The 288,358-nt window shown below is 41.7% G+C and overlaps 5 protein-coding genes across 6 annotated transcripts; 2 read left to right on the forward strand and 3 right to left on the reverse strand.

Annotated features, from left to right (window-relative positions):
- Positions 1-20,514: 20,514 nt before the first annotated feature.
- On the forward strand, positions 20,515-28,080 carry LOC311106414 (endothelin-2-like; the record flags this gene model as incomplete). Its single annotated transcript, XM_084148742.1, has 4 exons — positions 20,515-20,670; positions 25,703-25,871; positions 27,735-27,863; positions 27,972-28,080. The coding sequence occupies exons 1-4, from the start codon at positions 20,610-20,612 to the stop codon at positions 28,078-28,080; spliced, it is 468 nt and encodes a 155-aa protein (XP_084004868.1). The 5' UTR covers positions 20,515-20,609.
- Positions 28,081-55,210: 27,130 nt separating this feature from the next.
- LOC311106700 (adhesion G-protein coupled receptor G6-like) lies at positions 55,211-110,817 on the reverse strand. The gene is made up of 28 exons (XM_084149095.1): positions 110,566-110,817; positions 106,627-106,715; positions 99,350-99,697; positions 96,537-97,139; positions 90,057-90,122; positions 88,381-88,449; positions 87,346-87,411; positions 87,176-87,244; positions 86,690-86,758; positions 80,048-80,136; positions 79,897-79,949; positions 79,725-79,772; positions 79,243-79,385; positions 78,850-78,961; positions 78,508-78,596; positions 76,425-76,626; positions 75,984-76,149; positions 75,042-75,188; positions 74,604-74,720; positions 73,587-73,632; positions 72,850-72,956; positions 72,603-72,730; positions 72,146-72,414; positions 71,064-71,166; positions 61,995-62,278; positions 61,397-61,498; positions 60,730-60,885; positions 55,211-57,574 (listed from the first exon to the last, which is right to left on the reverse strand). Coding segments are annotated over exons 1-28 (3,939 nt in total). The 5' UTR covers positions 110,568-110,817; the 3' UTR covers positions 55,211-57,377.
- Positions 110,818-115,260: 4,443 nt separating this feature from the next.
- LOC311106985 (vacuolar protein sorting-associated protein VTA1 homolog) lies at positions 115,261-177,257 on the reverse strand. 2 transcript variants are annotated; one of them, XM_084149404.1, is made up of 8 exons: positions 177,054-177,257; positions 148,409-148,503; positions 142,197-142,324; positions 128,930-129,005; positions 127,566-127,677; positions 119,619-119,870; positions 118,102-118,179; positions 115,261-116,014 (listed from the first exon to the last, which is right to left on the reverse strand). In XM_084149404.1, the coding sequence occupies exons 1-8, from the start codon at positions 177,142-177,144 to the stop codon at positions 115,869-115,871; spliced, it is 978 nt and encodes a 325-aa protein (XP_084005530.1). In that variant the 5' UTR covers positions 177,145-177,257; the 3' UTR covers positions 115,261-115,868. The 2 variants fall into 2 exon arrangements, with proteins under 2 accessions (XP_084005530.1, XP_084005529.1); XM_084149403.1 differs by having other exon boundaries at positions 118,102-118,182.
- Positions 177,258-179,350: 2,093 nt separating this feature from the next.
- Positions 179,351-181,732, reverse strand: LOC311106580 (gap junction epsilon-1 protein-like; the record flags this gene model as incomplete). The annotated part of the gene is made up of 3 exons (XM_084148962.1): positions 179,351-179,746; positions 180,166-180,348; positions 181,703-181,732. 3 exons carry the CDS (start codon positions 181,730-181,732, stop codon positions 179,351-179,353), a joined length of 609 nt encoding a protein of 202 aa, XP_084005088.1.
- Positions 181,733-184,257: 2,525 nt separating this feature from the next.
- LOC311106597 (neuromedin-B receptor-like) lies at positions 184,258-206,998 on the forward strand (the record flags this gene model as incomplete). The annotated part of the gene is made up of 3 exons (XM_084148977.1): positions 184,258-184,658; positions 187,039-187,384; positions 206,615-206,998. 3 exons carry the CDS (start codon positions 184,258-184,260, stop codon positions 206,996-206,998), a joined length of 1,131 nt encoding a protein of 376 aa, XP_084005103.1.
- Between the last annotated feature and the right edge of the window lie 81,360 nt (positions 206,999-288,358).

The following is a 288,358-nucleotide window of genomic DNA, read 5'->3' on the forward strand; positions in this document are numbered from 1 at the left end:
GCAATTAGGGTTAAGTGCCTTGCTCAGCTGCACATTTACATATTTTTTTTACCTAGATGGCTTGGGGAATTGAACCAGCGACCTTTCAGTTACTGGCCCAATGCTCTTAACCGTCTTTCCAAGGCCTTGTCTTCTACTCTGTTGTTTGTTACAGTATTACGGGGTGGGATTCCTGGAGCTCTGTCAGTTGGGTCAGAAGGAAGGGAGGGGAGAGCAGACCAGCGGTTTACCTCAAGAGAGTTGGCCAGAACACCCCACAACTCTGGAGATAGACATTACACACAGGAAACAACAGTGCCAACACAGAGATGGGCACATAATATGAGCTGACCAAAGTGGGATGAAGAGAAAGGAGATGAGAGGGAGAGGTGGGAGGAATGGAGGGATAGATGGAGGAGGAGGGGGGGGGGGGGTGCAGGCAAGAGATGAAGCAGCGGGAAAGATGGAGCTCAGTGAGACAGCGAGGACATATGGTTGAAAAATCTGTTCCTCAGGCCACATTTGGCCGAGGTATTTCCAGCAAGCGAAGGAGGAGGGAGGGGGTGTCAGAGAGAAAGGGAAGAAGAGATAGCAGGTCTCATGTCATTGACGTGTGTTTGGGCTGGGGTACAGGATGGACTTGGCCCCCGTCTGTTTGTTTGTTATTCTTAGAGCTACGTTGTCGTCATCCGCTCTACGTTTCTGGCGTTTTAAAATGTCACACTGTTGCAATATGTAGACCGTCAGCATACTGACTCAGGCCACCGCCAAACAATGATCTGAATGAGAGAACTGGATAAAACAACAATCAGAGTGTGTGATACATTGTGAATGAGGAATGAAGTTTTGATTATTAGCAATAACGCAACATTTAAAACCATTTGATCATTTTGACACATCAGTGAGACTGGGTGAAATAAAAACACAACGTTTTATGCACTTGTGGCAATATTATTTTGATGTACATTTTTACATTAACTCTATGGGTGAAGACTGCTCATGGAAATGTTAAACGACTTAATTGACATTTTGACTTGATTGATATAAGGCCAAACCAACGAGGGCAATTAGTGATTTTTTTATTGTATTCATAAAGGAAAATGATCCTAAATGATAACCAGAACGGCCAAATACGAGTATTTCTGTACATTTTTGGTGAATGATACAAGTTAGCTTCAAAGCAATCGTCCATGAACTCCCAAGTGCTCTCCATGAAACCAAACCTCTAAATATAGTCCGAAAAGTTGTAAAACATTTTAAGTAGCAATCGAGAAACGTGTGTTTTTCTGGTTGCGTAATTACATGATTCTACAAAGAAACAACATCACCGATCCTTTGCTTAACCTATGCTTAGTACTGTTATTGTACCCCATTCATAAATGGTGGATGTGGTAAATTTACTATGTTTCCAGAAAACATTTTTAAAGGTCAAAAATCTGTTGTGCAAAGGTCCAAATAGGTTAATCCCATGACACAGCAAAGCATTCTGCTGTGCTGACGCCAGGCAAACAAATCATTACAGACACTGTATTCTTTGTTTCAGCATACACACAATGTCTTTGTTGTTTTGTTGATCCTGGATAAGAAAGCGTAAATATGCCATTGCTAAACCAATTATTTTCATATCTATGAATCGTTTAAAAGTAATATAGGTTTTGTGATGTGTAGCTAACAAGCTTGATCAGGTTAGAGTTCAGTAAATCAAAAGAGAAATGTTCTAATGGTTATAACTCATTAGTAATGGCAAGCCTCTTCAGCTGATGTTTGTGTGACATCTACCTAACCTGGAACAGTAGGCAGAGTGCCCAACCAGACTAGATAAGACCATGGATATGTGCTATGGCAATGTGGAGAATGCATATGCGCCCAAGTGTCATATGTGGACACCCCTTCAAATTAGTGGATTCGGCTATTTCAGCAACACCCATTGCTGACAGGGGTATAAAATCGAGCACACAGCCATGCAATCTCCATATACAAACATTGGCAGGAGAATGGCCCATACTGAAGAGCTCAGTGACTTTCAACGTGGCACAATCATAGGATGCCACCTATCCAACAAGTCAGTTCGTAAAATATCTGCCCTGCTAGAGCTGCCCTGGTCTGTAAGTGCTGTTTGTGATGCGTGTGATAGAAGGAGTCAGGCGCAGGAGAGTAATACGCATCCAAAGAGTTTATTCCGTCGATAAACAGTTGCGCAAGCATGCGACAACAAAACTCAGGCACAGGGGAAATATCTACCTTGGCAACAACAAGGTAAGGGTAGCTCTCAAGGAAGCAGAGGGAACACTTATACAATGACTAATTGGGGATAAGGACCAGGTGTGTGTGATTAATTAGACAAGACAAGTGGAGTGATGATAAATGGATCGGTAGCAGCTAGTAAGCCGGTGACGACGACCGCCGAAACCTGCCCGAACAAGGAGGGGAGGCAGCCTCGGCGGAAGTCGTGACACTGTTATTATGAAGTGGAAACGTCTAGAGGTAGGCCACACAAGCTCACAAAACGGAACCGCCGAGTGCTGAAGCATGTAGCGCGTAAAAATTGCCTGTCCTCGGTTGCAACACTCATTACAAAGATCCAAACTGCCTCTGGAAGCAACGTCAGCACAATAACTGTTTGTCGGGAGCTTCATGAAATGGGTTTCCATAGCCGAGCAGCCACACACAAACCTAAGATAACCATGCGCAATGCCAAGCGTCGGCTGGAGTAGTGTAAAGCTCGCCGCCATTGGACTCTGGCGCAGTGGAAACGCATTCTCTGGAGTGATGAATCACGCTTCACCATTTGGCAGTCCTACGGATGAATTTGGGTTTGGCGGATGCCAGGAGAATGCTACCTGCCCCAATGCATAGTGCCAACTCTAAAGTTTGGTGGAGGAGGAAAAATGGTCTGGGGCTGTTTTTCATGGTTCGGGCTAGACCCCTTAGTTCCAGTGAAGGGACATCTTAACGGTACAGCATACAATGATATTGTAGACGATTCTGTGCTTCCAACTTTATGGTAACAGTTTGGGGAAGGCCCTTTCCTGTTTCAGCATGACAATGCCCCCATGCACAAAGCGAGGTCCATACAGAAATGGTTTGTAGAGATCAGTGTGGAAGAACTTGACTGGCCTGCACAGAGCCCTGACCTCAACCCCATCGAACACCTTTGGGATGAATTGGAACGCCGACTGCGAGTCAGGCCTAATCGCCCAACATCAGTGACCGACCTTACTAATGCTCTTGTGGCTGAATGGAAGCAAGTCCCTGCAGCAATGTTCCAACATCTAGTGGAAAGCCTTCCCAGAAGAGTGGAGGCTGTTATTATTATTATTATTATTATTATTATTATTATTATTATTATTTATTTTTTTCACCTTTATTTAACCAGGTAAACCAGTTGAGAACAAGTTCTCATTTACAACTGCGACCTGGCCAAGATAAAGCAAAGCAGTGCGATAAAAACAACAACAACACAGAGTTACACATGGGATAAAACAAAACATACAGTCAATAAAACAATAGAAAATGTATATACAGTGTGTGCAAATGTAGTAAGTTATAGCAGCAAAGGGGGGACCAGCTCCATCGTAATTCCCATAATTTTAGAATGAGATGTTCGACGAGCAGGTGTCCACATACTCTAACTTCCTTCATACTGGATGCAGAGACATCAAAATGGTATCCATGAGTTGATCTGACACTGGGGAAGTAGATAAAAGGCCAAAATCCCAAAGTATCCCTTTAAAGAAATAAAAACATCAGATGTGAAATAAGAACAGCTAAAATGTACTTCAAAAACAAGGTTGAGGAGACATTCAGTGCTGGAAATGCAAGAGAGGGTTGGAGAGGACTGAATTCGATGATGGGCAGGCCACAGAAACCAAGCATTCAATGTGAAGACCCCCTCAATAATACATTGTTTCAAGCAGATTTGACAAACATGACTTCAGTGAGGAGTGCCACACTATCTTCCAGGCAATGTGACAATAGAGGAGAGGGATGTCGCCTCTGTGTTCCGAGGGGTCAACCCACGCAAATCTCCTGGACCAGACGGGCTAAAGGGGAAGGTCCTGAAGGAACGCGCTTCACAACTGGGAATGTTTTCACCCGACTGTTCCAGCTGTTTCTGAACACAAGCTTTGTCCCGAAGGCCTGGAAGGTGTCTACTATAATTCCTGTGCCTAAGATAACACATACCAAATCCCTCAATGATTTTAAACCCATTGCCCTGACCTCACTACTCAGCAAGTGCATGGAAAGACTGGTGGTCAAATAACTAACTGTGCAAATGGACTCTCTTCAGTTTGCTTATCGGGCAAACCCGGGTGTAGAGGGTGCCTCACTGACTCTCCTGGACAAATTCTACTCCCATCTTGACAAAACCAACACATATTTCAGGATCTTATTCATCAGCCTTTAACACAGTGCACTTGCTACTGAAATGCCTTTGTGATCTAAATGTCAACTCTGGCCTGGTGCTGTGTATCCGAGAGTTCCTGAGGGAGCGACTCTAGAGGGTCAGTGTTAAAGGCACCCTATCTGATCACCTTGTACTGAACACAGGAGTCCCACAAGGTTGTGTCATGTCACCTCACCTATTCTCAATATACACCAATGACATGGCATGCAACAACAGCGACCTCACTCTCATCAAATATGCGGATGACATGGATGAATATCACCAGATAAATCATCAGAGCGAGGGAAACAGCGCCCCTCTGTCTCAGCATGTGTAGTCCATGTATCTGATGCTGTCTGGAACAAAAGAGTATGACATGTTGCCGCCGTAGAATTTGATTGATTGATGCCAGCAAGCATTTGGACTCCCTTGATAAAAAAGTGTTAAATAATTAGCCAATCAGCATTGAGCTGAGCTCAACTGTGGGTTGTCCTGGCACAGCAAAACACCCCTCAAAGGAGGCCAGTTTGGATTTGACTTCAAACCAATCAATTCACATCCTGAGCAAAATGTCATCATTGTCAGAAAGACTTGTCTGTTTCTGTTCTGCTTGTGTTGATTTCCTGCAGCAGCTAGCTTGCTAAATTGGCCTGTTCCTAAGCCATGGATGGAGATGGGGATTTGGAGTTGTGGTTTTGACTTAATTCTCTGTACAGGCCAATGATGGCGATTCTGAACTAACCATAAATTCATATATTGTGCCACTGGCCTTAGACGATTGAAGTTCAGTATGTAACGTTAACTAGCTATCTAACTTAGATGGTTAATTGTTGCCCCTGCGAGGAAGTTATGCTAGCAAGCGTTTTAGCTAGGTAGCCTATGAAAACAAAAGCTAAAAGCGTACAGAGCCATAGACCGTTTTGCCAACATGAAAGAGAGGAGGACTGCATTGGCGTTCAACTAGTCTACAAGTAGGTCAGTCCCCAAAAAAAGTTTTACGTACGCACACACAAACACATGCACAGACAGAAATCAGTACCATGGACAGCCACATGATATTTAGCAACATTGATTGGACTAAATAGTTTTTAGTATCTTTAAGTTTGTTTTCAGTGTATTAAACTAAGCATTTTTAGCCTTGTTGATTTGATGATGTTTAAATGTTTAAGTTGAAATGGTGCTGGAATAGCAGTGCTTCCGTTGTCTTTGTGTTGACTTGCGGTAACTGTGGTTCTAAATCAGTAGTTTTTTTAGTAAACTGTCGATAACATTAACTTGCTTGACCATGCTGCATGTCATATAACTGTTTGTTACATGCAATATGCTTTGTGGACTTCACCAGACAGATGTTGCTCTCAGGTTTTGTGATGAAACAAACGTATTTGTAGATTAATTTATTCCGCCACTGTGTGACTGTTGTCTTTTTGTTGTCGCTGCCTTATTGTATATCACAATGGTGTATAAACTAATGTGTTAAAGAGCAAACAACGCAAATATCACAACATACTGTAGGTTGTAATATGGCTTTTTTATTGGCTTGGCTTGACTTCCCCAGTGATTTTACCCACACACCGCTACTGAGTCCAGCTCAAGCTACTCCCAATTCCTTGACAGCCTCATGACTTGTTTGACAATAGCTTCCTTGACCTCAATGTCACCAAGACTAAAGAACACAACTCCCAGATCTCTTCACTCAGAGCACTACAAGTAAAGCACTCCAGGTCTTCAATGACAACACCCACCCACTGCACGCATCCTTTAGTCCTATCAGAGATTACAGGTGCCACTCACACAGAACAAAAATAAAATAAATCCTTCATCCCCTTTGCAGTGACAATCCTCAATAAGACTATGGTGAACTGACATGGAAATGCTCAATGTGTATAATGTTGATGTTTTTATGTCTGTTTTTATCCTTTTAATGTATGTTTTATGTCTGTTTTAATCCTTTCAATGCCAAGAGCACCAAAAAACGATTTTCCATTTTGTGCAAATCTAATGGAAAATAAAGTTTTCTAATCTACAGTAGGAAGTATAGACCTATTAGATTACAGTATAGTCTTTAAGATGCCGTTGCAGGTCCATCAGCCTTTCCTAAGGTATTCACACTCACATATATGCTGAGCTGTCTGCTTTCAAATACATTCAACAGGACAAGTTAAAAAGTGTGTTTTTACTCAAAGATTACTTTATTCAACAAAAAACATTTACTGGCAATTCCACTCCTCTTCTCTCTCCACCCGGTGCTTTCCAGAGGGGATAATCAGTAGTAATCACATTTGATTTCTTTCCACACATGGCTTCCAAACCCCACAGTGGACCATGAGAAGCAGGATGTGGTGGGGCCCCTGTAGATATGGCCACTGAGACACATTAGAATGTGGTCTCTCTCCCAGTGCTGCGTCTAATTGTGGCAAGAAGAAGTGGCACTGGCTTTGGGAACTCCATTAGTCTGAATCCTTCAACATGAAGGGCCTGGTAGCTCCCAGTAGACAGACAGAGAGGCACATTTCAAGTCTAACTACACCACTTTTTGTTCTATAATCATCTGTTCACATTACATAGGGGACAGGATAGTGTGTGGGTGTTGGAAAGGAAGGGAGAGTATTGGATCCTTAAAAAGGTAAGGGAAATCATGTTAGTATAAACTAAATGTGAATAATTTATCATCCTGGCTGAATCGCAGTACTAATATCTATGTTGGACTAATCACTGAATATTTATTATAGATATTAAAAGGACACTGCACCCCCAAAAAACACTCAACCCCCCCAAAAAAAATTGACATAATGGTCAGAGTTGTGTCAGCTTACACCAGTCTCACCTAAAGCAGCAAATATAAATCTTTAATCCAAAACACTGGCAAACCAGAATCACAACATTTTGAACAGGTCTTTTAAAAAAATCGTATGGCATGTGAAACAGTAGCACCTGGAGAAAACAACCTCAAGGATGTACTTACAAATATTGTCAGCTAGGTGGAGTTGTCTCACTATTGGAGTTGTCTCACTACATATAGGAGCGTTGCCATTTTATTCTACTGAGATGTATTGCAGCCTGAGCACAGTCAGCACACTCTCAGCCTGGACATGGATGGCTCTTCAAATGGAGTGAGTAACAGCGCTGGGTTCTCTGTCCAAGTTTCCGCTAAAGCCAGAAAGTAAAGGTGGCAAAAATCCCTGTTGGCCATTGGTTTTCTCTGCTCTTTAACTATTTATGTGGAACTCAACCTTTTAAGCATAAATGTACAAATACATTAATTTCCATTAATAATATATGCAAATCAGATAATTGCATATGCTCTGATAATATTATTATTGCTATGATACTTTGAACTCGTCTCTATTTTGATGTGTTGTACAGTATGCCAACATTGTGGTGGTGTGGAGGTGAATATTGTTCAAACCAGAGGCAGGAGAGGAAGCAAGTCATCCCACTCCCTAATTGCTTTGTTTTAATGGAAGTCAATGAACTAAGCAGACTGCTATCGCATTGGTGTCCATGGGAGTGTCACCCCCTTAAGCAGACAATAGTAAACAGCCTGAGTGAACTATCTTCATTTATCCACCATCTTTGTTCAATCTCTCAATATTAACCTTGTGTGACATGTCCCCACTGTCTTCCTCCCAGCGCACACCAAGCTGTACACAAATAAAGAGATCTGCTAGACACAGGGAAAGACTGGGTATTTAAAAGGAAAAGCCTGCAGGTGCTACTAACAGGTTGCACCTGCAGATAATCATGACTAATTGACATATGTGAACCTTGTAAGAGTGTCAAATGCATAAGGTAATTTTTAGAAACCTATAAAATGTATGAAATATCTCCCTTTGGCTTATATTCTAGAAACAGACCCACATGTGTGCCAATGAGAGGGTGTCAAAGAAATATGTGGCAAACTATTTTTAGCCTTGAACAGTCAAGGCTATGGATTTTTATAATCTTACATTGAGACTTCCCCCATATGGCAAACAAACAAATATATGCACACACATGTACGCAGGCAGGCAGGCAGGCACACAGGCAAGAACACACACACACACACACACACACATCAAAGTTTACCATTTACCGGGCCACCAGACAACACTTATCTTTCTAATCCACTCACAAACTCTATGGTTAGCGTTTGGGTTAAGGGTTAGTAAATTGTGCCAAAGGGTTAGTTGAACCACCCCTTGTTTCTAGGAAACCATACACATGTGACCAAATATTTAGGAAGAGGTCATAATTTCATGGAGTCTGTGAAGGAGGAAGCCAGTAAAATGAATGTATTGTGTTATAGGTTTCAAGATGCTTGTATGTAAACAAAAAGTATATTGTTTTAAGAATGTTATATACATCAGTTGGGGTCTCTATAAGCTACAATATGAGGTCCTAAATGTACATGTGAATCCTTGTAGCTGTGAGGGCTAATACAATATAATCAAAATGGTTGCTTTGGGGTAAATTGTGCCATTTGGCCAGGGGCAAGTTGAGCCAATGTAATCAATATGCCCCCTACAAATGATTACATTTCGTGCGTTTTATTTTTATAGTATTTTGAATACACCTCAAATTCATGTAATTAGTAATTATGAAAAATGCCTTCTTCAGTTGGGTTTGCCCCCCACTCTAGGCCACAATTGAAGTGTTTTCTTCCAAGGCATAATGCAAGGCATTATCGCTGGGATATGAGGTTACACCTGGGTCTGAGCCTATGTTAAAATTGTTTATTTCTTTGTACAAAGTGTTAGAAATGTGTCCCTATGCTAACCCTGTCCCTATGTTCAATTTTTCCCATACCTGTGGTAAGTTGTACCAAGAGATCACTTTTTTTGGACAAGCTATGTTTTCAAAACTGAGAAAAGAGGTAGACTAATAGCCTCAATATGAGAATGTTGGTTTGGTGTCTCTAGCTTGAACAGTTTAAGAGTTACTGTTGGTGAGTTTTTTATACACATTTATGCAAATGTTGGGTACCAGTCAAAAGTTTGGACACATCTACTCATTCAAGGGTTTTTCTTTATTTTTACTATTTTCTACATTGTAGAATAATAGTGAAGACATCAAAACTGTGAAATAACACATATGGAATCATGTAGTAACCATAAAAGTGTTAAACAAATAGTAGGTAGGGAGGGGTATACAGAAGATAACCTTTTTTTGGTAAAAGACCAAGTCCATATTATGGCAAGAACAGCTCAAATAAGCAAAGAGAAATGACAGTCCATCATTACTTTAAGACACGAAGGTCAGTCAATAAGGAAAATGTCAAGAACTTTGAAAGTTTCTTCAAGTGCAGTCGCAAAAACCATCAAGCGCTATGATGAAACTGGCTCTCATGAGGACCGCCACAGGAATGGAAGACCCAGAGTTACCTCTGCTGCAGAGGATAAGTTCATTAGAGTTACCAGCCTCAGAAATTGCAGCCCAAATAAATGCTTTACAGAGTTGAAGTAACAGACACATCTCAACATCAACTGTTCAGAGACTGCCTTCATGGTCGAATTGCTGCAAAGAAACCACTACTAAAGGACACAAATAATAAGAAGAGACTTGCTTGGGCCAAGAAACACGAGCAATGGACATTAGACCAGTGAAAATGTGTCCTTTGGTCTCGAGTCCGAATTGGAGATTTTTGGTTCCAACCGCCGTGTCTTTGTGAGACGCAGTGTGGGTGAACGGATGATATCTGCATTTGTAGTTCCCACTGTAAAGCATGGAGGAGGAGCACAGAGTGAAGGAAAAGCAGCCAACAAGTGCTCAGCATATGTGGGAACTCCTTCAAGACTGTTGGAAAAGCATTCCTGGTGAAGCTGGTTGAGAGAATGTCAAGAGTGTGCAAAGCTGTCATCAAGGCAAAGGGTGGCTATTTGAAGAATCTCAAATATAATTTTTTTTTAGATTTTTTTAACACTTTTTTTTTACTACATGATTCTATATGTGTTATTTCATAGTTTTGATGTCTTCACTATTACTCTACAATGTAAAATAATTGTACAAATAAAGAAAAACCCTTGAATGAGTAGGTGTGTCCAAACTTTTGACTTGTATTGTGATACAAGTTTTTAAGAATTGGAAGTTAGGATATCCTGAATGTTTTAAAGTAGGTCTTATGGCTTAATTGGCCAAGGAGTAGGACAATTTAAATAGCTACCACTATATTACTGTGGTTCTAATTCAAACCCATGTTAAGTTATGCAAATGTTGAATGGTTATAATTGTAGAAATTATAAATATGATATAAAATCTGAAAATCAAGTTGAAGCCAACATTCAATGTTTTTAAGAAAAGAAAAAGTGTTAAGTAAAAAATTAAAAAAATAGAAACATTAAAATTATTAAAGAGCAGCAGTAAAATAAAATAACAGTAGGGAGGCTATATACAGGGTACCAGTACAGAGTCAATGTGCGGGGGCACCGGTTAGTCGAGGTAATGGAGGTAATATGTACATGTGGGTAGAGTTAAAGTGACAATGCATAAATAATAAACAGAGTAGCAGCAGCATAAAAGAAGGGGTTGGGGTGGGGGGGCAATACAAATAGTCCGGTTAGCCATGATTAGCTGTTCAGGACACTTATGGCTTGGGGGTAGAAGCTGTTAAGAAGCCTTTTGTACCTAGACTTGGCGCTCCGGTACAGCTTGCCGTGCGATAGCAGAGAGAACAGTCTGTGACTAGGGTAGCTGTCAGGGACATGTTGAAAATGTCAGTGAAGACACTTGCCAGTTGGTCAGCGCATGCTCGGAGTACACGTCCTGGTAATCCGTCTGGCCCTGCGGCCTTGTGAATGTTGACCTGCTTAAAAGTCTTATTCACATTGGCTACGGAGAGCGTGATCACATAGTCATCCGGAACAGATGATGCTCTCATGCATGCTTCAGTGATGCTTGCCTCGAAGCGAGCATAGAAGTGATTTAGCTCGTCTGGTAGGCTTGTGTCACTGGGCAGCTCACGGCTGTGCTTCCCTTTGTAGTCTGTAATCGTGTTCAAGCCCTGCCACATCCGACGAGCATCAGAGCCGGTGTAGTACGATTCAATCTTAGTCCTGTATTGACTCTTTGCCTGTTTGATGGTTCGTCTGAGGGCATAGCGGGATTTCTTATAAGCGTCTGGGTTAGAGTCCCGCTCCTTGAAAGCGGCAGCTCTACCCTTTAGCTCAGTGCGGATGTTGCCTGTAATCCATGGCTTCTGGTTGGGGTGTGTATGTACGGTCACTGTGGGGACGACGTCATCGATGCACTTATTGATGAAGCCAGTGACAGATGTGGTGTACTCCTCAATGCTATCGGAAGAATCCCGGAACATATTCCAGTTTGTGCTAGCAAAACAGTCCTGTAGCTTAGCATCTGTGTCATTTGACCACTTCCTTATTATCCAAGTCACTGGTGGTTCCTGCTTTAGTTTGTGCTTATAAGTAGGAATCAGGAGGATGGCGTTATGGTCAGATTTGCCAAATGGAGGGCGAGGGAGAGCTTTGGGCCTTGTCGGGTGTCTGTAGGATATCCTTCGCGTCCAACTCGTTGAATAAAAAATCTTCGTCCAATACGAGGTGAGTAATCGCTGTCCTGATATCCAGAAGCTCTTTTTGGTCATAAGAGACGGTGGCAGAAACATTATGTACAGAATAAATTACAAATAACGCGAAAAAATACACATAGTAGTACAATTGGTCAGGAGGGCTGTAAAACGGCAACCATCTTCTCCGGTGCCATTCCTTTACTTTGTGTTGTTCGTTCGAAGTAAACAACGCCATCATCCAAGTTTGTGGGCGCTATGAATGCCGGCGCTATGAATGTGGTTCACTATGAGCAAAGGAATACACAGGAAGTCGAAACTTCCCGATTCTACCAGTGAAATTAAAATGCACTCATTGTAGCTTGTGGTTTGGATAATTTTGATGTTTATGACAAAAACGTTATGTTGTTAATATAGTAATGACTATATGCTGTGGCAGTGCTAGGGTGAAATGTCCCTTTAAGTATGGAAAATGGTCCTAAGAGATGCTAAAGAGATACAACTTGAAGTCAAAGTTCTATTTGACATTTTACCAGATGGCCTTCGTGATTTTAAGATCAAAACTTTGTGGCAGTAAGGAGGTGAGTAGTGTTCAATCTCTCAAAATGAACCCTGCAAGTGTCAAATGCATGAGGTAAGTTTTAGAAACCTATAACATTTATGAAATATTTCCCTTTGGCTTATATTCTAGAAATAGAGCCACATGTGTGCCAAGGAGGGGTGTCAAATAAATATGTGGCAAACTATTTTTAGTAGGCACAGTCAAAGCTATGGATTGTTATAATCTTACATTGAGACTGACATTTCTGTTCGTTTGAGTGTTCGGCAGGGTTTTTTACCAGCTGTTCGAGCACACAATGTTTTTCTTGAGGCAAGCCGAAGTTCAGTAGCCGAAGTCTTCGCCCCTTCGTTGGTGATTGGTCAACAGTAGGGGTTCTTCATTGATTTGTTGTCGTTCAATGACAGACGACTAGTTTTTATGCAATTTATTTCACTTGAGAAATACTGCACCAAACATCTTAGTTAGACATAGAATTTAGTTATGAAGACCTCAGCAAAAACGTTAAAATGAATGACAGATTTCTCTATTTATCTTTGATTTTATCTTGGATTGATTCTGACTGTATGTTGTTGCTACGTTGTCTCAAGAGGGACAAACAGTAATATTGTCACTTTTTCCTAGTTTTTCAAGCAAATTTCTTTTTAAGGGAGTTTGGGAGGCACAGACATTCACTTCGCCTAGCTGAGCTCTGCTAGGCGTAAAACAAAACTAGTATGCGGAGGCCTTTACCCACAACAAGACAATCTTGTAGGAGAGAGTGGGGTTGAGCCATTTTTTATATTCAGCATCACTCCTTCAAGGGAAATATATTATTATTTCTAACAAATATATCTATATATATTTCAGAATGTGTATCCCTGGAAATGATCAGAATTCATGTAAAACATTACAGTTTTGAAAACCCAGTTTGTCCAAAAAAAGTGGTCTCTTGGCACAGCTTACGTATGAGGTAAGTGGAGCCGCGGAACAAGGTAAGTTAAGCCACCTACACATTTCTGTACTGAATTAAATATTACCACTTCCTTTTTAAAACAATGTCTATCTTTATTTCCCAAACACAATTCAATACAATCACAATCACGTTTTTGTCTTTGAATAATTTTAAGCATCTTTTAACACATATTTAACACCTAACAAACTGTACTTTTATTTTATTTTTACACTTTTAGAATAGGCCAGGCTCTGTTGTTATCTCATATTCCAGCGATATTGCCTTGCATTACGCCTGGGGAAAAAACACTTCAATTTGCTCAAATTGCCATTGGCTCAACTTACCCCATGGCCTTAGGCTTAACTTACCCCAAGGCAAACCTTTTGACTATTTTAGCCCACACAGCTACAAGGATGCACTTTCATGCTAGATTTAGGACCTCATACTGAAACTTATAGAGACCCCAATTGATTAACCCAATCTTAAAATTATCTACTTTGGTTTAGATACAAGGATCATGAAACCTCTAACACAACAAATTCATTTGAATTGTTGAGAATCGTTTTTTTGGACAAAGCTTGTCCATGTGGTTTCTTCCTTCACAGACTCAATGAAATTATGACCTCTTCCTAAATATTTGGTATAATTATACATTTTGGGTATGGTTTTGTAGAAACAAGTGTTGCTCAACTTACCCCTTTGGCTTAATTTACCCCACTCTCCCCTACTGGACAGAATGCATTATGAAGAAAATTGTCTGTCTGTCACAAATTCTATTTCACGATAATCTTTGATAGTGTGTTGCGCACACAGGAACGCACACACACGCATGCACACAGGCACACACACCCTTCCAACCTGTACTCCGGTGTAGACGTAACATAGTAAATGTAAATCAAAGACACTCCAATTAGTATGATACAGTATGTTATGTTTCATATGGTATGTATTCATTTGTGGATGTCCATCATTCATTTCGTATGATATGTTACGAATTACAATTCGTACCATATGTTACGAATTGCAATTCGTACAATATGTAACGAATTGCAATTTGTACAATATGTTACGAATTTGCAAAACATATATGTTACGAATTTCAATTTCTTGTAACTAATGTTAACTAGGTGGCTAACGCTAACGTTAGCTAGGTGGCTAACGGTATCTAGGCTAGGGTTTAGGGTTAGGGTTAAGGTTAAGGTTAGGGTTAAGGTTAGGGTTAGGAGTTAGGTTAAAGGGTTAAGGTTATGGTTATGGTTTGGAGAAGGGTTTGCTAACACGCTAAGTAGTTGCAAAGTAACTAAAAAGTAGTAAATAGTTGCAAAATTGCTAGTTAGCTAAAATGCTAAAGTCCATGATGAGATTCGGACATGCAACCTTTGGATTGCTAGAGGTTCACATTATATGCCCACCCCACTTTCATTTGTGCCTTTCTGTAAACTTCTGTATTATGTAACCATACCAAATGTAACAAATCATACTAATTTGAGTGTCTCGGATTTACATTTACTATGTTACGTCTAGTCTATGAGACCAGGATGACCCATCTAAGGTTACTTTTCACTGCAAATTAGAAAGTTTAGCAGTTTATCTGCCCCTAGAGAAGGAGGTAAGAAAGTGAAAATATGATATCATCAGCATTCATTTGCCTCAGCTGACCCTACAGTCCTAGTCACACTTCAGGAACTGGCTCCTGTTATCTAGGTATCAATGCAGAAAGCATGACGCTCCAGCTGTAGCACTGGTGCCAGGATAAATCAGTTGGAACCATCTGGGTCATTCTACAGATTCGGTGCCTTTTGTGATTGAGGAGGATGAAACAATTAACATTAAAATCTTAAGCTTTTTTTTATTTGATGTGACAAAGTAATGTGTGTACTTGATAGAAAATACCTTTTCCCATCTCAATGTAGAGTATTAAGTTATTATTCTGTATTATTTTCTCAAACAAGTCCCAATTTAATTCAACCCCGTCACAGTCATTTTGTTATTCAACTATTCATTTTTCCAATAAGCTTGAGATCAGCTTCTGGCATAATCTCACAGTTTAGATGTCCCTTGTAAATAATGGCATATTGTAATTAAAGAGAAAATCAAGAAAAACTGACCAGCACCATCCTTTCCAGTTTACGATGAAGAAATTTCTAATCTAACTCCACATTTTCGCAAGAAATGTGCAAGAATGCTGCGTAATTCCTGACAAAATTGAAATAGCCTTATTTACCCTGATTTAAAACACACAATAAAAACACTATTGATGTTATATTTTGTGTATTTAATACAAAAATGTAAAAAAATAATCTCGTAACAGGGATGAATGCACCGCAACAGGGTTGAAAATCATGTAACAGGGTTGAGTGAAAAGCATCACGTGTCATATGTTTTATCTTTTGAGATCACTAACATGTTGCCATTTTTTAAACATTTTAAACATTTTTAAACCTACTGTCAACATAGCTTTTAAAATCTAAAGAATCTAGATGAAAGCTAGACAGAGTAAAACACATTAATGAACTAATAACAGTAACAACATTTCATTGATTTCATAAAAATATCCATCTGATAATGGCAGGAGTCTGTTTGAACATTGAGCAAACATCTTAACATTGATAACCTATATAGGTCACATGTTGCCATTTTTTAACATTTTAAACTACTGTCAACATAGCTTTTAAAGTTTAAACAATCAAGATGAAATCTAGACAGATTAAAACACATTAATAAACTAACAACAGTTACAACATTTTCATTGATTTCATAGAAATATCCAGAGTAATGGCAGGAATGTCTGTGTTGTTTGAATGTTTGAACATTAAGCAAACATCTTAACATTAATAACCTATAGGTAAGCCTACAGTTTGTTCACCATTTTTACTGAGAGAGCCTAGCCCACACTTCCTTCTGTATTTCCATGTGCCTAGAAGTCACCGGTTTAGGGGGATCAATGTGTTCCAAGATGTCCTCAAATGGATACCACAGGATATCATCAAGAAGTGGCCAGAAGTACCTATTTGGTCCAGCACAGCACATGCATTTGACCTGCACATGGGATTCATCTGTGGCTAGAATTATTCCGGGATAGAAATCGTCAGCATATTTGGCCACGCACCATTTCCCGCATATGTCTGGATTTGCCCAATCAACCTCCCTCTGTGACACGACTGATGTAACTTTAGGGGTAAATGTGAAATGTTGTGTATTGAAACACTGGCATTCCAGTTTCTTGTTGTGGACTGTGCACATACAGCTTACATCACGGTAGGCAATTTGCCTTGCAGCCACACAAACAACTTGGTGGATCCGCATTGTGGATGGAACTACTGGCAAATTGGCTGGCATACCTTGGACGGCTTTCTCGATGGCCTCGTCTTCAATGAAGTAAAGCTTGATGGCAGTGTTGTTCTCCTCTAAGACCCTGTACAGAGTATGAGCATTTGGGATGTCACATCCTTGACTTATCAGCCTGTCTGCGGTTCTTTTTAGGGTTGCACCAACACCATCTGGTGCTCCCTTCCCATGTCCAGGAGAATCACCTGACCACCGGCGCGCGGATGTCCCTCACCTTCCTCTCTATGTGTGTTTCCTTTCTGCTGCTGTTTTTTCCATTGTTGAATCTGAAATTGTAGGTCAAGGTCAAGTCAATGACCTGCTTACTCTTCAAGACTAAATATTGTATCCTTTTAATCACTATGTAGTAAAATGAACATGAACTTGCAGATAATACTCCTAAATATGTCAATGTATATAGGAGAGAGAACAAATTAATTGTCACTTTTTTTAAGTTATTATTTTCAAAAATTCCTCGTACTTTTAGTTGATACTGTAAAACCGTAAACAACAAACATTCAACAAGAAAATATGATTGGTATTAAGCAATATACATTAAATATTGCTAAGATTTAACAGCTATTCAACCCTGTAACAGCCATTCAACCCCGTAACATTGAAAAATGTGATGGGGTTGAATGTGACAGGGTTGAAGATTTTGTGCTAATCTGTTGCTAATTCGGGATGCTAGCAGCTAGCAGTGTGCCACATGGCCTTATTCAACAAAAGACATTGTTATACTTCATAGCTATAAAAACAATTATTGGTAAAATCTTAACTATGAATTCCCCCCCCCCAACAGAGTTGAATACCTGAGATTGACAAAGCCCATATGTGCTTAAAAAACATGAAATATTTATAAAAAGTGAGAGAGCAGTTTACCACTTGTCACACCAGGCTTCTCTGAAGACTTGTATGATGTCACTTCCTCATAAATGATGTCCACAGGATCAAACCATTATTTAATTGTGAGTGGGGGTATTGTTGCGTTACGGGGTTGAAAGAAATACAAGGACAGGGGTAAAAGCCTAAATTTCTCAGAAAATAAAATGTCTTATGCTGAGAAAATGGATTATGCATAATAAGGGGGCATATACAATTAATTTAACAAAAAAAAAGCATTATTATTTAACACTGTGTACTCAAAATGAGTCACGCCATTTGCATGATGGTCAATAGGGACAGGCGAAATTCTTAATACTCCTAAGAAAAGCAAACATATAAGTATTGAAATTCATCTCTGTTTAAAATCATATTCTCTACTCCATATTAAAAACATGTAAAACTTTGAAATGTTGTAATTTAAGTGTAGTTTGATAAATGTTCTGACAAGTTATAACACTAGTACATCTTGGGTCACTGACAATACTGAAATGTCACCGAATCTGTAGAATGACCCATCTGCATTGGGAACACACTTACTGCAAGTGTCCTTAGAATTAGATACATGTAGTTATTGGGTTAGGGTTATGGCTAGGGTTAGGGTTGAGCCGGGGTGTGGACATGAAGCTCGGGTTAGTATTAAGGTTAGGGTTATAAACCATTGGGTTACAAACCCTAACACTATAGCCATAACCCTAACCGTTAGGGTTATGGCAAGAAATAGGGTTGAGCAGGGGTGTGGACATGAAGCTTGGGTTAGGGTTAGAGTTATGGTTAGGATTTGGGTTGAGCCTGGGGTGTGGAAATTAGGCTAGGGTTAGGGTTCATAATGCACAATGTGCAGCCCTGATAGTATAGGATATCATATACATTTTCCAAATTTGGTGTGGTTGTGTGACTGACTGTGACTGTCCTGGAGTGACTGAACATGTGGTAAGTCTAATTGTGGTTGGAGGTCAATGGAGTAATTGTACTCAGGACATTTGAGAATATCCTCCTAAGGCCAAAGCTGTCATTTACTAAATCACCCAATAATCATTCATCACAGGTGTTTGTCATGATCTGAGTGAAATGGAGGGGGGATTCATGCTGCTCTAATTTCTCTAATGATCATCCACAATATTTTCGAGTTTTTCTGCCAGTCAGTTAAGTCTGGAGTTCTATTTGACATTTTACCAGATAGCCTTTGTGATTTTAAAGATTCAGTCAAAAACATATTCCACAGAGGAGGAGAGAAAGACGAAAACATCTTACAAAAAATCTACATAGTATAAAACAAATACTGAAATGATGAGAAATGGACTGTGAAGTCATGCCTCCTGAGCCAGTAGAAGTGTAGCCAAGGGATCACACCTATGAGTCACAACACAAAATTGCCCCTCACCCACACCTCTTAAAAAATAAATTAAATGTTTCTTTCTGCCCCTTCTTTGATCAAAACATACCAGTAAGCTATGCCCTTTACTTTAGAGAGACTAGTAGGGTAAATTTAGTTTTTACATTCTGCACTGTTGAGATATCCTTGTAGCGCTAACCCTGGGAGCCTAAGTGAGTGAGTGGCCATATTTACTGACAGTTGATGACAAACTGTTCATTAAATCCCTTCCACAGACTTTGCGGAAGAAAAGTTGGGCTAAAAAGTCTCTGAAGTTTTTTGTCTCCTTCACCCCTTCATCCACTCCCACCCCATCTCACCTCAAGTATCTAATTGCTGTAGCCAGGGGCACATTGAGCAAAGATGTTGTTTTGTGTTTCGCCAAGCCTTTAATTATCTCTCCTGAATGCAAAACTAAGCCTAATCTGAACTAATGAGAAGTCTAAAATTCTGCTAAATGGGAGTGAGGGTGGGAAGAAATAGCCCCTGTGGTGGGACTCAGAATACTCCAGTATACCTACTGTGATCATGTTACAGGCCCCATTGAAGAGCGCTCAGGGAAACTTTCACGCGGAGAGTCTTTAGGAATTAGGTTACTCACTCACCTTCACAGTTTCTAGATATCACACACAACCTCCAACGACACAAACCACAACGATGATGATAGTGCATCTGGGCTTTGATAGGATCAAAATGCGATGTGCAAATGGTATAGCCAAAGGATGGAAAATAAACACTCTAACAAACAAAAAGCACAGGTTAAGTGAGGAATATGTGAGTACTGTAAACTATTTTGAAGGCAGCAAAACTTTACCCAATACAAGACCAATACAAGACCCTAGCTTAGAGCAATTAACAAAATGTCTGGCACACAGATGTGTTAATTGGGATGTTTCAATTGACTCTTTATTGTTTTAATTAAAATGTTGGTTTACCACAATGGGTTTCCCTTGGTTTGGCTAGACATCTTCCCTTTATGAATTTGAGGATTTCCTCCCCAAAACTTTTTTTCTAGCTCCATGGACTTGTTCTTTAGACCTCTCTATGCCAAACATATCCTCCAAATCCACTGCCTGCTGGGAATCTGACAACCAATTATTCCCCAATTCCCTTCACACTAAAACATCTGCTTTCCTTGTGCTCTGGCACTGGACTCACATCAGTGCTCTATTCTAATCCCAGCTGGCTTGGTCCTGTGACATCTTCAGCACACCTTTCAGTCAGTGGGAGGACACTTTACGTGTGGTCATGAACCATCCTCTCTCAATTCAGCTCTTTCCTGCTGTATGTTATCAGTAACTGGCAGGCCTGCAGCACATAGCAGAGATGTATACACTTATTGTAGTGTATCGCTGCACGCGCACACAAACACACACACACACACACACAAGTGTAGTGCTGTTGTCCATGTGTGGGACTGTGGTGGTAGCCCTGGGAGAAGAGAGGCAGAAGTAGTGACAGAGACAGAATCTGGGGAGGAGGAAAGGAGGGTGTGGTGATGCTTGAGGTGTCTGAGGTACTGCTGCTCCAGACCAGAGCCTGGGACTGACTCTAGAGCTTCTCCAGGCTTCACTTCTCACTGGTACCTGCTTCTGGAAATATTGTCACTACCTTTTTGAATTTGGAGCTGTTTGCACTCACAGCTGTTTGGAACATTGGAACAGAATAATGGATCTCACCACTTTTTACTTCCTGACCACTACTTTGGTTTTGATAGTGGAGCATGAAGGTAAAGACTTTTCTCCCATTCTGATATGGCAGCATTTAAAAAAATGATTTTGTGATTATTGAGACTGTATGAGAATCTTGCACTTTTTGTTTCAACTGGCATAAAGTGTGCTTTACTATCCTGTGGGGTATACTTCACCTAAGCTGTGGTTTAATAGAGACAACATGTAGTAAGTAGGTGATCGCGAGCCCTTATGTTAGCCGTGCCTGTGAGCAGATGCCTGGATCAACTGTCAGCTTTAACTGTGTGCTTTTATCTCTGTTTGTTTTGATATGTTATTCAAAGGAGCAGTGTGTTAAATGGATTTACTTGGGAACAAAAAAGCCTATTTTATATTATTTTTATACAGTTGTTATGAAGGAGATGTCCATATCCCCTGCTCAAGAGTCACAATATTCTGTATGAGATTAGAGAGAAACTGTTAGCATAAGAATGACCTCTGATTTAATCTTTGCTGTTGATGTTGTGAACTGATAAAATGTTTGTGCAAATGTCGAATGAGGAGAGTGTTATGTGTTACAAATTTCAAAACATGGTCCCGCGTCGTTCAGTTGGTAGAGCATGGTGCTTGCAATGCCAGGGTTGTGGGTTCGATTCCCACGGGGGACCAGTACAAAACATGTGTAAAAATGTATGCACTCACTACTGTAAGTCGCTCTGGATAAGAGCGTCTGCTAAATGACAAAAATGTAAAAACAGGAAAAAACTTAAACTGAACCCAATGGATGAAATGTACTTTAAACTACAGTATTAGCAAAGCAGCATCCCACTTTTCAACTTTAGAATGATATTATACTGTATATGTACATGTAAAGGGAAGAAGAGGGGAGAAATGTGGAGATTCTGAGGCCTCTACTCTTGAGGCCCATGTCCTGGAGCATAAGAGTTAGATGCCAGCTAATGTAAACCACAGTGTTCTGATTTATTTTCCAACCTGGCATTTTAACTTCAAAGAACACCTTAACTCCTCCACATTCCAATGGGCAACCCCTTCAATTTCCCTATAGCACTTCCCCAGGTTGTTGCTTTATCAATTTACCTGGTAAGATAAGGTAAAGTCAATTAATAAAATGGATCACAGATAAGCCATCAATCACAACTTCCACATTTCTCATTACATTAAATTTAACTTTAATCTAACATATCCTGAACAGGATTACATTTATCAACCAAACAAAATGTGATCGTGTGACCTGCTAGTATTGGTCTGCAGGAAATTCTAAATGAGTGTGTTTTTGATACATGAAGAATCCTAAACCACTCTGCCGTTGTGGTAGCCAGACATCTGATGCTTATTACAAGGGGTTGAAAAATATCCATATTCTTTTCAATCAGAGGGAAAATTCCAAAGCACCTAGCTACGTACTCCTCGATCGAAGAAGGACAAAACTGATCAATTCAGGTCAGGACACAAACAAAAGTAAGAGGTAACTATCTAGAGATAAATACTCTCTATAGATATGTACTATTTCTATAGATATCTCGAGATTGGTAATATCTCTAGATCAAAAGATACAATGCAACAGGTGTTCACAATGGGGCTGTTACATCACATCATGCAGTGCTTTTGAGGAATTTGGACTACTCATTCAGCCTAATATAAAAAATATATTGCTCTTTTGGTCTGAATATTTCTAAGCCATGTGTTGCTATCCATGTGTGCTGCACATTCCCTTAGGAACCACAGAACATAAGTCAGTTCTATAACAGTGACCCCCAGGCAACACCCCACCTCAGTGTAGAGGGCTTTAGCTGCAGGAAACAGGGATTCAGCTCTGGTGGTTGGCTGAAATGAATAAAATGGCTTACAAATAAGCCATCAATTAAAACATGTAATTTCTCATTACATGGAATTGAACTTTTTGTTTAATCTAACATATACTCAATAGGAAAACATTTATCAACCAAACAACATTTTATTGTGACTTGTTATTGGTCTGCAGGACATTCGAAATGAGTGTGTTTTTGATACACTGAGTATTTGTCATCCATGAAGAATCCTAAACCACTCTGCCGTTGTGGTAGCCAGACATCTGATGCTTATTACAAGGGGTTGACAAATAGCCATCTTTTTTTAAATCTGAGGGAAAAATACAAAACACCTAGCTATGTACTCCTTGATCAAAGAAGGACAAAATGTATACATTTAGGTCAGGACACAAACAAAACAAACAAAAGTAAGGGTTAACTATCTAGAGATAAGCACTCTTTCTATCTCGATATCTCTAAATCAGAAGATACAATGCAACAGGTGTTCACACTGGGGCTGTTTTTACATCATTTACATAAGTATTCACACCACAGAGTCAATACTTTGTAGAAGCATCTTTGGCAGCGATTACAGCCGTGAGTCTTTCTGTTCATGGCTCTAAGAGCTTTCCACACCTGGATTGTGCAACATTTGGCCATTATTATATTCAAAATTCTTCAAGCTTTGTGAAATTGGTTGTTGATCATTGCTAGACAACCATTTTCAGGTCTTGACATATATTTTCAAGTAGATTTAAGTCAAAACTGCAATTCGGCCACTCAGGAACATTCACTGTCTTCTTGGTAAGCAACTTCAGTGTATATTTGGCCTTGTGTTTTAGGTTATTGTCCTGCTTAAAGGTGAGTTCATCTCCCAGTGTCTGGTGGAAAGCAGACTAAACCAGGTTTTCCTCTAGGATTTTGCCTGTGCTTAGCTCCATTCTGTTTATTTTTAATCCTGAAAACTCCCCAGTCCTTAACGATTACAAGCATACCCATAACATGATGCGGCCACCACTATGCTTGAAAATATGGAGAATGATACTCAGTAATGTGTTGTATTGAATTTTCGCCAAAAATATAACACTTTGTATTCAGGGCAAAAAGTGAATTGCTATGCCACATTTTTTTGCAGTATTACCTTAGTGCTTTGTTGCAAACAGGACGCATGTTTTGGAATATTTTATTTTGTACAGGTTTTCTTCTTTTCACTCTGTCAGTTAGGTTAGTATTGTGGAGTAACTACAATGTTGTTGATCCATCGTCTGTTTTCTCCTATCACAGCCATTAAACTCTGTAACTGTTTTAAAGTCACTATTGGCCTCATGGTGAAATCCCTGAGTGGTTTCCTTCCTCTCAAGCAACTGAGTTAGGAAGGACGCCTGTATCTTTGTAGTGACTGGGTGTATTGATACACCATCCAAAGTGTAATGCATATCTTCACTATGCTCAAATGGATATTCAGTGTCTGCTTTTGTTTATTTTTTACCCATCTACCAATAGGTGCCCTTTTTTTCCAGGAATTGGAAAACCTCCCTGGTCTTTGTGGTTAAATCTGTGTTTGAAATTCACTGCTCGACTGAGGGACCTTACAGATAATTGTAAATGTGGGGTACAGAGACTAACGAGGTAGTTATTAAAAACTCATGTTAAATACTACTGGTGCGCAGGTCAGCTGAATTATTTTTTGACAGTGGGTGCAGGATTTTTTTTGCATGATTAAGATATGTTTCTGCTTATAATTTTGGACATTTTGGTAGGCTATTTGTTAGTCAACTTGTCTATAATTAGATACATGCAGCTTCTCTTCTGTCATTATATGCTGCCGTAGAAGACTAAATAAACCCTTGCACACCAATCCATTTTAAATTCAGGCTGCATCACAACAAAATGTGGAAAAGTCAAGGGCTGTGAATATTTTCTGAAGGCACTGCCGGGGATATAATCTGTTTATAATGTTAGATCCAGAACTAATCTTGTAAAAACAGGGCCAGGGGCTCTGACGATATTGACTCAACATTCTGCCGGAGACTGTTTCTCACTTAATGGGTGGGTATGGATTAAATAGTAATCTCATGGATGTCTTTGGCAATCAACTCCTGAATCCCTAAAGCAGTGAACTCTCACTTCTCCAAACAGGTCACTAAATAAAATTTTGTTTGGCAATCGCTTGTCATCTCAGGAGGCATGCAAGGCTTGTAGTGTAACATTTCCATACTAAATGCCAATACAGTATAATCCGTGGTCCGGGCGTCTGTATGATCCCAACCTTTAATTTCCTTGCCTAAAGCAAGAAATCCACTATTAAAACAGTTTCCTGATCAAGAGATGATTTTCCTTGAGCTATTTGTGTCAGTCAAAGCTACTTACGTAAATCACTCAACACCTGTATGATCAGACTCTCTGTTGGGGGATCTTCACTGAAACTTGTTTATAAAGAGCTAAAGAGGACCGTTTGGGTGTACAAGGACAATCTGTTTTCATTCAAGTGATAAAAAGTCAAACCCCAACCCAATTATCGGAAGCTGCGCTCCTGGCTTGCCCCAGCAGACGCCTGAATGCACTGCATGAACTTGCAGGGAATGTGCAGGGTACAATGTGGTTTGCCACTGATTCATTGGAGTGCTTTAAACCCAAATCCACATGGCATTTGGGATTCTCCACCACTTGAGTTTCATAGTACGTTTATTAAACTATTGTCCTTTACAGGGTGTAAAAGTTTGATACAATTTACAAAATAAAATATAAAGCTGGAAGAAATATATTAGGGTTAGATGTGGGAAACATAAGAATGTAGCTATGTGTAGACAGTGTCACTATCAGCAAAAAAATCCCCTGTGTCTATAGTGCACATACAGTGGCAACCTAATCTAGACTTCATCTGGGCTATCAGACTGTAATAATACGTCTGACTGACATAAAATGAATAACCAGTGATGATCAGTGTCTTTCTGAGGACTGGATAAAAGGCTGTCTGTTGCCAGGTGTAGCCCAGTAGCAGTGAGATGGACTATAGACGGTGAGATGGCTGGAGGACACTCAATAAGTGGATTGTTTTATAGACTGTTGGTCCTTGTGAGAAGCATATCATAGGATTGATGTGTCAAGATAATAACAGCATTAGCAGTGCCAAATGAGCTACAGTACATGCTGTACTTCAGAAACGAATAAAAATGGAGTGACCACAATCTCACAATTCTGTACCGTATGTCCTCATAAAAGTTTCATTAGAATGTATTATCTTGATATAATGCTTTATTCATGTTTTTTCCCTTTCTCCCAGCATACTCAGACTCCACCTCCATCCCTGGGCCTGGTCCAGAGGAGGGCCCCGTGAAGCTGCTTGACCACAGGCCCCATGGGCGGGAGAAGCGTTGTTCCTGTGAGAACCTGAAAGATAAAGAATGTGTGTACTTCTGCCACATCGGCATCGTCTGGGTCAACACTCCTGGGTGAGTCCATCAAGACGCTCACACATGAACATCACACAGCACAACTGGAATTCACCCCCTCATGAACATACCATAGCTAGAAAGATCTTGAAGAAAGAGCTCTTGGTGTTGTGAAAACAGAGAAGTTCATCTATACATAATTTTGTTGGATTGAAAAGGTGGAGATGAATAACATTTTAATGATCCATTCTCATGCTGTATCATATTTTCGTATTGAACCATGGTATGTTCTGACAGTGCAATGAGAAGCCACAGGTTTTTTTTGTGATTCATTATCACATCAGGGTGTAAGGAGTTGGATGATTTGTGGTACTCCATAAATCTCAAAACCACAAAGTGTCAAGGATTTAATTTAAAATAAGAGACAGCTACTGTTTATCATCAACTCTTTCCTGCTGAAGCTTCTTGTGTAACACAAATAAAGATAATATCTACTCACATTTTTCAAAAACAAGTAGTGTAACTCTTCAACATTTACTACAGTCGACCTACAATAAGATGGATCTGAACATACTTCCTGACCCAAATATCCCACATCCAATTAGTTGGAGGAGTGGTTAGGGCATCTGTCCTCTTGTTAATTCCTTGTTTCTTCAAAAGAGCTTTCATATGTGTTCTGGAAGTACCAGGTTTCTATAAGTTTGCCACTATGCTGTACTTCCCCATGGTTAGCCAAAGACAGCTACTAAAGGCTAAGGCGTATTCATTTTAGGTCCTGTGCTATGTTTAAACATAGAATCACAGTAGTAGTATGCAATTACGTGATCCTTTGTTGTTGCCATTATCATATCATTGGTAATACCACACGTCCTCCTACCAAACATTATATAGAAAAAAGGATGGATATCGGCAGTTAGGAACTGATATTGCATTTCATATTAATGTTCACAAATGACCATTCATTTCCAAAAATTAGCATTGGGTTTTATGAGACTCATATGTGATTTCTATTCAATTCTGTTGACTCAAGCTGTCTACTTCCAACGCCAACTCTAGCAACTACGACAGGTCACAGTTCATAAAGAGTAGAGGACACTTACTGGCAGCTAAAGAGACAGGCTTTCACCGTCCAAAAAACTGAGGTTTAACTACAACAGAGAGAAAGAGATGACGGATGAGAAATGAAAGGGTCACCTTTCAACAGCTGCCAAAAACACAGTATGAAATGCAGATGTGTTGGTGTTTAAAAAGCAGGCTGCTCCGACACACACAGACATACAGACAGACAGACAGATGGGTGCATGTGTGTGAGCGTGTGCGTCAGCGTGCGTGTGTGTGCATGTGTGTGATAGTGTGTGGAGAACACAGGGGGGAAGGTGACCCTGTTTGATGGGGATGCTTTGAGCCGTGCATGGCATCTGGAATCAGTTGACTGTGTGCATGGTCTTGTTAACATGTCCCAGGCATGACATGAGCATCGAGCCATCATGGCGGGCAGGCAGACTTGCTCTGGTTGGCGTCAGGTTTGGGTTAATTCCCAGAGCAATGAAAGAGCAGCTTTAGGAGATATAAATGTGTTATTACAGACTACAGTCCTCTCTGTGTCCTGTTAGGTTTAGTACATTATACCCTCGAGACTCACTAGACACCAGTGTTTGCCCAGCTTTTCAGGGCCATGCAGTTGTATGTATGGTATCGTCTTAATTGGTTCTGTAAAAGCATTTTGTGAGTGCCAATAGAGATAGGATATTGAGCTATTATGAGCGTTTGAAGATTAAATTCCAGACATCCTGTGCTGTGATAAAATAAAACAAAACACAAAGTTCCCTTTGTAGGTTAAGAAACACGTCCATTCAATTCAAAGATGTTGTTTATCATTCCATGTACAAAATTTGCTCATCAATCCCTTGACTCTGTCTCTAGTCAGATAGTGCCATATGGAGTGGGCTCTTTCCCTGTTCGACTGAGGAGAGAGGTGGGACGATGCTTCTGTGCGGAGAAAAATGACTTTGAGTGCCTTCACTTCTGCTCTGCCTTGCATACACTCAAAGAGTAAGTGTTCTTGAATCACACTTCAAGTGTGTTAATATCATTGCTATGCCATATCAAATGTTGGGAGGAAAGAAGTTTAAAGTGTCATTTTTTTCCTCATTTCCATAGAGGTGAAAATGTTTTGGTCAAGAGGAAGTTTGCGACAAAGTTTAAGAAGAGATATAAGGCTGGAATCTCGAATATAAGGAACCAACAAACACTAATTCAAGAAAGCTGAAAGGAGAGAATGGACACTAGTTTCATGTGTCATCCACTTTCATTGGTCTCTTTTACAATATGATGCAAAAGAACATTGTACAATGGTGGCCTGCGTCTGAAATGTATTTATGAAATTATGTCGTAACTTTGCCTTCTTTTTGTCATTGTAAATTCTTTTTTTATGATTTTATTGCTGTACGTAAATATTTTTACTTTACAACATACAGTACATACATCATTTTGAAATCAGATATTGTTACAGTAATGCAGAAATTATCAGTATTAAGAGAATAAATGTAAATGTCTTGTATCTCTGTCAAATGTATCTTTCATGTTAACATGTTTTGGCCGCTTAAATCCTTTGGACATGTTTTCTGTCATAAAGTTTGAATGTGAAAGATGCACATACCGTAGATGCAAAGCAATGCAGTTCATGGTTCTTCACAGTGAGTTATGTGCCAAACCAGACAGGAAATAAGCTGTGTGATCTAGGACAGGTGGGTGAGTTATTGTATCATATATCCAAAAGTATAAAAGTAAAATTTACATATTACAGCATTGCAGTTTTTTGCTTTGCTACCAAGACATTGATTTCAGACTAAGGCTGGTAGGATTCAAGCAAACCTGCAAGGCTACCAGAAAAACACCCATTTCATACATTACTACTATCTATTACTATCTAAGGTACAAAGCTTGTCTGTTTTGACATATTATCTCATAACTAGATATGCAGGTTGGTTTGAGCACCAGCCCTGTTTCAAAGTTTATCAAATAACTATTTATTTTGTTTCATAGATGATTTTATAACTATTACATGACAACATACACTAGATCCTTGTGGTTTTATTGCACTGTCCCTTAGTTATTACAGTGATATTCCATCAACCCCCTTGAGTTTAGATCTGCCTGTGAAATGTTCCATTTAGGCACAGACTAAGAAGTGTGTGTGTGTGTGTGGTGTGTACAGCATGTCTGCCTTACAATGGAGGAACTCATTGGCTGAACGCCCTAGCCTGTCCAGCATGTATGGAGCAGAAGAGGAGTGGCTGTCATCCAATCATCATCCCTCTCCTCTCCTCTGTTCACCTTACGGTCAGGTCGTGCATTGCTCTGGGGATCAGGGATGGACCTTGTCCTTTCTGTGCTCCCTGCAGACCGTTGCTCTGTCAGCCTGAAGAAGCCAGCAGGACCGCTGGATTCAACATGATTACACCCTCAGCCCTGTCTAATCTTCTCCCACAAGGCTGTGCTCACCGCTCACAGGAAAATAACTCTGTTCCGATGTATAATGGGCTATGTCTTAATGTATGATTTGTGGCTTTCGGTTACTGCAATTTCCTCGACTTTGCTCTCATATTGTTTACAGTGTTGTTTGCAATGTTTTCTTTTAGATTACTGTGGTACATCCAACCTTCCCAAGGGGAAAATCAAGAAGGACAAATTCTACACACAACACAATTTCCACCTGATATAAAGCAGAAGCCCCTCAATTTTCTCTGAACGCACCATGGTAATTCCTTTTCTTTTGAACAATTTCTTGGAAAAATAGAGGTATTGCGCGTACAAAATTCACACATACTGTACCTTCAGAAAATCTAACAAATGGAGAGGTGGAAACAAATGTCTTCTGTAGACAGTTCCCATCTGGGCATAAATTACAGATGGGTCTTTAGGGTCAGATCTATAGTATGCCCAGGGAGCTTAGGTGAAACTAGAACTCACATCTGCTTCTTGTAAGACCGAAATTGGCCAAAGCTTTTCCTTTACGAGATTTCTTGGATATTCCAGCGTTATAAATGCGAAGGAATTAATCATTTAAAATGCAACGATTTGAAGGTAATGTTACCTCAACAACATGCACTGCTTTATAAAATCACTTGTATATTATGTTGTCAGTGCCAGGGAGTTGTTTAGCAAGTGATGTCAATTAAATAGAGGTGCTTCAGAGATTAAGAGAAAGGTTTACTCAGCACTTTAATTGCATTAGATTTTAAAAAATACATTATAACGCAGTATTACAACCTATGCGTTGTTTGCTCTATAACCTGTCAGTTCATATGCCTTGCGACCGTGATATATTCAGTAGGCCTAAAGGCCGAGGCAATATGAAGATATAGTGGCAGAATAAATTCAACCACACATTTGTTTTATCACAAAACAGGATAGCAACCTCTGTCCAATGAAGTCCACAAAGCATATTGCATGTACAGTAACAGACAGTTACATGACCTACAGCATGGTCAAGCAAGTTAATGTTTCTGACATTTTCGGACCACTAAAAACTATTGATTTAGAACCACAGCGAGTTACCTCAAGTCGCAAACAGGAGCTGCCTCCACTATTCCATCACCATTTCAATTCCAACATTTCAACATCACCAAATCACCTCTGCTTAGTCTAATACAGTGACAACTAAAAGATACCAAAAACATTTTAGTCCAATCAACGTAAGCTAAATATGATGTGGCTGTCCGTGGTTCTGATTTCTGTGTGCATGTGTGCGTGTTTATGTGTGTGTGTGTGTACATGCGCGTTCGTGCAAGTAGAAAAACATGTTGACTCACCCTACTTGTAGAGAAATGCCAATGCCATCCTCCTCTCTTTCATGTTGATGAAACGGTCTATCACTCTGTCAGACAGTACACAGTTATATTTTTTGTTGTCCTAGGTTACCTGGCTAAAATGCTTGCTCGCTAGCCTAACTTCCATTCATGGGCAACGTTAGCTAGTTAACATTAGCCTTCTACATCTAGCTACAGTGCTATGAAAAAGTGTTTGCACCCTTTCAAATTTTCTCTACTTTTGCATATTTGTGATACTGAATGTTATCAGATCTTCAACCAAAACCTAATATTAGATAAAGGGAACATACGTGAACAAATAACACAACAATTACATATTTATTCCATTTAACACCCAATTCCCCTGTGTGAAAAAGTAATTGCCCCCTTACACTCAATAACTGGTTGTGCCACGTTTAGCTGCAATGACTCCAACCAAATGCTTCCTGTAGTTGTCGATCAGTCTCTCACGTCGCTGTGGAGGAATTTTGGCCCACTCTTCCATGCAGAACTGCTTTAACTCAGTGACGTGTGGGTTTTCAAGCATGAACTGCTCGTTTCAAGTCCTGCCACAACATCTAAATTGGGATTAGGTCTGGACTTTGACTAGGCCATTCCAAAACTTCCAATTTGTTGCTTTTTAGCAATTTTCATGTAGACTTGATTGTGTGTTTTGGATCATTGTCTTGCTGCATGACCCAGCTGCGCTTCAGCTTCAGCTCACAGACGGATGGTCTGACATTCTCCTGTAGAATTCTCTGATACAGAGCAGAATTCATGGTTCCTTCTATTAAGGCAAGTCGTCCTAGTCCTGAGGCAACAAAGCATCCCCAAACCATCAAACCACCACCACCATGCTTGACCTTTGGTATGATGTTCTTACTGTGGAATGCAGTGGAATGCAGTGTTTGGTTTTTGGCAGGCATAATGGGACCCATCTCGTCCAAAAAGTTGACTCAAGTTTGCCAAAAAGCACCTGGATGATCATCAAGACTCTTGGAAAAACGTTCTATGGACAGATGATTCAAAAGTATAACTTTTTGGACAACATGGTTCCAGTAATGCCTGGCGACGTGAGAGACTGATCAACAACTACAGGAAGCATTTGGTTGGAGTCATTGCAGCTAAAGGTGGCACAACCAGTTATGAGTGTAAGGGGGCAATTACTTTTTCACACAGGGGAATTGGGTGTTGCATAACTTTGTTTATGAAATAAATATGTAATTGTTGTGTTATTTGTTCACTTATGTTCCCTTTATCTAATATTAGGTTTTGGTTGAAGATCTGATACCATTCAGTATCACAAATATGCAAAAGTAGAGAAAATTAGAAAGGGGGCAAATACTTTTTCATAGCACTGTACATATTGAACCTCCATCCTCTGAGGCCAGGGGCACAACAATGTATGAATTAATGGTTGAATCAGAATCGCCGTTATAATCATTGGCCAGTATGGAGAATTAATTAAAACCACAAGTCCAAATCCCTATCTCCATCCATGGCTAATTTAGGAAAGGACCAACTTTAGCTGGCTAGCTAGCTAGCCACCAGAGGACAATAACATAACGAGATGCAACAATTCAAGTTTTTTTCTGTCAATGACGTTTAGCTTCTGAGCAGGGACGGCCTGTTCAATAGGGCGATATGGGCGACGCACTGCCAAACGGGAAAAGGAAGGGATTTTTTTTCTAATCAATTATATCACGGAAACAGTATTTATCAGTGTTCACGTCTGATCTGCCAGCCACTAAATGTCAAATCAGGCTAAAGTCGTGCTTCAAATGGCCCCGCCCGTTTTTGGGGCGATTTCAGTCAGGTTGAAAATCGCCCAGAAGTCTCTCATAGCCTGTCATGTAAAATCTATTTTTTTCAAATTTCAAAGCTTTCAATACATTCTCTATGTGTGTCTGTGGGCTTGCACTTACGCGCTTTCGTCATACGTGACGTAACCATGAACGTAACTAAGACAATAGCGGCTAGCAGCGTCTCTGTTGCGACCTGCAGTGTGGTGTTATTTTATGTTTTTAATTTGTAGACTTAGTTTACAAACATTCTGCCAACCATGGATTTCCAGTGGTTGGTTTTGGACTGATCTTGTTGATCGTGTACATACCCGCTACGAACGGACTAAATAATGAAAACGCTGCTGGCAGCGGAACCGGCTTCACCCTGGTCAGAGCGGACCGCGATCCTGGTAAGAGAGCGACTCTGTACCCCGACATTGAACTGCTTTTGTTGATAACAGGATATGGAGAAGGGAGAGTCGGTCAAGGATGGATTCAGACTAGGTGGTAAATTGTATGACAAGGCAGTTTATTCAGAGTAAAGATATCTGGTACAAGCGTGCACGGACTCGTTCTTTCAGCTCATATGGAACTTGCAGACGGAGCCCCGAAAACACAGTGCACATATGTTTTATACAGTTTAGTAAAGTAGGTTGAGTCTGGCAGATCTGGTCTTCTGGTTGGTCCATGCTGAGCGACGTCCTCTGTGATTAGGTCTAGGAGATCTACGCGCTGTAGCTCAGGCCCTTTGTTCCGAATGTTCAGCAAAGTAGGAGATTTGGTGTGTGTGTTTAGTTATCTTATCTTGAGTAAGTCTATGTGTGTCAGTGCATCTGTGGCAAGAGTCACGAGATGTTGTTGTCTATAATCAGCAATGACCCTAACACCCTGTGGTCAGGCGTTACCTGTTTTATCAATGTCTATGCAAGGTTGGTGTCAGCATTCTGTCTCTGAGTGTGTGTTCAGCATCATGTGCCTCTTGTGCAATGCAGAACATGTTTTCTGCAATATATGTGCCTTCGAGTTCTTGACAAAACTTGTCTTGAAAAAAGGAATTAGTTATAGCAATGTAATAGCAATAAGCTATTTATAAAAATAGCATTTCTTACACTTTCTGTGTCATTGCGACCTTACTATCTGCCCCATGAGTTCCCCCAATTGTTTGTTACCGTTGTGTACTGTTGATAATCACAAGTTTACTGGAGAACTGAGACCAAGTAGAGTCTCAGGAACAGCATTGATTGAAAACAAACGCCCAACACAAAATGGGTCATGCACAAGATTTTAGTCAGACCAAGCTATAACATTATATATTTACTACGACAGTACATTCAACCAAAAGCTAATATAACAAAGGCATCAGAGATTATTTATAATCTGTCACAGAAACTGGAATCCATCTCCCCAGATCAGTCAATAAATGCTTCTGGTATTGACTTATATGCTGCCCCTGTCTTCATGTTGTTGCTGGACATATCTTTTTTTAAATGTGTGTAGGTCACCTAAATCATCAGAAAAATTGCCCCTCCTGAGAATTTTTTCAGGAGCCGCCACTGCTTCTGAGGTCTGACAGCAAATCCAAACTGGCTTCCCTTGATACTTTTTTTAGGTGCGCCAGGATCATTCACAGCTGAGCTCACTCAGTTTAGCTCAACTGATTGGCTATTATTACTATTCTATATTTATTTAACCAAAGAGAGGCCAAATGTGACCTGTTTCAATAAGCTAGGCATATGTTGCATGTCACTACTTCACAGGAGAGGCATTTTAACATTTTATATTATTAGAAATGCCTTCTGGAACATGTAAACTTTAATGTGCCTTAATAACAAAGTTGTATGCCATCTGTAAATATGAATACAATTGTTGAATTACGAGCCTAGTTGGTTTAGCCACGGACAAAGAGGATAATTCCCGCTAGCCATGATTGGCTGAGATAAAGGATGGGCTGGACATGCTGAGAGATGAGTTCAGAATGGTCTGCCATGTAGCACGCTTATGTCTATAACATGAGCTGCTCAGTATGTGTAGATAATCCTTGCTACCGTAGCTTTTTTGAAAGATATAATGTTAACCATGGGGATCTGCAAAAGTGTCGCTACTGCTCTCAGCAACATTGCTGCCCAGAATTTAGCAGGTGCTATCGAAAAAGATCAGTGGGGGAAAGTTGTGATGGACTACTTTTCGGCACAAGGTCAGTGTGAACCGGAGTGACTTGACACAACAACTGGCCAAACAAGCTGTAGCTAGCTACAAACCAAATGGAAAAGACACACTGTCGTGAAGCATTCATCCATGTATACGGGTAACTAGCTACATTTTCAGAAATTATACATTTATAATTTTGTAAGAAAGTTGTTTTCATTGCAAGTTAATGCGTGCTGTTAGCTAGCTAGCGAACATTAGCTTGCTGGCTCGCTAGCCAATATTATGTGTATGACCTGTGTAGAAATATTATTTGTATCTCAGAAAGACATTTGCATTGCTAGCTATAGCCTAATGTTAGCTAGCTAGCTAACATTGGACCTAGTTGGTTAGCTTTAGCTACCTGTAGATTCATGCAGGGTAGAAATGTTATGAGTTGGGATTATGGATTCATTGTTTAGCTAGCTAGCTAGCTACATGTCTAAACAAAAGACTCCACTCTACAAGTTACTATTTCACTGTACTGTTTACACCTACTTGAACCTAGTTGGTTAGCTTTAGCTACCTGCAGATTCATACTCCAGCACTTCATGCATAGTGGCTAGCTATGACAATCCGTTTGTGCTGTAGCTATGGGTTGGGATTGCGTTAATTGTTTAGCTAGCTAGCTAACTAGCTACATGTTTTAACAAAAGACTCCACTTCGCAAGAAAATGATTACATGACCCATCAAGTTAGCCAGGTGTGTCTGGCGGTGATTACGGTCATCTATTGTATTTCATGAACATGTGTACATGCCTAGACAATAGTGACCCATCTACTTAGTTAGATGTGGCTGGGGGATGGTTATAGCATTACTTTCACATGACCCATACATTTAGAGAAGTGTCTGGGTAAGCATTATCTAATATTTATAACATATTTTTATCTGGACACTTTCAAAGTCAGATTAGGTTATAGGCAAAGGACTAGATAAAGTTTAATTTTACTTATTGTAGGCTACTACTTTCACCACATTTAGTCTCAAAATCTTTGGTTGTTTACTACACTACCTTAGTCACTCTATTTAGCACATGGCCTCACATGTGAATCCTTTAAGAGGTGGGTGGGGCTAAGGCTTAAGAGGGTGTGAACAATGCTGAATAGGTGCAGACAAAGAAGAGCTCTCCAATTGGTGTACCAAAACATTCAAGGACCATTTTCTCAAAAGTGAGGTTACAAGTTTATCAACTTTCAAAGCAGAACTATTTTCCCATTGATCCTCAACTGCAGTGTATGATATTCCATTTTATAGCTCTGAGTCTTTACTTTTATCCAATGTAAAAAACACAATTTCAAATGTTGCTACATAAGACCGAATTGAGGCAGTGGGTCACAAATGCTCGCTGGATTCCCCTGCATTCAATGCTAAGGGCAGGAACAATGTCATACTCTTTTTGACCAGACAGCATCAGATAAATGGGCTACACATACAGAGACAGAGGGGCACTAATTCATTCACTCGGATGCTTTCTCCGGTGAGATACATTCAGCTTCTTGTGAATTGAAGGACATTTATGAAACACAGAGAGACGAAAGATAAATGATTTTGTATATTTTTATATTTTTTTCTTGGTAAATTTTTTGGGGAAGCCTAGCTTCCTTTGGCATCTATGAATACATGCCACTGCTCAAATGCCAAATCCTAATGATCATGTTGCACAGTACTGCAGCAAGACAGCAATCTCTCACCCTTAGGAACTACGGTGATGCCCTCTCTTGAGACAGCTAAACTGATAATTGTATTTTACTGTCTGGAGATTAACACTTTCTTATTGTGATTTTACAACACCAATACAGAGCCGACATTAAGGGCTGGATTCAATCCATATTGCCCAAGTATCGCGGAAGATCCATGTTAAAATGTAAAGGTAATTTCCGATTGAGCCGGCGTACAGTATACAGCGTTGACTGGGACAGCAGGTTAGATAAACTGGGACACCATTAATATAGTCCTAATTGTACTCTAATGACAATTAAATTCACACTTTGTTGTTATATTATCATCTTGAGGATTTCAGAAATGTATCATGTGTTGGATAATATGTTGGATAAATATCGAAAGAGGTTACAGAAGACGGAAATTAAAAAAGTGGGACATCATATAAACTGGGACAGCTTAATCCTGACACGATTCTTTCTTGGTCTGACAAGTGAAAATCAAAACTATTGTTACTAAGCCCTTGCAGATGTAACAGGTAGGAAATACCTGTTTTTGTAGGGTTTTTCTCAGATCAGCCTTGGGCGGTTGAGCAACAAACAGAGCTGTGTCCCTGTTGCCCAACACATTTAACCTCACCACGGTACTTAGTAGTAGTGGCACCTTTCCTAATAGTATAGGGTGAAAAGTTAAACATAACTCACTGTATATAGCCCCTCAGATTATGTGGTTAATATCCACCTGCAATACATCCCAATACCTAAGACAGGTTAGGCCCCCTACCCTAAGGCAGTAGTAATGGAAAGACAGTTCTGCTTTAAAATAATGAAAATATATAGTCAGTTTTAGGCAACAACGCAACAGGCACAATTTCACAGTTCACAAAATAGCCTACTGTAACCTACCTCACGTGCACGTGTAACCTACAGTGAGGGAAAAAAGTATTTGATCCCATCCTGATTGGCTGCATCACTGCTTGGTATGGCAACTGCTCGGCATTCAACCGCAAGGCGCTACAGAGGGTAGTGTGTATGGTCCAGTACATCACTGGGGCCAAGATTCCTGCCTTCCATGACCTCTATAACAGGCGGTGTCAGAGGAAGGCCCTAAAAATTGTCAAAGACTCCAGTTACCCTAGTCATAGAGTGTTCTCTCTGCTACCGCACAGCAAGCGGTACCGGAGCGCCAAGTCTAGGTCCAAAAGGCTCCTTAACAGCTGCTACCCCCAAGCCATTAGACTGCTAAACAGTTAATCAAATGGCTACCCGGACTATTTGCATTGACCCCCTTTTTTTCACTGCTGCTACTTGCTGTTTATTATCTATGCATATTCACTTTACCCCTACTTGCATGTACATATTACCTCAATTACCTCAACTACCCTGTACCCCCACACATTGACTCAGTACCGGTACCCCCTGTATATAGCCTTGTTATTGTTATTTTATTGTGTTACTTTTTTCTTACTTTAATTAATACTTTTTTTGGTTCATTTTTTTAGCAAATACTTTCATACTTATTTTTTAAACAATTCTGCGTTGTTGGTTAAGGGCTTGTAAGTAAGAATTTCACGGTAAGGTCTACACCTGTTGTATTCGCCGCATGTGACAAATAACATTTTATTTGATGTGGCATTGTGGGGTATGGTGCTAAACACCTTGGCAAGTTCCTTGTCTTTTCGGAGAGTATATTCCATCAGACACGTGTAGCCCGTGCTTGAAGACAAACAATGAAAACATAGCAATAGCCCCCTCAGTTTTGGTTTTATGTCCCTATATAAAAATATCAAAAAAGTTAAAATGATTGAGTGACAGGTTGACACAAAATCTGTATCTCCGCTGCACTGTCAGCACAATGGACAGAGCGCGCCACAGTGTGTGGGGGGCTTTGGAAAGACACTGGGGTGGTTAGGTATGACTCCTTTGGGTTTCCATAAAAGGCGGGAAAAATGCTTCTCATCTGTGGTAGGCTAAGTGAATAACATAATATGCCTCCACCTGTAATATTTGATTTATAATGGCAGATTCAATCGATGGAGCAAGCTACCAGCCAGGGTGATGCCAGCTAGCTACCCACAGCAGTGACGGACATCAAATAATTATTACAGACATCAGAAGAGAGCCGTGAGTTGAAGTTATTTAGTTATAAAAGATTCCTGTGGAAGTAATTTAACTTTCTGTTTATGTCCTGAAAGAAGAGGACATCTAAAGTTATGGACTTTTCAGTTGTTTGACATTATATAGTAGCGCAAGGATAAGAAGGTAGACTGTTAATAATTAACATTTAGGCCTAATTAGCCATTCAAAGGAGAAGAATATTACCGTGACAACGTTGCAGACTATTTTTATTATTTTATTCCCTGCCAGCCCTCATACAGACTCCATGAACACAGCAACGGGTGTCATTCTTTATGTTTGTTTGTTTGTTATTGTGATATCTGAGATAAATGCTGTAAGACTGCTAGGTTTTATTGCTATGTTTTCATTGGTTGACTTCAAGCTACAGTGAGGGAAAAAAGTATTTGATCCCCTGCTGATTTTGTACGTTTGCCCACTGACAAAGACATGTCTATAATTTTAATGGTAGGTTTATTTGAAAAAAATTCAGAAAAACGCATGTCAAAAATGTTATAAATTGATTTGCATTTTAATGAGGGAAATAAGTATTTGACCCCTCTGCAAAACATTACTTAGTACTTGGTGGCAAAACCCTTGTTGGAAATAACAGAGGTCAGACGTTTCTTGTAGTTGGCCACCAGGTTTGCACACATCTCAGGAGGGATTTTGTCCCACTCCTCTTTGCAGATCTTCTCCAAGTCATTAAGGTTTCGAGGCTGACGTTTGGCAACTCGAACCTTCAGCTCCCTCAACAGATTTTCTATGGGATTAAGGTCTGGAGACTGGCTAGGCCACTCCAGGACCTTAATGTGCTTCTTCTTGAGCCACTCCTTTGTTGCCTTGGCCGTGTGTTTTGGGTCATTGTCATGCTGGAATACCCATCCACAACCCATTTTCAATGCTCTGGCTGAGGGAAGGAGGTTCTCACCCAAGATTTGACGGTACATGGCGCCGTCCATCGTCCCTTTGATGCGGTGAAGTTGTCCTGTCCTCTTAGCAGAAAAACACCCCTAAAGCATAATGTTTCCACCTCCATGTTTGACGGTGGGGATGGTGTTCTTGGGATCATAGGCAGCATTCTTCCTCCTCCAAACACGGCGAGTTGAGTTGATGCCATAGAGCTCGATTTTGGTCTCATCTGACCACAACACTTTCACCCAGTTCTCCTCTGAATCATTCAGATGTTCATTGGCAAACTTCAGACGGGCCTGTATATGTGCTTTCTTGAGCAGGGGGACCTTGCGGGCGCTGCAGGATTTCAGTCCTTCATGGCGTAGTGTGTTACCAATTGTTTTCTTGGTGACTATGGTTCCAGCTGCCATGAGATCATTGACAAGATCCTCCCGTGTAGTTCTGGGCTGATTCCTCACCGTTCTCATGATCATTGCAACTCCACGAGGTGAGATCTTGCATGGAGCCCCAGGCCGACGAAGATTGACAGTTATTTAGTGTTTCTTCCATTTGCGAATAATCACACCAACTGTTGTCACCTTCTCACCAAGCTGCTTGGCGATGGTCTTGTAGCCCATTCCAGCCTTGTCCCTGACATCCTTGGAGAGCTCTTTGGTCTTGGCCATGGTGGAGAGTTTGGAATCTGATTGATTGATTGCTTCTGTGGACAGGTGTCTTTTATACAGGTAACAAACTGAGATTAGGAGCACTCCCTTTAAGAGTGTTTTTTTTTTTTTTTTTTTTTTTTTTACCTTTATTTAACCAGGTAAGCCAGTTGAGAACAGGTTCTCATTTACAACTGCGACCTGGCCAAGATAAAGCAAAGTCAGAAACCTAATCTCAGCTCGTTACCTGTATAAAAGACACCTGGGAGCCAGAAATCTTTCTGATTGAGAGGGGGTCAAATACTTATTTCTCTCATTAAAATGCAAATCAATTTATAACATTTTTGACATGCGTTTTTCTGGATTTTTTTGCTGTTATTCTGTCTCTCACTGTTCAAATAAACATACCATTAAAATTATAGACTGATCATTTCTTTGTCAGTGGGCAAACGTACAAAATCAGCAGGGGATCAAATACTTTTTTCCCTCACTGTAGATCAATACCAGAAGCACATACACTCCCCTACATATTTATTTGGACAGTGAAGCTACAACTTTTAAAGTGATACTTCGGGATTTTGACTTTTCTACTCCCCCAGAGTCAGACTGTGTCCAGTATGAAGGAAGTTAGAGGTAGTTTTGTGAGTCTATGCTAACTAGCGTTTTCGCAATGACTGGAAGTCTATGGGTTTCTACTAGCATGCTAGCAGATACCCATAGACTTCCATTCATTAGGCTAACGCTAGTTAGCATTGGCTCGTGAAACTACCTCTAACTTTAAAACAGTTACAATGTCTGTGATTGGAGAAAACGGAGGATGGATCAACAACATTGTAGTTACTCCACAATACTAACCAGATTGAAAAGAAGGAAGCCTGTACAGAATGCAAAATATTCCAAAACATGCATCCTGTTTGCAACAAGGCACTAAAGTAATAATGCTAAAAATGTGGCAAGGCAATTAACTTTTTTTCCTGAATACAAAGTGTTATGTTTCGGGCAAATCCAATACAACACATTAGTACCACTCTCCATATTTTCAAGCATAGTGGTGGCTGCATCATGTTATGAATATGCTTGTAATCGTTAAGGACTGGGTAGTTTTTCAGGATAAAAAATAAACAAATGGAGCTAAGCACATGCAAAATCCTAGAGGAAAACCTGGTTCAAGTCTGCTTTCCACCAGATACTGGGAGATTAATTAATTAATTCACCTTTCAGCAGGACAATAACCTAAAACACAAGGCAAAATCTACATTGGAGTTGCTTATGAAGAAAACAGTGAATGTTCCTGATTGGCCGAGTTACAGTTTTGACTTAAGAAAATATATGGCAAGACCTGAAAATGGTTGTCTAGCAATGATCAACAACCAATTTCACAGAGCTTGAAGAATTTCGAAAAGAATAATGGGCAAATGTTGCACAATCTAGGTGTGGAAAGCTCTTAGAGATTTACCCAGAAAGACTCACAGCTGTAATCGCTGCCAAAGGTGCTTCTACAAGGTATTGACTCAGGGGTCTGAATACTTGTGTAAATTAGATATTTATGTATTTCATTTTCAATACATTTGCAAACATTTCTAAAAATACGTTTTCGCTTTGTCATTATGCGGTGTTGTGTATAGATGGGTGAGAAAAAAATATATTTAATCCATTTTGAATTCAGGCTGTAACACAACAAAATGTGGAATAAGTCAAGGGGTATGAATACTTTCTGAAGGCACTATAGCTAGTACACACTATCTAGTACCTAGCTTGTAATTCTAAATGTAGTTTCACAACACGTGCTCTTTGTGGCAGTAACACACAATCCTCTCTGGCACTATTAAACCTGTCTGAGCTCTTGTGTCTCACAGCGTCTGTGTCCTGAGAAAGTATCTGCTGGAGCCAGACCCTATTGCTATAGTCCAGCATTTGGGATTTGAGATCAAGGCGTAGATTCAATCAGATCAAGCGTTAACCGGTGATAGCCGACACCCGCATAGCTGATGTTTTGGCGGTGTCGGAAGTGTAACTGCGTTAGAGCTGTCAAATCAGAGTGGTTGCTTGTGTGGTCATTGTCACGAAACTGACTCATTTACAGTACCTTCGGAAAGTATTCAGACCCCTTGACTTCTCCCACATTTTGTTACGTTACAGCCTTATTCTAAAATTGATTAAATAAAACAAATCCTCATCAATCTACACACAATACCCCATAATGACAAAGCAAAAACAGTTTTTTAGAAAATTTTGCAAACTTATTACAAATAAAAAACAGAAATACCTAATTTCATAAGTATTCAGACCCTTTGCTATAAAACTCGAAATTGAGCTCAGGTGCATCCTGTTTCCATTGATCATCCTTGAGATGTTTCTACAACTTGATTGGAGTCCACCTGTGGTAAATTCAATTGATTGAACATGATTTGGAACGGCACACACCTGTCTATATAAGGTCCCACAGTTGAAAGTGCAAAAACCAAGCCATGAGGTCGAGGTAGAGATCCGAGACAGGAGAAGGTCCCCAAGAACACAGTGGCCTCTATCGTTCTTAAATAGAAGAAGTTTGGAACCACCAAGACTCTTCCTAGAGCTGGCCGCCCAGCGAAACTGAGCAATCGGGGGAGAAAGGCCTTGGTCAGAGAGGTGACCAAGAACCCGATGGTCACTCTGACAGAGCTCTAGAGTTCCTGTGTGGAGATGGGAGGACCTTCCAGAAGGACAACCATCTCTGCAGTACTCCACCAATCAGACCTTTATGGTAGTGGCCAGACGGAAGCCACTCCTCAGTAAAAGGCACATGACAGCCTGCTTGGAGTTTGCAAAATGCACCTAAAGACTCTCAGACCATGAGAAACAACATTCTTTGGTCTGATGAAACCAAGATTGAACTCTTTGGCCTGAACGCCAAGCGTCACGTCTGGAGTAAACATGGCACCATCCCTACGGTGAAGCATGGTGGTGGCAGCATCATGCTGTGGGGATGTTTTTAAATAGCAGGGACTGAGAGACTAGTCAGGATCGAGGCAAAGATGAACAGAGTAAAGTACAGAGAGATCCTTGATGAAAACCTGCTCCAGAAGACCTGTGCTCAGGACCTCAGACTGGGGCAAAGGTTCACCTTCCAACAGGACAACGACCCTAAGCACAGCCAAGACAACTTAGGAGTTGTCTCTGAATGTCCTTGAGCGGCCCAGCCAGATCCCGAACTTGAACCCGATCGAATCTCTGGAGAGACCTGAAAATAGCTGTGCAGCAACACTCCCCATCCAACCTGACAGAGCTTGAGAGGATCTGCAGAGAGGAATGAGAGAAACTCCCCAAATACAGGTATGCCAAGCTTGTAGCGTCATACCCAGGAAGACTCAATGTTATAAAGTGGGGGAAAAAAGTATTTAGTCAGCCACCAATTGTGCAAGTTCTCCCACTTAAAAAGATGAGAGAGGCCTGTAATTTTCATCATAGGTACACGTCAACTATGACAGACAAAATGAGTTTTTTTTTCTCCAGAAAATCACATTGTAGGATTTTTAATGAATTTATTTGCAAATTATGGTGGAAAATAAGTATTTGGTCACCTACAAACAAGCAAGATTTCTGGCTCTCAAAGACCTGTAACTTCTTCTTTAAGAGGCTCCTCTGTCCTCCACTCGTTACCTGTATTAATGGCACCTGTTTGAACTTGTTATCAGTATAAAAGACACCTGTCCACAACCTCAAACAGTCACACTCCAAACTCCACTATGGCCAAGACCAAAGAGCTGTCAAAGGACACCAGAAACAAAATTGTAGACCTGCACCAGGCTGGGAAGACTGAATCTGCAATAGGTAAGCAGCTTGGTTTGAAGAAATCAACTGTGGGAGCAATTATTAGGAAATTGAAGACATACAAGACCACTGATAATCTCCCTCGATCTGGGGCTCCACGCAAGATCTCACCCCGTTGGGTCAAAATGATCACAAGAACGGTGAGCAAAAATCCCAGAACCACACGGGGGGACCTAGTGAATGACCTGCAGAGAGCTGGGACCAAAGTAACAAAGCCTACCATCAGTAACACACTACGCCGCCAGGGACTCAAATCCTGCAGTGCCAGACGTGTCCCCCTGCTTAAGCCAGTACATGTCCAGGCCCGTCTGAAGTTTGCTAGAGTGCATTTGGATGATCCAGAAGAGGATTGGGAGAATTTCATATGGTCAGATGAAACCAAAATATAACTTTTTGGTAAAAACTCAACTCGTCGTGTTTGGAGGACAAAGAATGCTGAGTTGCACCCAAAGAACACCATACCTACTGTGAAGCATGGGGGTGGAAACATCATGCTTTGGGGCTGTTTTTCTGCAAAGGGACCAGGACGACTGATCCGTCTAAAGGAAAGAATGAATGGGGCCATGTATCGTGAGATTTTGAGTGAAAACCTCCTTCCATCAGCAAGGGCATTGAAGATGAAACGTGGCTGGGTCTTTCAGCATGACAAACACACCGCCCGGGCAACGAAGGAGTGGCTTCGTAAGAAGCATTTCAAGGTCCTGGAGTGGCCTAGCCAGTCTCCAGATCTCAACCCCATAGAAAATCTTTGGAGGGAGTTGAAAGTCCGTGTTGGCCAGTGACAGCCCCAAAACATCACTACTCTAGAGGAGATTTGCATGGAGGAATGGGCCAAAATATCAGCAACAGTGTGTGAAAACCTTGTGAAGACTTACAGAAAACGTTTGACCTGTGTCATTGCCAACAAAGGGTATATAACAAAGTATTGAGAAACTTTTGTTATTGACCAAATACTTATTTTCCACCATAATTTGCAAATAAATTCATAAAAAATCCTACAATATGATTTTCTGGATTTTTTTTCTCATTTTGTCTGTCATAGTTGACGTGTACCTATGATGAAAATTACAGGCCTCTCTCATCTTTTTAAGTGGGAGAACTTGCACAATTGGTGGCTGACTAAATACTTTTTTTCCCCACTGTATTTCCGTTTTCTATTTTTAATACATTTGCAAAAATCTCTAAAAACCTGTTTTTGCTTTGTCATTATGGGGTATTGTGTGTAGATTGATAAGGGAAAAAAACAATTTAATATATTTTAGAATAAGGTTGTAACATAACAAAATGTGGAAAAGGTCAAGGGTTCTGAACATTTCCGAATGCACTGTATATTGTTTTATTGTACATTTGTGTGACTGTCCTTGTCTATCAGTGTAGCAGTGTTTTGTTACTTGTCATTTTTTGTGCAAAAGCTAATGGGGATCTAAATAGACAAATAAAACTAAGCCACACCCGTCCGACTTGCGTTAGAAGTTCAGAACGAGAAAGTGTAGGCTATATAGAAATAATGACACTCAAATTTAAAATCATTAAATTCAATAATGAGGATTTTTATCAGCCTAATTGAGTTGTAGATTACATCTCACATTCCAGTGTTCAAACTTGTAAGGAAGGCCGCATGGGATTTCTTTTAATGTGACTCCGTGCAGCCAATGGCAATGTCCACTTGTGGATTTGACAGCTCTAACACAGTTCCACCTTCTCACCACGAAAACAACCACTATGCGGACGTTGGCTAAACTGGATCTGATTGAACCGAGCTACAAATGTTTGATGAGGCGACAGTACAGAATGTCACCTTTTATTTGACGGTATTTTCATACATATCTGTTTTACCGTTTAGAAATGAAAGCACTTTATGTATCTAGTCCCCCCATTTGAAGGTGCAGTAAGTATTTGGACGAATTCACTTATAGTGTATAAAATTGAGTGAAAAGTTGAGCATTTGGTCCCGTATTCCTAGTGCGCAATGACTACATCAAGCTTGTGGCTACAAACTTGTTGGATGCATTTGTGACCGACTGGCTCGATTCGGTCTTATGTAGCAAAATTTGAACTGTTGTTTTTTACATTGGATAAAAGTAGAGACTCAGAGCTACAAAATGGAATATCATACACTACAGTTGAGGAACAATGGGAAAGTAATTATGCTTTGAAAGTTGATAAACTTGTAACCCCACTTTTGAGAAAATGGCCCTTGAATGTGTTGGTTCACCTACTGGAGAGCTCTTCGTTGTCTACACCCATTGAGCAACGTTCACACCCTCTTAAGCCTTAGCCCCACCCTTCTCTTTAAGGATTCACATATGAGGCCATGTGCTAAACAGAGTGAGTATGGTAGTGTACTAAACAACCAAAGATTTCGAGACTAAAGGCTGGTTTATACTACGTCTATCGACATGTCAGTATACAGTTGTCGCAGCGACATGAACATTCTATTGTCGTCTGAAATTAAACTTGTCATTGTCGTATATCAAAAAGTATAAACACAAAAATGACAGGTTGCATGACATCAGCAGCCTGGTGATCCAAAATAGGATAACTGGGTTATTTTAACACCAATAAACCCATCCGTTTAAAACTGAATTCAGTATATGTCAATCTAGCAAACCAGGCAACTAAAAGCAACTTTCTAAACAATGTTTTGGTTCGTTTCTAGTTCGTTAGCTAGCTAGCTAATGTGAAATTAGCTGGCTAGCCAGTTCAAATAATGACCATATCCTATAGCTGACTATGTCTTAACTTTAGCTCATTTTTATTAATTATTACAGGAAAATAAACTCACAACAAGATCATTATTTACAAGTTAATGGCGAGCTAATTACAGATAATAGTTTACGGTTGTGAGTATGACGAAATAAAAGCAGGGCATTCTACCGGGGAATTTTTGAACTTGGACACTGTCTCGTTGGCCTAACGTTATATCCTAATTTGACTTTGCTGCAGGTCATTTGTTCTTCACATTACCGTCTCTGGTAAACACACACTATATCAAATAAAATCAAAGTGTATTTGTCAGAAGCACAGGATACAGAAGGTGTAAATGGTACAGTGAAATGGTTACTTGCATAGTGGTGTCTTTTGTTTACTAGCTAAAGCTAACCAACTAGGTTCTATGTTAGCTAGCTAGCTAACATTAGGCTATAACTATCAATGCAAATGGCTCTGAGATATGAATATTACTAGCTAGCGAGCCAGCCAGTCAGCTAACATTAGCTAGCTAGCAGTACGCTTTAACTTGCAATGAAAACGACTTTCTAACAGAATTAGAAATGTATAATATCTGAAAATTTAGCTAGCTAGACACTCTTACCCTTATACATGAATGAATGCTTCTTCCTCTCTGTCACGGATGCCATGGTTTGAAGATGTAGGCAGGTCTTTTATACAACAGCTTTCTGTGTGTTCTCTTTTCGACTCCCTCCGCATATTTGCAATCAAACACCAGAATTTTCTCCATCTCCTTAGCTATCATACGCTACTTCCACCGAGCATTACACTGATTTCAAAACCCGGTCCTCCAGAAAGTGGAGAGCATTAGCAACACTTTTGCAGTTCTTCGTGATATCTTTTAAAAAAGGCGCATTAGAAAGGATTACCTGCACATACTGAGCAACTCATGTTATAGACAGAAGCGTGCTACATGGCAGACCAATCTGAACTCATCTCTCGGCATGTCCAGCCCATCTATTACCTCAGCCAATCATGACTAGCGGGAAGGTTCCTGTCTTTTTCCGTGGCTAAACCAACTAGGCTCGTAATTTAACAATTGTATTCGTATTTACAGGTGGCGTACAAGTTTGTTATTAATGGCACATGAAAGTTCACATGTTCCAGAAGGCATTTCTGCCAAAACACACATTTTTATAAAAAATGTTTTATTAAGTTTAATTGCCTCTCCTGGGGCCTCCCGAGTGGCACAGCGGTCTAAGGCACTGCATCGCAGTGCTAGAGGCGTCACTACTAACCCGGGTCGATCCCGTGCTGTATCACAACTGGCCGTGATCGGGAGTCCCATAGGGCGGCGCACAATTGGCCCAGCGTCGTCCGGGCTAGGGGAGGGTTTGGCTTGGGGGGCTTTACTTGGCTCATCGCGCTCTAGCGACTCCTTGTTGCGGGCCGGGCGCCTGCAGGCTGACCTCGTCGTCAGTTGAACAGTGTTTCCTCCGACACATTGGTGCGGCTGGCGTCCGGGCGGGTGTTAAGAAGCGCGGTTTGGCGGGACATGTTTCGGAGGACGCATGACTCGACCTTCGACTCCCGAGCCCGTTGGGGAGTTGCAGCAATGAGACAAGATTGAAATTAGGGAGAAAAAGGGGGTAAACAAATATATAATAATTACATTAATGTGGACGCTAACATGATTACGGATAATGAATTGTGAGTAATTATGAAACAGATGCACAAAGATCATGCCCCCAAGACATGCTAACCTCTCACCATCACCAATAACAGGGGAGGTTAGCATTTTTTGGGGGGTATGATATTTATGCCTCTGTAACTTTCTCACTTGATGTAGTCATTGCGTGCTAGGAATATGGGACCAAATACAAAACTTTTGACTACATTTAATACACTATAAGGGTCCGATTTCAACCAGAGTTTTATTAAGTTTTCTCTCTATGCCTATTCTGACCTTGAACTTAAGCATGAGATACACCGTATTTAATAAAGGGTTGGCTTAAGATAAATGTACTGAAAACCCTATTGAATGAAAACTCCACCAGAAAATCTGTTGGCCAGCAAGTGGGAGGGTTTTCAGCGGTTAAATTACCGTATTGGTCCGAATATAAGACGACCCTGATTATAAGACGACCCCCCGTTTTTCAACACAAACATTTAGAAAAACAGATTTGCAGACTAGATTTGCCGAACAAAGAACTTCATTTTATTTTAAAATAACAATATTAAAAACACAGTGAATTAAACACAAAGGCAAACTATGTACAGTATGATTCAAAATTAATATCAAGCAATAATAAAGCAACATTTTTAAATAACAGAGAAAATACAGGCCACACATTTAACTAAACTTAACAAAAATTCGCCAAACTTCTCCTCCGATGTCTCTCTATCCCTCACACACGTCCTCTGCCCCGCTGTGTTCGCTCTCGCTGTCATCGCTCCCCAGCTGCTCCGCTTCCACCGGCTCCTCCCAAAGCACGTCGTCCTCGCTGCCGTCCAATGCATTTGAGATGCAACATTTTTTAAAGCCATCGATGATGCTCTGTGAGGGAATAGCATCCCATGCATGCAGGATCCATTCACACAGTAGACGGACTGACGGCTTCTGTATTTTCCCGGTCGGTGTGAGTGCGTGGTTGCCAGACAGGAGCCACTCTGTGTATTTTTTTCGCAGGTTATCCTTGAAAGGCTTGTTCACAACTACGTCCAACACCTGTAGCTGGCTTGTCATTCCCCCTGGTATGATCACAAGATCCCCGTTCATTGCTCGCACCTGACTTTTCACGGGCTCAGTCAGATGTCCGCGGAACGCATCCAGAACGAGCATGTTCCTCCTCTTCCTCAGTCCCCCGTAGCGTGCGCCCCACACAACCTTTAGCCAGTCCACTACAAGCCCCGACTCCATCCAGCCCTTCTCCTGGGCGCGCACAATAATGCCAGCTGGCATTGGGTCCTTTGGCACAGTCTTACGCTTAAGAATGACATACGGGGGGAGTTTGCTGCCACCAGCGAGACATGTCAACATGACAGTGACGCGGCTCTTCTCGTTGCCCGTTGATTTCACCAACACAGACTTTTCTCCCTTTCTATTGACAGTCACCGATGTTGGCATGTCGAAATAAACGGGTGTCTGATCAGCATTGCCGATCTGATCCAGCGGGTAGGAGTGCTTCTTCCTCAGGTTGATAACAAAGCGCTGAAACGAAAGCAGCTTCTCTCCGAAGTCTGACGGCAGGCGTTGGGCCAAACTCGTTCTCCGTCTAAGTGACAGTCCATTACGCCGCATCATCCTACGACACCAGCCGAGGCTGGCTTTAAATCCAGTGATGTTGAGCTCTCTGGCGATTTCCAGGGCCTTAACCTGGATGACAGCTCTGGTAATGGGCATTCCCTCACTTCTTTTTTCCCTGACATATTCAAAAACCCTCCGGTCAACCTCAATGAAACGACCACTTTGAGGACCACGGAAGGATTTTCGCTGACTGTTAGCATCTTTTAGACGTTGTTTTTCTGCTCGCCATCTTCTTACATTACACTCAGTGACCCCGAATGTCTTGGCAGCTTGGCAGTTGTTAGATGACTCTGCCTTATTGACAACCATTATTTTGAAATTGGCATCATAGCTCCTCCGCTGTTGTTTATTGACCTGGCCCACTTTTGAGCCACTTGTCTCTAAATGGTCAGCCTGTCTTTCCATCTTTAAACACCGGTAACGGGCTGGTTGTTAAGGACGCCTCTTCCCTCCGTCCGGAACGAATTTTTGGCGCCATCTGTGCCCGCGAATGTGTATTGACATTTAAAGGGAGCGCCGAAGAAGAGAAACTGCGCTCTGAATACTAGACCCCGAATATAAGACGACCCGACTTTTTTGGACCTATTTCGAGGGGAAAAAAGGCCGTCTTATATTCGGACCAATACGGTAAATGTATTCAGCACGCGCAATGGAACCACGCCTGTAAAGCCTGTTACACACCTTCATAAGGTAAGTCTGAATACCAACTACTGAGAGGTGCGTAGGAAAGGCTTGCGTAAGAAAGTCTGAATCGGTCCCTAAATGAATTTGTCCAAATTCTTATGACACCTTCAACTGGGGGGACTAGATACATAAAGTGCATTCATTTCTAAACAGTAAATCAGATATGTATGAAAATACCCAAAAATAAAAGGTGACATTCTGTACTGTCACCTCATATAAAACATTTGATCTCAAATCCAAAATGCTAGAGTATAGAGCCAAATTAAAAGTTTAACCTTCACTGTCCGAATAAATACATTTGGGAGTGTATGTATAGAATGTTACAACCGGTACATACATTTGTAGTAACCATGGTGAGTGGCACATGTGACCAGACAGAGTTTCTAAATGGCCCAATCGTCTGATTGTGTAATTACCCTTCCATTTCTCAGAAGAGTTCCTTTCTTCCATTATGTTTGTTGGCTGCTGATACTTTGTTGACTCTGACTGCACCTACCACATCAGTGCCATGTCTGGGGAAGAACAGGCACCGTCATACACCCACACTGCCACTGGAAGTTGTGGGGGAATGAATGAATTCCAGATAATTGTTGTGAGTGAACCCTGTCTCCACATTGTGGAGGAGTGGAGGGGACGGGAGAAGGGGAGGCCAATAAAAGTGGCTGTGCCAAGCAGCCCTGGCATCAAACAGGAGCAAAATTATGGTTGAGATGAATGGGGAAGGCTAAATGTTTCCATAGCTCTAGGTACCTATTTTAAAACCCAACAATGTTGACTGCCTTTTGTTGTTGTTTGTTCGCTGTGTGCCACCCTCCAGTCTCAGGTAGGCAACAGGACAGGACAGGACAGATCTGGACAACAGGCAGATAACTGGAGAGACATAGGCCACCCATACTCATCCACATATATGAAAGTTTAGTAGTGTATGTTACTAATATCTATACCTTCATTTAGACGACTGCTATGGCTTCCCCCCTTATCGTTGTGTGGCTGCCTCCTCCTTCTCTCACTCCCTCCCTCTCTCTCTTCTTCCATTTCCAGCATCCCCAGGAACATGTTTGGTTTACCTCACAGGAAGGGTTCTACAGGAAACCTCTGGGAGGAATGTGTGGGGCTTTCATTTAGAACAAACATTCTCTCTCTGCCTCTATCTTCTCCTCAGTGGTGAAGTGGGCAGCCCACAGACTTCCCCATCAGGCCTACACAGGGCCCTGTAAAGATTGTGTCTGAGGTGAGGTCTTATCAAACCAGCGCTGCGTGACACTGTGAAATGCAGAGGCATCTACAGGGAAATCTCACATTCAGTGTATAATGTCAGGAAAATGAATGCCAAGTACAGTCTATTGTGGACTAGGAGAGAGAGGGATCTGTTTTAAAATTCTTGTAGATCTCATCTCTTCTGTATATCTATGATGATTTACTTTGGATCCAATTCTATAGAGAACCGAGTTCATTCATATAATATCTCCAGAGAAAGTCCATCTTTCTCACACAGGTAATACAGGACTTTGCTGTACAGATTTTGCTTAGGATTTGCTTATTGAAACATCATATTTGACATTTATGTGCTCAGAAGATGTCATATATTGTATCATCAGATCAACAGTTAATTCCAAGCCAGATCATTCCAAAAGCAGTGTCAACGGATAATTGAGTGATATCTGTTCTTCATTTTTCATAATAGAGTCTCTTGGGAACTGGAACCAAACAAACAAAAAACATAGCAAATAACAGTGCACTGGTATTTTCAACAGCAGCAATAATAAATGCCATTTCATTGAGCAACCACTAACTGTTTCAAATGTTGCCCTTGGCATAAACTGTGATTTTATGCTACAAGATACATTTGTGTCTAAAATCTAAGAAAACTAAATTGGCGTTATTCTTTCTTTGCTCCACCTATTGTTCTGAAAGCATCTGAGCCATGTTATGGAGGATGAGTCTGTATACATCCTGTGAGATTATCACTGGGGTCACGTTACCTCACCTGACCCCTGTTACCCCGGACCAGACAAACACACATCTGCTGAGAGCAGACCTGAAGCATCAACCGCCTAACACCATAAAAAAAATACAAAAAAAACACACGACACAGGCATCATGTTGTTTGTAACCAAAACAACAGTTAGCATATAATGAGGAGTGAATTTAAAATGTATCATTTTGAAAGTTAATTATCTTATCAAATCTACCGCATTGAATGAAGTATATGGGCAAAAATTATGAAGAACGTAGTATTTATGGTATAAAACACTTGCAAAAGTGTTTATTTATCTGTACGATAGGCATTTGCAGTAATGTTTTTTCTCTAGATGCACTCAATAATATAACCATAAACATGCCACGCCAAAATGCTCAGATGGAATGATTTTAATGGATCTGTCAGTTGCAGTTCACAGCAATGAGCAAATATAAGCCATAAATCATAAGCATGGCTGGCATGGCCAAGGGGACAGAACCTTCGCTCTCCAACTATGATTGCTTTGAAAGTAAACTGGCAACTAAATCAAACTGTAGCATCTGATGAGGAATATCCTATCTAAAATGTTGGCCTGGACACGTTCCGTTATATTTGATACTTGGTTGGATTGACAATAGACAATTCAGCATCACAGCTTCCAAAGGACTGGAATAATCGGTACTGGAAATAGCACTTTTGTAGCGGGTGATTTGGACGGAGTCAGGCGCAGGAGGTGAAAATCACAGAATAAATGGTTTATTCTGCCAATACAGCGGTTCGCAGCAATGGGTAAAACAGTACAGTGCGGTATAACGGCGCACTGGAGAAAACAAAACACACGGGTGAATATCCTGGCGATACAGTACATAAAGCTCCACCGAGCTATCGACACCTCCACATGGAAACAATCACACACAAAGACATGGGGGGGGTAGAAGGAATACTTATACAGGGACTGATGAGGGGATATGAACCAGGTGTGTGTAAAAAACAAGACAAAACAAATGGAATGATGAGATGAGGAGCGGCAGTGGCTAGAAGGCCGGTGACGACGAACGCCGAAGCCTGCCCGAACAAGGAGAGGAGGAAGCTTCGGAGGAAGTCGTGACAACTTTACTTTATAAACACAGATGCACTGTACCAAGGGATGTTGGTTAGGTTGAGGTGATTGTTTTGCAGTATATGTATGTAATTTTGTTGTTGTTGTTGATCAAATGAAAATGAGTGCCACATCTATGCATTTGATGATGCTCATAGTATCATTTTCTGTGAAGTATGTCTCTACACAAAAGTCTGAGAGACAACAAGCATCAATACCACATGTGCTGTAAATAGGATACCTGTAGTATAAAATGTTACTTTAGGACACCTCTGTTTTTCTTATATAATATTATGTAAATGTTATGGTCTGTCAATCTGATGTAATACAATACGACAGAGGCATCTAAGCTTGCAAGAGACAAACGTAGCAAGAATGGTGTGAAGCCTGAAATCTTCTGGCCAAAATTGTGAGGTCAGTTTCGATTACAGTGAAGTTCCTAAACAACAGACATGTGAATGTTGGCAGGGATGAGGCATGACATCTCTCCAAGTCTGAAGCACTGTGGTTTACCAGATTATGTGGCATTAAAACAACTCCAGTCAAGAAGGGGAAACCATATAATTTCAATGTTTGAGTGTGAAAAATGATTTTAAACATTATGTTTCCCTCTTTGACTTCTGGCTTGCTTGCTGCATGACTAGAATATCATCCTCTGCTTTCCAGCACATACAGTAAACTTCAAAAGTATTGTGACAGTGACACATTTGTTGTTGTTTTGGCTCTGTACTCCAGCACTTTGGATTTGAAATGATACAATGACTATGAGGTTAAAGTGCAGACTGTCAGCTTTAATTTGAGGGTATTTTCATACATATCGGGTGAATTTACAGCACTTTTTGTACATAGTCCCCCCATTTTAGGGTACCAAAAGTATTGGGACAAATTCACTTATATGTGTGTTAAAGTTGTCAAAGTAGTCATGACTCTACACACTTGTTGGATGCATTTGCAGTTTGTTTTGGTTGTGTATTACATTAGTTTGTGCATAATAGAAATTAATGGTAAATAATGTAATAACCAACAACCGTGTAGCTCAGTTGGTAGAGCATGGCGCTTGCAACGCCAGGGTTGTGGGTTCCATTCTCACCGGGGGCAAGTACGAAAAAAATAAAGAAATGTATGCACTCACTAACTGTAAGTCGCTCTGGATAAGAGCGTCTGCTAAATGACTAAAACAATTTTTTTTTTAAATGCATCCAACAAGTTTGTAGTCACAAGCTTGATGTAGTCATTGTGTGCCAGGAATATGGGACCAAACACTAAACCTTTGACTACTTTAATACACATATAAGTGAATTTGTCCAAATACTTTTGGTTCCCTAAAATGGGGGGACTATGTAGAAAAAGTGCTGTAATTTCTAAACGGTTCACCCGATATGGATGAAAATACCCTCAAATTAAAGCTGACAGTCTGCACTTTAACCTCAGTCATTGTATCATTTAAAGTCCAAAGTGCTGGAGTACAGAGCCAAAACAACAAAAAATAAATCACTGTCCAAATACCTTTAGACCTCACTGTATGCACCAAACCACATATTGGATCTTCTGAGTAAACCACATTGTAAAGACTATTGATTGTGCAGAGAAGAGCAGACATTAAGGGTAAAGGGAGAAAGGAATTAATTAAAAAGGACAAAAAAGTACCAACAAAACGTGGGAGTTTTTTGGGGGATATTTAGTCGTTATGTCTTGCATCAAGTTAACCTGGTAACTTTGACAAATATTAGTGTTATCATTAAAACAATTAGCTAGAGTCACCTTTGGTACATTTCAGTACTTTTAATTCCCTTTATTGGTGAAACACAATTCATCAATGGTGTTGAGACATACAGAGACAGCTTCAAGAAAATATATTATTGACAAAGTTGTGGAAAAACTAATAACAGGGTTTGGAGAATGTTTCCGAACAGACCCAGACCAGCCATATTAAATCAGAGTGATACATCTTAAGTACAATATGGGTTTGGATCTAACCATCGTAATTTCCTAGCTCTGTGTCCTGGAAACATTATTCAATTAATAGGGAAATGTACAAATGAATCAGAAAAAATTATGTCTGGACTCCCTCTGCATTGATAGAACAATGTGCACCTCTAAATAATAGCCTATAACAAATAACATTACCTGATAGAGGTTGATAATTACCTTTTTGAATATTGGGAAATTTGTATTTTGGGATATCTCATTCAAATATGTATAAAGATGATGCCAGCAGTCATTTTCCAATTCATTGTAAAGATGAGAACTCCATTTTACTATCTCAAACCACTGTAATCCCTCCCCACACATTCTTGAATTGAAGACTCCAAATCTGTTAAAACACCAGATTACCTCTTGAAGCAATGTTTCTATCATTACAAATTTGGCCCCTAAGGGAATTTCTCATTGATGCTCAAATTATTTTCCTGATGTTGGAAAAGAACAGTTGAGAGCACTGACTGCTCCAAAACATAACTGGCCCTGTTCGCCTGCCAAGGTCAAGATCAATGCTTTGTTTTCCCACCAAGCTTCATCTCTCCAAAAACAGTATATTTATCTATCCAGGGGCATAGTCCTGATCAACTGGCATTGGGGATTCAAGAGGAACAACAAATGCAAAAAGCTTTATAGAAATAAATATAAAGATACTTTTAAACAACATTGTTCCATCACTTCACAAACACAAACAACAATAGCTCACACAGCAACATTTAACATAATGCAATATATTCAGTTCCCCTATTGGTGGGACAATAAGACTACCATATTAAGTGAACTAAGGCAACACTAAAGAGCAGATTAACATTTTGCCATTTAAAAATGTTGGCATTAACTTAAATGAACAAATAATGCCAGTGTTTGTCGTCCCTTTTCAATCATTACTGTATGTTGTGAGTTGCTGTATTGTGGAATAATTAAATGTGGAATGTTTATGAAACTATCTTACCAAATCTAGGTTTAATGGCTGCGGGTTTTGTAACCTCTACAGCCATTTACTTATTCCAAATACATGGCTCTGGTAACCTCTATCCATAGAAGAGTCAGATTAAATTACACTTGACATACAGATCACCCACAGAGGTTGTCCTAAATCGAAGTGACCAAAATTAAGTAGTGGTGAATGGACCAATGCCAGACACCATTTCTGCATGTGTTATTCAGTAGTAGAGCATCTGAAGGTTAAAAAAAATATACATGACAAATAAAACATTGTCTTGATGATGATGTTGATAGGCTAACCAAGAAAAAAGTAAGCACTTTATGCAAAACCTCCTCATGCAAGGCACTGTAAAGGAACATAACATTGCTTTCCAGCAAAAAAACACACACACAGGATTCACAAATAGACGACTAAAATCAGAACTACACCTCAACCTGTTCCCTTTTGAACACACATTGACAATGCTACAGCTTTTAAAAACTCCCTCATGTTTGGCAGTCTTTGGGTTTGAAATATAGGCCTATGCCTGAACATTTGGTCCAGATTTGATGATTTATATTCCCTGCTGCTCATACTGGAGTTCTACAGATTGCAAAATGACAACAGAACAGTAAAGATTGTTGATATTTCTGTACAGGAAAGGTGACCATACTGAGAACCCAAGGCATGTGCAACACCAACTGAGAATCAATTATAGGGGGCGTATTAGATATACCATCAATATTTACACAACACATAGCCAGTTAAAGATTAAAGTCACAGTATGTAAATCCCAAACTCCATTCTCTGCTTAGCCCTCCCATTTTCTACAGAACTATGCATTTCTCCATTTCCCTTTTCAGTACATCTCACTGACTGGACCAGCTGATTAAGTCAAATATTGTACAGTAAACACAGTACCGCCATGCTGCTCTGGAGGCTACAACCCTGGGGTGACACTGTGGACTGGGGGTTAGGAGCTAGCAGCAGAAGCAGGAGGAGGAAGAGAAGTGCTGGGTGGTCTAGAACTTGGTGCTGTGGCTGAAGCTGTCCGACATGATGATGTTCTTGTAGAAGTTGTCGGAGCGCACCGAGCAGTAACCTTTGACCTTGTCAATGACTTGGTGCACGGGGATGATGGAGGAGGAGGAGGAGGAGGAGGAGGCCTCGCCATCTGAGGAGACACTTTTAGGATTGGTCTGGTTGGAGTAACCTTTACCTGTCCAAAGGTGAGGAGAGATAATGTCATGGTTCAGAAACAACACAATGATCTTTGTTCTCTTTAACAATACTGCATAGTACAATGTTTCATTGTTTTCTTTCCTTAAACTCACAATGACACAAAACTAATGGCTAAAGACAATTGAAAAATAAGCAAGTAAAAAATACATCACTGAACACATACACAAAGTAGATCTTAGGCCTAGATTCAATCAGATCAAGCGTTAACTGGCGATAGCAGACACCCAAATAGCGGATGTTTTGGCTGTGTCGGAGGTGGAACCTTGTTGCAGCTGCTCTTGCAATCATTGTCACGAAGCCACACCCGCCCACTCGCGGTAGAAGTTCAGAACGAGAAAGTGTAGGCTATATAGAAATAATTTGTCTCAAATTGAAAAATCATTAAACTAATTTATAAGGATTTCTATCAGCCTAATCAAGGAGTAGATTACATCTCACATTTCAGTGTCCGAACTTGTAAACAAGGCTTCATGAGATTTCTCTTAATGTGACTCCATGTAGCCAATGGTAATGTCCGCTTTAGGTATAATGCCGGCAGCCGCTTGTGGATTTGACAGCTCTAACGCAGTTCCACCTCCGAGACTGTCAAAACATCAGCTATGCGGATGTCGGCCAAAGCAGATCTGATTGAATTGGGCCCTAAATCTATATACAATGATTGTGTATTTATGATTGTAGGTTGAATATGTGGCACTCATTTACAAAAATTCTAATGCATAGGCTTTGCGAAGATGTTTCTTTAGCTTAGAAAAGGTTTGAGGTTTAGGCTTATGTCTAGTTACTGTTTAAATTGAGTCCCAATATTTTCTGAGGAACAATTCTCATGCATCTCTGCATTCTTGTGGAATTCATTCCTATACATGCATGCACATTCAAACAACCTTGAAATTCAACCACAATGGACAACTATGCATAACTGTTTCTTTCCAACATGTCTGAACCGTTTTCATCTGTTTTTGTCTTATTCTTGTTTTGTTTGCCAAGTGATAATATATTTGGGTTGGTCTTTGCCATTTGATAATGTCAGGGCTAAAACATCCATCGCGGTTTTGAAAAGAATGACTTGAGTGGGTCAATTAAGCACAGAACACAGGCTTTGCAATGCAAAGACTTTGGCATCTTTAGTGACAGAACCGCTGGCTGCCTCCTCACCCCACTGTACACTCACCATGTATGGGAAAAAGCCTGACTTATCGAGAGTGAAGTCAGAAACATGAGACTATATGTATGTCTGTTTTCAGTTTGAGTGATTAACAGCTATAATCACGATCACACGTTAATCACTAGTTATTCACTTTGATCCTACAAAACTGTTTCTTTCACCAAACCAGTTATCAACTTATCTCATACACTCATTAGTCCTCACATTGCACATGTGTTCATGATAAAGTAATGTAAGGTCATCCTTAAATTGTGTACACAATAAAACAAAGTTTATTCTGCTAAATCCCTGAACTGCTATGTCAAGTAAGGTATTGGAGGCCACCTCTTGTTGGCAGTGTGCTTCACGCACGATCACCTTCGTTTCTCAGCCACTGCTTTATAGGCTCTGTCAGACTAGATTAGTCTATTAGCCGGGGGATGCCATTAATCGTTGGATCAGTCCAATATGACAATATCACAGAGTAAATTGCAGATTATCTCCAAGGCACACATCTGGAAGCAATAGGAGAGTGTACTGCACTGCACGCCTGACACGGATGCTCAATGATTTTCTCTTGAAGCCGTGGCCTACCTCAGAGAGGCAAAGGAATAGTGAGAGGAGGAGTATCCATGTCTGCTGACAAATTATATTTCACCTTACCTGAGATCTCCGTGAAATGAAGACCCTAATGATAAGAACATGTTGCAACACTTTGCTGCATGTCTTAATGTCTATACCTTCATCTTAACCATTTCCATACGTACTATAGTGCCTGAGTACGGTCGGTACATACCGGGTTTTTACATGCGCTAAATAATGAAGGGCGCAACCCAAATCTTCAGGGAGCCAAGGTAATTCACCATATTATTATCACAAGATCTGTGTATAAACATGTAATAAGGCACAAACATCATGCTTGAATTGTGCATTTGGTTGTAAAGTATAGGTGAGGGTGATAGCACTATCTCCATTCAGGGATGCACACACACACACGTCTACAATTTTCCATGTGACAGTTGAGTGCTGAAATGCAAGCAGTGTGTTTTACTGTGGTATCGTTGCTGCTAGCAGAAAACAGAGACATCCTAGGGGAGCAGAATTAGTGTGGTATGAGTGAGTGAGAGTGACATCCAGAACCACTGAGAAGAAGGCAAAGGAGCTCATCTGCCAAACTCTCTCATTGGTCAGATGATATTATTACAACTGTATTTATATTACTTCATGTCCATGTTTAAACCAAGTTAAACATTAATGTTATTATTTTGCTGTAAGTTGTTATAGCATGTTATCTTTGAAATGTTTTTCAATGACTTTAGAGAGAACAATGACAGAATAGAGCTCTTTGTCTTACAGGGTCTTCATGTCACCATTCAATCTGGATTCAATCTAACCATCAAAGGTAGCATTTGGCATCGAAACCAAATGCACACATGCCAATTTTTGTGTTAATTCCAAGATGTCAACACAATATTTCTGTTTTAAACGGTTACATTTTTTATTGTTCTGTTAGACACACCAGTGTTAAGGAAAAGTGCAACCAACATCTGTTAGGTTGAATCCAGGCCTTCATGTTCTAAAGGCAAAAGGCCAATAACACAACATCACGTCACACTGTAAGGAAGCATGGAGTCAGGCTAGCTTTGATGCAGTTCAGTTTACCTCAGGAGGTTCTCCTTCGTGCTATTGGTGGGCTACATCTACACACCACAAACATAAATACATACAGGAGATCAACCACCATGTAGCCCAGGAATAACTATTGTACACATAAAAGCAAGAAAATAAATGTTTCACACAGTCCTTGTAGACATATATTTTTTTGTTATTAAAAATGAAGGTGGAAAAAAGTAATGTAAACAATCCTTCTTTTCATAACTACAAAAAGTAAACTTTTGTATGAACGAAATGTGGTTCAATGAAACAGACCAACTGAAAGTAAACAAAAAGCTGTGTATGGCTCAATATTAGACCCTCCCATGGTGTCTTACCTGCATTACTGTTGCGCTTTGCAAAGGGATTTAGAGTTGCTTTGGCCTTGGAAGTCCAGTTTGCTGTACTGGAGCCAAAGGAGCTGGAGGACAGGGACTTCCCCACAGTGTCTGAGCTGACCTTCTTGGTGTTGTTAGTGGCTGTCTTGCTCCAGTCTGCCATGCAACAAGACACATTTCACACATACTTATTCAGGCAAAATTAAGAGTGAAGTGATCTTTGTTACTTCAGGGTTTTATGGAGTTTCTGTGTATCATATTTGATTGCGTATAAAGCTAAGACCTCTCAGGTTTTATACTTTAATAACACATTTTCTTTGTTACTTTGGAAGTCCGGAGTGAGTCCACAGGGCACTTTTACTGGACTCCTGTGCAGATATGTACTAGCGTATATTACAGTGACTTTCACTTCAATAGGAATTCTATTTACATTAGACAAGATTCAATATAAATGTCAACTGAAAATATTTTAATAAGATTTGTATCTTATAATCTTTATCACAATCACATAGGACTTTTATTAGCAATGTACAAGTACAGCAACTTCACCCCTCTCATCCTAAAAACGGTTATGATAGTAGTGTGATAGCTGTTCTGAATATCAGGCCAGATATTTTTCCTGAGAGGGAGAAGCCTCTTTGTTGTCTGTTTCTTGTCAGATCTTTACCTGAGTTGTCTGCCAGGCGGAATCTGCCACAACACAAGTATCTCCTCCACTGTTTCTGGACATTCTCTTTCAATGCACAGTGGAATATGAATATGAATAAACCTATTGGCCAGAAAAGAACAATGGAGGAAAAGGCTGTTTAATAACAATGAAGATGACAGAGATGACAAATAAAAGAGAGCAAGTTTGGTTCATCTTTCAGTTACCAGATGTTGTACCAAGGAGACCTCTGGTGGAACAAATAGCATATGACATGACAGTGAGGAGATAACTTATTACTGTTAACCACAGGAGGCTGCTTAGGGGAGGACAGCTCATAATAATGTCTGGAACGGAGCTAATGGAATGGCATTATGAATTCGATACCATTCCACCTATTCCGCTCCAGCCATTACCACAAGCCCGTCCTCCCCAATTAAGATGCCACCAACCTCCCGTGTTCTTAACATATAATACATTAAAGACCTGCTTCTTACAAGAGTTTAAAAATAAACACATACAAAAATACACCTTTGAGCCAAACATTCACATATTAGTAACCAATACTACTGTGTATTCTCCTTTGGGTGCACAGCGCACCATAGGGGGGGCCCTGTACCTTGCAGTGAGTTGAAGATGGAGAAGAGGTACATGAAGGCCAGGTTGACGGGTCCCCAGGCGAAGAAGGCGAAGCCCCAGGTCATGCCCAGGAGGAAGGTGAGACTGATGACGCTCCTCAGGTTCCTCAGCACCTCATCACGCAGCGTGCGGTTGCTACGCTTCCCGTTACGACCACAGATCTGGATCATAACCACGATGAACATGGCCACGTTCAGGAGGAAGACGACAGAGAAGTAGCCCACACATGTCACATAGAACACCAAATTGCTCCGGATCCAACAGCTGGGAGTAGGGGAGGAGGTGGGGAGGAGAAGGGAAATTAGTAAAATTGGTTGCCGTTGGTTAACTTACATGTTTTAGCCAGAAGGCTGGACCAATATCACATACAGTACCAGTCAAAAGTTTGGACACACCTACTCATTCAAGGGTTTTTCTTTATTTTTACTATTTTCTACATTTTAGAATAATAGTGAAGACATCAGAACTATGAAATAACACATATGGAATCATGTAGTAACCAAGAAAGTGTTAAACAAATCAAAATATATCTTATATATGAGATTCTTCAAATAGCCACCCTTTGCCTTGATGACAGCTTTGCACACTCTTGACATTCTCTCAACCAGCTTCACCTGGAATGCTTTTCCAACAGTCTTGAAAGAGTTCCCACATATGCTGAGCACTTGTTGGCTGCTTTTCCTTCACTCTGCCGTCCGACTCATCCCAAACCATCTCAATTGGGTTGAGGTTGGGGGATTGTGGAGGCCAGGTTATCTGATGCAGCACTCCATCACTCTCCTTTTTGGTAAAATATCCCTTACAAATCAAATGTTATTGGTCACATATAGGTGTTTAGCAGATGTTATTGCGGGTGTAGTGAAATGCTTGTGCTTCTAGCTCCGACAGTGCAGTAATATCTAGCGAGTAATATCTAACTATTTCAACATATACCCAATACACACAAATCTAAGAAAGGAATGAATTAAGAATATATACATATATACATATATGGACAAGCGATGTCAGAGCGACATGGACTAAGATACAGTAGAATAGTATAGAATACAGTATATACATATGAGATGAGTAATGCTGTAAGGACAGACGCTGGGAGACGGGAAGCAAGTACAGGGAGTGAACATTTATTGAAAAACCAGACAGGAACAAAACACTGACAGTGTCTGGACAACGTAAATGAAACAACATTAATGCAGACACCAATATCAGACGCATCAGGGAAGTTTTTTGTTTTTTCCTTTGGATTGGTGACGTCGGGTCTGGGTGCCGCTGCCGAAGGAACCGGGGATGCCTCAGCTGGCTCATCAGGCTTCCATGCCTTAGCTGGCTTGAGCGGTTTTCTTGCCTCGGTTGGCTCGGCAGGCTGCCATCCCACGTCATGCCTCAGCTGGCTCGTCAGGCTCCCATGCCTCAGCGGGCTCGTCAGGCTCCCATACCTCAGCGGACTCGTCAGGCTCCCATGCCTCAGCGGACTCGTCAGGCTCCCATGCCTCAGCGGGCTCGTCAGGTTCATATGCCTCAGCGGGCTCGTCAGGCTCCCATGCCTCAGAGGGGTCGGCAGGCTCCCACCCCACGTCATGCCTCAGCCGGCTCGTTAGGCATCCACGTCTTGGACGGCTCGTCAGGCTTCCACGCCTCAGCCGGCTCATCAGGCTCCCACGCCTCGGCCGGCTCAACAGGTTCCCGCTCCTCGGCCGGCTCGTGAGACTCCCATGCCTCGTCCGGTCTGTCAGGCTCGACAGGTTCCCGCTCCTTGGCCGGCTCGTGAGACTCCCATGCCTCAGCCGGCCCGTCAGGCTCGACAGGTTCCCGCGCCTCGGCAAGCTCGTTCGGCTCCCAAGCCTCGGCCGGCCCGTCAGGCTTGCCCAGGTGGGATGCCTAAGGGGGGGGGGGTACTGTCACGCCTGCTCCCGCTCCCCCTCCCTGGCGGTCGAGGGCGCCAGGCTGCCCATCATTACGGACACCTGTCACCACCTGAACATCATCACTGCTTGGTTACCGTCCCTATATCCATCTGTTCCTCAATTTGATCCCCGTGTCGGCATCAATGTTGTTTAGTTTCCGTTATACAGACGCTGTCTGTGTTTTGTTCCTGTCTGGTTTTTCATTAAATGTTCACTCCCTGTACTTGCTTCTCGTCTCCAAGCGTTTGTCCTTACTAATGCAAGATATGTAAAAATGATTAAAGTGACAAAAATACTGTAGAATAGTATAGAATACAGTAAATATATATGAGATGAGTAATGAAAGATATGTAAACATTATTAAAGTGGCTAGTGTTCCATTTCTTTAAGTGGCCAGTGATTTCTAGTATATGTCTATAGGCAGCAGCCTCTAATGTGCTAGTGATGGCTGTTTAACAGTCTGATGGCCTTGAGATAGAAGCTGTTTTTTAGTCTCACAATTGGCCCAGCGTCGTCCAGGGTAGGGGAGGGAATGGCCGGCAGGGATGTAGCTCAGTTGGTGGAGCAACGCCAGGGTTGTGGGTTCGCTTCCCACGGGGTCCAGTATGAAAAAGAAAAAAAGAATGTATGCACTCACTAACTGTAAGTCGCTCTGGATAAGAGCGTCTGCTAAATGACTAAAATGTAATGTAAAATGTGTCCTGGAGGGCGGGTAGTTTGCCCCCGGTAATGCGTTGGGCAGACCACACTACCCTCTGGAGAGCCTTGCGGTTGCAGGTGGTGCAGGTGCCGTATCAGGCGGTGATACAGGCCGACAGGATGCTCTCAATTGTGCATCTGTAAAAGTTTGTGAGGGTTTTAGGTGCCAAGCCAAATTTCTTTAGCCTCCTAAGGTTGAAGAGGCTCTGTTGCGCCTTCTTCACCACACTGTCTGTGTGGGTGGTCCATTTCAGTTTGTCAGTGTTGTGTACGCCAAGGAACTTGAAGCTTTCCACCTTCTCCACTGCGGTCCCGTCAATATGGATAGGGGGGTGCACCTTCTGCTGTTTCCTGAAGTCCACGATCATCTCCTTTGTTTTGTTGACGTTGAGTGAGAGGTTATTTTCCTGGCACCACACTCCCAGAGCCCTCACCTCCTCCCTGTAGGCTGTCTCATCATTGTTGGTAATCAAGCCTATTACTGTTGTGTCGTCTGCAAGCTTCATGATAAGAGTTGGAGGCGTGCTTGGCCACACAGTCATGGGTGAACAGGGAGTACAGGAGTGGGCTGAGCACGCACCCTTGTGGGGCCCCAGTGTTGAGGATCAGCGAAGTGGAGGTGTTGTTTCCTACCTTCACCACCTGGGGGCGGCCCATCAGGAAGTCCAGGACCCAGTTGCACAGGGCGGGGTTCAGACCCAGGGCTTCGAGCTTAATGATGAGCTTGGAGGGTACTATGGTGTTGAATGCTGAGCTATAGTCAATAAACAGCATTCCTACATAGGTATTCCTTCTTGTCCAGATAGGATAGGGCTGTGTGCAGAGTGATGGCGATTGCATCGTCTGTGAATCTTAGGGGCTGTAGGCAAACTGAAGTGGGTCTAGGGTGGCAGGTAAGGTAGAGGTGATATGATCCTTGACTAGTCTCTCAAAGCACTTCATGATGACAGAGGTGAGTGCTATGGGGTGATAGTAATTTAGTTCAGTTACCTTTGCTTTCTTGGGTACAGGAACAATGGTGGCCATCTTGAAGCATTTGGGGACAGCAGACTGGGATAGGGAGGGAGAGAATGAATATGCCAGTAAACACACCAGCCAGCTGGTCTGCGCATGCTCTGAGAAAGTGGCTAGAGATGCCGTCTGGTCCGGCAGCCTTGCGAGGGTGAAGGAGAGCCCACAGTCCTTGGTAGTGGGCCGCGTCGGTGGCACTGTGTTATCCTCAAAGCATGCGAAGAAAGTGTTTAGCTTGTCCGGAAGCAAGACGTCGGTCTTGGTGATGTGGCTGGTTTTCTTTTTGTAGTCCGGGATTGTCTGTAGACCCTGCCACATACGTCTCGTGTCTGAGCCGTTGAATTGTGACTCCACTTTGTCTCTACACTGACGTTTTGCTTGTTTGATTGCCTTGATGAATAACTACACTGTTTGTATTCTGCCATATTCCTAGTCAACTTGTCATGGTTAAATGCGGTGGCTGGTGCTTTCAGTTTCGTGCGAATGCTGCCATCTATCCACAGTTTCTGGTTATGGTAGGTTTTAATAGTCACAGTGGGTACGACATCTCCTATACACTTCCTGATAAACTCAGTTACCATATCAGTGTATTCATCAAAATTATTTTCGCAAGCTACCCAGAACATATCCCAGTCCGCGTGATCAAAACAATTCTGAAGCGTGGATTACGATTGGTCAGACCAGCGTTGGATAGTCCTTAGCACGGGTACTTCCTGTTTGAGTTTCTGCCTATAGGAAGGGAGAAGCAAAATGGAGTCGTGGTCAGATTTTCCGAAAGGAGGGCGGGGGAGGGCCTTGTAAGCATCCCGGAAGTTCTAATAACAGTGGTCTAGTGTTTTAGCAGCGCGAGTACTGCAGTCAATATGTTGATAGAACTTTGGCAGCCTAGTCCTCAAATTTGCTTTGTTAAAATCCCCAGCTACAATAAATGCTGCCTCAGGATATGTGGTTTCCAGTTTGACAGCCTGGAGGTGTGTTGGGTCATTGTCCTGTTGAAAAACAAATGATAGTCCAAACAAGATGGGTGGTGTATCGTTGCAGAATGCTGTGGTAGCAATGCTGGTTAAGTGTGCCTTGAATTCTAAATAAATCACAGACAGTGTCACCAGCAAAGCACCCCCACACCATAACATCTCCTCCTCCATGCTTTACGGTGGGAACTACACATGCGGAGATCATCCGTTCACCCACACGCGTCTCTTGGCCCAAGCAGGTCTCTTTTTATTGGTGTCCTTTAGTAGTGGTTTCTTTGCAGCAATTGGACCATGAAGGCCTGATTCACACAGTCCCCTCTGAACAGTTGATGTTGAGATGTGTCTGTGTCTTGAACTCTGTGAAGCATTTATTTGGGCTGCAATTTCAGAGGCTGGTAACTCTAATGAACTTATCCTCTGCAGCAGAGGTACAGTGGGGGAAAAAAGTATTTAGTCAGCCACCAATTGTGCAAGTTCTCCCACTTAAAAAGATGAGAGAGGCCTGTAATTTTCATCGTAGGTACACGTCAACTATGACAGACAAAATGAGAATTTATTTTCCAGAAAATCACATTGTAGGATTTTTTATGAATTTATTTGCAAATTATGGTGGAAAATAAGTATTTGGTCAATAACAAAAGTTTCTCAATACTTTGTTATATACCCTTTGTTGGCAATGACACAGGTCAAACGTTTTCTGTAAGTCTTCACAAGGTTTTCACACACTGTTGCTGGTATTTTGGCCCATTCCTCCATGCAGATCTCCTCTAGAGCAGTGATGTTTTGGGGCTGTCGCTGGGCAACACAGACTTTCAACTCACTCCAAAGATTTTCTATGGGGTTGAGATCTAGAGACTGGCTAGGCCACTCCAGGACCTTGAAATGCTTCTTACGAAGCCACTCCTTCGTTGCCCGGGCAGTGTGTTTGGGATCATTGTCATGCTGAAAGACCCAGCCACGTTTCATCTTCAATGCCCTTGCTGATGGAAGGAGATTTTCACTCAAAATCTCACGATACATGGCCCCATTCATTCTTTCCTTTCCACGGATCAGTCGTCCTGGTCCCTTTGCAGAAAAACAGCCCCAAAGCATGATGTTTCCACCCCCATGCTTCACAGTAGGTATGGTGTTCTTTGGATGCAACTCAGCATTCTTTGTCCTCCAAACACGACGAGTTGAGTTTTTACCAAAAAGTTATATTTTGGTTTCATCTGACCATATGACATTCTCCCAATCCTCTTCTGGATCATCCAAATGCACTCTAGCAAACTTCAGACGGGCCTGGACATGTACTGGCTTAAGCAGGGGGACACGTCTGGCACTGCAGGATTTGAGTCCCTGGCGGCGTAGTATGTTACTGATGGTAGGCTTTGTTACTTTGGTCCCAGCTCTCTGCAGGTCATTCACTAGGTCCCCCCGTGTGGTTCTGGGATTTTTGTTCACCGTTCTTGTGATCATTTTGACCCCACGGGGTGAGATCTTGCGTGGAGCCCCAGATCGAGGGAGATTATCAGTGGTCTTGTATGTCTTCCATTTCCTAATAATTGCTCCCACAGTTGATTTCTTCAAACCAAGCTGCTTACCTATTGCAGATTCAGTCTTCCCAGCCTGGTGCAGGTCTACAATTTTGTGTCTGGTGTACTTTGACAGCTCTTTGGTCTTGGCCATAGTGGAGCTTGGAGTGTGACTGTTTGAGGTTGTGGACAGGTGTCTTTTATACTGATAACAAGTTCAAACAGGTGCCATTAATACAGGTAACGAGTGGAGGACAGAGGAGCCTCTTAAAGAAGAAGTTACAGGTCTGTGAGAGCCAGAAATCTTGCTTGTTTGTAGGTGACCAAATACTTATTTTCCACCATAATTTGCAAATAAATTCATAAAAAATCCTACAATGTGATTTTCTGGATTTTTTTTTCTCAATTTGTCTGTCATAGTTGACGTGTACCTATGATGAAAATTACAGGCCTCTCTCATCCTAGTGGTCCTCTGTAGCTCAGCTGGTAGAGCACGGCGCTTGTAACGCCAAGGTAGTGGGTTCGATCCCCGGGACCACCCATACACAAAAAATGTATGCACGCATGACTGTAAGTCGCTTTGGATAAAAGCGTCTGCTAAATGGCATATTATTATTTATTACAGTGGGGAAAAAAAGTATTTAGTCAGCCACCAATTGTGCAAGTTCTCCCACTTAAAAAGATGAGAGAGGCCTGTAATTTTCATCATAGGTACACGTCAACTATGACAGACAAAATGAGGAAAAAAAATCCAGAAAATCACATTGTAGGATTTTTTATGAATTTATTTGCAAATTATGGTGGAAAATAAGTATTTGGTCAATAACAAAAGTTTCCCATCTCTTTGTTATAAACCCTTTGTTGGCAATGACACAGGTCAAACGTTTTCTATAAGTCTTCACAAGGTGTTCACACACTGTTGCTGGTATTTTGGCCCATTCCTCCATGCAGATCTCCTCTAGAGCAGTGATGTTTTGGGGCTGTCGCTGGACAACACAGACTTTCAACTCCCTCCAAAGATTTTCTATGGGGTTGAGATCTGGAGACTGGCTAGGCCACTGCAGGACCTTGAAATGCTTCTTACGAAGCCACTCCTTCGTTGCCCGGGCGGTGTGTTTGGGATCATTGTCATGCTGAAAGACCCAGCCACGTTTCATCTTCAATGCCCTTGCTGATGGAAGGAGGTTTTCACTCAAAATCTCACGATACATGGCCCCATTCATTCTTTCCTTTACACGGTTCAGTCGTCCTGGTCCCTTTGCAGAAAAACAGCCCCAAAGCATGGTGTTTCCACCCCCATGCTTCACAGTAGGTATGGTGTTCTTTGGATGCAACTCAGCATTCTTTGTCCTCCAAACACGACGAGTTAAGTTTTTACCAAAAAGTTATATTTTGGTTTCATCTGACCATATGACATTCTCCCAATCCTCTGCTGGATCATCCAAATGCACTCTAGCAAACTTCAGACGGGCCTGGACATGTACTGGCTTAAGCAGGGGGACACGTCTCGCACTGCAGGATTTGAGTCCCTGGCGGCGTAGTGTGTTACTGATGGTAGGCTTTGTTACTTTGGTCCCAGCTCTCTGCAGGTCATTCACTAGGTCCCCCCGTGTGGTTCTAGGATTTTTGCTCACCGTTCTTGTGATCATTTTGACCCCACAGGGTGAGATCTTGCGTGGAGCCCCAGATCGAGGGAGATTATCAGTGGTCTTGTATGTCTTCCATTTCCTAATAATTGCTCCCACAGTTGATTTCTTCAAACCAAGCTGCTTACCTATTGCAGATTCAGTCTTCCCAGCCTGGTGCAGGTCTACAATTTTGTTTCTGGTGTCCTTTGACAGCTCTTTGGTCTTGGCCATAGTGGAGTTTGGAGTGTGACTGTTTGAGGTTGTGGACAGGTGTCTTTTATACTGATAACAAGTTCAAACAGGTGCCATTAATACAGGTAACGAGTGGAGGACAGAGGAGCCTCTTAAAGAAGAAGTTACAGGTCTGTGAGAGCCAGAAATCTTGCTTGTTTGTAGGTGACCAAATACTTATTTTCCACCATAATTTGCAAATAAATTCGTTAAAAATCCTACAATGTGATTTTCTGGATTTTTTTTCCCTCATTTTGTCTGTCATAGTTGATGTGTACCTATGATGAAAATTACAGGCCTCTCTCATCTTTTTAAGTGGGAGAACTTGCACAATTGGTGGCTGACTAAATACTTTTTTCCCCCACTGTATATCTTTTTAAGTGGGAGAACTTGCACAATTGGTGGCTGACTAAATACTTTTTTCCCCCACTGTAACTCTGGGTCTTCCATTCCTGTGGTGGTTCTCATGAGAGCCAGTTTCATCGTAGCGCTTGATAGTTTTTGCGACGGCACTTGAAGAAACTTTCAAAGTTCTTGAAATTTCCGTATTGACTGACCTTCATGTCCCCCCCCCCCCCCCCCCCACACACTTTGTCACACCACAACTGATTGGCTCAAACGCATTAAGAAGGAAATAAATTCCACAGATTACCTTTTAACAAGGCACACCTGTTAATTGAAATGCATTCTAGGTGACTAACTCATGAAGCTGGTTGAGAGAATGCCAAGAGTGTGCAAAGCTGTCATAAAGGCAAAGGGTGGCTATTTGAAGAATCTCAAATATAAAATATATTTTGATTTGTTTAACACTTTTTTGGTTACTACATGATTCTATATGTGTTATTTCATAGTTTTGATCTCTTCACTGTTATTCTACAATGTAAAAAATAGTAAAAATAAAGAAAAACCCTTGAATGAGTAGAGTATAGACTGGTAGTGTATATTACATACATTATGCACTATAGTATCTAGTCCTGGTCCTATGACTGCCATATGGGAAGACATAAACTTGGATTACTCAAGTCTAAGACTCAATCTACATACAGAATGTCTTCTTTCATATCTCTTGAACTTGATGCAGGACTTACAATTCAGAAGAGCCTTGTCCAGTATCCCCCTTTCCATACTCCCTTTTCCCATAGGAGTTTTTGTCAATAGCTACCACTGTAGCAACTATCGCAGCTGGCAGACCTGGAAGTGAGACACATTCAGGTATATATAGGGTTGCAATGGGAGGGTATATTACTGGTAACTTTCAAAGTTTACCAGTAAACTACCAGAATTTTGGTAACTTTCAATTATTATTTTTTATTGTATCACATGACATCTAGCAGCCTTTTTGGGTACTTTAGATTATCACAGGTGTCTGTAATTATCTCTGGACATCTTATTTAAAATAACTGACAAAGCTGTAAAACATTATCCTAGATATAAACCATCAACTAAGTGAATACCATTGGTGTTTAATATGAGGGTTTCAGCATGAAATATCCTTTATATTATTTTTACACACGTTAACTTTTTTATAATGTCAATATGTCTTTGTTGTAAATGTTTTGGCACCAAATTGGTGGCAGTTGTGAAAAAAGTCAATAGTTGGAATACTGTAACTGGCCGTTGGGGTGGGCTTGGTGTGGGATGTCGCATTTGGAGGGTCCGTGGGTGGCTTTTGACAATTTATTTGGATTCCTCACGTCTTAATTACTGTTCAAAAGAGGTTTGGTCCAAATCGGATATTGGGTACTATATTTATAGAATTTTAGATTAATCCTATTAATTGAAATGACCAATTTGGGTTCAATTGTCTTTCAACAAAATAATGTTTCAGGAATTATAATCTTATCTGTTTCTAACTACAGAAACGGTTTAAGAACAGTCTGAGATGGTGGGTGTCGATATCCTCTTTCTTGTGCTTTTTGTGGTGGAACGACTCATTGTTGATTAGATGCTTTTTTCATTAATTCGGCTATTTTCAAGTATACATTACCAAAGTTACCATAGATTAGTAAATTACCGGTAGTTTTGCAACACTAGGTACAAATTAAGTTTAAAATTCAGTGTATACCGTGAATAATGCATCCCATGCATTTGCATTTTAATAGCAATTTGGTATTGGACACAGCCAGCATACTGCATAGTAATTAGTTTATCCAACTTTAGTGCCACTTACCCCAGCCGACGATGCAGAACTTGAGAATGTACCTCCGGATGTAGGTGTTGAAGACTTTGACCAGGGCAATGTACATGTGGATGGACTCGAGGCCCATCCAGGTAAAGGATGTGAGCAGGAAGAAGTGGAGGAAGATGGCCACAGCCACACACAGGTCTTCCATTTCGAAGGAGGCCAGCCAGCCATCCAATAGGAACACCATGTTGAGGAAGAGCAGCGACGTGCTCAGGTTCATCAGGATCTTGGACGGGTAGTCACGACGTAACTTCCTGTAGAGAGGACAGACACTGAATAACACTGTCTGACTACTACAGATCTGGTTGTCTTTGTTATAATATCATGGCCAATGACTAGGACCAATAGTCCACCTGATGTAGACAGGAAGAATTCATAAGACTAGTTATAGGAGTATTTCCTGGTCACATGTTGGAGTTGTCCAAAATGGTAATATACTCACTCAAAGGCGATATAAGTCAGAAGCGTTACAGCAGAGAAGATGGCCGATATGCCACATCCGATGTAAGTGATGAAGGTGAGAATCTTGGTGTTTTTCTCATCAATCTGTGCAGCAGATCCAGAGATATCCTTCACAGAGAATACAGAAAATAAAGGTATTCACCAAACAATCAAGTCAAGTTAGACTTGCAGAGACCCTTATAATGGGAAAGAGTCTCCAACTGGTTTAATGTGAACACAAGTCTTACCATTAGGATGCCAAAGTGTGTAAGATGGTCACAGAGGCAGATAGTCTTGTTTCCATTGGACATGGGACTAACCCTGCAGCCGTTACTGTTCCAGCCACCTGAACCATCTTGTGGAGACAAAGATGAACTCTCTAGTATATTCTACAATTGTGAGGCTTCAACTTAAATTGAGATTGACATACTCTGAGTGTACAAAACATTATGCTCTTTCCATGACATAGCCTGACCAGGTGAATCCAGGTGAAAGCTATGATCCCTTACTGATGTCACTTGTTAAATCCACTTGAATCAATGTAGATGAAGGGGAGGAGACAGGTTAAATAATGATTTTTAATTGTGACATTCATTGTGTCAGAGGGTGAATGGGCAAGACAAAATATTTAATTGCCATTCAATGAGGTAGGGTAGAAGGTGCCAGGCGCACCGGTTTGTGTCAAGAACTGCAACACTGATGGGTTTTTCATGCTCAACAGTTTCCAGTGTGTATCAAGAAAGGTCCACCACCCAAAGGACATCCAGCCAACTTGACACAACTGTTGGAAGCATTGGTGTCAACATGGGCCTGCATCCCTGTGGAACGCTTTCGACACCTTGTAGAGTCCATGCCCCGACAAATTGAGGGTGTTCTGAGGGCAAAACCGGGCGGTTGCAACTCAATATTAGGAAGGTGTTCTTAATGCTTTGTACACTCAGTGTATATTTCAACAATCAAAATATTTGTTTTTGTTCCGACTTACTTTTTATGGTAAAATCCCAGAACATGCAGGTTGGCTTTGGCATTGGCTGAAAGACACAATCACTGTCTGATTACAGGCAGACGTTCCAGGCGTTTATCTGTATTGTACTTACGACTTTAACTGTTGAACTACCATCAGGTATCAACAATCATCAACTGAGTGGTTACAGACAAAATGTTTTTACCTAAGTCGAATTAGAAAAAAAGAAGAGAGGGAGAAGAAAAAGTAGAAAACAGGGGGACTGGAGAGAAACAAACAGAGGAGAAAGGAACAGAGTATATGACATTTATTTCCGAAACGCTATATCCCCCAAAAAATCACATTTGTTTTTTTTTCATCCAAAATGCTTGCTTATGGGTACCTTCATGTGTGTGTAAAGTATTACTGTTCTCCAATTTATAATTCCTAGATTTTATGTGTATGAATTTTTTTTTTTTTTTTTCTAAACGTTATATATCCATTGTTTAGCTGGAATGGAATGTCCGTATCCTGTATATTTGACTGTGATATGTGGTTGTCTCACATAGCTATCTTAAAATGAATGCACTTACTGTAAGTCGCTCTGGATAAGAGCATCTGCTAAATGACTAAAATGTCAAATGTAAATGTTTTGCATACAGATCTCATATTACTGTATTGAAATGGTTTAAATATGGATGTCACAAATGTATCATTTGCACAGTTCTTTATTAAAAATGTAGTTATTTGTTACATTTGACTGTGCAAAGCCTAGCAGTACTACTTATTCCTCTGAGAGTGAGGCAGATATATAGCATTTTGCCCCCAAAAATATTATTTGTCTCTCTGAAATGAAACCATCAAGTGATAGGTTTTAAACAAATACATCTGTCATTAAACAACCCCATGCCATGACTAGCTAGTGAAAAAACACCAATATCTTTAATAATTTCTTTAAACAATAAAAGCTAATTTACCAACATTTCTGAAAATGGATATATAGCGTTTTGGAATGAAACTCTTCATATAGAGGTGAGAGGAGGAGGGCGGGTAGACTACCTGGTAATTCAGGTGTACAATCTCAATCTCCACGGGATCCTGCAGGTTACTGATGGAGTAATTGCCCACACTGCTGGCCACAACATAGCTGTTAAGAGACAGCCCGTCCTGTTTATCCTGAGAATGATAAAATAAAAGTTTGATTTTGAAATATAAACACATAACATTCAAAACTATAGATTCACATACCAGGCATACGAATCACCATGCATTAGTAGGAAGCAAGAAAATAAATCACAACATGCTAGCAGACACACCAGATTTGTTGAATTGCATCAAAAAGAGGTGTAAACCTGGAAATGTCACTCAAAGCTATAGATTCACATCCCAGACACATGAGTCACCATCCATGAAAAGGATGCGTGAGAAAATAAAACATACTGTTATATGCTGAAAAGACACTAAATCAGATACATTCCACCAAAAAGAGGTATAAACCTGGAATAGTCCTGTCTTGCTGAAGAACATGAAGCTGATCCTGGAGATGGCAGCGGTCTCAGCGTCGGTCAGGGTTAGGTTTTTGAGCAAAGTAGCTGGCAGTGTGACCTGAGCCAGGGGGTTCAGCTGATTAGACTCAAAGTCAATCTGGTGGGAGAGAAGTTAGTTAGACCATTGACTTTACCATTAACAATCCTATGTGACAGAATTTGATTTTCCAATGTAGACAGAGGTCTGCTGATTATTATGATGATATATAATGAGTCCCCTGCTGCACCATCTGGAGGTCATTGCCAAACCTCTGTGGTGGACAGGTGGCTTATGATTAAAGCGTGCCCTTTCTGCTGGCACAGCATTGGCACAGCATTGGCACAGCATTGACACGTATGGCAGGGGCATAGGGTAAAACACATTAAATCAAGTGAGAGGGAAAGCTGTGATGGACTCGACGTTAGTCAGCTGTATCAGGTTTGCTTAACTCTATGATGAATAACAGGACTCCCACTCAGTTCATGTGAATCACAAGGTTGTGAAGGTGTTCTGGGTACAGAAAATACTCTTAATGACTTAAACAAATATACATCCTGCCATTCATGTTAAATGGCTTCAACAGGCCTGATGGGTTGCGAGTCACCTTTAACACACAACTAGAGTTTCCACAGGAAGGCTTTCCTGGAAGCCCTGCCTGACTGGTAGGACTGGCTCACACACAGTAGGAGTGGGGCATAACATACCCTATTTACTCTCAGGGCACATTGACTGTGAATGAAACAACAACCTCAGCTCTCGTCTTGGCAAGTATGGATGTTATGAACTTTGTGCACAGCAGAGCAATGAGTCCCTGGATATATAGTACTACACTGTCCAGTACAGTACAGCAGATAATACTGATTTCTGTATAACACTTCTGTATAACACTGTCTCTAACTGTTTAGTCAGTACCTGGAGGTCTGTGGTGTTGGGCTGCATGAAGGCACTGAAGGAGGTCCCGTTGAACTCGCTATGGTTCAGTGCTGAGATGCCCAGAGCCAGATTTTTAGAGGTGATGCTCACTGAAGGCCCATCAAACTCTATCTTCTGAATCAGCTCGTCCATCGTCATCAATGTCCTACTCACAGATAGAGAGACATTTAGGAGTAATAATCACAACGGACTGGATAGTGACTTTCACTAGGGTCTCACAGTGCTTTACTTTGGTACAAAGATACCACACAAAGACAACATACAGTACATCTACCTGGGAGATATAGTCATAACTCATTTATGCTTACTCCCAGCATGCTGGACACAGTAAGAGGTGGGTTCTGAGGAGAGGAGAGACAGCGGCAGTGGGAGCAGACAGGGGGAAGAGGAGGAAAGGAAAGAAGAGGAGAAGTATCTTACCTCTTTAAGGCTACAGCCAGGGCTGACACAGAGCTGGTCATCACGTTGGAGATGATGTTCAATACAGTGGTGGCCAGAGGGGCGTTGATCTTGGCCACATTGACCAGCTCCTTCACTTTGTCCACCACCTTGGACACCTCCTCTGTGGAGAGCTCGTTGTTGGTGATGTCAGCAAGCTGGTCGGCAACTTTGGCAGCATTCTCTGTTTGGGGAAAGTTAGGGAGAGAGGTAAACAACTAGATGACGGCTGTCAATATATAATCATTATTAGTTGTCTGCTGACTGTCCACTCTCTGCCATGGTGAGGGTGTAAACACGTTTTATCTCTAAAACTGCATTTCAGTGGGCATCTCTGTCCCTCTTTCTCTCTAAGAGCAGCGTGTTGAGATCAAATACAGTGGGGAAAAAAAGTATTTAGTCAGCCACCAATTGTGCAAGTTCTCCCACTTAAAAAGATGAGAGAGGCCTGTAATTTTCATCATAGGTACACGTCAACTATGACAGACAAAATGAGAATGTATTTTCCAGAAAATCACATTGTAGGATTTTTTATGAATTTATTTGCAAATTATGGTGGAAAATAAGTATTTGGTCAATAACAAAAGTTTCTCAATACTTTGTTATATACCCTTTTTTGGCAATGCCACAGGTCAAACGTTTTCTGTAAGTCTTCACAAGGTTTTCACACACTGTTGCTGGTATTTTGGCCCATTCCTCCATGCAGATCTCCTCTAGAGCAGTGATGTTTTGGGGCTGTCGCTGGGCAACACGGACTTTCAACTCCCTCCAAAGATTTTCTATGGGGTTGAGATCTGGAGACTGGCTAGGCCACTCCAGGACCTTGAAATGCTTCTTAAGAAGCCACTCCTTCGTTGCCCGGGCGGTGTGTTTGGGATCATTGTCATGCTGAAAGACCCAGCCACGTTTCATCTTCAATGCCCTTGCTGATGGAAGGAGGTTTTCACTCATAATCTCACGCTACATGGCCCCATTCATTCTTTCCTTTACACGGATCAGTCGTCCTGGTCCCTTTGCAGAAAAACAGCCCCAAAGCATGATGTTTCCACCCCCATGCTTCACAGTAGGTATGGTGTTCTTTGGATGCAACTCAGCATTCTTTGTCCTCCAAACACGACGAGTTGAGTTTTTACCAAAAAGTAATATTTTGGTTTCATCTGACCATATGACATTCTCCCAATCCTCTTCTGGATCATCCAAATGCACTCTAGCAAACTTCAGACGGGCCTGGCTTAAGCAGGGGGACACGTCTGGCACTGCAGGATTTGAGTCCCTGGCGGTGTAGTGTGTTACTGATGGTAGGCTTTGTTACTTTGGTCACAGCTCTCTGCAGGTCATTCACTAGGTCCCCCCGTGTGGTTCTGGGATTATTGCTCACCGTTCTTGTGATCATTTTGACCCCACGGGGTGAGATCTTGCGTGGAGCCCCAGATCGAGGTAGATTATCAGTGGTCTTGTATATCTTCCATTTCCTAATAATTGCTCCCACAGTTGATTTCTTCAAACCAAGCTGCTTACCTATTGCAGATTCAGTCTTCCCAGCCTGGTGCAGGTCTACAATTTTGTTTCTGGTGTCCTTTGACAGCTCTTTGGTCTTGGCCATAGTGGAGTTTGGAGTGTGACTGTTTGAGGTTGTGGACAGGTGTCTTTTATACTGATAACAAGTTCAAACAGGTGCCATTAATACAGGTAACGAGTGGAGGACAGAGGAGCCTCTTAAAGAAGAAGTTACAGGTCTGTGAGAGCCAGAAATCTTGCTTGTTTGTAGTTGACCAAATACTTATTTTCCACCATAATTTGCAAATAAATTCATTAAAAATCCTACAATGTGATTTTCTGGATTTTCTTTTCTCAATTTGTCTGTCATAGTTGACGTGTACCTATGATGAAAATTACAGGCCTCTGAAATCTTTTTAAGTGGGAGAACTTGCACAATTGGTGGCTGACTAAATACTTTTTTTCCCCACTGTATATCTCAATTATTCATTCTTGCAGCTGTTTTGATTCTATCAGCTGTGGAATCATTCAAGTGATTTAAGAGAGTGTTAAGATGTCGGGGCCCTACCTGCTGACACATTGATGGAATCGATATCAGTGCAATTACTGAGGTCTGGGGCACCCCAAAATGCTGTGTAATTCAGGGGGCTGATCACACTGGGGACAAACAAACACAAAATCAGATCTAGTATTTTAAGATTGATCCAAGATGAATTACCTCAAACAAGTTCATGCATACAATGTCAGCCTATCAATCATGTCAAGTTCTTCGAACTTTTAAAAGCAGATTGATATCCTTTTGATATCCCTGGAAAAGAGTGTAGTAAAATTCCTGAAAATGAAAATACATTTGCTGATTGTTTGTATAAAGATAGGACATAGTTTGATATAGTGATTGTGTCAGTCTCACCATGTTCTGGATGTGTTCTGGTCTTTGTTGGGGAAACAGGGGACATACTGAGTGACCGTTGGTCTGCTCTCTGGCCAGATGTAATGGAGGGGAGTTTCCTCCGGGCAGTTCTCTGAGAGAGAGAGAGAAAACCATGCAACTTATAAATGTTAACACCGCACATCAGCAATATATTAATTTCCAATGACTACAAGAGGAAGTTGAGAAACGTTAGAGGCATTCACATTTCAAACCTAATCTAATTAGGAGGTGCTTTAGAGCCGATGTGCGACTGTGCACCATACATTTTATTTTTTTTCTCTGGGCTGTGGGAGTGTCATGTTTTTTCCCCAGTCACTTTCTGCAGTAAGAATTGAGGTGATTAAAGTGGGTCCGGGTGAGATCATGTCCTACCGACAGACTGCACGGCGACAGTGTCTAGCTCCAGTCCGTTGCCAATGATAGGGCCGCTTCCCACCATCCTGGTGGAGATGGCTACTTCTCCCAGGGTCACATTGGTGGTGGTCTGGTAGACCAGCAGGGCCTGGCAGGTGTATCTGGAGGGGGAAGAGGAGGAAGGAAGAGGAGGGGGAAGGAAGAGGAGGCAGGGTGGGGGAGAAGGAAGAAGAGGAGGAATGGGGAAGGAAGAGGAGGAGATAAGGAAGAGGAGGGGGAAGGAAGAGGAGGAGGGGTGGGGGAGAAGGAAGAAGAAGAGGAATGGGGAAGGAAGAGGAGCAGGGAAGGAAGAGGAGGAAGAGGAAGAGGAGTAGCAGGAGACTTAACACACATGGAAAGGCAGGCCTACTGAATTACTTTTATTTTTTTGTCACGTGACGGGTCAGGAAAAACTCCTGTCCCTACCTACTACAGTATACCATAGTAAATATTGGCCTTACTTTTTACTGACACTCCTCTTAAGCTGTGAGTCACTGTTAGGCTGGATACTGGGAACAAGATGAACAAATTAGGGTGGACATCATTATTGACCTGTAATACAACTCTAAAGAAAAATAAATTGAATGGACATAGAGGTGCATTTTATGATGGTACAAATATCTAATTGCTTACCTGACATTATCGACATAGACCACGTGTGTCCAGTTTTGGAATGTTTGATTGAGCTGTTAATTAATTAGTAAATCAGTCAATTCATTGAGTTCATCTAGTATTCTATTGATGCTTTGATACAAGAGGAATTTAACATGACAAGAAGCCTTACCCATTGTGCAACAGTTTTCTCAACATCAGACTCTGTTACTTGGGCCTCCTTGTCATTGACAACAAAGGAAATCCTGTAGAAAAGACCCTCTGCAATTGAAAAGCAGAAAAAAAAAACTAAATCTATATTTGACACAGGTCATTTACAACACTTAATGGAACATTTGTCTGTGCTGCATAGCAGGAGTGCAGGGGTTGAGACATAATTTAGTCATTTAAAATCCAATTTCATATGACAAATGATGATGAAAGGCTGCTACTACACAGATAAAACATGTGGGAGGGTTTCTATCAGGAAAAGGCTAAATTAAAATACTCTGTTATCATCCTAGATGACAGTAATCAAAATGGAACTAAAGGCCATAGTGCATTATATGACTGATGTGTATTCAGGGGCCAAATGGGTGATTGTAAATGAGAGCATATCAGTGGAGGCTGCTGAGGGGAGGACGGCTCATAATAATGTCTGGAACGTAACAAATGGAATGGCATCAAACACATGGAAGCCATGTGTTTGATGTATTTGATCCCATTCCACTTATTCCGCTTCAGCCATTATCACAAGCCCGTCCTCCCCAATTAAGGTGCCACCAACATCCTGTGGAGCATATACGTGTGGTACATCACTGTTTGATTGTGATGATGATCTGCTGCTATGCCTCACAGCCATCACAAGATGGCTCCCAAGCCTCTCCTGTTGTTAGTGCTGAACTAGCTACAGTACGATGCTGTTTCTACTCCATGCCAATACTGTTCTTAAGAGACTCCAGTGATTGCAGATCAGGAAGGAAGGCCACCTCAGAATGTTTTGAAGTATCCAATATATATATTGTTTATCTTTGTTGATCAAGAGTGTTATTTTTCTTTGACTTGCTATATTATAGCAATATCAGGTTACATTTAGATTAGCAGTTATTTGCTCTAAAATCAAATGATAACAGCATTAGAAGTCTCCCAAGAAACAGGAATGTTTGAAACTTAAAATCACAAGAGGAGAGCTGCGCCCCATGAGGGAAGGTAGCAGCAGCCCCATCAGCCGAGCAGAGGCCTCTATAGAGCTCAGTGATTGGTCAACTACTGTACATGCCTAAGTTAATGTTCTATGCCCCATCCAAAATCACAACACAACCTCAATCATCAACCTCCTCCAACAGGACACCCCATTTTCACCAGATTAGACTTTATCAACCTCATCCCACCACTACTACAGTAGCATTCAAAGCAGAGATTAGGTGATCGAGAGGCTTTCTCTCTTTTTGTTTCTACATCTACTTTGTTATTGCAAAACATACTGTTCCCGGTTGAAAGTCCACACAGACATGATAAATGAAAGCGAGCTTTACATTGGCATGGGGCAATAACAGGGGTGCCCGCGGTGCCCGCTGAGGTCCGTGGGGTGGACACTGTGCCACTGCCTGCATTTAACACTCTATGTGGAGTGGTAAGAGGCAAGTAGGGGCTCTTTGTGGCTACAAAAGACTGCTCATCCATGCCAATGACGGCTAGTGGATTGGGAGTTGTCTGTGTCTCGGTCTCTCGGTATATGTTGGTGTTCTGATTCACAGTCACATTGTTGCCAGGGCCCACACTGCTTACTGACGTGCTTGCAGCAGTGGAGGGTGTGTGATCAATGAGGGCCGGTCCATGTTTATCACCCTGTGTGTCCTCACTGTGGTTGGCCCTCCAGGGGACTGACACAGGGCCAGCCCCAGCAGGGTAGGCGTTTAAGGCCGTAGGAGGCTGGCTGGTGGAAGTAGAGGTGGACTGGATATTTAGGAAAACAGTTGGCTGTTTGCTGGCAGTGGTGAGTTGTATGTTTGAGGCAGAAGGGGGGAGGATATTTCTGGTAACAGCAGTGGGCTGTATACTTGCAGCACTAATGGTGAGGTTACTGGAGGCAGCAGCAGTGAGCTGTGTGTCTGGGGCAGCGGGTGATGCTGTGCTCTCTCTGCTCTCTCCGGGCCAGGCCAGTGTTCTGTCAATTCCAGCAGGCTGAGTGGGCTCTGATTGGCTGCCAATGAGTGTGGAGGATTGTTGGAATGCAGCCGTTGGACGGGTGGGCAGTGAGGCGCCAGCTCCCGAATCAACCATGTTGGCCGCTCCAGCAGACAATGTCCCCCTCAGAGGGGGGATATGGGGGGTAAGGGGGGTGGGGGTAGGGGCGGGGAGTGGTCTCTCTCCAATACGAGGAGGGTTTGTTGTCATCGGTCTATGGAATAAGAGAGATTCAGAAGAATCTGACATGAGCTGATCTGCCCTGGAGGTCACGGTGGAGAGCAGCTCAGACACTGGGGTGTGTGTGTCTGTGTGAATCACACTGCCAAGACCGCTGACCGGATGTGGCCAGCCTAATTCATGCATATAAGCCTGCCGCTGGGGTTCATGGGTAACGACACTGCCATATTCTGATGCTGTACTGCTGATGAGTGGCGTTGGCAGAGCCAGAGGAGGAGAGGGGGCTAGCAGGGAGGAGCAGAGGAGGAGGCTGGTCTGGGAGAGATATTCAGATCCATCATCATTGATGTGTGAGGTCCCATGGTGTCCAAGCTTGGCTACAGATGGCTCGCTCTGCGTGCTGGGGCGGAAGAGCGAGATCAGCGATGGAGAGGAGGACGAGCCACTTATGGATGACATGTGGACTTCCTCTCCTTTCTGTCGAGCCGAGTGTCTCGCCATCCCATCTGCACTTTCCCATTCAGTAACCGTGGTGATATGAAGCTGCTCTGGCAAGTCTGTCTCAGACAGGAGGTCAGAGCTGAGAGAGACCATGCTGAACTTGGTGGGCAATACATCCATCCACTCCTGTCTGCTTGGGGAGATTGTATTAGGAGGTGAGGACTGAGAGGAAGTCCATTCGTCTGTCATGGTGGCTGGGAGGAGGGCCTGGTGGTGTGGTTGCTCTGTGATAGGAGTGACAGATAGGTGAGATGTACATGACGAACTTCTCAGATTAGAACTGAGTGGATTAAAGCCCTCATGCCCCTCTGAGCTGCCCAACAAACTGTCTGACACATATATGTACATATATGACGATGGCTCCAGAGCCAGAGGTGAATATAACCTTATCCCCTCACTCTGGCTACCTGACTCAGAGGCAATACTCTCACTGGGAACCATAGTGGCTAGCCTACCATCCACAGGATGAGCGTTAGTCAAGAAGGAACTTAATTGATTCCTCAAAACCAGGTCACTGTGGTGTTTGTCAGAGAAAGAGAGGTGTGTTTTCTCAAGGACAGGTGTCAGAGCTGTAGCGGCATCAGTAGGGACTGACAGAGACAGTGGTCTGGGCCTTGTGCCCTCCCGCATTAATAAATGTCTTTGAACCTCCATGGAAGGCTGCAGCACATTCGCCTTTGAACTCTCCGGGAGCGATGTCTCTGTCTCAGTGGCAGCTGGCTTGACGTGTCCTGAATGACTAACATCACTTTGTTCCATACTGTGAACGGGAGAGGTGGGGAGAGGTATGGTTGGAGTGAAGGGGAGGGAGTTAGGGGCCGGTATCTCTGTGATTACATCTGTCCATAGGCTATCTGGCATAGCAGACGTGGTAGGTATGGATATGGGACTGGGTGTGGGTGTGTAGTCTTTATGTCTAGAGACCTCCACTGTGGGGTCATTGTCAGTGGTAATCCCGACCCTCTCAGAGAAACGGAGCTCTGCTGCTGTTAATAATGAGGGAGACTGTGTAGCGATGTTTGAGAGGGACTGAGTGGTTCTCTCTGCTGTTTGCTCACTGAAGCTGCTGCCGGGCCGGGCCTGATCCGTTTGCACACCTGTCCTCTCCGGAGCCGTGCTGAAAGGAGGGATTTGAGCCCAGCTGCTGTGTGCTGCCACCACCCCACCCTGCTCCCCTGTCCTAGCCTCTCCCCCAGCTTCTGCCAGCGCGCCTCCTGCCAACGCCTCCTGGGGCAAATTGGGCTCTGATTGATTGTGTAAATGTTCCCTTCCTCCCCCGGCGTTAACAGGGTCGCTCACAGTCACACGGCCTGGGCCCTCAGTACTGACTCCAGCCCCAGCTTGGGAAAGGTTCTGTGGGCCGGAGGTGGCCAGAGCCAGGCCTTCATCCAGGGAGTAGGACGAGTCATATTGGAAAAGGCTGAAGGGGTCGTCCCCTAGGTCCAGGTCGTAAATGAATGTCTCAGAGCCTGATGTGTACTCCTCCAGGGGCTCAGTCCAGTTCACAGTGCTGCTGCTGCTGTTCTCTCTGCTGGGACTCAATGGGATCCAGTGGGGGGGAGCCATGGGCTTATTCTTCTTACGGTTGCTGAGTGATGCTGATGCCGCTGCTGGGAATGACTCCACGTCCTCCTCATCGCTACTGTTCCCAACATCCACTGGTCGCCATGGGAACAATCCCTGGGGACTCGTCATGACCCTGGATACAGCATGTGTTTTCCTGGCCACGGGCGCTGTTGTTGTTATTGTTGTCACCTTGGGCCTGAGGGACATATGTGCTGCTGGTACAGGATGAGGCTTGGTCAGATAGAGGATGGGTCTGACCGGGAGGCGGGTGACAGAGGCCTCAGGTTTCTTCCTCACGGGCCAGATGAGGGGGGTGGAGATGTAGCCCAGGGAGGTTTTAGAGCTGCGGGGGCCAGGCAGGACGTGAGGCCTGGTGTGGGGGGTGGTGGTGGTGGAGGAGGTCACTGGCCAGGGGGTGAGCCGAAGCACAGACCACAGATACACCGCTCTCTCCTTCTCTGTGGCGCCCCAGTCCAGTCAATATAAAAACGGAGGGGTCAAAGCAGGTTACATATTTTAAATACAGACTGATTTTAGAAACAGCGTCTTCTAGCTTATACTGGAGCTGAATAAACAAATACAAAATAGTAGCCTATGGTCTTATTCCATAGGAATTAGGCAGAATGCATGGAAGAATACAGTATTTGGATCACCTATATTTACAGCAGTCAACTAGGCCTTCCTTTTGAGGTGACAGAATAGACACAGATCTTTCCCCGATACTGTAAACAGCATATTGGCTGAGAATAGGATAGAATGGGAGTGAGAGGCAAACAGACAGGTTGAAGCAGGCTGAGAGAGAGAACAGCTTGCCAATGGAAGCTGCATAGTCTCACTACAAACAAGACAAGGACAAGCTTAGTGAGTGTGTGTGTCTTACCCAGCGTAATGATGTTAGTGGACATGGTAGTAGGAGACATGTTAGTCGAGGACGGTGGGGTAGTAGTGGCTTCAGACACTGTTAGCAAGAGTGACAATACAACTAAGTCAGCAAGGAGACCATATCAAGATTTCCCAAGTGTATGTTTTAACCAGCTGAGCAGAATCTTTGCAATGTTAGAAGACATGCTATTAGAAGAAACCAACAATAAAGTAAAAACTACTGAAAAAGTGGAAGATAATGTGTGATTAATCACGTTTCTTTTTTTGAAGATGTGTACAGTAACTACTCATAAGCCTCTCTGAAATACTTAAAGGGAAATTTCCTAAATGTTCAACTTCATATTCTTCATCTCCAGCACCACCCCAACATCAACATACAGTATATGAAAATGGCGCGTTTCTATGTTTGGTAGTAAAAAAGATTGAGGAAGATAAGTGTTTTCAATGACATCATTGGTGTGCATCATGTGATTTTAACCAATTATGAGTAGCAATTGCGTACTAATTGCCTTTAATTGGTTGATGATGTCATTGGAAACAGTTATCTCCTCTATCTTTTTTTTACTACAAAACATTGAAACAGGCCATTTTCACATATGTTGATGTTGGGGTGGTGCTGGAGTTGATGAATATGGAGTTGAAAGTTGTGAAATGTACCTTGCCTACATTGGTTATATTAGTAATTCTATAGTTGTATCATGGATGCAAAACTTTGAAAAATGGACGCTCCATGTCCTCAGACTACACTTTGAGATCTGTTTGCCCAATGTGTTTGAAAGTTACAGTGACAAATGCAAATTGTACTGAACAAAGACTATTTTCTGCAAAGCCTTAAAACAAACACAGCCAGACAAGGAGCAGCTGGTGTGTCTTACCCAGAGTAGTAGTGATGTTAGCTGGTAAGTTAGTAGTAGGGGAAAATGGGGGAGTAGTTGTCACTGTTAGCAAGAGTAAGAGATATAACATTTTATTCAAAATGAAGAAAGACACATTTGAGAAAAAAGTGAAAAAATATTGAATTCTCCCCAGTCAGTCCTTAGTCAATAACAGGCAAAAGGGAAAAGTGGGCTTTCTTACCATGCACTGTGTTGTTAGTGGTAGGCAAGTTAGTTGTAGCTGGGTTTGAAACAATGGTTGTAGCAGAAGCTGTCAGTGCTGGTAGAACATGGGGGTGGAAAATGGTTACAAAATCAAATGGAAGGCAATAACGGCAAAACACATGATACAGGGCTACAACAGGTGGCTACTATAGGTGTTTTCAAAAATAGAAGCCATGTCAAGAACCACTTAGACAGCATTCACTGCTGAGTCCATTTTTTAAAGGGAGCTACATGGGCAAACATACCATACTCCCATTGAGAAGCCATGACAATTGCTTCCCAGCCTAATCCATCTGGAAAGTTCCAAGTTGGTCAAGGATGGAACCGCTTTCAAACCCATTCCCCACACATAAAGAAAAATGCCACAAGCAGATTTTTCCATGAGTACAAAACAAGAGAAAAACAAATACACATCTTACCATTGGTTGTGCTGTAGAATAGAGTTGTGTTAGTAGCGGCTGCTGCAGATGGGATAATGGTTTGAGTAACTGGTGACAAGGACAGCAAATGTGAACTAAATGGTTTGAAAGAGTGAAATGAACACACACAAACAATAAGCAATGCTCTAGAGTATGCATGGGGTTTATATGGGTCAACGCGTTACCATGCAATTTTCAATTATAAGACGCAAATGGAAAAAACAACAAACAACATCACTGGCAAGATCTCTCATCTCTACCTTTCTTCCTGAAGGTAAATGGCCTGCCAAATGCCATGTGTTTGCTAAATGTTCTGAGAGGGAAATCAGACTAAACTACATAGACATATTATATGAAGGTACCAAATTGAAGCATTTATAAAGGGTCTATATGTAATGCATTCAGAAAATTTATATTTGCACTATAACGATAATCAGATCAAATTTGCATAAACTGAGATCAGATCCAGTGATAGAGATACCTTACCAGTGGTTGTGCTGGGTAATGTCTGCACATTAGTTGTAGCTGCAGTAGTGGTTGTGGTAGTGGTTTGAACTGGTGACATTTACAGCACAAGTCAGCAAAAAGAGGGTAAAATAACACAGTGGTTAAATAATGAGGGAAAATAATGTTGAGAACTAAAGATGGCACCTTACCAGTTGTTGAGCTGGTAGTTAGAGGCATGCTAGTAGTGGTGGCAGATGAAGTGGTTGCAGAGAGAACTGAAGATAAGGATGGACAGCAGACACAGTATGAGATGAGATGAATAAAGGAGGGTGAAGTATTGAGAGCTAAGGTTGAGATCATGGACGTATGAATTGGCCATGAAGCATCCACATCTGATCAACTATCAGCACAGTTACACATTTGACTGTCAAATGAACAAGTGGCCTCCGTTTTGGATAGGGGCTAAGCTACAGTGAGTTAAATCAATGTTGTTCCACCATACAATTGACGTCATGTCAATAGTGGCTCCAAACTTCAAATGGAAACGCCAGGACCTTGTTTGCTTTACTTCAAGGAAGGGTCAGATATGAGAGAGATGGAGATCAAACGTCTTCTGCAGCAAAACCATTAGCTAGTACAGTATCAGAGACATGGTGTTTACCTACTGTATGGCCTGCAAACCACTAAACGGCCAATTAGCTCATCAAACACAGCTTTTTTTCACGTCTTCATCATTCATGTCTTATTAGGAGGCTTCCCTCAGTACGGAATCCTACTTGATAAAACTGGTGGCTGCTTTTCACAAATCTTAATTTTATTTGGGCTGGGAAATTAACTGTTTCAGATGTGCCACTGACAGGGTTAATCAAATCATAAATATGTTTTACTAACACATTTTCTTAGGATAGGTAGAAGTTTAAGTGAATGCACCTCAATGCCACCAACAGTGGAGTCAGTATTATGTGGGTTTAATAGACTGGAATTGGCTGTGCGTTTTTTTAAAGGGAGCCATGAGAGCAATCAAAGAGACCATTTTTGGATAAGACCAAAATCTCTCTAGTTTAATGGGCCACCTGACAATATCCCCTCAATCAGTCAGAGTTGCCATTTTCCATATTGATTAAAACACCCATCAGCTGCACTCTGTATGGAGTAGATAGTATTGGTTTACCTTCACAACAACAGACAAGCTGAAAATAACATGTGCTCATTACAAACAATGGGGTTGAGGGATGGATGCTTACCGTTGGTTGTTGAATTAGTAGCAATCATGTTAGTGGTGACAATGGATGAGCTGGTGGGAGTTAATGTTGCTGGTTGCAGGGATGGATGGAGAAAGGTTACATATGCATTAAATGGGTGTAAAGTGAGACGACACAAATGCAAGATGACTGATTGGGCAATGAATACAAGCGTAGCATGAGGAACATGAATACAAATATGCAGAGAAATCTTGTACAGTTGTGTAATGCAGTAACTTTAAAAGCTATTAAAAGCTTTAAAAGTTGTAATAATATCCAGTATAATGTGGATTCTACCAGGATAGGATCAACAGATGAAGAGATTAAATATATTTATCTGTCAAACATACTCTGGGCCATCATAAGCCACAGTGCTGGTCTTCAAGAGGTGACTCTCTTCCTTCCTAGTCTCATTTATTTTCATCCAATCACCTTGTTGATTCTACAGCAAAGTCTGTCACAGGGGTCTTTCTCATAAGCAAAGCATATAAGAGTTAACCTTCAAATAGCTGTCTAAATCCACCATACACACAGCACTTAATAGATTTGCTCGCAGCGTGAGAACTGACTTTTGGGAAATGTGGCTGATGTCTATGGGGAGGAGAGGCCATAAACCGTGCATCATCTCTGCAGCTGCGACCTCATCCAGAACAGGGGTCAAACTGGACAGGAACACTGATTTCCCCATTCCCTTCCTCCCCGCTACTCCCGCTCTCTCCCCATGGAATGGAAGGTCTACTTCTCATGGTTCTTCAGTTGAATTTGGAAGCTTTATGGCAAATGACAAGGTTTGGAGGGTCCCTTAATAAGGAGATCAGGGTACAGAGAGTGTGTTTCCAGTGTACACACTACTGGGTGAATGGGATAGGGGGTTGATACACTAGAGGTGTCGTTTTTTTATGTAATTCCACAAAGACTGCATAAAATGACATCATAGTCTTGTTATGGAATTGATACCGTGGTCAAGACTGCAAAGTGACATAGAGGAGAAAGAGTGATGTACTGTGTGCCTTTTAACATGTTGGCATACTACATTTACATTTTTACGTCATTTAGCAGACGCTCTTATCCAGAGCGACTTACAAATTGGTGCATTAAACTTATGATAGCCAGTGGGACAACCACCTTTTTATTATTTATTTAATTTAAAAAATTTAATGGGGGGGGTGGGGGAGGGGGGGCTAGAAGGATTTATTTTATACTATTGTATGTCAATATGTCTAAGAAGATATGATGAATAAAACAGAACAGGGAGATAACACAAACACACATTAGAGGTGAGATGGGTAAAATGGTATGTCTGTTGGTTGTTAATCATTATAAACTGGGTGATTCGAGCCCTGAATGCTGATTGGCTGAAAGCCGGGTATGACAAAACATTACTTTTTCCTCTTCTAATTACGTTGGTAACCAGTTTATAATAGAAATAAGGCACCCTGGGGGTTTGTGGTATATGGCCAATATACCATGGCTAAGGGCTGTATCCAGGCACTCCGCATTGTGTCTTGCTTATGAACAGCCCTTAGCCGTGGTATATTGGCCATATACCACACCCACTTATTGCTTAAATATGCAATCATATTTAATAAGTATGATAGTGTATGATTGTGTGGTGCTTGATAATCCTTGTACGATCTGTTGTAAATGATTGACATGTGTAACAGTCGTTGGTTTCCTACCTGGGCAGCCCAGTCCAGGAGAGGCACAGCTGGTGGTCTGTGATGTATAGACAGGTACAGAGGTACCTTCAAAGTGGATTGGAAATAAACATGTTAAATCACCATAATCAACAACATTTCCCATGGTGAGTGGTTAAAGAGAACACAAACAACTCTATGCAGTTTTATATTAATTTCAGTACAATCCCACACATAATAAATTCATGAAAAATAAAAATTTGGCACGACTTTGGCCCTGGGTATTAGGCACCTTCATTGTAACAGGATTGACAGTATTCCCAGCACCTGCTCAGCTCAGCTAGCTACATGCTCTCAGGCTGGTATGTGACCCAGAAATGTCAATAAATATTCAGGATGATCTGCCAAATAAATGTTGGAATTTCATAAGCCTGAATACTTGTGATTTTGTTGAAAAGGGCAGGGAGTTTGATCTTTTCCCCACTGTTCTGAAGCTGTGCCCAGTCCTACCACCAACACCTCCTCTGTCATATAAAATATGCAGCACTTTGTGATACAGGGATGAATGCTGCTTTGTTTGCCCCCCTCACATATTTGCTAATGCTGTTATACAGGAAAGTGCTCAGAGCAGAACACTCGATGGACATGGCTAATAATTATGATATTGAAAAGTAATGAGTCATAGGAGAGAAAGGACATCTTTAATATCAGTTAGTGGAGGTGAGTTGTCATTATTGTCACTGTCCTATGGTCCAGTGAACCATTGTTCTGGCGGACCGTGGATTCCAGTCTTCAGTCTTCAACTATTACCTCATGCACTGCTGAGTTCTAATCATAGAAGTGAAACGTAAGAAACTACTCTCTTTTGTCACTCCCAGGCCAGTACCCATAACCCACCCAAAAGGTATTGTGCATTTAGGTGATGTGGATGAATGGCTAGTGCTATTCCATATATCTGAACTAGTAGACCCACAAGACTAAACTACCCCATCGTGCCTGGGCCAGGACTGTGAGGAATGTGAAGACTCAGTGGGTCATGGATCTCTGACAGAGTGTAGCCATGCAGACAGTCACTCCCCCACTGACCTCACACAGAGATGAAAGGAGGCCCAAAGGGCTTCATTGGGCCAGTCCTCTTCACAAGCCTGATAATTAGCCCAGAGCTAGTTTACCCCAGGTAGACTACAGCTACAGCTTCGCGTGCCACACCACTGGCCAACCACACTACCTAAACTTAAGGTTTGGGCCCCTTAGCCTCCTGCCAACATTATAGGCCTCGGCTGTGTTTCACAGTGTACAGTCGTGGTCAAAGGTTTTGAGAATGACACAAGTATTGGTCTTCACAAAGTTCGCTGCTTCAGTGTTATGAGATAACACTGAAGCATGTTACTATGGTATACTGAAGTATAATTACAAGCATTCCATAAATGTCAAAGGTTTCTATTGACAATTATATTACGTTTATGCAAAGAGTCAATATTTGTAGTGTTGACCCTTCTTTTTCAAGACCTCTGCAATCTGCCCTGGCATGCTGTCAATTAACTTCTGGGCCACATCCTGACTGATGGCAGCCCATTCTTGCATAATCAATGCTTGGAGTTTGTCAGAATTTGTGGGGTTTTGTTTGTCCACCCGCCTCTTGAGGATCGACCACAAGTTCTCAATGGGATTAAGGTCTGGGGAGTTTCCTGGCCATGGACCCAAAACGTTGATGTTTTGTTCCCCGAGACACTTAGTTATCACTTTTGCCTTATGGCAAGGTGCTCCATCATGCTGGAAAAGGCATTGGTCGTCACCAAACTGTTCTTGGATGGTTGTGAGAAGTTGCTCTCGGAGGATGTGTTGGTACCATTCTTTATTCATGGCTGTGTTCTTAGGCAAAATTGTGAGTGAGCCCACTCCCTTGGCTGAGAAGCAACCCCACACATGAATGAATGGCATGACACAGGACTGATGGTAGCGCTCACCTTGTCTTCTCCGGACAAGGTATTTTCCGGATGCCCCAAACAATCGGAAAGGGGATTCATCAGAGAAAATGACTTTACCCCAGTCCTCAGCAGTCCAATCCCTGTACCTTTTGCAGAATATCAGTCTGTCCCTGATGTGTTTCCTGGAGAGAAGTTGCCCTTCTTGACACCAGGCCATCCTCCAAAAGTATTCGCCTGTGAGTGCAGGCAGATGCACTCACACCTGCCTGCTGCCATTCCTGAGCAAGCTCTGCACTGGTGGTGCCCCGATCCCGCAGCTGAATCAACTTTAGGAGACGGTCCTGGTGCTTGCTGGACTTTCTTGGGCGCCCTGAAGCCTTCTTCACAACAATTGAACCTCTCTCCTTGAAGTTCTTGATGATCCGATAAATGGTTGATTTAGGTGCAATCTTACTAGCAGCAATATCCTTGCCTGTGAAGCCCTTTTTGTGCAAAGCAATGATGACGGCACGTGTTTCCTTGCAGGTAACCATGGTTAACAGAGGAAGAACAATGATTTCAAGTACCACCCTCCTTTTAAAGCTTCCAGTCTGTTATTCTAACTCAATCAGCATGACAGAGTGATCTCCAGCCTTGTCCTCGTCAACACTCTCACCTGTGTTAACGAGAGAATCACTGTCATGATGGCAGCTGGTTCTTTTGTGGCAGGGCTGAAATGCAGTGGAAATGTTTTTTGGGGATTAAGTTCATTTTCATGGCAAAGAGGGACTTTGCAATTAATTGCAATTCATCTGATCACTCTTCATGACATTCTGGAGTATATGCAAATTGCCATCATCAAAACTGAGGCAGCAGACTTTGTGAAAATTAGTATTTGTTTCATTCTCAAAACTTTTGACCACGACTGTACAGGGGGGTTGTTACATGTTAGTTCCTAAGAAGTCATTGTCTGGTCTTGTAAAAAGTAAATGTTCTTCCTGCATGAGAAGCCCTGGAAAGACGAGGCAGGCAGATACAGTACATTGATGTTATTCAAAGCAAGGACGGACAGACAATTAGCAAGAGTACCACTGTTGGTCGACTTGCGTCATGCAGCGCCTCGTTATGTCACGACACAAAGTCTGCGAGCAGAAAAATAACATAACTTTACCTGGTTGGTCTTGAATGTATGACACAAGACTAATAATCTTCTATTTGTGTATAGATTTGGCATATTGACTGTAGATTAATCAAACGTATAATTTATCATTGGCATGTAACGTCCAGAGGCTTGGTAAAAAGTTAATCCATAATGCAACTCTCTGTTTCCTGGAACCATAAAGTCTACACTTTATAGTGGTTAACACTGTATTTCACATGCATCATCTTGCATGGTACTCAAGCAAGCGAATTTCACAAAGCAATCAGGTTGTTAGCAGCACACTCACCACTAGATGGAGCAGCTGTTGTTAAGTGTATGCAAAGTGGGAAACAGACTGTAAAGAGAAGACTTGACATTAGTAGGTATCATATTAATCAGGCACAGGCAATTATTAAGCAGAAGCTGCATCAGCCAGTGACATGTAAACAAACTCATGTAGGCAAAGCAAAGCATTTATTTACTAATTAATAAGTTAATACATGTTTAATAATCTAATGGACCACAATGAAACATGGAGGTGTTTATGTAAAGATAAACAAGGACACAAGGACTAAACTCCACTCCATGGTGAAGAAAGTTTCTGATGAACTCCACCAACTGCGTGGAGCAGAGACTCAGCTCCGACTACATTGATTCGCCTAAGGTCAATACTTACAATACAAAATGTAAATGATGGCATTCTTACTATGTACCTATGTTTGTCCTCTGTAGTTGCGTCCCTTTCTTTGTTTGCTGAAATCCATACCTTTTCAATAAATGTTAATCAAATACAACCACGACTGCTTCTGTAGTATTTGAGAGATAAGCAGCATGTTATTATGCACATCTGGTTAAAATGGTATGCACATGTTCAGTGCATGATATTGGAAATATGTATCTGATTGGATGCGCATAGCTTACTTGGCAGGCCCTCATTGGTTGTTGGCCAGCATATTCAAGTGTGCTACCTTAGAGCGGGTGCAGATGGACTCAGCTTGGAACAGGCTACTTAGTATGCCGTATCCGCTGTCATGTTGGAAATAAACAGTCTTTGTGATATTAATGCTTTATACTGTCGAGTTTCTCTTCGCAATAACTAAAAATAACCTGCTTCCTTTACATTTTACATTTTAGTAATTTAGCAGACGCTCTTATCCAGAGCGACTTACAGTTAGTGAGTGCATACATTTTTCATACTGGCCCCCCGTGGGAATCGAACCCACAACCCTGGCGTTGCAAGCACCATGCTCTACCAACTGAGCTACAGGAGGCCTCAACCGGGGATGCAACAGTTTCCTTGATGAGATTCAATTGGCACATGCGTTTTTGCGCTGAGTTGCCATCTTAGAGCAACAGCAATGAGCAAACAGTCGGTGGCTGTATTTGATTAATGTTTATTGAAAAATTGGGGATTTCAGCAAACAAAGAAAGGCATGCAACTACAGAGGACAAACATAGGTACAAAGTGGGCATTTCATAATTGACATCTTTTGAAGTATTGACCTTGGGCGAATTGATGTAGTTGGAGCTAGATTCCACAAAGCCTGGTCTTGCCTCCATGCCGTTGGTGGGAGTTCATCAGAAACTTTCTTCACCATGGAGTGGAGTTTAGTCCACTACTATAGAGGTGATATACTCAAACAACAGTTAGGGCTGGCACAATTACCGTATAACCGTGTAACCGACGGTTATGAATAAAGACTGCCATGAAAATAAATAACCGTCATAACTGTTTATTTTGTAATTTTTTGTGGAATGAACAGCTGACTGAAGGCAGGCGGCAGGGCAATAGTGCGGTTGAGTCCGTTTCTGCGGTAACATGGACTCTTAAGAACTTGATGAAACCAGAGAGGAAGGGGCAAAGCGAGAGGATTTACTCTGCTCAAAATCTGTCTGTGTGAGATAAGCCCTTTTTTGTATGGAGGTCTATGACTTACTTGAGGCTTATTTGATTGAATATAAGTTTCATAATGTTTAGGCTGTTAATGTACTGATATACTGTAAGTGGATGCACGTGGCATTCTGGCAACTTTGAGAAAAATGACTTAATTGTGCCTGTTGTTCACATGCGTATCTGTCCTCTCATTGGCTAGAATGGTCCCACCTGATCTCGCCTGCATTAAATCATGGAGGGCATGTATTTCCATTTTTAGAGCGGTCATTCGGCTATCTTGTCAATATAATAGATCATCTTTGATGTAACTTTGTTGCTCCTTGCTGAAATGTAGAATGTTCATTCAAATGATGTTAACTGATGTGGCTCATGCAATGGAATGTATTTTCTGTAATGTCAGTTGAGTTGAATCAACAAATCACAGCACACATGATGGGTACACTTCCTGCTTTTACTTCCTGCTTTGCTCCTATGGGTACACTCGGGATGGGCACCAGTCCACCCATTATGTCATCATTGACTCAAATGGGAATTATATTTCTATGGCGGCACATGCAGTCAAGAGCAGAGGAGAGGATTTTTTGTTTTTCTTTACAGTATTTATTATTTTGCTATTCAAACGGTTATTATGGTGACAGCAGTCATTTGGCTGGCAAATTACCATTATCCAAAATTCCATGACCGTCACAGCCCTAACAACAGTATATTGTTTACCCTACTCCTCTAAATAGTGTAGAGTATAGTAGAACTAGACTATCGGTTTTAACATCTGGTATGTATGACTTTCAACTGGAGCAGCAGCAGAGATGTAAACTCAAAGAGTACCCAAGGGGAGTTGGTTGTTCCAGATCATCCACACCCATGAGCAGTTCCAAGACTAACACAGAGCGAGCTAATGTTCAGAGAGACAGGCATCTTTCTCTGTGCACCTTTGTGAAAGGGAGAGCTTAGTGCTGGGAAGGGAACTCCTACCATTTGGTCTTAAAAGTCCTCTGAACACCCCTCTCTTTCACAGGCTCTCAGGCCCAAGCTGTGGCAGAGCAGATAGTGTTTTAGGAATAGTTTCCTCAGCCATGGGGCCTTTGTGTGTGTGTTCTGTGAGCCTCATAATGGGTTGGAGAAATGCATGATTTCCCCAGCTAAACCACACACAGCACCATTTTCTAGTGGGCACCGGGCAGTCGGGCAGACATATCCCGACACCCCTGGCTCCTTCGCTGTGGCTACGCTCCTATCGCTACAAACAGATTCCTAAAACTATCATTATTAGAGACATAGAGCATATCTTTGTCCTGCTGCTTTCATCTCCCTAAGCAGTTTGGATAACCTTGGACTGTTTGAGTTACTAAGGATTTTTATGCCATTTTCGGCTCTCTCATAACTACTATATAACTTAGAATAATATTGCATGAACTGTTACTAATAAACCATGAAATTGTCCCAATAACAATATAACGACTACTGTCAGTCAAACTCTTTTGAATAATCATTATTATTATCATAAGTTCTGCTGACTGGAAATCAGTAATCATAAATACAATAGACTAGTCTGTTGAGGATGACTATATTGGGATACTTACTGCAGCTCAGTGTGCTGTCCGTCTGTGCCAGCGAAGAGGGGATGTCCCAGAAGCTGTTGTCCCAGTCAATGACGTTGCCGACGGCGTCACACGTGAGGGCGACCAGCTGTGTCATGCCCATGGCGTAATCCCACAGGCGGAAGTTATAGATGGTCCCATCGAAGCTGCTATGGGACCCCAGCCTGAAGTGCCCCCCAGCCCCCACCGAGTGCCCAATCGTGTTGGAGCAGGTCTTTGCCCTATAGTTGCTGTTGTAGTAGATGGTAACTTTGCCTGTGGTGGAGGCCCAAGTGAGACAGAATGGCTTCATGGTGGAAGTGAAGTCCGAGGTGTTGAGGATAGAGTCTATCAGACATGTCTCGTTACTCATGACCAGCGCCATTCCATTCTGGTCATTTCCGAAGCTGAGGGCTTCTACACCGCTGATGTCCTCTTGCCGGGTGTAAGAGAAGATGGTCTCCTTGCTCTTTTGGCTGGGCCGGGCTATCTCGAAGCACACAGTGAACTGCTGAAGGGTCGGTATGGTCACAGAGTTGGAGACTTGGACCACTTTGCTTGCGCTGTTGGACACTGCGACCTTCTGGTTCCTCAGTGCCACGGCAACTACAGCACACAAGTAGAAAGAAGAGCATTAGAGGACAAAGTGTTGTTAAACTCCAGGCCTAAGAACCCACAACCACCTGATTCAACCAATCAAGTCATCAACTAATCATTAAGCCTTTGATCAGTTGAATCAGTGTTAGTGCTGGGCTGGAACAAAGACCAGCACTGTGGGTCTCCTGGATTGGAGTTGGGAACCACTGCATTAGATGACTGTCAGATGTTCAGTAGAACCAGGGGCTCTAAAAAACTACACAGAACATCGTGTCTAAAGCCCGATGCGACCAATAACATACAGTATGTCTGGGTAAACACACCACTTACTTGCCATTACTGCTATACAGTCATACTCTCATTGACTTAAAAATAAATTATCCTTTCAGCATTCAAAATGAATGCTGAAAGGCCAATTCATTTTTAAGTAAATCGATCAATTGGATCATGCTGTGTGAATCCAGGGGCTACAGGTTGAAAATTCCTCATGTGTCACTCTCCTATTGTCTGTCGTTATTCACTATTTGCATCTAATGAGACACCGTTTCCACATCATCATTATATTACTGCAGACAGTGTTCCACAGCCCAGAGGATGAACAGTGCCAGTTAGGCAGGGACCTCAGCTTCTAACATCTCAGGCCTACCTCTTATCACTAAGATTAAATGTCAACCAGCACTCCATTTCCACATTCCCACCAGTCAATGAGGCTTTTCAGCAGGAAAAGGGGTTTTCTGTTCCTTTTTAAATGTACATATGCTCATGCCATACTTTCTGACATTTCGTTTAATGAAGCTCAGATTTGGTTGGCGGGTTTGTTGCTGTTGGCCATCCCATTGCCAGAGTGACAGCCAATTTGGAATGGAAAAACACAGCTCAGCTTTGAATGTGGTATCAGGATTTGACAAAGCTGAGAGGCCCTTTTTGATAGGTCCTGCAGGGCTCTGTTTGTGTTGTTGATCTCCGATCTGCTTTGCGAGCCGTACGGAAAGACCAGGGCTTACTGTGACAACGTCATATGATTCCAGGGCTCCAGGCAGGACATTGGGCTGCCAACAGGTTGAAAGCCAAGTTCAATAGGTTTGCCTGCCGGTTGGGATACCACCACAGAGCCCAAATCCAATAGGAGCTTAGACCCCAACTGATGGGTGTGGGAGAATAAAGGCTCATGTGATGCACTGTATAAATGATTCAATCTAATTCATCTAACTCAATTTAGCTCATCTAACGTCCATGCTTTAAATTGATAGTCAACGCATAGCGACGGCAAAGGAGCCAACCAGAACCAAGCATTGTGGAAACCTCCCAAAGCCGGTTTTCCTTGGCCTCCCTGGTGTTTCACAGCAAGATTGCTTGCATAATGCAAAGCATACCATGTTCCAACATGGCTGGCTGAAGTTTTTTGTCCTGTGGTCTCTCACAGTAAAAGTTTGTGAAAATGTTATTTAATAATGTGAAGGCGTTGGAAAGCTATGGTACCATTCCCTGACACTTCATTCATACTTGGACTCATTGTGAATCAGAGGTTCTATTCATGCTGGAAGTGATTTTGGTTGATTAGGCCCTGTGAAGGGATAATGGGTGGTGGAGCTATGTGTGATTACATGTACTGTCCCTCTTTGATGTGGAGGGTTTATGGTGCCTAGATAAAGGCTGGGACTAGGATTCTATAAACTGAACAGGCTAAACACTATAAAACTCAATGTTATCGTAAATCATTCACTTACCCTGTCATTGGTTTCTCTGACTACTATTGAGAATTCAAAACGTAATTTTGTTTGAAGTCGCCTGTGCTTATTAGGGTCCTTTCTATTCGAGAAAAGGGAACTGAATATTTTTGAATGGAGAAGCACTGCATTGTGTCAAAAAATAAATAAAAAGCCTACTTTTTAAATTTAGCATAGACATGTTTGTCCTGAGCCAAGTTGTTGATTGGTTAGTATAAGGGCGGAGATGTTTGATGCTTGCGTAATGTTTCTTATGGGAAGTACTTAGAAATACCATGAAGCTTACTGTCATAAGGCATGGCTAAACATTAACATCTAAATAAGCATGTTCAAACTAAAGAAGAAAATGTAATGTAAAAACATTCAAACTACAAACATTAGAAGAATCCTAATAATCATAATAAACATAACAATCATGATAATCATAAAAATATACCTGTAAAAACAGAAGTAAGTAAACAGAAAAGAAAGCTTGCCTGCTTTAAAACATACCTTGCCTGTACATGACATTGAATCCTTTCTTTTGGACGCTAAAGTCTGAGTTAAATGATATCTCCATCACATTGCCGGTGGAGTTTAGCATCAGTCCGTTGGCTGTCAAGCCACAAAATTTCACATCTTGGTTGCCGGTGTTGACAATGACGCGGTCGTAGATGCACCCAAGGGCCTCCTCGAGCTCAAAGTCGAGGAAGGTTATTTGCACAATGAATCCAGCCGGAGCCTGCAGAGTCCACTTGCAGGACTGACTATTGGGGTAATCTTGGGGGTAGCAGGGGGAGGTGAATGTACCCTGGGAGTCCGTGAGCACCACAACGCAGTTGGAGTTACTACAGCTCAACACTGCTGAACCAAAACAGGGACATGTTGTCACTACTACACCCCAGCACCAGGGAGGACAGGAAGACACCAGGAGACACCAGGGGACACCAGGACAGGACAGGTGACAGGTAAGACAGTGGAGGAGGAGTCAGGTCAGTAGTGCAACAGTGCAAGGCCAGGTAATAAGGTCAGAGGTCAGAGAGACTGTGTTAGTGGACTAGTAGACAGAGTCAGACAACAGGGACCATCTCAGGTTTAGACTCACAGGAGATTTCGATTAGCAGTAGCAAAGAGTCAAGTCAGTGGAAAAAGGCACTCATACTACATACGCAGTTGAAAAATGTATGTTGAGATTATAAAATACCAGAGCTATGATTTAAAGGTAACCTGAAGACTATGCGCAGAGAACATTTTTAATGGGCTGGAAAGAAATCTTCACTCAGAAAACAATGACTTCTGTTTACCCAGGCCAGTCTAATATGTGAGCCAAAACCATAGCAAACATTGGAGTGGGGCAGAAACATTCAAGAGCAAAATCTCACTGTGGAGCAATTAAAGCTGGTGGCGTTCTTGATCGGCATCCAACACAAAGTACAATACCACCTATTCTATTTAGCATAAACAAACATTAAATGTGAATAAAAATTTGAGCGGTCTGCAGACATCTAAACATAAGCTCAACTAAAACAAGTAGTACAGTCAGAAAACACAAAGGCTTCATAATGACAGGATCTCTTTCAGAACTGTTAACAGTCATTTAACTCGGTTATGAAATACAGTCTTCTAGAACTGTAATAAGACAGAATTAAATTCTGCAATCTCAATATGGCCAGTAATCGTTTTTGTCTCTTCTCCATAAGCTTCTTGATCCAACTTCCGAACTTGATTGTGAGCAACAGTAAATCTTCTGTAACTGTAAGTCTTTCTCTATGAAATGTCAGTAAAATTTGGATAACACATCAAAAGCCAAACCCCGGACAAAACCTATACAATGGAAATCAGCAGTTGTTATGTTGGGTGTTCTCATTTACTCTCCTAGCTCTCTGATCCTGGTGCCTGATGGCTTACAGGCAGGAACAATGCTACCTTTGCAGTGTCATTTCTCTACAAACTGAATCAAATCAGGGATCAGGAAACCTGGACGGCAACAATCCAGAGAATTCTACCCTTGGAGAGGGTCGAGGGAATTCTCTATAACAGTAAGAGCAAAATCTCCAATTACTGGAAACAATTCCTACCAAAACCACACATTTTTGTTTATCGCCTGATTCCAGGCCAGAGTTGTCCTTGCTTCAGAAAATCGACTCATTAGAAGTGTTATGCACCCCACAATAGATGGCTGATGCTGGGTCAGATTACAGCCTGGTCCTCCTGTGGTACTGTTATACCTGCCAACATGTGCCCTCTTCTCAGCTGAGAGGGTCAAGAGGGCCCTAAAAACTAAATCCACTCACTCAGGCTGACCGAATTACAACTTAGAGTGGCTGTTCCTTTGTCTAAAAACACCTCCTAATATGTGAGGCCTAGTCAAAGAAAAAAAATATTACTGCCAGCAACGTCTCAAGCGTTCTCATACATATCACATGATAGATAATCATGGCAGACTAGCTATGGGCAACTAACAGGGGGTATCAGCATTAATACACAACACTCTTCACAGAACTGGAAAAATATATTGAACAAGATATGCATTGTAACATGTAAAATGTTTCCTTGCTTTCTTTAGAACCTTGCACCTTTAAAGGTCAACTATCCAAATATCCCACCTTTTGATATAATAAACCTATTGAAAGAGAGTGTCCAGAGTTACCTTTGGGGAATGTCCTTACTGAGGCATCTCATACTACATTAACATCACTGTCTTGTATATCCCACATCCACCTGTCATCTAAATATGAAGCTAACTGTACACATTATCCACTTGTCTTTTTTTTTAATCCATTGAAAATAAACAAATGATATTAAATAACAGCCACACATATATACAAAATAAACATAGATTGATACAATTATAGTGCTTCAAGTGAAAGCTATTATACTCTTATGGATGTGAGGGATTACCAAACAGTCCAATTAATGGCCTAGACATAATTAAGCGTGGCATACTGGCACTGTGCACTGGTTTCATTAGGAGTGTCTGAGTGGAGGATGAAACGCAGAGCGAGCGAGAGCCCCTCTCATTTGCCTCTATGATTCATCAGGGTCATAGCCCTGGGCACAGTCCCATAAAAAAACACAGGGAACATTTCTACACCCCCAGGGCAACACGTGGTCAAATCTAAGAGTAGTGGTGTAATAAAGTGGCTGGGTATCTTCTTTTAACCAGTTAGAATCGCTAGTGACTATGTCCAAACATAGAGAAATACGATGGAGGACATTGGGTGTTGTGATGTGATATGATTTTACAATGACACAAACTACTACAAAGGGACAGTGAGAGGCTCTGTACAAACACTGGTGAGGAAGTAACACCAATGCAAATGATGACTGTGATAACCATCGATAGGAGACATGTAAAAAGGGAATTAAGGTTACAATGGCGCGCATTTGTGAGCTCAGGAGTTGTGGTCGGGTTCGCAAAACGGTTTCTAGATTGATCTAAGGAGAAACAGTATTTTTTACGTACTTGCCATAACAAAAGTGTGATCCATGTTTGTAGGTAACTGTTTAGTGAACACCATTGTCATGATGACAAGTATTCATTATTTATTCAAATTTGTAAGTGCTATGAAATTGTTGGTCTTAACTAATGGAGATAAGTCCCACAGGTATTTAATCCAACAATTATTAATGATTTATCCTAGCAAATTTACTCTCAGAATGTAGGCGTTGGTATTTTCTGTGGTTCCAATTGCACAAAACAATTGGCCTCAGAATCTAGCTACACTTTAGGTTATATTTATTTGGATCCCTACATTTCTATGTAATAGGACACTGACCCCTGAGAATCATACCACTTTAATAAAACATTTGACATGCAGTATCAGTTTGATATATTTCTACGTCATGCCAGCACTTGAATACGATTAAAATACAACTGAATTAGAAAAGTAATAAGTGTCAACATTAAAATACTGATTTTGGACGGTCTTGGAACGAGCACAACTGCAAAGAATAAAGGTTATTTGTTTTTATTACCCATCGCTCCTAAATGTACCACTTAGCACGTTGGCAAGTCTGAATCTTTCCTGATTCTGCAACCAATAGCGAGTTCTAACACAGTGGTTTGCCATAAAATGAATTACCTGGATCCACTCTGCTTTGAACATGTTTTTTTCTCCCTTTTTCCATGTTATGAGAATAGACCCTGAACATGAATTATAAGGCTTTAACTGACCTAATGCAAAACAGACACGCCATGTAATTAAGTCATGTTATTGAAAATGTGAACACATGTTGGAGAGTGTGACAGGAAGTCCCGAGGAACCATCCCTGTTTTACTTCCACATTAAAAAGAAGATACATTAAACAACAACAAGGGTGATGCCTCAGAACATTATACAACAGAGACAACAAGCATACCAACAGAACTGTGGTTGTGCTGCTGTGGTTATAATTAAGTTGAGTCAACTAGAATCCCTCCCAACAAAATGGTGGCAATTTCATAACATTTGGCAGGTTCCAGAGAAAAAACAACAGCATGAACGAACTCCCTTCACGCTCAGGAGTTGAATAAACAAGTAATGAGATCAACGTTTGACAACTGGACTGGGTCTGTTTTTGGTGTGTGTGTGAGTGTGTGTGTGATGCTGTCAGCCACTGGTGTGGTGTGTGTGGTGCGCAAGAGGAAAAACTACATGCCAAATGATGTTTGCTCAGTTTGTATGTCCCTGTTCACATCCCTCTGAGACACACTGAGCCCTGACCGCTGCCGAGGGCATAACCAGACCCCTGTGTACTCACATGGCCCAGAGGACTCACACACCCACACACACACACACACACATACACATTTAGACCCACATCGAAGTATCTCTTGCTCAGTTAATGCCGTTTATGAAGCAAGTCAACAAATATAATTACTACAATTAATTGCTGCCAATGTGAGAGTCAACTATAGCTGGCTTCAGCACATCATGAGCAGCAACTCCTGGAAAGTAATTTTATGTTAAATAAAAAAGGCATCTTTGTTTTTCAATATTTCAAGCATTTCCTTTCTAACTGGCAATGTGTTCAATAATTGCGGGTTTCAAAAAGTGATTGTGTACAGTACAGAATTGAAAAATAGCATTTGTATACATTTAACTGTTAAAGAGATGGGAATCTGAATTTACCATGATTAAAAGCATTCCAATCTTAATGAGACATTAACATAAGAACACAAAACCCCATTGTTACTGTATAAACCTGAAGACGCTGACCTGTAATGAAATTCGTACGGTGTTGTTGCTGCAGCATGACTGAAATGTGAAGGGCGATGAAGGTCAGTGAAGAGAGTGCCTAAAAAACAGGGTTTGATCAGAAAGCTCCTTTGAGAGGCGGCAGGGCAGGCTGCAGTGGGATGGTGCCAAGGGATGGAATGCCAGATACGCAGAGACGGGTAGAGATGGGCTCAAACATTCACTGATACTCCCACTGCCTAAAAATAGACTCTTTCAGATAGAGGACTTCTGAGGAAAGTTTAATCCTCCAGATTACTCGGCAGCTTTCAAGCAGCCCCCTCCTGGTCCCCTGGCAGCACACCTGGGCTGCATGTATCTCAGCTGGTATCTGTCCCGCCCCTGTCTTTCACGAGAGGGCTAATTGAGTGCGTCATTCAGGGGATAGTTGAGGAGGGGAGGCAGTTTAATCGCATATGACCCAATATTCTTAACACACAGGAGTTGTGCTGCTGTAACATGGTGGAGCACGGAACAGCTCTGCCAATTTTAATTTGGTTTCAAAGGTCTGCTGAGACCATGGCTCAACACTAGGAACACACCCACGCATGTTATGACAATGTCAAAACTTTAACAAAGCGTAGATCATATTTTGTGGAATGACAATTGATGGGGGGAAACTTGACGTTGTGTTCATTTGTGGTTGTATGAAGCGTCCTATCAGAAATGGGAGTTCTCTGCCCTGTGGTGCCAGATACCCATGTGGATGTAATCATAAACTGTTGACATGTCTGTGTCAAAATTCCTCTGTTGATGTCCTACTTAATAAAGGAACTCTATTGACATTTCCCTTGTATCTTCAATCTTATATTCTTTTTTTCTGAGTATATATCTTTCTGCTCTGTTTCTTGTGATAAGATGGTATATATTTAATAGTCAAAATGGGGCAGCATTTTATGACAATAATTGTTTGCGAGAGTGAGATTACTCTGTTGATTCTCTCTCTGGCACCAAACACACTTAAAAATGCACTGTTTCCCGGCACTGAATCTCCTATGATCCAAGCCTTATCTGAACAGCAGCCAGAACTATAAATGTTTCTGCTTCAGGTCTGCCTGCCAATACCAACCAACACAGCCAGCTATGACATGTAACAATTACAAAAAAGACTATGCTTGGTTTTTTAAACCTACAGAACAAACATAACTGCATAAAATACAACAGTCAGTCAGACTTACAACGTGCAGGAAAACAATGTTTTAACTCCTAGGTGAGAGAAGTGGTGTGAGCTTTATAAAGCCTGAACTGGACCAGAGTGGAGGCCTTTTTCTGGCTTCAACAGGCCTAGCTCATGTGGCAAACACATTAGCCTAGACCTACACACATGCTGAGCCTAAAGACTCTTAGCAGATAGTCCAACGGCACCCTCGGGCGAAATTATATTTTGTCACGTGTGTTTGTTTTTGCTGTCAAACATCACATGTGACAAAATGAATACGCACTAAAGCAAAATCATAAAACATTTTTATTTGTAATTTGGGAAACATTCACCCTGTTTCAGTCTGTTAGTGTAATGAAACACATATTTAAATCCCCTTTCGGGATTACCTGGTGGTGGTAAATATAAAGTGTCTTGTCATCGCTGTGTGACACTATCCAATACTGCATACTGACTGCATTTATCCATCACTGGTACTGCCATATGTATTTATCCAAGACTTAACTGCCCATATTTGTCATGTACTGTAAGACATCATTACTTTAGATATCAAGACTGTTTGTCTTGTGCTTTCATGGAATCAACAGTACTCGTATATCAGTTATCACCAATGACCGGATTAATAAAGGTAACACCAATGTTTCTGCCCAGTGCATAGTTTGACTTGCTACTGATTTTTCAAATAGACCTACTGATAGCTACTGATACCAAACTACTGTACTGTGGATAACAATTGCCTTTCGATGTCCAGTCATTCTGAAGGTGCATATGTAAAACAAAGAGTGCTAGTGTTAACGGAAGCAATGAACATGAGAAAGCAGAAGCGCCAATTGGCCCAGCATCGTCCAGGTTAGGGGAGGGTTTGGCCGGCAGGGATATTCTTGTCCCATCGCGCACTAGCGACTCCTGTGGTGGGCCGGGCGCAGTGCACGCTGACACGGTCACCAGGTGTGCGGTGTTTCCTCCGACACATTGGTGCGGCTGGCTTCCAGGTTAAGCGGGCATTGTGTCAAGAAGCAGTGCGGCTCGGCTGGGTGGTGTTTCGGAGGACGCACGGCTCTCGACCTTCGCCTCTCCCGAGTCTGTACGGGAGTTGCAGCGATGGGACAAGACTGTAACTACCAATTGGATACCACGAAATTGGGGAGAAAAAGGAGTAAAATAATAAAACAAAAAACTAACAAAAAACTAAAAGAAAAGAAAGCAGAAGCGCAAAAAGCACAATCATTGAAACAGAAAAAAAGACATAGAATGAAAGGAGGACAATGTTGAGAGAAAGCAATGGTATACAGTATAACAATCATAATGAAACAATCATAAATCAATATCCATTTGTCTTTTTTATTTCAGGATGCATACTATTCAAAACATAAGAAAACACAAGCGATGCCAATAGTATAATCAGTGTGTACCTTGTCTTTGCAGGGACATCAACAGCAGGGCAACTGGCAGGACGTTACGGAACTTCCATCGCCACCATCCTCCACGGGTGTAAGACTCCCTGTCAATCACAAATCACAATTAGGATGGAGACATACTGGTTATCGTCTTATAGTCGTACACATGCAGTAACACAAATGACATAAATACAAACTTACAGTATCTTTATTCATACTGATGGGTCTGCAATTTGCAATTTGGGTCCACTTTGAAAGTTTGAATTATGTATTTGTGGTATGGAAACATCTTTTTCTGCACAGAGGAACCACAGTGAAGCAAATGCAGTTTATTATATAATGATAAATCATTCTCCCATGTCAGTTGTAATGACTTCCAAAGTTAGAGACCACCAGTGGTAAGTATCCGACAGACTGCATCAGTGTGGTGGTTCATACAATGCTCCTTGTTTGAATCTAACATGAAAATGGTATTATAACGAAAGGAAAATACATCCATTACTGTCATTAGCCATGCCCATAATAACCAATGTGGCTGTTTTGATCTCTGGGTACATACAATATATACAACCCTCTTGCCTGTAGACTTTACATTCCAGGAATATCATTGGATTAATGGATAAAAGCCTTGTCTACAATATTTTTAAAAAATAAATAAGAAAATGACATGAAACGTCTACATTGTCTGAGAGGAGTTCACCATAGATATATTAAAATGCATACACAAGTCAGTCAGCATAAATTCACTGTAATCTTTTCTAACATGTACGTAAGTGAATTCGATAAATCACTAACAAAACAATCAAACAGTACAAATCTAAACCAGGTTCACAGCAAGAATACAGAATGAAAAATGCAATGTGATGGGAACAGAGAAGAGAAAAATGGCAACCAGAGTCAATCCACTCTTATCAACACATTTCTATTGCTGGGTCTCTGCAGTCCAGATACATCTATCTGGGGTTATTACAGAGATACTACAAAATCAACCACTTGTCATGTGAGGATGTTTCTCTTTTGGTTTCTAGGTGTCATTTACCTCTAAATTCACATGTGATCATGACCCCATCTGAATCTGCTTCTCAATCTAAAGAGTAATTCTAACATTTTTGTATCACCTCATTTTCTAACGTTCTCCCAATCAACGCAAGGCCACACAAACAAACATCTCAGTCAGTCAGGAAATTACAGTATACTCCAAACCCAAGTCATTTCACAGAGCTGGGTTAGCTACTATTAGCTAATCATATGGTTGAGCTGCTGTGGGCCCAAACTATAATGGACGGGATGGAGCATCTGCCAAGAGGCCCTGTTCTCCTCCTCAATCTTGGAGAGGAAAGGGCCTCCTCCTCTGTTAACTTCCACTACATTGAGCGGAACTCTATCTGGACAGACTGCTTTTCCACTTCACCAAACACTTCCTTCATTAGCCAATAGTCACGTCTGGTCTGGGCCTAATTGATACCAATTACTCCAGGTGTTGCCTGAGCCCAGGGTGGTGCTGGAGGAAGATTAAAAATTTTAATTTCACAGCTTCCGGGAGTCTTCCTATGTTGCATTTTCTCTGTAGGTAGTAGGTGTCACACATTGAATGATTCCTCAAGAGATGCAATTACTGTAGTCAAGGGATAGTTATTTACCGACATCAGTGTGATCCGGGTGACTCAGAGCATCTTCGCAGCGACAACATCAGAGTATGGAAAAATACCAGACCCTCTCCCTCTCTTCCATGAAGACTTTAAATAACATAATTATACTCACAAAATTCACTAAACTTGACCCACTGTTGTTTTGTTCACTGTGTGCCCTCCCAAGTTCATTGCATCCTAACTCAAAGCCCTGCCGGAGAACTCACTTCGACAAGATGATGAGTATCGCAATTCAACTTCCTCGCAAGCAGAAGGAGCACCAAGAGAAGTGATATGGAGTATGAATAGGCCAACCACACAATGGCCATGATCCCTGGTCATATTTTATTCAGACAACAGTATTGTAACTCATCACGTTCATCATGGCTATCAGGAAACAAAGATCAAGAGAGGTGCTCTCATCAAGAGAAGGAAGGAAAATCTTATCTTATAGTCATTCAGAAAACAATACTCAGTAGTGAAGAACTAGCATGTTTACGACTCCACGACCTTATAACTCCACGACCTTATAACTCCACAACCTTATCTCAAAGGACAGTCAATATTCTTGCTAAACAGACTCAGTATAAACAGTATAAATAGAAAAAAGTAGACTATTCAAATTTCACACAAAAAAAGCCATGTATATACTTTCTCATAATTCTAAAGTCATCCATTGTTACTTTGACTATTCAAATAGTAACTAATATGGTTATTGGAAATGATTGGATATGATTGTATGTTCTACAAAGGAAGGAAACCTCAAAAATAAACTTTACATTTCTAACAATCCCTTTTTCATTTACTAGCCTAAACAGTAGAGTAGACAGTAGCCTTCCAAATGTAGAAGAAATAAATATGAATAAGGAAGTTAATTACATCTTTATACATAATTTATATCATTAGGGCTGAGAGAACAAGACTCAATTAATTGCTTGCATATTACATCAATTCATGCAATTCCTGACATTAGAGAAAAAGTGTTCTTTGTTGAGAGTTGTTTCTCTCAAAATTTGTAAATATGAATGCAACACAAGCAGAGAGAGGTCAGTACTTTGGATCCCATGGAGACCACATAAAGACTGATTCATCTGGTGGCTAGGGTGGATTTTCATTGTATGTCCATCAAACCCATTGATGCCAGGCACTCATAATAAAAAATGGGCAGTAGTAACATAGATGAAGATGGTATTATAAATATCCAAACTAGTAGGAATACATGTCTGTTTAGAGTGTACGTATGGTAGAGAAGACTGGTTGGACAAGAGTCATGAACCATCTTCAGACACATTCATTATGATATCTAATGGCCTGTCTTTCTCACTCTTCACAGAGCTCTGCTTTGATGATGCCTTATAATGGTATAGAGTCATCACTGAGCTGTGGGTCTCAGGATATGAGGGCCATCAGATTAAGACCTTGGTTTTTAATTAAATCCTCCAGTTTAGTGGAGTGACTGACATCATCCACCTGGGGCAGGTATAGGCTATTCATCTTCTTTTCAACAGATTCTCTATAACTTCATCTCACATCGCTTAATATTTTCTGTCCTGTCAGAGAAGTTCCACATTGAGGACCTGGTGGAACTGTCTGGCAGCTGTGAATTTAGTCTGTAATCTTTCAGTTTACAACAACTTTTGGAACATGTTCTAGGGTTGTGTAACACCAGTGAAGAATATAATAAGACCACTCTTTCAACAGCAATTTCTCACATGCTGATTACACTTCAGAAGACAACATGTCATTATATAGTCTTTATGAAGATACAAAATCTGGCAGAAATTATACTTTAAAAAAAAACGTGGTATAGCTAGCTACACAACACCAACACAGCAGCCAGAGAGATGATAGAATAATAAGAATTTCACTCAATTGAGTGTTCAGTAATGTCAGTAGTGTGTTCAGTAGAGCTAGGGGGAAAACCAAGTTAGTGAAAAAGCTGTTCTCTATAATGTAGGCTACTTTCACTACCTCTAAAGTAGTTACGTTTACTTTGTGTCATAATCATGCAGTTTTGCATGTAATAATTTACCATGTCTTGAGTGCTATTGAACAAGAATTTATGAAAACCCTATAGCAATATGGCCAGAAGCGTTACATTAGCAGTCAAATTGATTAACTATACAGAACAAGTTGTTGACTGTGTTTTGAAAACTTTATGACCACTCTCAAAGTCAATAGGCTAATATATACATTTAGTAAAAAACACAAAGTGTAACAATGTAACATCCATTAAATTATCCTCTGGAAAATAATCTCCAAGACAATGAAAAAGTCAAGCATTGACGATAACGTCATGAGCAATAAAAACATTTTTATAACTTACATTATCTTATTGGAGAGGGAGCTGGTCTCCTAGAATAATCATATTATCTCCTCTCCTGTCGTCCGACTGGAGTTCGCCGTTTTGGAAAACTTTTGGAACCTTCTTCAAATTCGTGACACCGCGACGTTTCAAAACTTAATTCAGGTAATCACAGTTCAGTATATAAACGCTAAACACGCACTTATCCTAAAGTCGGAAACTGAAATCGATTGTTGAACCTTTTCCCCGTCGCGCAAGATGCTTGAAACAGCAGTAAAGCGGGTTTACCGTTCAGGACCGTGTCCTTGCACACAGCTAGAGGACGTTCTCTCTCCCTCTGGCGCCCCACCCTCAACTAAAGGCAGGCAGGCAAGTCCCAGGGGTTAAGAAAATTTGCTAAAAATGCTGCAAACCCATCCAGAATTCTACAGCAGTTGCTTCTCCACCACACTGTGAAAATCGACAAATTGGACATTCACAGATTCCACATAATTAGGTCCCATGATAATTGTTTTATTCTGTGTCTGTGATGCTTACTGTTGCAGCATGGACTGACAGTAGGCCATGCCACAATGAAAGTAAACATTCCTTAAAGGGGCAATTGCGATTACTACATATATTTATTTACTTTTAAATTCATAATACACTGAGTAGTCAATATTGAGTTGCAACCCCTTTTGCCCTCAGAACTGTCTCAATTCGTCGGGGCATGGCCTCCACAAGGTGTCAAAAGCTTTCCACAGGGATGCTGGCCCATGTTGACTCCAATGCATCCCACAGTTGTGTGAAGTTGGATGGTATCAAGAATAGTGGTGGACCATTCTTGATACACACGGGAAACTGTTGAGCGTGAAAAACCAAGCAGCTTTGCTGTTCTTGACACACTCAAACCGGTGCGCCTGGCACCTACTACCATACCCCGTTCAAAGGCACTTAAATATTTTTGTCTTGCCCATTCACCCTCTGAATGGCATACATACACAATCCATGTTTCATTTGTCTCAATCCTTCGTTAACCTGTCTCCTCCCCTTCTTCTACACTGATTGAAGTGGATTAAAGGGATCATAGCTTTCACCTGGATTCACCTGGTCTGTCTATGTCTTGGAAAGAGCATGCTCCTAATGTGTACACTCAGTGTACACAGACATGAATTCTTGAAGAATATAACTTATAAATGCCTCATGAGCTTAGTTCAACTGTCTAACCCCATCAGAACCCAAAATAATAGCCTACTGTATAGCCTCAAAACATGGTTAAAACTATAATTTGATATAATGGATGGTCAGTCCTTGCATCCATAGCTCTGTCTATTAATTTAAGTGTAGTTACATTTCCCCAGTCCCATCCCTCAGCTGTTTACCGAAACAGTGGCGGGGTATCCACTTTGTAATTATTTGAACTGCAGGTTTCCCATTTAAAGCTGCAATATGTAACTTTTGGGCTACCAACCAAAAAGTTGTGTTATAGATCTGTCATTCTCATTGAAAGCAAGTCTAAGAAGTGTTAGATGTGTTCTATGTGTGCAATTTCTATGCTTCCCATTCTTAAGTTTCGTTTTTGCCTAATTTACTTTAGGTTTTGTACAACAGCTACAAACAGCTGAAAAAAAACAATATTTTTGGTTATGGAAAATATACTTCACAGCGATTTAGATGGTTATCTACACTATACTTGCTTGTTTTGCCGCATAAACTGAACTTAGGCCAACTATTAGAATTTTAGCAACCATGAAATGGTGGAGCGATTTCTGCATAGTGCATCTTTAACGGAAACTATTGTGAAATTGAAATGAGGGAGGACAGGACTGAAACAAGTTCATGCATAGTGCATAGTATGTAGGCCATGTATGATCCAAGTAATTTGCTTTCGATGGCAGTTTAGAATTATCTTATTTTGAGATAACTCTTAACAGGGTTGGATATCTGAATCAAGCCTGGTCTCATAGACTAGACGTAACATAGTAAACATACATTTGATACACTCAAATTAGTATGATATGTTATGTTTGGTTACATAAGACAGAAGGTTACTTAAGGCAAAACCAAAAGGAGGGTAGTTGGATGAGTGTTCATATAACGTGAACGTCTAGCAAACCAAATCTGATCACGGACAACTATCATTTTAGCAACTTTTCAATTTAGTTCTACTTTTTAGCTACTTTGCAACTACTTAGCATGTTAGCTAAACCTTCCCGTAACCCTAACCGTAACCCTTTTAGCTAAGCCTTGTCCTAACCCTGGCCTTAACCCTAACCCCTAGCCTAGCTAACGTTAGCCACAATGAATTAGAATTCGTACATTTCATATGATTTGCAAATTTGTAACATATAAGTTTTGCAAATTTGTAACACATCATACGAATTGTAATTTGTAACATAGCATACAAAATGGATGATGGACATCCACAAATTAATACATACCATATCAAACGTAATATATCATACTAAATGGAGTTTCTCAGATTCACGTCCATAATAATACGAAATGCTCTGAGACCAGGTTGCTGAATTTGCATGCCTTATACACTTTCTCACCTTTTCGGTCTCCAAAACCATCACTTTTAATGTCGTTGAGGTTTAACCACAGCCAAAAGAAAAAATTATATGTCTTCTATTGTTGATAGAACTACAATAAAGTCACTAGTTCTATCAGCTCCTTAATTGGGTTGGGGGGTTCTATAAAGATGAATAGACATGACAGATCTTTGAATGAAACTATGGGAAGCACTTTATCCCATCTTCCAAAATAGAATAGAACATTGACAGTTTTATGGGGTGGCAATACAGCCATATACTAACTTTCTTACATGGTTCCCTGAATGACGGACAATAGCCTGGCAAAAGTGAGTCTTCCATTTCCAGTTGTGAGTGACCTATACAGCTGGGGACACAGCTGTTTTATAATGGTGGTGAGGCTTTAAACTATTACAAAAGCCAAAGAAGTGGCTGTTCTCCGACCAGTACATAATGAATCATGACAAAGGGATGATCAAACCCAGCTAATGTTCCCACAGTACTGTCATGTGAGCTAAATAGGGCCAGTATTGATCTCATAGTGTTTACATGATTTACATACAAGTTGAAATGTTGCAAAATAACTGAGGAAAGCAATACATCTCTGCATCTTGTCTCTATCACCTCCAATACTTACCATACCTCAAGCCACTCATTGGCTGACAGGACATGGTGCACAGATTGAAGGTGCAGTTGTTCACAGTCACAGAGAGGTACTTACCTATTTCAATTGACATGTGACTTTTCTCCCCCATTAACTTTACAGCTAGAATAAATACGTGGAAGGAATCCACCTGATTTTCATTTGACACCATGCCCATCAACAAGGAAGGAATAAGGGACTCAGGCAAATACAGATGCTGGTGGTGATAGTTCAGCCAGTCGAGAGATAAAGGGCCAATGCCCTTTCTATAACTCTTAAGGCAATAGGCAGGCAATGAAGAAAAACAATGAGCGTGATGACATCAAGAAAATAGGCATAATAATCACTTTCAACAGGTTGAGCAAACCCAAACATTACCCATAATTATTTATTACCAGAATAAGTAGAAGCCTAAGGACTCTCAAAGGATTTGGTATTCATGGGCACTCTCCGGTTTCATTCATTTTTAAATGGAGTGTAACCCGATTGATTTAATAAACAAAATGTGCTGGAAGATATCAGTGTGGTATTTTGGAAATGCAGGACTCAAAAATTCATTAAAGGTTTAATTTCCAGCATTTAATTTCAATGCCCCTTGTAATACAGCAGGTGACTCCCTGGTGATATTAGAAATGTTCTAACTGTTATTGTTCACTCCTTTCATCTCATTGATTTACACATAGAAGCGTTTCTTTAATGTGATGAGCCTGCACAGTGAATATTCCACCATGAGGTCAACTCAATTATCTGCTCTTGGAGTTTCAGCACATTTTAATAATCGCCAGTGGCTGTACATTACTGTTTAATTACTGTTATCAAACAAACACTAAAAGGGAGAAGAGGAGAAGGTCATCTTCAAAGCTTGGCTACATAAACAGAGCAAATTGGTTAAATACATTTCAAGTGGAGACAGCAGTCGAGAGGGATGTTGCGTTCTGGATAAATGTATTCAAATAACCCATCAACAGACTGTTGCTGTCTCTACTGTGTGTAGCACTGGCATGCTTCAATATTTCCTAGTTCAACATCATTATGGAAAAGTATAAAATTGTGAACAATGACCTAAATACTTCAATTGATTTGTTTTAATAATGGTCAAATGAGTCCTTCATTTAAGAACACATCGATAAATGAAATGTTAGAAACAGAAAACTCACTCAGGAACTTCTGCATATTTGAGGATGGACCGATCTACTGCTCAGTCAAAGATAACAGCATATAAAAGTACACGTTTCGTGAAGGGCTTTCAACTAAAGTGACATTACTGTACCTCTGGAATTACCTCTCTATGGGTCAGTTTCCTGGACACAGATTAAGCCTAGTCCTTGACTAAAAAGAATGCACAATGGCTAATCTCCATTAAAATAGCTTTTTAGTCCAGGACTAGGCTACATCTATGTCCAGGAAACCAACCGTATATGTTACCCTCTTGTTGCTCCCTCCCCTAAGAGGTCATCATCAAACAAAGTAAACATGAACAAAAGTCCTCCTCTTGCTTGGACAGTTTTGTTTACTAAAGCAGACAGTATCAGTATATACAAACAGGTCACCAACCATCAATCAATTTACACATTTTATTTAAATTGTGTTGATGCAGAAATGACAGTCGTTTCACCCAAGAAAAGAAGACAAATAGATACTGTATTGAAAACACAGTAAAGGAAAGATCAATGTCGCCTGAAAATAGTGGATTATATCTACTTGAAGCATTGGGCTACTTAGTGTATGTAAAATTAAATGAGAAAATGTGTATTTCTTTAGGATTTTGAACAGCAAACCAAGTATGTTCCCAAAACATACATACAAAGGGGATATGTGTGTTACACAAAAGTGTTATCAAAACTACAGTCAATAAGTTGTTTGTGTAAACTAATATAAGGAGTATATTAGCAGGTGATAAATGCACTGTTTTAACATACAGGCTCAGGAAGTCTTTCGTGAGCAACTCACTAGTTATGGACAGCCAAGTTGGAAGCTCCACAACAGGAGTCCAATATGGAGACACAGATGTCCTTGTTGTTTACAGTGATGTTGAATGCTTGGGACAGAATTGCTTTCTTCAGACGGATACAGCTGGGGCTGCTGTAGATTAGAGGGTAATGGTCTCTTAATTCTTCTGGGCTAGATCAGCGATATAGTGACACAGTGACGCCGGGGGACAATGGGTCTCATTCTTTGCCAGTGGTAAGCAACTTCAGGGCCTTCTGCAGATTCTGCACCGCCGTGCCCACGTCTTCGTACTGCAGGGCGCTGCCGGCGTACTTGCAGTACTTCTGAGCCCTGGTGTAGTCCTCTGGTGTGAGGCGCACGTCACCTGCCATGACAAAGAATAAGGACTTCCTGTGAGATAAGTGTAATTATTGAAAATAAAAGTTCACACTATAGAATGTGATCTCTTAATTAAGAGAGAATGTGTGTGAGTAACACACACACCTCCCCTATTTTACTCCTTCACTGACCCGCCCTATTAGGTCATAAATCGTCTGAGTCAGACCAGTCTGAAACATCTCTCTGATTTCTCCCTTAACTCAAAACGTATTTAACAAGACCAACCACACTCTGCAATTTCACCAGAATTTGAGACACTGGCCATGAGTGTCATTACCATTTTTCAATATAAGACACTATTTATAACTCTGAAAGAACCATGTCGGTCTAGACACATATGCTAAGCATTTTCAATTTCTTCAGAATTCCAAATGGTTTAAAGCACATTTGTAGTAACATCAACATAAAACATTGAATGGTGTGTTTCAAAATGATAGGTTTCTTGTGTATATGTTAAGTAATGTTAATGCCTATTTATCAGTATGGACAATGAATAAGAACATGTCGTTTTGCAACTTGTTAAAAACTAGAGGAAGGAAAAACTGAGGTGACCGAATGTTTGAAAATAATAACATGATTCAGGATAATTGCTTACCTTTTCAATCAGCTACAGTGAGTGATACACAAATGATGATGATCATGGACAAAATTTCCCCAACCTTTCATTGTCTACCAGTGACTGTCCCATTTACCAAAAAATTTAAATAAACATTACGGGCAGAAAGTACTCACGTATTAGCCACATGGCAAGGGATTTATTTGTGGCTTGCCACAATAAGCTCATATTTACCACCAGTCATTTAAATTATAGGGTTAGGCTGAGGTTGGGTAGATTCTGAACACTTGTGTTAAATCAAGGCAGACGCTGGTGGCCATTATGGTAATTTTATAACCTTGGCCCTTCAGAATATACCACTACGAAAACGCTGTTCCATCTGAGGAAAGATTTGTACAGCTCTGAGGGTGGTTAATGTACTTAATATTTGGGGGCAGGTTAAATGGTCTGGTCAAAGCCCATCACTGTGCTCTCAACTGTTTTCAAAACATCGCTTAAAGCCTCCTCAAATAGAGAAACAGAATGTCAATATTATAACGTTTATCCGTTTCTTCTTATTTTGCTTGGCTTTGAAGGTCATAAATTAAAGTGATACTTTATTTACTTCCCTAGAGTCAGATTAACTTGAGGATACCATTTTTATGTCTCTGTGTCCAATATAAAGGAAGTTAGAGGTAGTTTCACAAGCCAATGCTATCTAGCATTAGCACAATGGCTGGAAGTCTATGGTATCTGCTAGCATGCCAGTCATTGCAATAACGCTAGTTAGCAATTGCGCTAGCGCTAGGAATAGATGAGGCCAAATCAGGTGATTTTGTAAATATTACACAGTACACTTTTATTCTATTCACTTCTAGCAGATAATTTTTCATTTGCCACAGTGTATTTGGTAATGTTCTTATATAAATAAGGTATCTGTTTTTTATTTTTAATACATTTGCAAAAATTATAAAAACGTGTTTTCGCTTTGTCATTATGGGGTATTGTGTGTAGATTGATGAGGGAAAAATTAATTTAATCAATTTTAGAATAAGGCTGTAATGTAACAAAATATGGAAAAAGTCAAGGGGTCTGAATACTCTTTAACACTATCACACTAGCTCCTGCTGAGTAAGCCATGTAATTATCACCTCTCATGCCAACCAAATGCGGTGTTTTCTGCTCTCTATTCATTAACATGTATTAAGGCTGCATTGTCATGACACTGCAATTGGTAATGCAGTCATTTTCCTTTCATCAGCCAGACTGTGATTATTTGGGTTTTGTCTGTGGTCATATTTTTCCCACCAGTGCTGGAATCCAAGAGCCCAAAGTCTGTTTTCCATAAAGCATTTTATGAGGAGACCTGCCGTGTGCCAGTCTCTCTCCACCACTCATGCCCCCCACCCCTCGTCTCCTCACAGCCAAGAGGAGAGCCATCAGCGTGGTGGTTTTGAGATGTGGGAGAGGTGAGCCCCAGGGTGCCTGGGGAAGGGAAGGGGGTACTATGCCGTCCCCGTCCTGTTCTTACTCCTTACCTTCCTGAGTGGCACTCCGCAGTGAGGGGTCGCCTGCCGGAATGCTTCGGGGAACAGGCACTGGTTTAATGGGTTCTCCTGCTAACACAGGGGAACAGGGCAGAGTTAGTCCAGTCCACCCATAACCTCTAGAGTCCAGGAAAAACAATACAGGGCACTTTCAACTTCTGCTACGCCACAACCAAGAAATGTGTTGGCTAACGCTGTTATATGATTTTATGAAGTATAAAGAGAAGTGGTTTGAATGCACTTAGAGCGCAGAGAGCTGCTCAGGCCTCAGTACATTCACTCAAGCCAAATGGATGATTTACTGCAGAGCTATAATGAAAACAAGGTCAGATTTGATGTAATCTGGAACAATGTTAATTTTGCTCCTCACAGCCAATGTATAGACTCCTGAAACAGGTTCCAGCTACATGGGTCCCAAAAAACAAGGGAGGTCCTGGGGGAAATCTGTACAGCTATATTTCATGTGTTTGTATTGCAGGCTCTGAGGTATGCAGCGTGGCGTGCCGCCCCCGATTCAATTAGTGCCAGAGCACCTCTGGGGTCACTGGGTGGAGCCGAGTCATTTCCTCTGTGCCTGGGAGCCAGTGGGCTAATCACAGAGGACACAGGCAGGCCCTGGGCCTTCGGGGGGAAAGCACACTATCAGGGCTTCAGAGTGGACCCTGCTCTCACGGACCCCCTGCCTTCACCCCTGGCTCTGCTCTTTAAAAGGTAGAGCGTGATAGCAGGGAAAACAGGAAGACACGCAGGGTAAAGTCAGGAAGGCCAAGACCTGGACAGACCTCTGCCGCCCACGGCCTGCCAAGACTGAGTCAATAAGGAAACTATGATAAATCTCAACTGTCCATATTACATCCACAACCTATGTTGATGTCATTTATCATCAACAACAACCTTAATGAGCATGTGACATATTAATAATAACCACTAGAGAATGAATAAACAAACATATCTCGTTGGTCTTTGTCTGGTGGGGGTGTTACAAATGACTAGTGTTGGCTGCTTTGTGTGAGGTAACTGTTCCCTGGGTGATATGGGACACAACACCCAAGTCAGCCGCAAAGAAAGCAGCCATTAGGGTTCATTACACAATCCTGTCTCTCCGCTCACAAAAGACCTGCCAAGGAAAAATGATTAGGCCTTTTTCCTATGCTTGTCGCCAATGCCAAAATATACAAGACGGGTATAATGGCAAAGTGTATCCCATAGGCTTGAGCTGAGCTGTACTCAAGTTATGCCAGGGGAACACCACTCTGTTATACATCAGGAGAAGAAAAATGGTCAGATGAAGAATTAGCCTAGTCAAACTAGGCAGACAAATAATTAGTCAAGTCTATGAAGTCTTCATCATGACCATTCTCTGTCTCTCTGCTAGAGCTGATCATGTTTGTAATCACAAGGTAAGACTGCACTGATACATCTAAAGACATGAACATCTCATGAGTATTCTAAAGGCTCTGATGAGTGTTGTGGATGGCAGGGTGGTGTGTAGATGTCCTATCCTTTACCTGCAGGTGGAGGGAGCTCTGCAGGTGTGTTGGCTGGGCAGTGGGCTCCAGGGGGGATGTGGATATTGTTGTAGTTGGTGGGTGGGTAGGGGGGACCCCCAATGGAGCCCGGTTCCTGGGGGTAGGGGGGACCCCCCATGGACCCAGGCACCTGGTTTGGATCCCTGAAGCCGGGCTGGGAATGGGGTGGAGACTGGGGCTGAGCAGACTGAGAGGAGGGTCCCCCTCCACCCTCAGCACCATATTCCTCATCTGGGGAGACAAGGAGAGGGGAAAAAGACAGAGGATTCTAAGATATGTAGTTTGCAGACCTCTCAGATCCCTGTCATGGAGCTCATATTGTTTGCATTTATACTCAACTTTTCAAGTTGACAATGGACAACTACCCTGCCCCCATATCACGCCAGTCATTCTGATAAGGCTGAACTTACGCAAGACTCTGAATGTTAAGTACTGATATGAGGTATGAATCTATAAACGTCTCAATAAAATATATTACTGTGGATGAAGTCAGAAGACAACATGCAGATATACAGTCGTGGTCAAAAGTTTTGAGAATTACACAAATACTAATTTTAACAAAGTCTGCTGCCTCAGTTTTAATGATGGCAATTTGCATATACTCCAGAATGTCATGAAGAGTGATCAGATGAATTGCAATTAATTGCAAAGTCTCTCTTTGCAATGAAAATGAACTTAAATCCCAAAAAAACATTTCCACAGCATTTCAGCCCTGCCACAAAAGGACCAGCTGCCATCATATCAGGGATTCTCTCGTTAACACAGGTGAGAGTGTTGACGAGGACAAGGCTGGAGATCACTATGTCATGCTGATTGAGTTAGAATAACAGACTGGAAGCTTTAAAAGGAGGGTGGTGCTTGAAATCATTGTTCTTCCTCTGTTTACCATGGTTACCTGCAAGGAAACACGTGCCGTCATCATTGCTTTGCACAAAAAGGGCTTCACAGGCAAGGATATTGCTGCTAGTAAGATTGCACCTAAATCAACAATTTTTCGGATCATCAAGAACTTCAAGGAGAGAGGTTCAATTGTTGTGAAGAAGGCGTCAGGGTGCCCAAGAAAGTCCTGCAAGCGCCAGGACCGTCTCCTAAAGTTGATTCAGCTGCGGGATCGGGGCACCACCAGTGCAGAGCTTGCTCAGGAATGGCAGCAGGCAGGTGTGAGTGCATCTGCACGCACAGTAAGGCGAAGACTTTTGGAGGATGGCCTGGTGTCAAGAAGGGCAGCAAAGAAGCCACTTCTCTCCAGGAAAAACGTCAGGGACAGACTGATATACTGCAAAAGGTACAGGTATTGGACTGCTGAGGACTGGGGTAAAGTCATTTTCTCTGATGAATCCCCTTTCCGATTGTTTGGGGCATCCATCCGGAAAATACCTTGTCCGGAGAAGACAAGGTGAGCGCTACCATCAGTCCTGTGTCATGCCAACAGTAAAGCATCCTGAGACCATTCATGTGTGGGGTTGCTTCTCAGCCAAGGGAGTGGGCTCACTCACAATTTTGCCTAAGAGCACAGCCATGAATAAAGAATGGTACCAACACATCCTCCGAGAGCAACTTCTCCCAACCATCCAAGAACAGTTTGGTGACGACCAATGCCTTTTCCAGCATGATGGAGCACCTTGCCATAAGGCAAAAGTGATAACTAAGTGGCTCGGGGAACAAAACATCAACATTTTGGGTCCATGGCCAGGAAACTCCAAGCATTGATTATGCAAGAATGGGCTGCCATCAGTCAGGATGTGGCCCAGATGTTAATTGACAGCATGCCAGGGTGGATTGCAGAGGTCTTGAAAAATAAGGGTCAACTCTGCAAATATTGACCCTTTGCATAAACGTAATGTTATTGTCAATAAAAGCCTTTGACACTTATGGAATGCTTGTAATTATACTTCAGTATACCATAGTAACATCTGACAAAAATATCTCATAACACTGAAGCAGCGAACATTGTGAAGACCTACGACTGTACTGCCCACTGAGTTACATCATTACCTTGCTGTGGCAACAATATCAGCGGCTGACTCAAGATGGTAGGGTACAATAACAAGTCTACCAAATATGTTACACTTCTATCAGGCCACAAACACTTTTTCATCAAAGCACAACAGGATGCTACACTTTATCTTGGTAATCCCTTTCAAAAACATTTCCCACATTTTCTTTTTCAATCATGTGGATTTTACTTCTGAAGCTTCAATTCGCAATATGCTTCAATCTATTCCGAAGACCATGATTGGTTCATTTTTCACAGTGCAGACCGTGGGGTGGGTATGCCTCAAGATGAAACTACCACCAGGTCCCAGACCAGCCATCCTCTCCTCACGCTGTCTTGTGCAAACAGGAGGAATGAGTCACCAAGGAGCCCCTTTTTTCCTTCATGTAAACAGTGATGCAAAGGAAGGTTACAGGAAACCTTACAGCTATGGAAGTGGATATGAGCTTCCAACACACAATGACAGCTTCTTGGCATGGATTGGCTGAGATGAATTAGAGATGGCCACTTTGGGGCAATGTGCCGAGTGCCGACATACTGCTCAAACGGAATGATGTGAACACTAAGTTGTGGAGAAACATACCAGGCATTAAGTCTAGATTTTCTTATGCAAAGACGAAGCCTAAGATTAAAACAGAAGTACTTGAGTAATGACAACGTATAAAAGACTAAACATATTTGACTTTAAAAGACTATTCAAACAAAAACAAGACTTCAAAAAGTGTCAAGTGTTTTTTGTGTGTACTGAACTTCAATGGGCTTAACAGGAAAAGGTTATCTACTCAGTCTTTGAGCTGCGATATACACCATGTTTCTAAAGCACAGTGAGCCAAATCCCAGAAGAACAAGCTTCAATCCAGTAATGGTGGAAATTCCATTTCATGGGTATGGCGCCTGTTCTTTAGACTCATTAAAAGTAATACTATGCTTAAAACATATTTTGGAGTGACCAGATTTAATTTAAAGAAAATATTAACCCCAAATATATTTTCTGAGATTAAAAATCATACACTGTATGTGCCTACATGTGCTATATTTGACACCACTTTGGACATAGATCCCTAACCTCCATAAAATTACATTATGGAGAGGAAGTGTGAGATGAATGAAAAACAGACCGTAACACATTTTCATATATGTTTCTGTGTCAGTCTTAAAACCATTTCCTCTGCCAATATTTAAGTTTCTCTAGCCTATTGTCCCGTTTTCCCCAAGACTCAAGGTGAAATAATATGGCTGGGGTAGGCTAACACAAATAAACCGTCTAGGCTTATGTGACTACATCTGCATTTGTCGTGGTGCGAAAGGCCGCTAGTCTATGGGCAGACCCAGAGGATTGAGGGGCTAATAGGAGGGAGTGGGCCAGATGAGGATGGGGAGGGCTGGTCCCAGAACATCTCTCTGAGATATGGAGAACTATGGAGCTGTGAAACAGGAACCGGGAAGTTTCCCTGCAGACACCCTCCCCTGACTCTCCCTGTTCTGCTCTAGTCACTCACAGCCCAGCCCTGCACACCCTCAGCCGCACACACTGAGCAGCATTGTATCCTACTTACTTACAGAGGGGGATCTTGATTGCTCCGAGATAAAAACCACAAAATCACCCCCCCCCCCCCCCCCCCCCCCCACACACACACACACACACCTCACTCCTCTCTTTGGATCAGATGAAACTCTCACGATTAGAGCCATGTGAGAGACAGACAGTAAAGATAAAGCTGCGGTTAATCTCACATTATGTCTGAATCAGTGAAAGGAGCAGAGACGGGAGCTGTGGTTGAGCGTTTTGCCAATGGCCCACTTAATCTTGATTTGTGCCAATAACAGTCGGGAGTGATGGGCGTTTTAAATGGGTGTTGACAGCGACTCTAGCACAAGGGCTTGGTTCAGTTTGACCCAATAACTGGCCAGCAGGGTGAAAAAATGCACAGGGATAATTAGCGACAGAGACCGTGAAGAAGGGATCGTAAACAGATGGAAAGATTTTATCGAATGCAAGTCTCAAGGCTCGGAATGCTGCCTTGTGCATAGGACAGACCATCCCAAAGTTTGAAAGGATATGCATTACTGACACCATCAAAATTCAGTCCTGTAGTCACAGACCAGTGATACACTGCATAGAAACTCTCCTCCTCATAATGACACTCTGAAATGATGTACAGTACCAGTCAAAAGTTTGGACACACCTACTCATTCAAGGGTTTTTCTTTATTTTTTACTATTTTCTACATTGTTGAATAATAGTGAAGACATCAAAACTATGAAATAACACATGGAATCATGTAGTAACCAAAAAAGTGTTAAACAAATCTAAATATATTTTATATTGGAGATTCTTCAAATAGCCACCCTTTGCCTTGACGACAGTTTTGCACACTCTTGGCATTCTCTCAACCAGCTTCATGAGGTAGTCACCTGGATTAGATTTCAATTAACAGGTGTGCCTTCTTAAAAGTTAATTTGTGGAATTAATGCGTTTGAGCCAATCAGTTGTGTTGTGACAAGGTAGGGGGGATATACAGAAGGTAGCCCTATTTGGTAAAAGACCCAAGTCCATATTATGGCAACAACAGCTCAAATAAGCAAAGAGAAATGACAGTCTTTATTACTTTAAGACATGAAGGTCAGTCAATACGGAACATTTCAAGAACTTTGAAAGTTTCTTCAAGTACAGTCGCAAAAAACATCAAGCGCTATGATGAAACTGGCTCTCATGAGGACCGCCACAGGAATGGAAGACCCAGAGTTACCTCTGCTGCAGAGGATAAGTTCATTAGAGTTACCAGCCTCAGAAATTGCAGCCCAAATAAATGCTTCACAGAGTTCAAGTAACAGACACATCTCAACATCAACTGTTCAGAGGGGACTGTGTGAATCAGGCCTTCATGGTCAAATTGCTGCAAAGAAACCACTACTAAAGGACACCAATAATAAGAAGAGACCTGCTTGGGCCAAGAAACACGAGCAATGGACATTAGACAGGTGCAAATTTGTTCTTTGGTCTAGAGTCAAAATTTGAGATTTTGGATTCCAACCGCCGTGTCTTTGTGAGACGCAGAGTAGGTGAACGGATGATATCTGCATGTATAGTTCCCTTGTAAAGCATGGAGGAGGATGTGTTATGGTGTGGGGGTGCTTTGCTGGTGACACGGTCTGTGATTTATTTAGAATTCAAGGCACACAATACCAGCATATCTACCACAGCATTCTGCAGCGATACGCCATCCCATCTGGTTTGGGCTTAGTGGGACTATCATCTGTTTTTCAACAGGACAATAACCCAACACACCTTTAGGCTGTGTAAGAGCTATTTTACCAAGACGGAGAGTGATGGAGTGCTGCATCAGATGACCTGGCCTCCACAATCCCCCGACCTCAACCCAATTGAGATGGTTTGGGATGAGTCAGACCGCAGAGTGAAGGAAAAGCAGCCAACAAGTGCTCAGCATATGTGGGAAATCCTTCAAGACTGTTGGAAAGCATTCCAGGTGAAGCTGGTTGAGAGAATGCCAAGAGTGTGCAAAGCTGTCATCACAGCAAAGGGTGGCTATTTGAAGAATCAGATATATAAAATATATTTTGATTTGTTTAACACTTTTTTTGTTTACTACATGATTCCATATGTGTTATTTCATAGTTTTGATGTCTTTACTATTATTCTACAATGTAGAAAATAGTAAAAATAAAGAAAAACCCTTGAATGAGTAGGTGTGTCCAAACTTTTGACTGGTACTGTATATTTTGCTAACCCAATTATAAGACTCAAACAAAGTAGCCACAACGCATATGTGTTGAGCTGATGACAGTCTTCTACTTGGCCAAAAGGCCAACAGACACACCTACTCACCTAATTTAATTGATTGGCAACTGCAGAGGTACTGAATGTTCTGAAAGAGCCCCTAATCCTAATGATAGACTAAAAAAGACACTTCAGTACATTATTGATGCCCTGTGAGAGAACATTGACAGAGTATTTGTAGCTTGTGAAGTTGAATTTGAGTTAAACTCCCACTTTCCATGCTTTGCCCTCACCACATTGGTTATTTGAGATGTGACCTTATTTTTCATGAAATGTTAAGGAATCAAATACATCTGTACTAGTTTCCATCATTTGGTGGCATGGCTACAAAACAAGCGTGCCTTCTCTGACTGGACAGGACTTGTGGGCAACATGGCTAGAAGCTTGCACTTGTTCTGCCTCTGGCTCTCTCTCTTCCATCAGGACAGGGTTCAGCACCACGGTTGAGGCTTGGGGAAAATGTGCTAATCAACAAAGTTGCTTCCTATTGGCTCTCCCTCATTTCAACAATGTTTTCCTCCATTTCTTTCCCCTTGCTAATCATCTCCTCCTCCTTGGAAGTGGAAAGTCAAGCAAATATGTATCTGAGACAATGCAGTCACTGTGGCCCCTAAACAAAGTAAGTTTGATTCCCACACGTAGGTTTCATTAACCTACTAAACAGGTCTAATGAACGGTGTTAATAAAAGACAGTAAAACCAATACAACGTCAAAATGGCTATAAGTCTAAAATAAAAATCTATCCCCATATGAAAATACAGTAAAACCAAGAGTAAAAACTAAAAGACGAAAATCCCAAAATGAACACCCAAAGTACAGTCTGTTCATCATTTTAACACATCCTACTTTCTTTTCATTGTCACCCTGCAGCACGTCTGCATGTTTTCATGTAATGATGAGCAACGGGTCACCCTCTTCCTGAGTTGTTTGACAGACATGTGGAAACAGTGAGATGCAGTGATAAGATCCTGATGTGTGTGGACTGAGTTAGACTCAATATGAGGGAGAGGAGAGAGTATGATATCAGCTTTCTCTTGGCAATGTTACACATCGGTGGGAATAACCATGCATGATGTCACCACTTACAGACGGAGGCCCACATTCACAACAGGCGGGAGGGAGGGGAGGGACGTTGCACTCCCCACACAAAGAGATGAACTACACCAGAAAGTAGGCTGTGTCTAAAACTAGACTTCACAGACAGTCATACTGTAACTTCTATTCATCTGTGTGGCTAAATCAAAAGAGAGATGAAATAGGGGAAAGACCAGCCACACGTTGATTTAGAGGCCCTGTCCCCATCATTTCAGTCTGCGTGTGGGTTGGGTCGCAGTAGAGTGGAGGGCTCTAGAGATGACTTCATCGCTGACATGTGGTGCTCAGGTCAAACGTACTGTATCACGCCCAACAGATGTTCAGAGAGGAGCACAGTGATCTAACTGCTCTGCCATCTGCAGCGCCATGGTCGGCTTCATATCACCCTCTAACAGGTGGTTCGGAGGGTCCCCCAGTCCCCCAGCCCTGTCCTGTCCTGTCTCATCTCAGGAAACTGCTCAACTGGGGCATCTGTACCGCCTGGCCAACCACTCAGTACTTGGTCCGAGATGTAGTTACTCTGCGAGTCTCAGTCTCTAAAGGGTGTTAAAATGTACACCGACAGACAGACAGACATGGGCCCTCGCACACAAACCAACATAAGACTGATGTATGTAACACAATCATACAAACTCATTTTAAGACTGTTCTTAACCAGTGGATGTCAGCTGCAACCTTCAATCCAAAGATTTTGCCAAAGATTTTGTAACATTACATAATTCTTACACCACAGCCACAGGGTAAAACTACCTACTCTGGGCCCTTCCTGACCCTCTAAGGATAAGGGGTTGAAAAAACCATGAAACAAATATCAGCTCTCTCACACACACAAAGCCACTGCAAGCCTCCGCTGCTGCACTCTCAGACTCGATAAGGCACACAATGACAGCCAACCTTTACTGACTGAAGCACGTCGTCACCCAGACGGAGGAAAGCAGGTCTAAAGGCTCCTGAAGGAAAGGCCAGGAGAAGAGGTATTTTCTTAACGGGTCATAGTTTGTTTGGGTGGCAGTGCTGATAGAATATCAGTCCTTACCATATGTTTCCTCTTCATAGCCAGCAGGGCCAGCCTGTGGGGTTTCACCACTTTTCAGACAGTTGTGGATGTAGGTGGCCTTCCATCTCGCATACTTCCTGTGCTGGATGTTCTGAAAAAGAGTAAGGAGGGAGGGAGGAGGTAAATAACACAGAAATAATCAAGATAAGAGAAGTGAATTAAAAGCAATTAGTTAAACAATGGCGACTGGAGGAAGAGGCTTAAAATACGACTGTTTGGATTTTCCTTTGGCTTACGGTAGAGGGAGGGATGGCGACAGGATGAAGAAATTGCTGTGGTTTCTAACACCCAGGTCACAAAATTCATTAGAAGTTCTATGGACCTCATTTAAAAAGTTCACTCCCTGGTAATCTTATCTGTGGATTAATTAACTGGAAATTCATTGGAGGATCTAGTACAAAACTTTACTAAACTACAGATTCACTTTAGTCAACAAGTAAATCCAGGTTGTTTCTGATTTAGCGCAATTAATTAGATGACTTTAGTCACATGCACAGGGTACAATGAAGACATAAAAAGTCAATTAATTTCTAAAGCAACTAACACAATCATAATTCTAATCTAATCTACCCCTGGAGATAACAATATACTAGACCTGAGGGAAAGTTTAGGACTGATGATAGCTACAATTAGAGCTCACACTCCATTTAACAGGCTCACATACAATCTGCTAAACTCTCTAGATCACCATCCACTAAAAGTTTTGGCACTCCTCTCTGGTGCTGAAATGTCCCTTTTTCTGTAAGAAATCCAATCTCCCATAATGCATTGTGACGTGCTTTGTATAAAACGTATCTCCAGTAATCAGCGAGTGGGGGACTCTGAGGCTCCTTTGTCTGGGTTAGTGTTACAGAGAGAAAGCTCCGTGTTAAAGCAGCCTGTCCAATGAGCTTTCTACAGCGGGAAAATGCCTGGCCCTTAGGGAGAGCAGCCATTCAATGAAACATTGTCTGTCATCTGCCACAGTCCACTTCCCTAAGTAGAAAAGACATCTGTGGCCATGGAGACCCATGGAGAAGCTTTAAAAAGGCCTCTGCTGCTGAGATTGTCGGTCTACTAGTGTCTAGTTGTCTACGGTCCTAGACTGGGCTGGAGAGTCTATATGTTACAGTCCGCACTATTTCCCTATTCTTTCCATGTCTTGGATTTTCTATGGTTTTGAGAGCAGCCGTGGACTGATGTAAGGATGGAAATGTGGATAGCCAGTTCATTATACTTCACACACACATTACTTCACACAGTGTAAATTTATTAATGTTCTGAAATAAAAAGGTAGATTTATTTACAATATAGTCTATAGGCCCTACAGGGTAGGATAAGGGTATTCCTAATTGATGACTTACCTCCTCCGATAACTCGCCGAAAACTGACAGGACATCTAACAAAAGGCTAGATGTGTAGAAGGACTTAATCATATTCCTACAAAGAAAGACAGAAATATATTTTAAAAATGTTAAATTCATCATACTGTTGGATTCTTAATTAAGGCATACTGAAGCCATTATACCAAAGTGTTTAAAACCTGCCAGCCAATTGTGACAAATGTCTACTACAAGAAATGCTGCTTTCCAGAACATGGATAATTCTATAATTCTCAAATATGTGGGTTTGTCTCTTATGTGGTTGCATGATAATTGGATCCAAGGATCCAAACAGGTCCAGAATGACTAAAATAACTGTCTTTGGATTCAAATAGCAAACTATTTGCCCTGATACAACATTAGTCATGACACTAAAAGAGAGGATTGTGGGTCTGGAGTCAGAGTTCAGAGACGACACCACTTGTGGGCATTCAGTGTAGATCACACAAGGGGAACAAGGGAGGGTAAACATGTCATAAAATCCCACAGCTGGTTCCAGGAAGCATAAACACAGGGACGTAAAAAAATACAGAAACATAGGGGCTTGCTTTCTGGGGGCTTCCAGTCCAGAGGTGTGTCCAGTCAATGTAAGCCTTGTAGTGGAGCCGTACAGAGCAGTGCAGAGCGGAGCGGAAAGTAGACCAATGTACTGAAAAGCTGAAGGAAGTTTCTTATTCAGGGTCAGTTCCCATAAACATTCAATGGATTGTTTATGTAGGTCCAGTTTCTTGTAAATCAAGACTTTATATTAATATAGCCTAATTCTCGTAATCCCGACTTGAAGACAATAATGTTTTATTTGTATTTTCAAAGTTTTTCCAAATGTGGTTCTACATATGTCTACATAGCACTGGGGGCACCAGTTTCACTTGTGAGAGTAAAAATTACCTGCTTTGTTTTATATAACTATAATGGCGCCAAAGGAGATGGCTGCCGTTTTACGGCCCACTAACCAATTGTGATATTATATGTGTTCTTTCGCATTATTTTTAATTTATTCTGTACATAATGTTTCTGCCACCGTCTCTTATGACCAAAAAGAGCTTCTGGATATCAGGACAACGATTACTCACCTCGTATTGGACGAAGATTTTACTTCAACGAGTCGGATGCAAAGGATATTCTACAGACACCCGACAAGGCCCAAATCCCTGTCATTCGCATGAGAAAGAGACGGAGATATCGTGAATGTAGGTCGGGGTGCCTTCTAAGGATCCGACGGCGAGTGAGTAATCTGCCTCTTCCATCAGTCCTATTAGTCAACGTACAATCATTGGAAAACAAAATGGACGACCTACGATCAAGGATATCCTACCAACGGTACATTAAAAACGAATATCTTATGTTTCACAGAGTCGTGGCTGAACGACGACATGGATAACATACAGCTGGCGGGATATACGCTACATCGGGAGAATAAAACAGCCGACTCTAGTAAGACAAGGGGTGGCGGGTCTGTGTATATTTGTAAACAACAGCTGGTGCACAAAATCTAGGTAGAGTATCTCATGATAAGCTGTAGACCACACTATTTACCAAGAGAGTTTTCTATATTTTTCGTAGCTGTCTATTTACCACCACAAACCGATGCTGGCACTAAGACTGCACTCAATGAGCTGTATAAGGCCATAAGTAAACAGGAAAACGCTCATCCAGAGGCAGCGCTCCTAGTGGCCGGGGACATTAATGTAGGGAAACTTAAATCCGTTCTACCTAATTTCTACCAGCATGTTAAAAAACAACAACTCTAGACCACCTTTACTCCACACACAAAGACGCGTACAAAGCTCTCCCTCGCCCTCCATTTGGCAAACATGACCATAACTCTATCCTCCTGATTCCTGCTTATAAGCAAAAACTAAAGCAGGAAGCACAAGTGACTCGGTTAATAAGGAAGTGGTCATATGACGCGGATGCTAAGCTACAGGACTGTTTTGCAAGCACAGACTGGAATATGTTCCGGGATTCTTCCGATGGCATTGAGGAGTACACCACATAAGTCACTGGCTTCATCAATAAGTGCATCGATGACGTCGTCCCCACAGTGACAGTACGTACACTACCAGTAAAAGTTTGGACACACCTACTCATTCAAGGGTTTCTCTTTATTTTTTACATTGTAGAATAATAGTGAAGACATCAAAAATTATGAAATAACACATATGGAACCATGTAGTAAACAAAAAAGTGTTAAACAAATCAAAATACATTTTTATATTTCAGATGCTTCAAATAGCCACCCTTTGCCTTGATGACAGCTTTGCACACTCTTGGCATTCCCTCAACCAGCTTCACCTGGAATGCTTTTCCAACAGTCTTGAAGGAGTTCCCACATGCTGAGCACTGGTTGGCTGCTTTTCCTTCACTCTGCGGTCTGACTCATCCCAAACCATCTCAATTGGGTTGAGATCGGTGGATTGTGGAGGCCAGGTCATCTGATGCAGCACTCCATCACTCTCCTCCTTGGTAAAATAGCCCTTACACAGCCTGGAGGTGTGTTGGGTCATGGTCCTGTTGGAAAAACAAACGATAGTCCCACTAAGCCTAAACCAGATGGGATGGCGTATCGATGTAGAATGCTGTGGTAGCCATGCTGGTTAAGTGTGCCTTGAATTCTAAATAAAATCGCAGACAGTGTCAGCAGCAAAGCAAACACACACCATTACACCTCCTCCTCCATGCTTTACGGTGGGAAATGCAGTGAGGGAAAAAAGTATTTGATCCCCTGCTGATTTTGTACGTTTGCCCACTGACAAAGAAATGATCAGTCCATAATTTTAAATGGTAGGTTTATTTGAACAGTGAGAGACAGAATAACAACAACAAAAAATCCAGAAAAATGCATGTCAAAGATGTTATAAATTGATTTGCATTTTAAATGAGGGAAATAAGTATTTGACCCCCTCTCAATCAGAAATAATTCTGGCTCCCAGGTGTCTTTTATACAGGTAACGAGTTGAGATTAGGAGCACACTCTTAAAGGGAGTGCTCAAATCTCAGCTTGTTACCTGTATAAAAGACACCTGTCCACAGAAGCAATCAAATCAATCAGATTCCAAACTCTCCACCATGGCCAAGACCAAAGAGCTCTCCAATGATGTCAGGGACAAGATTGTAGACCTACACAAGGCTGGAATGGGCTACAAGACCATCACCAAGCAGCTTGGTGAGAAGGTGACAACAGTTGGTGCGATTATTCGCAAATGGAAGAAACACAAAATAACTGTCAATCTCCCTCGGCCTGGGGCTCCATGCAAGATCTCACCTCGTGGAGTTGCAATGATCTTGAGAACGGTGAGGAATCAGCCCAGAACTACACGGGAGGATCTTGTCAATGATCTCAAGGCAGCTGGGACCATAGTCACCAAGAAAACAATTGGTAACACACTACGCCGTGAAGGACTGAAATCCTGCAGCGCCCGCAAGGTCCCCCTGATCAAGACAGCACATATTCAGGCCCGTCTGAAGTTTGCCAATGAACATCAGAATGATTCAGACGAGAATTGGGTGAAAGTGTTGTGGTCAGATGAGACCAAAATCGAGCTCTTTGCATCAACTCAACTCGCCCTGTTTGGAGGAGGAGGAATGCTGCCTATGACCCCAAGAAGACCATCCCCACCGTCAAACAAGGAGGTGGAAACAGTATGCTTTGGGGGTGTTTTTCTGCTAAGGGGACAGGACAACTTCACCGCATCAAAGGGACGATGGACGGGGCCATGTACCGTCAAATCTTGGGTGAGAACCTCCTTCCCTCAGCCAGGGCATTGAAAATGGGTCGTGGATGGGTATTCAAGCATGACAATGACCCAAAACACACGGCCAAGGCAACAAAGGAGTGGCTCAAGAAGAAGCACATTAAGATCCTGGAGTGGCCTAGCCAGTCTCCAGACCTTAATCCCATAGAAAATCTGTGGAGGGAGCTGAAGGTTCGAGTTGCCAAACGTCAGCCTCGAAACCTTAATGACTTCGAGAAGATCTGCAAAGAGGAGTGGGACAAAATCCCTCTTGAGATGTGTGCAAACCTGGTGGCCAACTACAAGAAACGTCTGACCTCTGTGATTGCCTACAAGGGTTTTGCCACCAAGTACTAAGTCATGTTTTGCAGAGGGGTCAAATACTTATTTCCCTCATTAAAATGCAAATCAATTTATAAAATTTTTAACATGCATTTTTCTGGATTTATTTGTTGTTATTCTGTCTCTCACTGTTCAAATAAACCTACCATTAAAATCATAGACTGATCACGTCTTTGTCAGTGGGCAAACATACAAAATCAGCAGGGGATCAAATACTTTTTTCCCTCACTGTACACATGCGGAGATCATCCGTTCACCCACACCGCATCCCACAAAGACAAAGCGGTTGGAACCAAAAATCTCCAATTTGGGACAAATTTACACCGGTCTAATGTCCATTGCTCGTGTTTCTTGGCCCAAGCAGGTCTCTTCTTCTTACTGGTGTCCTTTAGTAGTGGTTTCTTTGCAGCAATTCCACCATGAAGGCCTGATTCACACAGTCCCCTCTGAACAGTTGATGTTGAGATGTGTCTGTTACTTGAACTCTGTGAAGCATTTATTTGGGCTGCAATTTCTGAGGCTGGTAACTCTAATGAACTTATCCTCTGCAGCAGAGGTAACTCTGGGTCTTCCATTCCTGTGGCGGTCCTCATGAGAGCTAGTTTCATCATATCGCTTGAGGGTTTTTGCGACTGCACTTGAATAAACTTTCAAAGTTCTTGAAATGTTCCGTATTGACTGACCTTCATGTCTAAAAATAATGATGGACTGTCATTTCTCTTTGCTTATTTGAGTTGTTCCTGCCATAATATGGACTTGGTATTTTACCAAATAGGGCTATCTTCTGTATACCCTCCCTACCTTGTCACAACACAACTGATTGGCTCAAACGCATTAAGGAGGAAAGAAAGTCCACAAATTAACTTTTAAGGCAACCTGTTAATTGAAATGAATTCCAGGTGAATACCTCATAAAGCTGGTTGAGAGAATGCCAAACGTGTGCAAAGCTGTCATGAAGGCAAAGGGTGGCTATTTGAATATAAAATATACACTAATTTTCTTGTTTTCGAAAGAAAAGCAAAAAAAATTGTCCATTAAAATAACATCAAATTGATCAGAAATACAGTGTAGACATTGTTAATGTTGTAAATGGCTATTGTAACTGGAAACGGCTGATTTTTAATGGAATATCTACATAGGCGTACAGAGGTCCATTATCAGCAACCATCAGTCCTGTGTTCCAAAGGCACATTGTGTTTGCTAATCCAAGTTTATCATTTTAAAAGGCTAATTGATCATTAGAAAACCCTTTTGCAATTATGTTAGCACAGCTGAAAACTGTTGTGAATACTTGTCTGAAAAGTTATAAGCCATGAAAAGAATGCAGACCTTAAGAACCCAATCAAGCAAATGATCTAAACTTGTCACGTCTGCTTTACAGTATGACATTCAAAGCCTGTAATGTATGATTCAATGTCTTATCATTGAAGTCATGCAGTCACAAAACTGTCAAGTATACGACTTGAACAACTTTGAGGTGAAAAGCTAACTGCAGGCCATAAACAGAGCCTCACACTGTACAGTGTAATTGCATAGCAGCCTATGCATTTCATTTCAGTGATACTGTAGTAAAGGACAAACAGTATCTGGCTATGCACAGCATAGTAACAATACTTAAGGTAATGCAGCCTATTAGCAGACACACACTTGTAGGTAGTCCTCTGCTTTGAGAATAACCAGGCATGTGGTGTGCATGTGTCACAGCTGTCGCTGGTATAGAATGTTGTTTATGGGCCAGCAAGCTCCTCTTCTAGCCCTTTGTGACCGTTGACAGAGCTTTGTCCTCCAGGCAAAACTACCAATGAAGTGCAATTTTTTTTTATTTAACCTTTATTTAACCAGGTAAGCCAGTTGAGAACAAGTTCTCATTTACAACTGCGACCTGGCCAAGATAAAGCAAAGCAGTGCAATAAAAAACAACAACACTGAGTTACATATGGGGTAAAACAAAACATAAAGTCAAAAATACAACAGAAAATATATATACACTGTGTGCAAATGTTGCAAGTTATGGAGGCAAGGCAATAAATAGGACATAGTGCAAAATAATTACAATTAGTATGAACACTGGAATTATAGATGTGCAAGAGATGATGTGCAAATAGAGATACTGGGGTGCAAATTAGCAAAATAAATAACAATATGGGGATGAGGTAGTTGGGTGGGCTAATTTCAGGTGCAGTGATCGGTAAGGTGCTGACAACTGATGCTTAAAGTTAGTGAGGGAGATAAGAGTCTCCAGCTTCAGAGATTTTTGCAATTCGTTCCAGTCATTGGCAGCAGAGAACTGGAAGGAATGGCGGCCAAAGGAGGTGTTGGCTTTGGGGATGACCAGTGAGATATACCTGCTGGAGCACAAACTACGGGTGGGTGTTGCTATGGTGACCAATGAGCTAAGATAAGGCAGGGATTTGCCTAGCAGTGATTTATAGATGACCTGGAGCCAGTGGGTTTGGCGACGAATATGTAGTGAGGACCAGCCAACAAGAGCGTACAGGTCACAGTGGTGGGTAGTACAGTGGGGAGAACAAGTATTTGATACACTGCCGATTTTGCAGGTTTTGAAGATGAAACGTGGCTGGGTCTTTCAGCATGACAATGATCCCAAACACACCGCCCGGGCAACGAAGGAGTGGCTTCGTAAGAAGCATTTCAAGGTCCTGGAGTGGCCTAGCCAGTCTCCAGATCTCAACCCCATAGAAAATCTTTGGAGGGAGTTGAAAGTCTGTGTTGCCCAGCGACAGCCCCAAAACATCACTGCTCTAGAGGAGATCTGCATGGAGGAATGGGCCAAAATACCAGCAACAGTGTGTGAAAACCTTGTGAAGACTTACAGAAAATGTTTGACCTGTGTCATTGCCAACAAAGGGTATATAACAAAGTATTGAGAAACTTTTGTTATTGACCAAATACTTATTTTCCACCATCATATGCCAATAAATTCATAAAAAATCCTACAATGTGATTTTCTGGATTTTTTTTTCTCATTTTGTCTGTCATAGTTGACGTGTACCTATGATGAAAATTACAGGCCTCTCTCATCTTTTTAAGTGGGAGAACTTGCACAATTGGTGGCTGACTAAATACTTTTTTTCCCCACTGTAAGTGAAGGAGGCCCCGCTCTCTCGCTTCCCCAGATGTTTAGTTAATTTTATTCCAATCTCTTTTACATTATTGTAGCCTTTTCTGTAGCCTGTCAACTATGTGTCTGTCTATCCCTGTTCTCTCCTCTCTGCACAGGCCATTCAAACGCTTCACACCGCGTGGCTGCTGCCACTCTAATCTGGTGGTCCCTGCGCGCACGACCCACGTGGAGTTCCAGGTCTCCGGCAGCCTCTGGAACTGCCGTTCTGCGGCCAACAAGGCAGAGTTCATCTCAGCCTATGCTAACCTCCAGTCCCTCAACTTCTTGGCGCTGACAGAAACATGGATTACCACAGAAAACACTGCTACTCCTACTGCTCTTTCCTCGTCTGATCATGTGTTCTCGCATACCCCGAGAGCATCTGGTCAGCGCGGCGGTGGCACAGGAATCCTCATCTCTCTTAAGTGGACATTCTCTCTTTTCCCCCTGACCCATCTGTCTATCTCCTCATTTGAATTCCATGCTGTCACAGTCACTAGCCCATTCAAGCTTAACATCCTTATCATTTATCGCCCTCCAGGTTCCCTTGGAGAGTTCATCAATGAGCTTGACACTTTGATAAGTTCCTTTCCCGAGGATGGCTCACTTTAACCTCCCTACGTCTGCCTTTGACTCATTTCTCTCTGCCTCCTTCTTTCCACTCCTTTCCTCTTTTGACCTCACCCTCTCACCGTCCCCCCCCTACTCACAAGGCAGGCAATACGCTTGACCTCATCTTTACTAGATGCTGTTCTTCTACTAATCTCACTGCAACTCCCCTCCAAGTCTCCGACCACTACTTTGTATCCTTTTCTCTCTCGCTCTTCTCCAACACTACTCACTCTGCCCCTACTCAGATGGTAATGTGCCGTCGCAACCTTCGCTCTCTCTCTCCCGCTACTCTCCCCTCTTCCATCCTATCATCTCTTCCCTCTGCTAAATCCTTCTCGCTCCGATCTCCTGATTCTGCCTCCTCTCCTCCCTTTCTGCATCTTTTGACTCTCTATGTCCCCTATCCTCCCGGCCGGCTCGGTCCTCCCCTCCTGCTCCGTGGCTTGACGACTCATTGCGAGCTCACAGAACAGGGCTCCGGGCAGCCGAGCGGAAATGGAGGAAAACTAGACTCCCTGCGGACCTGTCATCTTTTCACTCCCTCCTCTCTACATTCGCTTCCTCTGTTTCTGCTGCTAAAGCCACTTTCTACCACTTTCAAGCCTCTGCCTCTAACCCTAGGAAGCTCTTTGCCACCTTCTCCTCCCTGCTGAATCCTCCTCCTCCTCCCTCTCTGTGGATGACTTCGTCAACCATTTTGAAAAGAAGGTTGACGACATCCGATCCTCATTTATTAAGTCAAATGACACCGCTGGTCCTGCTTATACTGCCCTACCCTATGCTTTGTCTTCTTTCTCCCCTCTCTCTCCAGATGAAATCTTGCGACTTGTGACGGCCAGCCACCCAACAACCTGCCCGCTTGACCCTATCCCCTCCTCTCATCTCCAGACCATTTCCGGAGACCTTCTCCCTTACCTCACTCATTACATTGACATTTACATTTTAGTCATTTAGCACTATGTCCCTTCCATCTTCAAGAGAGCGAGAGTTGCACCCCTCCTCAAAAAACCTACACTCGATGCCTCCGATGTCAACAACTACAGACCAGTGTCCCTTCTTTCTTTTCTCTCCAAAACTCTTCAGTGTGCCGTCTCTAGCCAACTCTCCTGCTATCTCTCTCAGAATGACCTTCATCCAAACCAGTCAGGTTTCAAGACTGGTCATTCAACTGAGACTGCTCTTCTCTGTGTCACGGAGGCTCTCCGCACTGCTAAAGCTAACTCTCTCTCCTCTGCTCTTATCCTTCTAGACCTATCTGCTGCCTTTGATACTGTGAACCATCAGATCCTCCTCTCCACCCTCTCCGAGTTGGGCATCTCCGGCGCTGCTCACTCTTGGATTGCGTCCTACCTGACAGGTCGCTCCTACCAGGTGGCGTGGCGAGAATCTGTCTCCGCACCATGTGCTCTCCCCACTGGTGTCCCCCTGGGCTCAGTTTAAGGCCCTCTCCTATTCTCTCTATACACCAAGTCACTTGGCTCTGTCATATCCTCACATGGTCTCTCCTATCATTGCTACGCAGACGACACACAATACATTTTCTCTTTTCCCCCTTCTGATAACCAGGTGGCGAATCGCATCTCTGCATGTCTGGCAGACATATCAGTGTGGATGTCGGATCACCACCTGTATTGGCTGACCATATGTGTGAGGAGGAGACTCCGCATAGGAAGGGTTAAATACCAGTGCTTGTGTGAATATGTTTTCTGTCTTATTCAGCTGTTTGCCCCTTTGGGTGAATAAACCTGGTTTGAGTTTTAACAAATCGTCCGTGAGTTTTACTCGGTTCGTTTAGAACCTAACAAATGTCTTCAATTTCCTATAAAAACTAATTTTGTGACCCAGAAACCGTACGGTGTCCTTTCTTCAATATACACAGTGTAGAGCAGCCACTCACTCCCTCTCTGTCTGTGGTCAGCATGAATCCAGTTTGACCACACATCATCCATTCCTACTTAATGGTCTGCTTCTCCAAAAAAACGAGTCCTGCACAGCGCCTTGAAACCATCCTGATATATCTGGGTCGATCACAGTAAATCCCTCCACACTGTCTCACCTAAACCTGAGTTTAACTAAGATCGGATTCAGTGGGAAGACGATTCATGGCCAGACCGCAACTTCTGCAGACCTAACTGAAGGTTGTGCAATGTTTTTGAGGGTTTGTTGTACATCTCACTGGGGTGTTGTGGAAACAAGATGGTGAAACGAAAATAAAAACGAAATGCATCTTGAAGAACAATTCAAGGCTGCCAGTAAGACTACTACACTAAGTTGACAAATGGAGATCCTGGCCTGCAGAAATATTCACAAGTCCAACTCCGCCCATCTTCTCAGTTGTACACATCTGATGTACGTTGTTGGCATTTGGTGTCATGGCGCAGGGGGTGGGTCGTGGGGACGGGGAGGTAAATGTGAAAACAGAAAGGGCTGAAACACCATGGAGGTTCATTTACAGCACATTCCAGCCTACATTCTCAACACAACAGTGTGCGCTTTCATGGCTTTTATCTGGCTGGCTCTGCAGAGGTCAGCACATTGGACAGGAACTGGGTCTGCCTCGGGCTATTTACATGCATTATGTCAAAGGCTCTGGACAGAGATCCTCACAAGAACTCAGTGATGGACTTCCACCCTCCAGCTATGAGATATTTTATCTCACTCACCCCACTTTCATGCACATTATCTTTTTTCAATTTAAGGAAAAAATCTTTCACTGGAACGGATGGATTTGAAAACATACTTTTTTCCCGACAACTGACCTGAGCTTAATTCTGAAAGATATGTCAACACTTTGGTAACCTCGTCCCCAGGCTCAATTGCTACCATATGTAAAGCCTGGTAACACTGTGCTTCAAAGTGGAACTTGAAAGGGGTGTGGTACAGAGTTACAATGTATTAGATGGGACTATGAAAAATTGCGAAAATCGGCAATCAAAATAAATGTATCACATTGACCATATTATTTATTAATTGATTCGGAGTTAGGGCATATAACGTTTAAATGTGAAAACTATTTCTAAGATGCTTACTTTGAGATTTTCCAAACTCACTTCTTTGTTTAAATCACTTTCGCTGCTCACTTTGAAGTCCACAATGAAGGGGGGAGGTTCTAAGGGTTATGCTAGATGGTAATAGCTGCGAGATCAGCCAATTAAAACAGCAGTTGTTTCATACACTCCTGCCATATGCTTTCATTCAAATTCCATTCTGAGGCGCTGTGAAACCAAACGGTTCAACACAGAAAGAGCCGGCTGGTGGACGAGATTAACACTGGTATTGACAAGACTTTAAACCTTTGAAATTCAAAGGCCATAACTGGACAGAAACATAATAGGATAAAAGGATTCCCTAAAATATGTGACCATGCACAGTGTTATTCCTGCAATTACCACCATTTAAGACTAGACTAAGCTATGTACACACTTAACGGCAATCAACGAAAGAAGAAAAAACAGAATTTTTATGCATTTAGGGATGCTACGTTTGCTTCATCAAAAGTTTACTTGTTGAGAACAGGATATGAATCATCAGAAGTGTAGATTTTTCTTGCAACCCAACTGACGAGTGAGTTTAAATGGGGGTTTAATAAAAACATTGCTCGTTGCTTAGAAACAAATGAGCGGATTAGTGAAAACTTGTCAGCTTAAAATATGGGTGGAATGTTTTTAAAATCTAAATTGCTACCTTGCACAGGATGAATGGGGGAGATAGACATATGCAAAACTGATTGTCTTTAATTAGACCTGCTAAACTAACATTTTAAACTTCTCTCCAGTGTTCAGGACTGTGGCTGGTACTGTATATGGGGCCTGGAATCACCACACAGGAGACTACATCCTGTACCCCAGGGTTCTCCACCCTTTTCTAGCATGAGAGCTACTTTATTTTTAAATGAAACGTGTCGCGAGCTACAATTGTTTTTCTAGCTTTCAAAATAGTAATATTCTCTTCTCCTCTCCCCTGCAACTCTTCTCCGGGTCCTTAATGTACAAGAGAAAGTAGGGCACTATGTTTATTTTTAAAAAATTCTGTCAATATACCTGGTAAAATAATGGTTAATAAACAACTAAGGGGGGCCCTTTAAAATCTGTAATTCTTTCCCCCCAAATACGTTTTTATATTTTCCAAAATCATGTTCTCAGTTACATTTTCGCTGGTTTTAGATTTTTTCGATTTTTCACTCTTAAAATTACAATTGTTCATAGATAAAACGAAATAGGATGTTCTGAGTCCATGTCAATGCTTAAATCACATCTGAAGACAATTCTTTTTTTAGGTCTGGAAGAAAACTAACATATTTACATTTTTGAGTGCAATTCCCCTTTAATTGCGCATCTGGCCCTTTAATTGTGCATCTAGCGAGTGAGGACTGTGCGTCTAATGTTTCGGTCTAGTGATGGTTCTGTACTGCTGCTCATTTCATGGCAAAGTTTGTAAATAACAAATAATACATACAAATGATATACTTCCTCATGATATACTTCTGCCAGGTAAGCCAACTTTGCAGTTAACATTTCATTGAGAAGGTTTTGGGGAATGTATTTCTGTCAACCCACAAGACGGTTATCACATCAACTGGCTACACACGGAGTGATAGACAAATGTGCGTACCACACGCAGGAAATTAATTGGCAGATATTGTGTTAGGTTTGGCTTTTTAAGCTAGTAGCGGCTAACCAGGGGTGGGATAATGTCAATGTTGCGTTGATTAGATGGTAGCTGGGAGCTTGCGGTGTCTGATACTTGTGAGATTTGTTTATGACATTTTACGGTGAAACACGTGAAAATTGCATGTACTTTCAGAATTCTTTGGCGAGCTACTCATAGGTGGGCTGCGAGCTTGGTAGCTTGCGATTGACCTGTTGGAAACTCCTCAAGTATGCATTAGTGTTGAGAGTGGTTCCTGAAGAAATGGGAGTGCTGCAGTGTAAAACAGGGCTGTTATCTCTCACAAGCAGTGGAGCTACTCCAGTCCAGACCCTGACTACATTAATGGAGACCTTGGCTGGCCTGGCACCCACAGCTCCTGGAAGACTCTCCTTTACGGTCCAGCCCTGCTGCTGTAGTCAGTGCCCACAACACACTCATAATGCCAGTCAGACCTGTAACGCTACACCTGAATGGCCAATAGGAATCATCTGGCCCCTGTGGCAATATATTCACACAGACATGGCTTTGTTGCTAATTTTAGACTCTTGACTGGACTATATGTGCAAAAGCAACAGTGTGATTATTTTGTGTCGTGGTTCAGTGAAAGGAAATGGTAATCATGAGGGCTTACGTATTGGAACCAGAAAAATAAGAAAAAACGACATTGGAAACAGTCCACTACCACGCTGAAATTCAAGAGGCAGGGAGCAGCCTGCCTCTACAGTACAGCAGGTTGTCTCCACAAGCTACGCAGGTAGTAAGACAGTGAGTGAAGACATAGCCTTACTTGTGGAATCTTCCTGAACGATCCTCGTTGTCAGCATAGAGGAACATTTTTAAGGCATAGTTTTCGATGTGTGCATTGCCGACAACTTCATGGGTGATTGAGTCATTGTCAGTCAGCTCCTTCTTCATCTGAAAAACACAGCAGCATCAATCACACAATTATGTTCTGCAGGCACATCCAAACTGGAAAAACCACCGACTGCAACGTTTTGTCCTGAATACAAAGTGTTATGTTTGGCGCAAATCCAATACAACGTATTACTGAGTACCACTCTATATATTTTCAAGCATAGTAGTGGCTGCATCATGCTTGTCATGATGCTATGGGTATGCTTGTCATCGTTAAGGACTGGGGAGTGTTTCAGGATCAAAAAGAAACAGAATGGAGCTAAGCACAGGCAAAAATCTACACTGGAGTTGCTTACCAAGACAACATTGAATGTTTTTACTTAAATCTACTTGAAAATCTGACCTGAAAACAGTTGTCTAGCAATGATCAACAACCAATTTTACAGAGCTTGAATGATTTTGAAAAGAATAATGGGCAAATGTTGCACTAACCAGGTGCGGAAAGCTCTTAGAGACTTACCCAGAAACACTCACTGCTGTAAATCACTGCCAAATGTGCTTCTACAAAATATTGACTCAGAGGTGTGAATACTTATGTAAATTAAATATTTCTGTATCCCATTTTCAATACATTTGCAAACATTTCTAAAAACATTTTCACTTTATTATGGGGTATTGTGTGTAGATGGGTGACAAAAAGCATTTTTTAATCCATTCTGAATTCAGGGTGTAACAACAAAATGTGGAATAAATCAAGGGGTATGAATACTTTCTAAAGGCACTGTAAATCTTTCAACTGACACAAAGTGCTCCTCCTAGATTCCTGGATGCTGAACAGCACACACAGACACAGTCCATACATAAAGGGAGTCTGTGTACTGTACTGTGCATGGACCGTGTGACAAATCTGCAATGGCTGTGTTTTTTCTGAGAAGTGAGGCTTTCCATGGTGTGACTCATTGATTCCTGGGATGCAGCAGAGAGCACACACTTTAATTCCACTCCAGAACACTCTTATAATTAATAGAGTATAGCATGGTGGGGTGGAGGGTCTCTGGAGACGCACCCACAGATTTGTATTTGTATTTATTATGGATCCCCATCACTCTTCCTGGGGTAGTTATACATTTTAAAAACATTACAACACATTCAAAACAGATTTCACAACATATTAAGTGTGTGCCCTCAGGCCTCTACTCTACTACCACAGATCTATAAAACAAAATCCATGTATACGTGTGTATAGTGCATATGTTATCATGTGTTTGTATGCATGTGTCTATGTTTGTGTTGCTTCACAGTCCCCGCTGTTCCATAAGGTGTATTTTTATCTGTTTTTTTTGAGCCAGGAGAGATTGACATGCATATTATTAATGTTAGCTCTCTGTGTACATCCAAGGGCCAGCCATGCTGCCCTGTTCTGAGCCAATTCCAATAATAACGTGGACATTAACCAAGGGATGGTTTTACCACTCTCATTTCAACAATACTGGACAATAAACCTTGCACAGAAGACCACTAGTAAACCACTGACCAAAAGGACGTTGGATTTCACCGGAAACATCAAAGCCAGTGGCCAAGAACTGGCACTTAACTTTATTACACCTCTCTTACATGGCAATGAGTCACATATGACAATACCAGTGACTTTAAAACTTGTCATTTTCCTCTACCCTAATTGTGATTGGGTAGTTGTCAAGATAATTTTGTCTTCATCCTTATATGTTCAACCCGTTTGCCCCTGACAAATTAAATGATTGCTGTGTCTTAATGCTATTGTGTCTTAATGGTTTGCAGCAGCCAGTGCCCAAAAATGCATCCGCAAAGCTCACTTACTGCGACAGAGGCAGCCGCTCTCTGAGATGTTGGTCTGCTAGAGAGCGTCAGGTTTCCTTGTAAAATCAGTAAAGCAAATAATACTGGTTACATTTCAACAGGTGGACTCTGCTCTTCTGAATGGACGTACTGTTCACGTTTTAATGAAATCGCAACCTATCCTTAAGGCAATACAAAGCACAGTACATCACTTGTGCTAAAGTGTAGCGGAGGACTTTAAAAACAACTTGGAAGGAAGCATGCCGACTTTATAGAAAGAAGAGTCAAGGATCAAACTCCTAATTGAATCAAAGGACTTAGTTTGGATCACACCACTCAAACTCCCCTGGGTTCTCTAGAAATCCATGTTGTACTAGAACAACTTTGCAAAACAACAGTGATTTCCAATAGTTCAGGCCAATATTACCATGAAAGGCCGCTTCTTCTTTCATGGTTTTGCTGTCATTGCATAACAGAATGAGTGACATGTCTTGCTTGTAGCCCTTTTCAAGTGTCTAAAAGCAACCCTAACAGACCAGAGCTAGACCTATTGACACTCCTGTAGAGCGACTGTAGGAGAACAAAAACAAACAGATAGTGCATTGAAGTGACTGGGCATGTAAATATTGAAGACGCCCAATGCTACGATCAGGAAAACAAAAACAACAGCAGTTTCCATGAAACAGACGCCCATTAGTGTATAGCGTAACTACTGGCAATATCTTCCACCAGACCTTCCTTGCCTAATCCACTGCTCTAAGAACGCTAATTAAACGATGAAGAGAACGAGCCAAGTTTGCTTCTACCCCAGCCCAAACAGCAATCAGCAGCCTGAGCGATGGCACTCAGCCAGCCATACTGGTCAATATGCTGAGAGCTGGGCTGCGGGCACGATTAAGCTTGTCAATGCCAAAACAAAAGACTGATTGTCATCTTAATTATCCATTCTCTGCACAAAAAAACAATAATTGGTTGTTTGTTTCCCTAGAAATGTGTGGCTTTAGTGGAGATTAAACTGTCATTTGGTGAAATTAGAAAGTTCCATATGGTGTGGTGTAAGATTTCTGTTTCTTCAGTTTCATACCCTGCTTCCACTTCTGGAATGGAATGAAAGTCTACTTACTAATTTTCCCATGATTAGGGAGGAAAAATAAAACAATGATTCCACATTCACTTCCAGAAATATCATACAAGGCGCAAGAAAATAAAACAAAGGAAGTTTAACAATCTGTACCGAGTCCATAGTGACCTAGTCTGCGATAGTGGGTTAAAAGTTAAACGTATATTTCATAGAAGGTTTCTTCACCACCTTTTTAAAAGCCCTTTAGACTGGATGCACCCACTGGGGCTGGTTAAGACATCCCGTTGCTGTGACATTTAATGAATCTTGCAACAGTAAAACCTGGCTCAGGGGACTAGAAAATCCCAGGGCTTTCTTAAATTGGTTCCAAAATGTCTATAAAAATCCCTGGGCACAGGAGCAAACAGCATCCCAAGGTTGCTTCCTGCTCCCCATTTTAGAGGAAGACCATAAACCCTGTCTTTTGAACTCTGATGAGAATACAGTGCTTTTAAAACGTTGGGGTCACTACATAAATTCTCAAAGGAAAGCATTTTAAAAGATAGAATAGAAGATCAGAAATGTCCATTTTTTCATAATTACGTACATAGATGATTTAACAGTTCATTTTTACATGAGAATGTATTGGTTATTATTGGAGCTTCCTTTACATGACATCTACAGTGGGGAAAAAAAGTATTTAGTCAGCCACCAATTATGCAAGTTCTCCCACTTAAAAAGATGAGAGAGGCCTGTAATTTTCATCATAGGTACACGTCAACTATGACAGACAAAATGAGAAACAAAATTCCAGAAAATCACATTGTAGGATTTTTACTGAATTTATTTGCAAATTATGGTGGAAAATAAGTATTTGGTCAATAACAAAAGTTTCTCAATACTTTGTTATATATCCTTTGTTGGCAATGACACCGGTCAAACGTTTTCTGTAAGTCTTCACAAGGTTTTCACACACTGTTGCTGGTATTTTGGCCGATTCCTCCATGCAGATCTCCTCTAGAGCAGTGATGTTTTGGGCAACACGGACTTTCGACTCCCTCCAAAGATTTTCTATGGGGTTGAGATCTGGAGACTGGCTAGGCCAATCCAGGACCTTGAAATGCTTCTTACGAAGCCACTCCTTCGTTGCCCGGGCGGTGTGTTTGGGATCATTGTCATGCTGAAAGACCCAGCCACGTTTAATCTTCAATGCCCTTGCTGATGGAAGGAGGTTTTCACTCAAAATCTCACGATACATGGCCCCATTCATTCTTTCCTTTACACGGATCAGTCGTCCTGGTCCCTTTGTAGAAAAACAGCCCCAAAGCATGATGTTTCCACCCCCATGCTTCACAGTAGGTATGGTGTTCTTTGGATGCAACTCAGCATTCTTTGTCCTCCAAACACGACGAGTTGAGTTTTTACCAAAAAGTTATATTTTGGTTTCATCTGACCATATGGCATTCTCCCAATCCTCTTCTGGATCATCCAAATGCACTCTAGCAAACTTCAGACGGGCCTGGACATGTACTGGCTTAAGCAGGGGGACACGTCTGGCACTGCAGGATTTGAGTCCCTGGCGGCGTAGTGTGTTACTGATGGTAGGCTTTGTTACTTTGGTCCCAGCTCTCTGCAGGTCATTCACTAGGTCCCCCCTTGTGGTTCTGGGATTTTTGCTCACCGTTCTTGTGTTCATTTTGACCCCACGGGGTGAGATCTTGCATGGAGCCCCAGATCGAGGGAGATTATCAGTGGTCTTGTATGTCTTCCATTTCCTAATAATTGCTCCCACAGTTAGTTTCTTCAAACCAAGCTGCTTACCTATTGCAGATTCAGTCTTCCCAGCCTGGTGCAGGTCTACAATTTTGTTTCTGGTGTCCTTTGACAGCTCTTTGGTCTTGGCCATAGTGGAGTTTGGAGTGTGACTGTTTGAGGTTGTGGACAGGTGTCTTTTATACTGATAACAAGTTCAAACAGGTGCCATTAATACAGGTAACGAGTGGAGGACAGAGGAGCCTCTTAAAGAAGAAGTTACAGGTCTGTGAGAGCCAGAAATCTTGCTTGTTTGTAGGTGACCAAATACTTATTTTCCACCATAATTTGCAAATAAATTCATAAAAAATCCTACAATGTGATTTTCTGGAGAAAAAAAATCTCAATTTGTCTGTCATAGTTGACGTGTACCTATGATGAAAATTACAGGCCTCTCTCATCTTTTTATGTGGGAGAACATGCACAATTGGTGGCTGACTAAATACTTTTTTCCCCCACTGTAACAAACATTCCTCACTGAAGGATGTACATATGTGACATATCAAAGTGTGAATGCCAAATCTTAGTTTTCATGCGACTCGACCATTAAAACCTTTTTAGAAAATCTCTACGAAAATATATGGTGATCTGGTCTTACATTAAAACACAGAGCTTTAAACTTAAAGTAGATATTACACTTTAATTAATTCCTTCAGAAGTACATTTCTGAAGGAATTAATTATTTCAAAACCTAAATTCCATAACTTACCTAAGCTTTGATAAATGCGTGAGCCGACTTTCTCAAAGATTCCAATTTGTCCTTGGATAACCTTATCCTTGGATAGACCTTATCAAATTGTGGGCTACATTATTTATATTAGAGAGATGGAAAGCTAAATCATAACTGCTAGACTTTTGGTATCTGAAATTAAATGTGTGTGAATCAAGGAATTCATCCTCATCCTCAAACTGGATTATACAGCAATTACTGTACATTACAGATGTTTAGTTGAATCAAAGAGTATCTCACTCCTATAATTTAAAATGATGAGGTGCAGACATCTCAATCATGTTCACAGAACTCAACCATGGGAGACTGCCACTCTGCCGTTAATGACCTTTTTGTGAGGCAGTGCCATGATCCACTTCTGAAGGCAAAACTGAATCTGCTAGGCCTGTCCCTGACGCTTTGAAAAAAGTCAAATGCCAAGACTCCTAAAGAGCTCTTAGCAGCCAGTATGGGTTTGAAGATATTCATTACTAGAGTGCCCTAACTGAGACATTAGGTGATGTGATACGTTTTATTTAGCGGATATTAGTACAGAGTTGAGGAACTAGATAGCATTATCCATCTAGCCTACCTCACATTCTAGTGTTTAGTGCATTATGATATCCAAAAATCAATCAAATCAACAAATAATAAATGTGAATACAATGGGACAATAGTAGATACAGACTTGTTATATTGTGAGCAAACCTGTTTAACATTGCAAAGTGTAGGCTAGCGGATATCTTACCGTTTCTAACTGGTCCATCAGTTTCACAAGAAACTTCCGGCATTCTGGGGTTTTGCTGTCCAGTTTCATTCCCGTCTGCATGGCATAAAGCCGACCTGACAGAGAAGGAAACAGGTATCACTATTTAATCTCAGAGCAATGCGTCAATGGTGGTGCTTCATGTTTCCCTGAAAATGTTTTTACAATTTGAAAATGTCAATAACCTCTGGTTCCCAGATCTGATCATCAGTCAAGTATTTCATTTGAGATTTTTGGTTATCGTAGACGTTTTAAGCTTAAAACACCAAGTTGATATGGTAAAATCAAAAGTGGACTGGGTACATTGTTCTGTATGTTATGTGGAGGAAATCAAAAATTTGTTTTTGCGTTCAGGGTGAGGTCTTTCAAATTAAAAGTACCCTAATTCACCAAAAGTGTTAATGTGTCCAGCATGCAGTCTGAGAACCTCTAGAAATAGGCCTTACTGGTTTCTTAAAAATTACTTGATTGTTTTCACATTCCTCTCTGTGAGTTATGACACTCACTTTAGGTGAAATTATTCATCCTCTCAACAGTGCAAGTCTGTGAAAGAGGCTGCGTAAATATTAGCATTATTGCGGTTGTCTCCTTAGCATTGTATCACTGAGCACATAACAGCCTGGATAAAGTCTTGGCTCTCATGTTTTTAACACGCTGTCCATCCACCCTCTCCTGCATGTTGCCAGATCCTTGCATGCTTTGATTGTATGCATCCAGGCTCTGGACCATTAGCACCCTTCTCTCAGTTTTCAGAGATTTAAAACATGCGCACACCCAGACATCTGGTGAAGGATGGTCCCATGAGCCTTAACGTCTTCGCTGTGTGCAACTTTTGGTCCACTGAATGTTTTAGTCGTCACTGCCAAGTCCAACAACTCTGGGCTTACAGCTGTTTCCAGTGCTGCAGTTTCCAACCAACAAAGAACTAAGTTCGGGTCCCTGTTTTTGACTTGGTGGAAGACCTGTGTGGGGGGGCTCGGATGGTTGAAGGGCAGCTCTCGGGGAACTGTGGGGTGGGGGGATCTTGTAGGGTGCCTGGCGGTTTGACTTGGTGGGAGACCTGTGGGGGGGGGGCTCGGATGGTTGAAGGGCAGCTCTCAGGGAACTGTGGGGGGCGGGGGGGGGGGGGGGGGGGGGGGGGGGGGATCTTGGAGGGTGCCTGGCGGTTTGACTTGGTGGGAGACCTGTCGACCCTGGTTGCTTCTGTGTGTCGCTCTGGATGGGAGTCTGTTAGATGACTAATGTGATGTAGATGTTGAGCGGCTTCACTGCAGGTAGATTGTATGTTTTAATATTCAATAAAAAAGCAAATAACGTACTGAAGGATAAAAAGACAGACAACATGACTGTCAAAAAGATGGAAGACACCTGGGCCGTTTTATAAGACAGATTTAATGGATCAACAGATTAAAGAGAAGTGGGACACAAATCAAATGAAGGCGTGCTGGAAAAACTTAAACGCCAAAGCCAAAAAAGGAAGCGGCAGAGGAGAGGCGGGGGTTATTTCAGACCGGAGGGAGGCCTCCATCCAAGGGAATTGATCCTCTCTCCTAGAAGATATGCGAGATGATTCCCCAGCAGTTTGCCCCTCTCCTTAACCCCTATGATGACGACGGACAACTCGACCCACCAATATTTAGTAAGCATAAATAAACTGGTAAACATCAATGACTATAATGCACATTAAAACTAACGTTAATGCTACTTCACTACAATAGTATCGTTATCAGTCCCGTTACAGCATGTTGCATAACTTCATCATTCGTACCAAGGCTGGGCATATCATAAGCCCCAATTAAATTGCTATTAAATCTACTGCAGATTGAGCTCCTGAATTTCCAAACAGAGCTACTGCAAATTCAGAAACTACCTAATTGACAGATATTCTATTCACACATGATACATGAATGAAGATGTGAGAAGTGACACCTATGACTACAGATGTTGGATCTTTTAATTTGAACACCCGGTTGTTGCAGAAACTGGTCAAATTAAGATCCTACATATATAGGCTACAGACCTATAATACAAAACACTGCCTGGAAGAAACCAGTCAGAATACGAGCAGAACCGGGAAAGGGCAGAAGAAAAAGCAGAATACTGACTGCTTTGAATGTGTAGTCTATAGCCTGAGGTGTGAGGCTCTGAGTGCCTGAAGGACTTCAGTGAGAGCCTTAATAATGAGCTGTCTCCAACCGGGACAGAACAATCAATCGCTCCAGCTGTAGTTCAAAGTCATCAGCTAGACAAAATAAGACAGGCAGGTGGAAAACTCTGCCTTCCCAGAGCCCATGTAGGTGTCCTCCTCTCTGACAAAGATAATACCTTTCACCACCCACACATTGGCTCTTTAAATTCACACAGGGTGATGGATGCTGCTGTCCCTAAGGAAATTAAAAGATGAGCCACTAGAACAGCTTGTTGCCTAGAGCCTGTCTAGCCAAGAAACATGGCATAAGGGTCTGCTATTCTTCAAAGAGTGACAATGCAATTTGCTAAACAGGGGATTAATAATCATAGAATAGGCTACACCAGACCATGATCAAGCACAATATTTCAACAAATGTTTGTTTCCAAAAAGACACTGTAAAGTACTGTATTTTATTGAGCTCTTGTAAGACCAGTGATGCACTTGTCATTCTGACCTATACGTTTTGACAACTACCTGGCCAGCTGTCTTTGCCTCAAATGCAATAGGTTTCTATTAGACCTGCCTGTGAGCTGAAGTGGACAGAGTAGGCAAGCCAACATCAGCTTCCATTTCAGCAGCACATCAATAGGCCTTTTAGTAAAGGAAAAATATCCAGTTAGACTAAATCAGCAAATGTCACATTTCCAGTCATTACACTGTAAAAGACAGTGAACTTGCAATTACTACTTCCCAGCGGAAAAGAAAACAGCAAAATGTACCCAGCTGGTAGTGCTCTAGGTATGGCAAAAATACAGCGGGTTAATTTAAATAAAGGTGCCTGTCTTTGATACAGGGCTGCTCTCAGTATGAAGCCTATGAGTGGGCAAAAGTAAATGTTTGACTGTAAATGTCAATGTTTACAGACCAAGGAATTTGGTAATCTTTCTTGTCCTGATCAACATTGATAGGCATGAGTCAGTGAGGCAGTAACAGATAGCTTACAGCGCATTCGGAAAGTATTCAGACCCCTTAACTCCTTCCACATTTTGTTACGTTACAGCCTTATTCTAAAAATGTTCCTCATCAATCTACCCACAATACCCCATAAGGACAAAGCGATAAAAAAAAAAAAAAAAACATAAATACCTTATTAACATCAATATTCAGACCCTTTTTTTATGAGACTCAAAATTGAGCTCAGGTGCACCATGTTTCCATTGATCATCCTTGAGATGTTTCTACAACTTGATTGGAGTCCACCTGTGGTAAATTCAATTGATTGGACATGATTTGGAAAGGCACACACCTGTCTATATAAGTTCCCACAGTTGACAGTGCATGTCAGAACAAAAACCAAGCCATGAGGTCGAAGGAATTGTCCGTAGAACTTCGAGACTGGATTGTGTCGAGGCACAGATCTGTGGAATTGTACCTAAAAAAATTCTGCAGCATTGAAGGTCCCAAAACAAAGTGGCCTCCATCACTCTTAAATGGAAGAAGTTTGGAACCACCAAGACTCTTCCTAGAGCTGGCCGCCTGGCCAAACTGAGCAATCGGGGGAGAAGGGCCTTGGTCAGGGAGGTGACCAAGAACCCGATGGTCACTCTGACAGAGCTCCAGAGTTCCTCTGTGGAGATGGGAGAACCTTCCAGAAGGACAACCATCTCTGCAGCACTCCACTAAAATCAGGCCTTTATGGTACAGTGGCCAGACGGAAGCCACTCCTCAGTAAAAAGGCACATGACAGCCCGCTTAGAGTTTGCCTAAAGGCACCTAAAGGACTCTCAGACCATGAGAAACAAGATTCTCTGGTCTGATGAAACCAAGATTTAACTATTTGGCCTGAATGCCAAGCGTCACATCTGGAGGAAACCTGGCCCCATCCCTACGGTGAAGCATGGTGGTGGCAGCATCATGCTGTGGGGATGTTTTTCAGCGGCAGGGACTGCGAGACCAGTCAGGATCGAGGGAAAGATGAACGGAGCAAAGTACAGAGAGATCCTTGATGAAAACCTGCTCCAGAGCGCTCAGGACCTCAGGCTGGGGCGAAGGTTCACCTTCCAACAGGACAACGACCCTAAGCACACAGCCAAGACAATGCAGGGGTGGCTTGGGGACATGTCTCTGAATGTCCTTGAGTGGCCCAGCCAGAGACCTGAAAATAGCTGTGCAGCGACGCTCTCCATCCAACCTGACAGAGCTTGAGAGGATCTGCAGAGAAGAATGGGAGAAACTCCCCAAATACAGGTGTGCCAAGCTTGTAGCGTCATACCCAAGAAGACTCGAGGCTGTAATCGCTTCCAAAGGTGCTTCAACAAAGTACTGAGTAAAGGGTCTGAATACTTACGTAAATGTGATATTTCAGTTTAATACATTTGCAAAAACCTGTTTTTGCTTAGTCATTATGGGGTGTGTAGATTGATGAGGGAAAAAAAAAACATTTCAATTTTAGATTAAGGCTGTAACGTAACAAAATGTGGAAAAAGTGAAGGGGTCTGAATACTTTCCGAATGCACTGTAATTCTGTTTCATTTATAAATTAGGCCATCTAGGCTAAATTCCGCATTCACGGCAGCAATATTATATGGCCTAAAATAGTGAGCCAAAATACATATATTTCTTTGTTTCTCAAGCTTCCAACAGCAGTAGCCCACCTGGGATGCCATCATAGTGTATGGCAGGTTGAATGCTGCTACATAAAAAATTAACAAGGAAAAGCCTGGGGCTGGAACCAAAATGCCATTCTGGGCCTGTAACATGGTTATCTCCATCTCTCCTATGATAACACTGACTCAATTCAAATGACAATTGAACATAAAACCCCGGAAGGACACGGGTTAAGGTCACCAATTTATGAGACAGAAGCAGAACATAATAATACAGTCACTACTTTAGGATTAGTGAAGGCATTCATATTTGATCATATTCAGTTCAGCTTAGACAATATTTATTATGCTCACCATTAGCGTAAGAAAATATAATTACATGGTTTTTGAATGGGCTTCACCCTTTATCATCTATCAAAACAAAGCATGCCAAAAAACAGGAGAAAATGTATAATTGAAAACACTGTTCAAAAAGTTGAGCCAAAAATCAATGTTCAGCTACGAAAGTATGCCTGTCGATATTTCCTACACAGTTAACCACAACCAAAGCCATGGGGATCAATTTGCTCATATGATGATGGTCACAGCACATCAGAGCGGGCACTCACAATCTCATCCTTTGTCAAGCCATTACGCTCATACAGCTTAACATCCAATTTTCCTCCTGTGAAACAATGCAACACTGAGACCCATTCATGATGCAAGGCCCTGAAAATAAAAACCATAATTCAACTGTACTTCAGGGGGGGAAATTATTTTGCCATGGGCAGAACTTTTTGTGTGCGAGTGTGGAAGGGGGTTGTTGAGTAAGGGAACTTCATGGATGGCCAGAGGGCTTAGTTAGCGGTCACAAAGAAGCATGATATGAAGAAAATGTAGTCTATTTCAGAAGAAAATAATGGCATACTCTGAGTTGTCCTTATGTTAGGTCCTGATGTGGCTATGCCAAATGGCTGTGGGCTACACTAGTTATTTTAGCAGACAGGATTTGCTTATAATTCCGTGGCATTATTTTATATTTTATAGTAGGAAGAATACAATTGAACAAAGCTGAATATAAATATTTTCTCCAAACGATTTGAGGGAGTGCGCATATGCGGCTATTCTGTGTTGAGCTGTTAACAAAGAACTAGGTACTCCTATATGCTTAATTTAGAGTTATTAATGTAACTTTAATTCTACAAACGTTGGGCTATATGTTTAGATTTTTAATACATTGTAAGGCTGCATGATGAGACTAATGATGATTTGAAAAAAGTCAGTTGAAAAGGCATGAGCTCTGCTTTGTTTTTTTGCGCAGGCTGTACACACTTCAATAGTCTCTCATTCACAATTTAACAAGCACTTGATAATGCCTCGAATTTCACGGTGGCATCCCCTTTGTGGCCATAATGCACCCTAAAACAATCCATGCCTTTTAAGGTCCGGAGTGCTGCGTTGTGCCCTTCTCTCTGAGTGTGCTGCGCAATCCGAAGCCCCTCTCAGTCACGTGTAGCCTTTCTCACAGGCTACAAGTGAAGACAGACACATCAGGGACACAACTGCACACGTCCTTAACCAATTCCGAGGTGCATATTGAAGATATTGGAAGAACTGTCCACATTTACTTTGTCAGCCAACAAGATGAGTAGGCCTAATGAACAGCAAAAGCACTAGCCTATGTCAATCTACATTTACATTTAAGTCATTTAGCAGACGCTCTTATCCAGAGCGACTTACATTATTTTAAATTAATAATCAATCATACCCCGTGGGAATCGAACCCACAACCCTGGCGTTGCAAACGCCATGCTCTACCAACTGAGCTACCTCCCTGCCGGCCATTCCCTCCCCTACCCTGGACGACGCTGGGCCAATTGTGCACCGCCCCATGGGTCTACTATCCCCCATAGTACAAAAGTTGACCAATTCTATTCTGAGTGAGAAAAAACTATTCCAAACAGTCTGGGACAGTTGTAGGATGCGGAAGATCCCAAATTAATACAACCACTAGCATCAAAAATAACTTTTTTTATGCAATGTGGCTGACGCAACAGATCAGAACGATTTGGTTAAAATGTTGATAAACTATTAGGCTATTTCTTCACATTATAAGCACAACAATGCGCACATGGTAGTAGGCTATAAGCGCGATTGTTCCATTAGCGGAAAACACCATTATCAAAAGTGACCGCAAATGCAATTATGCATGTAATGCTTTTATTATAAAAAGGTGCATTTTCATGGTGAAAATGATCTTCCCCAAACTTGAAACTCACGCACTGCTTATATATGCCAGTTAAGTTATTCGGCCACTTTAGTTGTGATACAAACCTTATTAAAACATATAGGCCTATGGGCTAGGCTACATGAGGTGTGTGACTGATTTGAAAAAGTCGCAAAAAAAGGCATTGTTTCTTGCCTTATGCTGGGCATTCTTCACAAGTGATAATAATATAATTCACAAGTGATAGGCTAATATTGTCACCCATCAGACTATTCTTGATTTAATCTTGTCTTCACATATACTAAATCATATATGTGTGACATTTGTTTTGATTTAGAATGGACCATTATCATGCACCTGTATCGAAACAGGGACAGCGGGAAAAAATACATAAATAGCGAATGGAGGACACTTTTCCTTGTGGTTTATTTTCATGCCAGGTAGGCTATACTCCTGTTGTAAATATAAGCAATGTGCTTAATATTAGGAAAGTTGAGACATAAATATAGTAGGCCTAGCCTATAGAAAGCTGATGGGATCCTCCTCTTTTTATTATCGGCCATCTCTGTTTTCTCCCACAATTCCATAGCCTATAGAAATGTTGCACAACGTGAGCTCATGGGCTCTCATGAAGTGCTTCATTAGATTTTCCAAAACATTTGCATTGATGTCAGAGTGATTAGAGGGACAATAGATTGCTGAGTACCAGGCAGTTAGCAAGTTTGGTAGGCAACTAATGGCCAGCAGCAGCATCAGAGCTTGGAGAAGCCTAATTACCGTGACTAAACGGTCATGTGGAATTTGACTGCCTTCATGACTCGTGACCGCCGATGTGGTGGTAATACGGTCACCGCAACAGCCCTAGTTACAGTATTCCCTCACACGTTTTTGGAAATTCTCTCTCGCCCACACTGAGATGTAAGAGAATTACAAACTACAATATCCAATGATATGTTGACTGAGAAAGTGACACAAAAAGAGACAGTCAGCAGCAGTCATTCTTCCTCTAACCTACTTTGATTCGATTTTTTTAAAATATTGAATGTAGCTTAAAAAGGAAAACACCACACAAAAACTCTATTTAGGCATTTGTTTCATTAGTCCATTGCTGACAGTCACAAAATGTTTTGCTTGTCAGCAATCAAGTTGTCAAGATATGTAACTTTCAAAATACAGAAATCATCCCCACATGATGCACTATGTAGCCGATTTACCGGGATCAGAGTCGACTACTGAAGACACTTGTCTTGGAAGAGAATGTTCAAGAATACTTCCCAATCTTACAAGCAGTCATTTAATATTTTCCCCCCTACAGCTGTTCTTTCACAGAAATAGACAGGAGGGTGGTAGTTGAAACACCACCACGTAGGCCTACACCAAGACATCCTCACTACGTAGGCCTACACAAAGACATCCTTGTCAATGTATCTTGAAGCAACAAAACCGCCCATAACATTCAGTCAATAATCTTTCGGGTTTCAGAAATTGTTGAATTTAACTAGAATCCTTGTTAAATGGTTATAAATGGGAAGAATACATGCTTGTCCTAGCATGCATCCCCTACGCAAGCTTGACGTTAGACATAAAAAATATAAAAAAGCGTGAGCCGAGTCCTCAGTTTGGACGTGACCAAGTATTTTCACTGACATCTGCAGTGAGAACAGAATTGTGTATTCTGGAATGCTAGCCCGCGTACTCCGCTCTCCTCACTACAAGGATGTTATTATGTAGCTGCAGCTCAATCCGAAGTCTGAATGAACTCCAGGAAGCAGGAGGGAAAACAATGTCAAAGAGAGCCTTTTCCATAAGTTAATATTGTAGCACAGTGCCAGGGCGCAGGGGCCTACGCAAAGAGGCAAGATACAGGCCCATGGTCAAACAGTCGAGAAAAGTCACCCTGCCTTTTTCCAACCTGAACCTGAGGACAATTCAGTTTTTACCACATTGGCCACGTTTTATACACTATAAACCAGCAGGCGAATACAATGTTCTATGTTAAATGAAAGTATCTGTGTGCTGCTGAGGCAAGATTTTAAAATCACTGTGGTATCCTGCTGCAAGCTTGGACATTCATATTAGAGAAAATGCAATCCACTAAGTAGAGGTTCATTTGTAGTCATTGTTAGGCCAGGGGGCACTTGGGTTAAATAATGGTGGTTAATTATATGGAAACAAATCATTGCTTTTTTAAACCATGAATTTGCCTTGTTCTAGAATCTATGGAACAGCTCATGTAGGCTACTATGTATAGCCTACTAAGCCTAGATGATGAACATTGCACAATAGGCTTAGCCTATGTGGAATTGGTCAATGTAATGTGTTGGCTTGATAATAAAGCTGAAAACCATGCCTACCTAGATCTTTCATAAATGACAACAAGAATGATTGCTACACCACTCTTTTGTAAAGCCTGCCATCACTGTAATCTGCTAAACTAATACATCAGCCATACGCTCCTATAGCCTTGAGTCCTCTAATCATTTGCATGTGCTGAATGCTTGACAAAAGAGGAAGCTCATTTGCTATTCAGGTGGTTTCATCCAGACCATCAACATTTCAGGCTAATAACTGTGAGAGAAAAATAATGTTACACTACTTCAAAGGTAGACTAATCAATTTGATCCTATTCAGTCTGGTTCAAATAATGGTAGATATTTTCCTCGTGAGTTTGATTTACATTGGACCTTTGAAGCTAGAATAGCCTAGTCTGGCTGACACCTAACTCGAATCCTCCTGACTTCAGAGTCTGTAAAGGCTCCTTGATGTTGTCTGCATGATGTGTTGATAATGAAGGGGGATGTGATTTTTACTGATTGGTTCTCCTCTGCGTCTTTCTCACTCAAATAACCACATGGACAGCCACACACAGACCCTGAGTGCCGCCCCCTACCAATACAACCATCAGATGTTCTAATCCAAACAATGAGAGGTCTTCACCCCTGGGGAATTTGTTGTTGAGAGAACAAATCAAAACGCTTGCACAATTTCTACACGAATACTAAATTGACAACGGGCTCCTGTCCAGAGCAGTGCATCCAAGCACTCCCTGCACTGTGAGTCACGTGGGTCGCGTCAGCCAGGCTAAGAATAGCCTGGGCTATAGGCTACTCTGCAATCAAGTGGGGGGCTACATCTGTCTTGATGCTTTGAATTATTCTGAACCAAAAATATAAACGTAACATAAAGTGTTGGTCCCATTTTTCATGAGCTGAAATAAAAGATACGCACAAAAAGCTTATTTCTCTCAAATGTTGTGCACAAATTTGTTTACATCCCTGTTAGTGAGCATTTCTCCTTTGCCAAGATAATCCATCCACCTGACAGGTGTGGCATATCAAGAAGCTGATTAAACAGCATGCTTATTACACAGGTGCATCTTGTGCTGGGGACAATAAAAGGACACTCTAAAATGTGCAGTTTTGCCCCACAACACAATGCAACAGAATGTCTCAAGTTGAGGGAGCATGCAGTTGGCATGCTGACTGCAGGAATGTCCAACAGAGCTGTTGCCAGAGAATTTAACGTTAATTTATTGACCATAAGCCAACATCGTTTTAGAGAATTTGGCAGTACATCCAACCGCCCTCACAACCGCAGACCACGCCAGCCCAGGAGCTCCACATCCGGCTTCTTCACCTGCGGGATCGTCTGAGGGTGGGGGGGGGGGGGTGCTGAGGAGTATTTCTGTCTGCAATAATGCCCCTTTTGGGAAAAACTCATTCTGATTGGCTGGACCTGTGGTTGGGCCTATGCCCTCCCAGGCTCACCCATGGCAGCGCCCCTGCCCAGTCATGTGAAATCCATAGATTAGGGCCTAATTTATTATTTTCATTGACTGATTTCCTTCTATGAACTATAACTCAGTAAAATCTTGTTGCATGTTTTGCGCTTATTTTTGTTCAGTATAGATTCATAACAATGAAGGATTGCTCAACCATAGGATTTCCAAACAAAAGGCCAAATCAGTTTGAGAGAAAAAGCCTGTGAGTGACTATAGCTCTCAGCTCTACAACCTTCTCCCAAAGACAATGGTTGAGTCATTCAGAGACATGTTGATGCTGACCTCCAGTGGCATGCTGAATTAATGGTCCACTCTGACGCACATTGGCCGTGCAACAAGGAACTCTGACGCTGAAAGACAATCAACCATCTCGGCTTCAGTCCAAACAAGCCTAAATAAATCATACAAAATTGGAAAAGTCAAGAAACACCAAAGTTACCACTACTACACTTTGTCTAAACCCCATCAACTGACAATCCCCCCTGCCATAACATTATTTTTTTGCAGATCAATATCCATAATAGTCACACACAAAAAAACAGGACAGACGTCATCCAATGGACACCAATTACTTTACTAATTTCCTTTCAATTCTACCAACACACACACCATTCCAATGTGAATAAACGACCTAGGCGGGCAATGGAATGGTGCAACAGCCCCAAACTGAAAAAACATGTTTCCAAGCATATTCGGCTAATCCACCTCACAGCATGTTCTGCACATCCCATTCAGCCAAAAGCAGCCATTGTCAGTCAACTGTATCTCTGTAATGAGCCATGTTAAAGCTTGTATTGGCAGACAGCAGCCCCTCTCAATGGGAGCCTATCAGGCGCAGGGACCAAGGCCACAGCATACTCTATCAGTGAGGGAACCGTTCTCCAACAGTCCCTTGAGCACACGGTTCCCTATATGTAACCGGTTCCCTATATGTAACCTGCTGGAAACGAACAAAGTGGATTTTTTAGGGCCGATACCGATTTTTGGGGGTCAAGGAGGGCGAGGGCTGATATTCAAAATCATTACATTTGAAAATTGATGACAACATTTCTCAGACAGACATGTATGTATTAATTCATCAATTTTAAAATCAAACAATACATTTGACTTAGTTTTTACCAAACTACATAACAGTATTTTTTTATGGTACATTTCTTGATAAACTGGGTAAATTAAGAGGGCATATGCCTACTCACAATACAGGTGAATGCATATTAATTAGGAGTGTACATGCATTGAGTTATTGAGCTTGTTTTGTCTGATCAGTGGAGTCTATGGTGCTACAGATAACAATCTGTTTGCCTTCCATTTGGGACTTATTAGTCTACTGATCAACAACATTTGCATAGAAGCATCACTCCAGCATGTCACGCCTGTATGGAAGGACATCATATAGGCACTGCTGTTAGTTTGAGAATATAAAATAACATCTATTCAATGCAAATGGGTACAACGTAACATCATGATGTGAGATGCTTATGAAACTAGTATTCTTTGTCATTTTCCGTGATCGGGAAAAAGTTGTCCGAACGCATCTCTAAACAACTCAGCTGCCAGGACGAAATTCGAAACAATTCAATTGGCTAGTTCAGCTATCTGTCAAGAAATGGATGGGTTTTAACTTGATCCTATTGCTACAATTGGATAGAGCGAGGCTGTAACTCTGCTCCCTTTCACATCTTCTCACATCTCCCTCAAATCGCTCATATCACTTGCTGCTGTTTACTGCTACTATGAGAACTAGCTCAATGGCGGTGAAATTTGCTACCAAGCCATAAAATGTGTGTAATATCTAACAAGGAGAGCAAGGGTAGTAACAATGATGAAACTACGATGCACGCTCTGTCTGAATGTCTCAAATCTGCCCATAATTTGAGATGTGAGAACACGCACACACACGCGTGGTGATCTACAGCTTTTTTGGTCCATAAACATGCAGGAAGATTCTTAGGTAGCTAAAACGATTGCCAATCTTTATTTAGGCATTTTAAAAACACTTCCTTCTTTCCCTATTACAACAATCTAATCAACTGTCAATTAGGGCTGTCCCCGACTAAAGAAAATCTTGATCGAAAGTAGTCTGTTCTTTTGACCAATGACTGGGTGACATTTTTAAATGTGTATTTTTCCATATAGACACACCCTATTTGTTTTAATAAAATCAACAATATGCATTGAGCTTGTCTGATGCTTTAATCTTACTGATTGATGAAATAAGACAAATGACAAGAGGGAGCCAGAGACCTATACTGAACAAAAATATAAACACCATGTAAAGTGTTGGACCCATATTTCATGAGCTGAAAAAAAAGATCCCAGAAATGTTCCATTCACATAAAAACCTTATTTCTCAAAAATTGTGTGCACAAATTTGTTTACATCCCTGTCAGTGAGAATTTCTCCTTCGCTAAGATAATCCATCCACCTAACAGAGTTGGCATATCAAGAAGCTGATTAAACAGCATTATCATTACACAGGTGCACCTTGTGCTGGGGACAATAAAAGGCCACCCTAAAATGTGCCGTTTTTTCACAAAATGCCTCAGACATTTCAAGTTTTGAGGGAGCATGCAATTGGCATGCTGACTGCAGGAATGTTCACCAGAGCTGTTGCCAAAGAATTTAATATAATTTCTCTTCCATAAGCTGCCTCCAATGTCATTTTAGAGAATTGGGCAGTACGTCCAACCGGCCACACAACTGCAGACCACGTGTAACCATGCAAGCCCAGGAACTCCACATCCGGCTCCTTCACCTGCGAGATCGTCTGAGACTAGCCACCCGGACAGCTGATAAAACTGGGTTTGCACAACCGAAGAATTTCTGCACAAACAGTAAGAAACCGTCTCAGGGAAGCTCATCTGTGTGCTCGTCGTCCTCACTAGGGTCATGACCTGACTGCAGTTCGGCATCGTAACCGACTTCAGTGGGCAATGCTCACCTTCGATGGTCACTGGCACGCTGGAGACATGCATACTCACCAGACATGCCACCCATTGATCATGTTTGGGATGCTCTAGATCGACGTGTTCGACAGTGTGTGTTCCAGTTCCCGCCAATATCCAGCAACTTCGCACAGCCATTGAAAAGGAGTGGGACAACCTTCCACAGGCCACAATCAACAGCCTGATCAACTCTATGCGAAGATGTCGCGCTGCATGAGGCAAATGGTGGTCACACCAGATACTGACTGGTTTTCTGATCCACGCCCCTACCTTTTTTAAAGGTATCTGTGACCAACAGATGCATATCTGTATTCCCAGTCATGTGAAATCCATAGATTAGGGCCTAATTAATTTATTTCAATTGACCGATTTACTTATATGAACTGTAACTCAGTACATTTTTTGAAATTGTTGCATATTGCGTTTACAGTTGAAGCCAAATACATTTAAACTCAGTTTTTCACAATTGCTGACATTTAATCCTAGTAAAAATTCCCTGTCTTAGGTCAGTTAGGATCACCACTTTATTTTAAGAATGTGAAATGTCAGAATAATAGTAGAGAGAATTATTTATTACAGCTTTTATTTCTTTAATCACATTCCAGTGGGTCAGAAGTTTACATACACTCAATTAGTATTTGGTAGCATTGCCTTTAAATTGTTTAAACTTGGGTCAAACGTTTCGGGTAGCCCTCCACAAGCTTCCCACAATAAGTTGGGTGAATTTTGGCCCATTCCTCCTGACAGAGCTGGTGTAACTGAGTCAGGTTTGTAGGCCTCCTTGCTCGCACACGCTTTTTCAGTTCTGCCCACAAATGTTCTACAGGATTGAGGTTAGGGCTTTGTAATGGCCACTCCAATACCTTGACTTTGTTGTCCTTAAGCCATTTTGCCACAACTTTGGAAGTATGCTTGGGGTCATTGTCCATTTGGAAGACCCATTTGCGACCAAGCTTTAACTTCCTGACTGATGTCTTGAGATGTTGCTTCAATATATCCACATAATTTTCCTTCCTCATGATGCCATCTATTTTGTGAAGTGCACCAGTCCCTCCTGCAGCAAAGCACCCCCACAGCATGATGCTGCCACCCCCGTGCTTCACGGTTGGGATGGTGTTCTTCGACTTGCAAGCTACCCACTTTTTTCCTATAAACATAACGATGGTCATTATGGCCAAACAGTTCTATTTTTCTTTCATCAGACCAGAGGACATTTCTTTTTTATGGCGGTTTTGGAGCAGTGTCTCCTTCCTTGCTGAGCGGCCTTTCAAGTTATGTCGATATAGGACTCATTTTACTGTGGATATAGATACTTTTGTACCTGTTTCCTCCAGCATCTTCACAAGGTCCTTTGCTGTTGTTCTAGGACTGATTTGCACTTTTCGCACCAAAGTACGTTCATCTCTAGGAGACAGAACACATCTCCTTTCTGAGCGGTATGATGGCTGCGTGGTCCCATGGTGTTTATACTTGCGTACTATTGTTTGTACAGATGAACGTGGTACCTTCAGGCGTTTGGAAATTGCTTCCAAGGATGAACCAGACTTGTGGAGGTCTACAATTTCTTTTCTGAGGTCTTGGCTGAATTATTTTGATTTTCCCATGATGTCAAGCAAAGAGGCACTGAGTTTGAAGGTAGGCCTTGAAATACATCCACAGGTACACCTCCAATTGACTCAAATGATGTCAATTAGCCTATCAGAAGCTTCTAAAGCCATGACATCATTTTCTGGAATTTTCCAAGCTGTTTAAAAGGCACAGTCAACTTAGTTTATGTAAACTTCTGACTCACTGGAATTGTGTTACAGTGAATTATAAGTGAAATAATCTGTCTGTAAACAATTGTTGGAAAAATTACTTGTGTCATGCACAAAGTAGATGTCCTAACCGACTTGCCAAAACTATAGTTTGTTGACAAGAAATTTGTGGAGTGGTTGAAAAACTAGTTTTAATTACTCCAACCTAAGTGTATGTAAACTTGCGACTTCAACTGTATATTTTTGTTCATTGTACACGAAGGTGTGTTATTTTGCAGTACGCTTGAGGGGACATGCACGGGACAGGATATTCAACAAACTTGATGAACAGATGCGGGATGAGGGGCTATGTTGGGAGAACTGTGTGAGGCGTGTGTACAGATGGGGCTGGTGCTATGATGGGTAAACATTAGGGTCTGAAGGCAAAGGCACAAGCCGTTGCGCCACACGTAGTATTCACTCATTGTGTTATACACAGGGAAGCGCTTGCTTCCAAGGCCCTTGATAATGAGCTTAGTAGTGTGCTTCAAATAGCAATAAAAGTAGTGAACTTCATAAAGGCACGCCCCATGAATACAAGACAGTTTTTTGTCCTGTGCGAAGAAATGGGATCTGAGCATGAATCGTTACAGTTGCATACTGAGGTCAGGTGGTTGTCGCGAGGTAAAGTGCTGCTGCGTCTATTTGAAATGAGAGATTAAGTGCGCTTATTCCTACTGGATACAGTCCCTCAATGCAGAATGCCTGACTGATACTAAATGGCTGGCAAACCTGGCCTACTTGGCAGACATTTTTGATAGGCTGAACGGACTTAACATGTCACTGCAAGGCCCCAATACCCACATTATGTAATTGGCCGACAAAGTTGAGGGGTTCGTGAAGAAGCTGGAGCGCTGGGCAGTGCGAGCGGAGGATGGGAGTGGGGAGATGTTCACTGGACTCCACAAGTTTATTGAGGAGAATGAACTACACCAGGATGATGTGACAAAAGCAAGGATCACTCATCACCTCCAAGGATTTATTGGATATTTCAGGAGGTACTTTCAATAGGAGACACATGAAAACCCCAAGTGGATCCAACAATCGTTCATTGCCACTACTGCTGGCAGCTACCTGAGCTACAGAACTCACTCCTGGACCTATCCAGTGCCAGGACAATGTGCACAGCCTTTGCCTCAGCACCGCTGGATGAATTCTGTCTGTCAATCGCAGGAGAATACCCGGGATTATCTGAAATCGCATTGGATTAAGTGATTATTTTTGCATCGACCCATCTCTATGAAACCACTTTTTCCGCACTTAGATACATTAAAAACAAATAATGGTCACGACTTACGAGAGTGGAAGATGAACCATGTTTATCCGTGTCAAGCATAAAGCCCAGAATACAAATGCTGTCTTCCCAGCATCAGGCTCAGCCATCTCATTAATTTGAGTGAGTATAGATGGATTAAGAATAGGTTTATGAATAGAGAGATTCTGGTAATGACTACATAAAGAATTCACACCCCTTGACTTTTTCCAGATTTTGTTCTGTTACAGCCTGAATTTAAAATGGGTAAAATATAGATTTTTTTTTGTCACTGGCCTACACACAATACCCCCTAAATGTCATAGTGGAATTATGTTTTTCAAAATGTTGAGTCAATAAGTATTCAACCCCTTTGTCATTGCAAGTCTAAATAAGTTCAGGAGTAGAAATATGCTTAACAAGTCACATAATAGGCTGCATGGACTCACTCTGTGTGCAATAATAGTGTTTAACATAATTTTCAAATGACTACCTCATTTCTGTACCCCACACATACAGATAATTGTAAGGTCCCTCAACCAAAGACGAGGGAGGTTCTATATCGTGGAGCTCCGCCCCATAGGGGAGCTCTGCTCCTAATGGTTTACCCTCTGCCCTAAGGCAGCAGCAGCCTGAGACAAAATTATGCACACACCTACAGCCAATAGGAGTACAGGTGTCCCTATAAGAGGGGATGCCTCCCCTCGATCAGCCTCCCTTTTTCTTCAGCGACTAGATGACTAGACTGAAGAGCCAAGAAGAGACGAAGCACAAGACTCAGGACGAAAACGCAGTTGATATTCCAGTCATCAACGTCGTCTAAATGAGCACACCGGGAGATTTCCCCCCCCCCAAAAGCTCTTTTCAGAGCTCAGTGCAGATGCACCTCCATGGCGGCCGGTGACCACCACGACTTATGTTTCGTGTGTTTGGGATCCCAGCATGCCAAGGAGGGCGTCTGCAGTCCCCCGAATTGCGCCTCCTGCGCCCTCCTTTCTTTAAAGGAGAGGAAGCAGCGTTGGGCGTTTTTCAGGGAGGACATCCCCCTTGAGGATGTGTTGTCGATACGACGGCGCAGACTCGGGGGAAGATAGGGATTTTGAGGAAGGGTCTGGCATTCCAATGGAACAGTCGGACCCAGTCCCTCATACTTTCAAGCCCCCCTTTCCTTTGGAGAGCGAGAGGGCTTGTAGTCCCTATAGCGAAGGGGATACGAGCTCTGAGAGATCAGAAGCTCTCTCTTTCGCTGCAGCCTCTCTGAGAGCGGATTTTCCGGGTCTCATTGAGAGAGCTGCTCAACGGCTGGCAATAAGCCTGCCCCCTCTTCCCTCCGCACCGGAGGTTGATATGATGGAGGGCGGTCCTTATTCCAGGCCAAGGAAGGCGGCAGAGCCAGTGGCTCCTGCCATGCCTTCTTTGGCTAGGTACGTTGGAGGCTCGTGGGAGGCACCTTTAGCGGCGCGTTCACCTGTAAAAGCGTATCTCCCATTCACGAGAGTGGAAGGAAGGCTTCAGGGTCAGGGAATCCCCAGGTTAGAGAGCGCCATGGCGGCGTATCTCGTACCGGGTTCGAGCCCTTGGCCCTCTTCCAAGAAGGCCACGTTGCCATCCCAGAAGGACCGACTCACAGCGTCGCTGTTAGAGAAGTCTTTTTGGTTGGGAGCCCAAGCTGTAGCAGCAGCTAACAACATTGCCCTCTTGGCGGCCTCTCTGTCCCGTTTAACCACGGGTAAGACAGAGATGGCACCAGAGGAGGTGGAGGAGGCGTCCAGAATTTCTGGCGCCATACTCCACCTTACACAGGCGTCCGCAGTCTGCGCGGGGAGATCCATGGCCACTTCGGTGGTCGGGGAACGACACCTCTGGTTGTCTTTGACATCCATGAAAGAGGCAGACAGGACGTCTCTCTTGAACGCCCCCCTCTCTGACGACGGCCTCTTTGGGGTCGCAGTCAAAGAGGCGACGGAGCGTTTTTCGAAGTTGGAGGAGGAGAAGAAGCAGTTGGCCAAGCACCTGCCGCTGGCAGAACGACTCGGCCCCCCTCCTCCCCAAAGGCCATCTACCTCCGCCCCTCCAAGTAGACCGGGGTCTACGACGAGGCGGCGTAATCGGCGTCATCCGGCGGCCACGAGCAGCAAGGGAGCGGGCTCGGCCCTCCCAGCAGCTACGGTAGCCCCACTACAGCCGGCGAGGGAGGTGACAAGGACGCCGACCTGGCCCTCCAAGGGAGGCAAGAGGAGGCGTACGTGACGGGACGCGGGGGAGAGGATGGAGGACGCATCGATGGTGTCGAACGCGCCCACTGTTCCCCCCCACCCTTCGGTTGAAGGGACGGGTGCTGATGTTAATGCTTGTGTTGATGTGTTTAATAAAGAGTTGGCTCCACCTGACTTTGTCAAAAAAGAGCCTCTTTTCCATAATACGTCCGAGAGCGTTCAAATCTCACCCTCTCTTCCTTACCACTCTAAGAGCCGTTCAGCCCACCGAGGGTGCGTTGCTGAACAGGCACTAAGAGTAGGTATCCAGAAGACCTCAATCAGGTCGTCACATCACACTTCACGTATAAGAAGTGCTTTACATAGAAGGCAGCAGTCCCGGTCAGATTCTGACATGAGGACGCAGCCGCTATTTGGGGATGGCGCACTAGTACAGACTAAGGTCTCCACTAGTACGAGCCAGACCCATGCTGCGTTCACGGAGGGCCCGATTACCGCGGTCACCAAGGTGCCCAGAGTATCGGCGCCCCCAGGCATTGTAACACAGCAGCTATCTGGGGACGGCGCATTATCGCAGACCAAGGTCTCGGTTAATGCGATTCAGACACATGCTACGTTCACGGAGAGCAGGATTACTAGCGTTATGGGTATAACCAAAGTATCAGCTCCCCTGACAGAACGAGCCAGTACTCACCACACTGAGCGTGAATCAACCCACCAGGGGTGCAGAGTTGAACACACACAGAAGGTGAAAGTTAAGAAGGTATCAAGGCGCCGCCTTGTCTTACCTCAGAGACCTCATACTACAGACTTCTAGGAGTACTGTAGTGAAGGGCTCTGATAGCGAATTGCAGTCACCTAAGATGACGCAATCGCTCGCTGGGGATGGTGTCCTGCCGCAGGCTGTGGCCTCGGTCAGCGTATTTCAGACCCGCGACGCGTTCAAGGAAGACAGGAATACGACGGTTACGGGTTTAACCGACGTCCCTACTCCTCTTTCTTTCTCAGAACGCATTTCCTCTCCCTTTCACGGGAGGCCCACCTTGGGCTGTTCCACCACTTCAATGTTGGGGAACAGTGGCGGTAAGGGCCATAGAGGAATACAGGTCCTTCCTACTGGATGCACCACAGCTTCGCGCCCAGCCACTTTCTCTGCATTGCTGGCAGTGGCGAAGAAGCTGCACCCTCTCACGCTGGCTAGAACAGACGTTGCAGAAGGGTTATGCTCTCCAATTCCACCGGACCCCACCCCCGTTCAGGGGAGTGGTGGAGACGGTGATGAAAACGCCAGACAAAGTGGCCGCTCTGATGACAGAGATTACGGAACTTTTGGCGAAGGAGGCGGTGACAGTAGTTCCCCGGGAGCAAAGGAACAAAGGGCTATATTCGCCTTATTTCCTAGTGCCCAAAAAGACGGGGGGAGTGAGGCCGATTTTGGATTCACGCATTCTCAACGAGAGCATAACCAAACGGCCCTTCCGAATGCTAACGACAAAACGTCTGCTGGAATGTGTCCAGAGAGGGGACTTTTGTACGAGCATAGACCTAAAGGACGCGTACTTTCATGTGCCGGTTCAGCCGCGTCACAGGAAGTTTCTGCGGTTCGCCTTTCAAGGGGTGGCGTACGAATACACGAGGATGCCATTTGGGTACGCCCTGGCACCTCGCACATTTTCCAAGTGTGTGGAGGCGGCATTGGAACCGTTGCGTCGTCAGGGAATACGGCTACTAGCCTACCTGGACGACCTACTGGTTCTCGCCCCGTCAGCAGAGCTGGCGATCACTCACACAACACAGACAGTGATGCATCTCACAAGTCTGGGGTTTGCTGTGAATTGGAAAAAGAGCGCGCCCTGGCCCACTCATCAGATTGTCTACCTGGGGATACAGCTAGACACTGTGAGGATGAGGGCTCGAATTTCGGACCCCCGAAGGGTAGCCTTGTTGCTAGCCCTAAGGAAGTGTCGTCCGAATCACACGGTGACGGCGCTGTCGATCATGTCACTTTTGGGTCTCATGTCGTCAGCCCACTCTGTGGTTCCGCTTGGACTCCTGCACATGCGCAGGACGCAGCGATGGTTCGCCCAACTAAGACTAGACCCATTGCGTCAACGTCATCGGTTGGTGGTGGTTCCCCTCTCGCTCAGTGCAGACCTAAACTATTGGAGAAACTCGCGCGTTCTCACGCACGGAGTCCCGATAGGAAAGGTGTCCTCTCACATCCCAGTATTCACGGATGCGTCCCTGACGGGATGGGGAGGGACATGTCAGACACAAGCGATAGGAGGTGTGTGGCCTCAATCAGGTCGTCACATCAACCTCCTGGAGTTGGAAACGGTTCGACTGGTTCTGACCCACTTCGCATCTACCCTTCGGGGTCGCGATGTGCTGGTCTGGTCAGACAACCGGACCACAGTAGCGCACATAAATCGCCAGGGTGGAGTCAGGTCTCCTGCTCTCCATCGGGCGGCAGAGGAATTGTGGCTGTGGGCTCACGAGCACCTTCGCTCATTGAGAGCAGCACACATTCCGGGCTACTTGAACGTAGGAGCAGACCTCATGTCAAGAGGGGGTCCTCGAGACGACGAGTGGTGTCTGCATCCAGACATTGTTCTCCAGATTTGGGAACAATTCGGGAGAGCCCAGGTGGACCTATTCGCGTCACGTGTGAACGCGCAATGTCCTCTGTGGTTCTCTCTGAGGGAACAGGACGAACCGCCACTGGGAAGGGACGCCTTTGCGCACCAACCGTGGCCGAGAGTTCTCCTGTATGCATTCCCTCCGCTGTCCTGCATTCTCCCACTGCTAGCCAGGGTGAGGTCAGGGGGGCTGTCAGTGATACTGATAGCGCCCGATCGCCCGGGGGCTCTGTGGTTTGCGGAGATGAGTCAGATGTTGATTGCGCCACCTTGGCCAATTCCACATCGACGGGACGCGTTGTCTCAGGCGGCTGGCACGATAGGGAAATTGCCCATAATCGGCCAACCACTGAAGGCCTGGCTGCTGAGAGGGACAGGCTAGAGCGCCGTGGGTTATCTGATGCAGTGATCAGGACCATACAGGGTTCACGTGCCAGTTCCACTTCTAAGATGTATGCCAGTAGATGGAACGTGTTTTCACGATGGTGTGTCACACAAAGTGTGGACCCCATGAGCTGTCAGGTGGAGAGTATTATCTCTTTTCTGCAGCTCATGTTTGATAAGCAAAAATCGCCTGCCACGATTAGAGTGTTTGCAGCAGCGATTTCAGCTTGTCATGAGGGTTTTGGCAGAGACAATGTCTTTAGTCACCCTCTAGTGAAACGCTTCCTATTAGGAACGCGGCGACTTAGGCCAACACCTAGAGTCACGCTTCCTCAGTGGGATTTGGCTTTGGTACTCGAAGCGCTATGTAAGTCGCCGTTCGAGCCATTGAATCAAATACCCCTCAAGATGCTGTCTATCAAGACAGCACTGTTGCTCGCTTTGACTACAGCTAAGCAGGTCAGTGATTTGTGTGCTCTTTCGACGAGACCTGACTGCCTGGCCATCAATGGTGACCTGAGCAGAGCAGTGTTACGTCCTAACCCGGCATTTGTGCCGAAGGTTATTAAGAGTTCATATAGGTCACAGACCGTGGAGCTGTGGGCTTTTTCTCCTCCTCCTCATAGAGAGAGGAGTGAGGAAAAGCTCCATCGCCTGTGCCCGGTACGCGCTTTGGCGTGTTACGTCGAGCGCACAGCAGCGATTAGGTCATCGCCTCAGTTGTTTGTGTGTCACGGTGCGGCTGCACTAGGTAGACCACTTTCAAAACAGAGGCTGTCTCACTGGCTTTGTGAAGGCATTGAGACAGCTTATGAGGTAGCAGGGCGGCAATTGCCTCAGGGTATCAGAGCTCACTCCACTCGTGGAGTAGCAGCTTCTACTGCCCTCTTCAGAGGAACAGGAGTAGAGGATATCTGTAGAGCAGCATCCTGGTCGACGCCGTCTCCATTTATCCGTTTCTATCTCTTAGATAAGTCTTCTAATTCTCTGGCTCGATCTGTACTCAGCGTGGCTGAAGGGAGATCTTGAGCAAGAAAGAGAGGAGAAGCAGGACTGTGGACACAGGTTTCCATCAGGTCCGCTTTGGTTAGGAAGACGTGTTTTTGACAGATGTGTTTTCTAACTCTTTGGCTCGGTCTGTACTCAGCATAGCTGAAGGGAGATCTGGAGCTAGGAAGAGAGGGAAAAGCAGGACTATGGACTGGGTTTCCATCAGGTCCGCTTTGGATAAGAAAACATATTTTGTGGCATGAATCCTGACTGACAGGGTCAGTACAGTAGAGGCATGCGCTGATTAACAGAATATGAGGTCATCTATCTGCTTGTTCAGTTAGTATGACTCATGTTTTTGTTCCTGCCCACTAATCTCTGGGATTCCATTGAGTGAGTGAGGCGGTCTACCGCGTTCATAATGTAGAGTGACACTTGATGTCATTCCATTAGTGGTCGGTAGTGTTTTCACAGGATATTGAGGCACATCTATCTGCGAGTACAGATTAGTATGGCTTCTATTCTGGTGATCTGCCCACTAGTCATTGGCATTGCCATTGGATTAGGTGGGGCGGGTCTTTTAACCGATGACGCGGTATATTGTGACGCCCGTAGGGGTTTTTAGTTGCAGTACTGCGGGACTCGGTTACAGCCATTGCTAGGCCTGACTTTCTCGTTTTGATGGGAAGTGTTAGGCTCGGCAGAGAGTACATTTTGGAGCGCTTCGCTCCGCCTTAAACCATTAGGAGCAGAGCTCCCCTATGGGGCGGAGCTCCACGATATAGAACGATTAGTTACCGGAGTGTAACTCCAGTTCTATGAGTGGAGCGGAGCCCCATAGGACTTAAGGCCCTGCCGACCCTCTCTAGTCTCGCTGAAGAAAAATATCTTGGGAGGCTGATCGAGGGGAGGCATCCCCTCTTATAGGGACACCTGTACTCCTATTGGCTGTAGGTGTGTGCATAATTTTGTCTCAGGCTGCTGCTGCCTTAGGGCAGAGGGTAAACCATTAGGAGCAGAGCTCCCCTATGGGGCTCCGCTCCACTCATAGAACTGGAGTTACACTCCGGTAACTAATCGTTTTCCAATTCCATTATTAAATTTAAAAAATAACTTGTTTCAAAAATGTATACAAAATAAATAACGGAATAGTGGTGCATGCATATGTATTCACCCCCTTTGCTATGAAGCCCCTAAATAAGACCTGGTGCAACAAATTACCTTCAGAAGTCACATAATTTGTTAAATAAAGTCCACCTGTGTGCAATCTAAGTGTCACATGATCTCAGAATATATACACCTGTTCTGAAAGGCCCCAGAGTCTGCAACACCACTAAGCAAGGGGCACCACCAAGCAAGCGGCACCATGAAGACCAAGGAGCTCTCCAAACAGGTCAGGGACAAAGTTGTGGAGAAGTACAGATCAGGGTTGGGTTAAAAAAAATATATACGAAACTTTGAACATCCCACAAAGCGCCATTAAATCCATTATTAAAAAATAGAAAGAATATGGCACCACAACAAACCTGCCAAGAGAGGGCCGCCCACCAAAACTCACGGACCAGGCAAGGAGGGCATTAATCTGAGGCAACAAAGAGACCAAAGATAACTCTAAAGGAGCTGCAAAGCTCCACAGCGGAGATTGAAGTATCTGTCCATAGGACCACTTTAAGCCGTACATTCCACAGAGCTGGGCTTTACGGAAGAGTGGCCAGAAAAAAGCCATTGCTTAAAAAAAATATAAGCAAACACGTTTGGTGTTCGCCAAAAGGCATGTGGGAGACTCCCCAAAAATATGGAAGAAGATACTCTGGTCAGATGAGACTAAAATTGATATTTTTGGCCATCAAGGAAAACACTATGTCTGGCGCAAACCCAACACCTTTCATCACCCGAGAACACCATCCCCACAGTGAGGCATGGTGGTGGCAGCATCATGCTGTGGGGATGTTTTTCCTCAGCAGGGACTGGGAAACTGGTCAGAATTGAAGGATGGATGGTGCTAAATACAGGGAAATTATTGAAGGAAACCTGTTTCAGTCTTCCAGAGATTTGAGACTGGGATGGAGGTTCACCTTCCAGCAGGACAATGACCCTAAGCATACTGCTAAAGCAACACTTGAGTGGTTTAAGGGGGAAACATTTAAATGTCTTAGAATGGCCTAGTCAAAGCCCAGACCTCAATCCAATTGAGAATCTGTGGTATGACTTAAAGATTGCTGTACACCAGCGAAGCCATCCAACTTGAAGGAGCTGGAGCAGTTTTGCCTTGAAAAATGAGACATAGCCCAAGAGACTTGCAGCTCTAATTGCTGCAAAGGGTGGCTCTACAAAGTATTGACTCAGTGGTGTGAATACTTATGTAAATGAGATCTCCGTATTTCATTTTCATTAAATTTGCAAACATTTCTAAAAACATGTTTTCACTTTGTCATTATGGGGTATTGTGTGTAGATTGGTGAGATGTTTTATTTATTTTAATCTATTTTGAATTCAGGCTGTAACACAACAAAATGTGGAATACATTTAGGGGTATGAATACTTTCTGAAGGCACTGTAAATGGCCAAATAAAAGTGTGAAGTGAAATGCAAACAAATATGTCTGTGTATACATCAATGTAAAGTGTTAGGGCTTTCAAAAATAGAAATTGTAATTTAAAAATTAACGTGTGAGAGTGTCGGGCGGATGGGGGAAGGCGTGAGCCAAAAAGTTTGGGAACCCCTGCAGGAGAGTACAGTTTAGTACAGTACAATTTACTGTATTGTACTGAACTCCACTTCACTGGCTGTGCTTGTTAAGCACATCAGGTGCTGCCAATTAAGGTGTGTGGAAGAGAGAGGCCAGAAGCCCATCAACCGGCCTTTTGTTTGTTTCTTTGTGTTAGTTTTAAAACCTTTTTAGTTGGGCATATCTTTTTGTAGTTTGGTTTTTGTACATGTGTATTTCGTCACCATCTGAACAAATAATATTACAGTTGGACTACCCAGAGGTCAAGACGTAGCTGGCCCTGTACTTAAGGTAAGGTAGCTGTCTCCTGGGTAGATGTAAATCCAACACGGTCCTCAAACGTTGATTTCTCACATAAACACACACACATTCATTCAGGTTACAGACCACGTAACTAGGCCTAGGAGAGTCTTAGACAAAGCGAGTGCAACAATATCCGTAGGCTAGTTATTGGTTTTGTAACAATACCCATACATGCAAAGGAAGATATTATATTTTTCAATGTTTGTGTACCTAATAGATCCCCATGAAGAGAATTACATTCATAATTATGCATTTCTGTATAGTACAAATCAGGGACCCATGATGTCATTCTGTTACCATCAATCTGTTACCGGGTGTTCAATAACCAAAAGAGGTCAAACTTAAGGTGTCATATTATACCTGACACCCCATTCCTTCTGCAGACATCTTTGGAAAACATGGTCACATAAAAAATATTTTACTGTCATTCTGTTACCAAACTTTACATCTGCACTGTTCTTCTTGTAAATGTTTTTTTTTTACAATTTTCTGTGGACATTTTTAAAATGAGTCCTTGTGCACAGAGTTGTATGGTTTGTTTAATTTTGTAATCAATAGTTTTTGTTTGGCATAATTTTAAAGTAACACATTCTAAAGTCTTAGCGTCGTTCTGTTACTGTGGAATTGTCCACACACACAACAAAAAAATAAACCCAACGTGTAAAGTGTTGGTCCCATGTTTCATGAGCTGAAATAAAAATAAATCGCAGAAATGTTCCATAGGCACAACAACAAACAAATCTCTAATTTTGTGCACAAATTTGTTTACATCCCTGTTAGTGAGCATTTTCCCTTTGCCAAGACAATCCATCCACCTGACAGGTGTGGCATATCAAGAGGCTGATTAAACAGCATGATCATTAGCAGGTGCACCTTGTGCTGGGGACAATAAAAGGCCACTTTAAAATCTGTCGTTTTGTCACAACACAATGCCACAGATGTCTCAAGTTTTGAGGGAGCGTGCAATTGGCATGCTGACTGCAGGAATGTCCACCAGAGCTGTTGCCAGAAAATTGAATGTACATTTCTCTACCATAAGCTGCCTCCAATGTTGTTTTAGAGAATTTGGCAGTGCATCCAACCGGCCTCACAACCGCAGACCACGTGTAACCACGCCAGCCCAGGACCTCCACATCGTCTGAGGGGGGTGGGGGGGTAGGGGGGTATTTCTGTCTGTAATAAAGCCATTTTGTGGGGGAAAACTCATTCTGATTGGCTGGGACTAGCTCCCTAGTGGGTGGGCCTATGCCATCCAAGGCCCAGTCATGGCTGCACCCCTGCCCAGTCATGTGAAATCCATAGATTAAGGCCTAACGAATCTATTTCAATTGACTGATTTTCTTATATGAACTGTAACTCAGTAAATCTTTGAAATTGTTGCATGTGGCGTTTATATTTTTGTTCAGTAACTATTTTTGTAGTTTCTTTTAAATTTTATCCACTTTGAGATTATTCTTGTATAATGAAAAGCACTTTACAAATGTAATAAATTATTATAGTGGAGATAGTTCAGTAACCTATATTTGAATGATTTTGTCCTGAGAGTTGAGGACTAGCTCCCAGAGCTAGCCTAACGCAACTTCCCCTGCCAGAGTCAGATGAACAAGTGGATACCATTTTTATGTCTCTGCGTGCAGTTTGAAGTAAGTTGTTAAGTAGCTCTAGCGCAATTGCTAACAAGCGTTAGCGCAATTGCTAACAAGCGTTAGCGCAATTGCTGGAAGTCTATGGGTATCTGCTAGCATGTTGAGGCTAGTTAGCACTGGCTTGCGAAACTACCTCTAACTTCTGTTAGGAGATGTCGCCACGCCAATAAATGGCGCTGCTGTTATGTGTATCTTAGTGTAATACTCTTTAGTAGGAGTGAGCTAAGTTAGGTATTACTTACTGTGCACTAAATGGAGCTGTATGCATGCTACCCAAAGATGCTGAAGTAAAGACATTCGTATCAACATTACCTTGCTCTTGTACTGAATCAGCATAAAAAACAACAGAGACATAAAAATGGTATCCACAAGTTCATCTGACTCTGGGGAAGTAGATAACGGCCATCAATTCCAAAATTGGAAGTATCCCTTTAAACTCTTATCTGGCAAGCCAGATAACCAGCCAGGATCTTACCACAAAGCTTACCATATAAACTGTTTTTTCGCAAAGGTGGCAAAGTACGTTAGCTAGCTACTAATGTTACTTTGAGCACTGTTTGTAGCTAACCTATCTAAACCAGTTGGCTAACGTTAGCTAGCTAGTAATGAAGGCTATGAACCTCGACTTCTTTTGTGAAAGCAAAAAGCCGACTGAAAAGTCAGCAAAGGAAGTAAGCTTACTTAATTACCCACTAGTAAGACTGGCAGCAAGATGATTCGTTAGCAGCTACCTGGTGGTATATGATTCCATAGCTAACGTTAGCTAGCTAGTTAACGTTAACTAAAGCAAGGACATGGCTAGCTAGCGAACGTTAACTAACCTTTCTACGCATCTCGTAAAATGACGGATTTATATTCTCACAATAGTAACCTAACGTTAGCTATTTGACTTGACGATGCATAGCTATGCCCATAATCAAGTTTACAGCTGAACCGTAACAGACAACAATGGAAAACTAACGCGTTAGCCGAGTTGGGTAGTAATGGTACTAATACAAACTCACAGTAGTAAGCCACGACAGGATCCCTCTTCTCAAGTTCCTGTGCAGTTCTTAGATAGTGTTGAATGGCTTTTAGCTGTGGTGGGAGAGCCATCACTAATAATGTAAATAACACTAACTATGACAGATTAATCAACAATCGAAATGTGGATTGCTAGCTCTCAAAAAAGTGCTCCTCCTTGCGCAGAATTATTCCGCTCCTTGTTCAATACGTGTAGCGCCATCTCAGGACCGGAGGACTGTCAAAGCGAAAGGCAAAACAGCATCATATTGACATATTGATTAATGTGTACTGCAATGCATTCCATGGTGATCTCAAGAGCTGTGAGTAGCCAACAATATTATTATGATATTAATGTAATAATAATCAATAAGATTTATGGCATACCTGTGCAGTAAACTGTCAAGGAACTGCATGCAGCTTGTAAGCTATATGGGTTGGGGAGTTTTCGACACCACAATGATCTACTGTGATTACACTGCATATTGACTCCCCCCCCCCCCCCCCCCCCCCTCCCCCAAGAGATTGCATGGGGCTATCATGAACACAGGGTATGTATAGAAAAAAACTGAAACTGGGCATGCAGCAGTCCTGTTATTGTAGGATTGCTTTGTCAATACAAAAGTTTGTCAGTACAAAAAAGCAGCAGCATAGCACCACCTCTAATAAACATTTTTTTATCATCTCATTGATACTTTTGAGACATAAGAAAGTGTTTGATCCTGACCTAAAAAGCAACACAGACAGATTTTTCAGAAACAACATACTGTAGAACAATATTGTCCTAAGATATGAGTTGGTCATAAAATGTGCCTCTTTTATTAAACAAAGCTGAGAAGTTGTATGCATTTTATAAAGTACACTCAGTCAAAACAGACAGAATAGATGTAATGAAATGAATTTCAATTACCCTAAGAAATGTAAACATTGCAACCAAACATTAGTAAAAATAAAAACCTACGAAACAAATAAGAATATATGTCCTTGTAGGGTATTTCACAATGCAGGATTAATTACTTTGTGAGCTAGATATTCATAGTTTCTCTCAAGCCTGGAATTTCTGATTAATAAATTAATTAATTAACATCTCTTTGACCCATACAATATGCAGAATTTCAGACTGTGTATATTGGAATTAGCTTGATAACTAATTGATCCCACTTCCCCAAAATACTCCTCAGATTTACTGACAATCAAATGAATGTCATTGCTTCTTTTAACAGTTACCTCAGCTTTTTGTACAAAATGAAAGAGGCAAACTTTAAAACCATCCATCTGTCACAAATACCAGAAAGCAGTATGCCATATTGTACCTGAGATGATACATTTAGCTGAAAAAAATAACAAAAGTTGGATGGATGCCTGATAATAACTTACAAATACAAAACAAAAGAGGTAATAATTTTCAGTACAGCTACAACACAGGGTTAAATCAAAAGCATAATACTACAAGCTATGAAAAGGGTCTTAAAATAGTCAAATATATGGGTTATCCATTCACACTGTGACCAGCACACTTATCAGCAATTACACTTAAATCTGCATGATAAATCTGGTAGCATGGAAACCCATCTTCTTGAACTGTTATTGATACCATTCCCATATACAGTATTTAAAAACCTTAATTTCATAATCATCAAAGGAGATGTGCAAAAATCGTTCAAATTTAAAACTAATTTGAGAACCTTTATATAGTCCGGTACTTCAATTCATACAAATGTACAATTAATAATTTATTATGACCTGAAAATAATAAGGGCCAAATATTGAAATCAAATCCAAGCTTCATTAGGTGACATTTTTTCCTGCCGTTTTTCATCTGTAGGTATAGTCCAATGCCTTAAAATGACCAATTTTCACCTTGTGTCGTAGGGTATCAGCATGTTACCCTTGATGACATGACATTGTTCATATGTTATTCTGGACAATTAGATTACATTACTGTGGGATATAGGTTTGTCTATAGGCCCCTAAGAAGACTACAACAATGCTATAGTACTTTCACTTGGTACAAAGACTAAAGTATGGATGTGGAAAATATTAGAATGACTGGTAACAAGTTTCTTTCTTACGTGGGCCAATGATTGAAAGCTGCATACGATACAACAATATCATTAGTCTATTGACAAAATAAGGTTTAAATCTGTGTGACTTGACTTAAACAATGGGATTATGGAAAGAAGTGTCTTTGAGTGTCAACTCCCAACAAAAAAAAGCAGAGGTATGTAGTTTTCGGCCTGGATAAGACACACAGAAATGTGAAATATGACCAATTACTCTGTAGCAAATAACACACAGGTCATTGATTGGTCAAATAACCCAATCTCCTACAGAGTATCTCAAATATCTCAGCAACACACAGCAGCACCGTGATCACAGTGAAAGTGTACATTGCACTTAAAAATATGGTCTTTTCAAAGTGTTCTGGCACCATGCATTTTGTGACGTTGAACGTCTTTTCTAGGGCACTGGCATCACACATGTAGAGTGGGTGAACCTGGAAACCAAAGAGATGGCTCTGTAACCAAAAAGCGATGACTTCCAGAATAATTCTTAGTAGGACAGAGATGATGTAGAAGACGGTGTATATAGGTCTCTGAAGGATTTCCTCCTGGTCAATGTTTTTACAGGCAGCATAGAGATGAAATACAGCTCCAGGGACTAGAACAGTTACCAACTGCAAAGCCCAGAATACCTGCAAGCAGAATAACATTCTGGCTAGTGGAAAAACATCCTATTCACAAGTCAACATTGAATAACATCACATCTTTGGTCCCTCTGTTCATGACTTTGTTATTCACATTGACTTAAACTGGAACTTAATGACTGGAATGAATACTGTTGGGTTTTCATCACATTATACAATATCAATTTTATATTATTGTAATGGATGACGTGAAAAAAATATATATAATCCTTTGTAGAATATTATAACGATGGTAGAGTGAAAATTGGTGATCTCTGATTCTTTACCACTACCTTTAATGGGAATAGCTCTCAAATGCTAATTGTATGCACAGTTCACAACTGTTTGTGGATTCTGACATATTACCAATGGTTTCAGTCTAGCTTGTATTCTAATATCAGATAAGTTAATGCAGGAAGCTGTCTTACCTGAGGTGTTATAGGCCTAAATTGGTTGTAACAGTAGAGGTTTAACTCCCTCCTGTCTGGATCGCAGCTGAAATGGAGAGCTTCATTGCCATAGACTGCAAAGCCCAGGACGCCAAGAAAGAACATCCGAACAGAGCCAAAGAACAGTGTGTGGAACTGGCCTATCACCGTCGGAGGCCTGAGCTAAAACACAAACACACAAACATAGTAAAATGCTTTAAAACAGCATTTGTTTGTAAAAGAAAAGTGTGTGAAAACTGATTAAGGAAGCAGAAGTATGATTATCATTTCATGAATTACATAAACTGTCAAAAAAGCTTGGAAAGGCAGTTGTGAACAGATTACACATTGGAATACACCCTCTTCATCAATAAATAGCAGATGGACCAAATATCAGATCTAAATTAAAGAACTTCAAACATGCTTATAAATCAGTAATGCATGGAGTATGTCAGTAATAGGTTATCTATCTGTCATGTTTCAAACAACACAAACCTTTTCAGAAAGTAGGATATTTACTACGCTATGTGTAACACTCTTAGTCAACTATCAACAAATACAATAGTCTATCCACACTATTGTACAGGTAGATGAATAATTCAGAGAACTCACTGGGCTCAAAGTGACCACGACCATTGTCCAATATTCGATATATTCTTGGTATCACCATACTTACACATCCTTCATAAAAGTTATTTATGTAGTTTAAAGACATGACTTGGCTGCTATTCTCCCAGTTCAATTATATTGTAACCCGGGGCCCTCATTGTCAATCTGCTGGCATCAGGCAAAGCCAACTATAATTCTGAAGCTCCTAATGACCTTTTGCCGCTGAAAGCCCTTGTCAATGCATATTTGTCTTTTATCCGCGGTGCCTTCATCAATTTACTCACTCAGTAGAAAAAAAGACAACAGAAAGGAAAAACAAAGGCACGGGGCATGTGGTCGACCCATAATCCCCATTGAACAAAGTCAGCGAAAAAACAACTCTTGTAAAACACAATAGGGAGAGAAAGCAAAATAGTACAATACAATAGTGGCACTTGGGGGCATGTTATTTTGAGCTTCCAACTGAACAATATGAGATAAATTGTGTTTGAAAGTTAGTTTTATAACTCCATCTAAAGAATTTGCATGTCAATTTCCACCTGAAGGCAATAAAATGACATTTGAAATGACAATTGTAGAGAAGTGATTTAGGAGCTAGTAAACAACTTCTGACAAAAGAGCAGTTAGAAACTACATATTTCAGCTAATCTTTTATACTTTTTTAATAATCTTTGAGTAAATTAACTCGGAATACTTTCACTGACATATTTGAACTGTTTTGAGGCACACGAAAAAGTGATTTATATAACTACGCAGTCAAAGGGAACTTCTCCCGGTTGCAACATCGCGATACACACCCTGCACTGTAGTAGCCCACATCTGGAAGATCAATCACGAAGTTGTCCCAGCTTCAGCAAGCTAGAGCAAACACACAGCAGGAAAACACTACAAAATAAACAAATCAGGTAATAAAATGAAGTCCACACACCAACCGTAAACCAGGCGGAGTGCTGTTCATTCCCCCTCTCAATCAGAGTTTAGGTCCTAAACTCATGCCACTCTTGCGCTTCCAGGGAGAGACCTGCTGGAAGAGTACCATGATGGATGCGTTTCTTTTACTGAACGCGTACTTGTCAGAGCTCAAACAACAAACCAACAAGCAAAGCATCAGTGAGATCAGGCATTTAAAGCAGTCAATAGAGAGAGAGAGCATAACGTACAGAGGTACTAATTACCTAAATAAAGATAACACCGTCCCGCAAACATCCAGAGAGAGCACGTGGTCCACACGACGCAGTCACTCAGTTGTCCCTGTCCTCATCAGTCAGCGTAAAAAGCAACATCCTACCTGAGGGACATAAACGACTGCTCTACCACGGACGTTTATCATATGGGATGATGAAAAGAGACAATTTCATAATAGACTAGTTGAGTAAATTTAAGCTTCGATAGGCAACACATACAAACATAAGGACACGGCATAGGCCTATAGCTCAATAAATAGAATAGCCTACACCTGCATTAACTATGAGTGGTCTGAATTGGAATCTGTTTTACGCACAAACTGATAGAGAACAACTGATATGGACATTCACAATGGTACATTGGCATTTAAAGCAGGTGTTTCTGTGATAGGCATGCACTTGAGGGGTTTCCAGTCGTTGCCAAGTTATTAAATAAACGTTCAAATGCAACTCACAGCAGTAACTATTTCCATTGGCACTGCAGACTGCATAGCTCTGCATAGATGGACAGAGACTGATACGTTTATTATAAAATGGCTTAATTCATATTAATCAGTCATGGCAAAGCACTGTGAATATTACATAATTGCAAATGAGATTTCCTGATTGTAAATTGGAAAGTCTCGATTTGCCCAATGTGCACTGTAGCCTATGCTCCATATAAATGGTTCCTAATATGATGCATGTGCCAGTAGATGTCACTAAACAAGCACACATGATTTGGGAAAGCTTCACAACAAATAAAACGGTCAAACCGATTCTGCATGTGTTTCTCTGATGCCCATTAAGAAAAACGAAATGTTCCTTCTTGGGGGTGTGGTGGCTCGATGTGGCAGTTACTGATATTTCTTCCCCATGACACACCATAGCAACTAAACCAGAATTACTTCCTCAAAATAGTCAGTAGGAATAACTCAATAAATCTGTGTATTAATTTGGAAAAAATTTCTTAGGAGGTTTTAGTGGTGCAATTTTACGTATAGCTAAGGTGTTTGGTGCCATATTTCTCAATTTTTAAAAATGCATGAGGTGTCTGATCCGGTGCGCTGCTGGGCAGGTCTGTCTCGAGTTCACACTGCACCTCCTTAGACCTGGGTTAAGGGAGATTTTAGCCTGGGGCAAAGCGTCTGTTCACACTTGCTCATTCTAAAGTGGGCTAGCGCCAACCTTAGCTCAGGGCTAGCTGGCCCTGCTCCGGAGCAGGGTTAGCACTGACTTTTCGGGGCTAGCCCCAGAAACACAGTGCCAAAATAGCCAGTGTGAAACGAAGTCAAGAACAACACATATAATCACAAAAGCTGCACTCACTTAATTTGCATATGCTTGTGATGCGTTCTGCACTCTATTTTAATAAGTAAATGTGTTTGCTAATATAATATATAATATGCCATTTGGCAGACGCTTTTATCCAAAGCGATTTACAGTCATGTGTACATACATTTTTACGTATGGGTGGTCCCGGGGATCGAACCCACTACCCTGGCGTTACAAGCGCCATGCTCTACCAATTGAGCTACAGAGGACCACGTTGCCGCAGCATGGCAATGCGCGATATACCTTAATCGGCTTTCTTTTAACTCCTGTATGGGGAATAGGCCAGGGAAACGTTCGTTTATGTTCTGACTTAGGCTACTTCACTTCCCCCTCGAATCCCCTCTGTGAGTCTCTCCCAAACTTTAGCACCCTCACTGCTTTCCGTATTTATTGGATTTCTACCACCCTTCACTTTCCCTGGTGACTCAAAGAAGGACATCATACAGCTCTTACAGATAGGGCGGGCTGACAATGAAACACCTGCACAGGAGATCAACATCCTGCTCAGTTTGCACAATGAGGTGGTTCAGTTTCGAAAAAGTACTTATTGGATTTTCCTTAGTAGACCCAAAGAAAACCTCATCCACATTCACACATCTTTCCAAGCACAGCTTTCTCATCCTAAACGTGAAAATTGTAGTTGGTGCTAATACAGTAGCCAAGCATAGCCTGTAGTTTATTCCGTTTATATTCGATGAAATGATCACTATGAAACGGTATATGAGTAGCATTGACAATGCTACACATCACACGCAAAACTGGTGTGACTTCTTTTTCCGTCATCGTTGCTATAGGCTACGCTATGCGTGTTGAAAAAGTGCCTCCTTTTGCACGCTTCAGTCAGTGTGGCTTGAGTCGCGCAACCCGGACATTTCAGCATTTTCTTGGAGGGACAGCTCCCGCGCCTCAGACCTGCTTTGGAAAACGGTCAACATCTTCAGTGCCATTTTATCAAAGTGATTATTGTACAAATCCCTGAGTAACAATGGATAATATTTTAGATAACTTATCTTATACTGGACATTCTGTCTTTTATAACTTTACTGACGATTGGATACCTGATAGAAGGGAAACTATTGATTTTATTATAAAATGTGTCATACCGACTGTGTATATTCTGATCATAACGATTGGGTTGTTGGGGAACATTACCTTGGTTAAGATTTTTATCACCAACAGTGCAATGAGGAGCGTCCCCAACATATTTATTTCGAGTTTGGCAGCTGGGGATCTTTTGCTTTTGGTCACTTGTGTTCCAGTGGATGCGTTCAGATACTTCTTTGAGGAGTGGATCTTCGGTGTTGTGGCTTGCAAACTAATACCGGTCATTCAACTCACTTCAGTCGGAGTCTCGGTGTTCACTCTCACGGCTCTCAGCGCCGACAGGTAAGATGAAGAGTAGGTGAATGTGAAATATCCTTACTGCCAATAGTGTTATGTATACTGTACCTAACTTATGTAATTGTAAATGTTATGGCAATTGCATGCTAACGTGATAGAATAATTAACATATGTAGTTATTAATGATTAATCAGTTGTTATGACTATGATTATTTGTATTGACAACAGTGTGTGATCCCCAAACTATATCCCCAAGTGTTATCATAATTGAATGCTGGGAAATTGTCACTGACAAATCTGTTCATATTTTGATTGACAGACCAAGTGTATTCTCAGAATTTTTTTAAAGGGATCAAATAGTGTACACCTACTGGTTGTACTAACTTCAATAAACCTAACTTGTGGTATATTGTTTTATTCAGATGAGACACATGGTTAAATGGCCTTTTATCTTCCCTGGAAGGAGCAGCATTAATGCGGAGATTGGAATAGAATGACATGAGGCATTCAGGAAGCGTCACAGTCAGAAGCGTCTGCACAGAGCATCATTTACTGTCTGCGTGGGTGGATGGTTAAAAGGGCAAGCATGCCCAAATCTTTGTTTGGGACCTTAATTTGACCCAGCCCCCACTTTCCTTTCCTCTCCTCCACATACCCTCACCAAGACCACTGGTGCTTGGAGACGTTGACCTTCTTAAGTGACCATTCCATACCCCCACAAATAGCTTGTTTGCTGGTATTAAGAGCTCCTTCCTCTGCTAAAAGTTCACTGATGTCATGAAAATTCCTGGGCTGCCAAATATTGATTTTGTTAAAAATGATTATTATTATCAAATTAAAGTCCATGAGATTCTCTGATAAAAATAATACCCCATTGTGCAGGCCATGATAGTGGTCAGAAGATGGTGCAGGACTTTGTACTTAGCCTTTCTATGACACTGACCGTAATCCAGAGCTCTATCAGTTGGAGGAAATGTTTGGCTGTGTCACTCTTCTCCGGAAATGACGATGACTGTTGGCCATCCTTGTCACTAGGAGCTATTAGGTCAGCCATATGGAGAGATTACAGTCTACAGCTGTTCTCTCTATGGTCTGCCTTGTCCATTTGAGCATGTAATGTGAGCAATGAAAATACACCATGTATATGCTTACCCTATGTGATGGCTTTAAAGAATGTAATCTTCTTAGCACTCCCTTGGGCACTTGCTCTTAAGCATGAAAACACAGAGAAGTGGGATTACAGCAGTTTGTTACAGTAAATGCATAAACCCAGCCTTGTTTTCTCTGGTGAGATATCAAAGACTGTCAGTTTTTCTGTGCTTGTCTGTTCTTGCCCGATGCAGCGTGGTCTTTGACTATGGGGGATTTCTACAGGGGCAGAGGGCAGCTGAGGCTGGTGTAACATCACAGTAAAGGGCTTCCAATGGAGATTCTCCTCCTAACCAGACATTTTATCAGCAAAAATATCCTTTAGAAAACTGGCAGGAGGGGAAAAATCTTCCATCATTGAAGCATAAAAAATAACTTCATGCCCAGTGGAGCACACATCCTCTGTTGCACCCTCATTTCATATATTTCTTCCCATTATATGACTTAGCAGGAATGGATTATTCTGTGCACATAGCACTGAGTGTTGATTTACACAGGAGATCAGTCCAAAGTCTAACCTTTAAATGAGTTGTATTGATCAACTTGGTTTCAACATTTACATGCACTTTGGGAGCAGTGCAGAAACACATTGTTGTTTCAGTTGAATAATTGTAATTCAATTCAGTGGCAATTATTGTAATTCATTTGGGTGTGTTACAGTCAGGACAGTAATTAATTAGCTAGTGCAATCATAATGCACTTCATAGGTCTTTTACATGTTTTAATATCACCTCCAACAATCTATGAAGCTTCTATTCTGTGCCAATGGACTCAGAGATGCCATGTCTTTGTCAAAGCCTCTTCATTTCGCAAAGAAGAAGAAAGTTAATTAGATTAATTAAATATAATCACAATAGCAAGTCGCTCTGGATTTGAGCATCTACTAAATGATTAAAATGTAAATGTATATTATATTTACAGAAGGAAATTAGAGCAGTAAGGACAGCTGGACATTTCATTCCATTTACATGGAAAATACTCTGCTTTTAATCTAATTTCATGATTAATTTGAAAATGTCAATAAAGGCTCTCTATTAATGTTCATTTGTTTTATCTACAATAGTGCTTGAAAAAGGTTTGGAGAGTCTGAAAAAGAATTAGAGTGTCTATTATCAGTGTGAGTTGCAGAGAACCATCTTCAAACGATCCATGATCATATCTGTCTATCACCACCTCTGAGCGTCAAATCTGCCATGATCCTGGAGGTGCGCTGTAGCCTTTGACATCAAGATGAAGGAGCACTAAAACATTTTCTATGGTGTTGTTGGGTTTCCAGGTACAAAGCCATAGTAAATCCTATGGACATCCAAACATCCAGTGCTGTGTTCTGGACATGTCTGAAAGCTGTGTCCATCTGGGTGATCTCCATCCTGCTGGCGGTGCCCGAGGCCATCTTCTCCCAGGTAGTACACATCCAGGACAAGAATGTGACCTTCACTGCCTGTGTGCCCTATCCCCTCTACAACGACATGCATCCCAAGATCCACTCCATCCTCATATTCCTGGTGTACTTCCTGATTCCCCTGGGGATCATCTCTGTGTACTACTACCACATCGCCAGGACTCTGGTCAAGAGTGCTCACGACATGCCTGGGGAGATCAGTGAGCACACGAAGAGACAGGTAGGTAACAACAACAACAACCTGTTGCTGCCTGTATCTCAAACATGTCATAAATGAGGTTTGGCTGTTGCAGTTGTGGTTATTTGGAATGCTGGACGGCATATTAAGAACATCAGGTAACTTGCTGGATGTCTTTGGCTGCTAGAGTGCATGTTAAGTTAGAGTGCACGTTGAGCTAGAGTGTACGTTTGAAGTCAAAGAAACTGAACTGCATCACACGTTTTCTCACTACACTGGAACATTTATATTTCTGACATAACTCCGGAACCCTTGTTACAGGTTTTCATGGAAGGAGGCTCTAGTTTTTAATGCAGATATTTCCATATGTAGCCTAATATACCAAGTAAATATTTAAAGGTTGTAAAGGTCAAGTAGAGGACCATGTCAAGATGTATCACCGATTGTTGCATGGATGCTTGATCTTTACTGTCTACAGGGGTAATAAATGATAAGTCAGGGGAAGGGTGAGGTAAATTATAAATGTAAGCAATGATCTGGTTGGCTACATTTCATTGAGAGTCCATTGACCAAAGCATAGGAAATCAGATGCTTCTTTGCCGTTAAGAACGTCCAATTAATCATCAGACAAATGGGCTTAATTCCAGATCAGGGCCCACCCAGAGCATGAGTAAACAGATGCAGTCCAAAACCCAAACCCAACTTCCAATCACTGCATCCTGACTCAGACCTAGACCTGAACTCAAGTCACAATATATTCAAGTAGCCTCAGGAGCTTGTTGACACTGACCAATGTGAGGTTGTCATCAACAATGAGCAATGCATAGTAAACACTAGCGATGAGTGGTGCTGGAAGGCCTCCATGTGTTGTCTTATTCACAGCCAGTAGGCCCTCCAGTTGAAGGAGCCCTAACCGTCCACTCATTTAGACAACAAGAGGGCTGAGACCCAGCTATCTTTTACAGTAGATACCCAGTGAATCTAGTATGAATCTGTGAGACACATGAAAATACAAGAAGCCTGGAGGATGACCGAATCATTGCACTTAAGCTTCCACTGTCTCTGCCTCAAAGTAATCCCAACTAATCAATGTTATTGTCTCTAGATTTGTTTCTGTTTTTTTTTGTATTTGAAATCAAATTAAATGAGTTAATCATTTGGGTGCACCTTTGGATTAGAAGGACAACACAGACTATTGACATGGCGCATTGTTGTTGTGTACTATTAGACATGTCCTATGGGGATTGGGCTGCAGAGGCTCAAGTCTCATTAAGAGGAAAACTCTGATAGCATCAGTCCCTTTTGAAAAGCAGACATGTATTTAACATTAATTATATGACAAGCTGCATAAGCCTGATGAAAGACGGGCTAGAGAGAGTGTGTGTGAGAGAGAGAGAAGAAGAGAGAGAGTGTGAGAGACACAGAGAGAGATAGAGAGAGAGAGAGAGAGAGAGAGAGAGAGAGGGGGAGAGAGAGAGAGAGAAGAAGAAGAGAGAGTGTGAGAGAGAGAGAGAGAGAGAGAGAGAGAGAGAGAGAAGAAGAAGAGAGAGTGTGAGAGACAGAGACAAAGAGAGAGAGAGAGAAGAAGAGAGAGTGTGTGTGTGAGAGAGAGAGAAGAGAGAGAGAGAGAAGAAGAAAGAGTGTGAGAGACAGAGACAGAGACACAGAGAGAGAGAGAGAAGAAGAGAGAGTGTGTGAGAGAGAGAGAAGAAGAGAGAGAGTGTGAGAGACAGAGAGAGAGAGAGAAGAAGAGAGAGTGTGAGAGACAGAGAGAGAGAGAGAGAAGAAGAGAGAGTGTGAGAGACAGAGACACAGAGAGAGAGAGAGAAGAAGAGAGAGTGTGTGTGAGAGAGAGAGAGAGAAGAGGGAGAGAGAAGAAGAGAGAGTGTGAGAGACAGAGACACAGAGAGAGAGAGAGAAGAGAGACTGTGTGTGTGAGAGAGAGAGAGAGAAGAGAGAGAGAAGAAGAGAGAGTGTGAGAGACAGAGACAGTGACACAGAGAGAGAGAGAGAGAGAAGAAGAGAGAGTGTGAGAGACAGAGACAGAGACACAGAGAGAGAGACAGAGAAGAGAGTGTGTGTGTGTGTGTGTGAGAGAGAGAGAGAGAGAGAGGAGAGAGAGAGAAGAAGAGAGAGTGTGAGAGACAGAGACAGAGACACAGAGAGAGAGAGAAGAGAGAGAGAGGCAGACATTAAACACATGATTCTGGTAAGTGTTCAAGACATTTAAAAGTATTTGTTGAATCACTATCACATCTAACAGGCATGTACTTTGGAAAGACAGATCCTATTAATGACTTGATGAATAGTTATAGTAACAGTGGTCTTAACTGCTGTACAGTCCATTTTCAGTAAAGGCAGTAGAAATAGGGCTTCTTGATATAATCTAATATTTTTTTTATTTTGATTCACTCTGGAATAGAGCTGTCCAGGCAGACACGGCTAGTGAATATGATTTCAGCCGTGATATGTATGAATGAAAACATACAGTCCAACCATCTCCCTATGCCAGGGGCTGTATTGTGCTGTTATGATAAGCAACAATCGTTCTGAGAGGGCATGACATCTTCGTCTACTTCTGTTATTCAAATATCTTCTACTGATCAAACGATACAGCTGTTTTAGTAACCGCATCAACTACATTCTATTTCAACTTTTAAAGGAATACTTTGTGATTTTGGCAATGAAGCCCTTTATCGACTTCCCAGTCAGATGAACTTGTGGATACCATTTTTATGTCTCTGCGTACAGTAAGTTAGAGGTAGTTTTGTGAGCCAATGCTAACTAGCGTTAGCACAATGACTGGATGTCTATGGTAACATCTATGGTAACAGCTTGCTAGCTGTGACCATAGACGGCCAGTCATTGTGCTAACGCTTGTTAGCAATTGCGATAACGCTAGTTAGCAACTTCCCTCAAACTGCACTCAGAGACATAAAAATGGTATCCACAAGTTCATCTGACTCTGGGGAAGCAGATAAAGGGCTTCATTGCCAAAATCACAAAGTATCCCTTTAAAAACAATTGACATGTTAACCACTTTCTCAACAACTTAGACAAAAACCTAGAACATATGAAATCTTAGTTTACTCCTCTGCTTTTCAAATCTAAAATTAGAACACTTCTTCCACTACCACAAAAATACTCTAAGCGCTAAAGCAATTCCCAGAATTTTACTTCATGTAAAATGACCATCTCATTTATAATTAATACCCCACACGTCTTGCAGCAACCAGAAAATACAACAGTGAATAACTAACTGTGACGTGATAATAACAATGCAGACATTTTTAAGTTTGCTTATGAAAGATTGTTGATACTGTGCCAAATCATAAGCAGAATTATTCCATTTGATATCCCTACCAATGGTTAGCTTTAATGTCTAACCAGATATAACAGATTGCTATTGATTTACCTTTTAATACACTTCTGAATAATTTGAAGTCCACTTCAATAGAAGATACTGTCATGAACAAAATAAAGTCAAATGATCATGCAGTTTTCTTCTGTTGAAAAACCTAAAAGGATCTTCGGCAGAGTGCCAGGATCACTTGACTTGATAGCTGGCTGCCAATAAATGGCGAGCTAAATCATGACATTTACCCAGGCTATTAAACCTACACAGGCTTGATTTTCAGAGCTCCATCTCCTGCTCACCTCACTGATAGGTTCAAATAGGTAGACTTCAAACTATTTTCAAACAATCTTAGCAGTACACAGAAGCAATAGTCCTGCCATCAGTACTATTTGCCAGCCACTCTACTGTGGAATGAAGTATTGATTGGACTGGACCTTCTAGTTTCACATTTCCGCTTATACAGTTGAAGTCGGAAGTTTACATACACTTAGGTTGGAGTTATTAAAACTCGTTTTTCAACCTCTCCACAAATTTCTTGTTAACAAACTATAGTTTGGGCAAGTTGGTTAGGACATCTACTTTGTGCATGACACAAGCAATTTTTCCAACAATTGTTTACAGACAGATTATTTCACTTATAATTCACTGTATCACAATTCCAGTGGGTCAGAAGTTTACATACACTAAGTTGCCTGTGCCTTTAAACAGCTTGGAAAATTCCAGAAAATGATGTCATGGCTTTAGAAGCTTCTGATAGGCTAATTGACATCATCATTTGAGTCAATTGGAGGTGTACCTGTGGATGTATTTCAAGGCCTACCTTCAAACTCCATGCCTCATTGCTTGACATCATGGGAAAATCAAAAGAAATCAGCCAAGACCTCATTAAAAAATGGTAGACCTCCACAAGTCTGGTTCATCCTTGAGAGCAATTTCCAAATGCCTGAAGGTACCACGTTCATCTGTACAAACAATAGTACGCAAGTTTAAACACCATGGGACCCCGCAGCCGTCATACCGCTCAGGAAGGAGACGCGTTCTGTCTCCTAGAGATGAACGTACTTTGGTGCGAAAAGTGCAAATCAATCCCAGAACAACAGCAAAGGACCTTGTGAAGATGCTGGAGGAAACAGGTACAAAAGTATCTATATCCACAGTAAAACGAGTCCTATATCGACATAACTTGAAAGGCCAGTCAGCAAGGAAGAAGCCACTGCTCCAAAACCACCATAAAAAAAGCCAGACTACGGTTTGCAACTGCACATGGGGACAAAGATCATACTTTTTGGAGAAATGTCCTCTGGTCTAATGAAACAAAAATAGAACTGTTGTCGTAGAAATATTTGACTCAAAAAGTAGTCAACTTAAAAATATTTCTCAAGAGACTGGAACTTGTGAATTTAGACTTTTATTATTTGCATAACAAAGCCGAGCTTGCTCCATGGAACAACTGCTTGCCCTGAACTGGAGCGCTCCTTTTATACAGACACAAATGCATAGTCACACTGATACAACTCCTCCCTATGTGAATGAAGAACATCTTTCAGTATCACATGTTGCCTACTCACGAGGGCTACTTGCGCTTCTCTAAGTGGGGCCTCTGTATCTTATTAGTGGCATGACTCAAAAAATTATGTACATACGTACGTTAAAGAACAATCACACTCTGTATTGACTATATTCACTATCCAGGCATGCATCTGGAGTACAAAGTATCAATCATGTTCATTCTGTTTTACCTTTATCATTTCATAACACATTATAAAACATATCAATTAATACTTAAACATGGTTTAAACATGTCATCCATAACCCATTCTCAACCACATACATTTAAGCATTCATCATTTACCATCCTCCCTGGCCCTTGAGATTATGTGCATGTGGCTATGTGTCAGGTCATAAGGTCATGAGCACAAACAAATGATAATAATAATAATAATAATAATAATAATAATATGCCATTTAGCAGACGCTTTTATCCAAAGCGACTTACAGTCATGTGTGAATACATTTTTACACACTAGTTCCATTGTTACTCCAATCTCCACACAGCCATCACGAGGAGTTGTATCTCCATCACATGTCATTGACATACCCAGACCAGCTGCAGGGAGTTTATGAAAAACACATAAATGTCTCTGCTCTGTATTAACACTTCAACTGGTTCTCAATCCATAACCATTTAAGGCATATAGGTGTTTAATTCTACAACATATGTACTTGAAAATCATCTATATATATTCCCCCCTTTGGGACTTTCTAGGTCCCAACCAATAAAACAAAAGATAACATAAAATGAGTGTAAGCATGTGCATATACTTATTCTTAGCCTTGCCATCTGTGGTTACATTTTATAAGAATATATATTCAGACCAATGTATCTTCCTCATTGTCTGATCCATCCTGATGAGGACAAGGAGCCCAGTCGGGTACTGGGTACAAATCCGGAAGGTTTCCCTCTAAGCTAACCTCCAATTTTTGCTGTTGAGCTTTGTAACCATGACAGGCCCATCCACCCCTAGGGACAACACCATACAGACATTCAGGATTCCCAAATGGGCAGTCCATTGGTCCTCCTTTAATACTACAGGGCTTTCTATATTCATTAACATACTGTCCTGGAGCTCCCTGAACAGGGTGTATTTCTTTGGTGAACTTATTAACAATTGTCTGTACAGTCATTTGTTTTACTGTGGTTTGGATCAAAAGTGATTTCAACAAAGGCAGTACACAACAAAAGACTATTCCCATTACTACAAGTGCTATGCCTATCATGATTGCCATTTTTGTAAACATTGCTCCCCACTTTCCCAAAGTTAAGTCCATCCAATCCCAAGTGTGAGCATCATACCCAGCATTGTCCTTAACCTCTTTTCGTAGTCCTTTGAGCTTAGTCATTGCTTCAGTGAATGAACCATCCGGAGCAGTATTATTGGGGATAAAAGTACAACATTCATCTCCAAACATAACACAAACTCCACCTTTTTCCGCCAATAGCCAGTTTAGAGCCTGCCTATTCTGCCATGCCATTCTACTGGTAGCCTGTACTTGCTCTCCTAAAGCTGATAATGCAGAGTCTGTGTAATTAATAAACCTTTGTTGATTATAATAAATATAATTGATCCATTCTAGGTTTTTGTTGGTTGAAATCCAGACAAGTATTGATTCAAATCCTGTTTTAATGTAATCTCTTGCCTTATATTCATTTGGAATTCCTCTGGGTTGACCTATTGCATCTAAATATACATTGGGGTCATGTTCATATGATCTTTTTACCCTTTTATTATTATTCTGTGCATCCCTATTTGTTGTTTTGTCTACCTCCCACTCTGATATAACCACCTCCCGAAGCATTTGTACTCTAGCACATACTCCCTTCCATCCTTTAGGCAAAGTAGCTCTAATCTTTTGTTCTCCACATACCCAAAAGAAATCTGCCACTGCCACGATTGATCCTCATAAGGAAAAATCAATGGCATTTCCAGTGTTTGCTTCTCACATTCCCCAGGGTCACCCGGCCCTCCATTTGTAGCTATTACCCCAGTACTTGATCCTGCTGCCTGATAAACTGCTCTGTGGGGGGTATCTGCATTCCAGGACATATCTTTATTTAGGTGCCATGTGGTCTCACACTTTCCCTTAAATTTTCCCAAATCGTGCTCCCCATCCGTTTTATTGTAGCATTCATAATTCTGATTATAGTCTATACAGTATTTTTCCGGTGCTTCCATTTTTCTGGGCTCTATTCTGATATCTAATTTTTTACACCACTCTCCCCATCCTACTTGATTATAGAATCTGTAATGATAGGGATTTCCCAAAAATGATAAACATTCTGCAGGACAGTAGGGCCTTTCTCTTCTTTTAAGATGAGAGTAGCTTCGTTGAAAGTTAGCACAGTCCTCGTAACTGTGTGGACTTGGTATTACTATCAATTCTTTTAACGGAGAAGGAGCACATACTAAACAATTTGTTTTTCTATTAATTATTTTAGCTGAATATTGTGCCCATTTGTACCAATCATTTTGCATGGCTCCCTCCCATAGCCTTTCTATTTTTGTTGATGCTTTCATTACTTTCGGTACTACTGTTGGGGCTGAGGTAGATTGTCTATTTTCCTGATTTCCCCAATTAGTTAAAGAATCCCATACATTTTGAAAAAACCCAGTTGTTCCTATTTTTTCTAATCCTGTCTTTTTTGGTTCAACCGCTATAGTACTTGGTGTACTATAGTAGTGGTCCTTGGGTAGTGGTCATAGTTACATTAACTATTTCAGGTTCTTCTTCCTGTCTAGATTGGTGTTTGGAAATAGGATCAATGTCCATTGTTGTTATACTATTTCCTTCTAACCCTTTAACGCTAACTATTTCCAATATGTACTTTGCATTATTATCTTGAGTCAATTCCTTAAAGGTAATTTCCCAACTAGTGTCTCCTTTGTTAACTTCTATTTGGCAACCATATTCATCCCAGATTGCTTCTCCTCTTGTTTGATGATTAGCCCACCCACAAAGTCATTTCTCTGGCAGAGGTTTTATCCTTCGTATTGAAAAGGATCTTTGAGTTTCTTCAACTGTCAGTACTTGCGCTGGAATAGAAATACTAGTTAGAGCTATCCCCAATGGTACATGCTTTTTTATTCTATTCTTCAATCTAAATTTAGGGGCCAATTTCTTAAGCACTGATGGAATCATGAGGTGTTTAGCTTGTTTTATATCCATTATTTTTCCATGTCTTTACTTTTGGCTCAACTTCTACCCAATGATTTTTTAGGCATTTTATTTTAAACATTGCATATCCTTCAATCTGACATTTCCTTAATCTAGGCCATCCTATGTACGATACTTGTTCTTTATTCACAACAACAATTCTTCCAGGTTCAGTAAGGCTATCTCTAGAATATTGTATAGTTGTAGGCAGACTCACCACCATCTCTCCTAGATTAACTGCTTTTACCGTTAAAGCAATTCCACAGTTCTTAAGTTGTTGGAGACCATGTGAGGGCAGAGAAGTCAATTGTGGGAAAGTCCCCTTCCTCAACGGCTGAGGAGTCTCTTCCTTCACCGGTGGAGACGTCACCCCCCTCAATGGTAGAAAGGTCACTTTCTCCTCCTTCTCCTGTTGTCTCTCCATTCCCTGGGTCTCTGCTTGTGTTTGGGGGATCTGCAATGGCAGGTATCCTATCAGCAGTATTCCCCACATCATCAGATCCCACCTCCCGACTTTCCGGATTTTCAGGTGGAAGTGCCTGCTGTCCTTCGACGTTGGCACTTGGACTCGTGCTTGCTTCTTCTTCTTGGACTCCAACTGGTGCCTCGACATCCTCCGCTTCCCCACGGCTCGCCAATGGCAGACCGGTTCTCTTCGGTACCCTGGTGCAGTGGTTTAGATGGTACCACGTCGTGCTTCCTTCCACCTGTACTGCTGTGGGCATCGCTCAGATCACCTTGTATGGTCCTTCTCTCCTGGGCTCGTTCCACTTTCTGCGAAACACTCGGATGTAGACTCGATCTCCTGAAATCACCGGCCCTGGCTCCTCTGGTCCAGGTTCCGGTTCTCGCCCTTTTTCCTGGAGATAGATCACTTTGTGTATAGCAGTTAGTTGTCTTACATATGCTTTAAGTTCCATCTCTAATTGTTCCAATGAGGGTCCTTTGTAGGGCCCTCTTAGACCTGGCACTGGCATGGGTCGACCCGTAAGCATTTCATGTGTGGTTAGATGCGTATTTCTGTTAGTTTGCATGCGATAACTCATCAAAGCTAGTGGTAGTGCATCCACCCAATTGAGCTTCGCACTGGCACAGATTTTATTCAGTTTAGCCTTGAGGGTGCCATTAATTCTCTCAACAATCCCCTGAGATTGCGGCCGATACACATACCCTAGTCTTTGCTTAATCCTTAGCTAATGTAATACTTGCTTCACTGTTTTCTGAATAAATGCTGATCCATTGTCTGAACTGATTTCAGTTGGTATTCCAAATCTGGGTATTACTTCTCTGGTTAGAAATGTGATTACTGTTCCTGATCCTAGATCTGCTGAGGGTACCGCTTCTACCCATCTACTGAATCTATCTATGATCACTAGCATGTACCTTTTGCCATTCACCTTTTTTATCATATCTACATAGTCCATGACTAAGTGTCGAAATGGTCCTTCAGGAACTGGTATGTGCCCAATAGGCGTTGTTATTCCTTTCCTTACATTGTTTTGTGCACACACCTCACATCTTGCTAATGCCTCATCTATTGTTGCCTGTTGGTATGGAGACCAGTATCCTTGTTTTTTAATTTTCCTTACTATTTCCCCCCTTGCGCAATGGTCAAAACCATGCACATCAGTTATCAATAAGTTGAGCAACACAATGGGTGCTACTATGGTTCCTTCATGAGACCTCCATAATCCCTTCACATCTTTGGTGGCCCCTCTTTGGTGCCACATAGTCTGTTCATAAAGTCCTGCTCTTTCCTGCATCCTTATTATATCATCTGGCTGTGGTATGGATTCAATAATGACCATTGGTGCTGTTAACACTGGGATGGTGCATCTAGATGCCTTCTTTGCAGCTTCATCAGCTGCATTGTTTCCTTTGGTTATATATCCTTTTCCTTTCCTATGCGCCTGACATTTCACTATCGGCAATTTAGTGGGATACATTAACGCCTTTATTAATTCCACAATCTGCTCGTTGTGTTGTATGGGTGTACCATCGCTTTTCTTGAACCCTCGCTGCTTCCAGACCCCCCCAAATAAATGACACACCCCATGTGCATATGCTGAATCAGTATAGATATTAACAGTTTTTCGTTTTCCTAGGATGCAAGCTGCAGTGAGTGCTTTTAGTTCAGCCAACTAAGCTGAGCATGGCTGTGGACAGTATTATGCTATCACCTCTTTGAAATCTTCTCCTTGTTTTTTCACTACTGCATAACCTGCATGATTTCCCGCATGATCTTTATAACAGGATCCATCAACAAAATACTCTTCTATGCACTCTTCCCCCAGGCTTGACAATGGGGTTGACTCTAAGTCTGGCCTTAGTCGAGTAAATGTCAATGAATCTGCTACACAGTCATGTGCTTGCCCCTCAAACTCCAAGGGGATTCTTTCAGCTGGGTTTACTGTACTGCATCGTTTAATAAAAACATCTGGATAGGTCAATAGAGTCATGTATTCTAAAGTTCTAGCGTTGGTAAGGGAAAACTTCCCTTGCTCTATTAGTTCCACTATTTTATGATGTGTATGTATTGTTACCGGGTATCCCATAGTAATTGTGGACGCTTTGTCATATGCATATTGTAATGCAGCTAGACCTTGATAACAGGGTGGTTATCCCTGGGCAACAGAATCTAGTTTAGAACTATAATACGCAATAGGTTGTTTTCGTCTTCCACTACATGTCTCTTGCATAAGTACCGCTGTTGCATACCTATCACATCTGTTTGCCACATATAACAAGAATGGTTTTGTGTAATCTGGGGCTGCTAGAGCCGGAGCTTACTGCATTTCCTTCTTCATTGTTTCAAATGCAGTTAATGCATCACTGTTCCATTCCAGGCTTGCTCTAAGGCCTAGTTGTCTTACTTCTTTCATGATTTCTCGCAGAGGAGCTGTTTTAACCGCATACTCCTCTATCCAGTCTGAGCTGAATCCAGTCATCCCTAGGAACGTCATCATCTGAGCAACCGTTTGAGGTAGCGGTGCCTTGCTGATTCCTTCCAGTTGTCCTGGTGCTATTGCCTTTGTCCCATGCGCAATTGTTCTTCCTAGATATTCAACTTGAGATTGGCAGTACTGAAGTTTCGTTTTTGACACATTGTGTCCTCCCTCTGCCAGTCGCTTTAAAACCTTCATAGAGTCAGCATGGCATTGTTCCAAGGAGGGGGCGCAGATCAACAGATCATCCACATACTGGATCAATGTTCCTTCAAGTATTAGATCTTCTAGGTCTGTTCTTAACACCTGATTAAACACATGACGAGAATGCTTAGATCCCTGTGGCGTCCGAGTATATGTGTATTGCTTACCTTTGTAGGTAAATGCAAACAAGTGTCTGCACTCTTCCGCCAGGGGCACACTAAAAAATGCTCCACATAGGTCAATCACTGTGAAGTACTTGGCTTCTGGGGGAACATTGGTGAGTAGCGTATGAGGGTTTGGAACATCAGCAGGCCAATCTTGTACTATGTCATTTATGGCCCTTAAGTCATGTACCAGCCTCCACTTTTTCCCATCTGCTTTAAGAACTGGCAACAAAGGTGTGTTACAACAACTTTGCGTTTCTATCAATACTCCTGCTTTTATCAGTCCCTCAATTGTGGCACTGATGCCCTCTACTGCTTCAGGTTTCATATGGTATTGAGCCCTCCAAGGGGGCTTAACATCTGGCTTTATTTTGACAAACACAGGACTTGCTAATCACAACATCTGTATCATGTTGTGATCATACCTCATGAGGTATGTTTTTCTCCATTTCCTGTTTTTGCTGGTCCTCAAATTCTGTTGCTTCCCCTGGCTGTGTTAGCTGTTGGGATGTAACTTCCACTTCCCTTGGGTCTCCAGTCATTATTATTATTAGTAGTAGTAGTATGGTGTATCTTGATGAAGGCTTTATCTTTTGAGTGATAAATCAGTGGATTTTCTATCTTGTTCCATTGAATTGTTTTTGCTCGCTTCATCATGGGGCCCAAATCCTTTGCCTCCATTTCCTTGTTTACTAGTAAAGTAATGTGTGGGGCAGCTTCAGAAACATTGTACCATTTTGCCACAAAGTCTGAGCCATCCATGTCCGTCACCTCCATTGCTGCTCCTTGTTTTCCTATAATTATGTACTGAGACATTATAGGTACTGATTTCCCATTTGCATTTAACAACCACAGTTGCTCTAAAAGATCATCACGATAGGGATCATATTGCATGGTGCAGTGAAATTCTGACTTTCCTCTTTCTGCTTCTGGTATCTGAGCCTGAATAAACCTACCCCATTTCCTGACTACCCTATCTACTTCTGTCTCAATATTCCCTAACCAATAGACATTTGCTGTATCCTGTTTCATTACCATTTGTAAGTTTAACCCTGCCCTGTCTATAATTACCCCTTCAGAGGAACATCGAATGTGTATACCCATTTTGCATAGGGCATCTCTTCCCAATAGATTGACAGGGGTGTGTTCTGATACAAGTATAGGAAGGGTTGCGGATTTGTCATCCGCTATCAGGCAACCTGGAGCTGTCATTGGAATTAACTGCGTTTGTCCCGAGAATCCTATAGTTTTGGCATATTTGCCAGACATGGGGAGGTGAGAAGCATAATTTGGACTTACACAGGTGTAAGTGGCTCCAGTGTCAACCATCATGGGTGTGCCTCTGTTCTCTATTTGAATCTGCAGCATAGGTTCTTGATCAGCTCGTGTAGTTAGTACTGGAAACTGACCCTCCCCTGTAAGATTCTCTGGGCACCCCTAGTACCCCTGATTGGGCCCTGCCCATGGATTCACAGGACCTTGGATTTGCTGCTGATTTTGTTGCCAGCCGTCTGCTTGCTTCCAATTATTTTGGTTTTTGTTCCCCTGTTGTTGCCAGGGGTTTGTGGGGCAGTTTCGTCTGGTATGCCCTGGCTGCTGGCATCCCCAGCAAGTTCCAGGTGGCCCTTGTGGGCCCCGATTTACTCCTTTCTGATTATTTTGCTGAAATTTTTGCTGTTTATTGTTATTATTCCATTGCCGGGGTTGTTGTGCATACACATTCACTACTGGTGCTGTGGGTTGTACTTGGGCCTGTGGCGCGGGAGGCAGATATGGCCCTCCTGGAGTGACTGCAGCCATCTTTCCTGTTTCATTCGCAGGTGCTGTTACTGGGGCCTGGATTTTCTTCTTCCCTCTGTTTGTCAGTTCTTCCAATTGGAGTTGAGTCAGTTTCCTCTGAATGTCTCTCCCCTGCTCCATAAGTCTCTGTTCATCCTTTCTGTGTTTTTCTACTGCATGTATCACATGGTCACAGAATTATGTGTGTGTCTTTGAGGTTAGTCCCACCACATCCTCCAGCCTGCTTCTCACTGATTGGGGCATGGCCTCTATTATTGAGTTTCGGAATAGAGTTGTCATCAGTGGGTCCCCTTCTGGATCTCGTTCTGTTTCCAGTCTCCATCGTTTCATCTGTTCATGTAGATAGGCAGCTGGATTCTCAGTTTTTCCCAGTGTCCCCCCTTTCAGTGACTTGGGGTCAATTCTCGCCGGGTATTCCAGTCTTAGTGCTTGCCAGACTTCAGGGCGGTGTGAATCAAAGTCCATCCCATCTCCTTGTGGGTCACTCACTTCTCTCCTCAGGTCACTGTTCCCCAGTATATCCTCCATTTTTGCCTTTCCAACCACCCTCGCCAACAGTGCCTTCAGATCCCCCACAGCCAGCAGTTTCCCCATGGTTTGTTCCTCAAAAATCCTAATCAATTTTCCTGCCCCATCATGCAAATCTGGCAGACGGGCAACCAATCCTTCCAGGTCCTGTGATCCCCACGGAACATAGTGAGCCTGGGTACCTTTTATTAGAATTGGATATTGTCCCTTGTATTTTTCAGGTCTTCTCAATGTTCTCCTATTCCTCAATCTTTCTTCCCTCACACCTTGATTGCAATCTCCCCATATTTCAGCTGCTGCTCCTTCTTCCTCCTCTAGCTCTCTGCCTGTATGCTGTCTTACCTCACTTTGCTCCCTCTCTTTTTCTTCCTTGTCTCTCAACATTCTCCTCATCCTGTCCATTTCTTTCTCTATTAGTTTGTTTGTTGCTTCAATATCTGCCATTTCTTCATCAGAGAGTTCTCCATCGTCTCTCTTCGTCATTTTCATTCTTCCCAATGCTTCCCTCAGCTCTCCATAGCAGTCCAATCTGTTTGGCTTGATTTCTGCCCTTCGCTTGATTCCTTCTGTTTTCTTTGAGTCTTTTTCCATCCTTTGGGAGGATGTAAACAAAGGTCTTTCTTCTTCCATTTCTATTTCTCCCTTTATTGATATTACTCCGGACACCTGGGGATATTGTCCACCAACATATGGTGGAGGTCCCACAGACCAATCTGCTTTCTTTTTGTTTGTTTTCTCATCATCTTTTCTCAACATGTTTCTGGCTTCTCGCATGTTCTTTAGCAATCCTTCTCCTTCCATTTTGAACATATTGAGTACTTATTTTTCTCTTTCTCTTTTGGCGCTTCTCTTCTTTCCTGTGTCTTTTGCTTTATAGTTCTATATCAGTGTTTCTATTTCCTCACACACCGTGACATCAAATGTTCCTCCTTCTGGCCATTTGGTGCCCATTTTCCTGGTGCGTTTCTCCCATTTTTCAGATTTTTTCGTTATTTCTTCCTTGCCTAAGGGATACCTAGCACTCAGTATTTCTACCGCTGTTTTATTCATATTTATGGCCTATATTTTTTACTTCCTTTTTAATCTATTTTAGTATTCGTCCTATTTATTTATTTCTCCTTCTTAGTTCTTTTTATATTAGTATTCACTTTTATTGTTAAACTATTTGTGCTTCTTTGATTATTGCTTGGTCAGAACTTATTTATTAAATGGGCATTTGACAGTCTCTTTATATAATAATATCTTCTGATGTCCACTTTTCCTTTGTGTGGACACCTCATTAATCTTCCCCTTGCTAGTGTTTTATCTTAGCTTTAAATCACTCAGCTATATTTTTTATGTAATAATAAAACAATGTCTTCTGATGTCCACTTTTCCTTTGTGTGGACACCTCATAAATCTTCCCCTTGCTAGTGTTTTATCTTAGCTTTAAATCACTCAGCTATATATTTTTTATGTAATAATAAAACAATGTCTTCTGATGTCCACTTTTCCTTTGTGTGGACACCTCATAAATCTTCCCCTTGCTAGTGTTTTATCTTAGCTTTAAATCACTCAGCTATATATTTTTTATGTAATAATAAAACAATGTCTTCTGATGTCCACTTTTCCTTTGTGTGGACACCTCATAAATCTTCCCTTTGCTAGTGTTTTATCTTAGCTTTAAATCACTCAGCTATATGTGTGTTCCTACCCCTATGAGCATCCACACACCATTCACTCTTTCTCTCCTGGTGTGAGACCGGGTGCGTCCTTCCTACCAGGTTACACTTAAGTAACGGTCCAGGAAAGGTGCGTCAACCCTTCTCCACCAAGGACAGAGATTTTCACAATCACTTGCACTCTCACTCTTTCACACACTTTTCTAAGTTACCTGTAAACTTAACCCCCTCTTGATACACTTCCTCGACACAAGAAAACAGTTTTATACAGGATTTCTATTTATTTAGCCACCTAGGTGATACACTTCCTCGACACACCTGGACTTCTACTACGCTTTCCTAAGCGAACTGTAAATTCTGCCCTATTTTTTCTGATACACTTCCTCGACACAGAAAAATAAGCGGTATTACACAGGATTTCTGCCTACCTAAGCAGCCTATAAACGATACACTTCCTCGACACATTTATAGTGGTATTCGCAGGACTTAACATGTTATTGTCTGATCGCTCAACCAGATGGACAACCGCCCGTGCCGAAATGACCCAGACAAAGCGATCAGCAGGATGAATCAAATGAATCAAATGAATCAAATCAATTGAACAGACAGTTCAGACGAACAACAGAGTGACATCGACATGTATTCTTAAATTCAAAAGCTCCTAGTCTCTAATTTTCTGGTTCTTAAATTTGGAGAGACCTACTTGGTATTTCTGCAGCTGATACCGTGCCCCGGATCGGACCACACAAACGTTTATACTATATAAGTAAGAACTTGGCTTACCTGTTAAAAGCGGCCGCTTTTGTTTGTATGGTCCGTCCAAGCCGTTTCACAACTGCAGATGTACACCGTCTCTGGCCCCTGTTGTCAACTCCTGGCAAAGCTAGCCAAATATGTCGTAGAAATATTTGACTCAAAAAGTAGTCAACTTAAAAATATTTCTCAAGAGACTGGAACTTGTGAATTTAGACTTTTATTATTTGCATAACAAAGCCGAGCTTGCTCCATGGAACAACTGCTTGCCCTGAACTGGAACGCTCCTTTTATACAGACACAAATGCATAGTCACACTGATACAACTCCTCCCTATGTGAATGAATAACATCTTTCAGTATCACATGTTGGCTACTCACGAGGGCTACTTGCGCTTCTCTAAGTGGGGCCTCTGAATCTTGTTAGTGGCATGACTCAAAAAATTATGTACATACGTACGTTAAAGAACAATCACACTCTGTATTGACTATATTCACTATCCAGGCATGCATCTGGAGTACAAAGTATCAATCATGTTCATTCTGTTTTACCTTTATCATTTCATAACACATTATAAAACATATCAATTAATACTTAAACATGGTTTAAACATGTCATCCATAACCCATTCTCAACCACATACATTTAAGCATTTATCATTTACCATCCTCCCTGGCCCTTGAGATTATGTGCATGTGGCTATGTGTCATGTCATAAGGTCATAAGCACAAACAAATGATAACACTAGTTCCATTGTTACTCCAATCTCCACACAGCCATCACGAGGAGTTGTATCTCCATTACATGTCATTGACATACCCAGACCAGCTGCAAGGAGTTTATGAAAAACACATAAATGTCTCTGCTCTGTATTAACCCTTCAACTGGTTCTCAATCCATAACCATTTGAGGCATATAGGTGTTTAATTCCCAACCGTGAAGCACGGGGGTGGCAGCATCATGCTGTGGGGGTGCTTTGCTGCAGGAGGGTGGCAAAATAGATGGCAAAATAGATGGCATCATGAGGAAGGAAAATTATGTGGATATATTGAAGCAACATCTCAAGACATCAGTCAGGAAGTTAAAACTTGGTCGCAAATGGGTCTTCCAAATGGACAATGACCCCAAGCATACTTCCAAAGTTGTGCCAAAATGGCTTAAGGACAACAAAGTCAAGGTATTGGAGTGACCATCACAAAGCCCTGACCTCAATCTTATAGAAAATGTATGGGCAGAACTGAAAAAGCATGTGCAAGCAAGGAGGCCTACAAACCTGACTCAGTTACACCAGCTCTGTCAGGAGGAATGAGCCAAAATTTACCCAACCTATTGTGGGAAGCTTGTGGAAGGCTACCCGAAAGGTTTGACCCAAGTTAAACAATTTAAAGGCAATGCTACCAAATACTAATTGAGTGGATGTAAACTTCTGACCCACTGGGAATGTGATGAAATAAATAAAAGCTGAAATAAATCATTCTCTCTACTATTATTCTGACATTTCACATTCTTAAAATAAAGTGGTGATCCTAACTGACCTAAGACAGGGAATTTTTACTAGGATTAAATGTCAGGAATTGTGAAAAACTGAGTTTAAATTTATTTGGCTACCCGAAAGGTTTGACCCAAGTTAAACAATTTAAAGGCAATGCTACCAAATACTAATTGAGTGGATGTAAACTTCTGACCCACTGGGAATGTGATGAAATAAATAAAAGCTGAAATAAATCATTCTCTCTACTATTATTCTGACATTTCACATTCTTAAAATAAAGTGGTGATCCTAACTGACCTAAGACAGGGAATTTTTACTAGGATTAAATGTCAGGAATTGTGAAAAACTGAGTTTAAATTTATTTGGCTAAGGTGTATGTAAACTTCCGACTTCAACTGTACGATGAAAGGTTATGACAGTAATGATATCGTTGACACTCAGGGCATACGCTACACGAATTTGGCACGTTTTTGCCATCCCCAAAGAATTTTCCAGATCGGAGTGAAATCCTATGAACTTGGGCTAGGATCATCACATCGGGACTCGCGTAGTTTGAGAGGGTCAAGGACTCACAGATGATTGCTGTTCCGTTCTCCAGACCCCGGTCGGATTTCCCGATACTTTCGGACATGTCCGAAATTTTGGTGGTGCATCTTGTAGTATGAGCAGTGCTACGACGCGATTGGGCAAGGAATACTGCCAATGGCCAATGAGCACTCAGCATGGGATACCAAAACAATGATGGCAAATAGGAAAGGAACAACAAACAACACGCACGGTGCGGACAGAGGTGATGGAAGTCAGATTGGTGGAGCTGTGGAGAGAATGCAGCTGCCTTTTCATTATTACCTACCTCTGTGTCCTACCATGACACAAGCCAAAAAGATAAAGGCTGGAATGAAATGCCAAGTATCTAGCATGCTAACTATAGGCTATAACTTTATTTAAACATGTTATATTACTTCCAATTCACTCTGTAGAATAGAAAGTGCATACTGTCCACGTCTGCCCAACCATTTGCAGTCTATATTCTGCGCCTCCGTCTCTTTTGATGTTTCTGCACATAATAATGTGCACACTAATATATAGAGGGAGACTTGCGCTGCTGGTGATGACTCATGCAGAGATCAAACAGACCTACACCTCTGCAGTGTAGGTAGCCTTCGTCGGCTGACGTAGCCTCGCAAGCCAATCGCAGAATGTGAAGAGAAAACAGAAGCACATAGTACAATCTGGCCAGGTTGATATCAAGATTTTAATTTGGTAACATTGCACAGTGTGACATGTAATAATTGTAAAATACTAAATCCTATGTACAGTGTGGGAAGGCCTTAGAGAGCTGACTGAAGGGCAATCTAAGGGAGTACTGGTGGCTCTTGCTTGTGTGTTTGTTCATACTTGTTTGGTGTCTCTGGTAGATACTGTATTGAAACTGAAGGACAATAGCCATATTACTTTTAGCCTGTGCAAAATACAGAAGAGAGTGATTTGGACAAATTGTATTTTGTAGGTCTTATGTACTCTCTAAACCTTTTGGAGGGAGGCCTTCTGTATTTTGTACTCTGTAATCCTTCTGGAAGATTGACAGGGTTTTATGTTGAATATCATCATGTATTTTCAAACACTACATATCTCTTTTCTTTATTTTTCCAAGATGGAGACGAGAAAACGGCTGGCCAAAATTGTTCTGGTTTTCGTGGGCCTCTTCGCTCTCTGCTGGTTCCCCAACCATGTCTTGTACATGTACCGCTCCTTCAACTACCGTCAGATCGACTCCTCCCTGTCGCACCTCATCATCACCCTGCTAGCCCGCATGCTAAGTTTCTCCAGCTCCTGTGTCAACCCGTTTGCCCTCTACCTGCTGAGCGAGAGCTTCCGCAGGCACTTCAACAGCTCACTCCAATGCAAGAGGAAGCCCCACCACGAGCGCAATACCAGCTACCTGCAGAGCACCTCGGCCATAAGAATGACCTCCATCAAGAAGACCACCCCTACTGTCATCAACGGACATGGCAACAGGCAGGAGGTCACTCTGTAGGTTTAGGACGTCACCTGATGACGTGTAAGTGGTGGGAGTGACACCAAAAAAAGATACATGCAAAGCTTTACAAGGTGGACTATTATGAAAAGGTCATGCCTGTGTGCTAAACAGAAAATGCTTTGTTTGAAGCTGCCTTGTTTATACATTCCCCACAATGCTACATATCACTGCTGATGAGATGATCACCCATGAACTGAATGTATACAGACATGTTGTCAACAAATCTGTCTTGTATTTTTTGTAATTCCCGTATCCACAATGTTCAATTTTTCATGTTTTGTTGTGTCAATCTGATACATGTTTCACTTTACAGAGTTTACATATATCTATACTGTCTGTGACGCATGCTGTCCAAACTGCAAACCCAAAGAGCAGGTAGTTGCTCCCACGACAGGAAATCTATGTGTAACGGGGGTCAGTGTGCTTCTTAGCCTCCTCTACTATCCAACTACCCCATACTGGGCTCGAACCAGTGATCCTCTGCTTCGCAACACAAGTGACCACCCTCCTCGAGTAATTTCAACAAAAATCATAATGTCATTGTAAGTAATTATTTCCCGCAAACATCTGCCTGAAAGTGGATAGAAGTGCCAAAGCAGAAAGGGGCCACAGGAAATGGAAATTAAACCGAGGTTTACCAAATGTTGATGGAAACCTGTACACCACTATTGCAGGACAGTAAGATGATAAATGCCATTTGAATTTGTTCATGAGATCACTTTGATAATGCCATTTCCTGTGCTATGTTTGAATGTTTATCTTCAGATGCTCAATGTGACACAAATGTTTGCTGTTTTGTTAAGTAAAACGTGTCCCAGTATGTTGAACTGCAAATGCTGCAACATGATTGCTGTAAAAAAAAAATATATATATATATTGTGTGGTTATATTTTGTAAACTTTCATAATTCCATGCACAGCATAGCTTCATTTAACATGTAAATGAATAAACTCTAATAAAGAGTGTGCTTTCTGAACATGATTAAGCAAACATTGAATTACACTTATCAAGAGATCATGATAATTATTGGATTAAACCCACATTAACATCCTCAATCCAAATGTATCTGTTCCTCTTAATCCTCCCAATCAGGAAAGCAGTTTTAATTTACATAATTTCAGTATGCTAATGTTAAAATCTATCTGTTTATTAGTGATATGTCCTAATACACTGATCTCAAGTGATTAGTCAACAGGTGCCTCAATGGAAAAGGGATCGGTGTCTGTAACCACTGAGCAAATTCAATGGCTGAATCTACAACTATTTTCTATTGTCTGTCCATTTTTCACCATCATGGAAATTGATTTGTGTTATTCTACCAGAGTTCTCTCTTCTTATGATGACTTGAAAAATGGTTTGTACAATGGAAAATGCATTTGTGTTTGAAATTCTTCATCATATATTGGACCTACCTCTCTGCCACAAATGCAATGTGATACTACGCCCACCTCCTAATTACTGTGGATTTGCAATGTTTGGGAAATTGGAACGGGATCCTCCAATGGTTCTGCTGTGTGTCTGTGTGATAAATATCCACAGCATGTAATATAATCACAACAATATTGAAAGAATGTCATGTTGACTGTGCCAGGTAAAATTGTCTGTGAACAATTGTGATGTTATGATATGTATGCTTTTCAGACCTGGGTTCTCTGTATGTGATTATTTAAATACTTATTTTCTGTGTAATGGAGTATTTCCAAATAATGTGGCCCGAATCAATTCCAATATTCAATTACTTGTCTTTTCAAATAAAACATATCTAAATACTCACTTCCAAATGTCTTTTAAAGTAAATTAAATACCATAAACAGTATTTAAACCCAGGTCTGCTTAAGAATCACATATTATTTATTAATATTGATATTTAACATGCAAATATATTTACTTTGAATGTGTTGCTATAACATTATTGCACATAATATAAATGTGATACCGTTAATAAATTCTACTCACAAGATGTTTGTCTGCATGCATATTTGACATGCCTCTTAAGTTATTCCAACATGCATTAGTCATATTTATTCAGGACTATGCCAATGATAAGGTGAGCAACCTGTCTTTATTAATTTCAGAGAGCGCATGTAGTTCTGTTGTAAATAATTGTTGTTGTTGAAAAGCTGGCTTTTTCTCCAGGCTTGATTTGGTTTGAAAAACCCAGTGGTTTGTCTTTTCATTTCCTCCTGATTATCGAATTACGAATAGCGTGGCTCACAGCGCAAACACGGTGGGCTTATAGCCATGGGGGAGGGGAAGGGGGGGGGTTCGATGTCCGTATGCATTAATATAATAATAATAAATAATCTGCCATTTAGCAGACGCTTTTATCCAAAGCGACTTACAGTCATGCGTGCATACATTTTTTTTGTGTATGGGTGGTCCCGGGGATCAAACCCACTACCTTGGCGTTACAAGCGCCATGCTCTACCAGCTGAGCTACAGAGGACCACAGTACAGATATACTGTATGTATGCACTGATAGAGGTAGAGGGAGATGTATAGAAACCTGTAACCACGGCACGGACATGGTTTAACAGCAATACAAAGTAACAAACATGCAGATTACAAAATACAATGTAAAGGGAGGTGACAGAGAAAAATTACACACAAACCTAATTAAATGAAATAATACACTTTAGACTCAGGCTTTTTTCAGGCTCTCAGGAGTATTCAACAAAAATTGACTCATAGTAAAAGGTTTACTGATGAATTGTGTTAATTGTGCGGTAAATTGTTTATCCATCAACCATATGTACAACACAGGTTATATCTGCATGACGAGGATATTTAAACAGTATAAATCTTTGGCATAAAGTGAGAAACACTAACTGATAGAGTTTCATTAGCTCTTACTCTATTACATGATTTATGAACCACCACCCCATTGTGCATCTATTACATGAAATATGACTGTGCTGGAAATACACTGGATATTACTGAATTGTTCACAGGAGAAATATGTACAGTAGAATCATTATTGTGCGACAATTAGGTGTTTGATGTAACATACGCTCATTGGCATAAATAATGACGCAAGATGTGCATCATTTTGTCTCAAGTGTTCTTACACTCAACATTTGATAAAACAGACAATTTCGAGCATTCATTTGCCACAGGCAGCAGAAAAGACAAGCGTGCATCAAGCAGCAACATAGACATCTCCTCGATGGCAGCCTTATTAAGGCATCTGCCTATCTTCTATCCAATCTAATCAACTGTAAGCACTTTCAACGTGATTGGACAGCAGTGACCACCAGCCACTTAGAGCCTCCACCTTCCAGGTCATCTTTGTGTGATGAACAGTGGTTCTCTACCACTACCTTTGGCCTGGAGTGTAGCTGGAGAGCACAGGAGGCTGCTGAGGGGAGAACGGCTCATAATAATATTGCAAGGATATTGAAGTTTGTGGAAATGTGAAATTAATGTAGGAGAATATAAAAGATAATTCAAACAAAAAAACATGTGTTTTTATTATTTTTGTTGTTGCATGATCTTTGAAATGCAAGAGAAAGGTCAGACGGTGATGTAAGATTCTAGATGTAATTTAGATGTTGTCCACCAGATGGAAGCAGTGTGTGTGCAACGTTTCAGATTGATACAGTGAAGAATTACATCACTACATAATATTTTGTGTCAAGTCTGCCAGGAGTTTTCCCAAATGTGCCGAATTGGTTTTCAAGTACATAACTATAGAGAACATACAAAAATGCCATGGTAATACACAATTTAAGTTTGCACACTCCCAGGAATGTCATAAATTATGGATCATTAGCTTCCCTACAGAAAATACACTAACCTTCACACATCTAGATGGCCGGGCAGGGTGGGTCAAACTGTAGAACCCAGTTCCTACATTTGAATATAAAAATTGATTTTTCAAACAAAACTACACTAGATTTTATCTCTGGGACCCTTAGGATAACAAATCAGAGCAAGATTACTGAATGTAAGTACATTATTTACCTTCAGAGGTGAATGTACCAAACCAGTTGCCGTGGTAAAAGTGTTTTTGTTGTTGTGCACTCTCCTCAAACAATAGCATGGTATTTTTCCACTGTAATAGCTACTGTAAATTGGACACTACAGTTAGATTAACAAGAATTTAAGCTTTCTGCCCATATAAGACATGTCTATGTCCCGGAAAGTTGGCTGTTGTTTACAACACCATTCTAGTCACATATCGCACATTGAGCAACAACCGTCCCGTATAAGGGACACCGATAGAGGTTAACAGTGTTCATTTATCATTACTTGACCTCTATTGATTCATGGTCCCCTCTTCATGGCTTTTAAATTAGCTAATGAGATGTGTCACTGCCTATGTCAAATACTAAGCAACCAGCACAGTCGCTCTCATTATCTTTCTCTTTTCATGTCCATTCAGAAGTTAAGTATTGGTGCACCTGCTTGATTGCCTCTTGTAGTGCAAAAATGTCTCACACCAAATCTATGTACACTTCAGAGGGGCACCTGTGTAAACGTGTAACTGGATGATGGATCAGAAAAACTTTCAGCATATGTGTCTAAAATGGGTGTGAAATGGGTTGATTTCTCTGGAAGAACCAAAGTCTGATTTGGTATGATGCCACTGGTGAACATCAACTTTGCCATCAGCTTCATGGTCAGACAACATGGTCCGGAATTACTCCTGGCCCTAGTCATGACAGATGAAAAACACTAGAAATAAGGTAAATCAAACTCAAATCAGTAAAACAGTCAACCATGATAACAGCACACTTTTTGCCAATTTACCTGATAGTTAAGAAAGTTAGAACAGGTCCAATTCAAGCCAGATATTCAGATGTTTATATTAACTACACTCTTAGAAGAAAGGGTTCCAAAAGGGTTCTTCGGCTGGCCCCATAGGAGAACCCTTTATGGTTCCAGGTAGAACCCTTTTTGGTTTCAGGTAGAAAGGATTCTACATGGAACCCAAAAGGGTTTTACATGGAACCAATATGGGTTCTTCAAAGGGTTCTCCTATGGTGTCACGATCGTCAAGCATAGAGGAGGACCAAGGCGCAGCGTGTGAAATAAACATCTCTTTATTTTGGAAGAGAGAAAAACACGAAACCGAACACTATCCAAAACTTACAAAACAACAAACGACCGTGAAGCTAAATAACGTAAGTGCACAGACAAGCAACAAACGTTCAACATAGACAATTACCCACAAACATATGATGCCCATGGCTGCCTTAAATATGGCTCCCAATTAGAGACAATAAACCACAGCTGTCTCCAATTGAGAACCAATCTAGGCAGCCATCAACATACAAACACCTAGACAAGACACTACCCCATAAACTTACAAACCCCTAGACAAACCAAAACACATACTTCACCATGTCACACCCTGACCTAACTAAAATATAAATGAAACAAAGATAACTAAGGCCAGGATGTGACATATGGGGACAGCCGAAGAACCCTTTTAGGTTCTAGATAGCACCTTTTTTTCTAAGAGTGTATTGAGGCATATCATTCACGTTTGAATGATAGATGATCAGAATAATCTAATCAAAGCTTGACTGTTGAATTGTCATTGAGGACCGTCTGAATAATTTAATATGAATGAAATAATGATCGAAATTATGCATGACTTCATTTGGTGTGTCTACAGAGGAATGCTGTTCTCAAAAGACCCAGCTTTTTGAAGTACATGGTCCTATCTTTAGACTCAATACAAATGGCCCTGCCATGTAGCTGCTTAAAAGTTAATAGCACCATTTAAATGGTAATTGTCATTAGAATGTGTAGATGCTCCAGAGCACCCAGCATCCAGAGTGCAGAGGATAACAAACCTTGACATATGACAGTCTGTACAAGGCTTTCTTCAAGGTGAAAAGTGCTGAGATTTAACAATGTTAAGTGGAAGTGGAAGAAGTGTCAGTATGTTGTGTGAGAAATCAAATGTAATTTCCTTCAAATGAGGAAGTGGCATAAACACAGAGGGTGCATTTGGATTGTTTCTGAGATGTTACTAGCTGAGTTTCTCAACTCCACGATATGTATATCACATCTCAATGGAGTTGAGTTGCGACGAGTAAATCCAACCGGCCTCCCAACCCGAGACCACGTGTAACCATGCAAGCCCAGGACCTCCACATCCGGATGCTTCACCTTCGGGATCATCTGAGACCAGCCACCCGGACAGCTGATGATATTGAGGAGTATTACTGTCTGTAATAAAGCCCTTTTGTGGGGAAAAACTCATTCTGATTGGCTGGGCTGGCTCCCCAGTGGGTGGGCCTTGCTCCCAAATGGGTGGGCCTATGCCCTCCCAGGCCCACCCATGGCTGCACTCCTGCCCAGTCATGTAAAATCCATAGATTAGTGCCTAATGAATTGATTTCAATTGACTGATATCTTATATGAACTGTAACTCAGTAAAATCATTGAAATTGTTGCATGTTGCGTTTGTATTTTTGTTCAGTATAATTAGTGTACAAACCATCCCATTTGTTTATTTGTCATCTCATCTATAAATTCCAAGTTGGCCTTTCGATGACGCAATTAATTGGATTTAATTCTGAAAGGATGTTTGCGGAAAAAAACATGATACCTTTTTGTTTCCTCAATGACATTCAATTCAGCATTGAAAAAAAGAAACATGGTTTAGGGCTCTATTCAATCTGTATTTTTCAATCCGTTTCAGATTACGCACTAGAAAGGTAATTTCAATTACAGTTATTTACATATGTAATTGTATTAGAATTTGTGTGTTGGAGATTGAGAGAAGTACATACATACTTTGTTGTATTGGTTAGTATTGAATTACCCTTTTGACTGCAAGTTCCAGAATGCCTGGCGACCGGGGGGAGAGAAAAGAAAGGCTCCAGTTATGTCAAGTGTCAAGTGATTATCCTGACTTTTCGCTAGCAACTTACTTTTATTGTTTTATAGAATCTAAAGTTGTTAAATGTAATGTGAACAAGTATTATTACTAAAAGAAGCTTTCATTTCAAACCCGACGTCCCGAGTCATTACTTTGAAGATAGTTATTCTATATTTTGGTTCCGAAACCCAGGAAAAGTATGAGCTGCGACGAAGATTGTAGGGATGAAGCGGCTGAAATGGCTGAGGAGGAACGTCGGCATGAAGCAGAAAGAATGAGACGAAAGCGGGGTACCATTCGAGGTGCCACAACACGGATTTTGAATCAGATTGATGTGGAAATAACCCAGTCAAATTCGGATACAGATCACTTGAGTACATTGTTGGAATTGCTATCAGCTAAGGAGGACAGCTTGTTTGAACTTGATCGTGGAATTGAACAGCTAACGCCATTGGACGGATTGGAGGTGGAGATTGCAAGCACGGAGGATTACAAAGAGCGGGTTATCATGCTGAAGAGCCATGCACAACGAGTGATAAAGAAAAAACAGGAGCTCATCCCACTACCAGCACGGGTGAGTGACGCTAACTCAAACAGATCACAGAGACAATCAGTAAGGCTACCAAAGTTGACTATTGAGAAATTCTATGGAGATGTCAGTATGTGGCAGGAGTTTTGGAACCAGTATGAGACCGCTATTCACAACAATGATTCACTGTGTAATAAAGATAAGTTTACCTATCTGAAAACATATCTCACTGGACCAGCTGCAAAGGCAGTAGCAGGACTGATGTTAACAGACAGTATCTATGATGATGCAATCGCTCTGCTCAAGAGCAGATTTGGAAGGAAAGATCTTGTGATTAGTGCTCACATGTCAAAGCTGCTGAATCTCACTCCTGTGAAGAAATCCTCTGACCTAAATGCATTGAGGCAACTATATGATGAATGTGAAATTCAGATTAGGAGCTTGGAATCACTGGGTGTAGTGTCAGAAACCTATGGAAGCCTACTATGCCCAATCTTACTGCAGATGATTCCAGAGGACATAGCTCTTGACTATAGTCGTCAGAGGGGAGTAGATGATGAATGGAAGGTGGCTGAGATCATCAGTTTCCTACAGAAGGAGGTTCAGAGCAGGGAGAGAGCACTACAAATGACAAGATCATGCAACCAACAGAAAGAGAGCAAACCATGGAACAAGTCATGCTCCTCCAATGAAATGAAAACAAAAAGACCCAACATGCCATCTCCTGCGGCACTGCATACAGCCAGCCAGAAGGAACAAAACGGTCTATTCTGTGACAGTGCAGACCACAAATCAGAAAACTGCCCTGACCACAATATTGCTACACGCAAAGAGAAACTAAAGAAAATGGGAAGATGCTTTGTACGTTTAGGACAGAAACACATAGCAAAATTCTGTAAAGTTAAAGATGTGTCATGTGCAACCTGTGGAAGCAGACATCCCATTGCTGTGTGTACCAGTAAGAGGAGTGAGGTGCAACCCCCTACTGTTTCTGCAGATGCTGTTGTTTCCTCAGTTATTCCCCATTCAGTGAAGATGAAACCAGATGGACAGAACACTGTGTTGCTACAAACGGCAAAGGCATGGGTAGAAGGCCCATTGGGCAGGAAGATAGCTCGTTGCTTACTAGATGGAGGCAGTCAGAGAAGCTTCATACATGAAAACCTTGTGAAGGGCTTGAAGCTACCAGTAATCAGACAAGAGGCACTCACTCTTCACACGTTTGGCTCCTCTGCTCCAGCAACGTCGCAACGCAACACAGTGAAAGTCATCTAGGAGAATGTATGGGATAAACAGCAGAGAATAGAGATAGAGGCAATTGAAACCCCACAAGTGTGCACAGCTGTGATGAAGGTTCCTGGTGAACAGATTCAACATGAGCTCAATAGAAAGGGACTGCAGCTCACAGACTTTCCAGGAGATGACAATGATCCTGAACTCTCTGTCCTGATAGGAGCGGACTACTATTGGCAGATAGTATCAGGCAGAGTGGAGCGACTAACGGAGACGCTGGTTGCTTTAGAGAGCACCTTTGAATGGTCGGTGCAGGGACCCGTGTCCATGTCAAGTGTCGCCGAGGCAACCTGCATGTTCATCCCACTTGATGAAGACACACTAGTCTCCAAACAACTGCATGCATTCTGGGAGCTTGAGTCTCTGGGTATTATAAGCGAGAAAGCACAGAACCCAGAGGAAAACAAGGCTCTACAACCACCTTCAAAGATGGGCGATACCACGTGGAGTTGCCATGGAAATGAGAAATGCCAGAACTCCAAGACAACTATAGAATCGCCAAGAAACGGTTTGAATGTCTGAAGAAAAGACTGAAGAAGGATGTGACGTTGTACAGCAGATACAATGAAGTCGTAGAGGACTACTTACAACAGGATATGGCAGAGGACGTGCCCAAGGACAATGCATCAAGCGCAGACAACGTAAAATACTACTTACCTCACCATGCAGTACTCCGAGAAGATAAGGTGACGACAAAACTGAGAGTGGTGTTTGATGCCTCGTCCCATGAAGATGGCTGTCCATCCCTCAATGACTGTCTACTCACAGGACCGAACCTGAATCCGGATCTGCTCAGCGTTCTGATAAAGTTCTGACTACATGAGATCGCATTCATGGCAGACATCAAAAAGGCTTTCCTGCAGATATCCCTAGCAGAGAGAGACAGAGACGCCGTGAGATTTCTATGGCTCACAGGCCCACCAAGGGGAGAAAATGAAGAGGAGCTGCGTGTGCTGAGGATGAAAAGAGTGGTATTTGGAGCTTCCCCAAGTCCATTCTTGCTGGCAGCTGCAACCAGGAAGCACCTGAAACAATATGAAACAGAACAACTAGAAGTTGTAGAGATACTGAGAGAGTCACTCTATGTAGATGACTTCATTGCAAGTTCACGCAATGTTGAAGAGGCTTACCTTGTGACCACAACTGCAAGGCGAATGCTGTCGATTGCAGGCATTCAGTTCGTACTGCTTCAGGGACTTTGTTGAGGAGACCTATTCAGTGGATACACTGCCTAGAGATTTAGATTAACACAGTTGTTCATCGGGGGGAGGATGTTGTCACTTTAATGGATTACAGAGTTAATGTTTAAGTTAATTAATTGAGCTGTATCTAAAGATATTTTCTTTACAGTTATTTACATATGTAATTGCATTAGAATTTGTGTGTTGGAGATTGAGAGAAGTACATACATACTTTGTTGTATTGGTTAGTATTGAATTACTCTTTTGACTGCAAGTTCCAGAATGCCTGGCGACCGGGGGGAGAGAAAAAAAAGGCTCCAGTTATGTCAAGTGTCAAGTGATTATCCTGACTTTTCGCTAGCAACTTACTTTTATTGTTTTATAGAATCTAAAGTTGTTAAATGTAACGTGAACAATATTACTAAAAGAAGCTTTCATTTCAAACCCGACGTCCCGAGTCATTACTTTGAAGATAGTTATTCTATATCCAATAAGTCATCATCTAGTTCTTTGTATCTGTAATATGATTGCAATATTTTTGCTGGTAACATAACTGATTACAGTTAGTTAAAGAAAAATCAGATTAGATGTAACTGATTTCATGTAATCAGTTACTCCCCAACCCTGATGATAATCCTTTATATCCACCACTGATCCAACCATGGGAGATCATCAATGAATGAGGACAGGAGGGTCCTCTGAGGAAGGCTTCAACAGGCTCTCAGATGGATGGCATGCTGAGTCTCGTCACCCTGTCACCACCCAGCAAACAGGGGACGTCTGTAGAATTACAGAAGTCCCCTACAAATTCATTACCTATAATTAAAAACAAAAACATATGTTTTAAGTGAGAAGTAGGGATTGATCTGAAGCCGAAAAAGAAAGGAAATTCACATGAGCACCACAATGCCTGCTCCAGCCATGCTCTACCAAGGTTTTCCAGCACACAGCTTTGACCTACTACAAAAGCTATGTTGGTCTATTGTACTTCAAACAATGTGTATGCAGGTTGCTTAGGATTCAAATCTTCTCAAACAGCCTAATTCATAACCTTAGAGTTGCTCCCACAAGAATGTGATTTGCATACAAGTTAAAGTATTGGATTCTTCACATACCACACTAATCCCATTCCACTACCTTCTCATGTTTTTTTATTATATGAAAGCAAGCTTTGTTTTTATACTTACAAGACCATCATGCTTGACTGAGCAAACTGTTTTGTCTTGTAGTACTGTGGTGCCTGCCTGTATTTCCTTAAACCTTTATTTTAGCAATATATGTCATTGTACAGGTGCCCAACATCACAACAGGTGGTGGTGTGTTGGACACAGTCACTCATATATAGAGGTCTATAGATCCTGTCTACATGATTTCTGTAACTGTTAGCTTACCTACGTAATTTTGACATAAGCCCCAAAACTTTTGCGAACATGGTCCTGTTTTATCAATTGCTGTGCTAATCAATGTTCATTACCTTTGTCAAAAGAATATGTAGCTTAAAGTGATGTGTGTATATGTATTTCTTTTTGCAATAAAGATGGTGAAGCGACAATAATACACATTTACAATAGGCCTATATCTAACAATACATACAGCCTAATGATATACAGTGGGGAAAAAAGTATTTAGTCAGCCACCAATTGTGCAAGTTCTCCCACTTAAAAAGATGAGAGAGGCCTATAATTTTCATCATAGGTACACGTCAACTATGACAGACAAATTGAGGAAAAAAATCCAGAAAATGACATTGTAGGATTTTTTATGAATTTATTTGCAAATTATGGTGGAAAATAAGTATTTGGTCACCTACAAACAAGTAAGATTTCTGGCCCCCACAGACCTGTAACTTCTTCTTTAAGAGGCTCCTCTGTCCTCCACTCGTTACCTGTATTAATGGCACCTGTTTGAACTTGTTATCAGTATAAAAGACACCTGTCCACAACCTCAAACAGTCACACTCCAAACTCCACTATGGCCAAGACCAAAGAACTGTCAAAGGACACCAGAAACACAATTGTAGACCTGCACCAGGCTGGGAAGACTGCATCTGCAATAGGTAAGCAGCTTGGTTTGAAGAAATCAACTGTGGGAGCAATTATTAGGAAATGGAAGACATACAAGACCACTGATAATCTCCCTCGATTTGGGGCTCCACGCAAGATCTCACCCCGTGGGGTCAAAATGATCACAAGAACGGTGAGCAAAAATCCCAGAACCACACGGGGGGACCTAGTGAATGACCTGCAGAGAGCTGGGACCAAAGTAACAAAGCCTACCATCAGTAACACACTACGCCGCCAGGGACTCAAATCCTGCAGTGCCAGACGTGTCCCCCTGCTTAAGCCAGTACATGTCCAGGCCCGTCTGAAGTTTGCTAGAGTGCATTTGGATGATCCAGAAGAGGATTGGGAGAATGTCATATGGTCAGATGAAACCAAAATAGAACTTTTTGGTAAAAACTCAAATCGTCGTGTTTGGAGGACAAAGAATGCTGAGTTGTATCCAAAGAACACCATACCTACTGTGAAGCATGGGGGAGGAAACATCATACTTTGGGGCTGTTTTTCTGCAAAGGGACCAGGACGACTGATCCGTGTAAAGGAAAGAATGAATGGGGCCATGTATCGTGAGATTTTGAGTGAAAACCTCCTTCCATCAGCAAGGGCATTGAAGATGAAACGTGGCTGGGTCTTTCGGCATGACAATGATCCCAAACACACCGCCCGGGCAACGAAGGAGTGGCTTCGTAAGAAGCATTTCAAGGTCCTGGAGTGGCCTAGCCAGTCTCCAGATCTCAACCCCATAGAAAATCTTTGGAGGGAGTTGAAAGTCCGTGTTGCCCAGCGACAGCCCCAAAACATCACTGCTCTAGAGGAGATCTGCATGGAGGAATGGGCCAAAATACCAGCAACAGTGTGTGAAAACCTTGTGAAGACTTACAGAAAACATTTGACCTGTGTCATTTCCAACAAAGGGTATATAACAAAGTATTGAGAAACTTTTGTTATTGACCAAATACTTATTTTCCTCATTTTGTCTGTCATAGTTGACGTGTACCGATGATGAAAATTACAGGCCTCTCTCATCTTTTTAAGTGGGAGAACTTGCACAATTGTTGGCTGACTAAATACTTTTTCCCCCCACTGTATATCTCATTAGGCTGTATGTATTGTTAGACATAGGCCTATTGTAAATGTGTATTATTGTCGCTTCACAATCTTTATATATATATATATATATATATATATACATACACACACACATATATACAGTTGAAGTCGGAAGTTTACATAATAATAATAATAATAATAATATGCCATTTAGCAGACGCTTTTATCCAAAGCGACTTACAGTCATGCGTGCATAAATTTTTGTGTATGGGTGGTCCCGGGGATCGAACCCACTACCTTGGCGTTACAAGCGCCGTGCTCTACCAGCTGAGCTACAGAGGACCACGTACATACACTTAGGTTGGAGTCATTAAAGCTTGTTTTTCAACCACTCCACACATTTCTTGTTAACAAACTATAGTTTTGGCAAGTCAGTTAGGACATCTACTTTGTGCATGACACAAGTAATTTTTCCAACAATTGTATACAGACAGATTATTTCACTTATAATTCACTGTATCACAATTCCAGTGGGTCAGAAGTTTACATACACTAAGTTGACTGTGCCTTTAAACAGCTTGGAAAATTACAGAAAATGATGTCATGGCTTTAGAAGCTTCTGATAGGCTAATTGACATAATTTGAGTCAATTGGAGGTGTACCTGTGGATGTATTTCAAAGCCTACCTTCAAACTCCTTGCCTCTTTGCTTGACATCATGGGAAAATCTAAAAGAAATCAGCCAAGACCTCAGAAAAAAATGGTAGACCTCCACAAATCTGGTTCATCCTTGGGAGCAATTTCCAAACGCCTGAAGGTACCACGTTCATCTGTACAAACAATAGTACGCAAGTTTAAACACCATGGGACCACGCAGCCGTCATACCGCTCAGGAAGGAGACGCGTTCTGTCTTCTAGAGATGAACGTACTTTGGTGCGAAAAGTGCAAATCAACCCAGAACAACAGCAAAGGACCTTGTGAAGATGCTGGAGGAAACAGGTACAAAAGTATCTATATCCACAGTAAAACGAGTCCTATATTGACATAACCTGAAAGGCCACTCAGAAAGGAAGAAGCCACTGCTCCAAAACCGCCATTAAAAAGCCAGACTACGTTTTGCAACTGCACATGAAGACAAAGATTGTACTTTTTTGAGAAATGTCCTCTGGTCTGATGAAACGAAAATAGAACTGTTTGGCCATAATGACCATCGTTATGTTTGGAGGAAAAATGGGGCTGCTTGCAAGCAGAAGAGTACCATCCCAACTGTGAAGCACGGGGGTGGCAGCATCATGCTGTGGGGGTGCTTTGCTGCAGGAGGGACTGGTGCACTTCACAAAATAGATGGCATCATGAGGAAAGAAAATTATGTGGATATATTGAAGTAACATCTCAAGACATCAGTCAGGAAGTTAAAGCTTGGTCGCAAATGGGTCTTCCAAATGGACAATGACCCCAAGCATACTTCCAAAGTTGTGGCAAAATGGCTTAAGGACAACAAAGTCAAGGTATTGGAGTGGCCATCACAAAGCCCTGACCTCAATCCTATAGAAAATGTGTGGGCAGAACTGAAAAAGTGTGAGCGAGCAACGAGGCCTACAAACCTGACTTAGTTACACCAGCTCTGTCAGGAGGAAGGGGCCAAAATTCACCCAACTTATTGTGGGAAGCTTGTGGAAGGCTACCCGAAACGTTTGACCCAAGTTAAACAATTTAAAGGCAATGCTACCAAATACTAATTGAGTGGATGTAAACTTCTGACCCACTGGGAATGTGATGAAATAAATAAAAGCTGAAATAAATCATTCTCTCTACAATTATTCTGACATTTCACATTCTTAAAATAAAGTGGTGATCCTAACTGACCTAAGACAGGGAATTATTACAAGGATTAAATGTCAGGAATTGTCAAAAACTGAGTTTAAATGTATTTGGCTAAGGTGTATGTAAACTTCCGACTTCAACTATATATATATAACACAATATATACAAAAGTATGTGGACACCCCTTCAAATGAGTGGATTTGGCTATTTCAGCCACACCCGTTGCTGACAGGTGTATAAAATCGAGCACACAGCCATGCAATCTCCATAGACAAACATTGGCAGTAGAATGGCCTTACTGAAGAACTCAGTGACTTTCAACGTGGCGCCGTCATAGGATGCCACCTTTCCAACAAGTCAGTTCGTCAAAATTCTGCCCTGCTAGAGCTGCCCCGGTCAACTTTAAGTGTTGTTATTGTGAAGTGGAAACCTCTAGGAGCAACAGCCGCAAAGTGGTACGCCACACAAGCTCACAGAACGGGACCGCCAGAGGGCTGAAGCACGTCTGTCTTCGGTTGCAACACTCCCTACCGAGTTCCAAATTGCCTCTGGAAGCAACGTCAGCACAAGAACTGTTCGTCTGTTTCCATGGCCGAGCAGCCACACACAAGCCTAAGATCACCATTTGCAATGCCAAGCGTCGGCTGGAGTGGTGTAAAGCTCGCCGCCATTGGACTCTGGACCAGTGGAAACACATTCTCTGGAGTGATGAATCAGATTAGTTTGACGGACTAATCTGGGTTTGGCGGATGCCTGGAGAACGCTACCTGCCTGAATGCATAGTGCCAACTGAATGGAAGCAAGTCCCTGCTGCAATGTTCCAACATCTAGTGGAAAGCCTTCCAAGAAGAGTGGAGGCTGTTATAGCAGCAAAGGGGGGACCAACTCCATATTAATGCCCATGATATTGGAATGAGACGTTCAACAAGCAGGTGTCCACATACTTTTAGTCATATAGTGTATATATACAGTACAGTATATACAGTGCCTTGCAAAAGTATTCATCCCCCTTGGCGTATTTCTATTTTGTTGCATTACAACCCGTAATTGAAATGGATTTTTATCTGGATTTCATGTAACGGACATACACAAAATAGTCCAAATTGGTGAAGTGAAATGAAAAAAATTACTTGTTTCAAAAAATTCTAAAAAATAAATAACTGAAAAGTGGTGCGTGCATATGTATTCACCCCCTTTGCTATGAAGCCCTAAATAAGATCTGGTGCAACCAATTACCTTCAGAAGTCACATAATTAGTTAAATCAAGTCCACCTGTGTGCAATCTAAGTGTCACATGATCTGTCACATGATCTCAGTATATATATATACACCTGTTCTGAAAGGCCCCAGAGTCTGCAACACCACTAAGCAAGGGGCACCACCAAGCAAGCGGCACCATGAAGACCAAGGAGCTCTCCAAACAGGTCAGGGACAAAGTTGTGGAGAAGTACAGATCAGGGTTGGGTTATAAAAAAAGATCAGAAACTTTGAACATCCCACGGGGCACCATTAAATCCATTATTAAAAAATGAAAAGAATATGGCACCACAACAAACCTGCCAAGAGAGGGCCGCCCACCAAAACTCACGGACCAGGCAAGGAGGGCATTAATCAGAGAGGCAACAAAGAGACCAAAGATAACCCTGAAGGAGCTGCAAAGCTCCACACGGAGATTGGTGTATCTGTCCATAGGACCACTTTAAGCCGTACACTCCACAGAGCTGGGCTTTACGGAAGAGTGTCCAGAAAAAAGCCATTGCTTATAGAAAAAAATTAACAAAAATGTTTGGTGTTCGCCAAAAGGCATGTGGGAGACTCCCCAAACATATGGAAGAAGGTACTCTGGTCAGATGAGACTAAAATTGAGCTTTTTGGCCATCAAGGAAAATGCAATGTCTGGCGCAAACCCAACACCTCTCATCACCCGAGAACACCATCCTGGTGGCAGCATCATGCTGTGGGGATGTTTTTCATTGGCATGGTCTGGGAAACTGGTCAGAATTGAAGGAATGATGGATGGCGCTAAATACAGGGAAATTCTTGAGGGAAACCTGTTTAAGTCTACCAGAGATTTGAGACTGGGACGGAGGTTCACCTTCCAGCAGGACAATGACCCTAAGCATACTGCTAAAGCAACACTCGAGTGGTTTAAGGGGAAACATTTAAATGTCTTGGAATGGCCTAGTCAAAGCCCAGAAGTCAATCCAATTGAGAATCTGTGGTATGACTTAAAGATTGCTGTACACCAGCGGAACCCATCCAACTTGAAGGAGCTGGAGCAGTTTTGCCTTGAAAAATGGGCAAAACTCCCAGTGGCTAAATGTGCCAAGCTTATAGAGACATACCCCAAGATACTTGCAGCTGTAATTGCTGCAAAAGGTGGCTCTACAAAGTATTGACTTTGGGGGGGGGGGGGGGGGGGGGATAGTTATGCACTCAAGTTTTCTGCTGTTGTTGTCTTATTCTTGTTTGTTGCACAATAAATAAAAAATTGCATCTTCAAAGTGGTAGGCATGTTGTGTAAATCGAATGATACAACCCCCCCCAAAATTAATTTTAATTCCAGGTTGCAAGGCAACAAAATAGGAAAAATGCCAAGGGGGGTGAATACTTTCACAAGCCACTGTATACAGTACCAGTCAAAAGTTTGGACACACCTACTCCAGGGTTTTTCTTTATTTGTTTTATTATTTTCTACATTGTAGAATAATAGTGAAGACATCAAAACTATGAAATAACACATATGGAATCATGTAGTAACCAAAAAAGTGTTAAACAAATCAAAATATATTTTATATTTGAGATTCTTCAAAGTAGCCACCCTTTGCCTTGATGACAGCTTTGCACAATCTTTGCATTCTCTCAACCAGTTTCATGAGGTAGTCACCTGGAATGCATTTCAATTAACAGGTGTGCCTTGTTATAAGTTAATTTGTGGAATTTCTTAATGCGTTTGATCCAATCAGTTGTGTTGTGACAAGATAGGGGTGGTATACAGAAGATAGCCCTATTTGGTAAAAGACCAAGTCCATATTATGGAAGGAACATCTCAAATAAGCAAAGAGAAACAACAGCCATCATTACTTTAAGACATGAAGGTCAGTCAATGCGGAATATTTCAAGAACTTTGAACGTTTCTTCAAGTGCAGTCACAAAAACCATCAAGCGCTATGATGAAAATGGCTCTCATGAGGACCGCCACAGGAAAGGAAGATAAGTTCATTAGAGTTATCAGTCTCAGAAATTGCAGCCCAAATAAATGCTTCACAGAGTTCAAGTAACAGACACATCTCAACATCAACTGTTCAGCGACTGCGTGAATCAGGCATTCATGGTCGATTTGCTGCAAAAAAACAGCTACAAAAGGACATCAATAATAAGAAGAGACTTGCATGGGCCAGGAAACTTGAGCAATGGACATTAGACCAGTGGAATTCTGTCCTTTGGTCTGATGAGTCCAAATTTGAGATTTTTGGTTCTTTGTGAGACGCAGAGTAGGTGAACGGATGATCTCCGCATGTGTGGTTCCCACCGTGAAGCATGGAGGAGGAGGAGGTGTGATGGTGTGGGGGTGCTTTGCTGGTGACACTGTCTGTGATTTATTTAGAATTCAAGGCACACTTAACCAGCATTCTGCAGCAATACTCCATCCCATCTGGTTTGAGTTAAGGAAAAGCAGCCAACAAGTGCTCAGCATATGTTGGAACTCCTTCAAGACTGTTGGAAAAGCATTCCAGGTGAAGCTGGTTGAGAGAATGCCAAGAGTGTGCAAAGCTGTCATCAAGGCAAAGGGTGGCTACTTTGAAGAATCTAAAATCTAAAATATATTTTGATTTGTTTAACACTTTTTTGGTTACTGCATGATTCCATATGTGTTATTTCATAGTTTTGATGTCTTCACTATTATTCTACCATGTAGAAACTAGTAAAAATAAAGAAAAACCCTTGAGTAGGTGTGTCCAAACTTTTGACTGGTACTGTATATATATTATTTTAATAGCAGAACACTGTAAAGTCCATTATTCCTCTGACGAGGCTGTTTGAGAAGGTTTGAATTCTAAGTGACCTGCATACACATTGTTTGAAGTACAAAATACCAACTTAGCTACTGTAGTAGGTCAAAACTGTGTGCTGGAAAACTTTGGTGCTCATGTCAATTTCCTTTCTTTTTCAGCTTCAGACCAATCCCTACTTTTCACTTTAAACTTTTGTTTTTAATTTCCATGGTTTTTACACCAGAAGTTGATTATACAAAATTGTACAACATTTCCACGTGTATTTCGAAAATGTCATTTGAGCTTCAAATGATAATACAAAAATCGATGTGTTTTGTCTGTGTTAAGGCTAAGTTCATCGTTAGAACCTTCATAGGCGCATTGTTAAATCTCAGAGCTGTTTCCCAAAACCATCGTTACTAAAGTTGCACTTGAAAACACTTGTTATTTACAGACTGCCTCAGACCACTCGTAGAACAGCTAACTGGGTTGTTAGATGCTTTTTCGTCTTATACACAGAAGATTTCTCCTAAACATAGAATCAAGATGTTTATTTGTCTCTCTGTGACCGCCGATAACTTCAGAACGAAGTTGACTACAATACAAAGTTGCCAATGTCTTTGTAACTGTTACAAACAAGTAAAGGTTAAAAAGATGCTTCAAATTAAAATGTATGTAAACTTCTGACCCACTGGAATTGTGATAGAGTGAATTATAAGTGAAATAATCTGTCTGTAAACAATTGTTGGAAAAATTACTTGTGTCATGCACAAAGTAGATGTCCTAAACGACTTGCCAAAACTATAGTTTGTTAACAAGAAATTTGTGGAGTGGTTGAAAAACTAGTTTTAATGACTCCAACCTAAGTGTATGTAAACTTCCGATTTAAACTGTATTTCCAGTGATTTCGGTTGTATTCAACAGCACCTAAATTACATGTTGTGTGAACTTAATTATTATGGATAGAGAAGACAGCCATTATTATCACTGAATAGAGATTACAGACTTGTGACAGTTGTGTTAATATTGCTGGAAATAATTCTTAGTGGATAAGTAGGGGATAAGTCAGAGTCAGTCACACTTACATAAAAAGCTTTATAATCCAAAACAAAGATTGAGTAGCTCATTGTTATAAAGTACTTACTTTGTATTACATTGCATAACCATGTCTATTCTATTTTGTTCAGAGAAACAGTTTTAGTGTATGAGAATTCACTTGTCTTTCCTCCTTCTTTACCTATATATACAGAACATTAGTAACCTGTGACATGGCAGTACTTATTATTCAAGTCATAGTTATTCAAGTCATAGTTATTCAAGTCATATTAAATTAATATAAAAAACTGAAGGATGGTGAACAAAAGTTCAATATTAGCGGCCCCAGTGGAACAAAATGGTCATTACTGTTGCCCTATGAACAGTGCAGAGAACAATAGGCCAATGTTTCAAAGAGACAGAGAGAATAATCTTAACCTGATTTAAACTTTAACATTAATTCTGCTGAATTTTTCTCAATTTATGAATGAAATCCATTATTTGTGAATGTTATTTTAGATGGCAGATCTGTGAAACACAATATTATCTAATGAAAAATAATGTTGAAGGGTGACACTGTCGTTTCTTAAATCTAATTTCCTCTGACAATGGTAACTGTAGTTGGAAACATTAATCTCTTCATTTTATATTAATTTGATAGAATTATAATTGTCCTTGTTTTGTAGGACACCAGCATAAAAAAGCATAGCTGAGGAAGGGCTGAATTGAACAGAGCATAGAATCAGAGAAAGGGGACAATGAACCTTATTGTGTAACCCTCAGTATGAGCTCATCTCATCAGGGTAAGAAAATATAGACAAAACATGAAGTGCCAAGTTGATGTCAAAGTTGTCACAGTGAATGTATTTACCCAGCAGAGGCATTACTAGTGAAAGTACCGTGCTGAGGCGCCTGCAATTATTTATGGTTTAGTAGATCCTCCTACCCTGAGGCAGAGAGTTGGTTAAAGAAGCAAGAAGTGTGTCTGTATATGTGTGTGAGCATGGAGACACACACAACACATGTCAACGAGCGCCCCCACAAACACACATGCGCGCACTGGGCACACACACACACACACTGGATGGATGAAGTCAGCATCAACATTTTGGGGAAAAACAATTGTAGTGTTTTTTAATGTCAGACCTGTTACTTTGTGAGCCAATAAGTGCTATGCTTTGGTCCTGCTAGGTATCAGACTGTGAACTGATTGTTGTTGATAGCATTAGCCTGTGGCTAACCAGTCTCAAAATGTCACTTAGGGAAATCTGTGAGACATTACTACATCACTGCCATGTGCCTGCAGTGAATTAACGCGGAAAGACCCAACACTATAACGAGGCTTTACCACTTTGAGTGACATCTTTCAAGCCCCTCACTAACTTTACTATCTATATCTTATCTCTACAAGTGCCCTTGTGTTAAGACATGTATTTAAAGTGACAAAGGCTAAAAAAAGACAATTAAATCAATGCCCTGATTCACTACCGGTACACTGTGATGCTTGGTCACAGAGAATGAGAGAGGGAGCAAAAGAGAGAAGAGAGAGATGGGGCAGTGACGGAAGCTAGAGTGAAGAGAGTCAGGGAGATGCTAGGCAGTTTAGTCAGAATGTAAGTAACAAAATAAATGCTGGAAGGATTACTAAAAAGGAATATGTTGGTTGTAAAATGTAACTATTTATTTTACATGGAACCCAAAAGGGTTCTATCTGGAACCAAAAGGGTTCTACCTGGAACCAAAAGGGTTTCTTCAAAGGGTTCTCCTATGGGGACAGCCGAATAACACTTTTTGGTTCTAGATAGCACCTTTTTTTGTGTGTGGAATTCATATTTGTTTGGGCTCCCGAGTGGCGCAGTGGTCTAAGGCACTGCATCTCAGTGCTTGAGGCGTAACTACAGACCCCCTGGTTTGATTCCAGGCTGTATCACAACTGGCCGTGATTGGGAGTCCCATAGGGCAGCGCACAATTGGCCCAGCGTCGTCCGGATTTGGCCAGTGTAGGCCGTCATTGTAAATAAGAATTTGTTCTTAATTGACTTGCCTAGTTAAATAAAGGTTCAATGAAATTTAAAAAATAACAAATTTGACAAGAGAAACAGCCAGATGAGATTTCAACCAGTGATGGCCTATCTTTTTATAATGTTTATACAGTAAGGGTTAAATTGCATTACACTGTTAGTGTATGGGTTTGGATGAACGTCCTACACCTTGTCCAACAAAAGAGACAAGTGCACATCATGTTCTCTTATACTTCAGTGCTATAGCTAAAGATATCAGCAGCTCCTTCAGTCTAGACAGCTGTGGGAAATAAGTGACTCATTGTTATGCATCAGAGTGTATAGTAACAGACTGAGGGGCCTTAGTTATGGAAGATGGCACCGGCTCATCTCCTCACACCTGCATCAAGCTGAAGTCATAGGCTGGAGCTGCATTATACAGTTCTGGGCATTACAATGTCGCAGTAAATGTTAACATTTCAGTGCTCAGAACAGTACCTGTCCAAGTACTGTGACTCAAATGGTGTCCTCTGCATCACAACGGGATTGGATTAGCGTCCGTTGCTAGGGCCTTTGCTAGAACTTGCAAAATTCTGCCTGAGCTACAGTGGGGAGAACAAGTATTTGATACACTGCCGATTTTGCAGGTTTTCCTACTTACAAAGCATGTAGAGGTCTGTAATTTTTAACAAAAATCCAGAAAATCACATTGTATGATTTTTAAGTAATTCATTTGCATTTTATTGCATGACATAAGTATTTGATACATCAGAAAAGCAGAACTTAATATTTGGTACAGAAACCTTTGTTTGCAATTACAGAGATCATACGTTTCCTGTAGGTCTTGACCAGGTTTGCACACACTGCAGCAGGGATTTTGGCCCACTCCTCCATACAGACCTTCTCCAGATCCTTCAGGTTTCGGGGCTGTCACTGGGCAATACGGACTTTCAGCTCCCTCCAAAGATGTTCTATTGGGTTCAGGTCTGGAGACTGGCTAGGCCACTCCAGGACCTTGAGATGCTTCTTACGGAGCCAATCCTTAGTTGCCCTGGCTGTGTGTTTCGGGTCATTGTCATAATGGAAGACCCAGCCACGACCCATCTTCAATGCTCTTACTGAGGGAAGGAGGTTGTTGGCCAAGATCTCGCGATACATGGCCCCATCCATCCTCCCCTCAATACGTTGCAGTCGTCCTGTCCCCTTTGCAGAAAAGCCTCCCCAAAGAATGATGTTTCCACCTCCATGCTTCACGGTTGGGATGGTGTTCTTGGGGTTGTACTCATCCTTCTTCTTCCTCCAAACACGGCGAGTGGAGTTTAGACCAAAAAGCTATATTTTTGTCTCATCAGACCACTTGACTTTCTCCCATTCCTCCTCTGGATCATCCAGATGGTCATTGGCAAACTTCAGACGGGCCTGGACATGTGCTGGCTTGAGTAGGGGGACCTTGCGTGCGCTGCAGGATTTTAATCCATGACGGCGTAGTGTGTTACTAATTGTTTTCTTTGAGACTGTGGTCCCAGCTCTCTTTAGGTCATTGACCAGGTCCTGCCGTGTAGCTCTGGGCTGATTCCTCACCTTCCTCATGATCATTAATGCCCCACGAGGTGAGATCTTGCATGGAGCCCCAGACCGAGGGTGATTGACCGTCATCTTGAACTTCTTCCATTTTCTAATAATTGCACCAACAGTTGTTGCCTTCTCACCAAGCTGCTTGCCTATTGCCCTGTAGCCCATCCCAGCCTTGTGCAGGTCTACAATTTTATCCCTGATGTCCTTACACAGCTCTCTGGTCTTGGCCATTGTGGAGAGGTTGGAGTCTGTTTGATTGAGTGTGTGGACAGGTGTCTTTTATACAGGTAACGAGTTCAAACAGGTGCAGTTAATACAGGTAATGAGTGGAGAACAGGAGGGCTTCTTAAAGAAAAACTAACAGGTCTGTTAGAGCCGGAATTCTTTACTGGTTGGTAGGTGATCAAATACTTATGTCATGCAATAAAATGCAAATTAATTACTTAAAAATCATACAATGTGATTTTCTGGATTTTTGTTTTAGATTCAGTCTCTCACAGTTGAAGTGTACCTATGATAAAAATTACAGACCTCTACATGCTTTGTAAGTAGGAAAACCTGCAAAATCGGCAGTGTATCAAATACTTGTTCTCCCCACTGTACCTAATGAAAGTAAAAAATTGATAGAGTTCGTTGCTATGATGGTTGCTATGTTCTGATTGTTCTGATTGGGAGAGGCGCGTGCCGTCAAAAGACAGGAAAATGGGATAAATAAAATTTAAATTGTTGCGAGCGCAGGTTTGTTTATCTAGCTAGCTGGGATGAAAAGAACGTCCATTTGGCTGTAAGGTTCTCCAAAATTCTACGCATTAGCTCATCGCACCATTGAAATAGCAACGGACGATAAGAGCTAATCGAATCCCATTGTGATGCAGAGGGCGACACTATTTGGCAAGCGGACAGTATATGGCATGACAGGCCACAGTATAGGGCATGTGTGATGTGAGGTCTGTGGCGACTAGAGGTTTGTGGTTCAAGATTTAAAGGCTCGCAAACTTGTTTTCAAGCCTGTGGATTGATCCCTGTCTGGCTGATACAACCTGCTGTGTGCACCAGACCCTGGCAATCCTCTTATCAAGAATAAGCCCTGCTCTTTGTTCACTGGCCACAGGGAGGGATGCCTCTAGAGTCTACATTATGTCAGACTCCAAATGGAGTCAGGCTTTATCTTTCAACTTTTCATCTCCCGGTCCCAGACCACTGTGATCTTTGACTTCAAAATAATTCCTCTGGCCATTGTCCTGGGATAACCATACCATTTGTTGAGTTTGTTTACTCACTCAATCACTCTTCATTCCACTTGCGCCTCATTCTCTGTTGCAGAATACCATTAACACTATGTTATGATAGCCTGATAGACAATCTGAATCGCAGCTTAAAGTCATAAAGAAAATACACTAGAATGGGGTTCCCAAGAAATTCTGCATCCTTTAGAGGTGTAATTTACCTAAATGTTGTGATAACATAATCTCAGCCAGCGCATTTTAATTTGCAAGTGCACACACACTATTTTCACATCAGGTTTGAGCAGTAACCACAACGATTAAATGCTCCATTCAGGGTCTACAGCTCACAAACTTATGACTCACTGTGACTTTCTTCATCTTCCATTCAGAAGCGTAACTAATCACAGGACCTTGTGTCCCAGTCAGGGGCGTCGTAGAGGGTCTGATGCCCTGGCAGCGAGGTGGGCGCTGTATTTGATTACCTATTTAACCGTATCACATCAGGAGATTATGCTAGCATCTTAATAAAGGCTATAAATATTCCAAGATGGGGACGTCATTGAGAGGCAGGGGGATGTTGGAGTTCATATCGGTTGGTGCTCCTATGTATTTTGATTTAAGTTCCATTCAATTAAATAATGATGTGACAAATGCCTAATTCCCCGCATCACAGACTCATAATATTGTTATAGTATAGCCTCTGTGTACACTGTATGGCTTTGCTACATCCAAATTGGCATTGAATGGGATAACATAAACTGTCTGTAATAACTTCCTGTTGCTCAATTAGTATAGAAGAGAAGGTTGAAATAGCATAATTCTGAGATTTGATCCATCTTTGTGATTTTTCTTTACTAAAAGGAAGCGCTGCATGCCGTGTCCACTGCCTTGAGAGACATGTGTACTGTGTGAGGCTATCTCGTTTAACCAGAAAGCCTCAGCTCAGTGAGAAAATAGGCCCCGTTCTTTGTTCATGTTTATTGATTAGCAATGGAAGGAATGGTTGGGAGTCCTTAATTGGAGTACACTGTATTTTGAATGGCAAAGATAATGGAATTGATTGATGGCTATTGATTTTGGTTCCCGACGACTCCACATTTGTGTAATTGTCAAGATGTGATCTGGTCTGTCAATGTTTAGACATCCCAGCAAAAATGGGACGTCCTAAGGACATTAGGCGATGTTCCCATTAGGTCCCTTTAAGGATTTCGGCGAGACGTTATCCCACTGACGTTCTGAGAAAGTTCTAGGAACAATAAAACTAGATGTTAACCTCAGGACCATAAGAGGACAGGTCCCCGTTTGGTTGCAGTATAACGTTATAAGGTATTTTGATGTCCATTAGGGAACATTATATGGTCATGTGATGAGGTAGCTCTGCCTGAGAGATGCCCTGAAGAAGTATAACTATTATAAGGTGTCAGGACCCGGTGCGAGAAACAGTCACTAATAATAGTCAGAACCCAGAAGATGAGGCAGACACAGCAGTACTAGAGATGGTGGTTTAATAAAGAACAAAAATCCTCAGGCAAAGAAACTAAATCCACCATGTCCAAAAATAAAGCCAAGAGGCACAAAGAGGAAAACCTCCAAAAAACAAAGAAACTCCACAAAGTGGTAAAAATCCCACCAGAGAAATATCCATATAACACAAGGCTTGGGCTGGGGCTGGGTGCTAACTTACAAACACTGAGCAAGGAACTGAGGAACACACAGGGTTTAAATACTAACAGGGGAATGACCTACAGGTGCAAACAATAATTAGATCAAGAAAAAACAAAAGGTACAAAAAAAGGTGCAATGGGGACATCTAGTGACCAAAACCCGAACAGTCATGGCCAAAACCTGACAGAATCCCCCTCCTAGGAACGGCTCCTGACGTTCCTACCAGCCTTCTCAGGGTGAAGGGCCCTGAACTGACGAATGAGGTCAGGGTCCAGTATGTCCTTGGCAGGAACCCAGGAGCGCTCCTCGGGACCGTAGCCTTCCCAGTCCACCAGATACTGCCAGGACCGCTGCACCCGGCGGGAATCCAGTATCCGGTGGACGGTATAAGCCGACTGGCCACCGATGACACGGGGCGGAGGGGGAGGTCTGCCTGCCGGAATAAGGGGAGAAAAAACAACAGGTTTTAATAAAGAAATGTGAAATGTTGGATTGATCTTAAGGGATCTGGGTAAGTGCAGGCGAAAAGTAACGGGATTGACTCTCCTGGCAATCTTAAAGGGACCGATGAACCTCTGGGACAGCTTGCGAGACTCCACCCGTAGCGGTAGGTTCTTAGTTGAGAGCCATACTCTCTGGCCGGGGTACAGGGTAGGACCGGGACGGCGACCTCTGTTGGCTTGTCGTTGGTACTGCTGAGAGGAACGCAGAAGATTAAGACGTGCCTTCTTCCACGTAAGCCGACAGCGTCTGATGAACCTCGAGGCTGAAGGCACTCTGACTTCTGCCTCCTGGTCCGGGAACAATAGAGGTGCATAGCCAAACTGACACTCATGCGGGGACATACCAGTGGAGGAGGAGCACAAGGTGTTGTGCGCGTACTCGGCCCAAACAATGAAGGATGACCAAGTGGACGGGTTGTTGGAAACCATGCATCTGAGGGTGGTTTCCAGCTCCTGATTCATCCTCTCAGTTTGGCCATTGGACTCCGGATGGTACCCGGAAGATAAACTGGCCGTGGCCCCTATGAGTTGGCAGAAGGCTTTCCAAAACCTTGAGGCGAACTGGGGACCTCTGTCGGAAACCATATCTTGCGGGATCCCAAAGACTCGGAACACATGGTTAATCACCAACTCAGCTGTTTCCTTGGCAGAAGGTAATTTGGTCAAAGGAACAAACCTGGCCGCCTTAGAAAACCTGTCGATGATGACTAGGATCGTAGTATTACCATGGGACGGAGGAAGGCCAGTAATAAAGTCCAATGAGATATGGGACCAGGGTCGGTGGGGAATAGATAGAGGGTGAAGGAGTCCTTGAGGGCGAAGGTGAGAAGATTTGCCCTGGCAGCACACGGAACAGGCCTTGATGAAAGTGGCAACGTCTTCCTTCATGGTGGGCCACCAGAACTTACGCTGGATGAACTCCAAGGTGCGGCCTATGCCCGGGTGACAGGTGAGGCGAGAGGAGTGCCCCCACCGAAGGACTTGGGACCTTGCTGCCTTGGGAACAAACAACCGATTAGCAGGACCTCCACCAGGGCCCGGTTCGATGGCTTGAGCTTGTTTCACGGTATCCTCCACTTGCCACGAGATCGGAGCCACGATCTTAGCGGCCGGAAGGACAGTCATGTCAGTATCTTCTCGAATGGCAGGAGAGTAGATTCGTGACAAGGCGTCCGGTTTGAGATTCTTCGACCCGGGTCTATAGGTGAGGATAAACTGAAATCGGCTGAAGAAAAGAGACCATCGAGCTTGTCTGGCGTTCAACCGCTTCGCCTGCTGGATATACTCCAGATTCTTGTGGTCCGTAAGCACTTGAAACGGTTGAGAAGCCCCCTCGAGCCAGTGTCTCCATTCCTTCAATGCCATCTTAACCGCTAGGAGTTCACGGTCCCCCACATCGTAATTCCTCTCGGCCGGGGTAAGCCGGTGAGAGAAGAAGGCGCAAGGATGAAGCTTCTTGTCTTCACCCCTCTGAGACAGGACAGCTCCAACCCCAACCTCTGATGCGTCTACCTCCACCACAAAAGGTTCCTCCGCCGTTGGTAGTGTCAGGATGGGAGCAGAGAGGATGCGCTGCTTGAGTCCTTGGAAGGCCGTCTCAGCTTCTCTTCCCCACAGAAACCTTGTGTTGCCACCCTTGGTTACCGCCGAGAGAGGGGCTGCCACCGAGCTGAAGTTCTTGATGAACTTGCGGTAAAAGTTGGTGAAGCCCAGGAAACGTTGAACTTCCTTAACGGACTTGGGGGTGGGCCAATCCGCTACCGCCTCTACCTTCTTGGGGTCCATCTGGACTCGTCCGGGTTCCACTATAAATCCCAGGAATTGTACTCGAGAGGAATGGAATTCACACTTCTCCGGCTTAACGTACAAATGGCTGTCTAGGAGGCGTTTGAGCACTTGTCTGACATGCTTAGTGTGTTCTTGAAGGGAGCTCGAAAAGATGAGGATGTCATCCAAGTACACAAACACGAAGATGTTAAGCATATCCCTAAGCACATCGTTTATGAGCGCTTGGAACACAGCCGGAGCGTTGGTCAGGCCGAAGGGCATCACCGAGTATTCGTAGTGACCAGTAGGCGTGTTGAAAGCGGTCTTCCACTCGTCCCCGGGTTTGATCCGCACAAGATGGTATGCGTTCCGCAGGTCAAGCTTAGTGAAGACAACTGCTTCCTGGAGCAGCTCAAAGGCTGTGGCCATAAGAGGTAGCGGGTAGCGGTTACGGACGGTTATGGCATTGAGTCCCCGGTAGTCGATGCAAGGTCGTAATCCGCCGTCCTTCTTGGCCACAAAGAAAAACCCTGCTCCCGCCGGCGAGGTAGATGGACGCATGAGGCCTGCTGTCAGAGCGTCCTTGATGTAGGTATCCATAGCAGCTCGTTCGGGAGGAGAAAGGGAAAAGATCCGACCCCTGGGAGGGCAGGTCCCCGGCAACAGGTCGATGGTGCAATCGTAAGGTCTATGGGGTGGTAGTTTGGTGGCCCTCTGTTTGCTAAATACCAGTTTGAGGTCATGGTAACACTCGGGAACTCGGGACAAGTCGATGGATTCTAGAGACTCGGAAGGAGAACTCTGGGAACTCGGGAAGATACAAGTGGCTTGGCACGTGGGACCCCACTGCTTGATAGTGCCCACAGACCAGTCGATGTGAGGGTTATGGCTGTGAAGCCAGGGATAGCCAAGGACGAGAGGAAACTCGGAACAGGCGATCAGATGAAAGTTCATCACTTCCTTGTGTTGGGAAACTGAAAGTCGTAAGGGGGTAGTGGCACGAGTGACAAGTCCAGATCCCAAAGGACTTCTATCCAACGTAGTAACCCTTATGGGGTCACTTAGAGGTTCAGAAGGAACGCCATTCTCCTTCGCCCAGATCCCATCCATGAAGTTACCTGCGGCTCCAGAGTCTACCAAGGCTTGAAGAGAAACCTCGTGGTCGTCCCAGGAAAGGGTAACAGGAATGAGCAGGCGGGAGTTGGATGGATGGGAGGAGGTTATGTTTCCCGTTACAGTCCTCCCAGGCCTGCACGGGAGAGTGCGTTTCCCTGGAGCCCGGGACACGTGGAGCGGAAATGGCCCGGTTTGCCGCAATATAGACAGCATCGCTCCCTCATCCGGCGGTCTCTCTCAGCCTGGGAGATGCGTCCAACCTGCATGGGTTCTGGTGGAGCCAGCGAGGATAAAGGTGGAGACTCGGAGTTGGAACCGATAGGAACTAGGGTGAGCGGTCTATGGTTTTGTTCTCTCTCTCTCAGACGCTGGTCTATGCGTGAAGCCAACTTGATAAGGGACTCAAGGTTGTCCGGTGGTTCCCGAGTGGCCAGTTCATCTTGGATGGTGTCAGAAAGACCCTTCAAAAAACACACTGTGAGCGCCTCGTCGTTCCAGCCACTTGCTGCTGCCACAGTGCGGAACTGGATGGCATAGTCCGTCACGCTGCGCCGACCTTGGCGGAGAGTCAGGAGCTGTTTGGCTGAGTCAGGGCCGTTGGTAGGACCTTGAAACACTCGCTTGAATTCTTCAGCAAAGGTAGAGTAGCTGGCACAGCAGGGACTTTGGGCATCCCACACAGCAGTAGCCCAGGCTAGAGCCTTTTCCGACAGCAGGGTGATGATATATGCTATCTTGGACCGGTCGGTGGGAAACGACGATGGTTGCAGCTCAAAGGAGAGAGAACATTGGGTGAAAAACCCCTTACAAACACTTGGGTCCCCTGAGAACCGTTGAGGAGGCGGCAGACGAGGTTCCGCCAGGGGATTAACTGCCAGGAGCCCTTGAATCGGATGAACTGGAGCAGAAGCGGTTGCCGGGGAAAGTCGATCCGAAATCTGCTTTATGGAAGTCAGCATCTCTGACAGAAGTTGAGAATGTCTAGCCATTAAGGCCTCTTGCTGAACCAGAGCAGCTTCGTGGCGTTGGACAGTCCCCTCATGGTGGGACAGCATGGAAAAAAAATCCTGGGTACTGGCTGCCTCTGGGTTCATAATAATGGCTCAGTGTTTCTGTCAGGACCCGGTGCGAGAAACAGTCACTAATAATAGTCAGAACCCAGAAGATGAGGCAGACACAGCAGTACTAGAGATGGTGGTTTAATAAAGAACAAAAATCCTCAGGCAAAGAAACTAAATCCACCATGTCCAAAAATAAAGCCAAGAGGCACAAAGAGGAAAACCTCCAAAAAACAAAGAAACTCCACAAAGTGGTAAAAATCCCACCAGAGAAATATCCATATAACACAAGGCTTGGGCTGGGGCTGGGTGCTAACTTACAAACACTGAGCAAGGAACTGAGGAACACACAGGGTTTAAATACTAACAGGGGAATGACCTACAGGTGCAAACAATAATTAGATCAAGAAAAAACAAAAGGTACAAAAAAAGGTGCAATGGGGACATCTAGTGACCAAAACCCGAACAGTCATGGCCAAAACCTGACAATAAGGAATGAGACAAGATTTCCATGTCGAGCTAAATAATCAAATAAAAAATAGGAACTTTAAAAAGGAACAGAAAGGAACAATATAAAGCTGTACTTTTTTTGGGTTCAAACCGGTTCAGAACTTTATTTTGCTGGTCGGAACAGTGGAACTGAACGAAAAAAAATATGATTCTGTTCAGAACGAGATGATTGGAAAATAATTTCGGTTCCAACCCCTGGTTTTAATGTTACTCCTGAATCACTATGATTAATATAATAGTTTTTCTTGAGTGTATTTTTAACAGAGCTGATATTTTTACTTTGAAATGCAAAGCCATAATCAGTCATTGACACAGACATGGTGGCATAGCAGGAAGATTGGAATGTCGTGAACTAAGAGGTTGTGAGTTTAAATCCCAGGTGAGGACATGTTGAATAATAATGACTATATAAATAAACATGCACAATGTAACCATGTATGTCAAAGTGTGTCAAATATGTAAGTTGAAAACACAGTATGTTAAAAGCTCTGTGTGTGTGGGTGTCTGTTACAGGCTTTGGTTTTTCCATTTATATTTTGAGGTTGGACGTTAGCACGTTGGGCGCACATGATTGGCGTTACCTCGTTAGTCAGAAGGAGTTTCACCTGTGCTGGAACAAGTGATTTTTAAGAGCGGCTGGCCCAGTGCTCCAGTTTGCTTGAGAGATGTGGAGGGTTAACACCTTTAGTTGGCTCTCCCTATTTGATTTATTTAAAAAAATATCCTTTATCTAAATTTGGTGTGGGTTTTTATTTTGTTTGCCTCTTGGGCAAATTGAGTGGGAGCTAATGGTCGGTGTCTTTTAGGTCCTAGTTGTTGTTGCTAGTCACCACCATGAGTTCTTTCAGAACCCCTGCTAGAACCCCGCCTGTTTCGTTTTGGTCATTGCCAGTAACTCTTTGTTAGTTCCCCCTTCTGTTTGAGTGACATTTATGATGTTCTTACTGGGGAACATAACATTGCCAACAGAAAAAAAGCTGTGAATGGATCAGTGGTTTACCAATCAGGGCCTTGGCTACAGTAACAAAAGGGTGATGTGTAATGACACGATGGTGCGCATGCCCTGGGTAGATGTTTTTTTTTTTGGGACCATCAGGTGAACAAACTGGGAACTAGACAAAAACCTCCAGGGGACCGTGACTGAACGATCTAAGAGCGTCTTATAAAAGTCCTTGGACGTCCCCGGAACAAACTGGGAACTAGACAAAAACCTCCACAGGACCATGACAACTTCCTGACTACTTTAGGTGACCATTTTGTGATGTTCCGGGGACATCCTAATGACACATTTTTGTTTGCAGGGATGTCTGTGTTCATGCAGATAGCATAGGTCAGGTCTAACTGATGACACCATCATTAACATCTACAAGCAACCGTCTTTAGTAATCTACCTCCTGGTCAGCCAGATAAAATAAACTTCTATTAACCATGGTCACACGATCCCACCACTGACGCCAAAGCTGATTTGGGCGTAGCTCAAGCAGGACTAGATATTACAACCTTGCGTCAGTCCAACATATAGATACTGCAACCTTGTCAGTCCAACATCTACGCAATTACCCCAAGTGGGATGAAACTATTGAGACAGCTGGTGTTTAGTATGCAACATATCTTTACTTTCTCCGTTAATGTACACATATGTTTTAGTTGTTTTGATGGAATCGATTCTGAAAGTAAGCCTCTAAATTCCAGAAGATATATTGCTGATATTTTTAGAGAAGAAAAAGCCTTCTGGGCACTATGCATTATGTGGATTGAATGCTGTAACACAGAATAAAACAATTAATAAAAGTCCCATGATTGTAGACTGCCCATTACTGCTTATCACTTGTTAACCATTTATTCACATTTTATTATTGAATTCCAAGTAATCTCATCTCTATAGAGCTGCTGCCTATATCACTATTTTATAGTTCCAAGTAAATAAGGAATAATTTTATGACTGCTGAATACCAACTATCAATCACTTGGATCATGTATTTTCAGATAGATACCTCACTAAGCAACAGCTGATCTATATATCACCTCAGGATCACACATTCTTTTCTCTTCAGTAGCAGGCGTAAAAGAAACAGACCGGACAAGTAGATGCGCAATGGATTATGGTCATTGTAGTTAATTACCATGTTTTATGTGCTAAACTATGTAGAATATTGGCCTGTTGGAAACTACAACTCCCTATTACATCGCACAGTTCAAGCTGGTTCTGATTTATCTCTAGAGAAACTGTGCGATGTGCGCATTGAGCTCACAGAAAAAAGGTGAACGAAATGGAATTCAAATAATTGAACTGATGTCAGTCAAATAACTGACATTTCAGTTAATCGTTCAGCACCATATTTTCTGACTGTTTAATACTTTGGAAGGTCAAGAGGCTTAATCTGAAGTCAAATACGAATGATCTGCTCCAATTAAACGTCTGACTGAAATTCTGAGACCTTAATCATTACATAAATATGAATGAACAAACATACTATACCGTATGTGCTTTATGCTGGAACTGATCAAATGTCATTAACTGGGTGAATCAACCTATTTGTCTGATAAGAAAACATTGCAAACTCATTAAGGGAAATAAATGTTTTATATTTCACAATATATTTTTCAAAGCCATGCATGTCTTTTGTATTAGTCAGGAATAAAGAATATGCCAATGTGTTTGTATTAGTCATTTAATGATGCCAGGACATTAATGCAAACTTTCCCTTTAAGCTTTGGTTTTACTTTGTGAATGCAATTGAAGCATTCATCAAACAGGATTTGACAAAGGGGTGTTTACAGAATGTCAGGGATCTCCAGCCATCTCCAAAGAGAGCTGCATTCAGCAATATGGTGTCATCAAACACTGATGTATGATATTATCACCAATCATCCATTCTGCAGGGACTGTGTGTGATGGATTCCATGTGACTGGGTGACTAAAATATTAGAAGTTTATCAGAGGGCTTTGGGGAAACTGGATACTTTTTGCACATACACATTTTCACACAAAACGATACCATCAAAAGCCATAGAGGTTTGAGCGTTACCAATTTATTGGTGAGATGAGTATTAGCTGAATTATCAGCCTTACTGTACAGTGAGGGAAAAAAGTATTTGATCCCCTGCTGATTTTGTACGTTTGCCCACTGACAAAGACATGATCAGTCTATAATTTGAATGGTAGGTTTATTTGAACAGTGAGAGACAGAATAACAACAACATTTTCCAGAAAAACGCATGTCAAAAATGTTATAAATTGATTTGCATTTTAATGAGGGAAATAAGTATTTGACCCCTCTGCAAAACATGACTTAGTACTTCGTGGCAAAACCTTTGTTGGCAATCACAGAGGTCAGACGTTTCTTGTAGTTGGCCACCAGGTTTGCATACACCTCAGGAGGGATTTTGTTCCACTCCTCTTTGCAGATCTTCTCCAAGTCATTAAGGTTTCAAGGCTGACGTTTGGCAACTCAAAACTTCAGCTGCCTACACAGATTTTCTATGGGATTAAGGTCTGGAGACTGGCTAGGCCACTCCAGGACCTTAATGTGCCTCTTCTTGAGCCACTCCATTGTTGCCTTGGCCGTGTGTTTTGGGTCATTGTCATGCTGGAATACCCATCCACAACCCATTTTCAATGCCCTGGCTGAGGGAAGGAGGTTCTCACCCAAGATTTGACGGTACATGGCCCCGTCCATCGTCCCTTTGATGCGGTGAAGTTGTCCTGTCCCCTGAGCAGAAAAACACTCCCAAAGCATCATGTTTCCACCTCCATGTTTGACGGTGGGGATGGTGTTCTTGGGGTCATATGCAGCATTCCTCCTCCTCCAAACAGGGCGAGTTGAGTTGATGCCAAAGAGCTCGATTTTGGTCTCATCTGACAACAACACTTTCACCCAGTTCTCCTCTGAATCATTCAGATGTTCATTGGCAAACTTCAGACGGGTCTGTATATGTGCTTTCTTGAGCAGGGGGACCTTGCGGGCGCTGCAGGATTTCAGTCCTTCACGGCGTAGTGTGTTACCAATTGTTTTCTTGGTGACTATGGTCCCAGCTGCCTTGAGATCATTGACAAGATCCTCCCGTGTAGTTCTGGGCTGATTCCTCACCGTTCTCATGATCATTGCAACTCCACAAGGTGAGATCTTGCATGGAGCCCCAGGCCGAGGGAGATTGACAGTTATTATTACCCCTCATAGCCTGGTTCCTCTCTAGGTTTCTTCCTAGGTTTTGCCTTTCTAGGGAGTTTTTCCTAGCCACCGTGCTTCTACACCTGCATTACTAGCTGTTTGGGGTTTTAGGCTGGGTTTCTGTACAGCACTTCGAGATATTAGCTGATGTAAGAAGGGCTATATAAAATAAAATTGATTGATTGATTGATTGATTTTGTGTTTCTTCCATTTGCGAATAATCGCACCAACTGTTGTCACCTTCTCACCAAGCTGCTTGGCGATGGTCTTGTAGCCCATTCCAGCCTTGTGTAGGTCTACAATCTTTGCCCTGACATCCTTGGAGAGCTCTTTGGTCTTGGCCATGGTGGAGAGTTTGGAATCTGATTGATTGATTGCTTCTGTGGACAGGTGTCTTTTATACAGGTAACAAGCTGAGATGTTAGAATCACAGCTCGTTACCTGTATAAAATACACATGGGAGCCAGAAATCTTTCTGATTGAGAGGGGGTCAAATACTTATTTCCCTCATTAAAATGCAAATCAATTTATAACATTTTTGACATGGGTTTTTCTGGATTTTTTTGTTGTTATTCTGTCTCTCACTGTTCAAATAAACCTACCATTCAAATTATAGACTGATAATTTCTTTGTCAGTGGGCAAACGTACAAAATCAGCAGGGGATCAAATTATTTTTTCCCTCACTGTAACTCTTATTTCTTAAATAGGAAGAAATAGGCTCCAACACAAAGCCAATTAGTAAAGTCTAATTAAAATGAAGATGGTTATGCCTACTCAAATTTGCCTACTTTCACCACCATGAGCTATTTCCGATTGATTGTGCCGCGGTTGCTGCTTCAAGTTTCAGCAAGAGCAGAGCAGCTCGGGGCTCAGGGTTGGAATATCCATTGCATTGTGTAATGCAGCCTAGTTTTATTTACACCATCCCAGCAGCGATCTTAGTAATTTAACTTTGCTCTGCACTTTGTAGCCTATAGGCTATGGATCATTTGATTGAGACCACACTAAATAACCTATACTGTAGGTGCAATTGATATTGCACACCCAGCGGAGAATCAGAGATGAGGGGTGGCATCAGGCACACATTGATACAGTGGGGGGAAAAAAAGTATTTAGTCAGCCACCAATTGTGCAAGTTCTCCCACTTAAAAAGATGAGAGAGGCCTGTCATTTTCATCATAGGTACACGTCAACTATGACAGACAAATTGAGAAAAAAAATCCAGAAAATCACATTCTAGGATTTTTTATGAATTTATTTGCAAATTATGGTGGAAAATAAGTATTTGGGCACCTACAAACAAGCAAGATTTCTGGCTCTCACAGACCTGTAACTTCTTCTTTAAGAGGCTCCTCTGTCCTCCACTCGTTACCTGTATTAATGGCACCTGTTTGAACTTGTTATCAGTATAAAAGACACCTGTCCACAACCTCAAACAGTCACACTCCAAACTCCACTATGGTCAAGACCAAAGAGCTGTCAAAGGACACCAGAAACAAAATTGTAGACCTGCACCAGGCTGGGAAGACTGAATCTGCAATAGGTAAGCAGCTTGGTTTGAAGAAATCAACTGTGGGAGCAATTATTAGGAAATGGAAGACATACAAGACCACTGATAATCTCCCTCGATCTGGGGCTCCACGCAAGATCTCACCCCGTGGGGTCAAAATTATCACAAGAACGGTGAGCAAAAATCCCAGAACCACACGGGGGGACCTAGTGAATGACCTGCAGAGAGCTGGGACCAAAGTAACAAAGCCTACCATCAGTAACACACTACTCCGCCAGGGACTCAAATCCTGCATTGCCAGACGTGTCCCCCTGCTTAAGCCAGTACATGTCCAGGCCCGTCTGAAGTTTGCTAGAGTGCATTTGGATGATCCAGAAGAGGATTGGGAGAATGTCATATGGTCAGATGAAACCAAAATATAACTTTTTGGTAAAAACTCAACTCATCGTGTTTGGAGGACAAAGAATGCTGAGTTGCATCCAAAGAACACCATACCTACTGTGAAGCATGGGGGTGGAAACTTCATGCTTTGGGGCTGTTTTTCTGCAAAGGGACCAGGACGACTGATCCGTGTAAAGGAAAGAATGAATGGGGCCATGTATCGTGAGATTTTGAGTGAAAACCTCCTTCCATCAGCAAGGGCATTGAAGATGAAACGTGGCTGGGTCTTTTAGCATGACAATGATCCCAAACACACCTCCCGGGCAACGAAGGAGTGGCTTCGTAAGAAGCATTTCAAGGTCCTGGAGTGGCCTAGCCAGTCTCCAGATCTCAACCCCATAGAAAATCTTTGGAGGGAGTTGAAAGTCCGTGTTGCCCAGCGACAGCCCCAAAACATCACTGCTCTAGAGGAGATCTGCATGGAGGAATGGGCCAAAATACCAGCAACAGTGTGTGAAAACCTTGTGAAGACTTACAGAAAACGTTTGACCTGTGTCATTGCCAACAAGGGGTATATAACAAAGTATTGAGAAACTTTTGTTATTGACCAAATACTTATTTTCCACCATAATTTGCAAATAAATTCATAAAAAATCCTACAATGTGATTTTCTGGAATTTTTTTTCTCATTTTGTCTGTCATAGTTGACATGTACCTATGATGAAAATTACAGGCCTCTCTCATCTTTTTAAGTGGGAGAACTTGCACAATTGGTGGCTGACTAAATACTTTTTTTCCCCACTGTATATAACCTAATAAGCAACTAATTCTAAAACACTGAGAAATATTGACATTTCATTAATTACAAATGACATGACCCTCCCCTTGACTGAAATGTAACTTCCTCCAGGTAACCATTCTGTAAATTTCGATCCGTCCCTAATTCATAGTTATTTTGCACACAAAACACGCCACGAGAAAGCCACGCATTTTCAATGCAGCCACCGGAACTGGAACAGTTTGAAATAAAAAGCTTGCGGCACGCTCAGTGCTCCATTAACATTCCACATAGATATGCTTGTTTTTGTGAAAAGTCTTAGAAAAAGAACAGGAACTTCGCATTAATATAAACAGTGTATACTAAAATATGAAAAACTTAATGTCATGTCTCAAAATCTATATCTATCTTACCTCTATATTGTTTTATGTCCTTAGGATTTGAGAATAAAGATGACGAGTTCAATGGTAGCCTGTCATGTACCATTCAAATTATAGACTGATCATTTCTTTGTCAGTGGGCAAATGTACAAAATCAGCAGGGGATCAAATACTTTTTTCCCTCACTGTATATCATAGAGATAAGACTAATCAACTTTCACAGAAATGCACGTCCACATACAGTGGGGAAAAAAAGTATTTAGTCAGCCACCAATTGTGCAAGTTCTCCCACTTAAAAAGATGAGAGAGGCCTGTAATTTTCATCATAGGTACACGTCAACTATGACAGACAAATTGAGAAAAAAAAATCCAGAAAATCACATTGTAGGATTTTTAATGAATTTATTTGCAAATTATGGTGGAAAATAAGTATTTGGTCACCTACAAACAAGCAAGATTTCTGGCTCTCACAGACCTGTAACTTCTTCTTTAAGAGGCTCCTCTGTCCTCCACTCGTTACCTGTATTAATGGCACCTGTTTGAACTTGTTATCAGTATAAAAGACACCTGTCCACAACCTCAAACAGTCACACTCCAAACTCCACTATGGCCAAGACCAAAGAGCTGTCAAAGGACACCAGAAACAAAATTGTAGACCTGCACCAGGCTGGGAAGACTGAATCTGCAATAGGTAAGCAGCTTGGTTTGAAGAAATCAACTGTAGTAGCAATTATTAGGAAATGGAAGACATACAAGACCACTGATAATCTCCCTCGATCTGGAGCTCCACGCAAGATCTCACCCCGTGGGGTCAAAATGATCACAAGAACGGTGAGCAAAAATCCCAGAACCACACGGGGGGACCTAGTGAATGACCTGCAGAGAGCTGGGACCAAAGTAACAAAGCCTACCATCAGTAACACACTACGCCGCCAGGGACTCAAATCCTGCAGTGCCAGACGTGTCCCCCTGCTTAAGCCAGTACATGTCCAGGCCCGTCTGAAGTTTGCTAGAGTGCATTTGGATGATCCAGAAGAGGATTTGGAGAATGTCATATGGTCAGATGAAACCATAATATAACTTTTTGGTAAAAACTCAACTCGTCGTGTTTGGAGGACAAAGAATGCTGAGTTGCATCCAAAGAACACCATACCTACTGTGAAGCATGGGGGTGGAAACATCATGCTTTGGGGCTGTTTTTCTGCAAAGGGACCAGGACAACTGATCCGTGTAAAGGAAATAATGAATGGGGCCATGTATCGTGAGATCTTGAGTGAAAACCTCCTTCCATCAGCAAGGGCATTGAAGATGAAACGTGGCTGGGTCTTTCAGCATGACAATGATCCCAAACACACCGCCCGGGCAACGAAGGAGTGGCTTCGTAAGAAGCATTTCAAGGTCCTGGAGTGGCTTAGCCAGTCTCCAGATCTCAACCCCATAGAAAATCTTTGGAGGGAGTTGAAAGTCCGTGTTGCCCAGCGACAGCCCCAAAACATCACTGCTCTAGAAGACATCTGCATGGAGGAATGGGCCAAAATACCAGCAACAGTGTGTGAAAACCTTGTGAAGACTTACAGAAAACGTTTGACCTGTGTCATTGCCAACAAAGGGTATATAACAAAGTATTGAGAAACTTTTGTTATTGACCAAATACTTATTTTCCACCATAATTTGCAAATAAATTCATAAAAAATCCTACAATGTGATTTTCTTGATTTTTTTCCTCATTTTGTCTGTCATAGTTGACGTGTACCTATGATGAAAATTACAGGCCTCTCTCATCTTTTTAAGTGGGAGAACTTGCACAATTGGTGGCTGACTAAATACTTTTTTTCCCCACTGTATTTTCTAATTAATTGTTCCGTTCTTTAAAGCTTTTGTTTTTATAATAACTACAGTTTGTCAAATATGACACATTTTTCCTTGAAGGCGTACATTTTTATTTCAGCTTTAATTTTTTACATTAGGGTGCACCTCGTTTCATTATGGTTTCACTTTCCGTAATGTTGGCTCTGTGTGTTTGCTCAGTTTTGTAAACACAAGACAGTTCACTTTGCATTAACAGGCTTTCAGTTAGTTACTGCTTGAGGGAATTTAAATGTACCATAAGTGACAATAAGAGACTTCAGGGTTCAGTTACGATAAGAACAGTTGTGCAACTCTCAGCATGATTTCTTGTATTCTGCACACTGAGACTCAACATTCAGGTACCCACTGTTTCAACAATGGCCTGCAGATGTATCCCAACTGCATCTTTTCTTTTCTGACATTGTTTTGAACTTTCTAGAAGTCCATAGCATGAATAAAACATTCAGTATCATGACTGTGAAAAAATTGTTTCTGCCAAAGGAGAGCACAATTGTGTCGTTATACTGTATAAGTATACACTGTGTACAGAACATGAAGAACACCTTCTCTTTCCATGACAAATTGACCAGGTGAATCCAGGTGAAAGCTATGATCCCTTATTGATGTCACTTGTTATATCCACTTCAATCAGTGTAGATGAAGGGGAGGAGACAGGTTACAGAAGGATTTTGTGTATGTATGCCATTCAGAGGGTGAATGGGCAAGACAAAATATTTAAGTGTCTTTGAATGGGGTATGGTAGTAGGTGCCAGGCACACCGGTTTGAGTGTGTCAAGAACACCTTGTAGAGTCCATGCCCCGACAAATTGAGGCTGTTGCGCGCAACTCAGTATTAGGAAGGTGTTCCTAATGTTTTGTACACTCAGTTTGTGTGTGCTTCATATGCACAACTTTTAAATTATTCAGTTCATCAGGTATAGTGACGGTTGCCAATTATTCTGATCTCTCAAATGAAACATGGGATGTTTTTGACAGGTATATCACCTAGGCTACAGAAGGAAATGAAGCCCATTGTGAGTGTCTGAACACAAAGTTATTGCTGATGTCCCAGTCTGCTAATGGATAGACCTATTGTCATTCTGCCTATTTGAAGGTATTGTCTTAATGAGTCAAAGACAGGGTCCTGCCTGATCACATCCCAGCACTACAATAATCATGATCTGAAGCATTGTAACGAGTTGTAATGCAAGGTGACAGGCTTTGTAACACTGCCTTTCCAAAGCCTCATCTGCACCATTGCAGGGGGAAGTGGCATCCTTGAAGTGTGAATAAAAAATACTATCACTAGTCTGACCAGTTATCTAAACTGACCTCCAGGGGACCCCCATTGATTTTGTCACTCTCTCAGATATCATTATCATGGCATTAGTCATGGCAAAATGTGTAGAACTGCAGAAAACTTCCTTTACAACTGCAAACATTTGAGAAAATGTAGTTTTAAAGCAACTTTTCTGCAGTTCTACACTTTCTGCCATGGGGTGGAGATAAAATGCAGCAATTTTATACAATTGTATTTTGCCATGGGGCAGTGACAAATGTTTGCAGTTGTAAAGGAAGTTTTCTGCAGTTCTACACATTTTGCATGACTTATGCCATGTTAATGATATCTGAGAGAGTGACAAAATCAATGGGGGTCCCCTGGAGGTCAGTTTAGATAACTGATTAGACTAACTTACCAATCTAAACATTGTTAGCTGACATCAGTGGAGGCTTGTGGGAGGATCTATAGGCGAATGGGTTCATTGCAATGGCTGGAATGAAATTAATACAACAGAGTCAAATATGTAGTTTCCATATGCTTAATGTGTTTGATACCGTTCCATTTATTCCATTTTAGCCATTACAATGAGCCCATCCTCCTATATCTCCTCCCACCAGCCTCCACTGGCTGACATGGCTAATTGAGTGACTGACAAAACAAGAGAAACTGCTGATGCGCAACCAAATTTCAAACTTACACCTTGTGTATTCTAGTATTCTAACTCTCAACAGTAAGTTGAGAACCTGACTGAATTCCAAATTTATTTAAAAAAAATATTATAATAAAAGATGCTATCTTTGGTGTGTATAGAGATTTGAATAGTTTTTTTAAGCGGTTGAGTTGAGGATCTATGTGTCTTCCGACTGTGCACTTATTTATTTATTTCTTTATGCAGCAGATTAAATAACTATGGATTCATCCATCCAAAACCAGCTGTACCATAATAGCTTTTCTGGCATGGTATAAAATGTGGATTAATTCATAGTGTTATTTTATTGTAGAACCACACTCCAGACCAAATGTTCACAAATAGCTTACAAATCAAATTGGTGACTGATACTGTAAATTGCTTTGTTGATTTGTTTTAAAGATTATTCCACAGAAAATAAAGGTTTGTCTTCAGAATAGGCCAGCAACCAGGCATATTACCGCATATAGATAAAAACTGGAGTCTAACGGGCGTTCGCTTCTTTGTTAAAATTCCTTTTGCACTCCTGGGCAAGACCATATGGCCCTCCACACTCAATATTGAAATGGGTCTTGTGTTGGTTGTCATAAAACTCTGAGGTGAGGATTAGCTGACTCATTCATGCACATTAAAATGGCCTAGGGAAGTGGCGGTGCTGAGGGTACTCCAGCACCCCTAGAAAAATCAGATTATTTCAAATGAATTTTTTACAAAAGTAGTAGCGTGGGCAAATTATAATTATTTTTGAAGCAGCAACCCCAGACAGATGCAAGACATGCAGATGCCAAAGCCAGAGAGAGTCTTGCATCGCAGGATGAATAGAATGTATTTTCAGAATATACCTCTACACGCCATATAAACTGAAACATGATGCTTTGAAGTGGTTTCTATGGTGCCCTGAAAAACAGGCAAATCATTGACAAAGTTCTCACAGACACCCTATTACAAATGGTCAGGGTCAGATGTGTAAGCAGACTTCAATCCTTCATACAACAATACAGTTTCCTCTTGAGACAATGGACAAAAGACACTTTAAAAGCACATAATAACCTTACCCCGACCGTTCACAAAATCCCTCATCTTCTGAAGGACCCACAAACCTCAAGGCGCCTTTACGGAATGTATGACAGCATCACCCGAATAGACATTAGCTTTGGCAGATAAGCTGTATTTTGGTTCCAATACCACCTCTATAATTGCTCCCAAAAGTTGATTCTTGATATGCCCTCTCAAAGTCAGTCACTTATTTCAAATTTGTAGTCAGTAGATTCATCAGAACTCAGGGACATTCTATTCTTTATTAGCATCAACAACACTGTGTGAGAGATGCTGGTAATATCCCCTGCTGGTGTCTTAGACTTATACCTAACTCCTCCAGATCCTTATTTAATCCCCTCTCAAATCCAGCAGACATTTTTCACTGTGACAATGTTGTTGATCACTGGAAAAACAAACTCCCAGTCCTGTGTATCGCTGGAAATAATCTGTAAACATTCGTTTTGAAAATTTTAACATGGTGGCTGAGGAGACCTCCACTGTACAACGGCAGCAGCATAACCAAGGTGAAGTTCTCAATTGACATCAGGATGGAATAACCATGTAAGGTTGAATTTACAAATAATTGCCAGTCTCAAATATTGTTATTGTTGATTTTAGTGTCTATGGTTAAAGCTTAGAATACGGCTTATGGCAGCGCATGCAATAAATCACAGAATAATTTGTTCAGTTCATGTTCTCTGTAATGAAAAGCATTCCCTTTTCATCAGAGAAAAGCAGTAGTCCTCTACTGCTTTCTCATCAACAAGCAAATTCCAATCGAAAGTCATAGCCAAACTAGTTGAATCAACGTTGTTTCCACGTCATTTCAATAAAATTACGTTGCATTGACGTCTGTGCCCAGTGGGAAAAGGCATAATCTAGATTCAAGTCTTAACTTTTGGACAACTGCCCCTCATTATTTAGTAGCTGTCCAAAAACAGAACATGCAAGCAAAAGTGAAAGTTTGTAGCTGTGTTTATATAGGCCCTCCATTAGGATCCCATTATCTGTATGTCCTTCAGTGCTAGTATTGGTAGCTGTCATTAAGTAATGAGCTGGACACAATAAAATACAATTTCATGCACAAACTATAAATTCATGGGTCAGAGAGAATATTCCTGCCAATGCTCAATGGAGCGTTACCCTACCTCTAACGAGCAATCCCTGCACAAGCAATTAAATGTGTGCTCCAAAAGATCATCGCTGTTCGGCATACAGCCTGATTTATCTGCCCATGGTAGGAACACAGTCCAGAGGACTTAAGGAGATAGATGCATCTCGTACGTGGTTAGACTCACAGTTACGACATTGAAAGTCACCGGTGGTGAAAATAAGCTGAGAACTAAGTTGAACTCCTTGTAGCAGCAAGTACCTGGAGAGAGGAAGAAGAGATTAACTGAAACTCACGTTGTGCCATCTGTATTACACTGAACTAAACGCAACATGCAATAATTTCAAAGATTTTACTGATTTAAAGTTCATAAGGAGATCAGTCAATTAAAACAAAATTCATTAGGACCTAATCTATGGAATTCCCACGACTGTTGGTCTCAGGATCTCGTCACGGTATCTCTGTGCATTCAAATTGCCATCGATAAAATGCAATTGTGTTCGTTGCCCGTAGCTTATGCCTGCCCATACCATAACCCCACCATGGGGCACTCTGTTCACAACGTTAACATCAGCAAACCGCTCGCCCACACATTGCCATACATGTGGTCTGCGGTTCTGAGGCCGGTTGGACGTACTGCTAAATTCTCTAAAACGATGTTGGAGGTGGCTTATGGTAGAGACATGAACATTCAATTCACTGGCAACAGCTCTGGTGGACATTCCTGCCGTCACCATGCCAATTGCACGCTCCCTCTAAACTTGAGACATCTGTGGCATTGTGTTGTGACAACTGCACATTTGAGTGTCCTTTTACTGTCCCCAGCACAAGGTGCACCTGTGTAATGATCATGCTGTTTAATCAGCTTCTTTGTGACAAATAGGATTTTTGTGCGTATGGAACATTTCTGGGATATTTTTTTCAGCTCATGGAACATGGGACCAACACTTTACATGTTGCATTTATATTTTTGTTCAGTGTAGATTCTGCCAAAGAATGAGGGCATATTCAAAGAGCCTTACTAGGTAAAGCTCCAAATGAAAACGACTGCCAGGTAAAAGGAATTAGATACATTTGAATTTAGACTACAATTCCTTAAAGATGCTATAGAAGGAAATTGAGCATATCATTAGATTATCAAGTGTATGGTACCACTAATTAAAAATAAGTGATGCATAGAAGGTAAACATAGGCTTTGTGACAGTAAATACGATTTGGGGCAAATTCAAATTAAACATTAATTGCAAATCCTATTTCCAGTTTGTCAATGAGAGGAGATTAAACTGTAGAGCATAAGCTCCTCCAGAAGTGCACTAGAATACAAACACCAGCCTTAATTTTACCTTTTAAAGTGTTTTCACACAGTATAAGTGTACAGGAAGACTGCAGCTTGGCCTATTCACACGGACACCAGGTGGTGTGTGGACAACGTGTGAGCATGCATAAGAAATGGTGGCTAATGATTTCACTTTCTTCACAATTAAGTGGTTACATTTGAAGATGATGAAAAGTAAACGTGTGCGTATGAATACGTTGACTGATGGGAGGTTAAAGAGAGGCCGAATCTCTGAAGAAGATTTGTAAATAATCTACATAAAAAACGAATGCAAGTCCGAATGAGTGTCAAAACGTTTTCTCAATGGTGTTCATTGAGTCCCACAGCACTTGTTGAGAAGTAATCAAATATTTGAATGGTGATAAAACTACAGTCTGAGTGCTTCATCTAACCAGCCCTTTTGCTGACTTGATGAGCCTGCCGTGGAAGTGCTGAAAAAATCAGAAAGGTAAAGTGCCGTGCCAAGACTATAATCAGATTATGGTGAGATGTCTGAATAGTGGATATAATTAGCAATATGCAAGGCAAAGAAAAGGTTACATCACTTCCTTTGACAAGTACAAGGAAGTATGTTACGTGAGCCCTCATACAACCTTTCAATGTTAGCAAAACAAAGGAGCTGATCGTGGACTACAGGAAACAGAGGGCTGAGCACAGCCCCATCCAAATCGACGGAGCTGGAGTGGGTCGAGAGCTTCAACTTCCTCTGTGTCCACATCACTAAGGACCTTAAAATTGTAAGACTCCAGCCACCCATGTCAGACTGTTCTCTCTGCTACCGCACGGCAAGCGGCACCGATGCACCAAGTCTGGAACCAACAGGACCCTGAACAGCTTCTACCACCAAGCCATAAGACTGAGAAATAGCTACTCTGACTATCTGCATTGACCCCCCCACTGCTGCTATTGCTTATGATCTATTCTGTTGCCTAGTCACTTTACCCCTAAAGTGGTAAACCCATATCTACCTCAATTAACTCGTACCCCTGGACTGTAAAGAATAAACTGTTCTATGCGGGAGAGAATTTCAACAATGAAGACTTGTAAGTCATTAAAATTCTCTCCCACATACAGCTTTAATCCAAGTCATCAAAACTGCAGTAAGTCATCAGTAGTTGTCACATTTGACGTCTGGCTGTGGAGCTGCTGAGATGCAGCTGTCCAGATATGAGAAGTGTTGTCCTACAGGGATCTGGCCTGGTGTTAACCAGTAACCAGCGTGGACACAACATTTTCAGATCTCTACCTTTTCTCATTATTCACCCGCACGGTCATGAATAAGGTTGGGCTCTGTTTGGATTTTAACAGTACTCCCAAATGTTAGAACTATTTTTACATTACAAAATGTGACACTGGAAGTAACTTAGGTTGCTTTTGGAAGTTCAAGCAACCAAAGGAGAATGCAAAACACACGTGACCTGTGCTATGACTATGCAATTAATATTGACAACGTCTATTAAAATGTATATCATCTGACTCCATAAGATAAATAGCATTGGGCATCAGGACTATTGTTGAGTTACAGGAATTGACTATCAAGAAAAGGTCTGAGAAATTAAATACTACTGTAAATGCAAGTATTTAATATCATTGTAAAATGAATGATTACATTATACAAGGCATGAACATAAGTTACAAGGCATTACTGCATTAGATCATTCATAATCTAGGCATGATCAGAGAGGGAGAGATAAGTCATAGGCTAAAAGGCCATGCCCCAAAGTTGTGAGAGGAGAGAGAATCTCACCAGAGCAGGTCAGGAACAAAGAGAAAAGACACAAGGATAACCATTTGACCATGTTTGGATTGAAAATCAGAGTTGTTGACCAATAGCATTACTGTAAAGTTAGCTTCCAGTTATGTTACACATGCAGCTAACAAAAATATATGGACATTTCTGCTCTACACAAAATTACAACCAACTATTTTCAGCATTACTGCAAAAATGGAAGAGGCAAAAAGCAAGGATCTTGTCTGTCGGCCCTGCATTAAAGACCAAAATTGATTAAAAAAGGTATACCAGTTTCATTTAAGGACCCAAAAATTTAGATTGCAAAATAGATGGGAAGAGATTTGATGTTCCGATTCCATGGCACATGGTTTATGAACTGATACGCAAAACAACGCCGGATTCAAAACCAATAGCAACCAATATGATGTTATATATGGGGGATACAACCATCCCAGCTCCGCAGATTTTGTTGCGAAGAGGCAGAATCATTACATCATTTGTTTTGGTACTGTCCATATGTAGCTTGTTTTTGGTCGCAGGTATGGCAACATTTACCTGGAGCTTACTCTGCAAATAGCACTGCTGGGTGATTTGAAAAGTCATAGTCAATCGATCAATGATATAATAATACTTTTAGCAAAAATGTTTCTTTAATTTACAATCTGTAGAAACTATGAGAATAGAAAGGATCAGAACTTTTGTGAAACATCACAGCACAGTTGAAAAATATGGCAAATAGAAATAAAAAATTGATGGTGTTAAGAGATAGATAGGACTAAAAACAACAAGATAACTAATGTAAAATGTATATAGGTTCAGAACTTGTGAAACAGCACAGTTAGAAATATATAGCAAATAGAAATCAAACTGGATGGTCTTAGGAGATAGATGGGAGGGGTTGAGGGTAGCTGAAGGATGGGATTAAAAACAAACAAAAAATAACTGTTGTAAAATACATTGTGTATGTAAAATGTATATAGTATGTATAAACTGGAAGTAGAAGCCTAAGTGTTGTTGTCCATTAGTTTACTCCAATTAGGGGAGGGGTGTTAGGGTTAAGCGAAAATATTTAGATATATTTACAAAAAAATATGGGGGATTGGAAATGATGCAGACAATTACATTGATGGAAACTAAAATCTGCAATATTAAAGCTGATCTACCCCATTTAAAAAAAAGTTAACTTCCAATGAGTTTTCAGACCTACAGGATGTTATCACAACATAACCTCTGTAGCTCAGCTGGTAGAGCACGGCGCTTGTAACGCTAAGGTAGTGGGTTTGATCCCTGGGACCACCCATACACAAAAAAAATTATGCACGCATGACTGTAAGTCGCTTTGGATAAAAGCGTCTGCTAAATGGCATATTATTATTATTATTATTATAACCGTTGCTTCCCAGAGGTGTGACAGAATGGGAGATGGTTAGAGCAGCACAGATAATTCAGCATTCCTCAGAAACACAAAATAATCCTTTCATACAGTTGATAAGTCACTTCGAGGGCTGGGCCTCCACTATAGATGCAATGATACAGGGTTGAGCTGTATTAGTAACGCCATTGACAGAATGTAAGGACAGTCTATACGAAACGTGCAGTATATGGCATAGGTAGTACCATGCAATGTAGACTGAGTATACCAAACATTAGGAACATCTTCTTAATATTGAGTTGCCGCATCTCAAGCCGCAAAAAGCAATTGGCAAAAAGTGCCTAGATTGAAGTTGCTTTGTATAAAAACAATGGAATAAGATGCTCTATGAAAAATGTGTGATAGTGAGAAATCTAGGTCGATGGATGGTGATGAAATCTAAAATGCTGCTATTACCGTCACACTTTCACAGCTTATTGTGAAATAGACAACTTATTCGAAATTCGTGACAGGTACATGAAAAACAACTTGAGTGTATTACACAATTTTCTTTCTTCATAACGCATTCGTGTACATTACACGGATTCCAATTTATTGTGGCTAATCTTAGCTAGGCTAGTTAGGTGGCTAACATTAGCTAGGCTAGAGGTTAGGATTAGGAGTTAAGGTTACGTTCCCCAGCAAGAAAACCAAAAATGTCACTGAAACACATGGGGGAACTAACAAAGAGTCCCTGACCAACAACCAAAACAAAACAGGTGGGGTTTTAGGAGGGGCTCTGAAAGACTGGGGGTGTCCTCTGAAAGTTGATTAGCAATAACAACTGGAAACTAAAAGACACCCACCATGAGCACCCACTTCCATTTCAATTCAAGTCAATTCAGAAAGTAAACGAAATTTCAATTAAAAGTTTTCTCATTGAAAAACATTTGAGAGAATTGGAATTTCAGTATACTTCCTGAATTGACTAGAATTAAAATGGAATTGACCCCAACCCTGCTTTAGACACATTATATCAGTAGAGAGTTACTTTAAAATTCCCTATCATTGCCAATATTTTAGCTGCAAAAAAAGGACTTTAGACTGACTGTGAAATAGATGGAAGATAATGGAAATTGTCTGGCTGCATGGACTGCCCAGAGATATGTAAGATATCTGACCTATTGAGATGCTAACAGCATTTTAAGAGATGGCACTTTACAAAGGATCAGCTCAATGGGAAAAGGTGAGAGGGTGAGTCATTCTCTGAGCACATACCGGCATCTGCCTTTCTCTCTCATCTCACTCCTCCAGCAGCTGTGCTACTCAGGCAGACAATCAGAACAGCACAGACCCCGAGCAGCAGTCTCTGCTTTCATCTCCATTCATTGTGCCCACAATATGAATCCCATTGTCTGACAAGGCTAAGCACAATTCGTATCAATTGGCAAGGCCTACCACAATTGCTGGATTTCACGGCGTAGGCATGTTAATAACACGATATATAAAAATTGCCTTACCTGTCAAGGTTGTAAGCCTCATCTCATTTTACTGAACTGCCTGGGTTATTGTAAGGTTTTTAGTTGCCTTTTTGTCTTTTGTTTATTTGAAAAATATATAAGCATTTCATTATTTCACTCAATTGAACTTATTTTTCTATAGTTTTACATTTTTTTTTTTTTTTATGTCTCTCAGCTCCCCGTTTCACCATAAACCTAAAGCCCTTACACTAAGGAGCTCAATAGAAGTTGGCCAATGTCTGGGCAAAATTGCAGAGAGAAAGTAAAGGTAGTATTTTGTAGAATAACTGTCTTTAGTTAAACATATAAGAAGTCAATAAGGCAGTAAAATAAACCCAGAAAAGGCACTGAGAATGTCCTCTAAAGCAGTGGTTTTCAAACCTCTCCTCTGGGATCCAATTTTTTTGTAGCTCTGAAGTAGCTCACATGTTTCAAGTAGTCAAGGGCTTAAATTGTTGAATAAGGTGTGCTAGCTCCGGAATAGTTCAAATACATGGAACATCTGGGGGTCTGAAAGGGAGGATTGAAAACCCTTGCTCTAAAGAATAAGCACATTTAGAGTTTCTTGCCTGGGGGGGTAATATCCTGTATGAATCTGACTGGAATGACTAGGAGGTTTAACAGTGCATTGGTATGCCATGCGTGGGGGGGATAAAGGGGGCAATACAATCCGATATCTACATGAATTACCCGCTTCCGATATTCTCTGATGGTTAGAGAATATAACGTTAGCCAGTTACGGTTAAGCGCACATAAATGGAACGCAATTCCCTTTTTATGTACTTTTCTCTCTACACGTATACAGACCGTGAATTTAAGTAAGAGAATACCATTCTATTTATTCACCCGCTATTCGTTTGGGGTGGAGATCAAAGAAATGAAGGTGTGTCTACATATATGTCGTATTCTGACCGTGGCTTAATGCCACTATGTTTACGCGTGAGGAAACCATGAATAAGGTCTAGCGAACCTGCTGGTTCCAAGTGGAAAAAGCATCTACTTGAGTTTTTCCGATATAAATAACCCTGTAATTTACAAATTGACAAGAGCTATTGATAAGACCTAGGTAAATGAGTAATCCGTTTGGATAATGGGATTGCAAATATAATTGACAATTGTTTTGGATCTATTTTACCTTATGATCGCTGGAGACAAATATGAAATCAGTCATATTTCAGCAAATTGAAAAGCAGATCAACATGACAGGTATTTCGGCCTCTTTTCCATAGTGAAGTATGTGGGCCTGAAAGCAAAGAAGTAACAGAAGTCTAAATAAATAAATATATATAATTGGTTTGTATGTGTGGGGGTTTAGCTGAGATTGTTCTTTACAGAGTCAAGTATATTTTTCTGGCCTCAATTGTTCATTGACTAGCACCATTCATTCTCGCTGTCGATAATTCTGTTATAATTTATAATAGTAACTGTATCCCCTGGTTAAATGGGAGAGAGTGAGGTAGTTGCCATTTTAGAGTCAACAATTTTTTCGCAGCAGTAATGCCTGCCAGCAGTAATATTCCCTGATTGAGAGATTCAAGGGGCTATCATCGTTAAGTAACATAAGAGATGAAGAGCATTGTATATTTAAATTAATGAATTTTGCATCAGAAGCATTTAACTACAGGGCACTCCCACATCATATGAATTGATTTATGGGACACAGTAAACAGTTGGGAGTTTGTGCCAATTTTTAATCGCAAAATGTTTCCTTGGTGTTAAATACAGTCTTAAAATGTATAAATTGGTGGTTCGGATTACGGGATTCCAATGTCATATTTTTCCATATTCTGTTCCAGTTAAAGGGTGGTTCAAATTCAATTAGATATGTGGACCATCATTTTTTAATGGCTAGCTAAGAATATGAGCTTTCCAATAAAATATATTATAGAGGGTAGTCCTTTTGGGAGCCCAGATAATGTATTTATGAATCCCATCATTGGATGTTTCGGTAGTTGCATTTCCCAAGGGACACCATAGACCACCATAGTTGACCTAAATTGTAAATATAGAAAACATTTCCTGGTAATGTGTATGTATCTTTCCAAATACAATTTAAAGTTTGGTACGGATAGTCCTCCTACATCTTTTCCTCTTTGTACATTTGTAAATTTGTTTATTTGCCATATATATTTTGAAACCGCAATATGAATTTGATCCCAATAGCCAGAAGGGGAAGCCATAGGAATCATTGAACTACAGAAATTCAGCCATGGCAGTATATTCATTTTGACAACATACAGTCGTGGTCAAAAGTTTTGAGAATGACACAAGTATTGGTCTTAACAAAGTTCGCTGCTTCAGTGTTATGAGATATTTTTGTCAGATGTTACTATGGTATACTGAAGTATAATTACAAGCATTCCATAAGTGTCAAAGGCTTTTATTGACAATTACATTAAGTTCATGCAAAGAGTCAATATTTGCAGTGTTGACCCTTCTTTTTCAAGACCTCTGCAATCCGCCCTGGCATGCTGTCAATTAACTTCTGGGCCACATCCTGACTGATGGCAGCCCATTCTTGCATAATCAATGCTTGGAGTTTGTCAGAATTTGTGGGTTTTTGTTTGTCCACCCGCCTCTTGAGGATCGACCACAAATTCTCAATGGGATTAAGGTCTGGGGAGTTTCCTGGCCATGGACCCAAAATGTTGATGTTTTGTTCCCCGAGCCACTTAGTTATCACTTTTGCCTTATGGCAAGGTGCTCCAGCATGCTGGAAAAGGCATTGGTCGTCACCAAACTGTTCTTGGATGGTTGGGAGAAGTTGCTCTCGGAGGATGTGTTGGTACCATTCTTTATTCATGGCTGTGTTCTTAGGCAAAATTGTGAGTGAGCCCACTCCCTTGGCTGAGAAGCAACCCCACACATGAATGGTCTCAGGATGTTTTACTGTTGGCATGACACAGGACTGATGGTAGCGCTCACCTTGTCTTCTCTGGACAAGGTGTTTTCCGGATGCCCCAAACAATCGGAAAGGGGATTCATCAGAGAAAATGACTTTACCCCAGTCCTCAGCAGTCCAATCCCTGTACCTTTTGCAGAATATCAGCCTGTCCCTGATGTTTTTCCTGGAGAGAAGTGGCTTCTTTGCCCATCAACACTCTCACCTGTGTTAACAAGAGAATCACTGACATAATGTAAACTGGTCCTTTTGTGGCAGGGCTGAAATGCAGTGGAAATGTTTTTTGGGGATTCAGTTCATTTTCATGGCAAAGAGGGACTTTGCAATTCTGGAGTATATGCAAATTGCCATCATCAAAACTGAGGCAGTAGACTTTGTGAAAATTAGTATTTGTGTCATTCTCAAAACTTTTGACCACGACTGTACACTACAGGTCAAAAGTTTTAGAACACCTACTCATTCAAGGGATTTTCTTAATTTTTACTATTTTCTACATTTTAGAATAAAAGTGAAGACATCAAAATGAATGAAATAACACAAATGAAATCATGTAGTAACCAAATAAGTGTTAAACAAATCTAAATATATTTTATATTTGAGATTCTTCAAATAGCCACCCTTTGCCTTGATGACAGCTTTGCACACTCTTGGCATTCTCTCAACCAGCTTCATGAGGTAGTCACCTGGAATGTATTTCAATTAACAGGTGTGCCTTCTTAAAAATTATTTTTTTCTTACATTTACATTTTAGCAGACGCTCTTATCCAGAGCGACTTACAGGAGCAATTAGGGTTAAGTGCCTTGCTCAAGCGCACATCGACAGATTTTTCACCTAGTCGGCTCGGGGATTAGAACCAGCGACCTTTCGGTTACTGGCACTACACTCTTAACCACTAAGCTACCTGCCGCTCTAATGTGCTCTTAATGCGTTTGAGCCAATCAGTTGTGTTGTGAGAAGGGGGGGTATACAGAATATAGCCCTATTTGGTAAAAGACCAAGTCCATATTATGTCAAGAACAGCTCAAATAAGCAAAGAGAAACGAAAGTCCGTCATTACTTTGAGACATGAAGGTCAGTCAATGAAGAACATTTCAATAACTTTGAACGTTTCTTCAAGTGCAGTCGCAAAAACCATCAACCACTATGATGAAACTGGCTCTCATGAGGACTGCCACAGGAATGGATGACCCAGAGTTACCTCTGCTGCAGAGGATAAGTTCATTAGAGTTACCAGCCTCAGAAATTGCAGCCCAAATAAATGCTTCACAGAGTTCAAGTAACAGACACATCTCAACATCAACTGTTCAGAGGAGACTGTGTGAATCAGGCCTTCATGGTCGAATTGCTGCAAAGAAACCACTACTAAAGGACACCAATAATAAGAATAAACCTGCTTGGGCCAAGAAACACAAGCAATGGACATTAGACCAGTTGAAATTAGTCCTTTGATCTGGAGTCCAAATTTGAGATTTTTGGTTCCAACCGCCATGTCTTTGTGAGACGCAGTGTGGGTGAACGGATGATCTCTGCATGTGTATTTCCCACCATAAACCATGGAGGAGGAGGTGTTATGGTGTGGGGGTGCTTTGCTGGTGACACTGTCTGTGATTTATTTAGAATTCAAGGCACACTTAACCAGCATGGCTACTACAGCATTCTGCAGCGATACGCCATCTCATCTGGTTTGGGCTTTGTTTCGTCATTTGTTTTTCAACAGGACAATGACCCAATACACCTCCAGGCTGTGTAAGTGCTATTTGACCAATAAGGAGAGTGATGGAGTGCTGCATCAGATGACCTGGCCTCCACAATCTCCCGACCTCAACCAAATTGAGATGGTTTGGGATGAGTCGGACCGCAGAGTGAAGGAAAAGCAGCCAACAAGTGCTCAGCATATGTGGGAACTCCTTCAAGACAGTTGGAAAAGCATTCCAGGTGAAGCTGGTTGAGAGAATGCCAAGAGTGTGCAAAGCTGTCATCAAGGCAAAGGGTGGCTATTTGAATACTCTTTTTTGTTTACTACATGATTCCATATGTGTTATTTCATAGTTTTGATGTCTTCACTATTATTCTACAATGTAGAAAATAGTAAAAATAAATAAAAACCCTTGAATGAGTAGGTGTTCTAAAACATTTGACCGGTGGTGTATATTCTGCCGGTTAAAGCAACATGGACATTATTCCATCTACTGCGGTCGGATTGAATTGATTTAAGCTTTCTGTTAAACTTTCTGACAATGGTTTCATTTAAGAAGGAAATATATCTACTCCCAAATATTTACAATGGGAAACGATTGGGATTCCATAAATAGAGATGGAGTCCTCTATCGGGGTCTTGAGAGGCAGTAAGGCTGATTTGGTTAGGTTAATTTTATAACTTGAGATGAAGCTGAATTTACCTACGATCTTCAATGCGTTTGGGAGTGATTGAGATACATTGTCTAGGTATAGTAAAATATAATCTGCGTATAATGAGATTAAGTGATCATTAGATTTGACAGAAATGTGTGTTATTTCCGTTGATAGACGAATTGCCTGGGCCAGGGGTTCCATGGATGATAGGAATAGCAGAGGCGAAATTGGATCGCCTTGTCTGCTGCTTCTAGTGATTCTGAACAGAGCAGAGCAGATATTGCCTGTTATAACTATGGCTGAGGGATTGGGATATAGTATTTTAATCATATTAATGAAATTGGAGCCAATTCTCATATGTTCCAAGATAGACAAGAATGTTCATATCTCTGGTCAATCAAAAGCTTTTTCTGCACAGAGAGATAATACAGCCCAAGGAGCTGTTGTTTCTGATTAAGCATCTAAGATACGTAATAGTTGATGGAGGTTATCCGAGGATAAACGCTTTTGAACAAACCAGCTTTGGTCCGTGTGGATCAATTTGGTTGAGTAAGCCTCGAGAAGGGACAACGACATTTTGTAAAAAAAATTAATATCTGTGTTTATCAAAGATAGGGGGCAATAGTGAGAACACTGGGTGGCATCTTTACCTTTTTTAAATAAAAGCAAAAATTAGTGCTGTATTCACATCTCTCCTAAATAAACCTTTGTGAACGGCTGTCTTAATCATGAAAAAAGGGGAAAAACAAGTGACCTCCCCTACACCCAAAATAATAATTAAAACAAAGTGGATAGCAGAGAAAATGTCTACAGTTTACCCTCACTTCTTAGACAGACCAGAGCCTTAGATATGAAGTTTTAGAAACTGTTCTTCGTCCTGTCAGCATTACATGTCAACGCTGGAATTTTGATAGCGCACAGGGCTGAGGCCAGAAGGTTGTGGGTTCACAGACCATAGTGGACAAGAGTAAAAGCATTGCATGAATCTATCATCTAAAAAACTGCCTTTTAGAAACCTTTCATGCAATTCTTTTTTTAATACCACACAAATTACTGAAATTTCAGGCTAAGAATGGACAAGGAGATAGGCCTATGTGTTCATCTTATCATATTTCTACAATGCCAAATCAGTGTGTCTTGTTTGCGACGAAACAATCGCTGTTCAAAAATAATTAAATCTGAGACATCATTAGGAATCTGAGCATGGTACTTTTAAAAGTTAGGCATACCTTTCCACCCCAGACAGAGTAGCCTACCGATGCAAAAAAATTTAAGCTTTACCTGCTGGCTACTCTCCTTCCGTGGCTTAACCCGACAAGAGAAGGTCACAAGTGTTTCCCTAAAAACGGTCTGGGTTTAAACATCTTCTATTGTATAGAAAATGAATAGATTAATCAATTGATAGTCACAGAATTAGATTACTTCCCAAGCAAAGTCAGCCTCTGAATGTCAAAGAAACAATGATATCCCCAGATGCATTGGAGACACGTCTTTCCCGGGTAATTTACAGCTTGTTTCTAGCATAAGGCATCTCGGACCAACGCGCTTTATATATAATCGCATCCATTTTCTTCAAAATCTTAAGCTAACAAGGGGTAGGCCAGTGCTTTTTGCCATTTTCTTTAATAAAAGGTAGGCCTTTGGCATATCCTCTCATACCCCCTCAATTCGAGTCTTGGTTCTAACTTAACAGCCCTTCACTGACACGGAAGTATACTATTTAAAAAGTGCATGGTGGGTGGAGGAATTGGCCAACTAATCTATGGATATAGCAGCCTATAGCCTAATTTCATCTGTCAAACAGGTAGACCTACAGTGAGGGAAAAAAGTATTTGATCCCCTGCTGATTTTGTATGTTTGCCCACTGACAAAGACATGATCAGTCTATAATTTTAATGGTAGGTTTATTAGAACAGTGAGAGAGAATAACAACAAAAAAATCCAGAAAAACCCATGTCAAAAATGTTATAAATTGATTTGCATTTTAATGAGGGAAATAAGTATTTGACCCCTCTGCAAAACATGACTTAGTACTTGGTGGCAAAACCCTTGTTGGCAATCACAGAGGTCAGACGTTTCTTGTAGTTGGCCACCAGGTTTGCACACATCTCAGGAGGGATTTTGTCCCACTCCTCTTTGCAGATCTTCTCCAAGTCATTAAGGTTTCGAGAATGACGTTTGGCAACTCAAACCTTCAGCTCCCTCCACAGATTTTCTATGGGATTAAGGTCTGGAGACTGGCTAGGCCACTCCAGGACCTTAATGTGCCTCTTCTTGAGCCACTCCTTTGTTGCCTTGGCCGTGTGTTTTGGGTGTTTCTGGCAACCCAAGACACCTGGGTTGCCAGAAATCTTTCTGATTGAGAGGGGGTCAAATACTTATTTCCCTCATTAAAATGCAAATCAATTTATAACATTTTTGACATGGGTTTTTCTGGATTTTGTTGTTGTTATTCTGTCTCTCACTGTTCAAATAAACCTACCATTAAAATTATAGACTGATCATTTCTTTGTCAGTGGGCAAACGTACAAAATCAGCAGGGGATCAAATTCTTTTTTCCCTCACTGTAACTCTTATTTCTTAAATAGGAAGAAATAGGCTCCAACACAAAGCCAATTAGTAAAGTCTAATTAAAATGAAGATGGTTATGCCTACTCAAATTTGCCTACTTTCAGCACCATGAGCTATTTCCGATTGTTTGTGCCGCGGTTGCTGCTTCAAGTTTCAGCAAGAGCAGAGCAGCTCGGGGCTCAGGGTTGGAATATCCATTGCATTGTGTAATGCAGCCTAGTTTTATTTACACCATCCCAGCAGCGATCTTAGTAATTTAACTTTGCTCTGCACTTTGTAGCCTATAGGCTATGGATCATTTGATTGAGACCACACTAAATAACCTATACTGTAGGCGCAATTGATATTGCACAGCCAGCAGAGAATCAGAGATGAGGGGTGGCATCAGGCACACATTGATATATAACCTAATAAGCAACTAATTCTAAAACACTGAGAAATATTGACATTTCATTAATTACAAATGACATGACCCTCCCCTTGACTGAAATGTAACTTCCTCCAGGTAACCATTCTGTAAATTTCAATCCGTCCCTAATTCATAGTTATTTTGCACACAAAACACGCCACGAGAAAGCCACGCATTTTCAATGCATGCCACCGGAACTGGAACAGTTTGAAATAAAAAGCTTGCGGCACGCTCAGTGCTCCATTAACATTCCACATAGATATGCTTGTTTTTGTGAAAAGTCTTAGAAAAAGAACATGAACTTCGCATTAATATAAACAGTGTATACTAAAATATGAAAAACGTAATGTCATGTCTCAAAATCTATATCTATCTTACCTCTATATTGTTTTATGTCCTTAGGATTTGAGAATAAAGATGACGAGTTCAATGGTAGCCTGTCATGTAGCCTTAAAGGGATACTTCGGTATTTTGGGTAATTTCCTACTTTCCCAGATTCAGAAGAACTCATGGATACCATTTTATGTCTCTGCGTGCAGTTTGAAGGAAGTTGAAGGTAGCAGGGAAATAGACCTTCTAACTACTCAAAGGCCGGGTGGTTAGCACTTTGTACTCTATCATTTACAAGTATATATGAAAATATAATATTTTGATTATAGTTGTTTGAAAAACATGTCTTTTTTTAAACTATTTTCTCTGAACTACGCATTTCATTCATCCGCTGTGATGTTGGGTGCAATGATAGGCTGTGCACGAGTGTCAACACAGCTGGCCAGCTGAGACAGCAGGACAGCGGCAATTTTGAACGAGTTTGCTAGCTAGATATCAAGTAAGCAAAGAGTGAGAAGAGTAAATCAACGATAAACCCCACAGAAGAAGAGTACATCAAGAGAATGTCATTGTTCGTCCAAAGCAATATTTTTGCCTCGCAAGCCTGACTGTGAAGACTGTTGACACTGCTTGAAGTATTTTTAAGCTACTAGCTAGCTTACATTAGCAAGGCAGCTAGCTAGCCCACGTAGCTAAGTTTTAATGTCACATGCACAAGTACAGAACACAATAAGTAAGTAAGTAAGTAAGCATATGTAGTGTCGAGTTAACGTTGCTAATTATGCTGTGTGACCAAGGAGGACCCGCTGACGCTGTATTTTCATCATAAGGTTTATTCATAACAAAGGGTTACAGCGTCGATTTACAGATACCTGCAGATACCCGGAGAATAATCGCCCCATCTCTAATATGATTATTCTGTCTTCCTTTCTCCCAACTGTGGTATATATGCTATGTAATCTGATATGGGTGTTCCCCTACAGACCAATCCCAGGAGGACACCTAACAGACTTCCTCTGTTCTATGGTGTCACTCTAAAACGGCTCCCTCTAAAACGGAATAAACCTCCTCTCAGGTTCCACTTGAAAACATTAGCAAAGTCATAATTCTTTATACACTACATATTCCCCCCTTCGAGACTAACTAAAAGTCTCGAAACAAAAAGAATAGGATTATGACAAGTAACAATCTCTCTTATTGAGTATTTTTAACAATAAACCCAAAACACTTTCCTATGGAGTGTAAATACCTTTCTATGAAATATGAACAAATCTTTATGGAGTGTGAATACATTACTATGAAATATGAACAAATCTCTATGGAGTGTGAGAGCGAAAAACCTGTCTGGCAGCCTTCTTTCCAAATATCCATCCATCAATCAAGACAGTAAAATTCTCTCACGGCCCCTCTGCCCCAGGCAACCACTTAAGTACTCCAGATCAATTCATAAATCTTTATCAATGCATTTGAAACTATGATGCAATTAAATACACATGAAAGCCTCAGCAAACAAAATACTATCCAAAATGTCCACACTCAGGCTGGTCGACCCATCGGACCCTACTGTGGATTCTCTCTATCCCTGCCTAGACTCCATGTCCCTAAGCATTCACGAAATAAACAAAAACATCTGAGATCCCCACATGTATCTAATAACAGCAAATATCATTCTACAAAAATTAATACCTAATACAGAAAGAATATGACACAAATTATGTATTACACATGCAAATATGTCTATATTTCATTGCAGACACTGGAATGTAGTCCACTACACTTCATCTCCTCAACAGTGTCGACTTCCAATGCATCTTCGATGATGGAATCTGAACATTTCCACACCTTCCTTGTTCCATTTCCTCCAGTCCCTTCATATTCTCCTTTCATATTGTCCCTTCATATTGTCCTTGTTTGAGTATTTCAATCTCTACATATTCCCCCAAATAATTCTGGAAGAAAAGAAAAGACCAAACAGTATCTTTTGCAAAACAACACATTCAAATTAAAACATCAATATCAACTAAGAATATAAAAATGTATAAAATATATAAAATGAATCACATTATATTTCCCCCTTTGATTCATAACAAAATACTAAAATCACACTAATATTGAAACCTCTGAAATCTATCTATCAATACTCCTTTGAGTCTTGACAGAAGGTTAAACCCTCTAATCGTTTCATTTGCAAAACCCTTCAAATTATAGGTAATATTATCTATGTTATCTTCCCAAATTTTACACCATACCATGGAAAAATCCCCACTTCTCTCTTAGACTTATCCTCCAATGATAGGCTTCCCAGACTATGAAACTTCTCTCTTTCAGAATCAGATTTATCTCTTTCCCTTTGCTTCCCCTAATTTAAATAAAATAAAAAAAACTCATATGGAAGCTTCAACTTCAACATGTAACAACATCCTATCCATCCATAGGTAAGAATATATACTCTCACCACACAAACCCCTAAATAACTCCTATCCATCATATGTTTTATAAGAACAAAAACAGCTTTTAGCCTTCACTGGTTATGTCACGCTCGTCGGGAACAGAGGAGGACCAAGGCGCAGCGTTGCAGGCAAACATACTCTTTATTTAGCGATATACGACAAAATAAACAAAACGATAACGTGACAGTTCACGGTCTAACACAAACCAACTCGAAACAAGATCCCACAACTAATGTGGGAAAACAGCCTCTATAAGTATGGCTCCCAATCAGAGACAACCAGCCACAGCTGACACTCGTTGCCTCTGATTGGGAACCACTCTGGCCAACACAGAAATACCATACCTAGACTCCCGACATAGAAAAACAACACATAGATCTACACACCCTGGCTCAACATAACAGTGTCCCCAGAGCCAGGGCGTGACAGTACCCCCCCCTAAAGGCGCAGACTCCGACCGCGTCAACCAAATACCACAGGGGAGGGACCGGGTGGGCACTCCGCCTAGGCGGCGGATCCGGCTCCGGGCCAGATCCCCGCTCCCTCTCCAACCCCCCAAAGTACCCCTGGTCCGGTCTGACCCCGCTGGCCGGAGCTGGACTGCACACTGGTGGAGCGGATTGCTCTAGCTCCGGCGTGAAGCATCTGACCGGTGCCGGACCAGGCACCGGTGGAACAGGCACGGGACGTGCCGGACTGACGACGCACACCACTGGGTTGGTGTGGGGAACAGGCACGGGCCGTGCCGGACTGACGACGCACACCACTGGCTTGGTGTGGGGAGCAGGAGCGGGCCGGACCGGGCTGGCGACGCGCCCCATTGGCTTGGTGCGGGGAGCAGGAAAGGACCGGACCGGGCTGGCGACGCGCACCATAGACCTGGTGCGGAGAGCAGGAACAGGACGGGCCGGGCTGGCGACGCGCCCCATTGGCTTGGTGCGGGGAGCAGGAAAGGGCCGGACCGGGCTGGCGACGCGCACCATTGACCTGGTGCGGAGAGCAGGAACAGGACGGGCCGGGCTGGCGACGCGCACCATTGGCCTGGTGCGGGGAGCAGGAACAGGACGGGCCGGGCTGGCGACGCGCACCATTGGCCTGGTGCGGGGAGCAGGAACAGGACGGGCCGGGCTGGCGACGCGCACCATTGGCCTGATGCGAGGAACAGGAACAGGCCGGACCGTACTGGGGACACACACCACTGGCCCTATGCAGGGATCAGGAACGGGCCGGACCGGACTGGTAACACACCCCAGTACCTCTCGCCGTGCCTCCACACTTTCCTTCCCCTTTAATACCAGTGGCCCCCGTAACCTGGCGGTCTCCTCTGCCAACCCGCTGGACCGCTCTATCGCGGCCTCCTGCTGCCCCGACGTCCACGTCGTGAGCCCCCCCCTAAAAAAATTCTGGGGGTCTCTCCTCCCCGTGGGCCAGGCCTCTATTGTTCTCGCCCAACTATCGCTCTTCTGCTTCCAACTCCAGCCATTCTGCTCTTCATTTGGTTTGACCCAGTCGAGACTCTTCCTCCACTGTTCCCAAGTCCACCCTCTCTGCTCTTCATTAGGCTTGACCCAGTCGAGGTTGCCACGGAGATCTGCTAGCGACTCCCCTGGCGATGGCTCCTGGACACGCTGCTTGGTCCAGTTTTGGTGGGATCTTCTGTCACGCTCGTCGGGAACAGAGGAGGACCAAGGCGCAGCGTTGCAGGCAAACATACTCTTTATTTAGCGATATACGACAAAATAAACAAAACGATAACGTGACAGTTCACGGTCTAACACAAACCAACTCGAAACAAGATCCCACAACTAATGTGGGAAAACAGCCTCTATAAGTATGGCTCCCAATCAGAGACAACCAGCCACAGCTGACACTCGTTGCCTCTGATTGGGAACCACTCTGGCCAACACAGAAATACCATACCTAGACTCCCGACATAGAAAAACAACACATAGATCTACACACCCTGGCTCAACATAACAGTGTCCCCAGAGCCAGGGCGTGACAGGTTACCTCTCCAATGCTTCATGAAGCGCTGTTAACTGATTTTCCTTCCTAGCTAACAAATTCACCTAAGTTAATTAATTTAACCAATAACACTTAAACCTAGGCCTAAACAAATGTTTCCACAACTACAAGGAAAATGAGCTGTATCACCCATCCTAACCCTAACAGTCTTTTCCTCTAAAATTGGTGCTGGAGCTATTGGCTCCCTTGTAATCAAATGTGATATATTTATGGCTTTAATAACTGTCAATGTTGAAATAGTTAAATTGCTTCTCACTGTTGTTATAATATACTAAAGTGTTGATGTCATTGTCGATTCATCCATTTTCCCCTAAGCTTTGAACTCTTTACTTGTACTTCCATCTATCACCACTAGTGTCACTACATTAACTCTCAGTCCTAACTCTAATCCCTCACTTTCAAACTTTTCATTATAAAAAATACACTTACAATTACCTTGATCTTCCTGCTGGGAATTGTAAATATAGATACTCAATCACCCTCAATCTTCTCTTATCATTCAGCAACGCATACTTTCTCAATGCAACCGCTCCTAACAGATCTAAACTCCTACCATATCTATCTTCCCACTAAACTCTAAATTTTCCTTCACCACTGTTCTCTCTCTCTTACTACTAACATTGAAGCTTAGCTAACTGTCCTAGAGTTCCTTCAACCCTAGTTTTCCTAACTTTTTTTTTTTAAATCTGACTTTTCTCCTAACTTTTAAAAACCAATTTCACTGATTTATTCACAAATTCCTTTCCCTCTAATTTTTCAAAAACCATTTCACTGATTTATCCACAAAATCCCTTACCACTAATTTTAGAATATGTGATCGGGAAGTCCCCACCTGCTTATGATTACTTTACACACAGACTTGGCAAACGATTGAGCATCTTTTAGCCTAATTTGAAATCTCTTGGTGTAGGAATGTAACCAAGAATAACAGTCACCCTTTTAACATAATTTTCAAACAGATTGTCCTATAGGAAGGAGGACAATCTTTTCAAGCAAATATGATTCCCAAAAACCATACTCTTTTAAAATCTTCTACCAGACAGCCGTCTGGTGTACATCTTATTGTACAGTTCAACTTACACAATGCTTCTCTTCCCAACAATGCAATAGGTATATGTTCTGATACCAGTATGGGTATTTTAATTTTCTTTTCATAGCAGATCTCAATTGGTTCCTTAAGAGTAATCAGCTGTTTTACTCTCTCGAATCCCTATCCTAATTAGTTAATTTTACATAGTGAGATGTGTAACCTCTTCAGGCTGAACAAAGATAAAAGCTTTTCCACTATCCGCTATCACTTCCCATAGTCCTTTGTTTATTTTCACATCAATTGTTGGATCTTTTTCCTAATTGGTGCTACCAGCTGACACCCCCCTTCGGATCTTCTAGGCACTCCTAGAATCCTTGCTCCTTTAAGGGTTCACCTGTCCTCCAGATGATCTTCACTTGCTCCTGTATCTTCCTCTGAAATTCCCTCTTTCCAGAAACTATCTATGGATATGAACCAACTTGTACCACTAGTTGTGGCTGGTACAATTGCATTTGACCTTGTTCAGTTGAAGCTATGGCAGTGATTGTTGATTTGGTGCACACTGATTCTTCATAACCAAAGCTTTTCTTCTCCTTCTTCTTCTCCCCCAGTTGTATTTCATCAAGTTTTCTGAGAGTTTCTTGGTCCTGTTCTTTCTTGTTGTTTACATATCAGTATTCTTCAAAAGGCTTATATTCTAAGTTCTGTCCTCGAAATATTATCTTCCATCATCTTCTTACTTGTGCTCTCTTTCCTTCGCCTCAATGTATACTTCTCCTCCAATTCTTGGGATCCTTTTCTCAGCAGTTTTTTTCTCAGAGTTGTTGTTCCAGTTCTCGTTGTCTCTTCTAAATTATTCCCCTTATCCAGGCATAATACACTTCAGTCTATATCTCTTTCTATTTCTTCTTTGCTAATCATTGTTGGATAAAATCCTCTTGAATATGAAGCACCTTTAATCTCCAAGTCTTCATCTTTGTCTTCATCTTTCCGAACCTCATTCTTCTCTTAGTTTCCAGACATTTTCTTTTATCTTTATGGTCGTTTCTGCTTTTCCTCTCTCTATTATTCAATCACTTTCATCATGTTGATGACATCAGGGTTAAGATTCCCTCCACTGGCTATGGTTGTTCAATGTCTGGCCAACTTTTATTCCCTTTTCCAGATAACCTTTAGTTAATGGTATTGCAATGTTTACTATTTTCAACTATATCAACAGGTGTAATTACTTTCATAGTTCTGATGTCCTTTTCCCCCCCATGTAACAACTATTTTATATTCCTTTATTGTGAATTATTTCTATTTTAGACTATATAGCCTATGACTTCCTCCCTATTTTTTCTTTCAATGTTTATTTTTTTTTCTCTTCCCCAAATTAATTAATTAATTAATTAATTTATTCATCAATTTATTTATTTATTCATTTTATTTTATTTTACCAAATTATTGATTAATGGCAATCTTACCTCATCCAATCAGGAAATTAAATGAAAGTAGTCAACTTCAGAGCAATCCAAAAAATAAATACCTCTAATCCTACAACACTACAATACTCATAAACTCATTGCTTAATAAGCATCCAATTACCTTAATTTTACAGAATAATGTCAGTACTCGATTCCCCCACTCAACTCTAATCAAACCCACTCATGCACAAAAACTCAAAAATGCAATTTTTATTTTCATCAATTGATCAGTCTTTTGCCAAGTCCTTGTCAAATTGTCATAACATCAATTAAGCTAGGCACACAACATATCCTGTATGGGAAGGCAAGGTTTTTGTAAACAAAACAGTACTAGCCTTGATTTTTTGACTTGATCCTGTCGCAGCAGACTCTGTCGCATCACACCCTGTCACATGATGTACACGTCAGCACTTCCGCTCTCTCTCTCTCTCTCTCCTCGTTCCTCTTATGTCTCTCATATCACAAAAGAACAAAGAAACAGACAATAATTTAGTAGTTTATGCAGTCACTAAGTTATTACAACATTTCAATACTCCTCCGTTCACATTTGCGCTAAGAATTAACTCAGGAATCGTATAAATAGCTCAATAACATTTTTATTTTATTTATTTTAATCCGTCAACATCTCTCTCTCATTTATCAATTCAATAGGTCTCAAGAAAACAGTTTCATCGTCAAACAGCCGATGTAACAACCAGAATACACTATTAGCCTCTAAATCTCTACCTCTTTGTTCGTTCGTCTGCGTCTCCCCGCAGCACAGTGTAGCAGAGGAGTGGCATATTTACCCCTACGTCACTCTAGTCATAAATTCACACGCATGCGCAGTCCATTCATCACTACGATTTCACAGTGGAAGGAGCTCTCTCCCAGCTCTCTCCAAGCTAGGCAACAGAAAGTTAACAGTCCCGCTGTATTTCCTCTCTTTTACCCCTCATAGACAAACAATAACACTTAACAGAGCTCACACTATTCTAAAGACAATTTTGGAGGCTCGATCCATTCCAATGGACCCCCAAGGTAAAAAATTAGCATGTAGCATGTATCATTTTAGCAATTAGCATGTAGCATGTATCATTTCAACCTCCGCCGTGTCGTAAAATTCCTTTGTTCCTAAATTTCTGCTACCACGAGGTCCCGCCGGAAATTTAATGAGCGGTCACATCAAACAAATGATTCGTCAACCACAAGCTGAGAGGTAACATACAATCAAATTTATACCACAGCCTCAAGCCCCCTGGACTTACCTACTTCACCTAACGTGTTATAAGATTTTTTGGCCCATCATAATGATCGCCTCCTTAAGAGGGCTAACGTAGATTCACAGCGGTTCTAAGTTACACACATATTCCTAAGCCTTATTCCTCTCAATCTATTCTTCTTGAACTCTTATTCAAGCAAAATATCCCCATAGACACTCCCCCCTTTTTGCGTTGTTTACCAGCGCAAACAAAGTTAGAATGGACTCCTATCCCACAGCACATCAACAACGCACACACGCAAGTTCTTTAACGGTTCATTCTTTCAACGCACACACACAGACACACGAACTGACCAGAGCCCAAAGTTGAGAGCAAACTCACCCTTATCTGCCTCTGGAGCTAGAGTCAGCTCGGCGCCCATGAATGAAACGCTGAGAAAAACGCAATTCCTTCCAAATCCTCGCCGCCATTTTGTAGTGTCGAGATAACGTTGCTAATTATGCTGTGTGACCAAGGAGGACCCGCTGACGCTGTATTTTCATCATAAGGTTTATTCATAACAAAGGGTTACAGCGTCGATTTACAGATACCTGCAGATACCCGGAGAATAATCGCCCCATCTCTAATATGATTATTCTGTGGTATATATGCTATGTAATCTGATATGGGTGTTCCCCTACAGACCAATCCCAGGAGGACACCTAACAGACTTCCTCTGTTCTATGGTGTCACTCTAAAACGGCTCCCTCTAAAACTGAATAAACCTCCTCTCAGGTTCCACTTGAAAACATTAGCAAAGTCATAATTCTTCATACACTACACATACTATATACAGGGTCAGTTCCAATACCATATTTACAATGTGCAGGGATATTGGAGTGATGGAGGTAGATATGTATATGGATAAGGTGACTAGGCAACAGGATATAAGATAAACAGAGTAGCAGCAGCTTGTATGTGAGTAGGTGTGCGTGTGTGTAGAGTCAGTATAAATGTATGTGCATATGAGTGAGTGTGTGAGTCAGTGTGTATGTGTGAGTGTGTATAGAGACAGTGCAAAAGTAAAAATAGACTGTAGTGAGACTACCATCACTTGTCCAATATCAAATATGGTTCATGGGTGTGCTGTAAAACCTTTCACAAACTTCCATTGAATGATTCCATTGTGGTCCTCTGTAGCTCAGCTGGTAGAGCACGGCGCTTGTAACGCCAAGGTAGTGGGTTCGATCCCCGGGACCACCCCATACACAAAAATGTATGCACGCATGACTGTAAGTCGCTTTGGATAAAAGCGTCTGCTAAATGGCATATTATTATTATTATTATGATCCGGACCAATTGAAACTGTGTCTAGTTGACATAAATTTACTGTAGACAACAACACTCCGACCAAGGACCTCAGAAATGTAGTAGTTTGCTCAGAATTATTTTTTACCGCGGGACTATTTTGAGAGGATGGAACTGACAAGCCATAAGATGAGATGTTTCAGTGGGCAATCTATGCACGCCAGAACAGTGTAATGGGGGTAAGTGTGATGATGATCTAACATTATCTGATTGATTGAATAGCTAGTAGCTAGCTTTTATCATGATAAAATGTGATAGGCCTGTCACTTTTTTTGTGGATATCCTGTCCATGTCATCTGCTACATCAAAGCCAAAATATAGCCGAGGACAACAAAACGACTAAGAATGCTCAAAACTATGTGCTGTCCTTTTTTCATTATTCAAAATTGTGTGGTGCCATTATTTTCGAATTTATTCAACTTGATTCAAGTACTTTCCGAATAATTATACAATTTCCACATGCTTGAGAAACAAATAAATTGACTTGACTTTATAGTGTTATCCATGTAATAGATGACAGCATGCCACAAAAACAGAACAGCTATTATGGCCTTCTTCAAGTGTGTTCTCCTTTGTTTATTTCAAATGAATACCAACATTTCCTGTTCCCTTTTCCTTTATTTTTCACTCAGGTTGAGATGGGAAACGTGCCTGCTGTGGACAGTCCACAAGGAACAGACTCCATGCCTGCTGGAGTAACATCACATTCAGAACCAGAATAGTGAACAAGCCTAAACCGTTGCTGGTAAGTACTCAAAATATGCCATCAATGTTGTGGTTTACACTTTAGTACTTGTTTTGTCATATGGGGATGGTAATCCAATTATTGGCCTGTCCAGACAGATCTATTCTAACAAAAGGACAGGGGGGCGGGGGGAGGGGTTCTTTGAGGGATGGTGCCCCCTTTCAAGTGTGCTCAGAGGCACCCTTTTTCTAGTGTGGGGCCTGACTATATCCACTACACTAATCACTACACTAATCTGATCAACTGCATCCAGCCTGAGTGCAATGTAGCAAACCAAGAAGTGTCCCATATGTTATTTCTATATGAATGGCAACTTCCTTGTGTTTAGGCTGAATTCACTGGTTTATCTTCTTCTCTTTCGTCCTTTCAGGCACTCCAAGATTCCATGTTGTCTACCCAAAACAATCACGGCCAGTTTATCAGCCCACCACTCAAAGATTCAGCAATGACCTGATGGAGCGCGTCCTGCAGAGACGCAAGGACAAATACTGGGAGCCCAAATCCTGTGGAAGAGGCCGTTGTCTGGCTGCCAACTTAGCCCCATCCCAAAACCCAGCGAGAGGTCATTATTGGTTTATTCGCATCCCCATTTGCTTTTGCAGAAGCAGCAGCTATTCTTCCTGGGGTCCATAAAAAACACGACAAGTAACAAAACACTGATACACTGAGACAATTGCAGCACAAACATCAAGATCATTGCAGCACACACATCAAGATTCAAGGATACTTGGGGGCTATTCTGACACTCCCAACTCCTGCCGTATCCATGGACATGGTCCGCCTTGCACTACTACCTAATACAAACACACTAATGTAACATCATTTGTTAGCCTCTGGTCATTATCACTTTGCATCTATAGCATTTTTTACAAATCCATTCACTGTAGGCTACTACTGTACATAACAGCACCACCATACCTACTTTGTACTGTCTATTTTTATTGTAGATTTGACCTTTTATTGATGTGAAGTGTGTGAATGCCTTGTCTATACTGTGTATTGTACATTATGTGCTGTGATCTGTATTGTGTTGTAAAAAAGTAATAATTGTCTTTGCCAGTTCATCGATTGTCATGTCATTATATAGGTCTACACTGTTTTGTTGACTTTTACCAACTTACCTTTATTATTCAAATGTCACTGATTCGTTGATCTGACTGCTATATTTCATACACAACACTATCTCATGTGGCATACTGTAATGAATCACTTATAGTAGATAGTAACAAAATAGATGTTACTTGTTCAAATGGCATTTATTACAGTGATTTGACAGAATTGTAACAACATAAGTTGTACTGGCCAAAACAGCATTTATTAGAGTGATTTGACAAAACTGGTTAGGCAATGTCTGGCTGTGAAGCTGACTCATCGGAGCGTAATTACAACAGGCCCATTACATCCTCTGCCCCCTTGAATCCCATGTAGACTCCTGTCGGCTAGGGATATTTGCGGCGAATGGCACAAACAACACATGACGCAAGACTCTTCTGTTCCCTCGTCACAGTCTCTCTCCCTTCAATGCCCTCTCCAACACCAGTCGATATGCAATCAGCCTATATTGACTGAGAATAAATAAGTTGTTGTTTGTGAGTAGCTAGATGCAAATAATCTAATAACAAGAAAAAATGTGATTTGATCAAAGTGAAACAACAAAAGTTATCAATAGATTATCTTCTCTATATTTTGTTACTGTGTGCTGGGACAAGCAACAATAATGTAACTTACTCAATATACAGCTGTCCATTCGATCCAGCAGGTATGGGCTGCTTCTTCTAGTTTATTTTTGGGACATGGAAGAATGTCTCTGTCATTCTAGATTGATGAGCGCAGAACAGTTATTGGGTTTGTTACAGTCTCTGGGTGTGCTGCTTTCCTTGCCGTAGATATCAAGCCCCCCAATCGATGGCAGTAACAACTCCTACTCTGCGCAGCACAAACACTCATCGACGGTTGCCATTGGTTGACATGCCCCGCAGTCCTCCTCAGACCTGGCTCTCACCACAGTTCCTGGTAACTAGTCTACCCGCTCCGCTGATTCAGCCTCCCTCCGTGCTCGCTCAGCGTCCCCCTGCACAAGTTCCTCCTCAGTAATTTTTGCCTCTAATAAATATGGTTCTGAATAGAAATGGTCTTCTACCTCAAAGTCCGACATGATTTATCAAATGTTATTATGAGGATTTGCCAATAAGCAAGCAAGCCTAGCTACTTTAGCCACTAGCGCACGCAACAGCTGGCTGCCGCGGGGGAGTTTTGTTTACAAACCACACCAAGTCTCGCTAGAAGAGCGCGCAGGCAGATCCCAAAGTAGTTTATAAATGAGGAAGTTGATAGAATCTCATTTCTTGCGATTATCAGTGAAATGTACGAATTTATTAAATATGGATAGCTTTGTCGGACTATAAATGACCTGTAGTTAGAAGGTCTATTTCTTTGCTTTTGAGAGGAGCCGACTAGTAGATACCCATAGACTTCCAGCAATTGCGCTAAACTAACGATATGCTACGTTTAACTTCCTTCAAACTGCATGCAGATACATAGAAATGTTATCCATGAGTTCGTCTGACTCTGGGTAGGTAGGAAATTACCCCAAATACCGAATAATCCCTTTAATTATTACACAGCATCTAGCCTAGCTGAATTTCTGACCACTTTTTTCTCTGGCCTCCATTGATTTAGTGGCCCTAATTTTTTACCATCAAACCTACAGGGTAAAAACTCAAAAATGTTTTGAACGGATTGAACAATTTAATATGGTCACTTTCAGGAGGAATCAAACCACAATTTTTTTTTCACCAATATATTTTTTGTGTAAAGGATCTCTAACCCTGTAGGTTAGCCTAATATGATCCGCTATTGCTAGAGATCCTCAGGTACAACCACACGAATGTGACAGAGGAAAGAAAGGTAAACTAATGATGTAATGGAATGATGCAAAATGTAAGGAAACTAAAACTAAAGTGACAGTTATAAATGTATGTGGGTATAACTGACGGTGTCCACTGGGCACACCACGTGATTTCAACATGGATAATTGGGTAATATTTTGTTGAGACATTGAGCAGTGAGATTACAACCTATATTCACCAACTCAAAAAGACAGGCAAAAGTTTGTTGAATTTCCAATGTGTTATCACAATGCTTTCAACCATCTAAAAGCACAATCAAATTCCAATGAAAAAACAACGCCGGATTTTTGGTTTAGTTGTCACCCAAATGTCTATCACTGTGCTTTCAACCATTTAAAAGCACAGCAAAGTTCAAATGGGAATACAATGTCAGATATTTTGTTTATTTACACAACAGATTGTGTTATCAATGTGCTTCATCTGATAGCAGAACCAAATGACCTGGATTGCAGTTGAGATTACATTAAAAGTACATGGTGCAAGTGATCAATGCCGTTCGAGATTCTCCAGCAATTGTGAAGATCTCCACAGACCTGTGGCAATCTATGCATGCTATCTTAAACATGCACATTTTAGATTTTAGTCATTTAGCAGACGCTCTTATCCAGAGTGACTTACAGTCAATGAGTGCATACATATATATTTTTTTCATACTGGCCCCCCGTGGGAATCAAACCCACAACCCTGGCGTTGCAAACGCCATGCTCTACCAACTGAGCTACATAAGAAGAAATGTATAGTTACAGTAACCTCAATGTGGCCATGGATGTGTTACTCATTTTAAGGTTGAATGTTACATTATTATGTAAGAGAGCCTTAACTTTAGGCTATTTACTGTATTACAAAAGTAATATTGAATTGGGTTTGGTTGACAATGCAACCAAATATCAACATTTTAAGGAGATTTATTTTCTGATTGGATAGTTCCAATTGTGCTACTAGCTAGGTTCCCATCCAATTGGCGACAGATTTTCACCTGCATATTCTAAAATCCGCATAAAAACAATATGCATATTTTCCCACCAGAGATGTGTTTCCATCAAATGGACTTGTTGCAGATTAAAGGCTGTGCATGATGACGTAGTGCACATAAAAATACTTTTTGCGGTTAAACTCCCATGTACCGAATAAAAAATACAAGTGAAATGGGTTTCCATCGCATTTTCAACTCCACTGATGGTTGTCTCACAAAAAATGTTGCGTTATATAGCGAGTATGCCCATTCTGGCATTGGCACGTGCAGACTCTAGCCAACAGCTCACAGATAGAGTGCGGGTAGCCTACCTACATTATGAGATTATTATGGACAAAAAAGCAAGATAATTTTTATCTGTCAAATGGCAGCCAAGCATCGATGATCATGTCACCAGAATAAGACCCTCGATATTTATTGGAAAGGAGCATCAATTGAGCTCATCACCTTGCACTTTCATCACCCTGTGAAGTTCATCAAAACTTATTTAATCTGTAGCTTAATAAACTGCATCCTTTCCCGACTAGTCGGGAAGGACCACACAACATATCATCGCGTGACTCCAAGTTTACTTCGATATTATGTTTATTATATCAATATTTGCGCATAAAAGTTTCCACCGACATTTCCGCATAATTAATTTTACAGTCACAAAAAGATCCCACCTTGTCTAGCGTATTTTGATTTGTCGACATTCGCAACGTTTACCGACATTATTATTATTTTTTATCCGACATGTACTTTATCGCATAAAAAGGTTGGATGGAAACCTGGGTACTGACTCTGGCTTTAATTCCAGTTTGTCTACAAATTAATCATTGATATGTTGGGTTCACGTCTCCATCTCAACCAAAACTCAAAGTTAAAGAATAGGACTAAACCAAATCAAACTTTAACTGCACTTTAAATAAAGTTTTATTTGATTTAGTCCTACTCTTTAACTTTTAGTTTTTGATTGAGATGGAGATGTGAATCCAACATATCAATTATTAAAATCATTACATTTGAAATCAACCAGAGCTTGAAACCCTATTGTATTGTCTATTTTTAGTTGAATTCTGGGTTAAATTGAAACAATATCCGTTGATGACTTTGCAATGCTATATAGGCCTAAATAGCAACAGTGAATCTATTTAGTTTTTAAGTATAGATCTCTCAACAATCATTCTCACGATAGCACATTGGTAATAGTCAGTGACAAATATCATAGCTAGGTGGGGCTTGGTTAAAACCCAGGATGGGAGACCAAAGGTTAGCTGTAGATACATCAATTATCCAGTAGGAGGTGCTGCCCAGCCTATTGTTTTTTTCTGATAGTGGATATAATGTCGAAGAGATGATGTTGTTTTAAAGGTACAAATTCAACATATTCTATACAAGGTTTGTCTATGTTGAAATTTGTTTAACATGATAACATAATCCTGTGGTTGAACTGTCACCCTCAAAACAACGGTTGATGACTTTTTTTCAAATCCAATGTATTTTCCACGTCGATTCCACGTCACAATACGTTGATAAATTACGTTGAAGCAATGTTGATTCAACCAGTTTGTGCCAAGTGAGTTGCTACCGATAGTGGCTAATATTTATTATATATTTTATTTTTTTATTCAGTGAAAAGTCTGGGCATATAATTAAAACATTCTAGAAAGCATAAATCAACTCTGTAGGTTTGGCGATACTGTCAGTGCACACAGGTTTCCATAGGCTACAGCTTTGGCTTGGTTACAATTACAATTCTGAATAACGACACAGCTATTTATACTTCAATGTGGAAAAGAGACCGAAATACCTGTCATGTTGATATGCTTTTCAATTTGCTGAAACATGACTGGTTTCACATTTGTCTCCAACGATCATAAGGTAAAATAGATCTAAAATAATTGACATTTATATTTACGATTCCCTTATCCAAACGGATTACTCCTTTACCTCGCTCTTATCAATAGCTCTTATCAATTTGTAAATTATTAATTTATTATTAATTGCATGGAGAATGGTTTTATTTATATTGAGAAAAAAAATGAAGTAGATGCTTTTTCCACTTGGAACAGACAGGTTCGCTAGACCTTATTCATGGTTTCCTCGCGTGTAAAGATGGTGGCATTATGAGGGAATTAAGTCAAGGTCAGAATACAGAGTATCTGTAGACACCTCCGCCACACCTTCATTTCTTTGATCTCCACCCCAAACAAATAGCGGGTGAATAGCATGCTATTCTCATGCTTAAGTTCAAGGTCAGAATACGTGTAGAGAGAAAAGTTCATAAAAAGGGAATTACGTTCCATTTACACACACTTAACTCGGGTCGGAATTCCCCACTTAGAGAATATAGTCTAACCTATACCTCTTACCACCTCTGCATTGCTATTTCTATCTGAGTGGAGATTCACCCTGTGAATTCACCCTGTGAATTGTGACAAAAGGATTCCTGGAGTTCATACATACAGCACAACATAAATGAGGTAAAATGAGTTGAACCTCACTAACAATGTGATGACCAAGACCAGCTCCTTGGATTGATAAGAGAGGGCATTGCTTTGCAAAGAAACATCCTGTCTCTTTCACATCTCTTTCAAATCTCACAAATGGAAGGCCATGCACAGGGCAGAAGACAAACATGAAGGAAAACGGAACAGAGTGTCCAAAAGATCCTGAGGTCAACCCGCAAGCACTTGGTGACTCAGACTTGAAACGTAAACAACAAATGCACTGCTGAAGAAATACCATGAATACAAATTCACACACATTCTGTACACAGGTCACTTCTTCATCAACACAGTGTACATCAATTCAATAATGTAAAAGAGTCGCAGGCATAACCTGTGTAACCATTCAAGTCCAGAGCATACAGTTTATGTACTTGATGAAAATGAAACTATATGTTATTAGGAACCATTAAATAAGAAAATTGCACTAGTTCCATTGCGGGTGATTATATGGATGAATGCCATTCTGTTATGCAATTGCTAACTAATACATTTGGCAGAAGTGTTTTCCACAATGTTACTAAAAGTGCAGTTTTGTAGCTTGTATAAGCTGTATAAATAACCCTGAAGTACAGGACAACACGACTCACATTAATTCTCACAACGGACAAATGACATGGGAATGGAACTATGTACAGGTGGACCTTATCTCCAACAGTAGCTGCAGGGATAGGGCAGCACACAGACCTCTAGCACACAATAAACATATGGACGACAGTACACACAGAAAGGCTTATACTCCATTTATGACCAATAGTCAACAAAACAGCACTCCACGATCCTGAATGCTTGAATGAATACGAGGAATATTTTGATGACAATAGTGGTTAGAGCCCTCAAAGCAAACATGTTTTCTGGTTTCATGTTTAATGGATTTCACTCATGGGAAGGACAGGACAGACTTCAAAACAGCAGGACAGAATGTCAAGCTTTGCTAAAATGTTTTAGGTGTTAAAAATTTATCAATGCAGGTTTGTGTTTTACATTTTAGATGCATGCAATTGAGAATGCTGCCCTATCTTTCTATTATCATGTTGTATTTATTGACAACATTGCAGGCTTGTTTTGTGATGCATTATTGAGAAAGTCAGGCTGAAGTTCCTCTGTGTCATTCACAGATAAATGGTTTAGTTATTATGCTATTAATAAGCACTTTATATAAACCTCTGAGTAAATTGAAATGATCAGCTCGAAATGTCCAACATCTGTTATGATGAAGTCAAGACTAATGTATTGGTAGAATGGAGAGTACAGTAGATTATAACTGATATCAATTACCTGGGTTTGACAGAAATTATGGAAACCCAAAAGAGGAAGAGAGAACTCTTATAGCTAAAGTACTGTACTGCCTTAACTTCTGGGGCGGCAGGTAGCTTAGTGGGTAAGAGCGTTGTGCCAGTAACCGAAAGGTCGCTGGTTCTAATCCCCGAGCCGACTAGGTGAAAAATCTGTCGATGTGCCCTTGAGCAAGGCACTTAACCCTAATTGCTTCTGTAAGTCGCTCTGGATAAGAGCGTCTGCTAAATGACTAAAATGTAAATGTAAATGTAAGTATAGTCAATTACACTTTAGCTAATTCTTAATGGGGAGGGGGTCCGTTCAATCTGAACCCTGAATGCCTGTTATCCAGCCTTTGCGTTGAAAGTGCACTGTTGATCCCTGTTGGTGGTAAATGTTATAAAGACAGAGGCTCTGAGACAGTAAGTTGGGACTGCGTTTCAATCGGGACACTGCTGCAGCTCTGTGACCCCCTAGAGTCTAAGCCTGGGTGGGGGTTGGGGGGTTCTACTAAGCTAACATATGGCATTATTTTAAAATGCTCATACCAAGGACCAAGGCTATTTGATTTGGAATTCTATGACCCCTTTAGGTATAAAAAAATATATTTGATGAAACATTGAATTTGGCCTTACTGCTAATAGCCCATAGAAACACATTGAATAACAGATTCATACACGGAAAAACAGTAAAACATTTTTTATCAAAATGAAGTTTGTTTTGAAGTGTCTATCATATATCTGAGAGATATAAGTCGCCTCCCGAGTGGCGCAGTGGTCTAAGGCACTAGAGATCCTGGTTCGAATCGAGGCTCTGTCGTAACCGGCCGCAACCGGGAGACCCATGGGGCGGCGCACAATTGGCCCAGCGTTGTCCAGGGTAGGGGAGGGAATGGCCGGCAGGGATGTAGCTCAGTTGGTGGAGCATGGTGTTATAAAAATTATAATACAGAAAAAGAATACAGAAAAGAGCAAAAATAAAGTCCTGGAAATTATTTTTATTACCGATATTTAACCCACTTTTGTAGGCACTAAACTACTTCCCTATATATACTTCCATTCATTTTTTTTAAACTGGTACCGGGCTACCTTCAGACGAGTCTTGTGAGACTTGTGGGCGTCCTAGAGCAAAACATGTACGACATGTACAGTGCCTTCGGAAAGTATTCAGACCCCTTGACTTTTTCTACATTTTGTTAGGTTACAGCCTTATTCTAATTTTTATTTATTTATTTAAATTCCTCAATCTACAAAAAATGTCCCATAATGACAAAGCAAAAACAGGTTTTCAGAATTTTTTGCTAATTTATATTTAAAAACACCCCTGAAATATCAAATCAAATCAAATCAAATTATATTATATTGGCCACATGCGCCGAATACAACAGGTGTAGACATTACAGTGAAATGCTTACTTACAGCCCTTAACCAACAATGATTTATTTTTTTATAAAAAAAGTAAAATAAAACAACAACAAAAAAGTGTTGAGAAAAAAAGAGCAGAAGTAAAATAAAATAGCAGTAGGGAGGCTATATATACAGGGGGGTACCGGTGCAGAGTCAATGTGCGGGGGCACCGGCTAGTTGAGGTAGTTGAAGTAATATGTACATGTGGGTAGAGTTAAAGTGACTATGCATAAATAATTAACAGAGTAGCAGCAGCGTAAAAAGATGGGGTGGGGGTGGGGGTGGGGGGGCAGTGCAAATAGTTAGGGTAACCATGATTAGCTGTTCAGGAGTCTTATGGCTTGGGGGTAGAAGCTGTTGAGAAGTCTTTTGGACCTAGACTTGACACTCCGGTACCGCTTGCCGTGCGGTAGCAGAGAGAACAGTCTATGACTAGGGTGGCTGGAGTCTTTGACAATTTTGAACACAATCATCTCCTTTGTCTTGGTTACGTTGAGGGAGAGGTTGTTATCCTGGCACCACACGGCCAGGTCTCTGACCTCCTCCCTATAGGCTGTCTCATCGTTGTCGGTGATCAGGCCCTACCATTGTTGTGTCGTCGGCAAACTTAATGATGGTGTTGGAATCGTGCCCGGCCATGCAGTCATGGGTGAACAGGGAGTACAGGAGGGGACTGAGCACGCACCCCTGAGGGGCCCCTGTGTTGAGGATCAGTGTGGCAGATGTGTTGTTACCTACCCTTACCACCTGGGGGCGGCCCGTCAGGAAGTCCAGGATCCAGTTGCAGAGGGAGGTGTTTAGTCCCAGGATCCTTAGCTTAGTGATGAGCTTTGCGGGCACTATGGTGTTGAATGCTGAGCTGTAGTCAATGAATAGAATTCTCACGTAGGTGTTCCTTTTGTCCAGGTGGGAAAGGGCAGTGTGGAGTGCAATAGAGATTGCGTCATCTGTGGATCTGTTGGGGCGGTATGCAAATTGGAGTGGATCTAGGGTTTCTGGGATAATGGTGTTGATGTGAGCCATGACCAGCCTTTCAAAGCACTTCATGGCTACAGACGTCGGGTCGGTAGTCATTTAGGCAGGTTATCTTAGTGTCCTTGGGCACAGAGACTATGGTGGTCTGCTTGAAACATGTTGGTATTACAGACTCAGTCAGGGAAATGTCAGTGAAGACACTTCTTGCCAGTTGGTCAGCACATGCTCGGAGTACACGTCCTGGTAATCTGTCTGGCCCTGCAGCCTTGTGAATGTTGACCTGCTTAAAAGTCTTACTCACATTGGCTACGGAGAGCGTGATCACATCGTCATCCGGAACAGCTGGTGCTCTCATGCATGCTTCAGTGTTGCTTGCCTGGCTTGTCTGGAAGTCTTGTGTCACTGGGCAGCTTGCGGCTGTGCTTCCCTTTGTAGTCTGTAATAGTTTTCAAGCCCTGCCACATCCGACGAGCGCGTTTTAATGGTTCGTCGGAGGGCATAGCGGGATTTCTTATAAGCGTCCGGGTTAGAGTCCCGCTCCTTGAAAGCGGCAGATTTACATAAGTATTCAGACCCTTTACTCAGTACTTTGTTGAAGCACCTTTGGCAGGATATACAGCCTCAAGTCTTCTTGGGTATGACGCTAAAAGTGTGGCACACCTGTATTTGGGGAGTTTCTCCCATTCTTCTCTGCAGATCCTCTCAAGCTCTGTTAGGTTGGATGTGGAGCTATTTTCAGGTCTCTCCAGAGATGTTAGATCGGGTTCAAGTCCGGGCTCTGGCTGGGCCACTCAAGGACATTCAGAGATTTGTCCCGAAGCCACTCCTGCGTTGTCTTGGCTGTGTGCTTAGGGTCGTTGTCCTGTTGGAAGGTGAACCTTCACCCCAGTCTGAGGTCCTGAGCGCTCTGGAGCAGGTTTTCATCAAGGATCTCTCTGTACTTTGCTCCTTTCATCTTTCCCTCAATCCTGACTAGTCTCCCAATCCCTGCCGCTGAAAAACATCCCCACAGCATGATGCTGCCACCACCATGTTTCACCGTAGGGATGGTGCCAGGTTTCCTCCAGACGTGACACTTTGCATTCAGGCCAAAGAGTTAAATCTTGATTTCATCAGACCAGAGAATCTTGTTTCTCATGGTCTGAGAGTCTTCAGGTGCCTTTTGGCAAACTCCAAGTGGGCTGTCATGTGCCTTTTACTGAGGAGTGGCATCTGTCTGGTCACTCTACCATAAAGGCCTGATTGGTGGAGTGCTGCAGAGATGGTTGTCCTTCTGGAAGGTTCTCCTATCTCCACAGAGGAACTCTAGAGCTCTGCCAGAGTGACCATTGGGTTCTTGGTCACTTCCCTGACCAAGACCCTTCTCCCCCGATTGCTCAATTTGGCCGGGCGGCCAGCTCTAGGAAGAGTCTTGGTGGTTTCAAACTTCTTCCATTTAAGAATGATGGAGGCCACTGTGTTCTTGGGGACTTTCAATGCTGCAGACATTTTTTGGTACTGTTCCCCAGATCTGTGCCTCGACACAATCTTGTCTCGGAGCTCTACGGACAATTCATTCGACGTCATAGCTTGGTCTTTGCTCTGACATGCACTGTCAACTGTGGGACCTTCTATAGACCATTGTGTGCCTTTCCAAATCATGTCCAATCAATTGAATTTACCACAGGTCGACTCCAATCAAGTTGTAGAAACATCTCAAGGATGATCAATGGAAACAGGATGCACCTAAGCTCAATTTTGAGTCTCATAGCAAAGGGTCTGAATACTTATTTAAATAAGGTATTTCAGATTTTTATTTTTAATAAATGTTCAAACATTTCTAAAAACCTGTTTTCGCTTTGTCATTATGGGGTGTGTGTGTAGATTGCTAAGGATTTTTTTTTTTAAATTTTTTTGAATAAGGCTGTAACGTAACAAAATGTGGAAAAAGTCAAGGGGTCTGAATATTTTCCGAAGGCTCTGGACGTGTTCGTGAGAGTCTCACCTTTCCATAGAGGGGTCAACTGTGTAGGCCAAACTGTTCGGAAGCTACAGACAGAAGTTGGCAGATCGGCGGTACCGACTTCAGACGAGAGATGCTTGTGGGGGACGTAGAGCAAAACGGAGAACACCATTGTGTTTGTTCGAACGCTACAGAAATGTTT

Source organism: Coregonus lavaretus (genome assembly GCF_964263955.1).
Source record: "Coregonus lavaretus genome assembly, chromosome: 31".
Taxonomy (NCBI): Eukaryota; Metazoa; Chordata; class Actinopteri; order Salmoniformes; family Salmonidae; genus Coregonus; species Coregonus lavaretus.

Bases quoted from the DNA above. Each gene is read 5' to 3' on its own strand.
- LOC311106985 (XM_084149403.1), bottom strand. From the start codon at position 177,144: ATGGCTCTCCCACCACAGCTAAAAGCCATTCAACACTATCTAAGAACT. The intron at 148,504-177,053 runs GTGAGTTTGTAT...CTTCTCTGTCAG, and splicing joins TCCTGTCGTGGCTTACTACT to GTCGGCTTTATGCCATGCAG. The intron at 119,871-127,565 runs GTAAGGACTGAT...TTGTCTCCCCAG, and splicing joins CTATGAAGAGGAAACATATG to ATGAGGAATATGGTGCTGAG.
- LOC311106700 (XM_084149095.1), bottom strand. The intron at 87,245-87,345 runs GTAAGGTGCCAT...AAATGTCACCAG, and splicing joins AACTACCAGCTCAACAACTG to TTCAAACCACTACCACAACC. The intron at 71,167-72,145 runs GTAAGTGGCACT...TCTCACTTCCAG, and splicing joins GTTCTGCATCGTCGGCTGGG to GTCTGCCAGCTGCGATAGTT.